This window comes from Archocentrus centrarchus, chromosome 14 (assembly GCF_007364275.1).
Source record: "Archocentrus centrarchus isolate MPI-CPG fArcCen1 chromosome 14, fArcCen1, whole genome shotgun sequence".
Classification (NCBI taxonomy): Eukaryota; Metazoa; Chordata; class Actinopteri; order Cichliformes; family Cichlidae; genus Archocentrus; species Archocentrus centrarchus.
The window spans coordinates 5841756-6111912 of record NC_044359.1 but is presented as its reverse complement, the minus strand read 5'-3'; the positions used below and the strand labels follow the sequence as shown (position 1 = coordinate 6111912).

General features: G+C 41.1%; 1 protein-coding gene and 2 long non-coding RNA genes across 3 annotated transcripts; 1 reads left to right on the top strand and 2 right to left on the bottom strand.

Annotated features, from left to right (window-relative positions):
* Nucleotides 1–26564: 26564 nt before the first annotated feature.
* Nucleotides 26565–219690, top strand: sgcd (sarcoglycan, delta (dystrophin-associated glycoprotein)). Its single transcript, XM_030747071.1, has 7 exons — nucleotides 26565–26756; nucleotides 90412–90513; nucleotides 100243–100330; nucleotides 106194–106313; nucleotides 174753–174825; nucleotides 205288–205411; nucleotides 217956–219690. The coding sequence occupies exons 1-7, from the start codon at nucleotides 26571–26573 to the stop codon at nucleotides 218139–218141; spliced, it is 879 nt and encodes a 292-aa protein (XP_030602931.1). The 5' UTR covers nucleotides 26565–26570; the 3' UTR covers nucleotides 218142–219690.
* Nucleotides 68169–69287, bottom strand: LOC115792511 (uncharacterized). Its single transcript, XR_004021037.1, has 3 exons — nucleotides 69242–69287; nucleotides 69094–69162; nucleotides 68169–68456 (listed from the first exon to the last, which is right to left on the bottom strand). It is a non-coding gene; the product is annotated as an uncharacterized LOC115792511 (long non-coding RNA).
* On the bottom strand, nucleotides 141229–141849 carry LOC115792512 (uncharacterized). Its single transcript, XR_004021038.1, has 2 exons — nucleotides 141744–141849; nucleotides 141229–141278 (listed from the first exon to the last, which is right to left on the bottom strand). It is a non-coding gene; the product is annotated as an uncharacterized LOC115792512 (long non-coding RNA).
* Nucleotides 219691–270157: the final 50467 nt, after the last annotated feature.

The window sequence follows — 270157 nt, the reverse complement described above, 5'->3', positions numbered from 1 at the left end:
TAGGTGTGAATGGTTGCCTGTCTCTACGCCCTGCTATTGTGTGCTGTATTCCTGCTCCTTTTAGCTCCGTTCTGCACTGTAAGGTCAGAGGGTTTGTTATTTGGGCCCATTTGTGCTAAAAAAACCAAAGAACTCACATCACTCTAAAGCACTTTGGATAAAAGTGCTCTTCATACAGAGGACTCTTGAAAAATAAATGAAATGTGCTTTCATGCAGCAGACACAGTGAAAGCTGATATGTTGCAAGTTTTTTCCTCAAACTCATTTAAGTGTTTATGAATGGCGGTATCTCAGGCTGTAATGCAGACCATGCAGGCAGCTTGAAAACCAGACACCACTAGAGTGGGTTTCCTTCTTTAATCTACACTTAACATAAAATTATTTTGATTATTAAAGTAATCAGGTATTTATAATCAGGGCTTGTATGGTCCTGGAAATCTGGAAAAGTCCCAGAATTTGAAAAGAGCTAAAAATGTGTCTTTGTTATCCTGGGGACACCAACTGTACTGCTAAAAATGTGTTAAACAGTGTATGATTTTATTTCTTAATAAAAAAGTACTGTGCAGAGGTCTTGAGCCACCCCCCTAATTTCCTTGTTTTGCTAGGAATATGAGGAGTAGGTGCAGCGATTTATTGAAACATGCAAACATACATGGAAAAACAGCATGTAATGCAAAGGCAGAGTTTGTGTTTCTTTAAGTAGTCTTCAGAAATAGTTCTCCAGGCTTCTTGAAGGGCATTCAAAGCTCTTCTTTGGACGTTGGCTGCATTTTGTTCCATTCTCTGTCACAATGTACTGTGTTTTTCTATCCAGGTATGCTTTTACTGCATTGGCAGTGTGTTTGGGATCATTGTCATGCTGAAAAATGAAGCTGTTGCCAATCAGACACTTTCCAGATGACTCTGCAGGGTGGATCGGATACATTTCTGCATTCATAATTCCAACAACTAACACCGCTGGCTAAAGTGCAGCCCTAAACCATGACAGAGCCTCCACCATGTTTTACAGACTGCTGCAGACACTGACTGTTGTACCTCTCTCCTGACATCCTCCATACATGTTTATAATGATTTTAACCATAAATTTCAAGTTTGGATTCAGTCCATCACACCTGCTGCTACTGATTTTTAGATCAGGTCTTCTGTAATATGGCATTAGCCTGTTCTTACTGTGTCCCTTCTTTCAGAATTGCTTCTTGACAGCCACCCTTCCACTGAGACCATTTCTGGTGAGGCTTCAGTGAACAGTAGATTGATCAGCTGAAGAGCCAGGTCCCATCTTAGGTCTTTTCTGGCATTTTTCCTATTTCTTAAGGACATGACTTTCAGATACTGTTCATCTGATTCTGATTTTAGGCCTGCCTCTTCTTCTTTTGTCCTCAACTCATCCAGTTTCCTCAATTTTCTTTGGAAACACTCCACATCATGCCTAAATATGCCAAGTTTTTAACTAATAGCTTGACAGTCTGCTAGTAACAAAGTCCCCAAAGATGGAATTTAAAATGGGTTCTTTACTGAGTTGTTTGTTATGTGTAGACACAACAAGCACCTAACTCATCCCTTGAGTTAGGTGCTTGTTGTGATTGATCAGTTCATAGGTCAGCGTTAAGGGGCTTACCAAATAAATGGCAAAAAAAATTACAATTAAAAAAAAACAAATTCCTCTGAAAATGGTCAGGTACAAGAACTCAGCCAATGGCCAAAGAAAAACTTTGAAAGACCTTAAGGAAACCTGGAGAATTATTGCACAGGATCATTAAAAAAATAATAAAAAACTGCAATAAAGTCCTTGGAAGCAAAATATAAAGAAATGAGGGGTGGCTCAGACTTTTGCACAGCACATAAGAAAACTTGGAGGACGTTATTGTGTCATGGCTAAATCATCAGTTTTGAACATTATTCTGGTTAATTCTTTAAATACACTCAGATTTCAGGCACTAGTAAGATATTTTCAGTGGTTTCCATGGAGAGTGTGTTTAGTGGACCCTGTACAGGCAGGGCTATTTGCCACTTCATTTGGTGACATTTGAAGATTACAGAAGATAATTTCACTGGTTAATGAGTTCCCTAAGTTATACACCTCATCACCAGAGGTGAACAAATATTAATTTAAAAAGTGATCTCACATTTAGAGCCTGATCATCAAGTCTGAATCAGTGATATTTTCCTGCTCTTAAGTACATTTGCTATATTAATTGTTTCGTACTGCAAACCACTTAAATTTTACTTCAAGGTACAGCCGGCCCTTTTGGCTGTCTAATGACATGACAGTAAGGGGATAAAAGCAACTTGCAGGGTTGCTTAAAAATGCTCCAAAAGGCACCAAACAGTCCAGTTCAGGTAGTGGAAGCCAGCCAGTTGGTTAGAACTTTAAAGTTAAAAAATGTTCTATCTCTACCTCATTATGGTTTTAGTTACCTTCTTGGATATGTTTTGTTACCTTGTTTAGACTTTACTTTTGGATCTCGGTAAACTTTTGTAACCTTCAGTTTGCTCGTGGTTTTAATTTGCTCAGTTTCTCATGATTTCATAAACCACCTACAACATGTGGTTTGGTTTCTTGTGTGCAGGTTAACTCAAATAATCACTTGTTACAACACAGACATGCAGAATTGCATCTCTAAACACACAACGTTTAAGGCTACAACAGAAGACCACACCAGGGGCAACAGGAAACTGAGGCTACAATTCACATCGGAATCAGACAACAGCCACACTTTGGGCCACTTATACTAACTGAGTATCATTTAATATGCAGCTTGCCTGGAATAATCGTTGCTGACCATGTCCATCGCTTTATGACCACAGTGCACCCACTGATCACTTGGTTCTTGGAAATACGTGAAGAATCAGAAAACAGTTCAGTCATAACTGAATAAATGATGAAAGAGTACTGCTTGTATTTTGCCCCGCTCTTACTGAAATACTTGTTGCAGTAATGACCACATGCCATCTTTAGCAAATATGTTCTTTACTGACGGATCGTTGATGCTGAAGCTGATTTTAGAGCTGCAGGAACGTTTTTATTTGGTAAACCCCTGCTGATCTCAAAAGACATGAGGAAGCCGACAGCAAACACCAGTCAAGCATCCAAGGATGTATTTCCAGGAAGCTGCTTTTGGCTGTGAGATTAATATTTATTTACCATGGTTTGGAAAGAGACGTTGTGTGCCATCTGGTTGAGCCTCAGAAAATTCACAAGCCCTCTCTGAGAAATCCCAAAAGGACTCATCGAATAGGCAGAAAGATGCAGCTAACAGATGCACAACTAAGCCGTAGGAGGTGTCTGATATTTTCTGGATCACAGTCATTCCTGTGTAATAAATACCAAGGAACAGAGCCTGAGGCACTAAACCAACTACTTTTTCTGCTGGAGAGGGTCCCCTTCACTATGCCAACAGTAATTTGCAGCACAGAGCAGAACTTTCCTTGTCCACATTATTTTATGTAGAAACCACATAAAATACATGCAAATAACTGGAAGACATACATATGCATTATTAAAAACAAAATATCATGTTCTGTTATGACATGCTACATGTCATCCATGTAGGACAAAAGCGAAAAGCCTGCCTCATGTTCTTTCAGGTATTGCAACTTGGCAACCTTTTATTTTATTTACAACCAAAACTTTATTGAACAGCAGTAGCAGTCAAGCAAAACAGTAATGACATCCGCTTCCCACTTCATGTAGGTATGTTACAATCACTGCATCATAGCCTAGCAACACAGTCCTCGCCTAACCTGTTTGGAGTTTCGGCTAATACGCTGAAGTGGTCTTCCAAAAACCGGGTTTCTGATCAAATGAAAGTGTGTATTTTCCATGATTTTTGAGCTATACTGTAGGGGACTCCACCTGGACAGCCTCGTCTTTGATTTTCTTCATTCTGTCAAGTCTTTTGTATTGAACGGTTTGTTTTTCAATAACCTTGCCGAAGTTAACATTTCAAAACACTGATTGCACATATGGACATCAATTTAGAGTATATGGACATATGATTTATGTTTCAACTTAAAACTCTTAAAGTTTCATAAAGTTTTCTTAATCAGAAAGTAGTTCAATAATGTAAGGAAAATGTCCATTGTCAAAGCGACAGGTCCATGGCGGCCGATGCAATCAACAAATAAAAAAAAAAGTCAGTCAGTTTAGACAAAATTAAACTATTCTGTTTGTTATAAAGCTGTTTTCTCAGCTATTACATTTTCTGTTAACCATACTTCTGCCTGTCTTTGCTGAAAATTTCATTCAAATATTGATTTAAAGTCAGAGAAAAAATGCTAACTTTTCTGTGTGTTAATGCACTTTAAGATCAGTTTTCCACTTATTATATGGTAAAACAGTTGCATGCTAACGGAAGTAGTTAATCGGGTGTAACTTCATTATTATTTATGCTATTAGTGTGGTTTTTGGTATCGAAGTGCAATTTTTTTCCATTGCTCTTTTCTATCTGCATGGGTTTCAGATGTAACTGGAAATAATGAAAATTTTTGTAACATTACTACTTCATGATGTCCAGTTAGAAGAAATTACAGCATATATCTTTTGTTTAAGGTTGCATTGTCGGTATGTACCAAAGGAATAATTTCTGTACCCATTGTTTTTGTGTTAGATATAGCTCACTTACGCATTATTTGACTGTAAAATGAGTCTTTTTGTTCTGCAAATTACCCGCGATTTGCGAGGTTGACCAAGATGGTGTCGGTAGTGTAGGTTTATACATATAGAAGTATTTAGGATGTCATTCAGCTGAAATTCAGTATAAAGCATATTGATGCTGCACATATTCATATTTTATTGTATTGTTTGTCTCGTTTTCAGTTTCACCCTTTTGAATGTCATTAAACCTGCTGACAACGGTCTTCGGTCTCCAGAGTTGTGATATGAAAAAGGTGTTGAATAGCCTTTGCATCAGACATGCACAAGTAACGGCACAATTCATATGTGCAAAAAATGGCAAAAACATTGAAATAACTGGTCACAAGATGGTTAATATCACTTCAGGCAATACCAGTAAACAGAAAATTGTGACAATAAATGAACATCTCAGACATTCACTGACTTTGTTGCATATCGTGACATGAAAACGGACTTTTTATGGCTTGAAGCAATTATTTTATTGGGAAAAAATGAGCAAAATTTATCGCAAGAAATGTGCAATGAGAAATGCTTGTTTCCCAAATTCTTGGTAGTTGGACTCCAATGAGAAGGGACATGCTAGAGCAGTCCCAGATGAAGGTAGGAGATACTAACTGGACCCCCCCGGAGTCCGGAAGCTGGTTGAACAGAGTAAGCAGATGGCTGATGGAGACGCTGGGTGAGCTGTCGTAGGAGAGAGGTTTACTGGAAGGCCCCAAAGGCAGAGTGACAAGTTACAGGTTCAATTTCAACCTCTGAACCCCACGGCTAGCCCACACATTTGGAGAGCATTTTTTTAAATCATCATCAAAAACCTTCATAATAATAATAATAATGATGATAATAATAATAACTGTTTACAAAAGCCAGCAGCTTCAAAAACAGACATCAGAGTTTAAACTTTCTGTCAGTCCTTGAACAAACCATGTTTGATGTGCAGTTGCACCAGGAGAAGCAACCAAATCTAAGCTTTAAACTGTTACATTGCATCAAAATCATTTTTTAGCATCTCATTTAAAAATTAACCATAAATACATTTTTGAACCAACCAGATTGTGTTAAAACCAAATAATTCTGAGGTCCTGCTCTCACCACTCTGCTTCAAACCAACAGTCACATGACAATAATTCAGCGACTATCCAGCAAACTCAGGCTCAGGGTGCACAGTGCACACTTCAGGTGGGATTGAGAGGAAAATATAACGTACACTGAGCAATAAAATAATGCAACATGGCTCAAAAACAGAATATAGTGTAGTCAGTTGTAGCAAATTTCTGTGAAATGCTTTCAGAGGGATGAAGAACAGAGAAAACGTGCTGGTTTGCTGATTATGTGGGCAGTACTGTAGGTCACTAGAAGGAGGAATCATTTTTCTGAAAGTCACTGACATTTCCTTCCTATTATTTTCTTTAATATCTTTGTCGAGTTTTATATTATTGGTTGTTCAGCGGTTTGACATTATGAATTGGATTAGGCTGGGCTTTTGGGACTAAACAATCATGAATCTGGTATTTAGGCATTGTAAGGCTCGTATATTGCTAATAGTCGTTTAGGGTGATTGAAACTGCTTTGGATTTTAGCATTATTTTATAGGCTCTTCAGTATAGGCTGTCATGCCATTAAAACAACTACTAACACAATGTGAGACTAAAGCTAAGTTTTAACACAAAATATGCGTATTTGCTGTACGTAAATATAAATGTGCATTGCTATTCCCCTCAAGCCGTCAGCATTCGCCATTATATGTAAACACAAATAAGCTGTGAGAAGTTCAGCAGAAGTGCTCTGCAACTAAAGTTATTGTTGTTATTATTCAACACCGATACTTCCCCCAAGGCTGCTTCCACGGCCAAGCGTATGAGTGTTATGGTTCATGACACAATTATGATTAAGATGTTAGCCTCTCGCTGCAAGTAGGGGTGAGCAAATAAAAATGAGAGGGAATGAGGGAGGGGGGGAAACTGGGAGAGAGAAAGAGAGCAAGCAGGGGAAAAAAAGACAAGCAATTTAGCATCAATGTCTCACTCCTGGGATCCAGGCGAGGAGCACAGTGCTGACCTGTCACTGTGCTGGACTGATCTAAGAGGACTCCACATCCTTCTCTCACACCAACACAAATGTTCTTCTTTCTCCTTCTCTGGCTCATTTTCTTTCTCACTATAGATAATCAATTCTTTCTCCTACAGAGAAGAATTTATGTAACCCAAGTGAAAACAAAATTTAGTAACTGTAATGTGACGAGTGAATTACTGCACTTTAATGTGACTGAAGAGCTGCAGAACTTCTTACCCCCCCCCCCCCACGCTTTTTTTTTCATAAACAATTTCTGGGACATCTGAAAACACAAGAGAGGTTTGATTTGTTGATTCACATTTCTTCATTGTGAGACACAAAACATGAACAAAAAACTCCAACTTGTATATCAGAAAAGTCTTAATAATAAATCCTACAAAAAAACAAAGTCTCCACATTGAAGGCTTGTGATGCTTTACTGGTGAAGGCTGCACGCAACGGTGATCATGCATCAATATGTGCCATGCAAAGCAGGCATATGTTGCTGTAAAACCCACCATGCAGATGTTATGAGATTAGGGGGATGTTTGGTACTTATTTGACATCACTTTGATGGCTTCTCAGACAGGGATTTGTTCAAGAATGACAGCTCCAAATGGTAAATACTGCACAAAAACAGCACAATAATTCAAAAAGTTTGACTTGTGGCGGGAGCGTCGACCACATCTGGGTGAAAGCTGCAACTTTGATATTATCTAAGTGGCATAACCTCACAGCCCATAGAGCATGAAATCTTAAACCATGTATGACGTGTCTGCAAGGGATTAGGAGTTTCTGTGAGTAACTAATGAATGTGATTCATTTATGGTTAATAATAATAATCCCTGCCGTGCTAAAAAGAAACAAACCAGCCTCAATCACTACCAACAGAGACGTGCTTTTACTTGGACATCCAGGGGTTAAATACAGGGATTTAGGGCCTTGTGTTATTTTTGGCGATGGTAAAAACAGGAAAAGTCAATCCCAGGAGCCTCTTTATGCTGCCAAGGAAATGCTTCTTCATCTTTACCTCCCAGTCTGCTGCCTCTCTGTCTAAAGTCTGCCACCATCTCGGCACTTCCTGTTTCTTCCCCTCATTTACCCTTCACCCACCCACCCCCCCACCCCCAGCCCCTCTCCTCCCTGTTTCTCTTACCCATCACTGCCTGTCTGAGTACACTTTGGAGGGTTTTCAGCTCTGCCTGGTTGAAGTCCAAAACATCTAAATCACCACGGGGTGCCGATCCAGACTCAGAGCTTGGCAGCGTCACTCCCACTTCTTTCAGACTCCCCTTTTCCTCTGCTAATACTTGCGTGTCTCCTGCTGAAAGCCACATTTTCAGGTTTTTTTTTTTTTCTCCTTTAATGTGATGACGTCCTCTCTGCTTCTCTGCACTTTAAATCCAGTCTGTGATTAAACGTCTTAACAGATAATAAATTCATGCCAAAAGAGAACCTGTTAGCTTTGGTGACATTAAAGATTAAGTTACTGTAATTATACTTGTGAAGTTTAGCCTCAGGGCGCACAGGCTTATCAGTGGATAAAGGTAGATCTGTGATGAGAATCTGTTCTGTATGCGTGTCTGAGGGCATGTTTTCAGCTAAAATTAGCAGACCCTGTTGCTGCACTTGTGGCATGCAGACGGTAGCACGTGCATGTGTTAGATATTCTGCTGCATACTTTTGACTCATGTGCATACATTTTGTGGCTCAGCACAGGAGCCTGTATGTGTCTAAAATTTGCAGTTAAAAATTAAAAGGTTAAAATTAAAATCACCCAAATCAAACTGAAAATCTTTTACATCTGTTGACATGTAGTCAATCGGATGCTTCCTAAAAGGGAGATGCTGCCTAGGTTATGTGAACTTTCTTTGGTACCACTTGCAGTATTATACTTGCAATGTAACACGTTACTGTAATCATGTGACATTTTTTGGTAATGACAATGTAATACACTACTGTTGATGTGCAAGGAGGAGGTAAAGATGGTGAAGCAGCGAAATAGGCCTACATCTGTTGAGCAGTGGAGACATTACTGTTATTTTTAATGCATGAAAGAACAAGAGCGCGTTGTTAAAGTGCAAAATGCATTTAGGAAAGAAACAACTGCAGTATACTGCTAATACGATATCGACTCTTTGCAAACATCTGCACAGACAGCATGCTGACACAAAGCCCTGCAGCCAGAGCCTTCAGTAGATAACAAAGACAGCAATGAGCAGTCAGGCTTGTCGCCTCCATTCATACCTGTTCATTTTCAGCTATTTTATAGAGACTTATTGTGTTTCTTTGTGTCAGGGAGTCATGATTTTATCAGGGTTAATGACAAAAATACATTATGTTGCCAAAATTATTCACTTGCCTTCACACACATATGAACTTGAGTGACGTCCCATTCTTAATCCATAGAGTTTAATATGATGTCGGCCCAACCTTTGCAGCTTTAACAGTTTCAGCTCTTCTGGGAAGGCTTTCCACAGGTTTAGGAATGTTTATGGGAATTTTTGACCGTTCTTCCAGAAGCGTATTTGTGAGGTCAGACACTGATGTTGGAGAGAAGGCCTGGCTCACAGTCTCTGCTCTAATTCATCCCAAACGTCTTCTATCAGGTTGAGGTCAGGACTCTGTGCAGGCCAGTCAAGTTCTTCCACACCAAATTCGCTCATCCACGTCTTGATGATGATGATGATGATGATGATGATACTTTATTGATCCCACAATGGGGAAATTACAGTCTTTATGGAGCTGCTTTATGCATTGATGTGCAGTCATGTTGGAACAGGAAGGGGCCATCCCCAAACTGTTCCCACAAAGTTGGGAGCATCAAATTGTCCAAAATATCTTCGTATGCTGAAGCATTACGAGTTCCTTTCACTGGAACTAAGGGGCCGAGCCCAAATCCTGAAAACAACCCCCCCCCCCCCCCCCCCCCCCCACAACCAGACTTTACACTTGGCACATTGCAGTCAGACATGTACCGTTCCCCTGGCAACCATCAAACCCAGACTTGAACATCAGCTTGAGAAGCATGATTCATCACTCCAGAAAACACATTTTCACTGCTCTAGAGTCCAGTGGCAGCACGCTTTACACAACTGCATCTAATGCTTTGCATTGCACTTGGTGTTGTAAGGTTTGGATGCAGCTGCTCGGCCATGGAAACCCATTCCATGAAGCTCTCTACGCACTGTTCTTGAGCTGATCTGAAGGCAACATGAAGTTTGGAGGTCTGTGGCGATTGACTCTGCAGAAAGTTGGTTACTTTGTTATAATACCACTAACTGTTGGCTGTGGAATATTAAATAGTGAGGACATTTCAAAACTGGATTGTTGCACAGGTGGCATCCTATCACAGTGCCACGCTGGAATTCACTGAGCTCCTGAGAGCGACCCATTCTTTCACTAATGTTTGTAGAAGCAGTCTGCATGTCTAGGTGTTTGGTTTATACACCTGTGGCCGTGGAAGAGACTGGAACACCTGAATTCTGTGATTTGGATGAATGAGTGAATACTTTTTGTAATATAGTGTATACAATGTATTGAGGAAAGGCAACTTCTTTTTCTTCTATTCTACCTTTGTTTAAACTAAACGACAACAAAATGTATACAAATTAAATTCAAATGAAACAGAGAGAATTTCTTTTGTGTCCACTTTGATTTCTGTCTACACAATAGAATAGGATGTGAGACCTTCTAGGTGTCCCTCCTTGTTAGGAATAAAGAAATATAATTCTCAGATAATTTACTATGGAAATGGAACTTTAATATTCCACAGGCAGAGAAAGTGCACTTATGAAAGCATAATGAAAAGACTAAAACTATTGCTGTTGGTTTTTGATGGAAGCAAGAATCAGAAACATTCACTTAAACAGGTCTTCATTTGCATGAAAATTCCCTTCAGAAAACCTGGACACATTCTGCTCAGAGAGCTCCAGCAGACATAATCGGGTTTCTTTTGCAAAAGAAATAAAAAATAGAGATATCATATAAGCGCAAATATAACCTCGATACATGAATTCATTTATCATGGCAACAGGGCAGGAACTGCCTGGGCCGATTAAAGTTCTTGCTTGGTACTGTGCTGGTAGTGTGTAGGTGGTGTGCACAGCTTCTATAGTACATGTTTCAGCCAGCAATGTTGACCACTCTTGTTAGCGTTTGTGTTGTTAGTGGTCCTTAGCCTGTGCCATGGAAGAGTGACGAGTATTAAAGACAATGAGAACTGTTGACTTCAGCAGCGTTTCAAACAGTCAGCATTCATTCTAGGCCTAGAGTCACCAGCTTTGGGCTGCGCTCTGCTGGCATTTCAAAGGACTGCACACAAGTGCGTCTCGACAGGTTCTGCGCTGGCTGAATTACCACGATCCTTCCCACTGCTTAGCCAAAGAGCAACCAATAAGATGCCAATGCAGGACCATAAATCAAACATTAGGCTGCAAATAATTTGGAACAACCTTACAGGGACTCCTTTATTTTAAAAAGCACCTTGCTGATACCAGAGAGTACGTTATACACTCACTTTAAAGTAAAAATTATGCTTCTATTACTTCTTGTCTGCTCTCACAAAGTTTTCAACATTCATATTTTTGCTAAAAAAAAAAAAAAGAAAAGAAAAAAGAAATAGTTTTTGAGATACCGTGCATTACAGATACAGTTCTTCTCCTCCCAGGGCAGATGAGCACAGGTTTTGCCAAATTATCCTAATCATGTGCTCAGCAATGCTGTTGACAGGCCTGCTAAAGCCCCTTAAATAACAAAGAGGAGAAGAATAAACCTTCTCTATACTTGTAGCCAATTAAAAAGGAAAAGGAAGTTACTCAGCTGTTTAAGTATTCATTGTGCCCTCCAGTCAGGCCTGGCTCTGGGCCTGGCTTTATGCCTATATGGCAGAATATACCACTAAAATTGGTGGTTTTCTTTTTTCTTGTATATTTATTGTTATCCAATAAAAATCAGCTGTGTCAGATCCTGAGCAGGTCAGACCTTTCATTAAACTGTTTACGGTAATAGCTGCACATGTTTCATCTGTAATTAAATAAGTATGTAGCGCTGTGCTGAGCATGTGGCCTCAGTGTTAATGAGGGGCAACAAAGTGGGACAAAAGGCTGAACTGCTGTAGCACTTAAGAATACAGGTTTAAAAGAAAAAAACCCAACTTTATTTATTAAGTATTTAAATAAATACACAACCATTTAACCTATTGAAAATGAACAGGAACTTTAAAGGTTAATTCCAGCCCTTTTTTCTCACCAACAGAATAATTCTCAGTCTTTGCCTTTCAAAAAGACACGTGACTGATCTGATTACACAAATCAGGAAACGGTGACGCTGTAGTGGGAAAGGCATCCAGAACCTTTACATGCAGAAAGAAAACTGAGCACGTTTAGCCTTGCATATTCAAACTCCCACCTGAACACACACATCCATGTGTCATGTGCTAAAATGGTGTATCTGATATGACTGCGTTGGTGTTATTTTGACAACATCATATTAATGTTGCACCACTTTTTTGTCCTTGTTTATATTCAAGAAATGTTGACTGTCACTGGCCTTTTAACAGCTCTGTTTTCTTCAGTGGTAACAGTTGGATGATGTAATATCATTAAATAACATAAGCAGTGTTGATTTTTAATATTGTTTGAATATAGTTTGTATATTTTGTTTGTGACTGCATGTTTTATGATTTTTTTGGACATTTCCTGAATGGACTGATGCAAACAGGTTTAGATAGGAGGCAGTTTTCATCAGCGTTTCATCAGATTTCTTCTGCTGTTTGCCTCCACTGGCCTGCACTGCATCACTGCTAATCTCTGATGTTGTTGTTGAGTGTTACAAAAGGAGCTGAAAAAATAGTACTAGTACTGAGGTTCTGATGTTCCAACTGAAGAAAATGCTTGAGGAGATTCTGTCTTTACCTACTGGAGGTTAAAGTGGATCTGTTGTTGTTCCAAGTTTGTTTTTTAATTCTTGGACTCTACTAGAGCAGCACTGCATGATTCAGAGTTCAAAATAATTCTTATTAGTCTCATACTCTGTTTGAACAGCACATGGCTTCTATGGTCACAGCTAGATTTCTGTCCTGAGAAGATCACATTCAGGATACCTCCACTCTTTGAAATCAAACAGAGCCAAGAAAAGAGAGAATTCTGAAGCCTGAGCTTCTCTTCCATTGCTTGTATGCTAACCTCATTATTTAGCCATGTTTAATATGAGCATCCATCTTTGTAACACTACATGCATACAACAGAAAATAAGGAAAAGCATAATAGGTTAATTTCCATGACCAACAGTCTGGGAAATGTTTGCTTTGCATTCAGCTGATTACAATTTATTTCCATTGGCTTGTTTACTCACATATTGCAATGGCCAATAAACTCCCTCTCACTGTCAGCCATTCCATGTATTCAAACATTTGGAGGCATGCAAGCCACAATAATAGCCGATCCACTGGCAGCAGCCATCGGGTCCTGGTACCGATCCACATGTTGTCTATAAAAGTCCTAATGTGGACCTGCCTGACTATTTGGCAGCAGGAATGACCAATAACATTTGGTAAAATGTAATTTCTCTCTCTAATCAGAAACAGACTTTGTTTTTCCACCATTGGGTTTTCTTCAGGCTGTCTGAATGAATAGTTGGCTGAACAAGCGGCACCACTGGAAAGCAGCCGTGGAGGGGAAAAGACTCAGAGGCCAATGGTTTTGATTTGCCTCCAATTTGCCACTTATTTTCTTCCTCCCTTGCTCTTCAGCTCCACTTTCTTAACACACACAGACCTCCACTGTGATGAGAGTGGCCATTATTTTGCTTGAACCCAGCCCCATATTCATAGCCTAAGAAGTTATTGGAAACCTATCAGGACTCTTTGTGCATGGATGGAGAGTGTGTAGAAAGCACAGAGGAGGGAGCTGTTATATTTCATCACTGCAGTACATTCATTTGATTTGTGATATACTTTGTGAGGAGAGTAGATCCAACAGTGTAATGCTGTAAATGTAAAGGAATAAGAACCCAGTAAAGCAATGTGCACTTTCCTAAAACTTTGAAAATCATTAGCAATTTGTTATTGTGTTTGGACTTTTGAATAATGTTCCCATCTGTCTGTTGAGCCAGTGTGTTCTGAAATATACACAATAAGGTGCCCTTCAGTAATACTGGATACTGAGAAGTAATGGCCCTGATTTAAAGAGTAAAAAAGTTTGCATTTAGAGGTTGGAGGGGTGATAGTGTAGCTTGTCTGCCAGGAGACCAGCCAGAATCCAGTTTTCCTTCACATTTTATGTTTGCATTGCTTTAGGAAAAAGATCAATGTTTGGGTTCAAATTTGATTCTTTAAAATATTATTGTGCATGTTGAAAAGTAATGCTTACTTAATGCATTTATCTCTGTTGGTTTCAGTACTACAGTAGCAACCCAACCCCCGGGCTATCTGAGTATATGATTTTTGGCTTTTGAAAATTGGTATCCTAAATTATTCCTATCCTAACCAATCAGTGGACAGAAAAATAAAAAATCTTCCTGAACATCAAAAACTATGAATGTATTTTGTCCAAGAAAAAAACACAAGATGAGGTTCACGGTTAGGGTTACATCTCATCGTTAGATCTTAGTAGGGTCCTTTTCATAAGTGTGATGAGATGGGAATGAAAGACTTGTCTCACTGTTGCCATAAGCCCAATTCTTCATGGTATAGATGCACATACACAAAGAAGATAACTCACTATGTATCTGTGATATGCCATCCACTTTGACAGTATTTGATGCCCAGGAAATGTATTCTTTCACTGACTGCAGATGTACTTTACAGCCCCTAAAAACATGCTTCCAATTTTAGGGAAAAATACAGAGACGATAGATGAAATCTATTACTGTATCCCATGAATAGTAGTTTATAATACGGTATAATATTGTACAATATTATAGTACATGCATTAAAAAAAATAAATAAAAATTCACAGATCATTTCCCATTTGAGTCACTCCTCATTAACTAGTAAATTTTATTAATCAGTGATTTAAAATAAAACTACATTATGTAACCAAGAAACATGCAGCAATTGTGTCTTGTAAGTGTATTTCATAATGGAGATTGAACCATGCAGTGATATTACAAATACTGACACTGATGATGTCCTGTTGAATCATCCATTTCCTTCAAGAAAGAAGGGCGATTTGCATGGATTTCATTCATGCCTTCAAACACGATGCCCCAACTTCTACATGCTGTACGTGATCCAGTTTTTTGTGCTTCATGTCCATCCTCTACTGTAATTGTTTATGGGACCAAAAAGTCAATACTGTGTTCAAATGTCTATGTTATAAATCAAAGTCTCTATGCTGATCCCAAGGAATTAATGGAGAAATTAGCTTAACTGGCTTTTGTTTTAATAGAAATATTCAGTAAAGTGACATCATTTCCTTTTAGAGCTATTGTGATTGACAGTGCACGTTAGATGACAGTGATGCTCCTGTACTAGTGTGATATGTAGGGAAAAACAGAAGTAACCCTTTCTCTGGACACTGAGATATCACATAGAGGGATATCACATAGTAGGTGTGCAATGTATAGCACATTATTAAAAAAGATTCATGTATATTTGAGAGTTTAGTAGAGCAAAATAACACAAAGAAACTGGAGATATGGAAGAAAAAAAAATCTCTGGTCATCCTTCACCATATTCTTGACAGGTGAGAAGTAGACTGAGTGTCTGGATGGCCCAGTTCTGTTTTGAGGAACATGTTGCTGGCATATTTTGGATCCACTTGTATCCTTAGATCCTGAGTGCTAAAGGTCACTGATAAGCGTGGTCTCCTCCAGGGTGACAATGGGTCCATCCATAGGACATGAATGTTCTCTGAATGTTCTGATGACAATGATGTGGCTCTTAAGCTATGGCCTTCGCAGTGACAAAATCTCAGTGTGTTGGACAGTACTCCCCAGCATCATCATCAAAACACAGTTCTAAGAGAGTTTCAGAGAATTGGGCCATTTTAAACGTGCACTGCAGCAATAACATTTCCCCGGCATCACCCAAAAGTGGTGCATGTGAGAATGCAAATGTGTAATGCAGTCAGACCCAACATGAGCCAGTCTTTAACCTGCCAGCTCTCTAGTACAAGGTGTGTGATGAAACTAATAGGCTGCTGAATTCACAACTAGCTAGTGAGCATCATTTATCCTCTACTATTCATAAACCACAGCAACTATTTCTGATCTGTGTCCTTAATGTGAGAAAGGATTATGGTGGAAAAAGGCCATAATCAATCGATTATCAGAAGTTCATGTGTGAAAATAGCTTTGGAGAAATAATGGCAAGGAGCATTCAAGTTGTTCTCATGCAGCATAGTAACCATACAGTATAAAAGATGAAAAGATGGATGTAGCTTACAGGTATAAAAAGTGAAGCCAGTGCAGAAGTCCCTAAACCTACATTTGTTTTAATAGCCAATAGATTATTTTATTGTCTCCCAAAGAAAATACTTTTACCATGAAATTGTGGACTCATATTAAAAAAAAAGGGGGGGGGGGGGGGTAATCCACTTTGTAAATTTTGGTCATTCAAAATGTGATTGACAAGCTGTCAGCCAATGAGGGTGCGCTTTCACAGTCAGACCCGCCTCTCTCTCGTCACATCCGGTTTAAAAACACCAATATGTCCGTGATGGAAACATTTATCTCAAGACTTGAGAACTGGACTTCACAAACCAGTGTTTGATGTCATGGCAGCTTTGTCTATCTTTTACACTGTCCTCACCTTTGTAGTGCGTTTTAGCTTTTCCATAAGAGCATTCATCCTTTTTCAGCACATACACTCATAAAAATGAATTATATTAGATTTGTGATTTAGTTTTGATTATCAGCACCAACCATGCAAAAATGCCACAACACTCTGAATATGCATGCCCGTGTACTGTGTGCACCAGACTAGGTATTAGAAAGCATATGTATCAGGAGATCACTAAAGCACTAATGTGAGAACGCTGGCTTCAAAGCTGTTGTTTAAGTTCCCTGCTTGCTGCAGAAGTTGCTCCACCACCCTGATTGAAAATACATGCAGTACAGAATGTGCAGCTCATGCGAGGGTTTTTTGTTTTGTTTTTCTGAAATGTGACACATTGACACATGAATGGGTGGGCACACACACACTTCTCCATCTGACTTGATGCTGGTGTCACTGGGAGTGTTGCTTTCCTGCCAAGCTGCTGAGCTGTTGTCTCCACAACACCTGGAGAAGCTTGGCAACTCCTGAAGAATTCTGTGTGTGTGTGTGTGTGTGTGTGTGTGTGTGTGTATACACGTGTGTGTGTATGCATGTGTGCGTTTTCTTCAAGGACTTTTTTCATTTCAGTTTGTTCCATTTTTCCAAACCAGATTTTGTGAGGGCTGCACAAAACCACATCAAATCATTTTGAATAAACTGCACCTTTATAAGATATTACATTTATCTCTGAATAGAACTGAAAGTTGAGTGACATACTGACACACCAAGCATTTCCAATAAGTTCATGTCATGTTTAGGGAAGTTAGTAAGTAAAGTTTATTTATGTAGCAAATTTCTCAGACAAAAAAGTCACAGCTCATAGTCAGTCAGCTCCATGTGACCCTGGCACAGACATCACGTCACATGTCACTTGTTTGGTGTGGAGCGGGAGCTGGAGCAGCGGTCTGAGCACTGCTGAACTGGAAAAAAACAAAACAAAACAAAGAATTTTTTTTGCCATTTTGCCCATCTGGCAACACCGGATCTCAGCCTGAACTTACCTCTGCGCCCAAGTCTGGAGACGCAGGACCTCGGCCTGAGCCTGCCTGTATTGTATATCAGGAGAAGCAATAATCACGGCCTCAATCTTGTTTGAGTTTAAAACAAGCCAATTATTGGAGAGCCAGTCACTCATCTGGAATAAACAGTCAACTAAGGTGGACTGCCTAGTCACTGGGTGACTAGGCAGTCAACTAAGGTGGACTGCCTAGTCACCCAGTGAGACTTAAAAGACGTGTACTGCTGAATGTCATCAGCATCAAAATGATAATTCCCAGAAAAATATAGAATGACACCAGCTAAAGAAAGCATGTAAAAGCAGAATAACAATGGACCCTGGATTGAACCTTGAAGAACCCCACAGGTTAGACAAGCAGTGTAAGAGGAAAACATGCACACCCTGACAGAGAATGTCCCTTCAGATAAATAGGAGGAAAAGTGCTGAGCCAGAGATACTAGTGTTCACCATGAAAACACAAGTGTTAATGAATTAATGCACTGATGGCACCAATCTGTCAGAGCCTCCAGCAGTCTAGTGCTGAGCCAGAGATACCAGCCAAAACCTTGAGCCTATTAAGCAAAATATTATGGTCAACCATATAAAAGCCAACACTGAGATCAAGCAATATGAGTATAGAACAATTTCCTACATCAGATGCCATTATAGACCTTTAAAAGAGCAGTGACAGTGGAGTTTTTGAAAACCAGATTGAAAAGAGTCAGAAATCTGTAATGTGCAACAATAAGAAGTAGAAATTGTCTTTATTCGCCTCAACTCAATTTGATCTCAGAGATTTATTCACTTCTGTTTCCCAAAATTCTTTCTGAAGACTTTAACACTGCACAAACTTCTTTTTTATTTCTTCAGCTTAACAAATTTTGCTGACATACGCTGTTTCATTTGAAGTTTTCCTTTCATATTAGTTTTAGGGTCAGTTATCTGAGCCTGTCACACCTGAGAAGGAAAAAAAAAATCAGAAAACTAATCTAGAGAAAGGAAATTGAACATTTTTCGGTCCCTCTTTGAAGTGTAAGTGTGTGTGTGTGTGTGCGTGTGTGTGTGTGTGTGTGTCTGTGTTCATCAGGCTTCTTGGTGTAAACAAATAGAGTAGCCCTGTCATTTGAACTGGATTCTGTTGAAACAGCTGATTGGACAGGACAGCAGTTTGTCTGCCATGACTCAAAGCCATATTTGGAAGGGCTTTTTGCAGATGGAAACAGAAAAGGAAGTGTGATGCAGGATGAGGCGCATTATTAATTCCCTCTCACAGGCTGCAGCTCTCTGTGAGGATATTGCCAGAGAGCTGATCAAACAGCCTGGGCCACTTTTGGCTCATACAGCTGTTTGTCACTGTATTTGTGCTTGTGTTGTATGGTTTGAACTGAAGAGTCAGTCACTCATGGTAAACTGTGAGGTCAGCCCCTGATAATTCAGGGTCAACCCGTTATTATTTAAAAAAAAATAAAAATTATCTACTGAATCTGAAAAAATAAGAAAGACACTTCCTTCACTTGGATCCATTTTGAGATGATTCCAGCTTTGAAATATTTGTAGTCCTTTACAGATAATTCATAACAATTTATCCCCTTCAGCACCAGTATCAGTTTGTAATTAGCACATCCATCCATTCATTCATTTTCCTCCACTTATCCGGGGCTGGGTTGCGGGGACAGCAGCCTAAGCAGAGAAGCCCAGACCTCCCTCTCCCCAGCCACCTCCACCAGCTCATCCAGAGGGACCCCAAGGCGTTCCCAGGCCAGCCAGAGATATAATCTCTCCAGTGTGTCCTGGGTCTGCCCTGGGGCCTCCTCCAGGTAGGACATGCCCAGAACACCTCAGTCAAGAGGTGCCCAGGAGGTATCCTAGTCAGATGCCCGAACCACCTCAACTGGCTACTCTCGATGTGGAGGAGCAGCGGCTCTACTCTGAGCCCCTCCCGAATGGCTGCACTCCTCACCCTAATTAGCACATTATAATGTAATATAAAAAAAACACTGGACTTCTTTCTTTTGGTCATCAATGTCCTCACCCAAAACATCATGTTGAGAATTCCCTTAAAGCAGTCCGCCAGTCCAGTAATGTAATAAACTACTGGAAATTCTATCCATCCATTTTCTACCACTTATTCTGATTCACATCAAGGAAACAGCAGTCTGAGCAGTGCAACCAAGACTTCCCGCTCCTCGGCCACCTCTGCCAGCTTTTCCATGGGGATGCAGAAGAGCAGCAGTCCTTTGCTGGAAGTTCATTTCCACTGCTTGTATCTGCAGCCTTGTTTTTTTGATCAGTACTGACTACTTGTGGCTGTAGATGAGCGTAAAAAGGTACAATAGAGTAAACTGGCATTCATCTTCAGGCTAAGCTCTTCCCTTCATGAAACACCACCTGATTGTGGTAGAGGGGGTTTATTGAGTTTTAGCTTGGAGCACCCTCCATCATGCACAGTGATGTACAGCGATGTGATCCCAGCTGTTAAAAGACCTCAGGGTTGGTGTTGTATTTGTGTAACATCTCTTGATAAGATATTTCAGACAGAAATGGGCAGATTTTCTTTGCCATTTTCTGTGGATATTCAAAGTCCAGAATGTAAAGTGTGTTTTTGTTTAAAAAGCCCCCGAAGTCTAAGTCACCTTTGATGATATTGTAATGATCCATGATGGACGTTATTGCTAAATGTGTGTCACAGTTATTGTTCTCTTTAAGTTAGGTTGTTTTGGGGTTGAACCGGAAGGAGATGTTGTGGGGGGTCGCTCTTGGGAGGGAGGGCTCTTTTTTTTTCTTGTGAGAGTTAGAGTTGGCTGTATCCGGTGAGAGCTGTTCTGTGTGTCCGGCCTGAATAAACAGCGTTAGTAACGAAACCTCTGCCTGGTGCTTGGGTGACATAACGAAACGTTACAATATATACTAGGAATGCGCCGATCCAATATTCAGTATCGGTATCAGTCCGATCCTGGCCTAAATTACTGGATTTGATATCGGAAAGAAATAAAAAAATGCAATCCGATCCGATCCGACCCACATTAGCTGTATTACAGTTCTCCGTCGTCGTCTTCTTCTTCTTGTGGGTTTGCGGTTGACCAAACCAGCTTAAAGCTGCATTACCGCCATCTACCAGAATGGAGTGGGGATCAGGAAATAACCCCCTCAGTTCTCCGTCGCTGCGACGGATTCCCTTTGACACTGAGTGGATCATCGCTGACATGTTTTTCCGCCTCCACCGCTCTCTACGTGTTCGTGTGTTGTGCTCGCTGTGCTGAGAATTTCAGCTGTTATTTTTTTCTCTACTTCAGCTCCCGGACATACTGCTAGCGAACTAGTGATTGTCCGGTACCGGAAGGACCCCTTCCCCGTCAAAATATTTTTGATACTTTAATCCCTGATTAGTGACTAAATATAGACCTGCAGTAGAAACGTATTTAGGAGAATGCTTGTGAATATAAAGCATTACAAGATTACGCTCACGCAGCCCCCAGTTTTTCAACATAATCACTGATGACGCAACAGCAGCAGTCAGCTGATTTACCTGCAGTCTGTCTGCACAAGCGCAAAGAGGCGGAGCCGGTGAGCTCAGATGGAGCAGAAGAAAGTTTTCTCCCTGTAACCTCCATTAAACCTTTACTGGGAAACAGCTGGAGGTCCTTCATCAACCACCTGATCAGTAAGTGAAGAAAAGAGAACTTTGTAGCTGCTCCATCCACCCTGTTTGTTTCACACAGGGAAAAACTGCAGTATGGAAGTTAAAATATGCAGATGAACTGTTAATGTGAAAAAAGTATTTCTTATCCAGTAATTGATGGGTAATTGATGGTATAATTGATTGAATACTCGATTACTAAATTAAGCGATAGTTGCAGCCCTACTGAAACATACCAGAAGCCAATGGATCACCTTCTCACATAGGAGCAACAGGATTCAGGTGATAGAGCGATTGTTGTAAGTAAGTAAAGTTTATTTATTTAGTGCTTTTCACAGACAAAAAGTCACAAAGCACTGTACAATAATTAAAACACAATATCAAAAAAACCCAGATAAAACACCATGTTAAAAACATATTAACATTACCATATTAAAAGAAAAAGAATAAAAATAAAGTCTACAGAAACCCTGGTTAAACAGAAAAGTTTTCAACTGTTTTTTTAAGACTGCACAGAGTCAGCTAAATGGAGCTGGAGTGGTAAACAGTTCCAGATCTTTGGCACCACTGCCTGAAAAGCTCTGCCCCTCCCTGGTTCTTAGTCTTGTACGTGGGACAACTAAAAGATTTTGATTTTGTTGTGTGTGACACTGTTGACGTATGTAAAATGTATCCAGGCATTTGAAATCAATTGTTTTTTGTTTTTTAAAAAGATCGGATTTGTATCGTATCGGCAGATAAAATATCGGTATCGGTATAAGACCTAAAAAAGTGGTATCATGCCATCCCTAATACATACTATACTGAAGCCCCGTAATGCTAACTGCCCGTTGCTAACCCTATAATAATATGACATTTTTGGCTTTTGTTCTCTCAAATCTTGGTAATCAAGGGGTAACAAATAATCATTCACACATCACAACCTATTTACATTGATTCCAAGAAAGTCCTTTGTTCATATACAGTAGAGTTGGTTTGAGGGTTAGATCTGCCATGGGCTGTGATCCAGTTTTTTCAGCTTTTTGGACTTTCAAATTTTGTTATCTAATGTCTCTCAGTGACTCTACCTTTTTATAGTTTCTGGTTGGTTTCCTTATTTGTGTCCTCGGCACTTAGCTTAGTTTTCGGAGTTTTGCTCTTGGTTTTAGTTTATTTGAATTTAATTCCTGGTTCCCGTGTGTTCTCATGTCCAGTCTGCATTTCTGTCATGTTTAGCCATTTCCTGTTTTATTTTGTTTCATGTGCATTGTGTTTAGTTTTGCTTCCCCTCGTTAGTCAGATTCTGTTCACCTGTGTCCTTTCTTCCTAATTACCTCAGTTTTCTTCTGTTCCGTGTAGTGTCCTCCTTCATTCCCCTTGGTAGTGTGATTCCATGTTCTGTGTTCCCAGAGTCTCCTAGTCAATTTGATTATTTGCTCCTGTAGTGCCATGTTTTAGCGCCATGTTTTTCCTCCGGAGTTCTGCATTTGGGTATGCATCCTGCCTGCCACACTGCCAAACATAATATTCAGAGGGTTAATCCAAGATATTTTCAATAGTACATTTTCATGTTTACTGTTAAAGTCTACACATCTACATTTAGTGAGTCATCCATACTTTCCAGAGCATTTGATTACCTTTTATTTCAGCTGATCACACCAAAATGTCCATTTGCACAGGTTGTAGTATTTAAATCACCTGCAACTGTCAGGATTTTCACTGAGAACATTCTTGCGCTCAGTGTGGAGCAAACTGCTTTTGTTGACTTTAATGTGTCAGTCGCAGCTTTCTCATCTTCACTTATTCAGAAATTATATGTCTGGGGTCATACTTACTGATAGCTGTTTCCCCGACTGAAATAAGCAGACAAGCCAGTCACAGCTTCACAGGTAAGATTAAGGTAGACGGCTAAGTCAGAGCCAGGAAAAGAGAAAATTTGCCACAAGAATCTTAATCTTCAGCTTAATTCTATATTTAAAACTGGTAAGACTTATTGTGAGCTTTGTGTGGGTGCTTTCTTGTGTCAACTTTGGACAGTTTTATGCCTCTCTTAGCTTTGTTTATTCTCATAGTGCTTATTTCAGGCTTATCTATCAGCCTAGACATTGCTAAGCTGTACCTCTTCAGTTCTCTGCATCTCCCCTCAAACAGAAATGAAAATCGGACCATACACAATGAGATTTCCCCATTTTTGCTGACGGGTGTTTTGGAGTCTCCTCTGTAGCTTTCAGGACTCTCTCACTGGGGCCCTGTCTTGTGCCATTTGTTTCAGTTAGTGGGTAATGCGTGTGGTTGTCAAAAACAATTGGCTTTGGTGGGGTGAGGCACGCACTCTAAAGCACGACTGACAGTAAATTGTATTTTTTTCACAGAGTTATTAGGCCATTATTATGGCGCTAGAAGTGAACAATGCCTCCTCATCATCAAAGGCAGACAATTAGAGTCATCATTAATCGCAACTATCAGCGCATCAATGGGGCAGAGGGATTATAATAGAGTTATAGACCACTTATGGGGTAATCAATCAATGCAATCGCTAACTAAACTCTTTCATTGTGCCAGGACTGAGTGGCCGGTCAGTGGCTCAACAGAGAGCTACTGGATAGGGGTATGTGAGAGGAATGTTTATGGCATGTTATTTGTAGTAATGTTAAGTTGTGGCCAATTTCTTATCTTAAAGTCATTTTCTTCAGAGGCTCTGCAGAGCTGCATCCAAGCAATCATTGTCAGCTCCACCATAAAGCCCCAAGGGGCTGCAATAACGGCTGAATATATAAAGGCCAGATTAAAGTAAATTGATGCTGTTATTGCTGTTCCAGACCAGCACCAGTGGAACATTTAGCAGCCTAACAGCCAGCTAGTTTTCTCAGGAGACGGTGAAGACCCAATAGGAGCTAAAAGACAAATGATTATTGGATTGTGATGAATAGAAATGTTGCTCTTTGTCTGAACAATGCTAAAACATTCACCATTACAGTTTGAAAGATATTGCATCAGCACAACCAAGACAGGGTTTTGATGTCATTAAACAAAAAATCCATAGTAACTATGCCGAATAGGCCACATGCACTAACCCACCATTTCATTAGTTACATCTTGCTGGTACTGGATTGGACTCCCTTTTGCATTAATTCTTTGTGGCATTCAGTAAGATACAGTACTGTCAACTCATTGTCATAGTCAAAAAAAAAAACAGTTTGAGGTGATTTGAGATTTGTGACATGGCATGTTATCCTGCTTGAAGGAGCAATCAAAAGATGGATACACTTTGGTTATAAAGGGATGGACATGGTCAGCAACAATACTCAAGTAGGCCTCCAAAGTGTGTCAAGAAATTCATCCATGCTTTCACGTTGTTTACGGCAAATTCTGACACTACATCAGAATGTTGCAGCAGAAATTTAGACTCATCAGAGCAGGCGACGTTTTTCCAGTCTTCTGGTGTTCAGTTCTGGTGAGCCCGTGTGAACTGTAGCCTCAGTTTCCTGTTCTTAGCTGACAGGAGTGGCACCCAGCGTGGTCTTCTGCTGCTGTAGCCCATCTGCTTCAAGCTTTGGCATGTTCAGAGATCCTCTTTGGCATACTTTGGTAGCAACAAATGGTTGAGTTACTATCACCTTACTATTGGCTTGAAGGACTCTGGCCATTCTCCTCTGACCTCTGGCATGAGCAAGACATTTTTGCTCATTCATTTTGCCATTCACTGGATACTTTCTTTTTCAAACCACTCTCTGTTAACCCTAGAGATTGTTACTTCATGTGGGAAATCCCTGTAGATAAGCAGTTTCTGAAATACTCAGGCCTGCCCATCTGGCACCAACAACCATGCCACATTCAAAGTCACTTAAATCACTTTTCTTCCCCATTCTGCTGTTCAATTTGAACTTTAGTCGACTTGATCACATCTACATACTGAAATGCACTGCGTTGCTATCTATATCTAATTGATTAATTAGATATTTGTGCAGCCAAACGGGTATATCTCATGAAGTGGTTGGTAACAATACAGTGTAACATGTGGCTGTGCATGGGTTGAGCAGAGGACTTTTCAATTTAGCTACGAGTGTGTTCACATGAAAGAGTTGCGTTTGCGGCACGTGACCAATCATAAACATGTCTTCGGGCAGCAGAGCAGCTTTGAGGTTAAACACATAATACAAGTGAAAAAAGCGCAGCTGCTGCAGCCAGAACAATGTGATTTGGTCTGCTGGAACTGTACAATATGTAGACGTACTGTTTTAATTATTGTTTCACAAATGTGTTTGAGTGGTCAGTATGACTGGAAAAGTTATTTATAAGCAAAGTATATTAAATCCATGAGGAAACAGATGCAAAAAAAATGCCAGCTCATGTGAGTTAATAGACATCAGTATCATTGCCCCATGACGTGCATAGATCTGACTATAATTATATCTGTCTAGCTTAGCTTAAGGTACACCTGTGGTGAGAGCAAATAAAGAATAAATATGAAAACAGAATTGCAACTGGTAAGTAGGCTGACTTGTAATTTTTTTAAAGGTTTTAAGTACAAGCCTTTGGTCCCCTGTTTTGGGATTATTTTTGCTTTACTAAGGTTTACAGAAAAAATGAAATGGCTTTAAAAATGATTGCAGCCATCTGGATAGGGTGGGTGGGGGATAAACCATCCACCCATCCATCCCTCCATAGGAGGGGAGATGGGGTACACTCTGGACCAGTGCGCAGTCCATCACAAGGGGAATTAAGTAGCTCCTGAAAAACATCCACATTCGTCATCTAATGGAATGATTGTACTGTATTTCTTAGGCAAAATCTGGCTCTAAAACTGGTGATTGGTCAGGAGGTCACAGTTTTGCACATGTTAATTTCTTATCTAATTTCTTATATGCTCTGTAGCACCTGTCACCGGTGCAGCATAAATTACAATGCAGTACATCTGGCCTGCTAAAACATGTAATCACCTCTGTAGCATTTAAATCTCAGAGTTAAACCTGAAGTTATCCTGCTAAGCCTCTAATACTGCTTTAGAGTGTAGGCCTCTGGGAGAGTCTTGTGTGAAGCCAAATGTCAGAACTACTTTTTGCAAATCTGAAGCACATTTACACACTGACTAGTACATGGTACTAGTACTTATTTGAGGAGTGGGACCTAAAACTAAGTGGGAGAGCTGCAGGAAGAGGGTTGCCTGTTTTTTAATTTCTGATGTGTTATGTAGTTGGTTTTGTGTTGTTTGGTTTTATTTGTCTTTTATAGATCTTTGACCACTGAAGCTTTAATGCAGTTTTAACTATACAGATACCATGTAAGCTTCTCTTCAGATGAAACAGCAGGCCAGAGGGGACAAAACACAGCATTTCATGATACTTGTTTGCCCAATAAAAGCTATCCAAATAAACAGTGTTGTCAGTGCAAACCAGGCTGTCAGCATGCCCAAAAGAAACAGGCAGTCTTGTTAGAAGTAAGCAACACTAAGGTCAACATGTCGCCCTCAGCCATAATCCTTTGTTTCTTATTCTCTGTCTCTTCTCAGATGACCCAAGAACAGTGCACTCATAGGAACAATGTCCAGAGTTCAGAGAAACCACAAGTGTACAAAGTGGGAATATACGGCTGGAGGAAACGCTGCCTTTACTTCTTCGTCCTGCTGCTGATGATCCTGATCCTGATCAACTTGGCACTAACTATCTGGATCCTCAAAGTCATGAACTTCACCATAGTAAGACCCCTTTTGCGTTCTTGTGCTGTTGGCATTTCTTCACATCATCTAAAAGTGCACTTCTTTAGTCCCATTCTGTTGCTTTTTCCTCATTCTCAGTGCGTCCTCAGTACGCAGACTTTAGTTGGCCCGCTCACTAAATACTGAGCTTTTATCTTTGAGGTGTTTTATTTTTCTAGCAGGGTGACATTTAAACCTCTGCTTCAATATGATGCTGTGTTTTTCTTCATTATTTATCCATAACAAACATGCTCAGGGTTTGCTTGCTCACAGGCTTCATGTGTGATAACTTCTTTAATTTTCATATTGTTGATTACGCACATTGTTGGTAAAATAGTTGGCAGATTGGCTTCGGTAGTTGTCTGTATCTGACTACCTCTGCAGGTGGTTTGAGTGATGAAAAACGCCAGGCGTCTTCGATTTGTTTTGAAATCATAGCTTATGATGTGAAACTCACTTTATAGCATGTCTCTGTATAAATCCATTTTCAGCTGCATTCCTTTTCCCTTCGCTCTTCCTTTGCTACTTGTCTCCATCTTGTAAAAAAAAAAAAAAAAAAAAAGGAGGGTGGGGGGGACAATCACAAAACAATTTGTTCTCTCCACACAGAGTGCATTTTGTCTAACTGAACCTGATCTAAAGGATAAAACCTGAACTGTAAAGCTGTCGCCCTCCTCCTCTTCCCTGAGCTCCTCCGTGCTACCACTACATCAAACAAAACAAACGCTCAGGGCTTCGCTTTTCACATATGAATAACTTTACCAGAGAACCACACAGTAGACTACTTTGCATCAAGATTGCTTTATTTTCTGTGCTAAGCAGTCACTGCTGGATTGTTTTCCTACAGCACTTTCCACACTTTCCCATTTGCTAAGCAATATTTTCATATATTTAATGTAGATGAACTTTCATTCTGTTGCTGACATTTTGCGTCATCATTTGCTGCACCTTTTGCAGTAGACCACATCAGGGTGCAAGTCTTTAACAGTGGATTGGAACTGTAACTGTTATCTGAACCTGAGGTCTGAACCGTGTTTATATTCCAGCCTCCTTCCTGGCAAAGACTAGTAACATTACCAGTGGCTCTGGAAGCCATGCTCCTGTGCACAGCAGACCCTATCTGAACTCTTTAATCGATTCAGATCCATTTTGGGCTTCGTAACGCAAATTGTTAACGTCACTGGATCCTGTGTGGTCAACCTTTGTGGTGCTTATCCACTTTGGCAATGCTGGATTTCCCTTATGTGTTAATGAGCAAATAGTCATCTTTGAAATGAGCAAATGAAAACAGATATCTGACTGTTCTAATCAGAGACTCAGCTGAGATCTGCAAAAGTTAGACTGTCTTTGATGCAGTTTTTTGTTTCATTCTTTGCACAGCTTCACATCACACTGGGAGCATTTCAGAAGTGGGGCGTTTAGTCTGCATGGTGTCTTTCATTTTGAAAACTGACCGGATTCTCTTTGCCATTTCTGTATCTAACTCCCTGCCCTCCAGCTCTGCAAAACTTGATGTGGCTTCTATATAAAATAGACCGCACACTATTTTCAGCAGCGCAGAACAGAGGGCAGCTTTTGGGACACCTCTGAAATGTGCTGCAAGCATTTGGTAGAATAGCAAGCTTTATCTTGAGTGGGTGTGATCAGCTCCAGCGGCTGCTTCAGAGCTGTAGTGTGATGCAGTCGTGCCTGGTGTGTTTCTCTGCTTAACTTATGGATGAGTAATGATTCACTACTCAGTAGCCACTCACTTGAAAGAGGAAGTAATTATAATGATGAATTATTGAGGGATTAGTTACTGTCTACTCCGTATTATGTATCTTTCACGATACTCAGTAATATTAACTAATCTTTAACAGGTTCTGTGCTGCTTATTAGTGGTTCCTGACTTAATCAGGCACATACCTGAAGAAAGTGGTCAGTGTATTCATTATCTAATGACAGTCATGAATCATTCATGATTTATCAATACAGATCAGTTTGTTCTCACCATTATCTACAATATTATCATCCACTAAGAATCACTAGAAAGGTACCATTCATTAATTATTAAGTAATTCATCAGTTCTTGAGTCTTTTTTTTAATGCACTAATCAATATTCATGTTTACGGTCTCTTGTCTCAAATCTAACTCGTTTTCCTGGATCCTGGAAATCTTCACTTATAGTTTGAGTACCAAAAGCATCAAAACCACAGACCTTAAAGGATTACCAGCCAGCTTCACTAATACCTATTGCAATGAGCAGTGTTGAGATAACAGTGTTAGGTGCCGTTTACACGAGACCGTTTTCATTTTGAAACGGTGTCGTTTTGATGCGTTTCGGCCTTGCGTTTACACGACAACGGTGTCGTTTTGATGCGTTTCGCCCTTCTGTTTACACAACAACAGAGTGAAAACGATGTGTTTCAGAAACGGGGTCCAGAGTGGAGCGTTTCAGAAACGCACCGGCTTGCGTTTTCGTGTAAACACTTGAAACCGGGGTGATTTGAAAACGCTCGACTCGCACATGCGCACTATGGTTGCGACGGCCAGTTTTTCGCGCACGCGCAAACTGATAAACAGTACTCGCGGATTCACGAGTGCTTCTTATGCTTTTCCTGTGTTTTGACCGTTTTGTAATTCAGCGTTGTGTGCAGCAGCGATCCAACCTCATCATCGGTCCACACAAAACCTCTCACATTGGCCGTTTTGTAAGTAATGAACAATTTGCCGCACTACCTACTGTGTCACTCCACGCATGCGCGTCTTGCGTAAACAAACTTTGCAAAGAGAAAACCAACGCCAACTTGTGGCCTGGCATGGGAACTACATCGTTTTCATCGTTTCACATGTCCTCGTGTAAACGCGGATCGTTTCTGAAACGCCATCGTGTAAACGAAAGGCTGAAACGCATCAAAACGACACCGTTTCCAGTGAAAACAGCTTCGTGTAAACGGCACCTTAGATCATGTTCTCGGTGAGGTGCAAAGTAAAGTGGACCCATTTCAATCTGCATATAAAAGCTTCCGAGATCGGGCGGGTTCAGGATGGTATGGCTGTAAGCCAAGCTTACAGCACCTGGTATTCCCAGGTGGTCTCCCATACAAGTACTAACCAGGCCCGACCCTGCGTAGCTTAGCAGCACGGTGGCGCAGTGGTTAGCACTGCTGCCTCACAGTTAGAATAACATCTGGAAGGTCTGGGTTCAATTCCACCTTGGCCCAGGCCTCTCCCTCTCCCTGTGTGGAGTTTGCATGTTCTCCCCGTGCTTGCGTGGGTTTCCTCCGGGTACTCCGGTTTCCTCCCACATTCCAAAGACGTGCACTTACTAGGGTTAGGTTAATTGGCTACACTAAATTGCCCATAGGCGTGAATGTGAATGTGAAAGGTTGTTTGTCTCTCTGTGTTGGCCCTGTGACAGGCTGGCGTACCCTGCCTCTCGCCCTATGATAGCTGGGATAGGCTCCAGCCCCCCCGCGACCCTGAACAGGATGAGCGGAAGCGAATGGATGGATGGATGGATGGATATCCATTTACTGTCATCTTGATCAACCAAAACAATATAAAGTTCTATGTTTATGGACTTTTATCTGCATTTGACACATTGAGACCACATGTCTTAACGGAACGATGTCCCAGCTAAAGGTGAACAGCACAATTTGCTAATTATGCAGTGGTTGCTGGTTTAATTACAGAAGACAAAACACAATTTTTTTGCACACCCGGGTGAGTTTTTTTTAATCTTTTTTTTAACTTGGTGTCATTTTTAAGAAAGGATTAAAACCATCAAAACTACTATTGCTGTGTATAGCAGCTTCCAATTTAAATTGGAAGCCGTAATACGCGATAGTCTGCTCTTTTCCTTTTATTCATTTGTGGTGAGCATTCTTACTTTCTACTTTATTGCCTCATATTGTGTGTTGTCCATCGACAGGACAAATGCAATAAGACTGTTCACATGTCCAGAAAGATTGCAGGTTGGCAACGAGACAGTATGAAAAAGCTTGGATGTGAGTAGCGGGGAACGAATTCCTCGCTTGTATTTTGTGGCACTTTGATTGTTGCCAGTTTTCCTGTTGTCACAGAAGACACGACTGTTAAATGTGTGGACTGTCTTTTATGGTGATGTGTTTTCTGTTTTGGATTCATTTGTTCCCTCGTAACTAATCATACATTTTTTGTCCCTTTTTATAAAATGTCATAAGTTCTTTTTTTTTTTTTTTTTTAAATGTACATTAAAGTCAGCGGTGGCAAAAGTACAGACATTTTTTACTTAAGTAGAAGCACAGATACTTGTGTTAAAAATTACTCTGGTAAAAGTTGAAGCATTGATTCAACTTCTTTACTCAAGTAAAAGCGAAAAAATTAACGTGGCTCTCTGGAGGACATTTCTGCCACCTATTTTTGTGCATAGCTAACTGAACCTCCTGCTATATTATTATAATGAAAAACAATATTATTACATGAGAATACAAATTTTATTTCAATCTAAATTCTAATGAATGTACTCGGCTTGAACAGTGTTATGTAGAACATGAGCAAAGAAAGGGAATTTTAAAAAATCTCTATTTGCTGTTTCCTACAGTGTAGAGGGCGACTCTGCCTCACCTGAACAGGAAAATGAGTGCTGTCGGGGGTTACAGTGGGATTCAGCAGGTGGGGGGGACCCTAAGATTGGTTGTAGAGGCTCAGTGTGGGGAAAAGAATCACAACGCACAATAATTTCTATTGTGAGTTCCACTAGATTCTCTTTATGTGCAGGCTGTGATCAGCTGCTGCTGCTGTTCTGGGTTTTACTGCTCTGTGTGGATTTGCACAATTGAATTCAACAACAATAACCCAGGACTTCACGAGCCATCTTTGCTGATTTCCCTACAGTGACACTATGCTGTTTATACTGACAGTATGCAGTTGGTATAAAGGTTGAATTCAGTGAAATTCAAACTCATCTCTGCTGCACTTGATGTAACCTTTATTTTATTATTTGTTCATTTTAATGCAACCTTTGACTAACACAAAGTTAGTATGGCTCAGTTTATAGCAGGACATTTCACAATATGAAAAATCATAACTTCACATACAGATCCAATATCTGATTTAAAAAATGTAAGTTTTAAATTTCCAGTTTATCAGATGTCACTGAGCAGTCCTTACCTTTAAATCGAACCTCTCTTCTTCCTCTCCTGTCCTCTTTCTTCCGTCTTTCTAAATCTCTGAAGGGAGAATTTCTCTCTCATTCTTTTCTCTCCCTGGACATATAGCGACAGACACACTGTGTGACAAACTGCACACAAACACTTTGTGTGTTTACTGACGTTTGTTGAGCATTTAGAAAAGTTGCAATTTAAATTACTTTCCATAGCACATTACTCCCTTTATTTTTGCTCCGCTTCTGTAGCACTAGCTAGATGCTGAAGTACCGTGAATACTTACAGACATGTGCACCAAAAACGTTGTTCTGGATCGTTCCGATGTTGTGCCAAAACGTGATCGTCTGTCAAAAAGTGATTTTGATGTTTCTCCATGTTTTTATGTGTAATGTCTTTGCTCACATTGGTAAATAGACTGTAGTCAACAAGATTTATGAAGGGTTTTGGTACCTACATTATAAAAAAATCCTGTACTTTTTGGCCACTCTTCATAGAACTGTGATCTCAAAAAAAGGCATTTTTAATGTCGATGACAGTTTTTACCCTGATAAATAAATAATATATAAAAATCACAGCCAAGAAGTGATTGTAGCTTCTACCTTGTGACAGGAGTGTTGTTTCTCACTCAGAATGACAAAATGAGAAATATGTATGACTTATGGTTCAGAAATGTTAAGCCAAAAAGTCATTTACAACAGTTTACAGCTACAAATAAACTTTATGAAATACTTTCATGACTTTAATGCTTTGCCATGACCCACATTACATAAATCAATTTTGTCCCATATTATTTAATGTTCGCATATCAAATTTAACACAAACACTTATGTGGGCTGCGATTGCTAGCTCTAGCGCTATATTCAACCCTTCATCTTTATGCCCTCAGTGCTGAAGTGAGGCCCTGGGGGGGGTGGACACAAAACACGGTGACAGCAGAGGATTTCAGGTTTCTGGCCTATCTCCAAAACTCTCCAAAAGTCGCTGACATCACTAGTTGCTTTTTGAAAAAAAAGGTTGCTGGGGGGTCTGAAAAGTCACTAAATCTAGCGACAAAGTCACTAAGTTGGTTACACTGGTTGTGTATTTATTTTCCCCCACAACCCAGGAAGACAGAAAAAAAGTGAGTCAGCAAATTTCAATCAACAAATACAAAAAAATCAAATTAAAGTTTCAGTAATTTTTGACTTTCTTTTTTTTTTAAATGTTGCACTCATAAATATACATGAATTAGTGTGTAATTAGATCTTCCACCAGTGTTTCCCAGGCCCCTTGAAAACAAACTCCAGGGCAGAGTCGGTCCAGAGTCACTTTGCTGTCTGAGTACACTCACTACAGCTGAACAGAGTTTTTGAGGTAAAAAGACACACATGCATTTTTTTATTCCTGATTTATTGCAGTTGATATTATTATATGTTTAAATATAGTGGGTACAAAAATATTTTTTGTTGCACAAACAGTACTAGAAACATGCCAGGCAGCCGCAGCTGTTAGGGGGTGCAGTCTAAATTTAATGTTTATGATCTCTTGGCTGACTAACACATGTTTATCCCACAGCAGCAACTGTAGCTAGGATTATGCACTTGAAGTGGGAGGAGTAAGAACACTCAGCTCACTGTAGTCTGCAATATACTAACATCTAGTGGTGATATTTTACACACTGTAACTTTAAGGACTTTGTTGATATAGCAAAGCACTGAAATGCATTTGCAAAGGGCTTCATATAAGTAAATACAAAAGAGCAGCATAAACTACAAAGTAAGATGCTAAGTATAAAAAACACAGCAGGCCACCAGCATGTCATAGGGCCAACACAAAGAGACAGACAACCATTCACAGTCACATCTATAGAATCACCAACTAACCTAACCCTACGTCTTTGGACTGTGGGAGGAAAACGGAGTACCTGGAGAAAACCTGCGCAGACGTGGGGGAGAACATGTAAACTCCACAGAGAAAGGTCTGGGCCAAGGTGGATTCTAACCCAGACCTGCTAGCTGTGAGGCAACAGTGCTAACCACCACTGCCTAATGTTAAACTCATCATCATATATTCCAACTCAACCAAATAAACTCTGCTACTTTCTTCTCAGAGTGAGATGAGCTTTAAAGGAGAGATCATGCAAAATCCACTTTTTTTAGCCCTTAAATACATTTTTTTGCGTACTTTGAGTGTCTAGGCGTGCAGGAAATTTAAATTTATTCTCTCCCGGTGCTGCGTAGATATCTTTATATTCTTTTTGGGTCAGATTTTTCAGTCTGTTCAGTTTTCTCTATTCCCTGTTACGTTTTCTTATCTGTTACGTCACAGTATTTGCCGTGGAACTGCTAAACAAGGACATGGACTTCCAGCTAACCAATTTTGTGAATCCTCCATTTTTTTATTTTTTTTTGTCCCTCACAGGGATTTTGTAGTCCAGTTCGGTTACGCCGAAGTTGCGAGTAGACAAGTCAAAATGTTCGGTTGTTGGGTGTATTAACCCACACGTTTCCTTACCCCCCCCCAGCATCAGAGCCTCTTCGAAGTGCCTGGTTAAATGTTATTTTTCTCAGAAATGTACTCACATCAGAGGGGAAAGTCCTCCTTGTTTCTCTGCCGGTAGCGAATCATATCGCTGCTATCAAACTACAAAAATGGCCGAACAGGGTGGAGTGGAACGCTCTGCGACCTGGAGGGGGGCGGGGCGTGAAATGTCTCATTCACATTTAAAGAGACCGCACCAAAACGAGCTGCTCTAAGACGCAGGTCAAAAGAGGAGCTACAATAACGAGGAATTTGGACCAAAGCATTGCAGTTCTATTTTATATAGATCACAAGTGAATGACTTACATATGAAAAGGAAGGACTTAAAGCATGATATGTCCCCTTTAAGTCCCTCTGACTTTCTGTTTCTCTCACTGCTTCCCTTCAATTTATTTTTCCTTACTGTTGCTGTCTGTCTCTCTGCTTAGTAATCCACTGTCCCTGTGACAATTCAGATGCAACAGAGTGCAAGACACATTTTTAGTATATTGCACATAGAAACACATGCGCACACAACACATGGCCACTGCTGTGAATAAAACATGAAGTCTGCTTCACAGCAGGGCTTTAATATGAGATCTACATAAATCAGAAAGCAGTTTCTCTGAAGCTGAGCCGTATGTTCTGACAGAGAGCTGCACAGGGAATGTTATAATGTTTTTAATGCATCACTCTGCTGAGTATAGAATAAGGGAATAATTTGAAATGTGGTAGATACATTTAAAAAAGGGAAGGATTAAAAGTCACAGCAAACCAAGGAATGACATGTCTACTTCTACCTCTAGCTCAAACTACCAAGTGAGTCTGTGCATGTGATTCTGTCAGTGAAGTGTGAAACTTACAAATTCTCCTTTTAAAACCTCGTACCATTTTACTTTATGATCCCTAAACTACTTGCAAGTCAAGTGTCAGTCAGCATTGACGACTGAACCTCCATCTTTTCCAAAACCGTGTCTTCATTTTGTTCATGTACATTTGTTAGCAGTGTATATATATATATATATGGGGGGGGATTCCTAAAAATGTTTAGTGAATGGGTAAGTTTCACACTTCACTGACAGAATTATGTTTAACTTCATGAACTGCACAGTTCAAGATGTTCACAGCCAAATTCAGTATAGGATATTATTATCAGAGCAGCTTCCGGGCAGCGATTTGGTACAATGAATGTACTTGTACTAATGTACTATAAATAAAAACAACAACAAGAAAAAAATAATATAAAACATTCCATTAAATTTCTTAATCTCAACACTACTAATGCTGGTAGCCTTTCACAAACTTGCTGGTACAACAAGATGACCAGCAAGTGGCTTAGAGGGTTCCCCAAGCCTACATGCTGGTCGACATCATAAAAATATCCGAGCCTGGAGATAAATTTAGAGATCGCTTTCATAGACCTGGAATGTACTGTCTTAGCTACCAACAGCTAAAGTAGCTTAGCTCACATAAAGATGAGTTCTAGCTAACAGAGAAATGCATGGAGAACTGTATGAAACTACTTGACACATAAAACGCAATCTGAAATAATCTAAAAATACTCATTATAATCGGATAGCAAAGTGTGCAGGTTTTAACTTTAACTTACTTCTGAGGGTAGACCACTGTGATGCCCTGCCATAACCTACTCTTCCTTCCTGCCTCTCAGAGTTTGACTGGCTGTTTTCCCAGCCAGAGAAGCATTGCACCACCTAGTGGTCGTTTCTTTTAACCAAGTAATTACATTTGTACAGCTCACAAATGCATATATACACAGTCTTAGAATTTTAAAAAGTAGATGTAGGTGTATGTGTTATAACTAAAGGGTGCTGAAGTATCCCGTCTTCACCAGAAAATCGTCTTTGCCACTTCGGCACAAGTATAGAGTGAAATCTGGCGACTTTGTCGCTAGATTTAGCGGTTTTTCAGACCCCCCCCCCAGGGAGTTTTTTTCCAAAAAGCGACTAGCGACAAATTTGAGTATGAAAAATTAAAACTAACAAAAACTAAACTATAATGTAAAATCCCAAACTATTATTACTATATATATATATATATATATATATATATATATATATATATACACACTCGCCATCAGTTGCCATCTTGAAAGTTTGCCGCCTTGAAACTTTGGTTGGTCAAGACAGCTGTATGACAAAGTCAGTTTGCTATCAGTTTGCAATTGAATGGGATCAAGATGGTAATTGCAAGCAATCTGTTTGTGATGATATAGAAATATAATGAGAATAGAACCACTTGGCCACTAGTTGAGTCCCCTATTCCGGCTCAGATGAGTTTCGCTCATCACTGCAGACTGACTCAGACTGATTGCTAGATATTGACAGTCTGTGTTTATAGATGAACAGTTATTTGCAAACCTCTGAGTGACTGAAGTCAGTCTAAGCCAGGCCATAATTGTTTTGAGACAGATTGCCTCCCACCAGGTGATCTGTGCAGAGTTAACGTGATTCTTTTGTTGAAATTCTTTAACGCACTTCAATCACATCTTCATTGTTGAAACCTCTGTGGTGGTGTACAGAGGCAGAAAAATATTAAACAATTGCATAAATGTCCAAATACTTCTGGACCTGACTGTATGAGTATATTTTCCCTCCATGGAGAGATTCAGTAAGGATGTTCTTTGATATGTTTCACCAACTTCGATTTCATCAGCCTGTTGTGCCAGACAAACAGTACAAATCTTCCAACGGAACAAACATTATTGCAGTGCACCATGACCCAGTTCAGAAATGCAGTTTCTTATGTTCTTTTTGGTGTCCTACATGTTTGCTACTGAAATCACCCAAAAATGCTATGTTTAAAAAATGCATGTAATATATTGTGGGGCGCCAAATTCTTTCAAACTAACTTCAAGCAGAATTCCTTTTGTGGAAAAAGGTGCAGCAGTGCATCAAGTGATGAGATCCTCTTTATACAGCTGCTGGTTGTTAGAGCAGAAACACATGTGATCACACAGATTACTGCATGACATTTCCTCCATCCCAGGCAATGCTCTCCTCTGCTATTATGAAAAAGTGTGTTAAGTTCAACTTGAGAGCTCCATGCTCAACAAATGGCCCCTTTGAAAACATGCATTAGCACAGGCCAGTAGATTATCAATTCATGCAATTGTGACACTGAGTATACACACAGACACACACAATCACAAATACCCTAATGTGATTGAAAGATTTGTGTACTGTGGGGTGTAAAGACGATAGTGTGGAAATGAAAGGAAAGCAACCCTTCCTAGTCGTAAGCCCTTCACATAGAAAGGTAACCGGTTTCTTCTTCGCTTTTTTCCCCCTATTTTACTAATGCTGTAACCCAGTGCATCACACACAGCTTTGACAAAAACAGCAGTAATGCCCACCTTGTCCTGTCATACATACTAGTCAAATATGATGCAATATTTTGGATTTGGATCCAGCAAGAACTGTTGTCCGGTCTCTCTTTCTGCTGTTTGGTCCCCCACCCCACAAACAGATTTGTGCACAAGTTTAAATCAAGTTTAGGTGTCTAAATATTTTAGAGAAACTTCATTTGGGACTATGTCCAAACTCTGATTACGTTTAGAAACAATTTGGTCAATGTGATCATCTATTTTTGTATTGAAGTTTTTTTTTTTTGTTTTTTTTTGGGAGGGGGGGTTCAAACTTTGTTGTATTTTGCACTTAAAATGCCTTCTGGGCTCAAGGCCAAAGGATACCGTGTGCATATCTCTGATATGCCTGCAGCTTTAACAGAACAGCAGTGTTTGGCACTGTGGGAATAAGAATGCACTGCCTTTTGACAATGTACAGTCTATGGTGGTAGTTGAATGATTGAAAAACTTACCTCCTTCCTTACTTTTCCTTAATGGAAAACATTATGAGGTCAAGGGAATATGTAAAGGAGAAAGCACATGGACTTAGGAAAAGAGAACAGCACTGCTCACAGAATCCAGTTGACGGTGAATGTTGTTGACCTGGGCTTGCTGTGTTGACACCATGATGTCTTGAGGATTGACTACAAAAAGCTCATCTTAGATACTTCACCCTGTGTGCTAGTTTTTGCAGGCTGTATAAGAGCTGGCATTCTGAAAAATATAATTTGATTATTAAGGGATGATTCACAATTGTCAACATTTTCCAAAGAGTACAAAGAAAATGTTGATCTTTTTTTCATGACAATTAATTTCACCTGGTTCTTTGGTGTTGTAATGTAATAGGAAGTATTAAAACTATGGGGGACACAGGAAGAAAAAAAATGGGAGAAAAAAAGAGATGTACTTTTGCGAGGTCTCGCAAAACTTTTTAATTTTAGGCCGTGCACTTCCAGGTTAATCTTGACACGGCAGCGTCCATCAGGACGTTGAAAGGATCGGTGAGAGATTGCCAGCAAAAGTCGCCTTTAATTTATAACTCAGCGGTTACTGTTGGCTGTAACTTCATGCCTGTTTCTAGTATTTGCCCAAAAAATTATTGCTGGTATTTATATTGTTGTAAATGACTTGTGGGCCTATAATTTGTCAAGCATTTCTCAAACATCATCTCTTATGAATGATATCAATTCATTTTCAGTCATAAAGAACATTTCTGTCACATGATAGAAGTTGCAGTCATTTTTTTGGCAAAGTGACTTTCTTATTGTAGCGATTCTGTTAATGTTAGATGCCGTTCTGTGCAGATGTTCTGATTTCCCACCGTTTTGTTGGTACTTGAACATGTGTGTGCACGAGAGGGAGAGTCAGAGTCCCATTTTGTTGTTTTTGGCAGCAACCATTTAATAGTTAATAAAAGGGCAACTTTTGCTGGCAATCTCTTGCCCTCTTCTTCAACGTCTTAACATATATATATATATATATATATATATATATATATATATATATATATATATTCTTTATTAATGAGGGTAAGAACAAGTCATTTCTTCATTTTATATATAAGCCCTTCATAAATCCTGAGCACCAGTATATTTTCCGATAAAAGCACAGATAAAACATTTTTAAAAAAAATTGGAAATCCCTTTTTGACACAACACCGGAAACCTGAAAACTCCACGGTCGCATGTTTTGTGTACATACTGCGTCCCTTCGTGCGCTATGGCATCACCCGGACCTCTCTTCGGTCGGCACCGAGGGGGACAAGACCCCCAACCCCTATTCATCTTTTAGCGATTTCCAGCGATTTTTGAGAGCCGACAGCAAGTTTTCTTACACAAAAGTTGGCAACAGTGCCGGCTGACTTTCACCAGATTACGCACAAATATCCGGGCCAGCATATATGAAAACATGCCAGGAACATGTAGAATAAAATCCATCACAGTTTTCTGCGGTTTACTGCGTACGGTTTCCATTTTTGGAACAATGCTTCCAGTTCTTGTTGAATTTATCTCCGGCAGGTTTGGCTGCTTTCCACATCTGCTGCGCTGCACTCACAGCTTGTCTAATATCATCAGTAGAGTCATTTTGTGAATCAGTGATGGACTATTTTAGAGAATTCAATGAGGCCTTTGAACTGATCCGCCAGACCGGAGGCCATATCGCTGCAGACCACGCAATGGTGCAGTGGTGTGGATGCCTCAGCCATCGGCGGTCAGACGGCAGCGCTCATATTACACAGACCGACCGACATTTTCTATTTGAAAAGCATACGCTGGGTGTTACTCCCCCTCCCCGCTGTCGTACGCTTTGTACGTTCTGGAAAATGTCGATATTTGTGAAGCGTCCCTAAAGTTAAAAATAGAATAAAACTCATTGGTCATAATGATCAAATAAAATGATTGTACTAGGAAGTGTTGCTCACCCTGCCCTGCTGCCCACTAATATGTTGCCTTCCCACTGAGGAATTGAACCACTTCTAAGTCCTACCTTTATTAAGGTTTTCATTATCTTTGTAGTCAGAGTAATCAATGATAAGACTAAAGGCTGGCAATATAGCAAAATGAAGATGTAACCAATCCAAACTGAACTATCATACAACCTTCCCTTTGAGTTTTTAATAAAACCAAATGTCTTTATTTAAAGAGCATTTCGATAAACATGTTACAAAGGGCTTTGTGCAAGAACAAAAAAAAACCTGCAGAAGAAGCAGAATGTCTTTCATTCAGACTTCACCTGTAAATTTAACAAACCGTATGGCTTCAGATGGGAAACACAACAGTAATTTACATTTACGTGATTTGCATCACATGTCAGTTGTATTTGTTTTCATGATCAGATGCTGCATTGGTTTGAAATGTGTGTTGGCATGCTCCAGTGTTTTTTCTGCTAAAGGAGGTATTAAAGGAAACACTGACATACCTTTCTTTAGCATTTAGAGAATCTGACCAGTTGTTTTTATGGCATCTACGCAAATACTTCCAGGTCTCTTCCCAAGCAAACCAAGTATTCAAACACAACCTGTGTATGCATTTACTTATATTTTGTTTCTTTATTTCCATCGTGATTCATGACAATTCATGTAAAGCACTTCAGTTAATATATCTTTACCCTAAGATCATTATTTCCTCTGTAAACGAATTATAATAAAGTAATCCCTCGCTACTTAGCGGACTCGCTGTTTTGCGGGTTTTTGCGGTACTCGTTCTTCACATGCGTAGTACGTGTTGTACAGTAATGTATATATTTGGTGTATAAGTGTGTGGGGAGGGTTTATAAAAACTTAAAATAGTGTATAACTACTAAAATAATGTATAAGTATTAAAATAAATATAGCGTCCCTACTCCGCAGATTTTCAGTTATCGCGGGTGGTCCTGGAACGTAACACCCACGATAAATGAGGGATTACTGTACACAGACTTGAATGTGGTATGTGTATACTGAACAGAGGCTAAAGCAGTAGTGGTAAGATGGGGCACCTGCAGCTGGGCTTCAAAGGCCATGTCAGGAACAAGAAGAGCTCAGGGGAGACAAGTCATTAAAAGTTAATAGAATCACCATAAATTTCAAATGAAGAGTTAAAATGGTCCTAATTAAGATTGCACTTAATTAGAAGCAGCCTCGTTCATTTCACCCACTTTTCCTTTTTCATTATGTCGTCAAACACAACAGTGCGAGTGCAGCTGAACTCCCCTGTGGCTTCCTGCTCTCGTACAGCTGCTTCTGTCTGAAAAGGTCTGCGAGACCTAGAAATGAATTGCTGCATCAGTCACACAGAGACTGAATAATGTGGCAGGCGATTTAAGCGCTGATATCCTTTAAAAGTATGGATCTGTGTAGGATCTGCATGAAGTAATGATGCGTTTTGTCTGCGAGATCTGCAGCTTCAATCAGGTTCCAGCTGAGTTTATTTCTGTGTGCTGTTTGTCATGCAGTTGTGTATGAGTGTGTTACGCCTTGCCCCTGTCTCAGAAGATCTACAGCTCATATAGCTGCATTTTGAGCCACCGATTATTTTAAATAGGCTCGTCGCTGCAGCAAAGACAGCCAGGGACTCTCAGATTGAGACAGATTAAACTGGCTGCACCTCATGTACATGGTGGACTAGAACCGGTGTGGTAATGAGTCAAACGGGGGTGGGTCGGTGATGTATTAGCTGCCCTCCCACCCGGGGCTTTCCACCCTGTTCGTTAGCCGGAGAAGGTGGCTGCAGAGAAGAGGGGACCAGTGAAACAGAGAGGCTTCAGTGCTGTTAACATTTCCGTTCATATTGATTATCTGAATCCCACCTAGACAAAAAAAAAAAAAAAAAATACAATTTAAAAAAAAAGCAAAGCCTCCCTAAGGAATCATGTGCTCCCAGGCTGGTCCAGCTGGTGGAAAATTCTGGTTCCACCTTAGCCTCATTTAGTGTCTTGTTTGCTGCACTGAATTCTTAAGTGAAGCCATTTCCCAATATTGTTTCATAATCTTACAAATAAAGTAGAAATCATTGCCTGGGATCATTTAAAAATATGTGTTGATACATTTCCCCAAATTGGGTATAAATCTAGCACTACTGCTATCAGCATACTTATTAACTGGTCAAATAATGATCAGGTAATAAGTTGCTGACCTTAACCAGTGACGTGCTACAAAGGTGTCAGGTTCATTGTTTGTTTATAATTTTTTAAAGTAATTAAATTATAATAAAATTATAATAAAATTATAAATTATAATATTAAATTATAATTATAATTAAAGAAACCCATCTGTCCATCAATTTTCTGCCTCTTACCCCAGGGTCCAGGTCACAGGGGCAGCCGTCTAAGCAGAGATGCCCCAACCTCCCTCTCTCCAGTCACCTACTCCAGCTCTTCCTGGGAGACACTAAGGTGTTCCCAAGCCACCCAAGAGACATAATCTCCCCGTCTATCACTGTTTTGACCTGAGTTTCCTTTCTGGTAAGACATGCCCGAAACGCCTGGCCAAGGAGATGCCCAGGACCCTTACTGGTTACATGCCCAAGCCACCTCAACTGGTTCTTTTGGATGTGGAAGAGTAGCAGCTCCACTCTGAGCCTCTGCCCAGTGACCAAGACCCTCACCTCTTCTCTAAGGGAGAACCCAAACACGCTACGGAGGAAACTTTTTTTCCAATGCTTTTATCCTCAATCACATTCTTTAGGTCACTACCCAAAGATCGTGGCCATAAATGAAATTAGGAATGCAGAGTGACTGGTAAAATTAGAGAAACTTTTATCAAAATGGTCCGTTCTTACAAAGAAACCTGAACTGCAATGTTTTCTTGAAGCACTAATCAGCAACTTCCATGGTTGGACATCAAGCAGAAATGACAAAATCTAAGAGTGATCACTCAAAGCTGGCTCCAAAAAGCCTCAAAGACTCCCATGTTAAAATTCCCAAATTTAGCTTTAAAATAAACACATTAATAGTGTGGTACAAAAAACAGTTTTGACCTCTATGGACAATTTCCTCCTTTTAGTTTTTCATATCTGACCCGTTTGGATTTGTTGAGGCTTAAAGTGGGACATGGTTGTTTTGACTGACGGGTGTGTTCACACAGGCAGCTGGAGCTGATCATTGTTGTTAGGCCTCATCTCCTCGAAGTTCAGTAACTGAACCTGACAGTGCTTTTTTTTTCTTTCTGCCTTTAGGAGCATTTCAATGGAATTATCTGACAAATACTATGGCTTGTTTGCTACCAAGGAAGGCCGTGCTTTGGCTTTGGTGAATGAAATTCATGTGTTTTATTAGACTCTTACTCAACAGTAATTAGCAGATATGTGTCTGTGCATTGCTCCTATTTCAAACAGCTCAGCAAATATCAGCAAGCAGACAAACAGTGTTTATCTGTTTGGTGATACTGGAGTTTGACACACAATTAATCTGCTAGCTAAAAGTACAGCGCATTGCTGTACTGTATTAGTATTAGTATTTGCCTGAAAATGTGAATGTGTGATAACTTCACTTTCAGAGATCAAGAAAGATGTAAGAGAGAGAGGACAGGAGAGGAAATGAAAAGTTAAGACTGCTCAGAAAGTGATTTTTGATCAGCTAGAAAGTTGGTGTGTGATGTCCCGGATTATTCTTTTTTTAAATCAAACAGGATCTGTACATGATGTGCTGCTAAACCTTTCTAGTTATTTCGTACTGTCAAAAACAGCATGATAATAATTTGCATTATTCAAAGGTTCTATAGTACAGTAAGTGCAGGCTGAACTTGGTGTTTAACAGTTAGGTTTGGCCAGTGTAGCCAGTTTAAGCTTTCGATGCTCTTTAGTATCGCTCCACTTTTATACTGGCTAGTGGTTGGAAAGCCAGAACATCTTTCTGTAGACTGTTGTGCTGCTGGACCGCTGCATGTAACCTACATGTGTGAGCTACATACAAAGGGGTCTTTGGTTTGGGCAATACAAAAACAGCCCAACAAGGTGTTGTGCATATTAATATTAAATTGCAGTAGTCTTGTAATGTAAAAGAAGTTATTTTTAAATAAGGACTGCAACTGAGTTTCTGTACTAATAGCTACAAATCTTGCTGTAAATAGTTTTGCTTCTTTAGAAATGAAAGATGATGTAAATGTGGATGGAGGGGGGGGGGGGGGGGGGGGGGGGGGGGTGCAGGATCATTTTTGGAAATGGGAACATAGCTTAGGTGACACCGCTGTACTCAAGCATCATGCACAAGTTTTCAGTCACCCTAATCAATCAAAAATACTCAAAGTATTTGTCAGTGAGACTGAAAACCTTTCTGGTCTAAATTAAAAATAAGTCACAGTCGATCACAGAAAGGCTTGATCATTTCAGAGTCTGAATGTAGATAATGTTATTTCAACCATTTTAGATAATTTCCTGGTCCTTTCGGGCATTCATTCATATTGTGTACACATTGCATATTCAAAGAAGGCAATTGATTTACAAAACGTCATTATGCAGACAGGCAGAAGTTAACTTTGTTACAGCAGAGCACTTTAACAGGACATGCGACCGGGGCCGGTCTGCCTGCTCCCTCCTGCCAGCGCGAGATTAATGAGAGGAGGGAGGGATAAATAACAGAAAACACTCTCCATCCTCTGTACCTGCTATCCCCACTGGAGCCTGTACTTAAAGCAAAGCTAGGTGAACTGTTGTGACTGTGTGATATGGATCACTGCTCCTGGGAGACAGCACTGAAGCTTGCAGGTGGGGTTTACAGCAGCTGCACCACAGTGGGCTGTAGAACCAAAAGCCTGCGCTTTGCAGAGTCCCAGGAGGGGCCTAAGTGAGGCCAACAGGTCCAACCCAGAGGAGGAGCTTGACCTTCCTCTCCAGTTAAACCAGCACTCACCAACTCCCAAAAAACTTCTTGTCAAATGTTGTTTATTCATAATTGGCTGCTTGTTGAATGCAAATTTCATAAGGAAATTTGGCAAGGCCATAACTGTTACTGAATGTGAAGTTGGAGCTGCTGTCATTTTTAGTATAGAAAAAAACCAATATGTCAGCCTGTGTTTTTGACCTTGCTCTGTATTCAATAGTTTGGATTTTATTTCTCCGTGTTTTGAGAATGTTTTACACTAATCAAAGCGATCCAGACATTCTGCCTCCACCCAAAGCGTCGTTATTAAATTATTTATCAAACATCATAGCGTGCCTCCGGGGAATTGTACTGAATAAGACTAAAAGTTAGGACTAAAAGGTTCTTCAGGAAAAAATAAATAAATTAAAAAAAACCTCTCTAAACCTCAAAATATGAATTGTAATTTCCTGACTGCTCCAGTATTATTATTATTAATTTGAAAACCCCATCTCTAGGTCACCCTTTGTCAAAGTGACCTTTCAGCTACACTTGTTATTTTGTGTGCTCTTGGGACATGAAAAAAATTACATGTTTTCAGTGTGAGCCAGTGATAGGAAATACATTATAATTGCCATTTGGAACTTCAAAGGAGCACAAGCAATTAAAGGGGATCTGTATTATGCTTTTCCTTAACAGTATATACTGTTACGACAGTGGCCACTCATATTAAATGGCCAAAGTCTCAAATAATCAGCTGAACCGGAGATATTTTCAGATTTGTCTGTCGAAGACAGTTTCAGGCAAATCTGTATGGTGTCAGTGAGACGTTCTATCCTTAATACAGTCGTCAGCACAGATTTCTGGCTGTGAGCAAAGAAGTTCTGCCTACCTGCTGTTCAAACTTTGTGTTGTTTCGGGGAGCCAGTCAGAAGTAAGGTGGCTCAAAGTGAGGGTTAAAGGAGGTAAAACAGCTTGTTTCAGACAATTAATGGAGGTGCTGCACCAGGGTGCAGTATTAGATAAATAAGGATTATTTTGAACATTAAATCGTCCAGAGCTACCCTAGTAAATAAAAACTATAGAGCTTGTAAAGATCTCTTTTAAAGCTCGGTTCAGTCTTGCCAAAATGGTAACTAATGTTGTTCCATGTTTTCTGTTGTTGTGTACGACTCCAAAGACCTGGATTTTTGTGGAGACAACATGCTCCTTTTAGCATCCCTAACAGTCTGTCAGTCAAAAAAAAAAAAAAAAAAGATCTAATTTTTGTCATAATGGTATCTTTTAAGCAGCCAAAAATCTCCCACAAAATGTGTACACATGTCTCTGCCTGCATGTCATCTCCTGCAGCTCCTGACAGCTTAGGATACCTTTGGAACTCACTTGAGTATCAGCAGAGATTGGATTAATTTCCTAAAGCTGAAAACTTGGATTGGATATGCACCACTAATAGGTCTCTGGCAGGGAAGGAATGCTTTCCTTCCCTCTGAAACTTGATAAATCTTTGTGTGTTCTCACAGTTAGATGTAAAGGAAAAATGAGGAGTCGCTTGGTGGCTGACCAAGATGGGACCAACTAGCACAGGCTTGGAGGCTTTGCAGTTCCTGGAATACTCACAACATTTTATTTACTCACTCGTGCCCATCCACACAAACACAGATCACATTTTGTAATTATTTCACATTTCGCAATGAGACCCACAAATGAACAGGCTAAGTTTGCCATCAGCAGAGATTAACTTAATAACAAAAGGCCTTGGAGGACAAATCCTGAATCTTATAAGATTATATTCTCTATATATAGATGGATGCTGTCACTGTAGAGGCCCAATTTGCTAATGAAGTCCAGCTGTGAAGCCTTAAGCTGAGTGTTTTTTGTCATCTTGGTGTTTTGAAAGTGGGCAAACTACCGAAAGGATACCCTGATTTATCACTTTTTTTGTTTTTACTCTAAGGGGGAAAATAATCCACAAAATAAACATCATGTTATACTCAATATGACTTGAAACTATAAACTGAGGCCATGAACTCACTGGGAAAGTGTTTACTAAGGCCATTAATCAAGAAAATGGGGAGTCATCATGACCTATGGGGAACTCCCTGCTGGTCAGTAGAAAAGATGCAGGTTTAAAAGACTTCAGCACTGGCCTTAGGTCAGTTAGATTCAGAAAAAAGATAGTAATTTGGGTTAAAATACACCTGTTCTCATGATTAATCTTCATGTTGAAAAGTTATGCTGAAGACTAGCCAGATCATTAACGGGTCCTGACCAGGCTTCTTAATTTGAAGAGATGAGAGTGAGTCCAGGCTGCCATTACCTGTTCTTTACAGTATGTGGTGACCCATGCTCTGTTCTAACTGTAGATGCTTTGAGTGGTTGTAATATACAGACCAGAGAAGATGACCACAAAGCTCCCACGAGATGTTTACCTTCTCCTGTAATCTGAGAGGAGAGCCACCCATTTATGACTCAGAGACAAACACAGACAGACAAACACACACCTGGCTCACAGATTCTCACTCACACACACACACACACACACACACACACACACACACACACACACACACACACACACACACACAGCTGAGCTGAGCTAAATTCAGCCTGTCGTATAAAGAACTGTGGTGCTTGTTGTTGTGCTGGTTTATGGGATGGAGTGATTCAGGCCATAGCAGTGCAATTGCAGCTAGAGAGTCTTCAGTAAGCCTTAAAACAGTGTCATTTTCTATTAACCTCCAGGTGAGGCTATTTAAGGTGTCCAGGAAGCAAATAACCACTTTTTATTTATTTTTCTTCAGCCCATATTTGTGCCTGACATTTCTCCTTCATTCAATCTGCCCTTTCGAGTAAATGCTGGTTTGCGGCATTTATCACTAAATTGAATTTCACTTATAAATAATAGACATTTTGTGTCACTGCTAATGAGTGTAGTACCAGAGTGATTTTTGATTGTTGCACAGGTGGATCAGTGTGCATGCTGTGGATGCTGTTCATTGTATTGTGGGAATGCTTAAAGGTGCATGAGTCACGTTGGACAAGATGCACAGCACAGGAGCAAGCTCATTTTAGTGGCATTAAAACATTTAACTGCACACTGCATATGTTTTGTTTTGTTAACTTTTTTTCATGTACAGTACTTCTGTATTTCCTTCTGGTCATCCATCCATCCAGTTTTCTTCTACTTTGGGTCAAGGTTAAATGGGGCAGTAGTCTAAGCATACACCTTGCCCAGTATCTCCTGCTCTTTACTGAGGCAAGCTAGTAGAGAGACATTGTCTCCCCAAAGTTATCCTGGTCTGTCCTGGGGTTTCCTGGTTGGATATAACAGAAACACCTCACTTAAGAGGCATCCAAGTCAGATTTGTGAAACACCTGGGGTTGGGACTGGCTGGTTGTTCGGGGCTGGGTTGGGTGCTTCCCTGGGTGGCTGCTGCTCTGTGCTGGTACCCCCTCTCTCAGACTAGAGGTATGGTATCTGTGTGTGTGTGTGGGTGTGTGTGGATGCGTGTGTGAACAGCTGTGACTGGGTTTGTGGCTTGCTGAGCCTTGGCACCTGTGGGACACGGTTGTGGAGGGGCGGGAGTTACCCCTCCCTACCGCTCCACGCTGCTCCCCACTGATCGTCACTGCCGCACCTGGGGTGTGGGTGCCCGTGTGTCCCGGGGTATGTGGCCGAATGTCTTGGCGTGGTTTCTGACCCAGTCCCTTGGCGGCTGTGGCCTGGGGGTGGCTTGGGCCTCCTTGGCGTTGGGGGGGCTCTGCCGGGTGTCAGGCCGTTCTCGGGCGCTTGGGCCCTTGGGGGGCTGCATGCTCGGCTCGTGCTGGGGGTGCCGGCCTGCGGGGGGGGGGGGGGGGGGGGGGGGGGGGGGGTGCTGCTCATTGCCTCTGGCTCTGGACTCTTGCCCTTTGACCGTGGGGGCTCCGTCTGGGGTCTCCCTCCTTCCTCCTCTGGGGTGCCATCAGGATGTGTGGCCTCAGGTCTTCTGAGCTCCTAGTGGGCTGTGGATGGCCTGGGTCCCCTGGGTCCTTTCATTGAGTACATTCCATGAGAGGCGCATACACACACATTACTGTAAACAGCAAAATTGTGTATATGTATATGCATATGTATAGATATGTGAATCTGTGTATGTATGTATTATGTATATTTTCTATATATATATTTCATATATATGTATATTTTCTTTCCTTTCTCCCTTTACCCCCCCCCCCCACCCCCCCCCCCCCCCCCCCCCCCCACACACACACACACACACACACTTTTTTTTCCCTCTAAGTCCTCTTTTCTATCCTTTCCTTATTGCCTGTCAGCCCTGGCATAAATAACTAAATAAAAAATAAAAATATAAACATTAACAAGAATAGCCTATAGAAAACGTATAGAGCTGTTCTTGTAAAAGCAAATACGTTTGGTACATCAGTGCATTCGGATCATCGTTCTGATTGCGAAAATTGCCAGACATGACAGGCTTTAAAAGAAATAAATAAAAGATTTGTGAAACACCTCAACTGGCTACTTGTAACATAGAGGAGCAACAGTTCTCTTCTGAGGACCTGCTGAGTGACTGAAAACCTCGCCCATCTTTGGCCTCAAAGTTGAAAGTGCAAACCTCTTTTTCCTGCCACTTCACATTCAACTGAACCAACAGGACCACATCATCTGTAAGTCACACACATGTGAGACCAGTGAAAGTGTAACCACCCACTCCTTGGCTAGATTTTTCTCAAATTTTTTTTCCAAAGTGAATGACAGTTGTACTAAAATGCTTGACAACATTCTCAGTTTATGGGTAGTTAAACTGGTTGGCTATTAACTTTTCAATGTTTTATTTCATTTAAATTTATATCACATGTATTTTTCAGATACAGGACGTATATTTGTGGAGCATTTTTCCTAAAAGCAGGTCTTCAGATTTTTTAACTAAAGGACAGGCTACGATATGAGACCATTTTCTCTTTGCAGAGAGCAGTTTAGTCATAATGCAACTGAAGATAAACATTCCTGGGTCTGCTGTGAACTGCTGGTGATAGTGAACAGGAGAAAGAGCAGTAATTTTCCCGCTGATTGCAGCCTGCCTTCCTCTGAAAAGCATTGATAGACTTTTTCATGGGTTTCATGAAAAAAAAGAAGATGGCGTGGCAGAGGAGGAGCAGCTACTGCAGAAGATGATTATGACTGATTATGACTGCAAACATTATTCTTTTTTCACTGTTTGTCCATCTATAATTTAACCATGATTTTGGACTGTGATATTTGTATCATAGGTTACTATACTGGGTTTATACAGTCGCAACTATAGCTGTTTTACCCACGCCTTTTGAGCCTAAATAATAACATTTTGCAATATAAAGCACTTTGATGCGCGGCTATATAAAAATCAGCTTTTTAGCTGTAGAAGCAGGCGTAAACACTTATTTTAGTGATGTAGTTCAACCCACCACCTGCTGTGCTCCCAGCTGAACAGTAGCCAGTTTCTGTGGAATGGGATAGGAAGTGGAATGTCTCTCCAAGGGTGTGCCCGAGTTCAAGGGCTGCATCTTTCATAGGTTGCAGCCTTCCTGGTCTATGCATACGAAGACCGCGAAGGCCAGAAGTGAGCAGCTGTTAAATGACACAGACTAGCATTCATATCTGCGTCACCAGCTACTCCTGCCCTTACCTCACCATAGCCCCCGTCACCAGCGTAGCAACCATGACAGCGCGAAGCGCAGCTGTGGAAAAGAAGCTGTAAGAATGAAGCCCAAACATTTTTGGAACTGCAGCAGTTGTACCATCATCGCTGGTACATCAAAGAATAAATATGAGCAAATGATTAATTTCCAAATGTACTGCCAATGCTCCGCACTTAACTTTAATCTCAGCCAACCCAATTTGCTGAGGAATAAATGAAACACTGGAATAAGCCAAACGTCGGCCATTAGATATCATCTGAGTGAATATCTGTGTGTCGGAGTTTTGAACGCAGTGTGCTGGGAGTCGGGCATTTTCTTCTGGTATAGTGAACCGATTATGTCACAGCCTTCGTCATCTGGCGTGACATAATCGGCCTTAGAAAGATGCAGGCCCTGAACTGGGACACACCCCTAGAGTGCCTCTGGTGCTACGCTATCAGCTAGCTGGCTTGGTTAGCAAGCTGCAACCACGCAGTATGTGTGCATCAGACAGTTGTTTATCTGCTCATTACTGCTTAGTGTACTAATAACATACTAGAACTTCACTCACCAAAACTGGAGCAGAAACTCACTGGATGGGCTGTTGGTACAATTACTCTCACATTACTCCATATGATTTGTCAGATGATTGGATTAAAAATGCTCCAGAAGGCACTGACACCAAAAACAGGGCTACAACGCCTGTAATTAGAAGAGGTAAAGCCCTGCAGACACGAGCACCCATCTGTCACTCAAAGTGGCCCAAGGTGATAATACTGCGTAAAGGCCCTTTCACACCGGACGCGTAAATTCCGTGTGACTGTTTCGTGCGTTAAAAATATTTTTCGGACTCTCCTGTTCTTAATGCAGCCGTTCACACCGACGGCGTCATTTCACAGGACGAATTTGCGGCATTTATTTTTTCGGATCAAGTTCGATTTTTCTGACTTTTCCACGCGAACAAACAGGACTGACCAATCAGAGTGCTGCATTTAGCAGCATGCGAGGTCATAGCTCAAAACACGAACCGATGTACTGAATATACAGTGATGTGGGAACAATAAAATCATAATATTTTACCTCAGACACACAGCTACACGCTGCTCCGGGTCATTCGGCTCTCTGATATTATCCTCTGCCTCCTCACATGTGATCCCAACTCTGCCAACAAGAGCTTAAACTGTCCCACTGACATCCAGAAATTTGAGTGAAAGCGTCCGTGATGCAGCTTCAGCTCCGTGATCAAACCATGAAACTCTCCCTGCTGCTGCTTTCTTATGAGTTGGATGAACCCATAAACTCTGTTTCTTCCTTCTCTTGTTTAGAAACATCAGGACCATTACATCATCACTTGATGTCGACTGCATTTTTTTTTCCACCGTGCGTTATATAGGAAGGATTTAGTCGCAAAAACGCAACGCAACCGGTGTGTATATAGGTTACACGACAGGTTCGCATCCGAAAGATTCGGAATTTCGTGTCGTTTTTACGAAACGCATCCGGTGTGAAAGGGCCTTAATTTTACGCTCTGAAAAATTTAAAAGAATGAGTTATAAAAAAAAGAAAAAGTTTGTAGAAGGGTGAAATAAGCTATACAAGGCTGTACAAGGCTGTGAACAACATATAACTTAAATTTGACGTGGGACACTGAGCCATATATTTTATGATTTGCAAAAAACTGCTTTGCTAGGCTTCTGGGTAGAGCAGGGGTCGGCAACCCGTAATCCGGAAAGAGCCATTTAAACCTGGTTTACACGGAAAAGCCGCAAATACTAGCGGAAGCCGGAAGCCGGTAGCCGCTACCCCGCGAGTGACACATATATTGAGAAACCAAAATAAATAAATAAAATGATTTTATTTTAATATTTCAAGATCACACTAATGTTCCAATTTAAAACTACAACAAAAACCGAACTGAGAAAAATAAAACGCACTTCAACTGGATACTTATAATTTACTTCCGCGAGCCGCACAAAGCCGCACATTAAGCCTGGATGAGCCGCGTGCGGCTCCGGAGCCGCAGGTTGCCGAACCCTGGGGTAGAGGAACCAGTTTAACCAAAGTTGTGAAAATTAAGTTGTTAATCATGGTTTTGGCTTTTGTTTGTGGAACGTTTTTACTCTTCAACCTTCATACTGCCCTCCATTCAGCTTTCACTGCAATGGCCAGTGAAAGACTCTAGAGTCTTGCTTTTAAGCAAGTTAAGAATAACTGATACAAATTATATCAAAAGGGGCAGTAATACATAATAAAAGAGGAATTTTGGCTTTAAGAACAAGTTTAAGTGAAGTAGATTTAAAAAGGAAAAAAAAAAAAACATTACCAACCAGGGTCGAGGCTCACACAGTTTTCTTCATTCATGTCCAGCTTCTATCCCTGTGAATTAGTCCCAAGCTGCATCCAAACAGCCCATTCTTGCCACTAGCCAGCAGAATTGGGTATTGGCGGTATTAAATCCCATCCTGTTGATGAGACCCGAGTTACTGGCTCGCATTGGGGACAATTAAACTCCTGTACCTTCAGCAGCCTTTACTGAAAGGTCATCAGAAAGCGAGATGGAAGAAAGAGCCAGGAAGGAGAAGGGGGAGGAAAAAAGTCGACCCGACACCTTTGCTGGCCTGTTTTCACATTTCACATGCAGTTCATTTTAGCTGAATGAAAGTAATGAGAGTGGGACAATAGGCATACCATGCAGTTTGGTACTGTGAAATGGAGTTACAGAAGAAGAAGCTAATTATATTTGAGGCAGACTCTGCTAAATTCATGAATTCGGCACTCAGGGGATGACTAATAAAGCTAAACTTCAAGATTTTATAGACCCTAATGGGAAAATTAGCCTGCTGCAAGACATCTAACAAAATGCATAATTACAAAACACGAGGAGATAAAAAACACAAAAGAATACGTAAATGAAAAAGAATGGTCTGGCAGCTTGCTGGCTGAGAGATGTTTAAATCTTGTCCTTATTTAATGCTAGTCTTCCTGTTTAAATCCCAGAAACAGCAACAACAACAATCAGAGGAACATAATGAACTCCAAACTAAAATAAAGTACATGAAAATTTGTACACCTTCGTTGCTAATGGTGCTGATGGTTGACTGTACTTTATTTCCAAATAAGGTTTATTTCAAAACTTGGAGAGAGATAAATTCTGAAATATAATCATGCTAATCAAGTAAAACACATGAGCTGAAAATTCAGAAGCAATCTGGGGGAATCTTTCCAAAATAGTTAATCAGGATAGATTACAAAGATTTGTTTCATGGAAAGACATCAAAACACGCACAACAGAACCCATTTCAGTCAAGACTGCTATAGTAAAAAAAAAAACAATAGTTATTTCCACCTGCTTTAATTTATGTTTGGTAGTAGAACTGTGTTCTGGGAGTCCCCCATCTTTCGAAGAATAGCATCAAATGTATACCTTCAGGGGTCTAGTTACTGGGGCCACACCCTCTAAGCTACAGCTGTGATACCACTGACAGGAGGTACTTATTTGATTATCCATCCATCCATCCATCCATCCATTCATTCATCAATCATCTTCTGCTAATCTGAAGCCAGGTTGCAGAGGCAGCAGACTAAGCAGGGTATTCTAGATTTCTTTCCCCACAGCCACACTTTCCAGTTCCTCCTGTGGGATCCTCAGGCACTCCCAGGCCAAATATAATCTCTCTAGCCGGTTCTGGGTCTACCCCAGGGTCTTATCCCAGTTGGGCATGCTCGGAACACCTCCAAAGGGAGGTGCCCATGAGACATCCTAACCAGATACCCAAACTACCTCAATCTGTACTTGTCCATACAGACACAGACTCTACCTGTATTCACAGAAATGGACTTTTACTGTACTCCATTTCTCAGTATAGTGGTATCTCAAGTATCTCAATCCAAATACTAGCTGTTCTTTTGGTTCTTGTGCCTCACACATTTTCTTTCCTTCAGTCTAGCTTAACAGGGTATTATTTTAGGTATTATTAGCACCTTGAAATGACTGTGTGTTGTGATTTGGCACTATATAAATTGAACTGAATTTCAGTTCAATTTATTAGGGTACTGGGAATAGAATAGACAAAGAGCGGTTCAGAAGACCCTTATGAGGGAAAAAACAAGGGAACAGTTTACCCTGCCCGGGATAGGGTTACCGGGGCCCCACCCTGGAGCCAGGCCTGGGGAGGGAGCTCGAGGGAGAGCGTCTGGTGGCCAGGCATTAGCCCGTGGTGCTTGGCCGGGCGCAGCCCGAAGAGGTTACATGGGCCCGCCCTCCTGCAGGCCCACCACCCGCAGGAGGTGTCGTAGGGGTCGGGTGCAATGTGTGTCGGGCGGTGGCCGAGGGCGGAGGCCCTGGCGGACCGATCCCCGGCTATCGAAACTGGCTGTTGGGACATGGAATGTCACCTCTCTGGTTGGGAAGGAGCCTGAGCTAGTGCGTGAGGTTGAGAGATACCAGCTAGACATAGTTGGGCTCACCTCAACGCATGGCCTGGGCTCTGGAACCAGTCTCCTGGAGAAGAGCTGGACTCTGTTCCAGTCTGGAGTTGCCCTCGGTGAGAGGCGGCGAGCTGGGGTGGGTATTCTTGTATCCCCCCGGCTTGCTGCCTGTACGTAGGAGTTTTCACCGGTGGACGAGAGGGTAGTTTCCCTGCGCCTTCGGGCTGGGGAACGGGTCCTGACTGTTGTTTGCGCTTATGCGCCGAATGACAGTTCAGGGTACCCACCCTTTTTGGAGTTGCTGGGTGGGGTGCTGGAGAGTGCTCCATCTGGTGACTCCATAGTCTTGCTGGGAGACTTCAACGCTCACGTGGGCAATGACAGTGAGACCTGGAGGGGCGTGATTGGGAGGAACGGCCTGCCCGATCTGAACCCGAATGGTGTTTTGTTATTGGACTTCTGTGCAAACCACAGTTTGTCCATAACAAACACCGTGTTCGAACACAAGGATGTCCATAAGTGCACATGGCACCAGGACACCCTAGGTCGCAGGTCGATGATCGATTTTGTAATCGTATCATCAGATCTGCGGCCGTATGTTCTGGACACTCGGGTGAAGAGAGGAGCTGAGCTGTCAACTGATCACCACCTGGTGGTGAGTTGGATCAGGTGGCGGGGGAAGATGCTGGACAGACCTGGCACACCTAAACGTATTGTGAGGGTGCGCTGGGAACGCCTGGCAGAAGCCCCAGTCCGGGAGATCTTCAACTCCCACCTCCGGCAGAACTTCGACAGCATTCCGAGGGAGGCTGAGGACATTGAGTCCGAATGGACCATGTTCCGCACCTCCATTGTTGAGGCTGCTGCTCAGAGCTGTGGCTGCAAGGTGGTTGGTGCCTGTCGTGGTGGTAACCCCCGAACCAGATGGTGGTCACCGGAGGTGAAGGGAGCCATCAAGCTGAAGAAAGAGTCCTATCGGGCTTGGTTAGCCTGTGGGACTCCGGAGGCAGCTGACAGGTATCGACAGGCCAAGCGGAATGCAGCTCGGGTAGTGGCCAAAGCAAAAACTCGGGTGTGGGAGGAGTTTGGTGAGGCTATGGAAAAAGACTTTCGGACGGCATCGAAGCGATTCTGGCAAACCGTCAGGCGACTCAGGAGGGGAAAGCAGTGCTTCACTCACACTGTTTATAGTGCGGGGGGGGTGCTGCTGACTTCAACTGAGGCTATAGTCGGACGGTGGAAGGAATACTTCGAGGACCTTCTGAATCCCACTGACACGCCTTCTGTAGTGGAAGCAGAGTCTGGGGATGAGGGGGATGACTTGACCATCACTGGGGGTGAGGTCACTGAGGTAGTTAAACAACTCCTTGGTGGCAGAGCCCCTGGGGTGGACGAGATTCGCCCTGAGTTCCTGAAGGCTCTGGATGTTGTAGGGCTGTCTTGGTTGACACGCCTCTGCAACATCGCGTGGAGATCTGGGGCAGTGCCATTGGATTGGCAGACCGGGGTGGTGGTCCCCATCTTTAAGAAGGGAGACCGGAGGGTGTGCTCCAACTTTCGGGGGATCACACTCCTCAGCCTCCCCGGTAAGGTCTATGCCAGGGTGCTGGAAAGGAGGGTGCGTCCGTTAGTCGAACCTCGGATTCAGGAGGAACAATGCGGTTTTCGTCCTGGTCGTGGAACGCTGGACCAGCTCTTTATCCTCTCAAGGATATTCGAGTGTGCGTGGGAGTTTGCCCAACCAGTCTACATGTGCTTTGTGGACTTGGAGAAGGCATTCGACCGTGTTCCTCGGGGTGTTCTTTGGGAGGTTCTGCGGGAGTATGGGGTGTCTGGCCCATTGTTGCGGGCCATTCAGTCCTTGTACAACCACAGTGAGAGCTTGGTCCGTATAGCCGGTAATAAGTCGGATTTGTTTCCTGTGGGTGTTGGACTCCGTCAGGGCTGCCCTTTGTCACCGATTCTGTTCATAATTTTTATGGACAGAATTTCTAGGCGTAGCCAGGTGGCGGAAGGCTTCTTCCTTGGTGGCCTCAGAATCACATCTCTGCTTTTTGCAGATGATGCGGTTCTGTTGGCTTCATCACGGGGGGGCCTCCAGCTCGCAGTGGAACGGTTCGCAGCCGAGTGTGAAGCGGCTGGCATGAGAATCAGCACCTCTAAGTCTGAGGCCATGGTCCTCAGCCGGAAAAGGGTGGAGTGCCATCTCCGGCTCAGGAACGAGTTCTTGCCTCAAGTGGAGGAGTTTAAGTATCTCGGGGTCTTGTTCACGAGTGATGGGAGAAGGGAACGGGAGATCGACAGGCGGATCGGGGCTGCTTCTGCAGTGATGCGGACGCTGCACCGGTCCGTCGTGGTGAAGAGGGAGCTTAGCGTAAAAGCGAGGCTCCTGATTTACCGGTCGATCTACGTTCCTACCCTCACCTATGGTCACGAGCTTTGGGTAGTGACCGAAAGAATAAGATCGCGAATACAAGCGGCAGAAATGAGTTTCCTTCGAAGGGTGGCTGGCCTCTCCCTTAGAGATAAGGTGAGGAGTGCGGCCATCCGGGAGGGGCTCGGAGTAGAGCCGCTGCTCCTCCACATCGAAAGGAGCCAGTTGAGGTGGCTCGGGCATCTGATTAGGATGCCTCCTGGCCGCCTCCTGGGTGAGGTGTTCCGGGCATGTCCCACCGGGAGGAGGCCCCGTGGTAGACCCAGGACACGCTGGAGAGATTGTGTATCTCGGCTGGCCTGGGAACGCCTTGGGGTCCCTCCGGATGGGCTGGAGGAGGTGGCTGGGGAGAGGGAAGCTTGGGCTTCTCTGCTTAGGCTTCTGCCCCCGTGACCCGGCCCCGGATAAGCGGAAGAAAATGGATGGATGGAATGGATGGATGGATGGATGGATGGAATAGAATGGAGGAAGTAAACTGTTGGTTATCATCAGTGGAAACCAATATGTCTTGATGAGGTAGCCTGGATGATAGGTGATTTAGGACACAAGATTACAACCAATAATCACTGATTAGCACATTAAATGATGGCAAGAATAGTGACTAAAATACATGAAGCTGTGATTTGCAGTTAGTTAAAAAGCTTTTGGCACTCCATACCCAGTATTTGACTCCTGCACAAAACAGGACATATGAAGGTTAAACAGGACGTGTAAAAGTAAGGAGCCTCTTCAGGCACTCACAGTCAATGTGAATTTTTACCGTAAAGTGTAATCAATTAGGTCAAGAAATTAACTGTTGTGGAATAAATCACAGCGGGTCAAATAATCAGCAGCGTGCTGATCGATCACTATATAAATACATTATCTCCTTTTAAATTGGCACGTGGAGAATTGAAGGTAGAAATCGTTCACAAAAATGCTAATTTCTAGTTTGTTATTCATGGCAGTAATTGTAATTAATTTGCTCAAATTATAAATAAAAGATGTATCTGTAATACTTTTGTAGAGTTTAATTCTCTTGCTTTTATCTCAAAAAGTATTACTGTCATGTATAATTGCGTGCTGGGAGACAAGTCTAACATGTCAGCACAAGCTGAATTTGAGCATCGGATTAATTAATCTCTCGACACTGCAGTGCTTATAAATGAATGAATCTTTGTTTTTCTACCCAAGGATTTGTACTTTTTTTTTTTTTTTGGTCATATTTTTTCTTTCTCCCTTTGGGTGTTCAAACATCTGCTCATATATAATAAACAGTTGGAAAACAAAGCAGTCTGTTCAGAGAAGCTGTGATTGGCTTTTTTCTACTGGGCAAACAATTAAATTAAATCAAAGAAATACTCAGTAGATTCTTTGATAACGTTTTCATTTCAAGAATTCCTGCTGACTGTCATCAGAAAGTTTCTTCATGCAACTTTCTTTACTTTCTCCCCTCTTGCTTTGCAAAAGTAAGTAAAGCAATTTGTCCAGACATTGTTTATGACAGAGCAGTCCGTGTTATTTTGTTTGAGTAGGAGTCTGTCTGAGTGGGTTTGGTTTCCCTCGCGGTCGAGTGGAGCAGCTGACTATAGACATTTTTTTTTTAAACAAAAGCTTTTGGAATTGGTTCAAGGAAAGTTCAAGAATATAACAAGGCATCAAACTTTGCTGAACGATTTAAACTCAATTCATACTCAAGTAATGATTCATCCATCATGCTGCCTGCTGCTTTGCGAATAGTATTGAGCCTGATATTGACAGTGGTGCGATGAAAGAAATACATTCGCATCATCTCTCAACTAAGAAGAAGTAACAAGCGAGCTCTGCTTCACAAGTTAACGGGTAGATAAACATAGTCTTTGTTGGGCTTAGATCTTCACTGCATGCAGTGATGTTGGTGTTTGATTACTTACAAAACACGCGCACACAAAAAAGCTCCAAATGCTCTGCTAATGAGGCATCAAGTAGGTATTGTGAACGGTTAAAAGACTGTTATTAGTTTGAGCCTGACAGACTCAAACACCAGCAATCTCTTCCCATAATTACCACTGCTGACATACCCTTGAGCAAGGTCCTTCACATCTAGGTCATGCAATAGTTTTCTTGCTAGGAAACTAATTTGCTTTGGCTTATTTTTGTGACATTGTACCATCTTTATTTGGCTAAAATTAGTTTGACATTTATCGTCAGAAGAAACAACATAATAGGTTTGGATAAATAATATGATATTCAAATGACATTCTTCTGTCCTTAATTTTCAGTTCAGTTGATAAGCTCAGTCCATTATTTAAACGGACTGTAGGTCTACAACAGGCAAACTTCATCCAATCAGAACAATGAACCACAGGCTGCAGAGAGCACCAAAGAGGTCAAACAAACCACAGCCTGGGGAGCTTTTAAAGTTATCAAGCAGTGTAGATAGCTATCTTCTTAGCATGTTCTTGCTGCTTTTCAAAGGAAATTTTGCACAAAAAAGGCACGTGGTTACTTTCCAAAAAAAATTGCAGGTGACTGAATGAACACTATATCACTGTCTACCATGGGCAAACCTTAACTAAAAAGAACAATGTAGCATAAGGTGCAGAGAGTGCTAAAAAGGACAAACAGGCCACAACCTGATAAGCTTTGAAAGCTGGCAAACAGTCACTGTAGAAGTTAGCATGTTGTTAGACATTTCTTGCCATTTTTATAAAGAGAGCATGCGCATAAAGGGCTAAATACCCAGCAGATGATTTGGATGAACGTGTGATGGTCCTGGGCCGGTGGCCCAGTGTTTTTTTTGTTCTTTTGTTTTTGGTCTGTGGTTCATTTCTAGTTGTGTTTGGTGTCAAGTCTCCATCTCTGTGCCCTTGTCCCACTTCCTGTTTTATTTTGGTAAGTCTTGTTTCTTGTGTAGTGTATTTGGTTTTGCTTCCCCATGTCTCGTCAGTGTCATTGTGTTCAGCTGTGTTACCTCCTGTTTCCACTTTCCCTCATTATCCCCTGGTGTATTTAAGTCCTGTGTCTTCTCTGCTTGTTGTTGTGTCGTTGATGTTGCCGTGCCTGTGTGGGTTTGTCTCCCTTGCTTCATTTCTGATTTTCTACTCTTCATCTGACTTCCCAGAAGGATTTTGTATTTCTTTGTTTCGTTTCCTTCTCAATAAACACCTTTTAAGTGACGTCTTTATCCAGAGTCCTGCACTTGGGTCCATCTCCACCTCTCACACTGCCAGATATGACAGAACATCAAAAACCTAAAACCCACCCCTACCTTATTGGATGGTTTTTCAAAGGAGGCTGACTGCGGAAATGTTACTCAAGGCTTCAAAACGGGACTTAAGAAACCAATGTACGACTTCACAGTAGCTGTATCCACTATAACCACAAAGCTGGAAACCTGGTAAAAGGCTAGCGATCATGATTGCCAATCTCAGTAGGTGCTGTAGTGATGGCATGAATCAGATAACTTCCACCCACACACCTCATGAATATTTTGGACTTCTTTCAGGTTGTACATCCTCGGCTTGGGTTCCTGACCTCCCTCTCAGTCACAGCAGTGATCACTAGGCTTAAGTTTACATTTATCATTGTTGCCAACCTACATTCTTTGTGACTAGATTAAAGTAGCTTTCATATACTTTTAGCTTATTTTTGGCCAAAAAAAAATACTTCTATGCATGGATAGCACCACTTTGCGATCCAAGGTCTTTCTCGTCTGCAAGAACTCCAGGAGAGCAGCAGTACTCAGGGAGTCTGTGTGAGAGGAAAAGCATCTATTGTCTTTAATTCCTGTTAATTATCACAGAATCTCAAAATCCCAAAAGGGAAAGTACTAATTTTCACTCTCTACTTGGTTAAGCTTAGGAAAAGAGCACGGTTTGAGCTAAAATAAACCATTTGGATACACTAATCACATTTTTTTTTTTAGGTTACCAGAGTAGTTATATGTACTTATTCACACAGATTAGCGTTTCCTTCCTAATCTGGGTTATTTTCTGTGTTCACAGGAAATTATGTAGCAAATAAAGCACTAAAAAAAGCCCAGATAAACTTAGTGTTTCCAGAGAGAACTCCAGGGACACGACTCCTCACTGTCTTTCTGATTTGTTCTCCTCTCTATTAACTCACCTCGAAAGCTGTCTTAGATTCACACTTCCTGCTGTGCAATATACTTCCCAGGTAATGATCAGGTTTCCAAATGCCTTTTTGAAGGCCTCATAAGCAGCACTTTTTGATGAAGGCTCTTAAAGCTTCCAGTACATATGAACTCTTTGACTCCTGGGGATCTAAAATTTTATTGATTATCTTGTTTCACTGATGATAAGATAGAGGAAAACTGAATGAGAGAGGGCAAAGAGGTGAGAGCTTAAAAAGGTAGGAGACAAAACTGAGAGGGGAAGAGAACAACAAAGGCAAGAGATTATACAACAGGTCTAAGTAAGCGAGTCATAAAGAAGTGCTGAAGAGGGAAGGTCAGAGTTTCTTTGAAGCGGTATGAATCCCAGAGGAGCATAAAAGCTCTGTTTTTTTAATGGGGGCATTGTTTCACTGTTGGATTTCATTTAGTTCTTGTTGTTAGACATTTTTTAAACATCTAAAAGGATGTGTAATCAAATCTGCATTAACAAGAATGAAACTAACCAAAACAGTCTTCTGGTATTTAAGGAGATGTTGCAGAGAAAAGAGCTATCAATACAGCAGCAATGCAATTAATACCTATTATACAACTTGGTGTCCCGCTGTCAAAGGTTCATATTTAAAGTCTATGTAATCTGAAGGTTTGCTTTGAGTGATTGGTCCAACATTGCAGACCTTCACTCATTTCTTTTAAATCATAGTTTTTGCTGTACGGTACCAGTCGAAAGTTTGGACACACTTAGGCATTGGTTAAAGTGTCCAGACTTTTGACTAGTACTGTTAGTCTTACCTCGACAGTTCAATCTCAGTGCTCTCATCAGTCTTGTTTCTGGTAAGTACCTAAGAGTAAGTGTCTGGCTAGGTTTTGCCTTTGTCTTTACCTTACAATATAAAGCCCCTTTGAGATGACTGTTGCACTATATACAGTAAATACAACTGATTTGAATTCCAGAACTTTCAAGTAGCTCCTTAGTAAGCAAGCTCTGATCCAGGTCAGAAAAGGCTGACAATGTTGTGCTTGTGGAAAGTCTGAATGCTGTACTGGCTGTAAATTTGAAAATTCTAGGAACTGTTGTCCAGTTGGCAGAGAGAACCTTTAGAAAGACAGATCTCTCAAACTGTTTGATGCGCTCTTGTCACTGTTGCAGTCATGCAGATAAATGCTGTCTCTCTTTTGACCTGCTGTGAAGATCAATATTGACTGATTGGGCTGCTGTTATGTCCAGTCTAGCAGTGAAAGCTGCTTGATCTTTCTGTTTCACACCTTAGGTGGTCGTGTCAGAAAGAACCTGACTCTCTCAGTCAATGACAAAATGTTCATGTTCAGGGATATTTTAGATGAAATCATCTCTTACAGGCCTCTTCAGAAAAGGACTATCATGCTGTGAACATGTCTGAATCTCTTTATGTCCAATTCCATTCATTGTGGTTCATCTTTATTGTGTCCTTTAATTGAAGAGTCATTTGACCAAGACATGCAGCTGTCTTCAGCCACTTCAGTGTATTTTCTTTTACACCCTGCCCCAGGTATTCTTTTTGATCCCACCACAGAAACCCATCACACCCCAACGCACCATACCTTTATGTCATCTCACTTGATGGATGGATGGATGGATGGATGGATGGATGGAATTGTGTAATTGGATGGATGTGGGTAATTTCATGATTCAGAGAAGGAATTTAGACACATTTGACAGTTTGATACCTGGACAGCCCTGAGGGATTTAGTCTGTAAGGATGATGGGATTGAGTCAATAATTGCTAATATGCAGATGAAGTTATAGTCAGATGATGGTAGCGGTTTTGACAATGGATTTGGGGAAAATTTCAATTTGCTCTGCATGCAGCCAAAGCATGTTCAAAGATGACTTATTAGTGCAACTTGGACTACAAGCAGTTTACCAACAGAAACCAGAAATCATGTTGTGCCAAATATCTTGTTTCCTTCTGACAGATTTAGAATATTCTTGTGGAGATATCTGCCCTGAGATTTAAAAAATAAATAAATAACACACACAGTGAAGTTTACATAACTATAATAAACAATATATTTTTCTTGTGTACCTTTGAACTAGACAGTTAATTGGTGCTCTTTGGGGTATTGCTAATATGGGTATAGTTAAGTCATTTTTGATGTACTTTCATGTAGTAAAAGGGCTCATTTTAAACCAAATCACAATGTTTTCCTACCCAAATAGTGAGAAAAACCAAAGCGCAAAACACAAAGATTTTCTGGCTTCAGGCGACCTCTGCTTGCTAGGAAAAAAATGCGTTCCCAAACTGCTTGGCTTTACTTTACTGAAGGCTGCTGATAGTTGCTAGGTAAAACTTGTCACAAAGAGGTACACTATATTGCCAAAAGTATTCACTCACTCTTCCAAATCATTGAAATCAGGTGTTGCAATCACGTCCATGGCCACAGGTGTATAAAATCAAGCACCTAGGCATGCAGTCTGCTTCTACAAACATTTGTGAAAGATTGGGTCACTCTGAGGAACTCAGTGAATTCCAGTGTGGTACCGTGATAGGATGCCACCTGTGCAACAAGTCCAGTCATGAAATTTACTCATTACTAAATATTCCACAGTCAACTGCTTTTGGCAGATGCTGACTTATCTGCAAACACTCACCAAGTACTCACTGAGCCATAGAAAAACTGTTTAAATATTTCACAAACTGGAAATCGAGAAGTTTTGCTTTCATAGTAAGAGTTACCCTGCAACCAACACATTTCAAAAGCTGCATGTTTTACTTTGAAGGCAAATGTTTTCTGTTCTCACTACTAATCAGTGAGAATTTAACAAGTGTTCATAGACAAGTCAATATCAAGAGGTAGAGCAGAGCATCTACCACTCAGAAGGTTGGTGGTTCCATTCCCTGATCATCTAGTACGAAACTTACTGAATCCCTGAGTTGTTTGCTGATGCATCCATCAATGTGTGAACGTTAGAAATACACATGGAACAACACATGGGAGAATAAGACTTGTAGCAAAAGCATTATATAATTATATATTATTAGTGGCAGTGGCACAGTGGGTAGGCGCTCACCTTGCAGCCGGAGGGTTGCCGGTTTGAGCCCCTGTCCCTGCGCTGCGTTGTGTCCTTGGGCAAGACACTTAAACCACATTGCCTAATGGTAGCGCCGGTCTCTGGCTGCATGACCGCAGATGCTCGTCTCTGGATGAGTGATCTGGAACGATCATTTCGTTGTGTGCCTTGTGTGCACAGTGACTGAGTTGAATCTAACATCTATAAGTGCAGCAACCTGCTAGTGACCAAAGCAATTGCAAGGAGGTTTTTGGTGCGGCACGGTATACCTCTTTGCAACTAAATTCACCTAATGACTGCCAGCAACCACTCACCAACCAATCTGGAAATACACATTTGTCCCTAACAAATGGTGATTGCCGACCAGGCTCTGTGACACGGGCTTAAATGTTTCAGGAACTGCAGTTTCTTGGGTTATGATTTACAACCTTGGTTGTACTCTCAGCAATCCCATACTGGTACATGTCAGTTAAATTCTGTTAAATTATCATTATGTAACACTAGCTTACAACAGCCATGTCATTTGCTTTGACCAGTTGGAGGGTGAGGAAAAACAACACAGAAAAAATAAGCAAAAGTACACCTCATGCCGGTCTCTGAAACACCAGCAGGTTCTGACAAAACAGCAGTATTTGATGAACTTAGAGGAAATTTTCTTAGTAAATGGATGATTGTATTGATGTGTACATTCCTGCATGTGTATCCTGATAACATGTTGAGTACATTTTTGCTGGTGTTACATTCATGGACTTTCCTGTCTTATTGTAACTTATTACAATTATATTCTAACTCATTGTGCATGTATGAAAGAGCAAGGGCATCTTTTGTGCTGTGTGGTGTTGTGTTTATGCATGACTTCACTTCATTCAGTAAAGCCCCATAAGGCAGAGATCAAAAGGCAGGGGTGGCAGATAGAGCTGACAACTTCTAGTCATACTCGCCTGACTTTTTTTCACAAGGCAGATTCTAGGGAGATAACACTAGGGGAATACGCATACAATTTACCACACAACAGTGGGGACAAAACAGAATAGAAAGTAGCTGCCAAGATTATTTTTCATGCATATCCTACACATTTCAGCCATGTGAAAAAAAATCTATTAAAAAAAAGTCATGAAAAATTTGGGGAGGGGGGATGGGCGGGGGGTGGGGGGGGGGGGGGGGTGGGGGGGGACTTGACTGCTCAGTGTTCCAAAAGCTGAATATAAGAAACACTCCCCATCTGTATATTTTTCATTTGAAAATAAATTTATTACTGCCCTGCCACATGGCAGTACAATCCATAGGGACAACAAATATAAATGCATGAATACATAAACAGGTGGATAGATTGGCTATTTCTCTACTTTCTTCTCTATTGGCTTCCTCAAATGTGAATAACAGGTGAAGGCCATCATCTTCTCAAAATCCCTGCAGAAGGCTGAATAAAGACGATAGGCTGGAAAAAGTATTGCCAAATCTCTCTTATCTGCTTTTTTTTTTTCCTTTTTCTTATTAACCTTTATTCATCCAGGGAGCAGAGTAGAGACTAGCGGGCTCCATTCTTCCAGCCACATTTAGTACTGTGCAGCTGTTTATTTGTCCTTATGCCCTTCACTGAATTTAAACTCGGACAATAAACTTAGAACCTTTACTTTGTTAGCCATTCTTCACAGTCACATAAGCAGACACATTAATAGTGGAAGGACACAGCAGTTTTGACTTTGAGAAAGAAGGCAGCTATTTTTGATGATTGAATAAGCCTACCAGCAACCCTGCTTGACTTGCCACCATGTTGCTGAAGACAGTGACACTAAGAAATCCATTCATCTATCCATACAGCCTTCCAAAACCATCAGTTACTGGAAGTGTAATCCATGACTTTTCAAGGGCTTGACATCTTTACTACTAATGACACTGAGTTATATGTATGCTGGGACATTTTTTTTCTTGAAATACAGCAACTTCAACTTTATCTGTCCCAGAGTGAGTAATTATTTAACCAGCAACAAGACACTGACTGTAAGATATGATTAATTATCTGAGGTCAAAACAAAAACCAGATTGAATTGTGTTTGGTTGGAAAAACCAACTTAATCTTAGGATTGCAGGATTTTGCCATTAAAACAAAAAGAAAGGATAACTGTTTAATTTGGGCCATCTTGTTGTACTATAGACAGAAGTCAAAATGTTGTAGCAATTTCAGTGCAAGTTGTCCTAAGCTGACTTGGAAGTCAGTAAGGAATGCAGCTTTCCATCTGTTCTGTGGGTGCAAAGATGTTGAACAGAGATGGATTAAAAGTATCAGAGTATGCTATTAATGGGACTTACAGATTGACTTTGTTTTTCTTTGTCTTCTGTCAAGTGGATACTGTTACAGTGGTTGTTTGTATTAAACATGGCACAAGTTTTAAATAAGGAGGTCAGGGTAATCATAAGTTATCCCTGCAAGCCAAAAGCTCAAACTTCAGATTGCTGTTAACACTCTGATTCAGACATTTATTTATTTTATTTTTTTGTAGTCCTGGCTCTGTATGATGTCACTGAGTACAGTTACTCCTAATATGGTCATCTCCATCCATTGCACAGAAGCCCCACCCCACTAAGATTAAAAATGCATGGTTTAAAATGAGGTGGGGTAGTTTAAGGGCTGGTATTTGTTTTACCCAAACCACCTCAACTGGCTTCTTTTGACACGCAGGAGCACAGGCTCTAATCCAAGATTCCTCTGGATTTCCAAGCTCTTCACACTATCTCTAAGGCTGAGACCAGCTCTGGCAAATCACCACTTTACCATGGTGGAGGGGTTTGCACATCCCTGTGATCCTGAAAGCTGTGTTGTTCAGGGCAATAGCTCCTAGCAGGGTCTCCAATACAAATTGATCCCAGGGGATGGACCAGACAAAGAGCGATTCAGAAAATCCTAATGGAGTGAGAATTTCGAAGCCTGGTAACTTCTCCGGGAAACAGGAGTCCAGGGCTCCCTCCTGAAACCAGGTCTGGAAGGGGAGCCTGAAGATGAGCGTCTGGTGTTCATGGCACTTGGTCTGGATTTGCTGCTTTGTGGGGCCCTCCACTTGCAGGGACAGGCATTGGGTCAGGTGCAGTGTGAGCTGGGCGTGTGGACCTCAGCATCTCAGACTGTGGTTAATTTTACCCACTTTATAAACAGCCAGATATCCAAAAATTAGATGTTCCCTTTTAGTTTCTGAAGATGACATTAGCCACAGTTAGACTGTGGATGTGACAGTTGTGTGCTTGGTATGCAGTGCACTCGAACAACCTCCTACGGAGTCCATAGATATATGTAACCCCTGACTTATTAAGTACCTCAGAACAACTCAATTATCTTAGACCAGATGCTAGGTTCGGCAGGAGTACAATGGAATCAAGGTGAGTGCGAAATGAATTGGCTGGAGGCAGGAAATGAGCAAAAGACAGTTATTATTTTGAGCAAAAATGAAATAACAACACAACGTAATCAGAACAATAATAATAACAAGCCGGCATATCAAAATCAAAACACAGTCTTACTGAGCTCAGTATTTCAGCTTTGTCCTTTTGGTCGTTAGTCAAGTCAAAATATGTTTGTCTTTCAAGTTCAGCTCCTTTTTTCAGTCAGTGGTTTGTATTGTTACCACGTAGATGTTAACACAGAAGAGAAGAAGGGGACTCCTCGACCAATGTTCAGTTCTGCTCTGGGCATAGGCTCGCCATCTCCGTCCGGAGAGAATCCAAGGATGCGATCCAGCAATCCAATCCAACTTCTTAATCAGCAAATCAAACCTAGCCTACACACAATAATGATATTATTGCATACAGCTAAATAAAACCCAATTTCCTATCTTATTCTTACAGCTATAGCTTAGTCTTTTTTCTTCATTTCCCTTATTACCACAGTAATATTTTACATGCATGTTCTTCTTCAAAATCTTTGTAGTCATGAAATTATCTCCAACAACGCAAACAATAAATGAAATTATTTTTTAATCAATTAAATGATTGATTCTTAAATCATTTTTTAAGCTTTTGCAAACATGAAATGCAACTAATTTCTCACTCCTTGAATGAGCATGTAGTATACCTAACTCCAATATTCTCCTTAAGTCATCCTCTGTATCAGTTAAACCCTCTCTGGGCTACTGGGTTCATCATTACAAATGTTCTGCAACTTTTTCCTTATAACTCATAAAAAGATACATTTGCAATTAACAAACATTATATCCAACTGAAGAAATAAGTGCAAATAAAAGAAAAGAAAACTTAAAGTGCGTATTGTAAACTCAAACCATACTTGGTAAAACCATATCTTAACAGAAACAACATTTCCAGGGCTCTTAAGTAGAAAGGAATCTACCCGCGACTTAGCGTTAGCACAATGCTAATTTTAGCATGACGCTAGCTCCAACAACACAGGGTCTCACTCACCAAGATGAGGTATCAATAAGGACACGGCGACGGTCAGCCACACGGCCTCTCTAGCTCGTGTTCCATCAACTTAACATAACAGATATTTCAGATTAGCTTCTGTAAATGCAATTACTTGTTGAGAATACTTTTCTGCATTCAAACTCACCAAGATGACTGATAAAGTTCAGCACAGCGGGTCTACAGCCTGCCACCTTCAGTTCAAAGTGCCGCATATAGCGAGACCGGAAGTAAGGTTAAAACGAGGGAATCACACTTCCTCTTTTCAAAATAAAAGTTTTTCAAAATAAAACAGTACAAGTGTATTGATATAAATAAAAGAAGAGAAAAGGGGACACTTTCTCTACTGGGTTACATATAGCACTTCAGTCTTTACAAAACAGATGCCCTGTAACGTAATCCAACCAACGTTTTGTCAGACTTGCATCTTTGTGCTTTCAAGAGGCTTGGGACAACATACCAGGAAAGAAGAAAATGCCCAAGAGTACTTCACAGAATGGATGCTGTTCTAAATGCCCACATTTACTGCAGGAGTTTTCTAGTGCCCTTTGTATAAGGTTAATTCATTCTTTAGTTATCTTTCATTAGCCAAGCTAAGATGCCAAAATGAAAACTCAAAGTCGTAAGTCCCTTTTTTGTGCCGTGTAAAATGTTTCACGGTCCTATGTTGTCCAAAGTCCATCCAGTAAGTGTGTCCTCATCAGTTGTCTTTTTTTAAGTGTGGAGTGTTGGTACCAGTGCTGATGGTTCACAGTGGGCTGGACTGCTGCTTTAATAGATACTGTTTGCTTGGCTTGTAACCTCCAACAGCAGTTATTCATCCTCCACAAAAAAACATTTTTTGTATATGTAAATACACTCTTTATAGTTTTCAATAAAAGTTTTATTGTACTGCAGAAGATTATGGATTTCTCTTTTAGGGGTTCAGTAACATTAAAATGAAACATTAAAAAGAAAGAATTTTGCCTCTGTGTGTAGAGCTCTCCAAGTTAAACTTTTTCACAAGTTTGTATAAACCTGAAATGAAAATATCACTTAGCTCCTCTTGTTGTTGTTCTTCTGTCTGTCCTAGTCCCTCTCACTGTCTGTCTGAGGACACTGAGACCTTCCCTCCGTTTGATGGCACTCATGCCTTGAAGACAAGGCTATTCAATCTGAGCAACCCTGAAAGTCAATGAAAGTTTGTGCATCGTAATTTTCTACATGGTGCAGACGAGGGCAGGGTTTTTATTGAAGACCCCTTCGATGGCATCTGAAGCTTCGGGCACAGCACAAAGACCTCATTTAAACTGTCTCGTCCAAAGAAAGAAGAGGAGAAAGGAGAGGGGAGGAGACGTAGATCAAAGGGAGAGCTTTGTTGGCGCTGCTGTGGTGCTTTGTACTTCAGCTGAGGGGACTACCAGGGGGTTGTCAGGGAGGTTAGACTCTGTGTTTCTATGTCTGTCTCTAAAAGATTCATCCAAAGTAGATAGTCTCACAGTTTTATTGAGTTGAGTTTCTTAGTTTTCACCAAACTCTCTTAAAGTTGCATGTTTATACAGGAAGTGAAATTTCTACTTTAAGCTTTTGCGAGGATGCTTCTTTGTAATGAATTAACAGGTTTTTGACATTCCTCTCACAGAACTACAATCATTTTTAAAGAAAAGCTAGTCTCTACCATCGTGTGAAACTCTAAGACAGATTTAATTCCACTTTTAAATTGCATGTCTGATTTGATGAATATTTTTTGGTGTGAATTAACTTAATTAGATGCTTATATCATGGCTCACTAACTTTCTGGAGCTTTCAGTCCTTTTTTCCTATTTGTGCATAGCATTCTCTAAATAAAACCTACATTTTGTGACATATATTTTCACATTAGCTGCACTTCCCAGCACTGAGATTCATGACTTGCAGTGATAGACTGTGTATAGTTAGATCAACCTAGCCATCGTGGTGTCACCTGTTGTTTTGTGAAGTCATGCTTTGAAGTCTTGATTTTTACACTTTGGCTGTTGGCCATCTTGGTTTTCTAGAGCCAGAAGTTTCCATATTTAGACAACAGAATGAAGGGCTAATTTTTCAGTTAGAACTATCAGGCTTGGTTAATAATGTGCATCTGCTGACTACATTCATGCATTACACAGTCACAGGTACATGGGGATTCATATATTTACAAGAAATTAGAATACTAAGTTATCAACTAGACAGCTTACTAAGCAGGGTGCATTGCACAGACACATAAATCTGCTAATTACTGCTAAATAGTGAAACTAAAACTTTTAGAATTTTACTCACCGAAACTGGAAACTATTTTGATGGCTGCAGAAGTAGAGACAGAGTAGAGGTTTCTGGCACAACTTCACCTACTTCCAAGGTGCATGGAGAGCTCCAGCCACGCTTTTAGCATAAAGAACAAATTTACTGTTTGATTCACATGTTTTGATTTGTGGCCTTAGTCGGGATGATCCTGTTCATACAATTAACCACAGAGCAAGCCATGATATTTATCAGATAATTGCACTCTGTCAATGAAAGCAACAGCACTTCTAATAATGCTGTCATGGTCCGGGGTCCGTTGGACCCCGTGTGTTGTTGTTTGGCTTCATCTTGTCTGTTCTGTTTTGGGTTTCTTTTGGTGGTGAGGTTAATTGTTATTTCTAGTCCCTGGTGTTCTCTCTGTATTCTGTGTCAGGTCTGCGTCTCTGTTCCATCGTCTTACTTCCTGTTTTATTTTGATAGTCATCCAGTCCCGGTCTCTTGTGTTTAGTTTTGCTTCCCCTGGTCTCGTCAGTATTATCAGCGTCACCTGTGTTACCACCTGTTTCCACCTCCCTCATTAGCCCTCCTGTGTATTTAAGTCCTGTGTTTCCAGTGCCTGTTGTCGCGTTGTCGTCTTGTCTTCGTCTCCTGCTGTGTGTCTTGTTTCGCCTCGTATTTAGCCTGGTATTTTTGCTCGGTGTTTTGCCACTAGCTCTGCCTAGTCCGGCCTTGTGTTGTGCACCTGAAAATAAAGTTGAATTACCTTTTACCTGTGCCTGGCGTATCCTGCATTGGGGTCCTCCTTCCTGCCTGCCACACAGACGTTTCATGACAAATGCATAACCTAATGTCATGTCCTGGGCCAGTGGCCCAGTGTTTTATGTTTTTTTGGTATGGTTTCTGTTTTCTCGGGTTGTGTTTTGTTATCTTTTGTATTTGCCCTCAGTTATTTCTAGTTCCTTGTGTCTCCCTGTATTCTGTGTCAGGTTTGCGTCTCTGTTCCCTCGTCATACTTCCTGTTTTATTTTGATAGTCGTCCAGCCCCTGTCTGTTGTATTCAGTTTTGCTTCCCCTGGTCTCGTCCTGGTTATCAGCTTCACCTGTGTTCCCACCTGTTTCCTCTTCCCTCATCAGTCCCTTTGTGTATTTAAGTCCTGTGTTTTCTCTGCCTGTTGGCGTGTCGTTAATGTTTCTGTGCCTGCGTGTTCCTGTGCTCCCTGTGTCTTCCCTTCGTCTCCCTCTGAAGGATTTTGTGTTCGTCCCCCGAACCTAAAATAAACACCTTTTACAGAATGCCTACCTCTGGAGTCCTGCGTTTTTGCTCTGCCTGTCTCATCGCCGGCCGTGACACTTAAAGTGTTAATAAGGTTTAAATGTGTGAGTTTGTAAAGAAAATCATCAACCATACAGTTGTCATGAACATGTTTATTTTTGCTGTAATGTTGGGGATTGTCTCACTTTTAGAGTCAGCCTCAAAAATGCGGGACCTTCTCATCAATATTTAGCAGCAATGCAGCAGCACGTGATTGCATCTTCTCACTTTGCAGTAAACTGGTGTGGCCGTGGCTGTGACAGTGACCGATCCTTGTTTTTGCCTTTGATGAAACTCTGACACAAAGCTGCTCCGAGAACCATAAAAACAATAACCGTTTCCAATTAGCTGCAGTAATTACTTAATAATCGGCAGATAATTGCACCACTATGATGACTGTCACAATTTATTCATAACTTTGTGTGTGTATGTGCGTGTGTGTTGGATGTTTTTTATCCCTATGGATACTTAAGATCCCTGCCATGTTTGAAGGTGAAAAGAGTAAGAAAGTGTAAGAGGAAACTGTGCTGGTCCTCACTTGGTTGCAGAGTGTTAGTGTTAGGATCTGTCACTGGCAATGAATTCAATGTTTTTGTCATACAATATAATTTTTTTCTATTATGTTGTCATTTTTGTTGGAGAATGAGAAGCCAAAAGTCAGTTGAAAAATAAGATAAGATGCCCTAAAATTCAGCGCCCACTGGAAACGAGTCCAACTTATTTCCTACAATGTGAACCAAGCTCCTGCTGCCGTTGTATAGGGACTTCCACAGCACCCCCCCCCCCCCCCCCCCCCCCCCCCCCCCCCCCCCCCCCCCCCCCCACAGAATATCCCAGGGGAGGTGATTGAATACATGTAGACTGGATGGGCAAAACTCCCACACACATTCAAATATCCTTGAAAGGGTAAAGAGCTGGTCCAGTGTTCTTCAACCCGGATGAAAACTGCCTTGTTACTCTTGAATCCAAGGTTCAACTAATGTATGAACTCTCCTTCCCAGTACCCTGGGGGAGGCCGAGGAGTGTTATCCCTTGATAGTTGAATCAGTTCGCCTTTGGGGAAGATGGGAACCACCACACCAGTCTGCCAATCCGGTGGCACCACCCCAGATCTTGATGCAGCATTGCAGAGGTGTGTCAACCAAGACAGCCCTACAATATCCAGAGCCTTCAGGAACTCAAGGCAAATCTCATTCACCCCAGGGGCCCTACCATCTATGAGTTGTTTAACTACATCAGTGACCTCACCCACAGTGATGGGTGAGTCACCCCCATCCTCCCCAGACTCAGCTTTCTCTACATAAGGCATGTCAGTGGAGGTCCTTAAAGTATTCCTTCCACCGCCCGACTATATCCTCAGTTGAAATCAGCAGCATCCCAAACGCACTATACACATGTGAGTAGACCACTTTCCCTCCTGACGGTTTTGCCAATATTGCTTTGGGGCAATGTGAAAGCCTTTTTCCATGGCCTCACCAAACTCCTCCCACACCCAAGTTTTTGCTTCAGCCACTGCCCGAGCTGCATTCTGCTTGGACAGGATAGGATTCCTTCTTCAGCTTGATGGCTCCCTTCACCTCCGGTGTCCACCATCTAGTTTCGGGATTACCACCACGACAGGCACCAACCACCTTTCACCCATAACTCTATGCAGTAGCCTCAACCTGGAGGTGCAGAACATGGTCCATTCGGACTCATTGTCCTCAGTCTCCCTAGGAATGCTGTCAAAGTTCTGCCAGAGGGGGGAGTTGAAGATCCCGCGAATTGAGACCTCTTTCAGGTGTTTCCAGCCTACTCTCACCATACATTTAGGTGTTCCACATATGTCCAGCATCCCCCCCTGCCGCCTGATCCAATTCACCACCAGGTGGTGATCAGGTGACAACTCACCCGGCATGGCCCCACGGGCTAAGGCCCAGCCACCAGGCACTCTCTCTCAAGCACCCTCCCCAGGTCTGTCTACATGTTGGGGCCACAATAACCCTGTTCTGAACAGGGTGAAGTGTTCCCTTATCTCTAATAAGGGTCACTGGAATTGCTCTTTGTCTGGCCCCTCACCCAGGACCAATTTGCCTTGGGACACCTTACCAGGGGCCAAAAACCTCTGGGATGACTGAGACACATCAACCGCTCCACCACAATAAGATGGCGATTAGCGAATGATTTCCCACAATCATAGGCTAAAAAGGTCAGTAACTTTTGCCCTGCAGAATGTCAGCTTGTGTCAGATTAAACTGCTTCATCTTGTAGCTGTTTTCTGATCACCAACAGTGTGCTGCAAAATATACAGCCTTGCTTGTCTGTGTCTGTAAATCCACTGGCCGCATGGCATCTTGTGGACAAGCTACACTCCTCGCTGTGTCTGTTATCCAGCACAGTGAGCCCGCAGGCTTTTGTGTGCGCACGTCAATCACTGCCAGTGCGAAAACCTTGATGGTACGCTGCCATTGGCCTCAGAGGGCCATGCCATCCATCCCAGATGAAGATGAAGTTAATAGGAAATCTATCGGCCTGTGACACTGACAGCCGCAGGCACAAAGAGCAGAGGCTGAGTCTCTGAAAAGACTAGACATACTTTCCCCCGTTCCTGTTTTTACTCTTTATCTTTTAATGAGAGCAAATACTACATGCTTTTGCACTCTTTGCAAGGAAATTATTTGTTTGTGGGGAAACTGGTGACTTTCACAAAATGTGCAGAAAATGTCCAGTCATAACAGTTAAGTTATGCCTGCTGCCAATAATGCTAAATTTTGTGGCGGTATCATATTCAGTCTTTTCAGTTGTAAATTGCGGCTGAAAGTTTTTGATTTCTAAATACATTAGTATGAAAATGAGCATGTTGAAGTGACACATTTTTTCATATTATATTCCTGTCCACATTAGTTTGAAAAGCTAATATAAAAGTAAAGCTTTTAAAAAATATATCAACACTAAAATCAGCAAAAGTAAGAATCTAAATTTTCTCTAACCACACTACTAGTTCCATGAGGCTGCATTGTGTTGCTTTGTGTCAAGCTCTGAGAGCTCATTCCACTGCAAATTATGAAAACATAAGAAACTGACAAAAGACAAAGTAAGAAAACTGCACTGTATTTTCATTTGGGACTTTAGATGCTTATGATGGCAATGCCAATATTCTTGATGATTCACCAAGTATTATAACGGTAACTTTATTTGTATAGCACTTTTCAAAACAGTTACTTAGTGCTTCACAGTTGGAATAAAAGCCACATTCTCTGAAAGCAATGGCAACTGGAAAACAGTCACCCCCTCAATATGCAACCGAGAAACAGAATGCTAACAAAAAGCCTGCATTCGATTTTGCTGTGGTAAGGGGTTATTACCACATACATAGATAGAAAACACATAAACACAAGTGGCCGGTTTCCCGTTCATGGGTTAAGCATGGTCCTAGACTAAAAGGAAAAAGTCATTGAAGACCACAATAGGAAAAAATATTTAGTCCAGGATTAGACTTAATCCCTGTACGGGAAACTGGGCCTATAAGTCATGGATTGACCTTCCCAGAGCCAAGACCTCAACATTATTGAAGCAGTGTGAGATCATCTTGATAGAGAACAGAACAAAAGGCAGCCAGCATCCAAAGAAGAGCTTTGAATCTCCTTCAAGAAGCCTGGAGAACTATTCCTGAAGAATACTTCTAAAAAAAATCACAAGAGAGCTTGTTTAAGAAAGGTGAGGCTGTGTTGGCGAATAAAGGTGGTCGTAGCAAATATTGATTTTCAAACTTGGTAGAATTGTACAAACTGTGTTTTCCTTGTATACTGTATTTCCATGTATGTTTGAACATTTGAACATGCACCCGTTTCCCATTTTCCTAGCAAAATATAAAAGAATGCGTGTTTGCTCAAGTCTTTTGCGTGACAACATTCTTACGTTCACTTCACAAGTTTGTAATGTATGTAAAAGTGCACAGACAGAGCTGAAAGCAGCACACCTTCATAGAACTGTCACTAAACAAAAACACTGTTTGTAAAAGCTTTAAAGGCAATCACAGAGTGGTTTTTAAAAAGCTCTGTTCCCTCCTTCTAGACTGCACTCTGTGGAGTTTTATCCCTTAGAGAGCTTTTGTGAACTGCTAAGATTTGGAAGGCAGTGGCTTAAATTGAATGTAATACCCAAACAGAGAGAAAAAGATGGCATTTCAAACTCATTCACATTAGTGTGGACATGAACACTCTCGCTGCTTGTCTCCTTTTCCCCACATTTACCTCCCCATGTTTTCATGTGACTCTCCCTCTCCTCCTTTCTCCTCTTGACTCCACTTCCAGTCAGCGTGTTTCACCTCATTTGCGCTCCAGCACATTGCCTCTCCTCGCATTCACGCTCATTTTCTCTTTACCCTTATCTTGCTCTCTGTGTTTATCTATCTATTTTACCCAGTCTTATCTGTCCCTGACTTTATCAGCACTCCCTCCTGCACTCCTTTCTTTCATCTTTCATTCTTGGGTTCACTCTCTACCAAACCTCCGCCCCCATCTGCTTTCCCATCCCATTGATGGATGATGTGGTGATGCGTCGAGGGCCTCAATCAGAGGAGCGGGGGGTTCACTGTGGAGAGCAATCTCAAAGCCAATTCCACTGATAGCCATCACAGTGTGTAGCTACATGACGCTGCAGCTATCACCTGTGGAACGAGAGAAAGAGAGCAGCCTCAACGTGATGCTGTGCCAGGCAGTGCTTTGCTCACACTGTAGGACAGAAGGGAAAACTTTTTGTTGTTGTTGTTATCAAATAGATCAATTGGAAAATGTATTAGTTTGGAGTTTGGCCATGTTGGCTCCTGGCATCCACACAGGGGCAACGGAGGCTGATTGAAAGAGCACTCAGTGATGCAGGAGTGGCGGGGGAATGGATTGCAGGAAACGCATTGCTTCTGTCCAAAGGCGCTTCGTTTTACCCTCCAAGTGGGCTCCCAGCTGGTCAGAGGGTTCTTTCACTTGTATTTGAAGCGTAAATGCAGATTTATGGTGGTTAATAAGAGAATAAATACAGTTCACATGTTGTTTTATGTGGCAAACACATAACGTGGTCTTCAGATAGCGATGCTTGGTCAGGACCAGTCAGCGTTGTTACATACTGGGTACACCACTGGCTTCAATTTTCTACTTCAGTTAAAAAATGTAGTCTTTATTTTATGGCAACATTTAATGCAGGTTTTAGTGACAGTGTTGGTATGCTTGACAAAATAAAATAAAAAAAAATGCAATCATTTTGTATTGTCTGGTGATGCCCGACTCTACCTTTCATCCATTTTGTTAACCGTTTAACCATTTCAGGGCCACAGGGATGCTGTGGCCTGTTTTAGCTGTCATTTGGCAAGGTTCAAGGTACACCATGGACAGCTTGCCATTGCCAACACAGACAGAAAACCATTCACAGTCACACCTATGCATGTCTTTGGGCTCGGGGAGGAAGCCCTACAGGGCCCAAGCAGGCACAAGGAGAACAAGCACGCTCCACACAGAGAGGCTCAAGTCTGAATTTGAACACAGAACCTTGCTGTGAGGTGACAGTGCTAACCACTGTGCCACCCTCTGAACATGTAAAATTTAATGCCTAAATCTGACCACATAATTTATTGCCTTAAACTAACCAAGTAGTTTTATTGCTAAAATTAATCATGATTTTTGATGCAACTTTATGCCTAAACCTAAACTAGTGACAGAAAAACTAGGGTCAAAATTGAAAGTTAAATGAAGTGCAAAAAAAAAAGTGGTCTAAGGACAGACTCCAAATCTTTGTGCCATCTGCCACCCCACCTATCTTGTGGGTTTTTGTTGTTCCTCACATTGGAAATGGATTCTTAAAGTGATCCTTATGGGCCGGAAAAAGAGGCTTGAGGGTATCACTAGCATTAATGTATAGCGAGATGGGGCTTCTGACCAAGTTTCAATATGTGATGAGTAGGGGGCGAGAATGTTTTGTGGTTTCACATTTGAGGAATTTATTATTATTTGCTGATGTGATGGAAATAATTAAGAATCAAATACTACCTGAAGGGTACAGTTCAGACAGGCAATTATTTAAGTTTGCTAACTAAACAAAGATTATGGCACAAAGCACCCTGTACAGACAGGTTTCAGCATATTGTGGTGGACAGTATACGTTCCCTACAACCTGTAGCTCAGATTTGTTGAACTTTTACTATATTTACCCAGACTGTAACAGATTCATGAAAGGCTTTATTTTGTCTCTTGCTGTGTCGCTGCTCAGGGCTAGATTGTCTGAAGTCCCGTTTCAAAGGCTTCTTCTGATGCAGCCAAGAAATGCAGCCTGAATTGCCCTGAAATGGGAGGACTGAACCTGTGTGTCTTTGCTGCCACAGTCAGTTTTGGGCCAGTGGATTCTTTGAAGCCGCTGCTGTGTGTGCAGAAAATACTGTGAACATAGCGTCTTTCAGATTGTTCTGATGGACAAAGTTTTTGTTTGTAGTGTAAGCTTTTCTACGTTATTGGCAAATGGAAAGTCCAGTTTGATTAAGGCTAGAGAAAAACTGTGGTTACGGCAAACAAACATTGATAAGGTAAATGGCATGTATTTGTATAGCGCTTTTCTTATCGACCACTTAAAGCACTTCACACTTCGAGCCAAATTCACCCATTCACACACACACTCATAGAGTGCTTTGTTCTGTGCATACAGCACTTTATCTGTTACACACACATTCATGCACATGAATGGATGCATTGAGGAAGAAAATTCCTCCAAGTGCGTCGATTTATTATTCAGTGTCCTGAAGCCGCGGACCAAACCACAGACCATCCAAGTAGTTGATGACCCACTCTAACCCAGGTACCCTGTTTTTGTTAGGGGTTGGCCTTACACACAACACACTATGAAGAGGAATCGCTGTTATTATTTTTGCCTTTTGGGAGCAAATGCAGGATGATAAACTTACATTAATATTAGACTCAAGTTCCATCCCTTTCTGTTTGTACAGGCTTCAGTCAGTCCATTATTGTGGGTCTTTCAGATACACGTTCACTACCACATGTAGACACAGTCAAGACGACCTGCTGAAACTCAATCCGAGCACCAGAATGGGGAAGAAAGGTGATTTAAGCGTTGGTGCCAGCCAGTCTGGTGAGAGTATTTCAGAAACTGCTGACCTGCTACGATTTTCCCACACAATCATCTCGAGCCTTTACAGAGAATGGTGTGAAAAAGAGAAAATGTCCAGTGAGCAGCAGAAAATGGGCAGAAAAGGTGGTAACTGAAATAACCACTCTTTATAACCAAGGTACGCAGAAGAGCATCTCTGATCCCACAACATGTTGAAACAAATGGGCTGCAGCAGCGGAAGACCACTCCGGGTGCCGGTCCTGTCAGTTAAGAACAGGAAACTGAGGGTACAGTTCACATGGGTTCACTAAAATGGGACAGAAGAGGATTTCAAAAAAAGCATTTCCTGGTCTGAAAGCATAGATCCATCCTACCTTGTTTCAGCAATTCAGGGTGATGGTGGTGGTGTAATGGTGTGGGGGATATTTTTTCTCACAGTTTGGGTCAAATGAGCATTGTTTAAATGCCCCAGCCAGCATTGCTGCTGACCATTACCATCTCTCTGTGACCCCAGTGTATCCATCCTCTGATGGCCTCTTCCAGCAGGTTAGCGCATTTCACAAAGCTGAAGTCATCTCAAACTGGTGACTGTGGAGACCATCCTTAGTCCATTCTTTGGTGGAACGGAAGATTCACATCATGGATGTGCAACTGACAAATGTCTAAGGACAGTGTGATGCTATCAAGTCAATGGCCCAAAATCTCTGAGGAATGTTTGCAGTACCTTGAATCTATGCCGCAAAGAATTAAGTTCTGAAGGCAAAACAGAGTCCACCCCAGTAATAGCACCAAATAAAGTGGCCAGTGAGTGTATATGGAATATATCACAATTAGGTGGCATCCTCAGCCTACAGTCTGTCCATCCATTTTCTCAACTGCTTATCTAATTCAGAAGCTATCCCAGCTGTCATTGGGCAACATGCAGGTTGCCAGTCCATCACAGAGTCACATGACTCCTCATGTTCATACCTATAGCCAACATAGAATCACCAATTTATTTAGCAATTAATTTGTTTTTCCAGTTTAAAGCATCAGTTAAATTCTTCATTTAACTTGTATGTCTGAGGCACAGGCTAATTCGCACCAAAAGTAATCTGCTTGATTAGGTTTAGCCTTTTCAGTTACATTCAGTTTTACTCATATAGCGTCAAATCAGAACAACAGTTGCCTTAAGGCATGTTATATTGTAAGGTAAAGACCCTACAATTTAGTTCTTTGTAAAGATAAAAAATGTATCTCTTGGTTAGGGGTTGGTTAGTTCCAATCTCCAGCTTACGTTAACATTTTATATGCACTTTTCCACAAAATCCCAAGTTTTCTCTTATGTAATCTAGATTTCTCTGTTTGCCACTGATTTCAGTAAATGATGACTGCCTTCTGATTCTGTTAGTAGGTAGAGGAGAGCATTTACTGGCAACATGTATGGGACACTTGTTTCTGTGTATATCACAACTCCTGATGTTTGCTCTTCACACTCTATGAGAGAATAAAATAACAGTTTATGAAAATGGGGAGCATCCACCTACATTAGCGTAGCCTTCAGCAATGCATCCTATTATCTTGGGCCTAGTTTTTTTTTTTTTTTTGTTTGAGTGTTGCACTGAACTGTGCAACACTTGATCCCAGAATAACTTGTCCTGTGTAGGAGTATTCAAACACAGCTTTTACATTTAGCCATGCAGAAGTGTCATTAGCTCTGCAGTATGCAAAGAGTCTGACGTTCCCCCAGAGACGTCTATATTTGCTTTAGCCTCGGGTGGTGGCTTGATGCATATCGATGCAGACGCTCAATAATAGGCCAAGAGCTCCACATTATTGACAGCAGCGACTCCTGGCTCTTTGAAGATGTCTGCTTCAGTAAAGGAGAAGTAGGAGCATGACAGGCAGAGAGAGATGGTATGGCTATAGAAATAGGAATGGATACTGATAAGACGACAGATATGAGCAGAGAGAAGATCCAGTGTTACATCAGTCTTTATATGTGCCATTGCTCCTCACTGCTCCTCTCCCCCTTCCTTGTCTCTGCTGGTACCACACAGCTGGGCCAAATAAATCTGGAGAATGAGAGCGGGAACTGGAGGCACAAATGTTATTTACAAGACAGACATTTTTTTCCTGCACTCATGCACCAACAAAGAGCCAGGTAAACAGCACAACCATATATACACAGACTGCATACAGCACACATTCACAACGATGCAAGTAAACACACAAACAATAATATTCAATATATTTAATAACTGTCAAGCTTATGGGCAGGTGACAGTGGAGGGAATGCTGGACTGAGTGCAGATCAATTTAGTCCTTATTGCAGCAAATGCTGTGGAGAGAGAAAAAGGGACAAAAAGCAGAAGAAAAGAAAAGGATTAAGATAAGGAGAGTCCTGGACAAGAAGGGAGCTGGGTATATTTGTGGTGAATTATATTCAAACCTGCCACGGCCTCAGAAAAGCAAGGGGAATAAGAAAGACTTGTGTTTGAGGCCAAACTAACACCTGAAGGCTGCCAGTAACAATTTAAACAACATAAAGCGATGGTCAAAAGTTTATCTGAAGTGTAAGAGTGCACAGTATTTCTGGTTTTAGTGGTTTAAGTTGCAAAAACACTGATTCAATAATATGGGACTGATTGAGTGAACTTGATTTTTCATTTTCCCCAAAGAGTTTCTATTGTTCCTAAATTTTTTAATGACTTTAAAACAACAATTACATTGCCTATGAGTATGGTCAAACAGTGCGGTAATACAAATATGCATCAAATAACAGAAAAGTGCTGAGTTGGGTGTCGGTATAATTTTATATGAAAAATCTTGTACATTTAATACATATTTAATGTAATAAAATGATATATCACCTATAAACAAAAAGTCAAAATGCTATTCTAAAACTAGTAATTGGGTTTATAATAATAAGCGTATAGAGAAACAACATGCATAGAGCTCCTGTGGAGATGATGGTAACTGATGGTAATGTTGCTGCCCGGCTGTTTGTAGTCTGTTGAGAAGGAAAGAGGGACCGGCGAATACACCCAGGTGTGGCAGGCATGTTTACTGAGTATAAAATTGTTCACAGTGTCGCTCTACTGATTAAATTATAACATACAATTGTGTCAAAAGCTAAAACTATCCTAAATGGGAGGTAGTTTGTTGAATATCTGAAATGAAGTGGGTGTGTCCACCGAGTATCAGGACATACTCTGAAGGCTGTTAGTCCGCATTAAATAGCAGTCAAATAGTCAACAGCATTAGGCCTGCAACTCTGAGGTAAAAATATGGATGCTGTGTACTCTTAGTGACTGAGTAGTGTTATTGACTGTTTTTAGCATTATTGTCAAAGTGATGGCTGTCATCTGAATCATGCCATAATCTGCTCTTTGTCATTTTGCTCTGACAGCAGGTTACTTTAGATTTCATGCCACCTGACCTCATAGTTGAGCTGCAAGACAAGGAGGGACAGAGGTGAGGAGAATGAATGGATGTAATGGAAGAAAATGTATTATTGCTTTTCAGGCAGAAAAATTGAGTGACGGTAAAAAGTAGTAGGCAGGGGCCAAGAAAAAAACACAGAAATGAAGCAAGAGGTATCTAAAAGTGACAAACAGGGTGATCAACATGGGGACTGAACAAGGGGCAGGATTGTGAGGAAATGATTAATGCCAAACTGTGCATGGTAAAGAAGAAGAGAACAATGGGCGATGAGGGTAGACAGTAGGAGAGAAGAGGTGAGGAGGCACACCTGAGTGTTCAGAGGCCTCTGTCCTGGTCAGAGATGTCCTGAATTATTCATGGCTCACTGTGCCAGCGGCAGTGCACTGCTCACTGCAGAGAATAAAAACGGAAAAAAGTGAGGCAAGTCTAACTGCAGATTTTCAGTAAGGTGAAGAATTAGACTCCAACTCCAAATTCCATCTTACGGAAAGAATTATGTCATATCAAATGCGATTGCCATAAGATGCAGGTGGCTGCAAAGATAACCACCAGGCCATCATCAGTGTGGCCTCATATATCCAAAAAATCTATTTGAAATGTAAATAGTTGTTTTTTTTCCTACAAATAATAGTGTTTTTGAAATTCTTGGATGAAAATTATAATAGCTTGGAGCCTCTGACAGGCATGGCTACCCCGAGTCCATAAATGTCAACCCTTAAAGCTGCTTAGTTAAAACAGTGGAAGCAAGGAGACTTTATTCGCAAAGTACTTGGCTTGAGGTGAACTTCACCAACACAGAGGATTTTCTATCTCTTGGTCCCTCTGAAAGAGTCAAGACGAGGCTGTGTTCAAAATTATTTCCTCTCTCATTTATTCTAATCTTGTTTAAGTACAAACTAAACATATATACACTGAGATTCCAGTGTACATATGATTTTGTATAGTGATAGTGTATATAAGATCAGATTTTATATACACTATTTACCGAGATCATGAATCGTTATCATTTGGCATTGCTGTAAGGTGTAGTGTTTCACAACATGGCACAGCTATAGAATGCAAATGTTTGAAGTATGGGATAGTGCATATGTTATTAATACTATATACTGAAAGCCTGTATTTCACACTTGGAAGCAGTAAATGTGATGGTGTATACAACAAAAGGGAACTGATTTCAGACTCAGCCCCAGCTTCTCTCTAAGTGTCCCTTTCTGTGGAGCAGAGACAGTTAAACTCTGATAGCAAACATATTCATATCAAATGGTTTTTCATGCATCTCAAAGGCTGATTTTTACTCTCCTGGTTAGAGTATCTATCTCTAATTCCCTCTGTGGCTTGCAGGGCTGTAACAAGTGACACCATATCTCAACTGTTTGTACATGTCCACATAGTACACTGTGTATACTATATACTTACTTTCATAGTGTGTGAATTTTGACAGCACAGTGGTGTTGTAATTCACCAGCACTAGCTGACACATTTTGTTAACATTTACAGCTAAGTTAGCCTCAGACTACGAGTAATATGAAATTCTTCTATACTGAAGACAAGAATTTAATTTGCATAAACACTAAACTCAGCCATAACACCAATCTATAACATGACGCATGTAACGTCAACTTCTAAAAATGATCTGTTGTTGTTAACGAGCCAGATGGCTAGCATTAGACTAGCCATCACAGAAGCGCCAAGACAGAAGCGCCTTAAAACTGCATTGGTTTTAATGGCCACTAGGGGGCAGTACCTGTGTTTGCAAAATACTTCCAGTTCTACAGAAGATGGGAAAATAGATGGCAACAGTGAAAACGCTCAGCTCGAAGTTTCCCAGCAGGATTTCATAAACCATAGGGTCACATCACAGTAACGACATCCATTTTTATACAGTCCATAGGTGAAATACACAGTATACACAGGTCTGAGAGTAACGCAGTTTCAATCCTCTATATGTCCTGTACATATATGGTATTGACAATAAAGAGACTTTAACTTTGATAACCAAACAGCTGTTTTGTTACTAAGAACAAAATTGGTAAGCAGCAGTTAAAAGCATCTGCTGAACTGCTGAACATCTGGTGAACTGGAAATATATCAGAATAATGTAGTTTATTGTTTAGATATGAGCCAGTCATGTTCAAGCAGTCAAGCCTGTGGTAAAATTATTTTATAAAGTTATGAAAATCCACAGAAATCTGGTAGAAACTGAATGATTACATCCACAGTAATTTACTAGCACTATTATTACTGCCTGTAACATCAACTTTACTTACTTTGTGATGGGCCAGAAAAGTTGGGAACTCTGTTTAGTCAATTATTTCAGAGATTTATGTAATTTCTTCCCATTTTTTTTCCCCCAAATTTTATCCCCTATTTTTATCTCATATTTGAGTTTGGGTTGACAGTTTCTCAACCAATATTCTGAACTGCAACAATAGCACCCATTGTGCTTTAACAAATGAAATGAAGACTTTAGTATCTACAATAATGGAGTGCTATTATTCTCTTATAATTATTGTTCTGCTGTCAGTTATTTATATGTGAGATGAAGGGTCTGTTTTTAACCAAGTCCATGGAAGCTGCATATCTGAATGTCAGCATACAGAGAAAGTGAGTGTTCTGATATTTCAACAGTGGAGAAAGTTTTTGAAATGGAGACGCAGAGATACTGTAATGCACAACATTACTTTTTAACTATATGGATCCTCGGGGATTTGAAGATTCCAATGGACGGAATCCCTACTGGACATTTCAGTAAACATGGATCACATGAATCTGTGGTTACCTCTGATAGGTTGATTTCTAAGAGTACCTGTGCTCAGAAGAATTTCCAAGAAGGAAAAATAAACATATCTCATTTCTTACAGTTGGCTTTCGTCATCAAAGTTTCAGAAATTGAGTTTAAATGACATCTGTGGGCCTTCGCTAACGGGCCTGCTGATTTCCACCAGGGGATAATTCACAGTCGCGACACGTCCAAGACTCACCTCCTCGTTTCCACAACGGTGCCAGAATTTTAATATGTTTTACACAGCGGGGGGACGGATTACATGGAGGAGGCTTACAAACCATCCTCAGTTACTTTGGGATTTCGAGGGGTCCTGATCTCCATTTGCTCGTCAGAACCGGGGATCAAAAGACGGTGGGAAAACAAAAAGAAGAGTCTTTGCAGGAGAAGATCACATGAGCAGATAGCTGGCTTTTTTTTCTCTTTTTTGTTCCACTATCACACTGATGCCTCTTATCTGGAGACAATCCAGTGAGTGATCTCATATAATATATATAATGACTGGGTGGAAAGCGAAGGGTCATCTGTGCCAGTTGTTTGAATCAAAGCAGCTCAATAGCAGATCTTTCACCAAATCTCTACTTACCTTCAATGGTTAATATCCTTTGGTCTGTGTTTTGTGTACAGACGGAGGCAACAGAAGCCTCTGTAACCCTGGTGCAATACCTTTGTATGACTGGCAAGTTCTCTTGTATTTATAACAATCTGAAGGAAAAAGAACACAGAAAGAGGTACCCTCTGTGCAGCTGCTGCAGTTGAAAATATGTTTGGTTGACAAGTTTCTCATTAATTCACTTTTGTAACTAATGTATGTACAGATTTATTTATTTTGTAATGAACTATTTGCCTGCTTCCAGCTGAACTTTACTTAATTTACCAATTGAGTGCTCAGTATCCACGAGCATTGTCATCGACTAAAATTGTCCTTTGGGTCTTCATCTGAAAGATTAAACAGCAAAAACAGTTTTTACTCTGGATCATCAAGTTTTAGTATGAGGTTGGAATTAACTTGTTTTTACATAAAAACTGCATGTGTAGAATCAACAATGAAATCTGATGGGGAAAAAAAATACTTAGTCTGCTGACTTTGGCTTCGTATACACTGCTGAAAAAAAATTAAAGGAACACTTTTTAATCAGAGTATAGCATCAAGTCAGTTAAAGTTCTGAGAAATTGATCTGGTCAATTAAATAGCAGAGGGGGTAATTAATAGGTTTGAGCTGTGTGGTGTTAATGAAATTAACAACAGGTGCACAAGAGGGGCAACAATGAGACAACCCCCAAAACAGGAATGGTTTTACAGGTGGAGGCCACTGACATTTTTCCCTCCTCATCTTTTCTGGCAATTTTTTCACTTGTTTTGCATTTAACTAGGGTCAGTGTCACTACTGGTAGCATGAGACGATACATAAACCCGATAGAGGAATCCATTAAGTGGTTTGTTGTATCTCCCAGCATAGTTCATGACGGTGACCGGAGGGCCCGGCGTCTTCTAGCGAGCCCTGTGCTCACTGCCCAGTACCATGGAGCCTGAGCAAATAATTAAATTTCGCGGGCACAAGTATTCATTCCTCAGAGCACAAAGTCATATCCAAAGTTATAATTGCTAATCCCGATGCACACTTTCTTTCCTGATGTTTAAATTTTTTTTTTTTTAAATCATAAAAAGTATGTGGTGCTGTACAACAGATTAATGGGACAGGAGTGCAGAGACTTTAGAACCTGACTTTGAATCCTCCAGTTTAAAGATTTTTTCGGCATTAAAGTAATCCAGTGGCAGTATTTCCACCGTTACACAGAAAATAACTGCTAATAGTTAATTCCGCAAACTTTATTTTCCGAATTGTAATCAAATATGGCTTAAAAAATCCAGTCCATTTGCTTGGATTTTGTTTCTTCTCGCGCCTTACTGTTGACATAAATATACACCCCCGCTTCTTTGCTGCCACTTAACGTACAGTCTCAGGGTGCTGGATTTGGGGTGAAACCTTCCATTAATGGTAAAGAGCTTACTTGTCTCGTCAGTGGCTTCTATCTCCTCCTCTGGCCAGCTTATTATCCCAGCAGGGTCTCTGATAACTGGCAGGGCGTAGGTGTTCATTGCTCAGATCTTCCCATTCAGCTGACTCCTCAGGACTTTCCTTACTCTCTGCAGGTATTTGACGGTTGCAGCTTTCCTAGCGGTCTTTTCATGGTTTCCAGTTTGCCTGTCGGATTCCAAGGTACTGTAGCGGTCCTCAATGTCTACAATACTGCATCCTGATAGTGTCGTCCTCTTGAGTCTGACTACCTTCCCTTTCCTTGTTACGTACTACGCTTCTCCAGTCTGAGTGACTTTCCAGCATCATTGCTGCAGATCCTAGAGGTGTGGATCAGTGAATCGATGTCTCATTCACTTTTGGCATATAGCTTGATGTCATCCGTATAGAGGAGGTGGCTGATGTTTGCTCCATTCCGTAGTCAGTCCATTAATGATCTGGCTGAGGGAGCCTATGCAGAACAGAGTATCTCCTTGGTAAATACCGCACTTGTGGGGACTTGTGCAGTTGGCTTGAAGTTGGCCTCTAGTGCTGTTCTCCACATCCCCACTGAATACCTGATGAAGGCTCTTCGGTATATGTATATATATATATATATATATATATATATATATATATATATATATATATATACAGTGCCTTGCGAAAGTATTTGGCCCCCTTGAACTTTTCAACCTTTTGCCACATTTCAAGCTTCAAACATAAAGATATAAAATTTTAATTTTTTGTGAAGAATCAACAAGTGGGACACAGTCGTGAGGTGGAATGAAATTTATTGGATGTGTCAAACTTTTTTAACAAATAAAAAACTCAAAAGTGGGGCGTGCAATATTATTTGGCCCCTTTGGTTTCAGTGCAGCAAACTCACTCCAGAAGTTCAGTGAGGATCTCTGAATGATCCAGTGTTGTCCCAAATGACTGATGATGATAAATAGAATCCACCTGTGTGCAATCACATCTCCGTATAAATGCACCTGCTCTGTGATAGTCTCAGGGTTCTGTTCAAGGCGCAGAGAGCATCACGAAGACCAAGGAACACACCAGGCAGGTCCGAGATACTGTTGTGGAGAAGTTCAAAGCCGGATTTGGATACAAAAAGATTTCCCAAGTCTCTTTATCATATTGACTGATTTACCAAATCATGAGATGATCATGAGATGGCAGGTCAGGCCACCATGCATAACTTACATTAGTTCTGTAAGAGCACTGCTGTGCACAGTGTGCCACCCTATTTTGAGCAATTTGTAACTTCCTCACTTTCCTGCACACATCTGCGTTCTCTCGGGTATTTATCTCTGCTATTTTCTGGCCCAACTAAAACTCAACAGTTAATATTTTTGGCACAATACAAATCCTGCAATCCTGCTTTGAAATGGAAATATCCCTGATGTCATTTGCATATTCAGTACTTCTGGGCATTCTGGTCAGTTTGCATTGGCTGCAGTTATACACTGAACACACTTTTGCTGTAAATATCAAAACAAACTGCTTAATTGTATGTATGAATTCTGCACATCATGTTAGCCTATGGTTTAGTTTGTAATACTAATGCTGAAGTCAAGTATCCAGCAATATCATTGCATTAAAAAAGATTAGAAGAGATTAGAGCAGCTGCTCAACCAGAGATGCAGTTTAATTTGTCTAATATGCTCTGTGTACAGTGTTTGGAGTTTATATCTCTGAGTGTGAAACAAAATAACATCTTTCCTTACACCATCAGGTGTGTGTGATATTAACTTCAATTTCCCCCTCACACAGCCATCTTGCCATATAGATAAATAACAGGTGCTTGTTATCACACTGCAGGTGTCAGAAATAAAGTGACAGGTGTTGGACACACACAACAACTCGTGTTCAAGGTTCAGCACCATATTGGCACAGAATACATCAAGATAACAGCCTGGAGAGGCTTAACATGTGCAAACGCTCCTACTCAATGTTTGGAACAGCAGCAAAAATGGGGGGAAAAAAAACCATACATAAATCTTCATCCCTTATTATCTGTATTATCATATTTTCTCTGCTCTAACTGAACCTGTCCTCTTTAAATGCCTGTGAGGCTGTTTTTCTGTTCTTATGTAACTGCATGCAGACTCGGCGGATGCTCAGAAAATGAGTCTGATTTACCTTAGCTGACAGAAATCTATGTTGTCCCATCATTTGAGATCATTTTGGCAATGCAAATTTAGAACGTGAACCCTGGGCTTTAAATATTTTATCACAAATATCAGATTTTTTAGTAAGGTTAAACAAGTTAGTGCAAAGCATTTTTTTTTGTTGATACTGTCAAGTAGTAATTGTTGTAATGATTGTGCTCCAGCTGCATCAAAGATCTGTATTAGTTATAATTTAATTTGACTAGATATAGATACAAAAAAAATATGAGTATATAAAGATTGCAAAGTAATTGAGGGTGTCTTTCTTTTGCACAGGATGGGATGGGAAACCTCAGAATAACAGAGAAGGGCCTGAAACTGGAGGGGGACTCTGAGTTCCTCCAACCCCTCTACGCCAAAGAAATCCAGTCCAAACCAGTAAGTGATTCACATCAATGCACACTTGGCACATTTTACATACTGTACTACATACACACCCATTTACATTTTAGCCTTGTTCAAATATGAAGTAGACTATGCAACATTTCTGCCTTCAATAAGCTGTTAAAATAGAAGCTTTGTCATTCAGACATGGGTGACTTTGATATTAATGTTCCTCACAGCTATATTCACACATCATCATCTAACATGGGAGTCTACACATTAAAGGAATTGATGAATACGATGTATCATTCCAGTATGGTTAAATGCAGTGAGTTGCTCCTATCACATCTCCTGTGTGATTTTTGGCTCATGTTGTTATCAAAACTATCCAAAACACCTCCTCTTTGCAGTCAAACCTGCTTCTTCAAAATGATTACTGCAGTTTTGTGGTTATTGGGGGGGGGGGGGTCAGTAAGTGTTTAGTGTCTGGCTATGCTAGCCGTTCCCATAACACAGTCTTTGTAAGGACAGCCATGTGTGAAATGTGCCTAAATCACTATTTGAGATACTTTGGTTCTCAAATCATCAGCATCATTATATTAGTATTTAGTCTTTATTTTTTTTTAATATTTATCAAATTTAAAACTGTCTTTGCCTACCTCAAGGTGTAAATGACTTTCACTGTGAAACACTGGATGGTGAGAGTGCAGTGGTGTGAAGTGTCTAATGACGGCGAGTGTGACAGTGCAAATTTGAGTTTCATACAGTGGATATAAAGTGAAACAATCCAACTGGGACTCATACTGGCAGCACTGAACCACACGTGCTATCACATCAACTTTAGGTACAACACACCGATTCCAGCAAATGTCTAAACCTAAAAAAAACTATACTTCTAAACTATGTTGAAATAGGTTGTGTTGAAGGAGACACAGCATGTTCTCAGAAGAGTAACTGAGGATCAGACTTCTTTTTCCTTCCATATGTATTTGGGTCAGGTTATAATGCCAGCAGGCAAAGCTTAGTAAATCTACTATTCTCCATTTACTCCTCCTCTGGAATCCTGAAGCATTCTCAACTCGCACAAGATCTGGCTGTCAGCCATTGTCTATCCTCTAAGTTTGATGTGTGCAAAAACTCTACATGAGGAGAATTCCTTTGAACCAAATGAGGAGTGGTTGTAGTTTGACCTTCTCCCTAATGCACCAGTTTAAGTCTCACTGCTGGGGCTTTGTTTTAGGCTTTGAGGAATCGATGAATATATCAAATATCAATGACTGGCAGACTGATATTTGCTTTAATTTTGTGAGAATTCAACTTTGTAAATAATTAATCTGGTGAGGGTTTGGTCATTATTGGTAAGTACACCAACCCTAACCCTATATTATGATATCTTTTGTAAATTATTCTCCCATATGACAGGCAGGGAACAGAAATGATAATTCTAGTTAAGACACATCAAACACTACATACATTTTTCACAACAAACTCAATTTTTTCTTTCTCTGAAACACGTTAGGATTAAGGTTGGGTCGTTGTCAGTGGTGGACAGTAACGAAGTACAAATACCAACTTTCTGCAGAGTCAATCGCAGTCCTCCAAACTTCACATGGCCTTCAGATTAGCTCAAGAACAGTGCACGGAGAGCTTCGTGGAATGGATTTCCATGGCCAAGCAGTTGTGTTCAAGGGCAATTTAAACCGTCCGATGCAGTGGTATAAAGCACGTCGCCACAGGACTCTAGAGCAGTGGAGACTGATGCTTCTCTGTCTCATCTGATGGATGAGTCTGATTTTGGCGGTTGTCAGGAGAACAGTACTTGTCTGACTGCATTGGGCCAATTGTAAAGTTTGGTGGAGGGGGGATTATGGTGTGGGGTTGTTTTTTCAGGAGTTGGGCTCGGCTCCTTAGTCCCAGTAAATGGAACGCTTAATGCTTCAGCATGCCAAGAGATTTTGGACAAGTTCATGCTCCCAACTTTGTGGGAACAGCACACCAGTGCACAAAGCAGGTCCATAAAGACATGGATGAGTGAGTTTGGTGTGGAAGAACTTGACTAAGTCCTGACCTCAACCTGACAGAGCACCTTTGGGATGAATTAGAGCAGAGACTGTGAGCCAGGCCTTCTCCTCCAACATCAGTGTGTTACCTCACATCATAATAAACCCTATGAATTAAGAATGGGATGTAGCTCAAATTCATATGTGTGAAGGCAGACGAGCAGATACTTTTGCCATTCAGTGTATTTCCCCTTCAGAGGACGTTAATTTGTTGTTTGAAGCCTATCCTAACTGCTGTAGGCTGAAAGGTTGGGTATACTGTGGACAGGTTTCTAGGGCAAACACAGAGTGACAGGCAACCTATCAGCAATTTAGAATCACAAGTACGATGGCGGAAAAGTCGCCAGCATCAATAAGAGGGCAACTGGCTGACCGACCAGGTTACACACCAGGTGTGTGTAGCTGCACTGAGTGGGTTTTTTCCCAATATAGCGCACTGTATAATTGCAGTTTATGCATCAGAAACTGCTTCAGACATAGTTTTGAGAGATACACGGTGACATTAAGGTGAGAAATGCTGGAAATATCAGAAAGTCCATCAGGCTCTTTTTGTGCACAGCCGGATTTCCTGGTTTGCGTCTTTGGCTGGCTTTTTCTGTGCTACATCATATAGAGCCACTGCGAAGCCTCCCGTGTGAAATTATGCCCCTCACTGTAAACCTTAACAAAACCCAACTGCATGAGTTATTTTTAAAAAGAATCCCACCCATACAGTTGCTACGATACAGAAAAGAGTAAAATGGTTTTTAGTACCAGGCTATAAACTTACTTTCATGGCTGGAGGAATTGGACATTTTAACATGAGTCTGAGGATTGAACTGGCAATTAGAGGGAGTCCTGTTTTTGGCTCCATTTTTAAGCCCCAGTGAGGTTGTCGCTTGATCACGGTAAGCACAGTGTCACTGTGCTAGTGCAAATGTTTCAAACCAGGTGGACTTGGTGAGGAAACAAACACCAACAGCAAACATTCCAGTGTTATCAGCATGTTTTCTCCCACATTCTGCACTGAGGTACAGTTTCAATGTTGCAGTAGGATTTTTAGTGTTTACCAATTGAAATGCTGTCAGGCTGAGGTCCTGTTATGCTGGGTTTACAAATTAACATCCTGCGGTGTTTGCCGGTGTCCACATAGTAACTACATAAGTACATAGAGGATGCCAGAGAAATGCGAGAGATGGGCAAGATAAAGTAATACGGTCTGTCTCCCTTTGTACCTTTGAGAGAAATCATTGCTATGTGCAGGTAGTGGACAGATGGCTTGACAATGCAATAGAGCAGTATTCTTCATCTCTGCCGTCTAGGACCTTACCCAAGCTGAGAGGGAAGATTAGCAATGAAGATGGGACAGCAGAAGGGAACAGGAGACAGTCAGGAGAACAGATCAACCATGGAGATGGAGATGAGGAAGGAGAAGAAGAAGCAGTGATAGAGACAGAAACAGGAAGGCAGATGGAGGACTGAATTAGAACACCAGTGAGCATGTTTTGACAGGCGGCGTGCAGAAGACGGCCAAGTTCAACACCAACTCAAACAAACACAACATGTTTGCAATGCAGTATCACGGCACTGTAAAATATAAATAATAAAAGGGTTTCCCTACTTCTCCAAGAGGCAGGAATAGATAACAAATCCCCTGTGCATTAATTGGGCCCTGCATTCAGACAGGTTCATTAGGTATCGAGATAGATGGCTGATAACTGCCAAAGCAGTTCATAAAATATGAATGTCTCCTGCTGCCAGACCAATGCTGAAAGTTCAGATGATACCTTTTACTAATGTACTGAGAAGAGGGATAAACATATAAATGGCCTAAGATTAGAAAAGTGAAAGGGCAAGTTCGCACGTAAAAGAGGGAACGTGATACAAAACAGTCGAGCTTAGGGATGGATAAACAGAGGGGACAGAAAGAGGGATGGATATTTTTACATTGATCAAAAGCAGGTGAGAGGAATGGTAATAACCCGGAGGAGGTGTTGGGAAAAGACAATTGGTCAGTCAGCCAGGAAAGGATAAACACAGGTACTAAATACAACATTTTTAATAGCGGTCTGGTTTGTATTTTCCAGTGCTACTTGGCCTCTTGGACTTTTTCTTTAAATTCCTCTTCATGCCTCTTTTTATGCTTTGGTTGTCTAAATGAAGTTACCATTGTTACCAAAGTATAACAGAAAATTGCTGTAAGACTTAAAGTGTGTTTTTCAGATGATCTACCATTTCCGTGCTTTGTGTGGTCAGTGCTTTTTTTTTTTTTTTTTTTTTTGATGTGTTTAAAGTGAAGGGGCAACAAGTTGGCCACTCCACATTTGCATAAAGATGAAGTTCAAGCTATTTCATTCAAATCAGGGGCATCAAGTGCAGCAAACCTCTTCTTGCAACTCATTGTAAAGAACTTTTAATTTAACTATTGTTGATCTAAAATGGACACAGATTTAACTGCTTCAACGCTTACATTTGACCTAAAATGTTCTCAGAAATACTTTTCAATGAACCGCTACTAATTTGAAAGACAATTTCCAGAAGAGCCACCGTGTCATTCCAATTTCCAAGTTAGGCCATGAGAACAATTCCTCCAATAAGGTTGGCAAATGGTTGGCACTAAAAAGCAGGATTCTTTAGATCTAGGCTTCCTTCAGGTGCTCTGGTTTCATCTCACAACCCAAAGATTCATTGATATAATTGTAAATAGGGATGAGAGTCTGGTTTCCTCTTTCTGTGTTAACCCTGTGATAGACTGTCCAGGGTTGTTGTCTCTAAAACCTAAGTTAGTTAAGCGGTTCAGAAATTAGATGCATGAACTAGTCTAATTTGTAATTAAAAAAAAGGAACACTTACAGTGGGAACAAATAACCAGTGTGGTAGTTTAGTTTGAGGACTTGTTGTCTAAATGGTAAAAAAAAAAAAAGCAATATATTTACGATTGCGTGCTTAACAATATTAAAACCTCAAGAACCAATCATTAACAAATGGACAAAATTAGCATAAACCAGACTTTTTAAAAATGAGGTTTCTTTTTAAATTGAGAAATGAGAAGCTACATTCATGAATTAGTTACCCATCCAGAGCTATTCAAACGCTGATCATTGCCTGCATCTGGAAATTACCTTTGAGCTTTTTGAGGTGACACTGTGGATTTATCTTCATTCAACTTGAATTTCCAAATCAGTCAATGTTTTTACTCCAAACAAATTGGTTCTTTGGCCCATCTCACTGAGGTTTAATTCAACCTTTGGAGCAGCTCTGCCACAAGAAATATTCTGTAACCAACTGTAATTTGCACAGCTCTCTTCTGGTCTCTCAGCTAACTCCTCTCTCTCTTCTTTTTTTATTTCATTTTTTGCTTCCAATTCTGCTTTCTGTGAGAGGCACCCTGCTAGGACTAATATGGTCTGTTGCATTAGTTGCAAAGAAAAGAGGGAGGCAGAGTGGATCAAAGGCACCGCACTACAATGAACTAAACATGTGTACTGTACACAAACAGCCCTGAAGGACTCCTGCCGTAGGCTCTCTGAGGTGTCTTAAAGACAGCGGCAGAAAAAAACTGTACATGAAAATCGAATAATAAGCTGGCTGCTACTGAAACAGTTGTGATGATTTTAATGCTCAGGACTTATGCAGTCAAGAAAGACAAAATGTTGATGTTAACCAAGAATATTAGATGCTGGCTAAACGCATAGATTAGTACTTGCATCTACTGCCGACTACCAGAGAAGTATTTAGAAATGTTTGTACAATTATGTCATATTCATAATACAAAATCAGTCCCTATTATATTCCCAAGGAGCACTGGGAAAAAAATTTACCTGTAAAATGTGCAGCTAATTACATCTTGGACACAGTTCTATAATGAACAAATATCTGACCAGTTCAATATTTTGGTCTGGAATCAAATACCTGAACTATTGGATGATTTTCCAAAGAAATTTAGTTGAAGGTGTCTGGCTTCACAAAGAATGTTTATTCATAAATAAGAAGGCAATTATTTGAAAACCTTTGAGAGATTCAAGTCAGTCTTAGTTGGTGCACCATTCTTTGGAGAACGGTTCCCTCCCACCAGGCAACCTATGCAATCACCACTTTGTTGCAGCAGCTAGTTGCAATCCACCTCTAACTGTCATGGTCTGTAGATTATACAGACCTTGTGGAGTGTGATGTTGTGGACCCAACAGAGAAAAGCGAAACACAAATTCCAAAAGGGAAAATAAACTAAATCCAAAGGCACAAAGAACTGGGGAACACATGGGACATGGAAACAGGAAATACTAGGGGTAAGCGCACACACATTATATATAAATAAAACTATAACCAAGAACTAAAGACTCAGGAATAAATATACTAAGGAAAACACGTTAAACAGATAAAAACACAGCAAAAATAAGAATCCAACAGAAAATCTTTAAGCAAAACTTGAGTCCACAAACTCAGAAACACTGGCTCAATGACCCAGGACCATGACACTGACAGCAAACAGTATCTGCACTGGTTTTCCATTTTTCCTAGTAGCAAGAAGGTTGAAGTCTTATTTTTACTCTAGTATGACTGAATCATCAACAAAATTGAAACAGCCATATTAACAGGTAGATAATATGACTCGATTTAAATGTTCCAAAATGTTCCAACAGCACAAACATGGTTGAGAGGTTAGTGACTACTACAGCTCCAAAAGAAAAATCCAAAATTTCATCCACTTTACATTTCTTACAAAGAGGGAAACCATCCATAGAGGCTGTTCCCAGTTTTGTATCAGGTTGTGTAAATGCTTTTTTTAATTCTTTTAAGCTGGGCATGATATACATTAAGTTATTTGAGAGTCTGTGGGGGCTGACTTGCTTTCGGAGCCAGTTTCAACTGGCCATTCTGGTCAGGCTTTTGCAACACATGGCCAAAAAATGGCCAAAAACTGTATTTAATCCACTGTTTAACATTCCTATTGATAAGTTGAAAGACTGTCAACAGGTGAAAACCTGTGATTGTCCTGGGACCAGTGAGTTGTCTCATTTGTCCTTACCTTATCATAGCAAGTATTCATGTCTGCATGACTGATTGAAAAGGAAAGAAAAGGGAAAAAGCATATCATATTTCATCTTGGAAAGAATCCAGGTGCCTATTTTTGAAGTCTCTATTTAAAGGAGAAGCAAGAGAGCCATAAATTTTATTTCATTGGTCACTGCAACTCTGCACTCCAATTGAGTGTACCGAATTGTGGGTCAAATCTGATAAAAGCCCCTTCAAAGGTTTGCATACTTTGACCCAAAATAAGGTTTGAAAATAACATTGTCATCCCATGAGGGCACTAACCAGATTCACATTCCCACATAGGCCTGAGGAACGTTCCAGGATTAGTGATGTTATTTTCCAGAGAATTCATTGGTCAGTAGGTGGTGGTTTTGTCCTGTTGATTTCTTATCTTATCTGCTCCAGAGAAAGCAAGAAAATGCAAAAAATAAACATATCTAGTGGAGAGAGCTGCCTCTCACCACACAGCTGAAATGGCTTTGAACCTGTTTGTTGCATCAGTGTAACATGACCAGGTAATACACGATCTTTAGCAGTTGAGAATTCTTCCACAGATTTCTATTCAGGATTGTTGGAGTGTCATATCTCTTCCTTATATTGTTGGTCATTATAATGATTCCTTATTTATAAAAAAAAAAGTTATAAGTGAAGCTCATTGTAAACACTATTAGTTTGTTATCATGCCTCAGCATGCTGGGGAGTCACTGCTCACCCCTCAGCTCATATCCTTCAGCTGAGCAGCTCTTTTCCAGTACCTCAGCTTGTCTGAAGACATGGTCTCTTCCTTTGTTCCTGTCCATCTTGTGTGTCTGGGTAGGTTTTCACTCCTTTTTACATTGAGCTGTCAGAAAACAAACTCACTGCAGTTTTAAGGATGGTTTAGTGGGATCCCATTTGGATAGCTTTTAATAGCTTTGTGACTCAGAGGCACTCGTAAAAGCTGGGGTCTGTGTGTTTGCGCACTGATGGCGTTTTCTCTTAACCAAAAATGTTTAGCAACTACTAGAAAAGATTGGAAATTTTTGGTCTTACCTTACTACCATGGCACCTTAGGGAAGCTGTGGCTCAGGAGGTAGAGCAGGTCATCTACTAATAGAAAGGTCAGTGGTTTGATCCCTGGATGCCCTAGTCTGCATGTCGAAGTGTCCTGGGGCAGGGTACTGATCCCATATTGTCCCCGATACATCCATCACACTGTGAGTGTGTATGTGAATGTTAGGCAAAGCGCTTAGGCATAAAAAAGAAAAAGAAAAAACTACCCTTGTACTGTACGAATGTGTGTGTAAATGACTCTTGTAGTAAGAAAATGCTTTGAGTGCTCAAACTGAGTACAAAAGCACTATATAAGCACCGTTCGTTTACCTTGGTACACTGCCCACTATTTTTCAAACTGACATTCATAAATGGCTCCACAGTTTATGCGACCGAACTGTCAACTGTTTCCCAACTTCTGATTAGTTTTACATTCAGTGCATACCTCATTGTTACTGTAATAAGTTCTTACTTGTGTATCATATATTGGATGTATTTACTGTGGGAACTTCAATAAGTTTAGCAAGAGCCATAATGTTATCTGTAATATACACACAAGGCATATCCCCTCCTCGGCTACGAACGCAGCATAATGGTCAGGCCGTTATCTCTAATTAAGAAGTTGACTGAGGCATGAAGATTAGTCGGGCACAGAAAGAAGAGAGTGTCCAACGTGATCAGCATTACAGATTAATGCAGGGCACTCTGGGAAATGGAAGTTATCAAACGGAGCAGGAGGCTGAAGTCTGAGTGTGGACAGTTACGGTGGTGTGTGTGTCTGAAGTCACACCTTTGTGTCCATTTGTTTCGGTGTGTGTGTGTGGATGCATTTCTACTTTCATTATAGCTGACTCGAGCTATATAAGCCCAGCCTTTAATTCAACACAAAAAAGACATAAGGCAACAAAATCAAACATAATGCAACTACTGGAACACAAACATGAATGAGTCCATCACCATTCAGTAACAGTACTTTCAGCAAAATGCTAATATCAGTAAGGCGTAACAATGGTAACATGGTTTAGTGGGTAAACTGAACCATCATCATTATCATTAGATATTGAATTTTAATATCATTTAAAATTTGAGCTTTCAACCATTATGAAGAGGTGATCTAGATTCACGTGCAATTATGTGCGCCGAATCTCTTGTTTTGTCTTGCGTTATAAATCATTTGCCCCTAATTTCTTTATTGAAAACCCAAATAATTCACTGTTTAGTTCACCATGAATGAAGGTGCTGGAAAGATGTAAAGTTGTAAAAGGGGTCTGCAGGTGAAGCAGTAGCTGAAGTTAGTTGGGAATCTTTTTTTTTTTTTTTTTTTAAAGGGTCACATATGCAGGGATTTGTTTTTCAGTCCTCAGGCTTGTACTCATACTTGTGTTTATACCTCTGAGGTCTAAATTACTGTCAGTGATAAGTAAGCCTAACCCTAAATTTTGACACAAAGTATAAAAATTTAAGATGTATAGAATGTTTATCCAAAGCTAAAGTCTCAGTAATCAAGGGACCAAAAATATAGATTCTAACTGAAACACATAAAACAGTTTTGTTTTTTTTTTCCATTTACTAAACAGGGTTACTTTGAACTTGGACTTCAGAGGGTTAAATAAGCATTAACAGCTTGATAACAGTTGCACCTCAATTTAAATGAGTTACCTGGTCAATCTCTCTGCAGGGCCGCCCACTGTTCCTGCAGTCATCCAGAAACGTGTCCGTCAATATCGTCAACAACAACAACCAGCTGCTCACACAGCTCGTCACAGGTAAGACGCAGCAGGAGAAACACTGTTATTCATCGATTCCATTTGAATCAGCAAAGATAGACGTCACAGCCAGTGGTTAAACTGGAGTAGACCTGCTTTTAGATTTTTATTCATGAATGATGTTCCCTGAACTGGTGACAGTTTATATCTTCCTTTATTTTACCTTTATTTTGCCAGAAGGCCACTTTGCGATTAAAAATTCATTTGCAAAAGAGACCTGGTAAAAAAAAAAGTGGCCATACAAGCACACACTGTAGGTCACAACATATTTAAAATCAACAAAGAGCATATAAGATTATATTTTTTAAAAAATCCACCAAAAAAACAAACAAACCAGGTGCATGTAACTGGTACCATATTCTTTATGATGCATTTACTTCTGTTGGTAGATGTAAGTGTGTTTTAGATATTCCTATGAATTATCACAAGTCTCAAGCACATTTAAGAAAATAACATGGTTTGGCCCAAATCAGCAGAAACCCAAAGTACATTAAATCTTCCTGTTGCCTAAAAAAATAACAGTGAACATGTGAACATCCTTAAACTCGAGATGGCACTTTCTTGTGTCTCTAGCATTACAGGTGCCAAGTTTAAATTAGAAGAAATGAATAGTTGTCAATACAGGTGAAGAACATACAGTAATTCTGATAAGATCAGGGAAGGAAGTCCATCCATTTTCTTAGGTGCTTATCCAATTCAGGGTCACAGGGTGACTGGAGCCTATCCCAGTTGTCATACAGCAAGAGGTGTGCTACACCCGGCTTCACTTTCACTAACATGGGCAATCAGGCTAAGCAGTTGCATGATAGTAATTACCAACTAGATAAGTCAGCGCAGAGTTTCCCAATCTAGTTATCAACATGTTCACATGAAAGAGATAGTGGTGTTGGCATCTGTCCAATCACAAACATGGACAGGATACTGTCAGCAGAGCTGATATTTTTGTAAAACTATGGTTTGCTCTTCCTTTGTAAAATATGCAAACTAGACACATAATACATTCTGTACAGGAAAGCAGTTGATGCAGCCAAAGCTCACCGAAGTTTGAGGACACTAATCAGAGAATTGATTGGTGAGCAGGTAGTTATTTTATACTTCGAACTTCTTTTCCCAAACACAGCCTACTTCAAAGGTTAGGTCTTCAGTTACCACAGAGATAGACCGTCAGAACGAGAGAACCACCTTCATAACACTGAAAACCTGGTTACCTTGTTAAGACCCTGTGACTCCAGTTACAGGCCCAGAGAACAGTCGGCAATCTGGCATCCACCGGTCACTAGAGAAAAATGTGTCTTCCCCAATTGGTTGCGAGGGGTTGCATTAGGTGAAAGTGGTCACAAAGAGGTATATGGTGTTGTACTGAAAATCTCTTGGTGATTGCTTTGGTCACTAGCAGACTGCCACAGTCCTCTTGTAGGTTGCATTGAAAATGCCAACTTGTATGAAAACACTTGCCAACTACTCACTAAATGTGTAAAGAGTGCAGTGAAAACTGTAAATGGAGACCATTCAGCTTCAAAGTAAGGTTAAACTTTTGAAATGTGTTGGTGGTAGCAGTAAATGTGTTAAATGGTCTCCATTTCCACTTTGTGTCACCCTTTTTCCAAGTTTAACTACCAGTCAGTGAGTAGTTGGTGACTGTTTACAGGCTAGCTGGCATCTTACATGCAAGCTGTGGACAACTACGGCAATCTGGTAACAGTCAAAGCAATCACAAAGAGGGTTCTGGAGTATCGCCTTCTGTGTGACCAACTTCCAGCAACCACTTGCCAACCAGTCAGGGAATACACAATTTTACCTACCAACTGGAGGTTACCAGGGGGTCACCAACTTTAGGCCCATGTGACTGAGACCTAATCCTGCTTAATACTACGGGCTTTAGTGTTTGTTCCAATAGTGAACGATTAGTTTATTTAAAATAGCAAATATTCACAAGGGATGTTTCAAAATATTCTTTTTGTTTGTTTTTGTCACTTGAAATGAACATTATTAAGGCCAGCTAGTTGGATTACTTCTCCATCCATCTTTTCTCTGTCTTGCCTTATCCTGACTCCTGAGTAGTTCAGCCAGAGTGAGTTCAGAAAGACTGATGAAAAATTTTTTGGGGTCTGTTATGCTAAAATAATTCCATATTGTAAATATTCAAGAATGCAAAGAGGACATTTGTTTGGCATGTGTTATTTTACAGAATTCAAAATATTTTGCATGTCCAAAATTTCATTCTGAGAAGCTTTTCTAATCCAGACTCCAATGTTTTAACAAACTTTTCCCACTATCATAAATCACTGCCTTATTTATAATTAAACATTTACACATTATTTCATCATCTCTGATCCTTTTAAATATGGCAGTTACTCCGCCATAACTCTGTGATTGTACCTTCTTTACATCTCTTCAGTTACCACCTGTCACGCTGATAGATTTGACAGTTTTTGGTGAAGTGAAATCATTCCACGTAAACATTCTCAGGAAGTGTCTCTGACATGAAAAAGTGAACTGACATTTGCCTTCTGAGTCTGAAGAGGAGGAAGATTAAGTCTGCTCGGAAACTTCTCGTTGATGACTAAGCGGCGTTCGTGTACGGGGAGGAACTTCACATCCCAGATGGAGAGTGACAGAATCAATTGTGCGTGTGTCCATCAGTCACCCTCTGCGTTGGGTGTTTCCTACCACTGCCTGAGACAAAGCAATTTGGGTTGGGGTGGATTGTCTACATTTTCTTGTTTGTTGTGACACCAGTCAGTTTTGACAGCTCACATGTGAGTATCTTTCCAGTACACTTTCAGTGAAATGTGTCTGGTTTTCACAAGCATGTTGTAGAGCAGAGGTCTCCAACCCCCGGGCCCTGGACCGGTACTGGTCCGTAGGTCATTTGGTACCGGGCCGCACTTAAAGAATAAATAACTTAAACTATTTCCATTTTACTTAATATCTGATTCTGAACAATGTTTTATTTTGAAAAATGGGCGGATTCTCTCTGTTACATTCATCTATGACTCCCTCTTGACGTGTCAAGATGCTTGTCTCGGTCACGTGATACGTCACCGCTAAAATTAAACCCACAAGCTTCACTGGTTCCCGTACCTGTCTAACAAAATGGGTTGGTTGACCTACATAATGCTTGTTTAAATATTTAAGTGTTCAACATGAGTAGAAAAGCACCATATAAGAACTAGTTCATTTACCATTCATATTTAGCAACACCGGGGACAGCAGTAAGGTGGACCCAGCCATCAAGCTGACTCTCCAGTGCTCGACACAAAGGCTCTGCAGCCACTCTCCTGTGAAATCAAAGCTTGTGTGTGCTGGCTGATACTTAGTGAGGCCGAACCCAGCCAACCCACAAGCAGAGGTGGGAAGTAACAAAGTACTTTGTTACTGCACTTAAGTAGAGCTTTCAGGTATCTGTACTTTACTTGAGTATTTATTTTTCTGACTACTTTTTACTTTTACTCCCTACATTTTTACACAAGTATCTGTACTTTCTACTTCTTACATTTTCAAAACAAGCTCGTTACTTTAGGTTTAACGCATCTAAGAAATATTTGCATTTCCAGTCAGTTCAGGAGCTGGCTCCTGATTGTGAGCGGTTTTTAATTGGAAGCCGCAAAAAAGAGGGCGGGAGGGAGGACACAGACACCCCACACGGTAGAGAAAGAGGCTCCTGCAAAGCTCGCTCGGAGACCAGAAAGAGCTAGAGGAAGTTGTGCTTTACATAGAGGCTACACGCCCGAACGGTGAGGAAAATAAATGACAGAAAACGGAAAGGACAAAAAAAGTGTCTGCAGTTTGTCACACAGTGTGTCTGCTAGCTAAAAGAACAGCTGCTGTATTTTAAGGGAGAGCAAAGAATGAGCGATAACTTCACTCAGATGGAGAAAGATTTAGAAACGTCCTCCAAGGAGCTACTTTTATTTTCTTTCTTTGAATAGATTTCAGAGCCTGTACTTTTTTTACTTTTACTTGAGTACAGAAGTTGAACCAGTACTTCAACTTATACCAGAGTAGATTTTAACACAAGTACTTGTACTTCTACTTAAGTACAGAATGTCAGTACTTTGGCCACCTCTGCCCACAAGCTAGCAAAAATGAGCTGCAGAGAAACAAGCTCAGGGCTCACACTGATTCAGCGTTATGGTGAGTTGTATTTTTCATGCGCTTTATACAGTAAAACTCGCCTCAGTCAAAGTCACACAAATTGGATTTTTGCTCTAATCAGATGACATCTGCAGGTCCCAATTTTTCCTAACGTTAATTCCAATAAAATCATCACCTACATCAGTCGGATGTTCACTCCCAATTAAATGTGATCACAAAAGTCAGATGAGTTTAGCACTAAAACGCTCCTCAGCTCCCGTCCATGCATCAGTTCGTTCATGCACAACTACACCCTAACAACGCCCGGAGATGGCTTTAGTGTCTATATTAGTTCATTTCACCGGAGACAATCATGGCAAGCTCAGGAGGCGAGTATAAGCCACAAACTCACACTTACGAACAAAAATATGAGATTGTAAAATTTGCGGAAGCAAATCCAGAGATGAAGCAAAAGCAATTGCAGCAAAATTCAGTATTAGACCCCAAGCTGTCAGATATTTTGAAAAAACTTTTTTAATTTTATCTGACTTACACTTCTACTACATTTCTACTGTACTCGTGTATCTTATTTTGAAGACATTTTTAAACGTTACCATGCGACCAGAGAGCGTTGTGGGCAGAGAGGGTGTTATTCATGTTGTAGCGGGATATTACAAGGATGCTACTGATAGAGTTGCATACAAATACACAGTGGATTCATATTTATTAATATACTTAGAAAATATCACACTTTTGATTAGGGTCCTATCAGTAATTTTAACGTATTTATCCACCACACATTAAAGGCTGGTCTATGGAAATATTGTCTAACACTAAAAAAGGTTCAAAAAAGGTTGGGGACCACTGTTGTAGAGGGGCTCTCTTCCGCCAGCTGTCACAGATGGTTGGAATTTCTAAACATTTTATCACAAATATTCTCAAGATGTTTCCTAATTTAATTTATTCCATGTAATATTTTGAACTGGTTTAGGCTGACTGATATTTTTTGATTGGACTGGAATTGTTTTAATCTGAAGCTAAAGCGATAGAAAGCTTTCATTGTTTTTTATTTCAACTTTATAAACTATGAATAGCAAATTCCCACTGACTGGAAAAAGGCAATAGGATACAACCACTTAAAATTATCAGCTGATCCTTGACAGGACCTTGGTGGATCTGTAGCCTTGGCCAAAATTAGGTCCCCGGCTTATGACATGGGCAATGCGACCACAAGTGGGAATCAGCCTACTATTAGCATTTAACCCAATCTTCCATGTAAACAGCTCTCCCATTTTTTCTTCCTGTTTTCCCTTCTTTTCACTGCATTTGAAATTGCTTCTAATTCTGTTGAAATTGTTTTAATTTGTCTTTATGGTTTAACATTTTGTAACCATTTATAAAGTGCTAAATAAATGAAAATAAAATAAAGCAGATATAATTATCAGCAATTCTATGAATGGGACTCAGCATCACTGACCAAACAGTAATACTACAGGCCACTATGGTACAATATTACATCACACCTGTGGCCTCTTTAGCAAAGGGCAAGTTCGGCTCTACTTTGACTGTGGTTACATTTGATCAAAACATGCAGTTAATTGGTTTGTTTGACATTTTCTCACAAATTAAAACAAAATCAATTTAGTGTTTGACAAGTTTGGTCGGAAGTCCTGCGGGACTCCACCATGGTGATGTTTAAGTTTTCATACATGTATTCTGAGGTAATTCAGTAAGAAATCAGCGCCAGTCTTTGATGTCTCCTCTCTCTTCTCTGCATTTGGTTCAGGATCCAGTGGATTTAAAGCACGAGGCAAGATGTTTGAAGTGAAATCCACCTCTGGGAAGCTTCTGTTCTCCGCCGATGAGCAGGAGGTGGTGGTGGGCGCAGAGCGGCTCCGAGTGATGGGTGAGTGACCGGCTTCAAAAGCCTCTGAATGCTTGTTTAGGATCTAAAGTGGGAAATGGCTGATAGATTACAGATGTTGAAGGTGCTCCAGCAGAAGGTGTTTTGTTTTACAGGTTTGGCTCGTGTTGTAATATTGGTATCAAGGACCTTAAGCTGATGGACTCACGTTTGGGAGAGCAAAAAGCTTTAATTTGTGATTCTAAAGACTTTGTCTAAGGTCTTTTGGGGGGGGGGGTTCTTACTAGTAACCATTTTGCTGCCACTCTAAGATGCACACATGCTTCTGTATCTGAGCTGATGTAATGTGTCAAACTGACGTACAATAAATGCAAAGCAAAGTAATGTAATGCTTATATTAGCATCATAAGCAGTCGATTGGGAGGAGAGTAGGGCTCAGATCTCTGCTGGTTGTACTTGTGTATGTGAGGAGTAAGATGACAACTAGCAAAAAAAGATGAGGACTTCTAGGTAAGGAGAGTGATTGGCGAGCTCATATTTGCCAAGAGGACTCAGCGGGCAGGGGTGGGGGGTGGTGGGTGACATGTTAGTCCTTTAGACAAATGAGTTTTGTGCTTATGACAGGAGATAAGAAGTGACAGAGTTGTTCTGACTGCCACGGCCAGTCGGCCTCCGAGTGATGCCGCTGCGACAAATGATTTCCTCTGAGAGCAGGGGGATGTAACTGAGGATAGTGAAGACAAAATTAGCTCTCAGACAATCATTAATACAAGCATAAACAAAGCATCTGCATACAATTAACGCTTCAGCAGAGAGGATCATCCTGGAGTCTGCCTGCGGGAAGTGGTAGATTTAAGCTTAATGTTGGCATCCCTTTCTCATAAGGTCATGTCACAAGACTGGAGCTTTGACTTAAACAGATACTCTGTTTGACATGGAAGCCCTGCCAGAGGGTTATTAATGAGCTGCTGGTGAAATTGTGTTTTTGGAGCGGTAAACATGGGATTTTTATTTATTGTGACAATGAATGTAACCTGTGAGGTCATGTTTTTCCCCTGGAGCTATAAATGGTTTTCCAAATCATATATTTAACAGCATTCACTGTCTTCCCAAAATCTGGTGACCTCTATTTTTTTTTTCTTCAGAAAAAAAAAAAAACAAACTTTTTGCTTATTTTTAAAGCATAAGGTTAAAGTTAGGCTCTGGGGATAAGGTTGGGGTCATCTAGACCACATAACTTTACATTTTATTTTGTGGAAGAGGACAGAGTTGTAGAGACCTACGTCCAGTTACAGGACCATCCCAAGTGAATATTTACTTGGGCAGACAATTCTTGTCTTTTCAAGAATGTGGTGTTTGGAGGCATACAGTGGTACTGAATGGAAAGGAATGAATCATACCATAAAAATTTAACTTTAACTGCAGTTTTTCGCTATGTGTAACAAACAGCAGTGGATGGAGCAGCTACAAAATTTTCTTTTCTTCACTTACTGATCAGGTGGTTGATGAAGGACCTCCAGCTGTTTCCCTGTAAAGGTTTTAATGGTGGTTACAGGAAAAAGTTCTGCTGTTTTGGACGCTAGGAAAACATTTCCTTTCGCTCCACCTGAGCTCACCGTCTTGATAACGGCTTTGCCCCTCTGCGTTTGCCGCGCTTGCGCAGACTGACTGCATGTAAAACAGTTGCCTGCTGCTGTTGTGTTATCACTGTTTTTGTTGAAAAACTGGGGGCTGCGTGCGCTTAATGTTGTAATGCTTTTAATTCACAAGCATCCTCTTAAATATGTTTCTACTGCAGGTCTATTTTTAGTCACTAATCAGGGATTAAAGCATAAAAAATATTTTGACAGAGCCCCTCGTACCAAACGATCGCTAATGCTAATGGCGGCACCTGCTAGCAAACTGTGGTTATAGCGATCCGTTCTGGGAGCTAACAGCCGAAGTAAAGGAAAAAAAATAACATTTGAAATTCTCAGCACAGTGAGCACAACACACACACACACACACATACACACGGCAGAGAGCAGTGGAGGTGTGGAAAAACATGTCAGCAATGATCCACTCAGTGTTAAAGAACTTTAAGACTGTTAGAGAACTTTAACGCTGCTAATGCGGGTGTAACACTCCGCTTACATGGTGACACCAGAGCGCTGCCGCATTTAAAAGAAGCGTCGAAGCAACAAATTTGTGTCGAGGTTTTTTTCCCCTTAATAAATGAAATCCTCATTTAAAAACTGCATTTTGTATTTATTCTGATTATCTTTGTCAAATATTGAAATTTTGTTGATAATCTGAAACATTTAGGTTTGACACACATGCAAAAAAAAAGAAATCAAGCAACGGGCAAATACTTTTTCACAAGACTTCACAATGAAAAAACAACCACCAGCAGAACATAAGGACAGCGTTAATCGTGGCTTGTTCCTTACATGTTTTTTATTCGGTACATGGGCTTCAGTAGGAGGGAGCTCAAATAGCTTGCAATCAGAATAATTAAGATCTAAAAATTCTTGATATGAAGATGCACATGGCTGAGTTGTTATGTCTTTGACGCAGTTTACCCTTTTTAGCTTCTTCATATTTATAATTTCTTCCTTCCCTCCCTATTACTTAAAAAGTTTCTTTTCTCTCTGCTGTTTTCTCTGTAACATCAGTCACCATTATTTTTGCATCTGCCATCATTCACCATCACTCATCCATCTGCTCCATCCATTCAGCAACATTAAAAGATAAACAGATATTTGAAGTCTCTCCTTTTTGACTGGGCCACCCATTTCCAGTTAAACACTCCAAAGGGTTCACTCTTTCTGACACACACCTTTCACAGCCCTCTGTGTGAGCAATTACTCTTCATGCTCATCTACATTCATTTACATCCTTTCTGGGCTCACTGAGTCAGACTTTATTACTGTCACCGGTCTCAGCAAAGTGCTCCTCTCAACAGAGAGAGGCACAGATGGAGGCTAGTGACGGACGGCACAGAGAAGAGGAAGGACAGGTAGTGCTAGGAGTTGTTTAATAGAAAGGTATATTGCAATATTTATTTCAAAGTCACAAGTCTCACATTTGGTGGCATAACCAGACTGTATATAAAAGACCTAGCGACCTTGACATCACCCATTTCTTCATTTCACTCCCCAGAAATGAAGCACAAACTTCTTGGGTGGTCTGTACCACACAGCAGACCATATCGTTTGCCAGATAATTTCATTAATATTCTTCTAAGAGGCAACAAATCGAAAAGATCAGTGCTGCTGTCAGTGTGCATTTGCTGAAGAGGTTGGTGCCTGAGTTTGAATTTCAGCTGCATTGACTGCTTGTTCTAACGCTTCTTTTACTTAACACAATTCAAAGAGCCCATCACACATCCAGGTTATGCCCTCTGGAGACAGACACTGCAGAAAAAAGGGGAAAATCTGAATAAAATTTAAGTTTTCTCAGCACCTCAGTCCACCGTAATGACAGCACTAAAAAGCAGTTGGGAGTCGTGGCAGGGAGATGGAGCAGAAACACAGAGGGAGAGAGAGCGCACCCACGATTCGCCAATTACTCCGTTTATCTTCAGAGCTGTTTGATGAGGCCGCTCAGGGTGACAAATCTAATCAAACACCTCAGCACTGGCTGCCTCAGCAGTTGGTCCTGACTTCTGTTAATTTATGTAGAGCCGAGGTCTGTTTCATGGCTCTTGTTATATTTCTACTGTTTCTTAATCTGTCTTTGAGCTTCAGTGGATTGTCTAATCTCTAATGACTGCTGCAAGTCTCTGCCAGAAGATTTTCAATGTAGTTAGGATACCTGAATTTCAGTTCTTATGATGTACTTTATTTTATTTATATATATATATATATATATTTAACAAGGTAGGCAAATCTTCAAGTTTATTTTGTTACTAACACAAAACACTTGTACGAGAATGGAGCCCCAGACAAGAACAAGCTGAAGGAAAATTTAGTTTTTCTATTTCACTTTTCACGCTCTGAGAAATGATTTGCTTCATGCTCTAAAAATATTCTGGATAGACCAGACATAGATATTGTATTTGCTCTCACTGTTTCTGTGTTTATTTGGCTGTTACAGGGTTTTAAAGATGGCATTTGAACTGTGAATATTGACTGTTGTCTTTCAAAGGCAGTAGTGGAAATAACATGTTTGTAGCACTTCAAAAACCCCTTTAAGAGGAGGTCAGGAAAGAGTTTTTGACACTGGAGGTGTTTTGGGTTTTTTTTTTGAGGGGGGGGGGTCATCTTAACTAAACTGTCATATCGTTTGTAAAACAGGTGAACACATTAGAGTTTCTTAAACCCTTTTAGGGATCATTCACAATTATCAACATTTTTCAATAGTAGTAATGGTCAGGTTTCCAGTGTTGTTCCAAAAAGTGATTTCCATTTTTTTTTTTTTAATGTAGTGTGGCAGCATGTACATTTTGCATACATGCATTTCACATTCAAATTCAAATCAGTTTATTGAACCTTATAAATTCCAATATATAGGTATATCTGTTTATTACAGGGTGAACCCTGCCTCTTTCCCTGTGAGAGCTGGGATACCAAGATTTCCAGAATTTTTCAACACCAGGATGTCTAATTAATACTTCCTATTACATTAAAATACCAAAGAGCCAGGTGAAATTAAATGTCATGAAAAAAAGATCAAATTTTCTTTGTACACTTTTGGGGGAGGGTCTGAAAAAGTACTCTTTGTACACTTTGGAAAATGTTGATAATTGTGGATGACCCCTTACTACATCAGCTTTCCAGAAAAGGAATGGCAGTATGTCTATATACCATCTACAAGCAATCTTAATCTAGTTTGCTAATCTTAATCCAGCCTGCAGGTCACTTTAGGATCTCAATAAATTCTGCCCTACCAAGTTGTAGCTGTGGTCTGCACAACATGGTCTGCATGACATCTTCACAGCACCTATGAGCTAACAAGCTAACACAGAATGCAACAGAAAGGAAGGTAAACAGAATAGTAAAATAATAACAATAAGTAAAAAGATAGAAAACTGAATAATCTATTTATTTACAGAGTGTAATCAGAAGCCCGTGTATCTATTTCCCACGAGGCAGTTTGTTTCCAAACAATATAATTTGGGTTAAGATTTTGATGTTTGAACCGTCACACCAGGAAACAGATGAGGTCAAAGAGGTCAAACAGAGAGACATCAACAGTGAGTGATTTTGACCCAAATTTCAAAATGACAGTGCTATAAAGGCACATTTCATATTTATGTGCAGCCAGTTTGATGGCAGAGGTCATATTATACTTTCTGTTGAGCTGTCACATTCACGCCTGTGAAACAATTTGAATGAGACCGTTACTGTTAAGATAAGATACACTTTATTAAAGCCAAATTGGTCAATTCCTTTTGCTAATGCAGGTAAAATTAAGTCAAACACAGCAAACATAAAGCAAAAGAGCTTAAAGAAGTAGAATTATATTTCTAAATAAAATTAGACCCAATATGACAAAAAAAATACCTTTAAAGCATGTTAATAACTTAGATATATGTCTGACGCCAGTGTGGCTTTTTGGCTGGTACAAACAATTTGAGAAAAGTGTATAACATGGTTACAGTATTATTACAGTACAGCATTATTAATGTTTGCATGTGACTGCACTCTTCTAAAAGATGTGTAACAGCTGTAGATGAGCTGCTGTCTGTTCTCTTGTCCCTTTGACGTATGAAGGCTCTGTGGAGGCTTATAAAGCTGCCACATGTCATTACCAGGCCCATCGTTCCTTCCCCTCCAATAAAATACATAATTATCCCCTGCGTGTAACTTTAATTGGTCCAACTGAGGTCATTGGAAATCCATGATGCTGCCATCAGTGCCTTCTACTATTTATAGTCTAGTCAGACACAGTGACAGGTTCCCAGCTGACAGACAGCAAATGAGAACACAAACAGAGGGACTATAATGATGGGGCGGGTCACACGTGAGCTAAAATCCTTTATGTGGATTTTTTCTGCTCATTTTGGCAGCTGATAGATTTGGTTTTCTTGGTGGGGGGGTACCTTTGTTTTACCATGTTTTATAAACAATATTGGTCAATGGTTGTGTTTTGTCTTCCTCATTGAATTTTTTTCCTACATTGGCGTGAATATTAATAGGTACTGTAGCATCCATATATTTTTTCCTCTACAGCGTGGTCTAATTATCAAATTGCTGCTTAGATGAATCGTTTTATAACACTGTGATTCTGACAGAATTTAAAATCAGCTCAAAAATATTTTTGGCTTAATATTTGAGATTTGCTTTTGTATTACATGTAAACTGTCCATTTGGACTACACAGTTTTAACTTTTAACTTGAAAGTTGAAAAACCTAAAGTTAATACATATTTGTCAAACATAAAAACTTAAATATTTAATAAAAAAGGTCTTCTTTGAATAAAAATTCATTATTGTTAGTAGTACCTATGTAGTATTTACTACTTATTTTTGCTTTATGATAGTAACTTTTTACTTTACAGTATTATATAAATATCAAAATAAAACTTCAGAGGTAAACTGCTACCGTGTTGTTTCAGTGTGAGCCAAATAAAAAACCCTGAAGGGCAGCAGACTGGTGCTGGAGCAAAGGTTTGTCAGTCACTGGGTCAGCTGATATTCCCACAACATATTTCCCCATGAGTCGCTCAGACCTGCCTCGAATCAAACTCCAGCTCCAAAATAACCACTGCTCGCTCATGCGAAGTGAGTGTGCCTGCTATTTTTTCCCTCAGAGCTGAGAGGGGAAACTGCAGAGTGGCCGACTGCACTGATAAATGCAGTATGAGGCTTACAGCAAAGAGTGGACAAGGCCAAAGGTATTTAAACTTTTACAGGCAGAGAGCTCAGAGGGAGGAACACAGCGGTCACCTTGGTGTTTGGGATCAGTCACGTTAACACCTCTGCTTTGGAGTAATCCAGCAGGAAGAAGCTTAGTTTGGATTTATACAACACAGAATAGAAAAAACCCCAAAACCAAACGTGACTGGACTGATGTGTGCATATCCTGATTTGTGCAAGGATGTCTAAAATAAAAATAAGGTGTCTAAATTTGAAATTCCAACTTGTGTGCCTCTCTGTTTTGACCTTCAATTCACATTAATACAACATGACAGTCCTGTCCTCTTGACTGGATGCGTTACACTTGCACCGCTGTATGAATGATCGCACAAAGTTTACAGTGATATGTCAACTTTTCTCGACTAATTCAGTTTCTTTTGATATCAAAATCACTGTTGTTGCCATTGATTGCCACAGTCATGTTTTTCTGCTTTTATACAACTCAGTATGACTAAATTGGTAAGCCAGGTATTAGTCTTGGGTGCTTTAAAGTATCGTCCTAATCGTGATGTTACAAACTCAGCTAGCTAATTACAGCTCATCTTCCTGCCAACCCACTTGAGATGACTGACGTGTCCCTGAAAAGGCGAGGATGTCCCAGAACAGAGCTGTACTACCAAATTACAAAACACTGCAAAAGGAAATGAGTCTTATTTTGCCTGAAGTTTTCCCACCCAGACTGAAATCTGGGTATTCAGCAATTAATCCCAATTTTGATATGGAGTGAATACGAAATGTTTTGGGGTATAAAAATTTAAAAAACTTTGCTTGGTGTAAATTTGGCCAATTTTCTGTTCAAGATCAACGGCTCATGCACCTCTGGTCCATTTTCAGTGTGGCTGCTATTTTTAGTCCCATTAGTCTCTTTCTGTTTGTGTCTCAGCTATTATGCTGCATGTCTTAGTGTTTATTCTTCCACTTTAAAGGATGGGGAGGCAAATCTGGTGAGTGGGCCGGGTGGCCTGTGAAGATTGTGTTGGTGTGGCTAAAAAATGAGATGCTGTGTGCTGGCACACACTGGCATGCACCACAGTTCAGAGAGTTTTGATGCTACTCCACTTTGACAGTCTAACCCGGAGGGACGAATTCATGGTGCACAACCCCCTTGAATGTCAAAAAAAAAAAAAAAGGCATTGTCCTGGTTTCACTCTCTCCTGACCCACTGCCTAAGGCTTGGAAACTGTGGAGTCTTTAAGTGTTCAGAATGCAACTTCCAGTTATCTTGAAAATAGCAGCTGTCTAGACCTTCCCAAGAATAAACTTGAAGGGGATATTTGCCAGATTAAATTGGGTCCAATCTTGATTTTCTTACAATCCCTATCCTGTAATTTTTTGATCATTTATTTTGACTGGATTCTAACTGTAACTCGCTCTGAATACACCAAGGTCACACTACAGCATTTGCACTGAACACTGGCATTGGACAGAAGTTGTGATGTACAGAATCAGTCAATAATAGTTTAACAATGGGCTGTGCCTATGAGCTGCGATCCAAGCGTCTTTCAAATTATGCTTGCACGGGCAACAGAGCAGGACACCGGGAAGAAGTTTGTTCTCAGTTCTTTGTCTTTATGTTAAAACTACCAAGCCAAGTTTAATCAAGCTAGGTCCAGAGAAGGAGCGTGGTCAAAGGGGGGGGGGGGGGGACAACACCCCACCCCCAATTTGGTGTTGATCTAGATCACTTTCAAAAGAGAGAGAGGGCAGTGGCCTCATGTGCTGTCCTTCAGTGCCCTTCTATTTTAAACTGTAATTAGAGCGAAGACCCCTTGAGATGTGTCCCATCATTTTCTAACTTTCACTATTTTGGCCAGTTACAGTAGAACTTTTATCCTACTGCTGGACACAAAATCTGATCTTAAATTTAGCTTTTCAAGCACACAAAAACTGAAAGGTTTTGTTGCATTATGTCACTTTTGAGCTCTTGAGGCTTAATTTCTCACATTAGCTGCAGGTGCGGTTCAGGATGCAGTGACATCAGTGTTGGGTGCAGAAGAGCTGACTTTCTTGTCAGTGTTTTGTTCATTTGCCTGAACACAATGCCTGCACCCATCAAAACACACAAACAAAAAAAAAAAGGTTAATGACTCGTATGTTAGCAGAAGGGCAAATGTAAATGTTTGGGGAAGTGTTTAATACGAGCTTTGTGAGCATTGCAAATCCTCCCAAACGTATTTGCCCGTGAAATAAGTTGTCTGAGACACCCCAGCAGTGATTTTTTTTTTTAAAATTTAAAGACTTGCTGTCTGGCAGGCTAAACAGTGAGCATAATGACAAACCTTTAGGTAAAAGACTAATTGGACTAAAATGGGAATTGAAGCTGTTTTGTCAGAGTTGAAGGTAAAAGTGTTTCTGAACCAAACAAACAGAAAATAACCCATCTGTGGACACTTAAGCTCTTGTAATCCTTCTGTGTTTGGGAGGCAGATAAATTCACACTTTGTTATTTTGTGAATATTAAGAATATTTTGGGGCTTTTCTTTCTTTCATCGCCACAGACCAACACACAAACACCTCACACTGCCTTCAGTGGAATGAGAACTTGCCAAAATGATCCAAACAAAATCACAACACTACCCAATGTTTTCTTTTTTCCTTTCTGTTGGAATTATAATTAAACTCATTTCATTACCCTCAGTTATGTCCCATTGACTCTGAAGTCTGGGCCAACTCCAGTGTATTCAGGCCCAGATGATAGTGCAGGCCAGACTGCAGGGGAACGAAGAGAGCAGAGGAAGAAAAGAAAGGTGAGTGGAGAGAAAGGTAATTGGAAGAGTCTTCCCCTGTATGAGGTGTGTTATCAGCACTCGGTCTGCTTTGATGCAGTCACTGAGTAATTACCACTCCACATTATGGTGCTCAGTCTCTTTCATATTTTGCAGAGGCAAATCAAGGATGGTGGTGTGATCACAGAAAAGCCTCATGAAAGCAAAATAATTTTCTTTTTTTTGTTTTTCGTGTCCGTTCAAATATGAAACCTTTTGCTGCAGAGACTTCATCTTCTCTACTAGTTGGAGATGACAGTGAGACAAGTCTTTGCTAAAAAAAAAATCACCATCAGTCACAGGTGCATGTTCAGATTAGGTAGCTGAAAGAAATGTGTGCAGAATTTGGTTGGAGAGAAGACCATTTGAAGACCAGCTTAAAAACACACTATGTGGAAAGTTGAGTAAATAATCCATCAGACATTTAATCATGTCAAAGTTAGAAAACAGAGGAAATGTTCATTTATTGTAGATTTCCTTAATTCGTCCAGCTTAAAGCCATAAAGTAATTATAGACTCTGTAGAAAAGATGGATATAGTCACCATGCTATCACTCAGGCTGAGCCTCCAGCTGAACATTTTGGCTCTGGTCCAACCAAGGATCATAGCATGTTCATACAACAGCTTTATGGCAATTACAGGGTAGGCTCTATAGCATACATGGATTTAGCTTGGTTATTTTTTATAAAGGGGACCATAGTTTATAAAATGAATATCATGTTTTGTTAGGTAACACTTGAAACTTGAAGTTTAGACCGTGAAGTCATCTGGAAAGTGTTTTCTGAGGTCACAGATGAAGGGAGACAAATGATTGTTTTTCCCCATAGACATCTATACCATAGATTCTCAGTGTGGGCCCCCTAGTGGGCCTTTAAGATACGGCAGGTGTTTCAGCAGAAGTCCATCCATCCATCCATTTTCTTCCGCATATCCAATTCAGGGTTGTGGGGGGGCTAGAGCCTATCCCAGCTGCCATAGGGGGAGAGGCAGGGAATACCATGGACAGTGGACAGGTCGCCAGTCGGTCGCAATGCTAGCACAAAGAGACAGACAACCATTCACACTCACAGTCACACCTATGGGCAATTTATAATCACCAGTTAACCTAACCCCACCAGAGTACCCACGCAGACATGGGGAGAACATGCAAACTCCACACACAAAGATCCCATGGTGGATTCAAACCCAGGACCTTGTTTCTGTGAGACAACAGTGCTACTGTACCCCCTCACCAGAAGTCATTTACAATAAATTAAGACTGCTTTAATTCTTGCTTGGGTTTTCTTTCCTTTTTTTTAATTTATTTGGTTTTAAACTCTCATTAAATGTTTACAATTAAATAATAATCAAAACTAATTAAAGAAATCCATGGTATTAAAATATTATGCATTAATCTTAATTTCCTGGCTTTTCTAATATTTCATCAGTAGAAGGAAACAGCTGAAATGGAGCAGTGGGTGTTAGAGGCTAGAAGTAAAACTGTTAATGGAGAATAAACCTCAATAAGCGAGTCTTCAGAATATCAAAAATGAATCAATTAAATAAACAAAGAAGGAAATCCTTCATCTAAAGCTCATGTAATGAGATAAAAAATTTCGGTGCCTGCAGAAGTTTTTTTTTTTTTCTCCCCCCAGATTTTGAAGTGGTCTTCAGCAGTCATAAAGTTAGGAACAGCCGATCTATAATTTATTTATTTTTGTCAAAATAACCTAAGAAAGAATGCAGATTTAAGACACTTCCACACTGGCTTCATTTTTCCGACCCGGCAGCTACGTCCTTTAAGTTTAGAGCTTTGAAAAGAACTTTCAGAAGATTCAGTGTCAGGACTCAGGACTTCTCATGGATCAGTGCAAGTTCACAGGTTTATGAGACGACGAATGAAAAGTGTGAAAGAGAATATTTTAATATTTGAATTTCTGTTTACAGTTTTAAATTTAAGACGAAAACAAAAATGTCTCTGGGGCGCATTAAATGATGCTAACGTAACGTGAAGTGTGGGGGCTGAAACGGCATCTGCACACTCCGGTCACTTCGGGAACTCGTCCAAAAAAGGATGTGTTAAAAGTGGGACCAGAGAAAGCATTTGAATTGGCAGATGGATGAAAACAATACCAAACTCATAACACTTTTACAGTCTAACTATATAATACTGTGAGAGTAAAATAGAACAAGATTAAATATTAATTCAAGGACTCCAGAGAGAAAGAGAGAAGTAAATTTTTCAGTGGTGTGATTCTATAAACTGCTTTTCAAAGCACGGACAGTTTCTACTTGATTTTGTGGAGAGTAAAATCTCTCTCTTTTATTATTTTGGCTGAACTGACCGTTTCAGGGCAAAGTCAAATGATCTGAATTCTCTGTTTAACTGCAAAACACAGAGTTTCGCTGTGCAAAGCATGTTAGGTCAGTGAATTAAAAATCCTTCATAACAGCACTCTGAACCTCCAGACTCCTCACCTTTCCCCCACAGGCTGAATTATATCTTCCTTAATGTCTCAAAGAAAACACTTTAAAAGCTTCTTAAAATCTAATGCCTTTTTTTTTCATGATTTGTCTGACAGTTGATGTCATTTTATATTATTTATATCATCTGGATAAAGGTAATAGAAATAATAAATAAGCCCTTTCCAGTCAGTTTTTCTCTTTCCAGATGATTTTGCAACTGAAAATAGCATCCATACCGAAGCCTCTGAGTCTGTCTGCAGAGCAGAACCATATAGTACACTGCACTCCACTTTGTCTAACTACACTACTGCCACGTTATGCTAAAGCGTCTATCCTTTGTGAGTTCTCCATCTCACTAAAACTAAAGCACATACTGTACATATACGAAGAAGACTGGTGCATTCTTCATATTGTGTTGGACTTTGTCCACTGAATTTTAACTGATAAATAACAAAGAAATGCATTTAAGTAGGGCCAAAGCACATCTCAGCACCAACTACTCATCTCAAGGTGGTGTATACTGTTAGTACACTGTGGTACTATGAGGTCTTTGAAATGTGATGTGGCCTGATCATCTGTGTGTGAGAGGAAGGATTACAAAATTCAGTTCTGGTTTTAACAAGGAGCCAACAAAGAGACACTAACATGGGGAACCTTTTGAATCATTTTCAAGCTTCAAGGGCAACCAGAAAACAAAGAATTACTAACCTGATATGAGTCTGACATTGTGTCGACTCACATTTAAGTGGAAGGGCATTCAATTAGAGCCCAATGTAGCCAAGTGAATCTAACGTCCAATGTCACAAGTAAACACGGATGCGTGGCCATGCCAAGATACTGGTTTTGTTGGGGTCTTAAGAGTGGAACGGAACAAAGTAAGTAAAGATCATCATGTTCTTCCATTTGTCGTTCTGTAGCCTGGAGGGTTCTAAAAACAAGCAAATGCTGGGTGTCTAAAATGTTCCAGTGATTGATAATTGTTAGTTTTGTGCGCTGGATCACTGGGTTTTCAACCAAGGAGTCACTGTTAGACCGTCACAGAACAGTTGGTCATCTTGATCGAGTTGCCCCCAATCAAACATTCAAAATAATTACAGCAGTTCAGCACAGAAGTAAAAACTGCATGGACTAGATTTTCAGTGTCATTCCAGTCAAAGACAGGATGTTGCTAATTTTGACAGCATTGTACAGATGATGCAGTCCTAGAGTTCAAGGACCTGTGTTAAAATGACTTTGGTTCCTCACAGTAGTTTGGAGGTCACGGTATTACCATCCAGACTAAAGCCCCATCCACATGCTGTATAAAGCAATATACTCTTACCAGTGTCATTAATGGACATTCAGGCTCTCGTTGTGTATTGCAGCTCCATGTACCACGAGGTCATATGTTGTTCAGTGGTATAGCTTGCCTCAAAGTTGAGGTAATATTAAGGACCATCCCTAACAATTATTGCACTTGTCATTGATTAGATTTTTAGATTAGATTCAATTTATTATCATTGCACATGCAAGGAAATGCAGATTGCATCTAACCAGAAGTGCTTGAGCAGTGATATAGAAAGAGCATATGATAACAGGACCAGTATAAATACAGAAGTACATTTGCAAGATTCTGGCTGCACACTCTGTATAAGAAGTCATTTACTTACATTCATGGTCTATGACCACCACATTGCCAGCAGTGTCTTCCTGTGAGTTAGCACTTAGGTATCCAGTTAGTTTAATTCAGAGGCTTACAATAACTTCTGTTTTATTTGAATTGAGGAGTAGCAAATTACAGAACATGCAGGCTTTTGTCTTCTTCGCTAAACCTCCTTGCTTGAAAAGCAGGTTTGTTTCAGATATCCACTATTTCCTCTTATTTCACCATGTTCATCGTTTAAGCCCCATCTTGAACTAAGGGCAGATTAATTCACCCCAGGTTCAAATTGAAGAATAATTTTGCATTGACCTCTTTAAAGTGTTCACCTGTTTCGACGATCATTGATGGAGTCAGGAAGCTGTATTTGGGGGTCACAGCCTGAAGAGTTCTGAAAGAGAGAAACCACTGTTAACATCATCCTTAAGGTAGGCAGACAGGAAGAAGGAATTTAATTGGAAAGTTTTAAAAGAACAGCACTGCACAAAGATGAACCTCTCTCTTTCTTGTCTTCTACAGTTGATGTCTGGAATTATTTTACCTGCACCTTTGACCTCAGCTTTCTCTCCTTTAGGATCTGATTTATTCTCAGTCATTATTGAAACAACACTGACCTTCCAGCTTCCAGCAGACTCTTGATCACAGGGTCATGACCGGAAAGGGCTCAGGGATCAGCTGCCCTCTGCACACTTGCTCTGAGATGTCTGACCCGCTCTGCCTCGTCTGTTTTGTAATGAGGGAAGTCTGTTTGTGTTTTGATGTCTTCTTGCCAACCGCTCAGAGGGAGCTGGCATTATTCCATGTCTGTCTTCACCCTGTGGACCCTCAGTAGCCCGAAGCTAACCTTGCATTGGCCCTTTTTGCTCCAGGGTCGCCTTGTGTGTTATGAAGCCTCTGTTGAAATATTTGCCCTAGGGAAAGTGCCATTTCTCAGAACTGCATTTCTATTTCAATGCATTTCTATTTCATGTCATGGACCATAATTCAAAGAAGACGGGGGCAACAAAAAAAGAGAGAAAGACATGCTGTGAAGATCACAGAAGAATTTTTAACCAGGACATCAAACCAATTGAGCCCCTCTAGGGAAAAAGGGCTCTTTTTGCCCTGAATTGTGCCTCCCAGGAGCAATCTTCTCTTGCTGTATGTGGTTCCTAACTGGGCTTTTTTTGAGGATACTTGAATTTTGTTATCTATACAAAAAAAGACACTTCCTTTCAAAACCTTTCAAAACTGTAAGAATCTTCCTTTTGTGTAGTGGCAGGTGTGTCTATCAGTGTATGACTATTGTAGTTAAGATGTGGGGAAGTGTACTTTTTAACTTGACTTAGCTTACTGTATCTGTAATGTGAGTTTGGATGACATTTGTGTAGTGTTCTGGTGGAATGAGCCAGACACATGGAGTACTGAGTTGTTAATGGAGTCATAACTTTGTGAAACTGTTCACGTATAGTAGAAGTATAACTTTTGCGGAAAATGCTTTTTAACTTAATGTAGCAAACTGTTATCAGCGTTCATTGATGATTCTATACTTGCTGTCTTTATGTCCCAGCTTAAAGTTAGGAATTCCTCCCCAGCGGTTTATTTAGGAGTGCCATAGCTGGAAGCAAATTGGCAGTCTGACTTCCAGAAAAGATTTTGTCTGAGCACATGTAGTCATAGAGAATCACTGCATAATGCTACAGTTACACTAGCGGAAAGAATGGCTGCAGACCGATGGCATATCCAAAATTACCGCGACCATGTCAGGGACCAGATCTGCAGCCACTTGCAGTCAGTTGCTGTATTCAAAGTGACTTTGGTGCATTCAGAGGGTGATAAAATGGTAATAAAATGGAATTGATCTGCTATCAGTCTGCTATCAAGACTGTTTACAATATTATGGAGATTAACTGATAAACTGGCAAATTTCACACACCTGTTGCCGTCTACATACACAGAAATTCACATTAACTTCTTATACTGCAGCCAGAATCTTGTGAATTTGAAGTAGAAATTCCTCCACAAATAATGACATAGTTGCTGCAAGACAGCAGTTTAATGGCAAAATGACATAGGCGGGGCGCCTGGGTGGCTTAGTGCTGAAGCCGGCGACCACATGCATATGCCGCGTTGCGGTGCAGGTTCACGTCCCGGCCTGTCGCCAATTTGCCCACGTGTCTTCCCCTGTATCTTTCCCCCATTTCCTGTCTCTCTCCACTGCTAATAAAAGCAGCTGTGGCCAAAAACGCAAAAAAAAAAAAAAAATATGACAGGTGATCAGCAACCCTGCTTTTATATAGGGATATAACCAGAACACAAGCATCTGGCAGCCAGCTTAGTCAAGTCCCTTAAAACACAGTGTTCTCAGTTCTTAGTGTTTTAGTTTAGTTTGTTAGTCTTTGTGATCTCTTGATTTATTGATGTTAGATTGTTGTGTTTAGTATATTTAGTTTTGTTCCTTGGCTCCAGTGGCTTTAGAGTTTAGTTCTCCCTCAGGCACACAGAGTTCTCCCTCTGTGTGCCTGAAATGACCATATTGGCGTTATCCATTCTTTTTGACATTGAGACCAAGAGTGGGGAAAAAAAAAAAAAAACTGTGTGAAACTGAGTGTTTAGAGCAGTCTGAACCTCAAGCTTTTGTGTCTAAAGAATTACTTACTGTTTCCGTGCAACACAGAATTAAAGGTACTGGCCTGCGGTAAACCTGCACTTGAGGAAATGTCTGTCTTCACAAAAACTACTTGGATGATCTTCATCTTTATGTTCCATCAAACCTCTCTGTCTCAGTCATATATCCACCCCAACAGCTTCAGGCTCAGACTTTTATTTCTAGCTCTCCTTTCCTCAGAGTGGACACCATTAAGCCATAATAAGACCATAAAAAACACTGCGGAGTTACTGCATGGGGCGACGTCACAGCGGAGAATTTATTCAAGCCGAGACAGAGGCAGGCTACATTTTATGGTTTTATCTGAGCTGAAAGGGAAATGTGCTCGTTTGTGAGCGGCCACTGCATTCCTGTCAGCTGACCATGTTAGGGAGATGATGAAAGATCCATTAAAACTCCAGTGACTGCAGCTTCTAGAAGGCTGTATTAGGTTTCAAGCTGCCCAATAAAAAGCAATCATAATCGATATATGCCAGGTGGTGCTAACTTCATTTCATCTGAATGTTAAAAGTGTAAAAGCAGCATTTATTGTTGGAGCAGGTGAGTGTATTTTTAACTTTGGTGGCAGAAGTCCAAAAGTAATTTCCATTGGGAGGTCTGTTCGCATGGTTTCAGATCTTTCAGATCTTTTAGAAAAACTCAACCAACTTTTCTTTTCAAAACTTTCAAAAATGTTGGCTGACCAGCATTTTCCTTCTAACATCAACCATTAACAGAGGCTTATGAAGAAATAAAGCTATCTGCCCTGTCAAACTAACTCATAACCTCTCAGGAATAAAAGGAACATTTTGAGGAGCATCATCTTTAAAAGGTCTTTATTTTATTTAAAAAGGTTCTTTGGTCCTGTTTAAACCATGTATGCCCAAATTTTTGAGGTCACACGAAAAGTCTTGTTTCCATCTTAAATGAATGTATAAATGGCTTCTTCAAAAATTGTCCAAAGAAAGAACTACAGTGGCTTGCAAAAGTATTCATACCCCTTGAACTTTTCCATATTATGTCACATTACAACCACAAATATAAATATATTTTTTCACTAGAATTTAATGTGAAGGGCCAACACAAAGTCACGGAGCAGCTGTATTAGTACTGAGATTACACACAGGTGGACTCTTTTTAGTCATTAGCAGTCATCAGGAAACTTCTGAATGCAGTTGGTTGCACTCAGAGAAAAGGGGGCTCAATACTTTTGCACACTGCACTTTTCAGTTTTTTATTTGTAAAAAAATGTTTTGAATCATGTACAATTTTCTTTCCACTTCACAATTGTATACCACTTTGTGTTGGTCCTTCACATTAAATTCCAGTGAAATATATTTATGTTTGTGGTTGTAATGTGACAAAATATGGAAAAGTTCAAGGGGTATGAATACTTTTGCATACCACTGTATATCACAATTAGGCCTGACCCACAATTTGACACAATATTACAGACCTGCAACAGAAAATCCTCTACAGCCTCACTAGAAAAACGACAGTGTTCATCAGTTGTTTAAGTGAGTTAAGACAGCCTCTTACAGAAGTCCATTTTCTCACAGAAATGCTGAACTTTTTTCAATATTACAGGATGGGAGTGCCTTCAAAAACCTAAATGTCAGATGAGGTAGGATAGGACATCAACTGTCTGTCAAATCCCCAGTACAAAGTCCATGTGATGTCTGTGCCCATGTGACAGTAAACCAGGTAATGTGAGAGTGGTCACCATGCTTGAGCTATGGCAGAGCGCTGTTCATGTACATAGACTTTTATGCAACTGGTTTTCTTTTTAAAACCAGAGGAGTTGCCTCCTGTTAGTCATTTAAAAGAATGACCTTTGTAGGAACCTTTGCACTCACTTTGCTTTCCATCCATCTTTTACATACAGTCCATGGTTTGCATGCTCCTTTAGATGATGTAAGGAAGTGGTTTGGGCATCTGACTAGGATGTCTGCTTGGCATCTCCTAGGTTAGATGTTTTGGGCATCTCCTTCCTGGAGAAGCTTCAGTGTCAACTTGGAAAAGCTGGAGAAGGTCTGGGCCTGCTGCCCACTCAACCCAGACCCACATAAGCAGCAGACAGTGGATCCATGGACTGATGGTTTATACTGTATGTCTCAAAGGCAAATTTACTAAGTAACAATAAAATCATGAATAGTACATAAGTAATCTCTTCCATTCAATTAACTAATATTTAAGAATTAAATTCCCAAAAGTAATTGTTATTTAGTAAAATATTGTAATTTTATTTTCCAGGCCTTGAGCAGTAGTTGCAACAAAGACCTTAGAATATCTGAATGATTTGGACTCCATCGGCTCTGATTTCCTTTCACCTTAGTGGACCTGTGAAGTGAGGTATCTTAGTTCACCATGCACCTGAATGAAAAATTATGGCTTTGTGTGTGTTGTAGGCAGTGTGGGCTTGTGTACCTCACACCTGGCTGGCTGAGGAGTTCGAGGACATCTCCCACAGCCTTGTTTCATGGCTGACATAAATCCAAGTGCCAGCAACCACAAAGCCAGATTAGATTGTAAGCACGGTGGAGGGAAAGGGGGTCTCTCCTCGCCTCTGCTCTGGGCATCTGCAGCTGGTGCCATCCCTGACAAACAAGGCGAAGGTCCTGGCAAAGCCATTTGCAATGATCGTGGCTGGCTTTGTTTGCTTTCAAAAGGCAAATATGTCAGCGACAGGCAGTGTGCATCCTATAGGCAGTAGAGGAGTGTAATGTGCTCTCTGTCTTTATCCCCCTCAACACGTAATGGGCCATCTGTGTGTGAGAGAGAGACCAACTGTAGTTAGTGCTAATGTACTCATAACATCTAGCATGCAAGCATAACCAACAGCCATAATGCCACTTTTTCGTCACTGATGGCTGAATTTCCTCTAAGGTGACTTTCACAGTCCTCTAAGAGCTGTTTTTGTGTTGAAGAGGGAGGGGGGGGGAAGTCTATGCAAGAAAAAACTGCCGAATCAAGTCTTTTAAGAGTTTCAAGATTGCAATTTTGCCGTGTTTTTGCACAGAAGAGCTTTATATCATAACCTTTCCCTTTGTTCTGTCTCTGCTTCTGCAGACAGCTGACAAAACAGCTCTTCAGTCACCAGATCTGAACTTCAGCGATGAAACAGAATGTGCAGTCTGTTTAAGAAGCAATGCAAGCTGAAACAAAATCAGCACTCATTTCACCTTCTGTTCACAAGGGACAGCCAATCAGGAAAAAAAAAAAATCTGCTTTAAAGGCAGGGTCGCCTTACACGAATAGGAGCTAAAAAGGTTTCTTTCAAACAGAGGGTGAACTGAGGGGCTGCAGCAACCCCCAGTATGACATAGGTAAGGATTATTTTGAGGTATGATACTTGCAAAGATAGTCTAGTGCAGGGATCCTCAAATCCAGGCCTAAATAAAGACTTGGAGCGCTCAGAGGAGAGGATAGCGAGGATCCCTGTACAAAAGAACAGCATCACTCCATCGGTCAATTTCCATCTCCTGTCTTCTGATAGGGTAACATTAACCCCTTAGCCAAACACTGTCACAATTCAAGGGTGCAGGCCATGTGGCAAGGAAAGGTGGTGAGGACCCAAAAGCAGAACGCAGGAGAGGGTGTAAATGATGAACCAAACTGAGCCTTTATTATGGCAAAAGAACAAAAGGAATGGAGAAAAATAACTAAAGCCACAAAACAAACAAAGGAAACCTAAACTGAAAAAATAAGATTCCTGGAGGTCTGAAGATCTGGACATGGAGGCACGGCCTCAGGACAACAAGACTCTGACATCTGAACCAGGGCAAAACTCAGACAATAAATACACAGAGGAAACGAGGGGAAAATCAGAAATACCTATAATTATCAAAAAACCAAAACAATACAAAACCACAACAACTGAGAAACTAGACTAAGAAAAACTAACAACCAGAAGATACAACAAAACAGAACATCACTAAAAGAACTCAAAATGCCGGGCCACTGGCCCAGGATCATGACAAGCACTGAACTAATATTTTCATATTTCTTATGTTCAAACTGTTGGTAATGTTCTTGTCTGTAAGATTAAATCATATCGCGTGACTGCTCATCAGCCCGAGTCCTGAGGCTGACAAACACACATCGCCGTCCTTCCCCTTCCACGTGTTTCCCGGGTTTGACTTGAACAGCTGCGGAGGTGCTGATTAATGCACAAACAAGAAAGCAAACAAGTACACAGCAAACACCAGTCGTCCCACCTACACATCGTGTTCTAATTGTCAGGATGGATTCTCTTTTTTTTTGTTGCTGTTGTGTAAATACCCTGCTACTTGTCATTTGCCCGAGTGCTGCCCTCATTTGTGTTTGTGTCTGCCATATGGCTTTCTCATTATCATTACAACAGGCACTGATTGAAAGGGAGGGATACGCAGTGAGGATTTTAATATAAATAAATGAGCGGACAAGTTTTAAGACATATTCTTCCATTCTGTCTGTTGTCTGTGCTTTAAAAATGACCACATAAATGGGCTGTATAATTGTTTGTATATATTCATGTATTTATTTATTACCAGAGAAAGTAAAATTGTGATTTTTAAAAAGGGAGAATTAAGGACTGTGAGCAGTCTGTTTCAGACCATTGATTCAACAGGCCAAGAAGTGCTCACAGAGGTTTGTAGAGTATACAGTACACAGTCCTGTGAAAAACCAAGTACGGCCCATGATTCAATAACCACCTTTAACAGCTTGTCTCTGTCTCTCACTCTTGTGGAAGAATTTCAGCCCACTCTTCTTTCCAGCGTGGCTTCATTTTTTTAATGCATGGCTCCCTTAAGATCCTTCCACAGCATTTCAATCAGGTTGCGGCTTGGACTTCGATTGGGCCACTGAAACACTGCCTGTAACATGCCCAGATCATCACTCCTGCACCAGCGTGCAAGTGTTTATGCTGATATGCTGTGATTGGTTTTCTCCAAACATGACCCTGTGCATTATGGCCAGACATCTCCACTTTGGTCTCGTCTGTCTGAAGGACATTGTTCCAGAAGTCTTGTGGTTTCTTCAGAGCCAATTTTACAAACCTGTCATCAACTTTAACATTTAAGTGAAGTCTGTAGAGTTTGAAATATAGCTCTCAGGTTTTTTGCAGCTTCTCTAAGTATTGCACAGTCTGACCTTGGGTTGAATTGGATGAGACATCTACTCCTGGAAAGTCTTTTATAGAGGTGTTCACACTCGCTGATTACCAGTTAATCAAATGCATTTGATCAGCAGCTGCTTACCCTCTTAATTTGTATAGAAGCAGTAAAGGTTTTCATAGGCCTGTGAAAGCTTTCTTTTTCACGACTGTATTTATGTAAGATGGTTATAGGTACTCACTGGGTTGATTTTTAGCTTTTCCATTTTGTTTTCCTTGAAGCCAGAAGTGACTTTATTTGGGTGACAGGATAACGCAGGGCAACAATCAACTAACAGTGCTAGCAAGATAGCTTGGTTAATGAGGTGCATCTGTTCAACAGGCCAGGTTGGAGATGTGCTGCTGCTGATCAACTATCTTGGGGTCTTGTTCACAAGTGGAGTGAGAGATGGAAAGATCACATCACGCTGTAGCGGTCTGTTGTGGTAAAGAGAAAATAATATTCTGACTATTCTGTGAAGCCCTGCGTTGGACTGTCAGCCTCTCCTGGGTGTACCCCACCCTTTATGTAACTTTCAAATAGTCTAGTCGAGACTGATTATCTGGTTGACGTGGTCGAGAATTGTGGGGAGTAACAGAATAAGACATCAAATTTAGATGGATGTGCCAAAACTAACAGTTTTAAATGCTTACATCAACTACCAGAGATAAGAAGTCTGATAACTTAAGCATGTTTCAGGTATTTCAGGAGATTTATTGACTAGAAAATGATACAGGGATTTTGATGGGAAAAAATTCATTATGCCTGCATAATCTTTTTAGGTAGGAGATGTCTGAAAAGAATATTACAATACAATATATAACTATAAAAAGTGATGTACACAATTGTGTATGGGGGCACTGAAGGGGATATAGAATATTAAAATAATACTAATATAAGTCATATGGGTCTTAAATCCATATATCATACATATAATTATCCAAAGCAACATTTTTAAAAACACAGTGTATTCATTTAGAGATAAGACATTTTCTCTTTTTCTTTTCTTTCATGTTATGGAAGGATTTTAATCGTCTTTTAGCACTGCAGGCTCCTCGCCCCCGCCCCCGTTAAATGTGTCCAGTGGCTCGTTTTGCTCTGTTCTGCCCAGACTCTCCTCCAGCTCTCTTTGACCTGGTATAATGAGATGGAGGAGAGCTAAATATATTTCATGATAATGTGCAATCTCACTGTCCTGTTGTGAGACTAAAGCCTGAGGTCCCCCCAAGGCCCAGTCCAGGCCCTAGACCCTCATCAGCGCTCCATCAAATCCAACATTCACCTTCATCTGCCTAGTCTCTGCCTTCTCTTTGGGTTTAACCATGGGAACTATAATGAAGAAATTAGACAGAAGATGAGGCAAAGCAAAAGAGGAACAGCTGGGCAGAGGTGGAGGTAAAGAAGAAGAGAGTAAAGGTTGATAGATAACTGTGAAGGGCAAAGAAGAGAAATAAAAGGGCAGAAGAATAATTTGAGTCAATAAACTTCAGGAAGAACAGGGGATGGAAAGTGCATTTAAAAAGTAAGGTGATGGCTGAACCTCCAGATGAGTATGAAGCAGACAAGACCAGAAGCTATTTATTTTCAGTGAGTCCTGTGGCCTCCTCAGATACAAATTTATGTAATTTGGTTGGTTAAGGGAAAAAGATGCACTTCAGGCAGACGGATGGCACCAATTTCCCTGAACTGGACCACCTTGAGCGTCTTCAGCAGCAGTTTGCAGGAGGTTCGTTATTTCAGAAGACAATTTCGACATATTGCTCTTAAATCTGGCTTGTAGCTAATAGCAGCCATTGAATTTAATGAAGGGCTGCAAACAAGGGGAAAAATGTGCTTCACGGGTAACTAAATTGCTACAATTGCTCTTAGTCTCCCACTGCGTCACAAAGTTTCAGCTGAGGAAAGATATCATTAATAAAAAGAAAATAGGTTCCGTTTTTAAATAACTGAAGTTCAGTAGGGTCTGGTAAAATAACACATATGCACAAAACTAAAATATGTACATACATACATACTGCATATAAGCATGCTTCCGTACAGTAAATAAATACTTAGCTGCTACCTAAAAATCAGTTATATTTACATGCTAATTTGAAAGTGATCACAAACTGTGAGGCTTTAGAAACATTTAAAGTGAAATGAAAAGTGCTCATTTCCACCTCTACTGGCTTTTCATGACTCACAGTTCAAAAATAGCCTTATTTATCTTTTACTTTGGTGCAGCCCTTCAGTTCATCCTCTGTCTCCATTCAAGGTCACACGCACTAAAGTCTTGGCTGAAACTTGAATTTATTTTAGTGATGAAAAACCTTATTTTGCTGTCACTGTTTTAGGGATATTATGTTACCTCCAGCGGTTGGTTCTGACTCCTCACAGTTTCACCTATAGCATAATCCAGCTTCACACTGGGCTCCGGTAACAAGAATCCTGGGAGGTGAATGAAGAAGCATGGTACTTTGGGGTATTGTTGGTTAAAAACTAAAGCAGAGCCACCGTTATCCTATTTTTATTTTCTAGAAAAGTCAAGCAAACTTTTCTTCACAACCAAAAAAGCATTTTCAGGTGACATCCTTATCACCTTCAAAAAAAAAACACTGCTCCAGAGCTCTGGGCAAGTTTTCTGAGTCTGCTCCATATTTTTATTTCTGGTGTCTACTGGTGCTTTGCATGATTCAGTTCATAATAATCCTTATTTATCTTCTTCCCGGTCTTGATGTAGCCCCTCAATTCATCCACTACTGACACCAGCTGTTTTAGTTCACCTAAGCCAACTTTCTTTCAGCTGGCTGCACCTCGACAAACAGAGGGTGAAATGACCGTATAAAGGAGACCCTCTCTGTCACCTGAGAGCCAAGACTAGGAAAAACAGTGTGAAACCAAGCATTTGATGTAGAAAGATTACTTACCTCATTTTTAAAAACCTTTGGCCATCTTTAGTATGAACATCTACAACTGGAACAGGATATATAACAAGAAAATATTGAAAGGCAGAAAACGCCCCATTTAAGAACATAAGGAGTTCTGATATGTAAACTTCAGATGATATAACTGATTTAATTACACTGAACATGTTACATTTCACTCAGTTCATATACATCCTTCGAAGCAGAGCTCAGATGACACTCAGGTGAATCAACTGATAACAGACTTGTTGAAGAAACCTAACCTGCAGGCATTGTTCACCTGTTAAAATAAGCGTGTTTGGTTGTGGTCTCAGAGGATGCACAGCTGCCAACAAACTACTTCTCAGTGAAACAAGAACAGACTTTTAGATGGGCTAAGGGCAGCATTTCACAGTCAACAGCATATCAGAGTTGTAGCAACATAGTGGAGGGAGTTTATTTTGTTCCTCTGGAGCTGGACACGTGCAAGACGTGCTCCACCCTCTCGCCTGCATATTTGTGAACAAGCGTTCACTCTGCAACACCTGCTTGCAGACCAAAGAAGAGCAGGGAGTGCTGACTCTCCTCCACGGTCATCTGACCTCAAACCAGCTGAAATTTTGGGGGGAATAAACATTCCTGATATGACCAGAACATTACCACATCATGCTGGGGTGACATGGCTGGGAGCCTTTGCAGCTGCTGCTGTCACTGAAAAAAAAAGTGACAAAAACCAAAACACATTTTTGCACTATCCAAAGATTTCCTTTGTGATCAGTTTATTTTTTGGGATTATGAACATATTTATTACAGAACTGCACTGTTATCGAAAGTGATTTACCATTTACACGACATTTCTGTTAATTATGGATTTGAATGCAGCCTGACATTTGCAGTTTGCTCGCAGTCTTTCATCTCACTAGACAATTAACTTTGGATGGTGTTTGAATTGCTTTGACACACTGTAAATGTGCAGACACAATCTTAATTAAAATGGCCTGTTTTGTTCCCGGGAGAGAAATACAGCTTTCAGAAAGTGTCACACATCCTGATCTATAACACAAAGGCTGAATAAATAATACAACTCTTTGAAAACACAACCCTGTCTTGTTTTGGAACTTCTCTGGTCGTGTTCAGACATACTGTATTTTCTTTTGTCTGCAGTCACGACATGTCATGATGTTACCTTGAACTGAAGTGACAGCTGAGGTCTGATTATACTCTGTGGTTCTGCGCAATGTTTGCTCATTCATGGCCAACTCAAAATGCATTTTAGACCTCCTTCTCTTGGTCTCCAGGTGACATCTTGAAGACTTTCACATTACTATGCATGTCTTTATCTTGTTGATGGCCAAGACAACTTTGTGAGTTGTGTTCAGCATTATTAATATGCTAGTTTTTGTTTTGAATTGAATTTAAAACCCTTCTCACACTGAAAGGTCTTAAATAATCATACCCTATAATATTTAAAGACTTCATAGTACCACATAATCACAACAATCCCAATAGAGCACTTCTCTCTCTAACCTCGGGTTTACTTGTGGTTCCTAGAGTTTCTAAAAGTAGAACTAGCTGTGGAACCAGCTCTCAGTTGGGATTCAGGAAACAGACACTCTCTGGTGTTAAGTCTTCAAATTTTACGTTATGATAGAGCTTATAGTTAGGATCAGGAGACCCTGAACCATCCCTTAGTTTTCCTGCTATAGACTCAGGCTGCTGGGGGACCCATGATGCATTTCTCATCCATCATCTTTTCAAACCCTGTGTGTTTTTGCCCGTTTTCACTCATTCGGACACAGGAAGATAGCTGCTCCTCACTGAGCTTCTGCTGGAGGGGGTTTCTTCCTGTTACAATGGAGTTCTTCCTCTTGACTGTTGCCAAGCACTGCTCAGAGATCGTTCCTCTCTAATACTGTAGAGTCTTTTACCTTAAAATATAAAGCTCCTTGAGATGCACTGTTGTTGAACTAGAAGGAAAACTGAATTTATTTTAGGTACCTTGTGATCGACAGCTCTCAGCCACAGGAGTGGTGTCGCGGTGGCTACGTCAGTCTTTTATATGCCGTCACACTCTGTCACACAGAATTTGTTTTTTGTTTCTTTTTTCTTTTTCTACGTTACTTCCGAAGACGATGCCAGATCGTGACTGTTGTCATTCATTAAAGTCAAAAAGTTCATCAACCACTCGTGTAAATCCACGAAAGAAATGCCAGTAAATGTGCCAACATATGAAGTGGTTGCTGCCTTTTTTAAAATAATACAGTAATACTAAAATCATACAATACTTGGTGCAATTACTGAGACAGTTTGTAGTGCTCAGATTGCCTTTGGGGAGATATATGTGTACATGCTGCTCGTGTGTGTTGGCAGAAAGGGTTGACAGCTCTTGTGAAGAGGCTTTTAAGGTGGCGGGTAGTAGTGGTCTTAATGGCCCGGTACGGTCTCCCAGAGGAAGGTTTTTGGAACAGATGGTTGGTTGGGTTATAGACCTAATAGAAAAATACATCAGAGCCTCCCCAGCGGTTTAGACTGCTGCTGTCACCTCTTCCAGCAGCTCAGCAGCCACATCACCTGACTGACAGGCTGCAGAGCAACTCCAATTTTCTGTTCATAGCCTCTGTGGGCTGCAGCAACCATGAAACTGTAGTGATTGGAGGAGTTTAATGTATTACTGTGTGTGTGTGTGGGGGGGGGTGTTCAATATTAGTTTTAATTAACTGTAAAATGTATCATGATATGAATACATGTACACATTTAAATCATACGTCTTCTGTAGCATGTCACAGTACGTGAAAAATTAGATGTGAATAATTTTAATATGTTCACTGCTGTTCTTTTACTACTGCTGTTCTTCTCCTCCTTTATTCAGCTGTTCCCTTTAGGGGTCACCAGAGTGGATCATCTGCCTCCATCTCATTCTATCCCTAGCATCCTCCTCCTGTCACACAAACCATCCGCACGGCCTTCTTCACTACATCCATGAACCTTCTCTATGGTCCTCCTTTTTACTCCAACTTGGCAGCTCCGTCTTCAGGATCTTTTGTCCAATATATCCACTATCCCTGCTCTGCACATGTCTAAACCATCTCTGTCTTGACTCTCTTTGTCTCCAAACCTCTCGACCTGAGCTGTCGTAACCTCCTTACAACCACAAAAAAAAATCAGTGGTTATCCAGTGATTGCACTGGATTTTTTTTTCGCATTCATCAACTGATTACAAGTAGCCGCAGCGACCATTTTCAATCACAAAGTGATTGCACAGGTCACCTGGTTGGCGGCAACCTGTCTACAAACAGTTGTGGTCCGACTCAAAGCAAGTGCACTCACTGAGTCAATAATTTATCAACATAGACAGGCTGCCAACATGTTGCAAGCAATCTTAGCTCATCTGCTTTAAGAAAATGATTAACTTTGTGTTTCTTCATGGTCAACTTTACCAGGATCATCTTCTGCGTCAGGCTCAGTAGTTTTCTGATCCCGTGACTCTTCAGTTTTTCCAGCAATGACTTAATCTACAGTAGCCTAAGAAGGGACAGTTCCTCCATCAGTTTTATGGGATCACCTGCTCCCTTCCCCACCTTCCTTTCTGATTTCACAGGTGTTTTATAAACTTCCACAGCTATTTGTGCACCAGTCTGGCCTGTGCAGCCGCAGTACACTGCAGGGTTTCACTCTCGGTATCAGCATGTCGCTGTGGTATTCATCTCGGCAGCAGCTCATTGTACATACAATAAGATTTGTGCGAAAGCTCTGCAGCACCGAGGGTTCCCCACTGGCACTGTAATATCTCTGTATCTCTCCAAGTCTTCATAATACCCTATTTTACCCACAATTCCCGGCCACCCACCAGTGGGTTTGGTGTGGATGAACAAAATGACTTCTCAATAGCAAGTGCCCAGAAATTCAAGTGTGTATATTACAGGGTTTGTAACGACTCTTAATATTTCTTTTCCATTTTCTTGTTGTTTTATTTACTCTCCTCACTTAGGGCATTTTCTTCATCCACAGCATTTTTCTTCCAGCCCCCATTTTCCTGTCTTCCTCCTCCTCACTCAGTTCTCCCTTTTTCACCACTGCTGCCATTCCTTATCAGTAACAGTCGCCAGCCAACGTGAAATATTATCACACGAATCTTCATGAGTCCTCTGAACACCACTGATTTATCCTGCTGCATGCTTCATAAATTTCTGATTGATTTTTATGAAAAAAAGAACCAAAAACAGAAAGCAGGAGGAAAAATGAGAGAGTAGATAGACGGGAAGGGTGGGAAGAAGGAAAGCAGGCAACGAGTAGAGCAGGGTGTTACGAATAACATAAACTTGTTGTTTTGTTGTAGTTGTTTTTTTTATTGCCCTCTGGCTATACACAGCCTAATGACAGCCGGTTAAACTGTAAATAAAATGAAATTACAATATTTAAGATCATAATACAAATAAACACAAATTTAGAACCTTTCACTATAAACCGTTTGAATAACTCACATTTAAGGTTGTGCTAGATTAATCACTTATAACTCTGAGATTCAAATTCAGCATTTAAACACTTTACAATCTCTAACATTACATTTTCCAGGTTGATAAACTGTCAAGACGCTTAGCTTTATACTCTAAACAAATGCAACAACACATCAGATTACACATTATGAGGATCTTACAGATCTAAACACAAAATTAAACCGAATTTGTGCATCTCACGGATATTCTGATTGAATACAGCGACATATCTCCTTTGAAAACCCATGCGGGAAAACGTATTTCACTTTTATGCAAAACAACGATAGTTTACATCTTCAAAACAACACAACGTCCGTTTACACAATTAAACAAATGTTTGACAATAATCAGATCAACTTACCACGTTGGGGCAATGTTATTTGGATAGTTAAGTGACAGGTTTAATCTTTGTCTGCTTTGTTTTTTCTGTTTGGCTCTCTGTAGCTGAAAAGGCTATCGTGTCTCTTTCTTCCTTGCACGTCAGACCGCCCAAAAAATGTAAACAATGATTGGAGCCCTCTAGTGGAAGGGAGTGATACCAACATCCCGGCCCCGATGACCTCAACAGATGGTCATCCAAGTAAAATTGGTGAACGACTATGTAATAATACAGTAATACATGCACTTTAGAGCAATAACTGTTAATCTTGAACACACGGCTAACAACTATTGTAACAGTCTCATGGAAAACACAAGCTGAAAGTCTGTAGAGCTTACTTGTCCATATTCCCTTCCAGCAAACATAGTTTGTGGATGGGGCGAGTATAAATACCTGTTTGTGTCTTTACTTGTACTGAACGTACCAGTCCATCAGCTCCAACATTGACATCAATGACCAATCCAAGGGGCCACTGACTGCGAGGTGTTGATTCATGCAGAACTAGTACAAGATCACCTACTTGATAATTTCTGGAATGGTGGGTCCACTTCTGCCTCTGCTGTAGACTAGGCAAATACTCCTTTGTCCATCGAGTCCAGAAAATGTCCGCCAAGTACTGGACCTGGCGCCAGCGTCGACGGTACAGATCCTGCTTCACAAAGTGACCAGGGGGTAGAGAACACTCAGGTCTTAACAGAAGCAAATCGTTAGGAGTCAGAGGCTGACCATCTCTTGGGTCCTCTGACAGCTTTGTTAGTGGTCGTCCATTGACAATTTTTTCAATGATGCAGAAGAGTGTCATTAATCCTTCATCATCCAGAGTCTGTTGTCCTGTAAGGCCCATGAGGATTGAACGCACTGTTCGGATCTGCCTCTCCCATACACCTCCCATGTGTGAGGCTGCTGGGGGGTTGAACTTCCATTGTGTTTCTCTTTGGAGCAGATGTTCTTCAATCTTTTGATGATTCCATTCATCCAGCGCTTTCTGTAGTTCACTGCGGGCACCAACAAAATTTGATCCGTTGTCCGAGCGCATCAATTGAGGTGTTCCCCGACGAGCCATGAAACGCTGAAGAGCATTTATAAAGGAATCTGTGTCCAAACTGTGCGCTACCTTCAAATGAATGGCTCTGGTTGTTAGGCAAGTGAACAGGCAACCATACCTCTTCACCTCACTGCGTCCCCTTCTGATGTTAATGGGACCAAAGTAATCGACTCCAACACTGGTGAAAGGTGGTTGACTTGGAGTCACACGATCAGCTGGTAGGTCGGCCATGTACTGCGTACTGATTGGAGCTCTGTGCCTTTTGCATGGTATGCACCGTGCTAGGACTCGTTTCACTGTGATGCGTCCTCTGACAATCCAGAAGGATTGCCTAATCTCAGAGAGGACCCTCTCAGCACCTGAATGACCTGTGAGTTTGTGGAAGTGCCATATGATGAGTTCACTGACATGATGCTTCTGTGGCAAGATCACTGGGTGTTTTGCTGCTTCAGGTATTGGAGCATTGGTGAGTCTGCCTCCAACTCGAAGTAGTCCATCACTGAGGCGTACTGGTGCTAACTTCCTCAAGTTATCAACCCTCAGTGGCTTGGTGATCTCAGCTTCTGAAGGTAAGCCACCTAGTTCCGGCTGGAGAGGCCAAAACTCTTCTCTCTGCCAAAGGAAAGCAGGACCTTTGTGCCAGCGCTCCTTGCTTGCGAGTTCTTCAGCTGATAATCCTCTAGAAACATCATCTGCAGGGTTGTGCTCTGTGCAGACGTACTTCCATTGCGAGGCTGCTGAAACTTCACGGATCTGTGAGATTCTATTTGCGACAAAGGTTTGATACCTTTTATCTTCATTTCTGATGTAATGCAGCACAATGGTGCTATCAGTCCAGAAGACGGAGTCCAGTAGGGGTAGCTCAAAGCTTTGGTGGATTTTCAGGTCAAGCTGCACTGCTACCACCGCCGCCGCCAGTTCTAGTCTTGGGATAGTGGTTGTTTTGACTGGAGCCAGCCTGTTCCTGGACATGATGATGTTACAGTATATGTTATTATGGCAAACGAGCCTGAGATAGGAGACGGCACCGTATCCCAACTCAGACGCATCGCTGAAGTGATGGAGCTGCATGGTGACTGAAGGTACAGTATAGACTGTTGGTCTAAGGCATCGAGGAATTTGTAGCTTGCAAAGTCTTGGCAGGTCATCCAACCACCGGCCCCATTGCTCAGCAATCTCACTTGGAATGGTTTCGTCCCAGCCTAGCTTCATGCGACACAGTGACTGGAATAGTGCCTTTCCTCGTAAAATGAATGGGCCAGCTAAACCCAGGGGGTCATAGACCGAGCTTATTGTGCTTAACATGCCTCTTTTGGTGCTGGGTTTGCCCTTAACATTCACACTGAATGTGAGGCAATCATTTTTTATGTCCCATAACACACCCAGAGCTCTCTCCATTGGTGGATCTTGATCCAGGTCCAATGACGGTGAGCGCTTTGCATGTTCCTGCTCTGGGATGGACTTCAGGACCTCTGCAGAATTGCTTGTCCATTTGGTCAAGTGAAAGCCTCCTTGCTTGAGTAGGTTGGTCAGCTGCGCTGCTAGATGGATGGCTTGTTGAGGTGAGTCAGAAGATTTCAGACAATCATCCACGTAGAAGTTTCTTTCAACAGTGGAGATGGTGTCTGCATCATACAGATGTGCATGGTCAGATGCACATTTTCTTAAGGCAAAACTTGCTGCACTTGGAGACCACACTCCGCCAAAGAGGTGAGATGTCATACGGTAGGTAACTACCTCATTCCTTTGATCATGGTCTTTCCACCACAGGAATCGCAGAATGTCTCTGTGGTCTGGTATTACATAAATCTGGTTAAACATGCCTTCGATATCTGCCATCATAGCAATAGGACCTTGTCTGAATCGAATTAACACAGTTATTAACTTGTTTGTTAAGTTTGGTCCTTGATGAACAACATCATTGAGCGATACTCCATCGTACTTAGCTGCACAGTCAAAGACGACCCGTACCTTTTCTGGCTTGCGAGGATGAATCACTGGATGATGCGGGAGGTACCATACCTTGCCATCATTGCGGTCAGGAAACGAAGCAGGGACTGCTTCCGCATAGCCATTGTTGATGGTTGACTTCATTGCCTCTACATACTTCATTTGCAAGTCTGCATTTTTTGTCAGTCTACGTTCCAGGAGTTGCAGTCTGTGTGCTGCTAAGTTGACATTGTTTGGTAGCGCCACAGCTTCGTTCTTAAAAGGTATGTCTAAGATGTAGTGTGAGCCATCTTTAGAGACTGAATTCTCCCACTGCTTAATCACCTTCTGGTCGTTGATTGATAGGCTGTCCTTTTGGGTGGGGTCATCAAGCTTCCAAAACCTCTCCACCTGCATTTGCAGACTGTGATCTGACTTGAGGAAATAGGCCTTGACATTCTTTCCGCCTTCCTTGTAATCAATTGGTCCATTTATGGCCCAACCAAGCACTGTCCTTGTAGCATATGGATCATTATCTCCACCTACACGATATTCTTCAGCTCTGAGAAGGCGTGGGGCATCCTGTCCAATGACGAGGTGCACATCATCAGAGTTAACACTGGGAATAGGAATGCCTGCTAAGTGATCCCATCTGGCAACCTCATCAGGTGTGGCAAGGCAGCTGAGACCTATGTTTAACTTTCTTAGGGTTCTCACACCATTGAGTGTATACATGTTGCCATCATGTAGAGAGTCTATCTCAAGATTCACACATCGAGTAAATATGCCTTCTTGGCTGCCTCCTACTGTGTCAAGATCCAGCCTTGCAGGTTTGCCTTTGACCTTGAGTTTCTTTGTAAGTTCTTCTGACACTAAACTTGTGTTGGCTCCAGGATCAAGCAATGCATATGTGAAAGAACTGATGTTGCTAGCTTTGCCTCTAACAACAAGCAAACTTTACCATTTCCAGCACCAGCAAATCCACAAGTGACGTTAGGTGATTGGGTAGATTGTGTTTGTTGAGTTGTTTTATTGTCACCCGTGGCATTCTGACTTGCTGCTGTATTTTGCTTGTTAGTGTGGTTTGGGTGTAGCCATTTGTTATGTTTCTGTCCACAGCCAGGTACGTTGCATACCCAATTGCGTGTGCATACCTCAGCACTATGACCCATCATGAAACAGTTTTGGCACAGGTGCTTCTCCTGAACAAACATGAGGCGTTCTGGCACAGTCAGTGATCGGAAAGCTGGGCACTGGTTCAGGAAGTGGAGCTTTGAACACTTTAGACATTTTGAATTAACTGGCCGTTTGGTGGGTGTAAACTTGTTCTCTTGAACTGCAGCTGCCTTAACATTTGCAGAGTTGTTTGGCCGAGGTTTCTTTGAGCTTTTGGTGGATAACATAACATTGCTTGGTTTCTCCTGCTTCTTGTAACTCACTATGCCACCAAAGACTGGGTCAGATCTCTTCTCAGCCTCTGTCTCAACAAAGTTGACAACGTCCTCAAGTTTAGGTAGACGTCCCCCCTTAGTGATATCGTAGTTTACATTTAACCATTTGGACCTGAGATCTGGTGGTAGTTTACTGATGATTTCAACCAATGTGCGGCGACCACTGAGCTCTTCCTCACATTTCATAGCAGAAAGTGTATCTTTGCAGCCTCTCAGTTGGTCCGCAAAATCTCTGAGTTGCACATTGTCTCTTATCTCTTTAAAGTTCAAAACCTTCTCAACCCAAGCCTGGGAGATGGTATGAGGATTTCCAAATCTTGTTTTTAGTCGCTCGAGTGCTTCCTTGAAGCCTGCACTGGGATCGGGATTGTATAAGCAGTGACTAACAGCATCTTGAGCTTTTCCTTCAGTGTACTGGTGTAGACGAGTTAACTTCTCTTCTGCAGCAACAGACTCTTTGTCCACCATTGTGGTGAAAAGCCTCATGAACTTCCAGTACTGAAGGGGGTCACCATTGAACTTTATCATGTTAGTTGGTGGGAGCCTCAGGGAGTCCACTTGGGCTTGATACTGCTGCCTTGATAATTCAAGCAGGTGTGAGATTGAATCTTCTGATATTGGTGACAGTGATGGTCGTGTTGTTGATGGGCTCTTGCCAGCCTTAGGTGTAGAATATAGATCTGTTGTTACAGCTTGTATCTTTTGTTGATTGTGTAATATCTGTGCATCTAGCTCGGCCTTGTGATGCATTCGCTGGAGTTCCAGTTCAAACTCCTCTTTGTTGCGCCGAAGCAATAGCTCAAAGTTTTCTTGTTCTTTCTTTCATAAGGCACGTAGGTTTTCTAGCTCAGCTGACATGGGGTTGTCATCATCCGTGTCATCTGGAGGAGTTTGATTTATGATGTCCAATTCACCAGCAATTAGCTGATCATCAACTTCACCAGGAGTGTTAACTTCTTGCAGCCAGGCTAAAGCATCGTGGCGCACCTCATGAACACTCATCAAGATGACCTTCTCATAGGCTTCCGACTCTTCTTTGTCAATATCATCAGTGAGCCTATCATGATAAAGTCTGTGTGTTTCCTGGAGTCGAGTGACAGCTAGGTCAAGGCTCTCCAGTACTGCCTTCAACTCTTCAGGCTCATTTTCTCTTATCTTTATATTTGCAGCTGTAATCATTTTAGTTATGGCTGCTTTGGCTTGTCCTCGCCTTCTCCTCAGTGTCGCGAGGTCTGCTTCTCCCTCAGACTCTTCTTTGTTGGACATGTTGCCGTCGTGTTTAACTTTATGTTACGAATAACATAAACTTGTTGTTTTGTTGTAGTTGTTTTTTTTATTGCCCTCTGGCTATACACAGCCTAATGACAGCCGGTTAAACTGTAAATAAAATGAAATTACAATATTTAAGATCATAATACAAATAAACACAAATTTAGAACCTTTCACTATAAACCGTTTGAATAACTCACATTTAAGGTTGTGCTAGATTAATCACTTATAACTCTGAGATTCAAATTCAGCATTTAAACACTTTACAATCTCTAACATTACATTTTCCAGGTTGATAAACTGTCAAGACGCTTAGCTTTATACTCTAAACAAATGCAACAACACATCAGATTACACATTATGAGGATCTTACAGATCTAAACACAGAATTAAACCGAATTTGTGCATCTCACGGATATTCTGATTGAATACAGCGACATATCTCCTTTGAAAACCCATGCGGGAAAACGTATTTCACTTTTATGCAAAACAACGATAGTTTACATCTTCAAAACAACACAACGTCCGTTTACACAATTAAACAAATGTTTGACAATAATCAGATCAACTTACCACGTTGGGGCAATGTTATTTGGATAGTTAAGTGACAGGTTTAATCTTTGTCTGCTTTGTTTTTTCTGTTTGGCTCTCTGTAGCTGAAAAGGCTATCGTGTCTCTTTCTTCCTTGCACGTCAGACCGCCCAAAAAATGTAAACAATGATTGGAGCCCTCTAGTGGAAGGGAGTGATACCAACACAGGGGTCATCAACTACATTTGTCCAAGGGCCGGAATTTTTCTTGGCAGACACTGTGAAGGCCAGACGCTTTCATAAAGTAAAATCAAAGTAATATATTATCATTTGATATATCAATTTTCCTTTCAGATTTATACTATTTTTAATGGTGTGATGTGCAAGTCTTGCACTTATGTGTTCGTCTCTGTTATGTTGGCGGTTGTTATGGAAACAATTGTGTGTAATTGTTTTCATTATAGATATAACGAGCACGGAAACAGTAAAACGTTAAATGAGAGCAACGAGTTTGTCTCTGCACAATCTGCTTTTGAGAAGGTGTTTTTGTTGTTGATTTTTAAATGAATATAGAAGCATGAAGAGTTCAGATGCAAATCCCTCTAAATCTGCCTGGAAACTTTTCTTTTAAAAGAGCGTTTTATTTTTTCCAAATCTGGATTTTATGGTGAAGATCAGTAATTTCATTTCACAGGCAAAGGTGAGATGCGTTTTTTCCAAAAATGTAAGTATAGTAAATTACCTACTTTTTAATACATAATGTTTTGATTTGAGGCAAAACCAGTAAAATCTTCAGTCCGTCCTCTGCCCAGTGTGAATGAAGGCAAAAGGCGCAAATATCAGACTGTGATAAAAAGATTTCTACATAGATTCACATAGTACAACCGCAATGGCACAAAATGGCAGCAAATTTACTTTAACAATGACAGGACAGTAGATACTAGGCCGCGCGGTTCGTGACAACCGAGGGACGGACACATACAGGGGCTGTGACCGCATTCGGGTACACGCCAATCCGTCGAGCCACTTGCGGGCTGGATGTGGCCCACGGGCTGCCAGTTGACACTCACTGGAGTAGAGGAAGAATAGAACAGTGTTTCCTAAACATAGGCTTAATTTTGGGGCGCCTGGGTGGCTTAGTGGTGAAACCGGCAACCACATGCCGCGCGGGTTTGCGTCCTGGCCCATCGCCAATTTGTCCGCGTGTCTTCCCCCGTATCTTTCCCCCATTTCCTGTCTCTCTCCACTGTCAATAAAAGCCGCTGTGGCCAAAAATGCAAAAAATAAATAAACACAGGCTTAATTTTGCCAACTCACCCAAGTATATTACTACACAGGTATATATTTTTTTATTTGAGTCCCCTTGTTCTACTTTATCTGGTCCATCCTGTCTCATATTTCCTTACTGGAAGATTGACCAGGCCACTGTTGTGGTGGCTCTCGATGTCTTTAAGCTGCTTCTCCTGTGTTGGAGAACTGGACTCTAACTCCAGTATCATGAGCACCAGTTGGTCACAGTAGTCCTTGTTCTGCTCTGGAGATCTGCAGTAAGCTGGAGGGGCAATCAAACAAGAATCAGCAGCAGGAGGGTAACTGGCTCCAGTCCCTCTAAAACAAATTCACAATAGCAGACCGAGGACTCCCTTTGCCAACTGCATCTCATGACTGTGGACTTCACTTGAGCGTCACTGGAGACACAGCTGATAATTTCTGCTAGTATTTAAGAAAGTGTTTTTACATACAAGTGCAGGTGCACCAATGCTACTACCAGAAAGAGAATCTAATTCTTTGGAAAACGCTGCAGAAGAATAAGTCAAAGGCAGAAAAAACAGGGGAAGAAAAATGAAGGACGCAAGGATGGAAGAGTAGAAGAATAGGGGACATAAGAGGGAGCTAGCGAAGAAGTAAAGCGTGAAAGCCCATCTGTTGTAAGGGAACAGATGGGCTGTGAACAAGGAGGTTTGGGACCAAGCAGCTCGTTTACTAGTGAACAATCTCCTTATTCAGTACAATCTCATCTTTCTGTACCAGCAGGCTGGCCAGGTTCATCCATCAGCTGCCTGTTCTTAGTATCTCTCTTCCCTTGGTCGAACGGACTCCAACTCCACAATCTTGGACTGCAGATGGTGACAGCAGTCCTTACTCTGATCTGGAAAATTACATTTTAACCACTTCTCTTACTAGCAGCAGGTAGAAAAACTGTTTAACATCTTGCACAATGAACAGTGCAAAATAAGAACTATCATCATCAGCTGTATTCCAAGACAGAGCAGATGGAGTCCATCCAAGGGATTCCCCTGAAAGGAAGCTGTTCTTTATTGTCATTAGGTATAAATGTTATTGCTATATTATCTCTATTTCTGTGGGAAACAGTGTGGAAGAACATGTCAAATAGGAACAACAGGAATAAAAGAAATAAACAAGGAGTGAATGAAAGTGCAAAGAGGGGATATGTGGGCCCAAGTAGCCTTAAGAGATAGAAAAACAGAGGCGATGAATGGTAATATGTGGAGTGTGTATACAGGGAAAGGATGGAAATGTGGGAGGTGAAGAATGAGAGAGCCAAGAGGGAAGAAAACAATGATAGGACAAATTAAAAAAAAAAAAAAAGGATTAGAGAGGAAGGAGAGGCATTTTGTAATGAAAATGACCAAAAAAGGATGTGACAGAGTTGGTCGAGAAATATAAGTGGGGATTTTCTGAGGGATTGTGAGTAGCAGAAGTAGAAAAGTAGGGAGAGAAAGTAAGAAGAAAGAAGAAAAGAAGAGGAAGAGAGGAGTACATGAAGAGAAAGGTGAGGGATGAGGGAGTCGTGACAGACAGAGGAGAGAAACAAGAAAAGATGGAAAAGGAAAGTTAGATGAACGTAAGACAGGAGAATGAACAAGAGATAAAGGAGGGGACAAAAGAGAAACAGAAAGTTTTACTATCAGTGAGGTCACATTTTTGAAAACCTCCTGATGAAATAATTTCAAAGGAGGAGGTGTGATATTTTGCCTGGAGGAAGTGGAAATAAAGCCCCAGGATGGGTTTTATCGATCCCTCATGCAGTCTGTTTGTACATGTTTACGAAGCAAATAGAGAGAGAGGAAGCTGGTGTGTGTGTGTGTGTGTGTGTGTGTGTGTGTGTGTGTGTGTGTGTGTGTGTGTGTGTGTGTGGTGGTGTGGGGGGGGGCAGAGTGGTAAAGAGTGAGCGAGGAGGCGGCGAGTGTGTATGCAGGTGGGCCACATCGATCCGAGTCTGCAGGCCTCGCATCGACTGAGCAGCAGATGAGGACAGATTACGGCGCAGTTAAGAAGCACATGAAAGGAAACACTGGTAATGGGTCAGACAGGTTCCCTCCTCCCTTGGTAACCATTAACACATTTGAAAATAACTCTATGAATGCAGTCACCTGTCTGAGATGTAACCTCCGAAGCTGTCAAATCGAACACACGTGTCGAAAGTCAAGATGGGAAAGATCAGAATTGCTTGTCATTTACGGTGGTGTCTTATGCATGTACATGAAGCTCCATGTTCACCTCCATATGGCAGATAACAAAGCTTTGTCTACATTAATACTCCAGTTCACAGGATGTTGATGCCCCTGTGGACAATTTGACCATAGACTATGTACAAGAGGGCTATAACCCCCGTGGCTTCACCCATTGAATCATGGGCTCACATTTTGATGCTTCCACCTTAGCTAAATCTTACCATCACCATCTTGGTATTTTGGAGCTAGAAGTGACCATATTCAGACAAGAGGGTGTTAGCAAGACTGACCATACACAGGTCAGTCCTACAGTTCTCTCTACCTCTTCACAACACAACCGATGGTCTCAAAGAAATTAAGAGGGCAAGAAATTAACTCTTAACGAGGCACAGCTGTTAAATGAAAGCCACTCCAGGTGACTGCCTCTTGAAGCTGACTGAGAAAATGCCTACTTTGAAGAATCTAAAATATAAAACATATTCTGGTTTGTTTAACACTTTTTTGTTTATTAAATAATTCCATATTTCTTCATAGTTTGGATGAATTTAGTTTTTTTATTTATTATTTAGTTTTTAAATAATGAAAAACCACTGAATTAGAAGGTGTGTCCAAACTTTTGACTGGTACTGTATCTTCAAAGGCTGACTTCCCAGAATGAGTTTCCCTCACACTTTAAGCCAGAGATTCCCACTTCAGCACTTACAGTACACCCACCAAACTTTCAAGTGCAATTCCTATTTATATTCGGAAAGTTCTCACAGAGTTTGGTCATATATCAGTTATAGCCTGATTTAAAGATTGTTTTTACTCCTAAAACCATGGCAATGGCTGCATTTTTTTTAATTTATGGAGCTATTTATTAAAAAAAAAAAAAAAAAAGAGCAATCCCAAATCCCCTCCTTTGAGTCTTATATATCTAGAAAATGAAAAAAGAAATTTGAGCTTGACTTCTAGAAATTAATGCAATATAGCACATATCACAGTTGGCAAGATCTTATTTGTACTTTAAACACAAAAAGTAGCTACATAGACTAGGAATATACTCACAAATACACACACAGCACAATACAAACAAAAAACAAAAAACAAAATAAACAGATTTATGGAGTGATTTGAAAATAGAAATATCATAAAGCCCCTCTCTGTAACTCTTTTGCCCTAATATGTCAACAACATGAATTCAATTTAATTCAATTGTATTTATACAGTGCCAAATCAAAACAAACAGTCACCTCAAGGTGCTTTGTATTATGGGTAAAGACCCTACAATAATTACACAGAAAACCCAACAGTCAAAACAACCCCCTATGAGCAGCACTTGGTGACAGTAGGAAGGAAAAACTCCCTTTTAACAGGAAGGAACCTCCAGCAGAACCAGGCTCAGGGAGGGGCAGTCATCTGCTGTGACCGGTTGGGGCTGAGGAGAGAGAGACAGGACAAAAGTTACTGAAGAGGGGCCTGAAAGCTGAAGGCTCTGCCTCCCATTCTACTCTTAAGTATCCTAGGGACCACAAGTAAGCCAGCAGTCTGAGAGCGAAGTGCTCTATTAGGGTGATATGGGACTATAAGGTCTTTGAGATAAGAAGGGGCCTGATTATTCAAGTCCTTGTATGTGAGAAGAAGAATTTTAAATTCTATTCTAGATTTAACAGGGAGCCAATGAAGAGAAGCCAATATGGCAGAAATCTGCTCTCTCTTTCTAGTCCCTGTCAGTTCTCTAGCTGCAGCATTTTGGATCAGCTGAAGGCTTTTCAGGGAGCTTTTAGGACAGCCTGATAATAATGAATTACAATAATCCAGCCTAGAAGTAATAAATGCATGAATGAGCTTTTCAGCATCACTCTGAGGAAAGGATGTTTCTAGTTTTAGAAATATTGTGCAAATGCAAGAAAGCAATCCTACATATTTGTTTAATATGTGCATTGAAGGACATATCCTGGTCAAAAATGACTCCAAGATTTCTCACAGTGTTACTGGAGGCCAAAGTAATGCCATCCAGAGTAAGTATCTGGTTAGACACCATGTTTCTAAGATTTGTGGGGCTGAGTACAATAACTTCAGTTTTATCTGAATTTAGAAGCAGGAAATTAGAGATCATCCAGGCCTTTACATGTATGTCTTTAAGCCTTTAATACTGAACCTGTCACCAGCGACAGAACGTACTTCAAAAGTGCTGCTGTTTGCTGACTTCCAGCAACAATTACTGTAATAATCCTATATTGGCTATGAAGTGCAATTTCTAAGCTTTCTGAAATTGTTTGAATTCTTCCGATAGGACAAACAATCACGTAATTATGGTAATTTAAAGTTCCTCTGCCTCAGCAGTGATACGCTCTGTGTTGACCAGCTGTTCATTGCAAGTAAGGGCAGTTAACGGGTGCTTCAGCGGCAATGGCCGCTGTTATAGGGCTAAGACATTCCTGCAGTTTAACTAATTGATTGGTTAAACTGTGTCATCTGGCTTCATGGATAGGTGAAGCTTGTATCGTCTACATAACAATGCAACAATGATGCAATGTTTTCTAATAATACTACCTAAGGGAAGCATGTATAGTGTAAATAAAATTGGTCCTAGCACAGAACCCTGTGGAACTCCATAATTAACCCTATCGTGTGATGAAGACTCCCCATTTACATGAACAAATTGGAGTCTATTAGATAAATATGATTCAAACCATTGTAGCGCGATAGCTTTAATACATATGGAGTCAGGCACTTCTGATTTGAGGCTTTCCTTTTCAGAGGAGCCACAGTATCCAAAGTTGTACACAGAAAGGATGTAAAACTATTGATGAGATAATCGACCTCACTGGGAGCAGAGTTTAGGTAGCTGCTCTGCACTGTGTTGGCACTGAAGAGCATAATGAAGGAATTATATCCTTAAACTTAGTTACAGCAAAAATGTCTACTGTAATAAAACATATTCCACACTGCTGTGTAATCCATTAAAGTAAATGTAAATGTTACTAAGAAATGATCAGACAGGAGGGGGCTTTCAGGGAATACTGTTAAGTCTTCAGTTTCTATGCCATATGTCAAGACAAGATCCAGAGTATGATTAAAGTGGTGGGTGGGCTCCTTTACATTTTGAGAGAATCTAATAATAGATTAAATGCAGAGTTGAGGCTGTCATTTTCAGCATCTACATGGGTGTTAAAATAACCCACTGTAATTATTTTATCTGAACTGAGCACTAAATCAGATAAAAAGTCTGAGAAATCAGACAGAAACTGAGTAAGGGCCCGGTGGATGATAGATAATAACAAATAAAACAGGTTTTTGAATTTTCCAATTAGGGTGGACAAGACTAAGAGTCAGGCTTTCAAAAGAATGAAAACTTTGTCTGGGTCTTTGATTAATTAATAAGTTGGAATTGAAGATTGCAGCTACTCCTCCTCCTCGACCTGTGCTTCGAGCATTCTGATAGTCTGACTCATCCTGCTGTAACAAGGTTTCTGTAAGGCAGAATAAATCAATATGTTGATCAATTATTAAATAATTTACTAACAGGGACTTGGAAGAGAGAGACCTAATGTTTAATAATGCACATTTAACTGTTTTACTCTTTGGTGCAGTTGAGGATGCTATATTATTTTTTCTTTTTGAATTCTTATGCTTAAATAGTTTTTAATTGATTTTAGCTTTGTTTTTTGGTGGTCTGGGAGCAGGCACCATCTCTATGGGGGTGGAGTTTTGGGGGGATGGCAGGAGGAGAGAAGCTGCAGAGACGCGTGTAAGACTGCAACTGCAACCCTGGGTAGTAAGGTTTTAGGAGGGTTAATAAATTCGGCCAGATTTCTAGAAATGAGTAGCTAAGTAGCTACCATGGTAGCTTAGCTGCTGCTGAGTGGGAGATTGAAGTCCCTCAACTGCCTGAGGAGGTCGAGACGCTGTCTGGCCTTCTTCACAGTGCTGTTAATGTGATGAGTCCAGGACAGGTCCTGTGAGATGGTCACTCGTAGGTACTTCAAAGTGTCCACTATTTCCACCTCAGCATCACTAATGAAAAGTGGATGGTAGTCCTTCTGCTGCTTCCTGCCAAAGTCCACAATCAGTTCTTTTGTTCTGCTGGCATTGAGCAGAAGGTGGTTCTCCCAGCACCAGTTCTCTAGGTGGGAGACCTCCCTCCTGTAGGCTGTCTCTTCATTGTGGGAGATCAGTCCCACAAAAGCCGTGCCGTCAGCAAGCTTTATGATGACATTGAACTCTGATGTGGCTTTGCAGTCGTGGGTGTACAGTGAGTACAGCAGAGAGCTGAGCACACAGCCCTGGGGAGATCTGGTGTTGAGGGTGAGGGGGGATGAAGTGAGGTGACCCACTTGTACCACCTGTGGTCTGCTGGTCCGAAAACTGTAAGCCCACCCGCACAGGGATGGGCCCAGGCCCAGGTCCAGCAGTTTAGAGACCAGTCTGGAGGGGACTATGGTGTTGAATGCTGAGCTGTAATCTACAAACAGCACTCTCACATAGTTCCCCTTACCAGTGTCTATGTGGGAAAGGGTCTTATGGAGGAGGAAGGTTATGGCATTGTCTGTGGATCTGTCCGGCTGGTATGCAAACTGTAGTGGGTCGAGGGTGGTGGGCAGTGAGGAGGTGATGAACGTCTTATTGAGTCTCTCAAAACATTTCATCACCACAGAGGTGAGCGCCATGGGCTTGAAGTCATTCGGGTTGCTGGGGTGTGGTTTCTTTGGGACAGGGACTATGATGGACTTTTTGAAGCAGGGGGGGAATCACACACAGTTTCAGTGAGAGGTTGAATATCAGTGTAAACACAGGTGCCAGCTGGTCAGCGCAGTTCTTAAGGACACGTCCGCTAATACCGTCTCATCCAGCCGCTTTCCTGGTGTTTACACGTCTAAACATCCTCCTCACGTCACGCGCCATCACAGTGAGTGTCTCTGCCCCTCTGACTGGGAGTGCAGCGGGCTGTCAGCTTCCCGACAAAAAGCAGGCAAAGAAGTTGTTAAGTTCATCAGCTAGAGAAGTATCGGCACTTGCCGGAGGTGTGTGTGGTGCTTTGTAGTCCATGATGGTGCATGGTCCCTGCCACAGTCCCCTGGAGTCAGAATGTTGTAGTTGCTGTCCCAGTCTGCAGCCGCAGCGATGTTTAGCCTCTTTCACCGCTCTGCGGGTGTTGTATGACGCAGCCTTGTAGTTCCCAGAGGCGAGGCCGGAGTTGTAGGCAGTGTCTCCATGAGACAGATGATGTTGCAGTCCCGTATGTCTCTCTGGCCCTGAGTTCATCCAGTTTGTTATCCAGTGGCTGGACATTAGCCAGCGGGATGCTCGGCAGTGGCGTTTGGTGTGCTTTACACCTCAGCCACTCTTACGCCGGCTCTTTTCCCTCAGGACCTTGTGCGTGACCTGGAGGCCCCGCGCCCTCCTTTGTCTGAGTGGGCCCATTGGTGCAGGATGTCCTAAGGCCAAGCCGGGTTGGGAGAAAAAGGTCTCAGAATACAGCCAGAGTGCCATATTCCAATGTTCTAAAGAGTCTATCATACATGATATGACACAGAGCAGGCAAAATTATAAAATCAAAAATTAAGGGAAAAAATAATATATACAGAGAAAGTGTCAGAGCAGGTACGACGGCTGCTGATCTCATCAGTGCCATCTTATAGGGCTGCAACAAAAGATTATTTTGGTAGTTGACTAATCTGTCAATTATTTTATCGATTAGTCACTGATTATTTTAATCTTACCTCACCTGTTCAAGCCTGCCCACCTGTTAACATCACCTTGTTCTCTTCTCAGTACCCATAAAAATACGAGTTTGAAACTAATCCAATGTATTTTTAACATTAATGTGACCATCACAATAAATATCAAATAAACAGTGCATATTAAAGTGAATGCAATTTTTATTTTTAAATGAAACTAAATAATAAATAAAAATGACCTCTATCCAAAAGTTCAAATAAGACTTCAAATTAAATCAAAAAGATTTTTCTGTCCAAAACAGCTGAAAAGTTTACAGACGATTCAGTTCATACAGAGGTTTACTATTCAGAATGAACGATGATATTATTAATAGCAGGGGAAAAAAAATAGTAGCCAATGTAGCTGCTCCTGTTGTCCTTCACACTGGTGGCGCTTAGCAAACATCATCCATGAGAGCTTGTTTCTGACAGGTAAACTAACAGAAACATTCCTGTACAAACATTAACAGGTATCAACGACGCACTAACGTACCCATCCAGAGCTGACGTCACAGCTCCAGGGTGCCAGCGTTTTAAACGCTCTGCACTGCAGCGATGCTGCCGTGCAAGGAAAGCTCTGCTCTGCACGGTCTGCAGTCAGCTTTATTTTAGTTTCTGTCAAATGCTCCCACACCTTTGACAGTCTGTCTCCGTTTTCTTTAATTTTCTCCACACTCATGTTGTTCATGTTATGTTCTTCTTTGCAGGTATTGTTGGTATTGGCAGACAATGAAGGCAACACTGCCATCATATTTTTCCTGTAGTGTATTGCAGTTACAAAATCACATAAGTGGAATAAAATGGATGGATGGTTTTAAAATATGATGCGTCAATGTTAAAATTCCACATCGACTAATTTTTGTAGTCAACGTCATTGTTACAGCCCTACCATCTTGAGATTACTGCAGTTCCCTGCAGTTTACATGGAAGATGCCAATTTGTCTACATTCACTGACTGACTCTTCAAAGTAAAAGTTGTGTGACTTGCATGCTTTGTAGTTTCACAGCTGCTTAGTGAGTAGTTGGTCATGCTTCCGTGCAAACTACTGGCAGCAGCAGCAATCTGCTAGCAACCAAAGCAATCGCAAAGAGGTGTTGAGTGTGGCACCGTATACCTCTTTGCAACCATTTTCACCTACCCAGTTGGTTACCAGGGGGACACTGGCCCAACTCCTTGTACCCTTGTGTAAAGCTGTATCCCTTCCACTGAAGCAGTGTTTAAAATACACTCAGAAACATTTAATCATCTTATATGGGGTAGTTTTGAGACGCCATTGCTCATGTTATACATATGGTCATGCCTCATGTTTGCAGCAGAACTCTGCTTCTTTAGTAGCACTGTGACAGAAACCTCGCCGTACTAAATGTTCACTAAGGACATTCAAATCTCTGCAAGCTGATTTTCAGTGGAAAGCAGCGGAAGCCTGGGAGGAAGGAAATCAATCCATTCCAATCTGTTTTAGAAAATGGTCCTCAGTGATATAAAGTATATACCAGTTATAGTTAATGGCCTGTAACATTAAAATATAATACTTCATTATAACATGGGGTGGAAATTATGCTCTAGAGACCTGAACACACCTTTCATTGCATTATTTCAATGTCAAATTAGACTACTTTTTTCTGATTGAAGCTCAGGTTTTTAACATATCAAATCAGTTCTATGCAAGTTATTTAAATTTTATATTAACATACCTACACTCTTGTTCTATATATGCATTAAACTCTGCCCATATGTCTGCTTTTAATTATGAAGTTGTTTGCACATGCATGAGCCTTACATCCACAATGAGCCAAAAATAGAGGTTGACACATGCCACGGGTTTATTTGGTTTTCACTTCAGAGCCAGAAAATGAAATCCATAACTCTTCTCAAATCAGACATTGTAGCGTTGCAAAGAGTTAGTCCACTTTTGCATTTACTTTAAACCGCAGAACTTTGATTGGACGTTTTATACCCACAGAGCTGTAGGATGCATGATTTGACTGCAATCAAAGCCATTTAGTGTCGCTCAAATAGAATCTGTATTATGCACAGAAAATATGCACACAAAAAACTTAAGTAATGAAAAAACTGGTAGTGCCAGTGCTACCCCCCCTCAGCCTCCTGGCAGTAGAATCTTTAGGTGGCACAAATCCCCTGAAAGCACAAGTTCTAGAACACATCATTACTGGCTCTCAGTAGTGCATATGAGCCTTAGTGACTTTGTTCACCATATCAATTAAAAAAGAAATGGCAAAGTAAGAACCAGGAATAAGAATGGCTAAAATCATAATAAATATAAACCACTGAGAATACTGTCACTTCCTGTGATTATATCTGGACATTCCTTTATAACATGACCACGGGGGTTTCTGACTAATTTTCTACTCAACTCGATAAAATGTTAGCTTTTATGTGTTATATGCCATGGAAATAACATTGAAAGCTGAGTTACTAGAGTGACTAATCAGATGAGCTATTACATATCCATCTAGCAAGTTCTTAGACCCGTTTTATCCATCCCAAAAGGCCTCGATGTTTGTAAGGGAAACACCTTTTTGATGTTATAAAATGAACAGATAAATTATTAGCACGTTAGCTGTGTGATATTTTACCTTATATTTTATAAACTCATCCTGGGGGGATGTATTTATAGTGCAAAACCCTGTGAATGTGAAAGCATTTTGATTTTACCTGACGTGCTGTCTTCCGGTTTGGAAACTGGACTTTTTTCACTGAAATCTGCAGAAAATTGCTGGTGTGAAGGACAGAAACTCAGCTCTCATCAATACCAAAGACCCTCCACACAAAATTCAGGTCTCTTTGACGCATGAGTTGATGTTTGCTGATTTCTTGGTGAAATCGCTGCGTGCACAGTTTAAACAATCAGAACAGAACTTGTAGGGAGGACTCTAAAAATCACCAGCATGCTGGAAACTGCCTGAATACATCTATCTATCTCGGAATACACAAAAAACTGAAGTTCTGATCTGTGCCCCCGACAACTTTGCACCCACCATAACCCAAAATCTTGGACCTCTCTCATCTTTTGTTTGCCACACGGCAAGAAATCTGGGTATTAATTTTGATCAGGCATTCACCTTGGAGAAGCATGTTAGTTGTCTTGTACAAACTTGTTTTTATCATCTGCGCAGCATTGCTTGTCTTAAATATATTGTATCTCAAAGCGAAATGGAAATGGTTATACATGCATTTATTTCATCTCGCCTTGACTACTGTAATTCACTATTCCTCTGTCTGAACAAGTCATCTCTGGATCGCCTTCAAATGGTCCAAAATGCTGCTGTGAGGCTTCTCACCGGGTCTCCTAAAAAGGTCCCGTGTAACACCGATTTTGGCTTCCTCACACTGGCTCCCAATAAGGTTCAGGATTCATTTTAAGGTTCTGGTGATCACTTTCAGAGCACTTCACGGTCAGATGCCCTCATATATCAACGAGCTACTACAAGCTTACCAACCGTCCCCATCCCTGAGATCTGCTAATCAGTACTTGTTGGCTGTGCCTAAATCAAGGTTAAGGACAAAGGGTGACTGTGCTTTTTAGGTTGTGTCCCCTAAGTTGTGGAATTCACTCCCACTGGATTTAAGATGCATAGACTCTGTTGATATTTTTTAAAAGAAATTGAAGACCCACTTGTGCAGGCTGGCTTTTATTTAATTTCACTATTCCATTTTAAATGTGTCATTTTATTATATTGTAAAGCACTTTGTGAGCTTTGTTCTTGTAAAGCGCTCTAGAAATAAACTTTACTTACTTACTATTGGTTAAATTTAAATCAGAAGAGGTTTTTGATTTTTTTTTTTTTTAATGGGGCTGTACATAGTACAAGGTGTTCATTAATATGTTATAAAAACCCCGGTTCTACTTGTGTATCTGTTGCAGTGCCGCTGGACAGATTAAAGGGACATTTAAATTGGTGGAAGCTTGCTAGTGATGAAACAGACTTGCCAGATTCATCAAGTACATCTCAAAAGCTCTATGAATGTACAGTATATGGTCTTTACAAGATGCACAAAGGGCAGTTGACTGAACTGAAATTAACTTAAAACACAAAGACACACACAGACACACTGCCACACTAATCAGCCTGGCCCAGCACTCTTCAGCTAGACGTCCCCGGCAGGCCTATTTTCAGAGGAATATCAAACGTCCTGCACACTATCATTCTTTCCAATTAGAGACTCAGGACTTCATTACCACCACCCCTCAGGCTGTGGGCTTCAAACACTTACAGACAGACAGGCAGACACGAAGGTTCGGGCCCTTAACTCTCTTTTACAATCTCTGCTAATGTTTGAATGACGGTAGTCACCGTGCGCATAGTGATGTCCATCTGTCTGTCCGCCTGTCTCTCCTTAGTTTCACTGTCCCCCACTGCTCTATCCACACAGCATGCCATCATGTTCTTTCTAGTTCACTCTGCATGAGTTTGTCTTTGCTCATGCTCTGTGAGTTGGAATTACTTTTATTACCACCACTAAGATCCTAAAGGCAGGGTTAAACCACACATGTCTGCGTCCCTCTGCACCCCCTGCTGGCCTTGCAATGGCAGTGCAAAATACTTTAGTTGGTAATTTTCAATACCTTCTTGTATGTACTTTTGTAAATATTAACACCTTTTAATAAGTGAAATAAAATCCCAGTTTTTATCAACTCTGGTGCCTCAGTTTTTTATTGCTGGCTATGACTTGGATTGTATCCACATAAGAGTCCAAAACCTTTTTTTCTATAAGTGAGTGAAGATTGAGGTGTTCACTGTGTTAAGGCAGCTACTCTTTACTGAGTGCTTGAACTGAGTAGTTGTTAAATCATGTTCGCTGTTTATCCCGAGAGGGGCTAACCTTTGGAGTCAGGTATGGGGCTGTATCTTTGGTCTTTTGCTTGCTTATCAATTTAGATGTCTTAAGCCTGGTCTACCACTGAAGACTAGACAGGTAAAATTAGGTGTTTTATTTTTTTCTTTTAAGTTGAATTGGGTGTGATAAGAATTGGTGATTCTAAATTGCCCCAAGGTGTGAATGTGAGTGTTAATGGTTGTCTGTTTGTGTTAGCCCTGCGATGGACTGCCGACCTGTTCAGGGTGTACCCAGCCTCTCACCCTGACACCAGGGATAGGCTCTAACCCCCCTGCGACCCTGAAAAGTATAAGCAGAAGAAGATGGATGGATGGATGGATGAGTGTGATAGGTGACACTAAGTTTCTGTAAGGAATTTTGAGGGCAGTGTGTTTTTGAAACTCATGCTGTGTAGTTGAATTTTCAGTAACTGGGGGATTTGAGGAGCCGCTGTTTTGCCATGTGAGCTTTGAGTCCTTTAAGGACCATTCATGAAAAACTATCATCTGTATTCATCAGTATTACAAAGTGCTGCATTCAAAAAGATAAGCTGAATTTGTTAAGTTTATGCTCACCATGATTGTACATGCACTTGCATCAAGAAGATAAATTTCCTGCTCCAAAAGTGATTGAAAGTCACAAGAAAAAAACATATGGTCAATACAGTCCAGTATCCACTGTGCCAAAATTATGAGAATGCAGATTTTGTGCTGGAGGGCAGAAATACCAGGCAGTATATTTGCTTCAGTAAGCAGCATCTGCATATTGGAAATGAAATGTGTACCTCTGTGCAGCTCTTTGATTTGAAGTTAATTTGAAAAGGTGTTCAGAGAAATCTAAACCAGGACACGTTTGTGCAGCATGAAGAACCTTATTGAGCTCAATTTCCTCTCCTCTTCTGATAAGAAATTTTCAGGTGATCTAGGCATGAAGTCACTCTGAACATCTTTGTCCGTGGTCCAGGCCTTGCCTTTTGGGCCATGGAGTAAAAGCATGGAATATAGCTTTTATTAAACAATCAGTTTAGGCAGTTTATGTTAATGCCACATTGTAGGAGTCGGTGGAAGGAGACACGAGCCGGTATGTAGTCTCAGCTTTATTAGGAAAACCCACAACAGACTACAACTCCAAATATAACTCCTCAAAAGGAGGAGTCAAGCCCTTTTATCCTAGGCCTCTCTCTCCCGCCTTTTCCCTCTCTATTCCGGTCTCTCTCTTCGCAATAAGAGCTTGGGGCATTCTGGTGTGAAATGTGCATATATGTGGCCACCACACAGGCCCCCCCTGAACACACAGAATGGCAAACAATACAATAATAAAAACAGCAACCATTTTAACTCAACATAGCAAAAATAAAATACCACATCAAGAGTATCTCCTAGGGGGTTTAACAAGGCGGCCACTACGGCTGTGCTTGGCGACCACAGGTGGTGAAAACGAGGGAGGGGCATAGCCCCGACTACGGCGAGACTGCCCCCTCGCAGGGGAAAAAACAGCAGCTGGGGGCAGGTCCTCCGAGTGAGGCATAGAAACGGGAGGACGACCGCGGCGCGGAGGTTGGGCCAACTCAATAGGACCATCCGGAAACATGTGAGCAGGCTTAAGGCGATCCACCGAAACCCGCTCCTGATGACCTCCCAGCTCAACCAAAAAATCCTTAGGTCCCACCTCTAGCACACGGAATGGACCATCATAAGGAGGTCGAAGTGGAGAACGGTGCGCGTCATGGCGGATAAAAATGTACTTGGCAGACATCAGGTCCTTTGGCACATATGACTGTGGAAGGCAGTGATGCGCCGCTACTGGGGCCAAAAACCTATCATTCCCCGGGAAAACCGGCCCGCTCCTTTTGTCGGCCCCCGAAGCAGATGCACCAGGAAGGAATTCCCCTGGAACCCTCAAAGGCTGGCCCAGGACCAGCTCGGCTGAAGAAGACTGCAGGTCCTCCTTAGGTGTCGCACGCAGGCCCAGCAGGACCCAAGGAAGGCGGTCAACCCAGCTGCTGTCCACCAGCGCAGCCCGTAAGGCAGCCTTCATGGTACGGTGGAACCTCTCGCAAAGGCCATTGGACTGCGGGTGGTACGCGGTAGTGCGATGGAGTCTGACGCCAAGGTTCTCCGCCACAGCAGTCCACAGCTCAGACGTGAACTGAGGACCCCTGTCAGATGTCAAGTCAAGCGGTACGCCAAACCGAGATACCCAGGAGGAGACGAACGCACGAGCAACATCTGCTGAGGTGGTTGACGCCAAAGGAACTGCTTCAGGCCACCGAGTCGTCCTGTCCACCATTGTCAGGAGATGGGTGAAACCCCGGGAAGGGGGAAATGGACCTACCAGGTCTACATGGACATGTTCGAACCTTCTCTGTGGTATGGGAAAGTGCTCCAGAGGGGATTTGGTGTGTCGTTGCACTTTGGCGCGCTGACAAGCAACACATGAGGAAGCCCACGCCCTGACCTCTTTCCGGAGGCCGGGCCACACAAACTTGGCCCCTACCAACTTAACTGAGGCTTTAACTCCCGGGTGCGAAAGAGAATGAACTGCCTCAAAAACCCGCCGACGCCAGCAAGCAGGAACCAAGGGGCGAGGCCTGCCCAATGAGACGTCGCAAAGTAGGGTTACGCCACTATCCTGAAATGAGACATCTTCCAAACGCAAACTGGACTCGGCCGCCTTAAAAGCCTGAATCTCCGTATCCGTAAGTTGGTCGGCAGCCATGGCAGAGTAGTCCACTCCCAAATGCACAGAACTAACCTGCGCCCTGGACAGACAGTCAGCCACCCGATTACACTTGCCGGCGACGTGCTGAATGTCAGTGGTAAACTCTGAAATAGCAGAAAGCTGCCGTTGCTGCCGTGCAGTCCATGGTTCTGAAACCTTTGCCATGGCAAATGTGAGAGGTTTGTGGTCTACAAAAGCGGTAAAGTCACGGCCCTCAAGCAGGAACCGGAAATGACGCGTCGCGAGAAAAAGGGCAAGGAGCTCCCTGTCAAACGTACTGTACTTTCTCTCCGCATCCCGAAGCTTCCTGCTAAAAAAGGCGAGGGGCTGCCAAGCACCACCCACCCATTGTTCGCACACGGCCCCGACTGCAAAATCGGAGGCATCGGTAGTAAGGGCAACAGGCGCCTCGGGAGACGGGTGGGCCAGCAGGGCAGCGTTGGCAAGAGCAGCTTTGGCACTGTCAAATGCCTGCACCCGCTCAGGTGTCCACTCTATCTCTTGGTTGCCTTTCTTGCCCTTAAGTGCATTGTACAGAGGGTGCATGAGGTGAGCAGCCCGGGGGATGAAACGGTTATAAAAGTTCACCATCCCCAAAAACTCCTGCAGGGGCTTCACTGAGGAAGGGCGCGGAAAAGCAGAAACCGCCTCCACCTTAGCGGGCAGGGGAAACGCCCCTTGGGGCGAAACGAGGTGTCCCAAAAACTCTATGGCCGGCAGACCGAACTGGCATTTAGCTGGATTCACAATCAAACCGTGCTCACTGAGACGCTCAAACAACTGGCGGAGGTGCACTGAATGCTCCGCGGCGGAAGGGCTGGCAACCAGTATGTCATCCAGATAGACGAACAAAAATGGCATACCACGCAAAACGGAGTCCATGAGGCGCTGAAACGTCTGTGCCGCGCCCTTCAGACCGAAGGGCATTCGCAAAAACTCGAAAAGGCCAAAAGGAGTGATAACCGCGGTCTTGGGCACATCACGCGGATGGACAGGAACCTGATGGTATCCCCTCACCAAATCCACCTTTGAAAAAATAGTTGCCCCCGCAAGATGAACCGAAAAATCTTGAATGTGGGGAACCGGGTACCTGTCATTAGTCGTCGCATTATTAAGGCGCCTAAAATCCCCACAAGGGCGCCACCCACCGTCAGCTTTAGGGACCATGTGCAACGGGGACGCCCACGGGCTGTTTGAGCGGCGCACAATACCAAGGCGCTCCATGTTTGCAAACTCCTCCCTGGCTATCGCTAACTTCGCGGCATCGAGACGGCGTGCACGCGCAAAAACCGGCGGACCCACAGTGGTAATGTAATGCTCCACACCATGTTTAGCTACGGCTGCAGAGAAGGTGGGAACCGTGAGGGTGGGAAACTCGGCAAGCAAACGCTGGTACTCATCACCTGTGGCAAGCATGTTAGCGAGGGGCAGGGGGCGAGGACTACCAAGTGTACAGGGGTAGGTATCAAAAGACACAGCATCTATCAAGCACCTATTAGCTACATCGACCAACAACCTGAAAGCACACAAGAAATCAGCGCCGAGTATAGGTACTGACACAGACGCTATCACAAAGTCCCAGTTAAACTGACGTCCCTTGAAACACACAGTCACCAACCTCATTCCATATGTGCGAATGGGGGTACCGTTCGCCGCGTCCAGCAGGGGTCCGTGACATTGTCCCAAGGCGTCCGCAGCTGAAGCCGGCATGATGCTACGCTGAGCACCCGAGTCCACAAGCAGACGGCGTCCCGAAGCAGTGTCCTCAATGAAGAGCAGCTTGTCCGAGCTGCCAGCGCACACAGCTGCTAGTGAGCACCGGCCCTCTCGTTTCCCTGGTGCTGGAAGGTACACGGCGGAATGCAGCGCTTCGCCTTCACTCCGAACCGGCGATGATAGAAGCAGAGCACGCTCTCCTTCCTCCGGCGCTCTGCGACGGCGGCCACAGCACCAGCTTCACTAGCCTCCGTCCCTTGTAGAGCCGCACTCGGTAAAAGTGCATGCACACCGGAATGCCTGGATGCCAGCAAAATCTTGTCCGCCTCTTCAGCTAGCCCGCGGTAATCCTTGGCCCGTATCAGAGCGGAGCTGGCTAGCGCGGTGCGCACGGGAGGGGGGAGCTGGCGCAGGAACAGATGCGTAAAGAGAAACGAAGCGTCGCCCGGGCCGAGCAGAGCCAGCATGTGCTCCATCAGCTCGGAGGGTTTACCATCTCCCAAGCCATTCAGGGACAACAGGCGATCAGCCCGCTCTTCGTCTGAAAGCTGATAAATCCGCAGCAGGTTCTCCTTCAGCGCTCCATACTTGTTAGCAGGCGTCGGGTCCCGGAGCAGTCCCATCAGCCGGCGGGTAGAAGCAGAGTCCAGTGCCGCGACGACATGGTAATACTTGGTGTCGTCTGAGGTGATCCCGCGGAGGTGAAACTGGGCCTCCACATGCTGGAACCAAGGCTCTGGATCGTGCTGCCAGAACTCCGGGAGCTTGACCGTGGCCGCAAAAATAGCGGGAGAAACAGCGGCGGCTGGTGAGGAAACGGCGGCGGCTGGTGAGGAAACAGCGGCCGCTGAGCTGTCGTCAGCAGACATGTTCTTTAGTCGGGGTCACCAATGTAGGAGTCGGTGGAAGGAGACACGAGCCGGTATGTAGTCTCAGCTTTATTAGGAAAACCCACAACAGACTACAACTCCAAATATAACTCCTCAAAAGGAGGAGTCAAGCCCTTTTATCCTAGGCCTCTCTCTCCCGCCTTTTCCCTCTCTATTCCGGTCTCTCTCTTCGCAATAAGAGCTTGGGGCATTCTGGTGTGAAATGTGCATATATGTGGCCACCACAACATAATGTATAAGTGTCACAGTGACTTTAAACCTCATCCTTCAAAAGGAAAGGTTTTCCCCAAATCAAAATGACATTTGTTTCTCTGACATGTGGAGTTATTTGGTCCATTAGCCCAGTTCTAGAGATACCCGCTGTAGAAAATACAGTATCTGCCTCCTCTTGAATGTAATGGAGTTAAATGACACTTGCCTTGTGGTGCTGAATTTAAAAAACAAAACAAAAAAAAAACATTGGCAAACTCATCAGAAATACACGCGCCAACCAAAAGAAATGCAGCTTGTTAGCGTTACAGCTCAGACGAGGTCGACACCATTGACGTTTCCATCCTGTCACACTGTGATGAGCTTAAGCCTCCTCTTGTGGCTTCTATGGGTGGAGTTTTTTTTCCTGCACAGTGATACTGTTGGTGGGGGAGTTCAACAGGAGGAAGTTGTGTGGACTTTTTTAAGTAACCATTTCATGATTCCTGGAAAGAGACTTTGCTGCTGAGTTTTGCATTTTCTCTGCACCACAAGAATAAAAGCAGCGTAACTGAGGCTCAGCAGCTGGTTCAGCAAAGACTTGAAATGAAAGTGATTTTAATCTGCTTGACTGATATTTAATTCATAATTTTAATATTTTCTCTATTTGGTCCCTTAAATCGACATTTAATGACTTTAATGAACTAAATTTGTTTTCTCTAACTTTGGTGACTGCTCACATGTTTGAGCTAAATTCAGTTTCACTCACGGCCACAATAGGAAATGAGACTCACACGAAAGGGCGCACATCCATAGTTTTCTGACATGCTTTAATTTCATTATGTCTCATAATATGTCTCAAAATTATGTCTCAAATTATGTTTATTGTTGATTATGTCTCATTATGTCATCATTATGTCTCAAAATATGTCTCATAAAACCTTCTCACATACAGTTTAGTCCACATAAAGCCTCAAAAAGTCAACACAGTTCTTCAGCCATCATACTGTTTAGTAAAGATAAATAATCTGCACAGAAGCCATCCTACATTGAGTCTCTCATAGCCTGTTATACAGATCTGAACATGACAGCTCAATGGCTGTGTGGCAAATTTAAAAGTAGCCAAGACCTCCAGCGTGAAACTGGCTGAAGAAAAAAGTTGCACATAAACTTTTGCCTTTTTTTCATAAAATGAATAAACAAATAAGTAATTTAGGCATTTTCTTTGCTGTGATAAAACTTTGCTTTACAGCTTCGTCAGTTTGAAATGTGAAAAACTATGTTGTAGTAGCATGTCTCTTTACAGATGGTTGACTTTCTGAAAGCTCTGCTCACTGCTGTATCTCACCATTTTGATTCCTTTTTGGATTTTTTGACACAAATTATGTTATTAGAAAGCAGAGATTCTCGTGGCAGCTGGATAAATGGGTCTTTTACACTCTGCAAGAAAAGGTTTTTTTCTGCCATTCTTTGTTCAGTAGCTGTAGCTCAAAAGTGCAGTGCTTGTGTCCCCCCTGGTTGAATTTGTTTTTGTTTTTTTCCACACAAAGAAAACCTAAATTTGAATCCTGACATCTAAATTTGGCAAACAGTCAGATTTGGTCCATCAGGCCTTGAGTTTAGTACAAATGCTACTGTGATAAATTGTCTTAATCTGCATGCAGATTAAGACAATTTGAGATTTTGGAGTGTAGCTAGAAATTATATGAAAGCTATCTGACAACATGCAGCTTCTGTCATAAAAGTTGTCAGATCAGGTAGATGAGGATGGAGTGTGAGAGGGGACTTGCACATGAACTATGTAGTTCTGTCCACACACTATGAAGCTAATGGTGTGGCACCGAAAAGTGGAGCTGCATCTGTGCAGCCTCAGCACAAGAGACAGAGAGACAGACAGAGCTTCAGTCACACAGGCTTATAACGTGTTTCCATTAGTATCGACACAGCGCGACTCGACTCAGCACAAACTTTTGTTTCCATTGCAGTTCAGGACCACCTCAATGTGGGTGACGTCGATAGAGCAGCGCAGGCAGTCGTCTCTTGATGTAATCTGTATGCAACTCAAAACACAACACAACAATGGATGAGATAGAGGCAAGCTAACATAGCTAAGGCCAGTTTACTACCGTCATCATGCATAAGTCCCCCATACAATGTTTTAATGGATGAAGGTTATCACTGTTAAGTATTAACCCTATACCGCCGAACATGTAATCGACTCAGTGTACTTCAAAAGTGCCGCCATTCGCGCACTTCCAGCAACAACTACCATAATAACCCTATATTGGGTGTGAAGTGCAGTTGCTCAGCTTTCAGAAACCATTAGAATTTTTCCCGATAGGACAAACGGTCGTGTGATTACGGTAATTCAAAGTTCCTTTGATCAGCCGCCTCAGCGCTCTGTTAACCAGCTGTTCACGGCTAGTAGGGGCAGGTAATGGGTGCTTCAGCGGGCGATCGCCCGGCAGTATAGGGTTAAAATCTCTATGCTGTGTGCACGTTTCAGATGGCTCTCTTGTTGCAAAACTACCACTGCAAACTGTCGGTCTAGGCATTCAACCGAGCCCCCCTGCGCTCTCATGACTCTGCTAGTGACGACACTTCCTGGACAATCAGTGGCTTGGAACCCTAGTTGAGTGGGTACTAAAAAGTACCTGGTATCTGGTACCAGATACTAATGGAAATGCCTACACACCGTGCTGAGTCGAGTCGAGCCACGCTGAGTAGGTACTAATGGAAGCACACCATTAGAGACCAGTTAGTGACCATCTGGCAACCATCAATCCCAAGAGAAAAATGTGTATTGCCCAACTGGTTGTATGTGGATGCTGCTCACTGAATTTTCTGCAAACACTTGCTTCACTCTTGTGCTTTGCCGCTGCAGCTAACACATTTTAAAAAGGTGCAACATTTACTTTGAAGGCAAACGTCTCAGTTTCCAGTTTGCATCGAACTTTTCATAGTTTTTCTGTAGTGACTGGTGCTTACAGGTCTCTAGACCTGTGTGTGACCAAGGCCTGAATATGGACATAGGTGAGTGGATATTGGCTGAACCAGTAAAACAGAATAAAATCAGATGAGCTGTTTGTTAACTTAATATTTATTTAGCTGTTTTCATTTGTGTGAAAATGGTTAATGAGAACAACATGCTACTAAAAACATTAGCTAACTGAAGCCCAGTGGCATGCAGTATGCTGGCCTACCCACTGCACTCAGTACATTAAGTACAATAGGGCTTGCAGACTGAGCACTGTAAACTGCCACATCGTCACTACAAGAATGATAGAGAGGTCAGCTGCTTGCAGTGGAGCCAATTTGTCCACAAGAAAGAGAAAGGTAATACTCAGAGTTTGAGGCTTACCGGGGAATCCTGCACATCTGTGATCAGGTTAGTGACACAGAGACAGCATCAGATGGTAGCCTGTGGCGAACAGAGCTAATGAAGCCCAGACCTGCCTGTTTCCCACAGTGAGTTATCTACTATTAAATCTCTGATTCTCTCATCTTTAAGCCAAGTTTCATCTTTCATCTACAGCATGTCTCAACAAATTTGCCTCTCCTGATTTATCCAGAAAACGCATGCTCTCTATCTCGCAAACCACAAGCAGTGCTTTGAACAGTACACTGTTGCTTTTGTATTATTCTACACAGGATGGCAGCTTGTCACTTGGTGCGGGCCGTGATGGATGATGGCGCTTGACACTGTGGATGGCTGCTGTTGCCTGTGCCACACCAGCTTCGTTATACTGTCTCATACTTCTGTTGCGATCGCTGTCGAGCTCGCCTGTCACTCTGGTGTCTCTGCGCTCTAGCAGCATATTCAGGCAGGAAAAAACAGTCTGGAGCAGAAGTTGGGGAATGATATGACCCAGGGTAAATGATTTATATTCACCTGCAGTGTGGCAGAAATTGTCGGTGGCTTGTCACGTCTCTCCTTACAGTCTGTAATCCGCTGGCTGCATACTGTATGTGACGAGCTGAAGTTGATGTGAGCAATAGGGATCCGTCTGTCACCTGGCTGCCATAGTTAGTTTTCTGTCTGACTTGCGCTCATATTTTTTCCTTCTGCTTTTTATTCCATTTGTTCATCTCCCCTTTTTTCCTGTTTTCCCCCCTTTTTCTTTCTTTTATATCCAGTGCTTGCTTTGATCTCACTCCCCCTTCTTTACTCCCACTAATCCGCTGGCTGCATACACTATTTGACAGCCTAAAACTTACTGTCGACGTGGAGAATTGCCCTCTTTAATAAAAGCTGCTGATTTCCTTCTACCATTCAGAGGAGAAAGGGCAAAGCATCTCAGCAGGCAGCACTGGCTATTTATTAGAAAAGGCTGCAGGCTACACCTCCAGTCTGACTGAAATACTAAAATGGAAGAATATTCCATACTCTCCAGCAGAGAAAATGAGGGCAAACAAATGATGGAAATAAGGAGAAACATAATGGGGGGGCAGAGACAGAGAAATTAAATGGGTGAGAATTCAACTTCAAGATATTGCAGGGTTCTGGCCTGCCGGTCTCTCTGTCTTCAGGATGTTGCATTCTCACATCCGAGAGTTTGCATCTTTGTTTTGATAACTGCATGGCTCAGGTGCAGCTCCATGAGAGTTTGACTTGCTGCTCATTGTCACCTCCTTCGGATACTGGCATGTCAGTTTGGTACATTTCATCTATCAGTGAACTACTCAAAGTAATGTAACCAGTGCAGAGAAAAGGAGAGCAGATCAGAGCTCCTAATTCAGAGTTTTGCCAGCAAATACAAAAGTAAAACAGACATGCGACCAGCCTTCAAACCTACAGAATTTCAGATGTTCAAAACAGCTCACTCCTTGCCAGAGCCCTGCAGGGTTTTACCTGTAGTGCGTGGACAGTACACTGACCCCAGGAGTATAGTGTACAGATGTGCAGTCATGTGTGTTCTTGGCCTGAATGAGTAAACAGTTCTGTCATTTGGGAGGTAAAGGACAAGAAGTTAATGTCAAAGCAGTCGTCAGAGTTCATTGGCTAAGATTAGCTACCATACACTCATTCACGAGTCATTATTTCAGGATCAATGCAGTTGACGTTCTAGGGCAAAAAATGCAGTGGTAATATTTGATGGGTTAGCACATTTTCTTATGCCATAAATCAAAATGTTTTTCCACTGTGGGTTTAAATGACGCACCACTGACAACCTTGGTGAGAGTGGTAAACAAATCAACACACAGCCTGTATGTAAATCCTGCTCTAATGTCAATCAATGTTTTTGGATTTTCAAGGTCAAACAGATTTTTTTGCCTCCATAGTTTAAAAAATTATTCCCTTTAAGTGTTTTATGGTTGCTTGTATATATTACATTAGCATTGCTACATACTTGAACCCGAGTTAGTAGAATGCTTATTCCACGGCTTTGCTTTTAGTAGGTTGTATTAAATGATGTGTTGCAGTTTGTTATTTTGATAACTGGGCTTTTTAAACCTCATCATCGTGGTCTTATTCACATTTTTCGTGCCTTTGAAGCAATTACTACCCTAATTTTTCTGTCAACACATCCAGATAACAAACACCTTCTCCCAGGTTTTAGACTCATTCTGGGAAATGTAGGCAATCATCAGTTGCAGCAGAGGTGTTTCGAGACAGATTGAGGGAAATTGGGTGCACCAAGAAAGTAAATTACAACACTTCATCACAAAATCACTACGGAGTGCACTGAACATCACAAATTGGTTTTATCCAGCGGCATCAGAGTAGACTTTTCTCTGACAGGATGAGAGTGGGTTTCATGCAGTTGGACGTCCAGTCAGCGGTCATAATTTCATGGTTTAAAACCAGATCAGCAGCAGAGAATTGCTGAGCTTTCACCAGCAGTATCTTAGGTTTGTGTGTGTGCGCATGTGTGCATGTGGGACTTTCTTTGATAGGTTACAGATCCCATGTGGTTGTTATCATGCCTGTCAGTTGCCATTTGCATGTGCAAATTAGATGAGATTGAATTCAAAGCTGGATGTCTAACTGTTGGTTAATTACAACCAGCAGGGCTTTGTCTATTTCTTGCACTTATCATGTAGATGCAGTTATTATGCATGTAAGTTAGTGACTCACAAAGAGCTGTGTGACCAGCCAGCATGTGTAAGGCAGTAAGTGACATTAAATTTCATGGGAGATCAAACTCTATATCATGTCCATGACCATAAAGCAAAGGCAGTCTAAATTCAAACTGATTTTTTTTTTTATTGTGCAGCAGTGGTATGTTTTTTACTCCCGCAGGAGATCCAGCAGGCTTGTGGCACATTTGGGACTCATCTGTCATTCTTTTTCTGTTCATGTTCATTGACTTTAAGGTGCACCGCAACTAACTAACAAGTTAGTTACTGATACAAACTTTTGGAATTTGTATCAGTACCTGCAGAGTCTATCAGTGGCATCTGCAGAGATGCTGATGCTGGAATTAACTTACTGGTCAATACATGGCCACAAAGGATGTCTGTGCATAGCCTTAGAGATAGTGTGAGTCATTAAGGAGGAGTAGTCCCTCATAATCACTCCATCAAGACAAGATGGAGTGATTGTGGCTCAGCTTGCTCACATTGATGTCCCCTGGGAAGGAGGAGAGGAAAGCCTGGGCACCTCCTCTGAAGTATCTTACCCATTACTTATTTGGCTTCTGTCATTGAGAAACGTTTTGAAGATGAGACTCAGACAATGAAAAGCATCCTCCTACAGCGTAGCTCCAAATCAAGGTTGGAAATAGGACAGTAGTACACCCTGGAGTCAAGACACGTGACTGATGGACATCTGGAAGGTGCATGTCAACTGAGGCACCCAGAACAATGAATTGCTGATGGAGACACAAAAGAATAAAAATCACCTCAGAAAGACTGATGATCAATGTCAAACTTATTATGTGACATGTGAAGCATGAAAATTGTGGGTCCTCGAATGGCCACAAAAGTGAGTGAATGCCCAACTAGACTCTCATGTTAAAATAAACAAGCTTACAGACTGAATCTTTTCCTTTCCAATAACTTCAGTCAACTGTGTGCTGCAACCACTCAATATGCAGAAAAAGAACGTGATCCCTCATTGGCTGTCCAACAACAGAATAGTTGTTAATTGAAACCCTTGGCCAGATAGCAACATTTCTGCTTGACATCCAGTTTGAGTCTCTGCAGTGAAGTGTTTTGAAGTATGGAAGCAGTTACTCTGAAACTAAAACTGGACTGGCTCTTTAAAAATATATATCACAAGTACATGCAGAAATTTCAGTATAAGAAAATATGTACATCTTATTTTGCATAATTCACATAAACGCATAAAGAGACAGACTTTGGAATAGAGTTATTGTTGCACATGTATAGTCCACAACCGCCACCAATCACTGAAATTATTCCTGGGGGAAGCATCTTCTGGGCCTTGTGTGTCTCTGTATTTCATCATCTCTGAGACACTTCGAGACACAGATGATGGTATCTGCCCCTGGTCTGACTGCTCATAAACACCTCCACACACACACACTGACGCACATATACATGGCCACACATGGACACACAGCCGTCCTCACGGACGCATTAATCTTTAATGGCTTCATTTATTTTCCCATTCGACCCCTCCCACACCGGTCCGTGAACATGTCGGCACTGTGACGTATCGCTGCTGTCTGCTCAGAATTCATGCGGAGCTTGTGACCAGAAAATCAGATAAATCAAGTCTTACTCATGGAGGTGCACACGAACGGAGTCGTCACACTCTTCTGCCTGAAAAAAAAATGTTCCCGTACAGAATACCAATAAAGTCAGCAGGGCAAAAGTATAACATCTGGTGTCACAGTGTGTGGTATATACTGGGAGTGTCTTCAAGAGCATCGACACTGATAATAAAATTGATATTTAGCATTAAGATGATTTAAAATGCAGATTAAACCCCCCAAACTTTAAGATCAGTTTATAAAGTGGAGTCACACCATATTGATTAAAAGTAGTCAATAAAATATTAAACTGGATTCTTGTCACGGTCCTCGGCCGGTGGCCCAGTGTTCTGAGTGCTTTTTGGTGATGTTCTGTTTTTGTTGCCCGTTTCTGGTTGTTTGGTTTTCTTGCTGTTTAGTTTCTCAGGTTGTTGTTGTTTGTTTTTGTCCTTGGTTTTAGCTGTTTGTATTGTGTTGTTCTGGTCTTCCCTGTGTTCCTGTGTGTTTTGTCTCTGTGTCTTGGCCCTTCTGCCTTTAGTTCCCTTCCCTTGGTTTCCTTGTGTGGTGTTGCGATTCCCTCTCCGTGTCAGGTTTTCGTGTATCAAGTCTGCGTGTGCGTCATGGTTGGTCACTCCCTGTTTTATTTTGACAGTCTCGTCTTCCTTGTACTTTGTGTTTAGTTTTGCTTCCTCCGTGTTTTTAGTTTCATTTGTTTCACCTGCTGTTCCCTGTTGTTTCCGCCCTAATTACCTGATGTGTATTCAAGCCCTCAGTTTTCACCTGTTCATCGTTGTGTCATCGTCTGTGTCTGATTCCTAATGTTGGCTTCTGCTGTGTGTTGTGGATTTTTCTAGTTCTCGTGTTTCCTTGTGTAACTGGCTCCCATCCAGTTTTGGTTTTTCTTGAGTTTATTAAATAAAGTAAGTTAAACATTATTCGAGCCTTGAAGGTCTTGCATTGGGGTCCTCTGCCTTACCTTTTGGCTTCCCATTCTGTAGCAAATGGGAAGCCAGTTTAATTCTGCTAGGACTGGAGTGATGCATTTCCTCCACTGACTGTCTGTGGGGAGCCTTGCTGCCATGGTCTGTACTAAGATGTAGATTGGAAAACTGCTGCATCACTTAGGCATGCATACAAAAATCTAATCAGGAGGAAATGAGGGTGTGGCTCACAAGAATGAACTAGACTTTTTGCTAAAAAGCTGCACTTTTGTGTTTTTCCAGACTAAATGAGGCACATGACTGACAGTGATCAGCATCACAGTGGTAGGACACGTGTGGAGAGAATGGTGTAAATAATTTTAGTAAATGGATTCACTGCCGTTTTGTATCTTTGGATTCATTTTGAATCACTTGCTGTGCTTCTTTAGTCCAAATATTCTGAAGATGACAGATTTGGGGGGATTTTTTTTTGGGGGGGGGGGGGGGGGGGGGGGGGGGGGGGGGGGGGGGGGGGGGGGGCTAAAACTCAAATGCTAACGGCAAAAAAAATTGAAAAAAATGGAAATGAGTCTGCTTTACTTCTAAGAAATGGTGTCGCAAAACTACTTTTTTCAGTGCAGTATCCAGGAGAGTCTTTGTGGAGGAACATAAAAGTTATCTCCCTTTCAAAAATGATTCAAGTACAAATAAAAAGCAGAGCCTGACATCTGGACAATTTGATAAAAGAAACTTTATTTATATATATATATATATATATATATATATATATATATATATATATATATATATATATATATATATATATATATGTGTGTGTGTGAAGTTTGAACTTTTTATGAGTTATTGGCTGATAAAGGTGGTGGAATTACAATAAAGTGGCTCTGGTTTTATCCTTTAAACTAGTGTGTTAAGGCAGAGTGACAGCCAGCAGCAAAGCAAAGAGCTTTTTGTTCCTTTTATTCCAAATGAGCGCTGGGATTTCTAATGTGAGGCTTCTGTTTTATCTTCACTCACTTCACCGCTGTAAAGAGGGAGTGACATGCAGCGAGGCTTCCACTTCACTTTGCATCTACGTGCTTTGTCTCTGTACAGGAGGTGTTTAAAAGTCACCAGAGCTTTCATGAGCTGCTGGAAATAGTTACTTGTCTTTATGTAACCTTCAATTTCACATGAAAAACAAAACAGAGAAATTATAGTTCAGATTGAAAAGAATATAGCACTCATCCCACTCATTTCCAGTATGGACTGAAATGCTGTGAAATATCTGACACACAAAGTCAAACATTCGGTGCTGTAGATCTTGTGTTGTGACAACCTCGACCCATTTGGGTGAAAACAAAAGGAGAATGGAAGTGGCTCCACCTGTAACAGTGATTAAGAGGAGAGTCATCAATCCCGTAAGGGTGAGCTAGAGCACCAATTTGCATGAACAGATTTATTTCCCTGACTGGTTGACAGGTTGATTTGTTTTATGAAAAAGCTTCCCCGAAACAACCAAGAGTGTAAATATCCAGACATCACGGAAACTCCATTAAATGCCTTTTAAATGAAAAAATGCTCAAACATGAGAAACAAACAAACCCCCTAGACTATTTTTATACAGGTGACTGCTACATAAAATACTTTCAGTAGCTTAAGTAGCTTAAAAACTAGTGCTACACTTTGTTTACCTAAGTTAGCAAGATATAGCCTTCACATTTTCTAAAAGAGTTTCTTTCAGAATATAAAATTATATCAAATGCTGTAGTTTACCAAAAGTAGGCATTAAAGAGAACCATTATCTATTTTTATGTCATATAAACTCACCAGCCACTTTGTTAGGTTCACCTGTTCAACTGCTCTTTAACACAAATATCTAATCATCCAATCACATGGCAGCAACTCAGTACATTTAGGTATGTAGACATGATCAAAATGACCTGCTGAAGTTCAAACCAAGCATCAGAATGGGGAAGAAAGGAGATTTAAGTGACTTTGAACTTGACATGGTTGTTTGTTCCTTTTATTCCAAATGAGAGCTGGCTGGTCTGGCATGTTCAAAAATCTAAAAATCTAATGGGATTTTCCCACACAGCCATCTCTACGGTTTACAGAAAATATCCAGTGAGCAGCAGTTCTCTGGGTGAAAATGCCTTGTTCATGTCAAAGGTCAGAGGAGAATGGCCAGATTGCTTTAAGCTGATGGGAAGGCATCATTACCTCAAGTAACCACTTGTTACAACAAAGGTATGCCAAGAAGAGCATCTCTGAACACACAGCATGTCCAGCCTTGAAGCAGACAGGCTACAGCAGCAGCAGAACACACTGGGTGCCACTCCTGAGAGCTGAGAACAGGAAACTGAGGCTACAGTTTGCACAAGCTCACTAAAACTGGGCAATAGAAGATTTAAAAAAAATGTTGCCATAATTTATACTGCAGCATTCAGATGGTAGGGTCAGAATGTGTAAACAAAATGAAAGCATGGATCCATCCTGCCTCGTAGTTTCAGTTCAGGGTGATGGTGGTGTAAAAGTGCAGGGGGTTATTTCTTTGGCACACTTTGGGCCCCTTAGTACCAACTGAGCATTGTTTTAACACCACAGCCTACCTGAGTGTTGTTCCTGGCCATGTCCATCCCTTTATGACCGCAATATACCCATCTTCTGATGGCGGCTTCCAGCAGGATGGCGTGCCATGTCACAAAGCTCAAATCATCTCAAACTGGTTCCTTGAGCATGACAATGAGTTCACTGCACTCCACAGTCACCAGATCTCAATCCAATTGAGCACCTTTGGGATGTGGCAGAACAGGAGATTTGCATCATGGATGTGCAGCCAACAGATCTACAGCAACTCTGTGATGCTAACATGGACCAAAATCCATGAGAAATGTTTCCAGCACCTTCCTGAATCTATGCCAGAAGAATTAAGGCAACAGCATAAGTTACCACGGCAGTGTATCCTGGTACGAAGTGAACCTCCTTCGTAGTACAGAAAACCCAGGTTAACCCTGAAGTTACCTGGATAAACCAAAAATCCTGCTTCGTAGTACAAGCCTCTGAAAGTAAACCCAGTGTGGAAGTGCTGTGAACCTGCATTATTTCTAATGGCCAGCAGGGGCAACCCTTTGGTTTCAAAAAGAGATTTAGTTCTGTGAGAAAATGATCCTACTTCGCTTGATCACTTACTTCAGTAAACTTTTCTGATAACTGTATGACCTCAGTAATTAGTTTTGTGTGTTATTGAACATCATGAACATGATCCTCCTGAGAGTCAGAAGGGAGGAGAAAGCAGAATGAGGCGCCACCATATCTGTCATCGACTGTTAACTTTTGGTGTCTTGTAGGTTTGACAGTCTCATAATAGAAATGTCAAAGATTTGACATGTTGAGAGAGACGGTGGCTTCACCTGTACAAACACACTCCATCATCTTGAGCTGAGGTTAAATGTCTACAAATATTGTATCACATAATTGGACTTTTTGTTTTCATCTGTCTTGGCGCTTTAAACAGAAACGTGTGTCTCACAACAAGAAGTGTTTGGGTTTCCAGAAGCATTTCAAAATGTTGTGAAATGTATTTAGTCATAGCCAATGATCTGCGCCTGATGTTTGGTTGATTTGATGTCCCTGAATGCTTCCGTTTTACATGAGTTGCCACTGTATTTGTGTTACAATCAATCAGGGCCTCGGGGTGCAGACCAGCTGAGCATTACTTTGTATTTTAACACTTATACTTTGTCACTATCAGGCACTGGATTATAAGTCATAGATCAGGAGATTTAGGAACTTCAAAATCTAACTTTGAGTTGAAAAACTGAAATATGGTTTATCTAACGAGTCTTTTGCCGAGCTGATAGCCTTGTTAAGCTGCAGTTTTTATTACACACTGTAAAAAAATGTTTTCAGATTACCAACCACTACTTTACAGTTTGCTTGCTTACTTACTTATAATACAGATGGGCCAAAAAAGTTAATACTGAGTGTGAATCCAAACGTCATCATTTTTTCTTGAGAGTCTAACACAAGAAACAGACTGTCTGGGGTCAAGAATATGACCTGGTTTCATTCCCTTCTTACAAAGGCTTGGTCAGTGTTATGTAAATAATGTTGAGACCAGCGTTCCTCAGTACGAGAATAATGCCCAGGAGGAATATTTTTTATGTTCTTGGTACCAAGGAGAACCTGGGCAATCACACATCTTTACAGGTTATGTTATCACCACAATTCTGAAGCTGTGCAAAGTATTTTATGCTTAAGACAAAGTCTGTTAAATACCTTATCTGGGCACAAACTTTCACACAGTGCAACAAACGGTCTAGCTTTGTCTGATTAAAATCTGGGTGCAGTAAGACCACAGCAAGATGTTTAATAATTTCTCTTCTTCTCTCAGTTCAGTTTTATTTATGTAATTTCAGACCACAAGAGTCGTCTCAGTGCTTTATAATGCTTTATTGTAAGAAACAGTGAGTCTAAAGACAGAGAGAAGTATATACGAGTTCTGAGAAAAGTGAAGCTATGGGTTATTAAACTTTCAACTTTGGAGGGGACTTCATTGGTGGATAACTATCTCTTGTTTCTATCCTTTTTTCCAATAATGTACAGAAATGTTCATTCAGAAATACACACACTGTACCTTCATGGAACATTGTGCTGCTGCTTCATTCTCTTAGTGAAAGTCATTTCACAGCTTAGAGGAGGTGAAAAACTAAAGATATCAAAAGAACAGAGCATATTTTTACATTATACACACACACACACACACACACACACGTGTAATGTGTGTGTGTGCATCCATTATATCACTGATATGAGGCAAGCTGAGGGCCGCTGTGCCTGCTGACTGGAGCCGTTATAGATCAGCAGAGTCTTAGAGATTATGTCCATTGATCGGACAAGAGGGGTTTGTGGTTTGATTCTGTGTTTTGTGATTTCAGGGGCCGAAGGAGCCGTGTTCAGCAAATCAGTGGAGACGCCGCATGTCAGGGCTGAGCCGTTCAAAGAGCTGCGGTGAGTCTTTCCACAGCACACAACAAGTACTCGGTCTCATGCAATACATGAACAGATGTACCATGAGTTCAAAATAAAATTCACAAATACTGCAGCAGTGCAGTTTCATGCAATGTAATAGAGTGCTCACACTAAACAAGATCACTCACTTCTGTTGCTATACCAGACCGATGGGTGACAAATTAATGAAAAAGCCTGAATATTTGATCCCTACAGTGAGGGCATCTGGAGGCTTTGTTTTGCTGTGGGGGGGCATTTTCCTGCATGGTTTGGACCCAGTTTTTCCCTTTTGAGAGGAAGGTCACTGCACTTCTGTTTGATGAAACATTTCTCTCCTGTTAGGAGTGGTTTCTTCCAGGATGACACTGCTAAGTGAGAGGCTCACAGAAAGTAACACCTACAGAGCACTTTTTTCATTATATATTTTTTACCCTACCCTGTTTGTTCAAAAATTACCCTAAAAGAGCAACTACTGTATTACAATGTGGTGCCAACAGGTCCTGACCAAGCACAGGACTGATGACAGGTTATAATCACAGACGTCAGTGAAGTGCGGAGGATGCTGACCGAGTCAAATGTCCGATCGATAAGTCTCAAGAAAAATGCTATAAAGACATACATGACAAATCGCGCTGCTTTGAAACCAGATGTGAGAAGTGAGGGTTGAATCTCACTGAGAAACAAAGGAACATTACAAATGCATTCGTATGGCAGGACCACCCTAAGGCATACGCTGCTTTGATGTCCTTTCTGACTTTAAAAATAGCCATAATTTACAAAATGACCAGACTGTTGTATTCAGCGAGACTTCAAAGTAGTAACTGAGACCACAAACACATCAGGTGTTTACTGATGTTAAAGTTAAAGGGAGCTGAGAGCCATTTTCACACAGACTTCTATACAATTAGACATTTTTTGCAGGCAGAAAAGTCACCTCCTGGGGGCCATTAGGGGAAAAAAAAATGCAGGATTAAGGCACTTGTGAATTAGCTTCACTTTTTCACGCCCAGGGTTTTACTGCAGAACTTAATTTGGGGGAAGAAAAGAGCTTCTGAATTTTCTGGGGGGAATATTCAATTTTTTAATGATAAGAGTTTAATTCTAGTACCAGTTTGTTGTCATTTTTCCAAAGAATCATCCTGTTTTATTCTGCTTTTGACACCTCGCTGGTAAATCTGCAAATAGTCTGATATTCCTGGTACATCAGAAACTACAGAGCAGTGTTTGTTTTACCACAGTGAACACATTCAGAATAAACCAGTTAAATACCTGGGACTGTTCACTGTTTGGTTTTAGAACTGAAGAAGCCTCTTCAACAAAAAACAAAAGAGTCGCCTTTTTTCAAGCTCCAGTGACTACCATGACCTGGATGACTGAGAACCTACACAGACCTATTGCCTTGCCCTTGCACTTTGGGAAGAACACCCTTCATTATGTAAAGCACAGAACCAGCTCCTGAGTGAAAGGATAATCAGGTCCATTTCACTATACATGCACTCCAAAACAAGATCAACCAGACCGTGCAGGAACTCACAGCACTTTTACCTTCCTCCATCTTAGAAGAGGTTTCTGAGTTTCTGAGTCACAGCTGGCACAATACACGAAAGGCAAAGAAAGAACTCTGGAAACTCCGAGCGCTACAAACAAGAACTTACTATTCAGAGTCAATGCCCAGACCATCTGGACACAAACAGGAAGACACCACAGCCAAAGACAGGCAAGATAAGAGATCCTATCACGTATGGGTCCTCACTAAACCAGAAGAGGATGTGCTAGCCAAAGGGCTCAGTTTTGCTATATCTCCACAGCAGCTGCCCATAGTGGATCTCATCACAGGTTTCAGCTCCCCTCTCCAGTGCAAGAATTCCTCCGTTCACCCTCACAATTCAAGAAAAGGTGGCCATCACCTCCCGGAGTAAAGCCCCATGCATCGCCGTACTAGCAGCCAACAAGGGGAGGAGCGCCGCTGTTCTAAACTCAACTGATTATCACACCAAGATTATTACACTGCTTAGTGACAAAATATCCAAGATGGCGGCGCACGCAGACGCAGCGACTCACGGTTCTTCCTTTTGGTGCTGTTTTTTTGTACTTTTTGTATTTTTTTTTTGTCACTTCTTGTAAGTTCATCTCTCCAATCTCATTGCACATTCTATTCTATTCTACAATAATACTTATGAGGTCTTAAGGCAAGACCCCACAAGCAACTACAAGAAGAAAGTCATCTGTTGACTACAACAACTTGAAAGGGAAAAAGCCATTGGCCGCCCTACATACTACCACCTTTACCCTGAAGAAGCTACACCACGTATAGATGGACTTCCACTGATGCACAAAGGAGTCCCACTCAGACCTGTTAACAGTATAAATTTAGTCACTTACAACATTTTCAAGCATCTCACCACCATCTTATCTCTGCTTGTGGGTAACACACCCCATCACATCAAAAACTCCACGGCCTTCACCAACAAGATCCGTAATCTTACACTGAATCCAGATGAAACCATAGCATCGTTTGATGTGGTTTCACTTTTCACTTGCATACCTACAATGAAGGCAGTGGCAGCAAAACAGCTCCTTACAAAACAGAGCCAGCTTTAACCCGATCAGATTTGCACACTGTTAGACCGCTGCCTTTCTACCGTATATTTCAAATACAACAACGCTTTCTACAGACAAATGAATGGATGTGCCATGGGCTCCCCAGTGTCACCTAACCCTTTACAGCCTTCAATGACCACGTCATCTCAGTGAACAAAAACATTAGGTTCACCAGGAAGGGTGCCAAGGATAATAGATTACTGTTACTGGACTATGCTGTGCTCATTGGGGAAGCTGGAAGCCTCAACAAAGAAGTTTACCAGAAGCCTACACACACACACACACACACAGATCAGTACTGAAACATAAACTTGGGGTGATCAGGATCCTGCAACACTGGGCCGAAAATGTTCCCTCTAAGGCAGAAGTGGAGAAAAAAGGGAACACTCATGTAAAGAAAGCTCTTAAAATGTGGTTATCCCAACGGGGCCTTCATCAAATCAGCAAAGATGCACACATAGCAGGTTTGCCAGAGAAACTCAGGAAAATTTTCCTCAAGCGTGAATCCCAGTGTACTTCAGACGCAGTCACAATCTAAGGCAAACACTGGTTCATTCCAAGGACAAAACTCCCAAACAAGCTAAGCTGTGCAGTGCAACCTAAAGGACAAAGGTCACTTTTTTGAGGATGCTGCTGTTCACATTTTGGACCAGTAAGGCGAATGGTTTGAAGGAGGAGTAAAGAGAAGTCGTCTGTGTCCACTGTGAATGACCATCACTGAACAGAGGTGGCGGCTCACCAGCTGCCAGCCATATACAATTCAGTCTTGAGATCTTTTCCCAGGTGCCTCAACCCCCACTCACCTTCAGGTGACCTCAGTAGGTCACTTGATAGAGTGGGGCAAGGTCAGTTAGTTATGTTAGTTATGACCCTCGTCTTTTATCTCACCTTGACTCATGTGACGATGCACATGAAAAATTGTGTATCAACGACCACCTCCATCCCCACTAGGGTTTAAATATCTGCAACTTCTCAGCATTTGGTTTTAGAACTGAAGAAGGCTCTTGGATGAGAGATGAAACATCAAAAACTCAAAGAAGTCCAGTTGCCTTTTTTCAGTTTCCAAAGACTAGTTAGAGCCAAATGATAATGCATACCTGTCAAGTTTTGTATTTAAAAATACAGGAAATTTTCCGCCGCTGAAAATAGTAGTCGTCATATGACATAATCACCTAATTTGCATAATAGGTCATTTGCATGTAGTTGCAATGGAGGTTGTAGGAGAGAGGAAAAACATCTTTGGAAAGACAAAAAATGTGTAGAAAAAAAACACCATAAATATGTTGAGAACTACAAATGAACTTTATGAAATAACTTAATAACTTTAATGCTTTGCCTAGACCCACATTACGTAAGTCATACATTTTGTCCCGTATTGTTTAGTGTTAGAATATCAAATTTAATGAAAACACTGTAGGGTGAGACAGCTAGCTACATTCAACCCTCCTCCTTTATCTGGGCCGCTGTTGCCAACTTGTGTAAGAAAACTCGCTGTCGGCTGTCTCAAAGGTTGATAAAAGCCAAAGCGAGGTCCGGGGATGGGAGCGGAGGGAGCGAGTAGGCAGGCTTGGTGTTTAAGTGAGGTTCAGGGGTTGGAGGGTGGAGTCGAAGTGAGGTCTGGACGATACCAAAGTGTACGAAGGGACACAGTAAGATCGCTTTATGTACACAAAACACGGCGACAGCAGAGGTTTTCGTTGGCTAGTCTCTTTTTGGAGAAAAAAAAAAGCCGCTACGGGGGTCTGAACAGCCACTAAAGTGGCAACACTGAGCCCAACCGAGGTCCAGTTGTTTTTCCGGGTTTGTTCTCCGGCTGTCAGCACTAACCTCACGAGAACTGCCACCCAGGCTACTCAGGTGGCAGTTCTCGCGAGGCTAGTTACAATTAAGTTTAGAGCGGTATAGGAATATTTAAAAAAAAAAAAAAAAAATGAAAATGCAGGAAATTTATGGGAAAATAATAATATGGGAGGACGGTGGGACAGAGTAGTAAAATACAGGAGTTTCCGGGCCAAAACGGGAGACTTGACAGGTATGGATAATGGGCAAAAGACTTCGAGTTAGAACAGCTCCCTATCAGTCAAATTCTGCTCAGACTGACTGTGTGGCTGCGTTGTCCTTTGTTCCTCTCCACATAGTGTGTGTTTATATGTGTATAAGGCATGGATGTCTCCTTGGTGTAAACGTCTTGTTTATCATCTTTCTCCCGCCTCTGCTGTCAGATGTAATGACAGTCAATCAGAGTAGAAAGTGAGCAAGACGGAGGCTTGGTGTGACAATGGAGCGGATGAAGAAGGGATATCTGTGAAGGATCAGAAAAAAGAAGAGAAAGAACACAAAGTCCACAGAGTCAGGCAGTAGGAAAGAAAAAGGCTGTTAGCACACTAAGAAAATTCATATTGGTCCGAAGGGATTGCCATTATCTGTTGAGCACTTATTAACCATGTTTTTTTTTCCCACTTATTTTACCTGATTAGACCTCTCCTCAGGACTGACAGGGTGTGTACAAACTGATTGATGTCTCTCTCATTCTCCTATTGCAACCAATACATTTGCTCCACTTCCCGTCACAGATCCACCCACACATACCCTACAGTACATGAATGCTAATAAACCAGAACAACTGGGAAACGCTGTGAGTGTGTGGGTGGTTGTGTTTGATGGGTATTTTTTTGATGGAGAAGTGAGTCTTGTTTGCCTTTACTAAAATACAGACTTTTAATTTTGATATTGTCCTCCCAAGAAGATTGTTCATATTCATATTAAAGTTCTATAAACCAGTGCCTATTTAGACTGATACTGGGACCTCCTGGGTGATGCTATAGCTTATTTTGGAGGTGCTGTCCAGGCAAAGTTTTTTTACATGTAGGATAGTTATTTTATTTCTAGACATTGTAGGTATAATGTAAACAACAATGGACCTAAAATAGAGCCTTGTGGCATTGCATTAGTAATGTACAAGCTGAGTAGAGGTTTCTGGCACAACTTGATCTACTGTGCATGGAGAAAAGGACAAGAACATCAAAACTCATTTAAAAACCTTTAAATGAGGGTACTGAAATTAGGTATTAGCACTTTACATGGTAAGGTCAGATTTAGTAAAGAGAAACCTGTGAGTCAGTTACTCTATTTGCCGCATGAAATTATCAGTTTGTAATTGAATTTGGTCAAGCTGACTATATGTTTGTGATAATCTGGCAGTTATTGTGATAAATTGCACATCTGTAGTAAATCTGTTGCTGTCTACTTAGAAATTCACATAAACTACTTCAGAGTCCATGCAGAACCGCATCGATTTGAAACAGAAGTTCCTCCACAAATAGTTGCAGAAGGACAACACTAACTGCAAAGTGACAGTCTTGCCTTTTTCTCCATCAAAACTAGTTGCCTAGAGGTTTATGGTGTTGTATGCTCAATGCAATTACTGGGCAACCACCAGTTTTCCGTAGTCACAGGGAAGCTGCCATCCTGTTTTTATTCTTGTGTGACTGAGCCATAACAATTGTTTCAAAAAGACGTTGGTGCTATATAAGATAAGATAAGATAAGATAAAACTTTAATGATCCCACGACGGGGAAATTTGTGCATTACAGCAGCTCAATACAGAGAAAAAATGAAAAGGATGAGTAAGAACAAATAACTAAACTAAAAACTAAAATTCAATAGAATAAAATAAAATAGCAAAAAAAAACTATACACATATACATAAGCACTATATACATAAATATATGTTTTGCAAAATGTGTTCAGTGTGATATTTCTTGTTGCTGCAATCTGGTCAATTACTTAATTCTTTTCTACATGTTCACTGCCTTTGTTGCTATTGTTCATCGGTACTTTGCCACATCAATGCCAAAAGTGAAAAACAACTTGGCAGCACCTGCTCATTTTGTTTGGCTCCATCTACCCAATGCATTTTAGCACATGTCCACAGTCAAGGTGCCCTTGTTAGCAAGCTTTTACTAAAATTTTTCCCCAATGCTTGAAGCAGGTTGTTGTTTTTACACTGCAGCAAAGGGCACAGGAAAGACCAGAACTTTTTTTAAAGAAACTTGGATTACACCTATATTTTTCTCTATACACTGGTTTTAGAGTGTATAGACATATAGAGTTAAATAATGTAAATACAGATTTTGTGATTTAAAGGCATATACAACTGTTTTGACCATGCAAAACAACCTAAACAAAGCAACTAATGACACCCCATAGTTTAACCCACTCAACTGAGAATTAAGGTCATTGATAAAGTATTCTGCTTTACCACATACACTTTATAGACACAAGTATTGGTTGAGCCAGTCTTTATGACATCCCACTCTAAATTGATACCTGTTGTGCAGGTGCAACAGCTTCCACTCTTCTGGGAAGTGTTTGCCCCTTCATCCAGAACAGCATTTCTAAGGTCAGACACTGATGTTGGAAACTCACAGTCTTCATTTTAGTTCATCCCAAAGGTGTCTGATGGGGCTGAGGTCCGGGCTCTGTGTGGGCCAATCAAATTATTCCATATTAAACTCATCCAACCATGCCTTTATTGACCTTGCTTGAAAATGTCTAAAAGCATTAAGATTTTCCTTCACTGGATCTATGAGGCCAGGCCAAAGCTCAGAAAAAAACACTGATTAATAGTTGTGGCAAAATTCTTTTGTCCATGTAGTGTAGAAAAGTATGTCAACCCAACTTGCACAGTTAGGCTGTGTGGCAGGAAGGGGTGGACCCAAATGCGGGACGTGAGACAGAACTAAAACTATAACCAAACAGGATACAAATGCAGACTTGACACCACACAAGGAATAACATACTGGGGAAACAGACACAGGAGACACCACAACAGAAGTGAGGGACAATAAGGGAAAACTAAACTCTAAAGCTATGGGAAAGGGAACCTAAACACAACACACAAGGAAACAATGGGAAGGGAACTAAACACAGAAGGGCCAAGACACTGGGACAAAACACACACAGGAACACAAACACAGGGAAGACCAGAACAAAAGGAAACCAGAATAACATACAAATAACTATTAATAGAACATCCAAACAACAACAAACTGAGGATCTAAACTGTAAGGAAATCTAAGAAAACACAACCATAAAATACAACAAAAACAGAACTTTACCTAAAGAACTCAAAACACTGGGCCACCGACCCAGGACCATGACACTTTTAACATAAACTTTGCCTCATCAGAAAAAAAAAAACAGCCTTGCTGCCTCTGGTTCAGATCCAGTGCTTTTTTTGAAGTAGATCAGGTCTTTCCTCAGAAAAGATGTTTGGTTTCCAATTATCTCCTTAGCCAACTTGAGGGAAGATGATGCACTCAGGCGTTATTGGTCCAGTCCAGCTAAATATATAAAATATATAAAAGATGCAGCTTTCATAATGCAGTCAATAGATAGTTTTATTTTCTCTTTTATTTGGGCTGTGACTCCATGGCTTTTTAATTGTTTGTTCCACACAAGAATGTGATGTGTTTTCTCCCTTTCTTAACCTCACAACTTCCACTTAGTCACCAGTGAACTGTTTAGGAGGAGGTTACAGCTGCATTTTAGCCACATGCTAAACAAACACAATTTCAGAAACTAGAAAATGTTACTTTCAAATGAACTCACTTAAATACAGTTCAGATTTAAAGTTCTATTGTTAACATATCATAAGGATAAACAATATATTGCCAAAAGTATTAACTCACCCATCCAGATCAGTGAATTCAGGTATTCCAATCAGCTCCATGGTGACAGGTGTATAAAATCAAGCACCTAGGCATGCAGAAAGACTCCTCCTACAAACATTTGTGAAAGAATGGGTTGCTCTCAGGACCTCAATAAATTCCAGCATGGTATCGTGATAGGATGCCATCTGTGCAAAAAGTCCATTTGTGAAATTTCCTCACTGCTAAATACTCCAAAATCATCTCTTAGAGTTATTATAACAAAGTAGAAACAATTGAGAATGACTGCAACTCAGCCATGAAGTGGAAGGACATGTAAAATCACAGTGGATGCGGAGGTGATGGTGCTCAGAGGTTACCAAGTTTATGAATCAATTGCTACAGACCTCCAAACTTCATGTGGCCTTCACATTATCTCAAGAACAGTGCATATAGAGCTTCATGGAATGGGTTTCTATGGCCAAGCAACTGCATCCAAGCCTCACATCACCAAGCACAATGCAAAGTGTTGGATGCAGTGGTGTAATGCACACCACCACTGGAGCAGTGGTGCTCTCTAACTCCAGAGTGCACGTGGTGCTCTCTGGAGTGATGAATCACGCTTCCCAGCCTAACCTGGGCCTTCTCGTCCAACATCAGTGCCTGACCTCGCAAATACGCTTCTGGAAGAATGGTCAAAAATTTGATAAACACATTCCTAATTCTCTCAAGTTCCTAATTCTCTCAAGTGAGGATGACTCAGAGTACAGACAGTGGACTCAGGACTTTGTGGACTGGTGCCAGCGGAACCACCTCCTGATCACCTCCTGATCACCTCCTGATCAACGCCGCTAAAACCAAGGAGCTGGTGGTGGATTTCCGCAGGCGCAGACCCACCACACGGACACCGGTGAACATCCAGGGAGTGGACATTGAGATAGTGGACTCTTATAAGTACCTGGGTGTTCACCTAAACAATAAACTGGACTGGACTCATAACACTGATGCGCTCTACAGGAAGGGTCAGAGCAGACTCTACCTGCTGAGAAGGCTGAGGTCTTTTGGAGTGCAGGGGACACTCCTGAAGACCTTCTATGACTCTGTGGTGGCATCAGCCATCTTCTATGCAGCAGTATGTTGGAGCAGCAGCTTGTCTACAGCTGAGAGGAAGAGGATAGACAAGCTCATCAGGAAAGCCAGCTCTGTCCTAGGATGTCCTCTCGACTCAGTGCAGGTGGTGGGAGACAGAAGGACTCTGACCAAAATAACATCACTGATGGACAAGGTCTCCCATCCCATGCATGAAACTGTTGCTGAGCTGGAGAGCTCCTTCAGTGACAGACTGCTGCATCCTAAATGCACAAAGGAGCTATGTCTCTGTAGATTCTCAGTTATCCAGGTCATAGTAGTCTCTGGAGCTTGAAAAAGGCGACTGGACTTCTTTTTGTTTCTTGAAGACGTTTCACCTCACCCCGAAAGGCTTCTTCAGTTCTCAACCAAATGGTGGAGAGACCCAGGTATTTAAACCCCTGTGGGCGTAGTCCCCTGGAGGTGGTTATGACCCTCTATTGATCATGTGCTTGAACACATGTGCCCAGGTGTGAAGGGGGCGTGGGTCATATTTAATCAGTGGTTTCAGTTGAAACCAACTTAGGACTCCGCTCCATTGTTTCCTGTGGCCTATTGAGGTCACTGGAACAAAGGTGTGAATGGGGGTTGAGACGTCTGGGAAGGGAGCTCAGGACAGCACTGTAAGCGGGGGAAAGTTGGTGACGTTGGCGACGTTGGGGCGACGTTGGCGACTAAGTTGGTTTCAACTGAAACCACTGATTAAATATGACCCACGCCCCCTTCACACCTGGGCACATGTGTTCAAGCACATGATCAATAGAGGGTCATAACCACCTCCAGGGGACTACGCCCACAGGGGTTTAAATACCTGGGTCTCTCCACCATTTGGTTGAGAACTGAAGAAGCCTTTCGGATGAGAGGTGAAACGTCTTCAAGAAACAAAAAGAAGTCCAGTCGCCTTTTTCAAGCTCCAGAGTGCACAAAGGAGCGTTACCGCAGATCCTTCCTCCCAGCAGCTGTAAGACTTTATAATAATCACTGCTCCCAACAAAAACCACAATAACCTACACAATGTAGGATAATATATAATATACTGTAAATAGTCCGGCCTGTTAAGGTTCAACACACAGGCACATCATGTACATTGTATATAGTGTTATTATTAGTAGTATTAAGGTTAATCTTGTTTGTTGATTTTATATATATATATATTCTTTTCTTAATAGTGTGAATTATTATATTTTTATTTATATTTATAATAACTGCGGCTGCTGTTACACCCAAATTTCCCCTCTGTGGGACAATAAAGGCTGTTTCTTCTTCTTCTTCTTCTTCATATGTGTGTGAAGACAGATGATCGAATACTTTTGGCAATAACACTATCCTTAACCCACATAGTTGTTAAGATGTTAGCCTCATTGTCTGTCATAGCCTCTCATAATTTCCACCATCCAACAACTACATCTATGGACTACATACGTGAAAAATACATTTTTCACACTCCATGCAGTCCCCATGATTCAATAGCTTGTAGAACCACCGTTAGTAGCAATAACTTGAAGTAATCGTTTTCTGTGAATTTGTCAGGTGTGTGGGCATTCATTTATGCACTTTTTTAAGGTCATGCTAAAACATTTCACTCAGGTTGAGGTCTCGATTTTGACTGGGCCATTATAACACTTTGATTCTTTTCTGTTGTAGACTTGCTGCTGTGCTTGGGATTGTCCTGTTGAGTGACCCCTTTCAAACAAACTAAAGCTTGTTTGAAAGCTAAACCTTAGCTTGCTTGAAAGAGGTCACTTTTTGGTATGTAGAGGAGTTGATGGTCAACTGAATGACTGCAAAGTGCCCAGTTTCCTGTGGCTGCAGAACAAGCCCAAATCGCCACCCCTACACCACAGTGTTTGACAGTTGGTATGAGATGTTCATGCTTACAGGCTCCTATTGGTGATGATGCACAATACCACATGTGACGAAAAACAAACATCTCCACTTTGGTCTTGTCTGACCAAAGAACATTGTTCCAGAAGTCTTGTGGTTTCTTTTGCTCTGGTGCCATGTTCTTTTTGGAGAGAATAAGCTTTCTTGGTAGCCCTTCCAAACAAGCTGTAGTTGTTCGGCCTTTTTCTGGTTTTACCATCATGAACTTTACCATTTAATATGCTAACTGAAGGACATAGAATCTGTAGCTCTTGGGGTTTTTGCACTTTCTCTGAGCATTGCATGGTCTGACTTTGGGGTGAATTGTTACTGGGACTTCTACTCCTGGGAAAAGTCTGACATAATGTTCATATATACCTGAATACTCCAGACCTGTAAACTGCAAAAATCTCTGCTTTTATATAGGTGCTAACATTTGCTGATGATCAGTTAATCAAGTACATTTGATTAACAGCACCAAGCTGCTACATACCTTCTTAATTTCTATAGAAACAGTAAGGTTTCCTGTCACATATATTTTTTAAGGTACATCAACATGCCTTGAGGCAAGTCCAGTACACCATTTGGGAACCACTGGATTAACCTGTCATGGCTCCAACAGTTGCAAAGGTCTGGCCTTAAAACAGCAGCACCACAGCTACAACCAAGTCCGGCAGACTTTCCAGCATTAAGTAGACTGCCGTGTTTTTTTAGAAAATGTTCACACTGTTGCAGTGAATGTTATATGCATGATCTTTCTATCTATATAGCACAATGGCATTCTTTGATCTGAATTGAATGAGAAGGAAAGAGGTAGAAAGACTGTGAAGTGAAAATGAGAAAATCTAGAAAAAAGGGGGGAAAGAGGCGACAGAAATACAGAGCATGAAGATTAAAGAAAAAGGGGGTGAGAACAAAAGCGATGCAAGCGACAGTGAAAGAGTTTGAAAGTATAGGGGGGGGGGGGGGGGGGGGGGGGCATTAAGAAAAAACATTATATGGAAAAAAAAAATGAATCACTTTTGTCCAAAAGTCTGAGATGAATAGAGTGGCAAAAAAGTATGTAAGGGAAAAACGAGACAAAAGGAGATCTTGGAGATTTAAAAAAATGGAAAAAACACTTTATGTGATAGAAGAGAAGCTAGAGAGACGAGTATGATAGGATTTAGGGGTCATATAGAAAAGGATTTTGATGGCAAATGACTAATAGCAGCATTTCAGTGGCATGCGCATTAAGATGAACTGCAAGCCATCAATCACTGCTGCCTTACTTTCAAAGTCATTACTTCAAATAATAAAAATAAGTGGTACTATAACATCAGTGATGCAAAATATCATTTCTGAGTGGAGCTCCAAAGCTCCATGTCATGTCATTGTCCATACAACATGACTGAGTCTATAGTAATATGTAGTTTTTTTTCCTCTTCCCCCTTGTTGATGCATCTTTGGTGACAACTAGCCAATTGAGAATGAAATATGGCCCAAACTATCCAATTATGGCAGAAAAAGGGGAGTGAGCTCGTTGGCGCATGGCTAAAATCTAATCTTACCCTAATCTCTCGCAGCTCCTTGGCAGGTAGCAATTGAGGAATCAAATCCTATTTCAGGATATCATATTAACCCCTAACACACATTCAAGCATCCAGACACACATCCCAGCCAGAGCCGCCGCTTCTTCATCAAAACCATAACCGTTACATCCATCAGCGTGGTAATGCCTTGTCAACAAGATGTGTCCTTGCATCTGAAGAATGCCTTTGTGATTCAAACACAATGCTGAATTTGAAAGTGCAGCTTCATTTGTATCCTAACCAATTTATAACACAGATAAAGGGAATATATGTATGAAGCAATAAAAAGGAAAGTGAATGTGGGAGGGGAAGAGAAAAAATAGAAACATCTGCGAGAACTGCAAGGTCGATTTTTTTTTTTTTTTTTCCCTTTTTTTTCCCCCTTTGCGTGAAATAAGATGTGAACAGGTTCACTTCTTCCAGGAGCCAAGACAGTGAAAGCTTTCATATCATGAGAACTTTTGGTAGACTAACATTAGCCTCATGGAAACTCAATCTGGTGAGGTTTGTTCCATGGTTCTTCCTATATGGACATCTTGTAGCACTCTGTAATCTTTGCCATGCACAGTAATCTAATGGGGCTGAGACTGAGACTGTGATGATGGAAAGAAACACACCTGGAGGTGAAGTTTTATATATTACAGCATAATTCAGCAAAATGTTCAGTCCTTCAGAGATGGCCAGGAACTGTTTGACCCAGCTTTCCTTCCAGTAATTCCAGGACTTTAAATTAAGGAAAAAATTATAATAATAAATACTTAGAAAATAATAAATCCAATAATGAAGTTATAAAAGGAAAAAAAAAAAAAAGAAAGAAAACACACAAACCCTGTCTCCTCAGGCAGGTCATTCAAGAGTTTAGGGGTCCTGATGGCAAAAGCGCAGCCACCTATAAATTTAAGTCTTGACTCTGGAGCATAGATGGTATAAAAGATGGACAAAGCTTCCGGGTCTGAAAAGTGAAGCTAATGCAAAAGTGCCTTAAAGCTGGATTCTTTTTAATGGACACCCGGAGTGATGGCTCTAGCTGCAAAAAGTTTCCCAGTGTTATAGAAGTCTATGAGAAACCAGGCTTTGCTTCGACCTCTGTAAACAACTCTCCTGATGAGTTTATGGGCTCATGCACTCATCTGGGGTCATACTGGATAAAACAAATGGGTAAATGTTGGTCATTCTAAAAGTCAGAAGGGAGGATTATCCAGGGTACGCTCATTAGTTAACAGCTTGTGAGTTGTTAGAATAGAATAGAAAACAATAGAATAGAATAGAATAGAAGTTCTTCGTCACTGCACTTTTCCATGCAACGAAATTCTGTTTGACAGCTCTCCCTTTTTTCACATCAGCATATAAATGAGAACAAGATATAAATTTCACAAGCATTTAAATAGAAACAACAGGAACAAGAAAATGGCAACAAATATAAATAAATATAAATAGCAACAAAAATAAGATGCAGTTCTGTTAGTCAGTGAGCGTGTGATTTCAGTCACATCCACCACTCACTCATTTCATCCGGATCCAAACACAATAATAAGACTTAACAAACCAGTGAGTGATGCCACAATGTTCATATTTTATACTATGTATGTTCCGGAACAGCCAGAAGGACCCACTGTGATACGGGGTCGACATAAATGGACCAAAACAAATAAAATTTGATTTTTTTTTTTTTAATGTTTCAAGTTACTCACCTGTTTTTTGTTTTTTCACCAGTCTGATTTCAGCTCAGTGTGAGAGTCTTTGCTGCCATTTAAAATGGTGCTAGTTTCTCGATCCCTGCCCCCCCCCAAAAGTGCACCTCCTCTTGTAACCATACATATCAAATGTAGAGTGATACTGGAGAGACCCATCAAGTTAAATAAAACTGAGTTGACAACATGTTATGCAACTGTAAGTCCAGTAAAACCTTTCCAACAAGCACTAGACAGAATATCACAGCAGTGGAGCGAGAGAAGCCAACAGGAGGAGGTTTTCAGTCCTGTCAGCTCACTCAAGCACAGTTTGCAGTTAGTTCAAAACATACTGTAAAAGAAAAACTGATGGTAGTGCACTGCTGCTAATCCATGGCATATCCATAGCCCCCCAAAACTGCATTCTACTCAGTGAAGTTCCTGAATGTGATCCATACTGTGACTCTGAGGAATCTTTGTGTCCTGATGGTCATGTCACAGTTATGTTATCCGACAGACGAGAACAGGCCAAAATCCACAGCTATGTCACAAATTTAGACTATTTTTTTATGCTGTGGATACATTTTGCCACAAGACTACATTGCTTGAGGCTCAGTATGAATCATCTGTTCATTTGTATTTAATAACTTAGCTGTATTTTTAAGCTTCATCTGGATATCCACTCTGACGCTTTTATTGACCTCTAGAGCACTTCAGCATGAGGGCATAGTGCTGCTGAAACTATCTTAAATTATTAGAGGAGAAGCCGTGCCACTGTAAACCAACCTGACCACTGTGATCTTTGAAGAAATCACAGATTCAATGAATGTTGCCTTAAGCTCTCTCTTTTTTTACATATCCTATCTGCCCTCCTCTCCATCTCCAATCTCTTCTCCCTTCTCTCTCCTTGCTCTCATTTGCTGTCTTCTCTCTCCATCTTCACCCTGCCACTGCTTCTCCTACCCCTCGTCCTCCTCATTTTCTTACCTCAATTACCTTGATCTTCTTTCACCTGTCCCTCTCACACCAGGTTCTGATCATCTTCTTTTCATCCCTCACCTCATTCATTCTGTCATCTCGCCGCCTTTTTGATCCAATATATATATCTAAATATAAACACCATGACACCACTCAAAGTTGCCTCTCTCTGCATGCACACTTAGCACATCTGACCATTATCAGAACCAAAGTGGGAAAAAATTAAGAGACCAAATCCATGCCCTTATTTTCTGTTCTCCTCCCCTTCTCGGTCTGTCCTCTCTAATATCACACCCACTCCTTTCTTTTTCCTCGCTGTCCTCCACACCTTTTGCTCACACTGATCTCAGTAATTGAGAGGATGGTCCACTCTCCAGCAGTGTGTTTGAGTGGCCAATCATAAAGCCCTGCGAAGCAATCAGCAGCACTCTTACTGCCCCAGATTGCCATTTAACCTATGATTTGCTATGTGGCACAAAGGCAGCCTATTCCAACTCAACATAGCTAACACTATATTTATAACACCAAACAATTGTGACCGTTACAAACAGTGGCAGCTAATCAGGCGAAGGCGTTGTCACCAAGGGCAAAGGAGTCACATATAGCCAAAAGGGAGAGTATGGAAGTTGCCCTCAGGCTTCAATCTGTAAGTTTACCAGCTCTGTCATTAAAAAAATATCATTCATTATCTGAAGGTGAACAATATGAGGAGGAAGTGTGAAGAGTTATTAACCTTTGATTGTAGTTGTAGATATCAAGCACTGCCAAGAAAAGAGAGAGGATATGAGGCTGTCCAAAAGTGGAATTGGAGACATGAAAGAGAACAAGATGAAACTGTATTGATCACTGTGGGGAAATGAGGCTGTGGCAGCCATAAAAGTAATAGGTGACAGCAAGGAAATAAAAGTAAGAATCAAAGGACAAATAATAGACCAAGGAATATAACATTATAGAGTGGAAGTACATAAATATCCGACAGCTTGACGGTGTGTAAGTAATGGGTGGGATTACTTCATAGAAGCATCCTTCACTTTTAAATCTGTTGTGTACATATAGCTTCTCTTTAAGTCTGGATTTTTTATTTTTTTTAAGTAAGAAATGCTGTTTATATTAGAACAAGCGTGAAGGAGATGGAGAACAGAACATGAGACAAAGTTTCTATTTGCAGGGGTGGTGAAGAGGAAATGAATACGGATACAAGCCAGAGAGAGAAATATTTCATTGCCTGACTCCCTGAGGAGCAACCTGGGAGAATGAGCAGAGATGAGAGAGGAGGGAGGCCTTTAGAAGGAGTAATAGAGGAGTTTTTTTTTTTTTAACTTCCCTTCCACAGATACAGAATATCTGTGAGGTTCTTTGAATGATGAAGAAACTTCTTTCTCAAAGGTTTTTTTTGGGTTTTTTTTTTTGGTTTTTTTTGGTGGTCAACAAACTTTGACTTAGAACCACAAAATTTTAGTGATGTTATCCATTATTTTGACATTTTCTCTGAAAACCCACCAGGTCATCTAGAGTTGTGTTTAGGTTTAGAGTTCAGGTTTAGTTTGGTTCACCCTGTTATATAAAATTTTGACCCATTTAGAAAATCAAAATGAGAAAACCTTTAATCTGTTTGGCATGTGGCAAAATGAAAACTCAGCTGTAACACTCAAAGGTTGCCAGTAACTTACTGCATATTGCGAGGTTATGATTTCCAAGCCAATTGGACAGAAAATACTACCCTGACTGTTGTGGTCTCGGGGTGATGTGTGGCTTTTGAGTTTTGGATTATTTAGTCTTGGTTTCTGTGTGGCGGCTCTGCTGTTCTGGTGGACTGTTTTCGGTTTTTGTTGGGTTTCATTCCTGTTTTGTAGTCCATGGCTCTTGTTTGGTGTTTCTGGATGCCTGCTAAGCTGGCTTTAATGTTCTAGTTAGTTTTGAGTTCTCGGATTTTCTTGTTTTCAGTTTTTTATTTCTTATGTTTTTCATTCCTTCAGTATTTCCCTGTTCCTTCCTTTGTCTTGTCTTTCTGTTTGTACCTCTGTCCTGGTTTGTCTTTGATGTCTTCTGTTCTATGTTTAGTATTTGCCTTTTGACTGTTTCCTATTTTACTTTCAAGATTAGTTTTCTGTCGTATCCTGTGCTGATTTATCTTGATTGTTCTCACCTGTGTCCTGTTTGCCATTTTTCAATCAGCCTTCAGTGAATAAATAGTCCTGTCCTCCTCGTTCTTGTGTTGTCTGTGTATGTTCATGTTCACTCTCATAACACATAATTATATTTGGATTTATTTCTGGCTCCCCGTGTTTATCGCTTGTGTTTTTTTAGACTTTGTGTTTTTGTACTTTTTTATCAGCACATTTTCTTGAAGTTCTCTACATCCTGTGTTCTGTATTTTGGGTCCTCAACTACAACTCCATACTCCACACATTACTCATGACACAATATTAAACCTGCTTTAGAACCACCAAATTGAGATCAAGTTGTTCTTCCCTGTTGCGGGAAGAACTTTTTTCATTGGGAAGAACAGTCCTACCCCACTACTGTGAAATTGTATTACTCACTGCTTTGGCCACTCTTCACAGCAGAATTGGTAAAGTTCATCTGTATTTGCTCGTTTCCTTGCACGGACTCAACTTTTAACCATAGTTGACAAATTTTCAACAGGGTTGAGGTTTTGAGGCTTTGAGAAGGTTATTCCAGAAGCTTAAACGTCTGGAGTCTAGGGTATAATTGGCCATTTTTGACTCCTTTTGAGTTCACCTTTATATTGCAGCTTAAAAACGGTTTACCTTGCTTTGTTTGTCATAATTTTTTTCAACACAACCTCACGTGACTGTACGTTCTGTACGTTGAACTTAAAATTACACACAAAAAAACCCCATAAAATTTGAGTAGAAAAAAGTTTTATTTTTGTTTTTACTGGAAAAACCACACACACGTTTAATGAACAATTTTTCTAAATCTAAATTTTAAAAAACGTGTACCAATTTAGGAAACAACAAAGTTATATACAACTATTTACATTAAAAAGGAAAGCAATGCCACGGGTGTTTTTTCTGCAGATATTTACAGCACAATCAGGTGACACTCCAGAAAATAGTTACTGTCCAGGCACAACACAGGCCTGACACTTCCAGGTGTGTCTCTGTCCCTGTGGTGGGTTTTTTGGCTAGCTTCTACCTTGTCCATAACTACACACCACGGTAAACAGACTACACTACACACTAACTATACACTCTTAACACGTTAAATGTCACAAATCTCTCAAATTTCAAAAATTGCTATCAATATTGCAATCTCACTTTCACTGCTCTCACTCCCACAACCAAATACCGCATGTTGCCATATGATTTTCTGATTGTTTGATATGGTGCATTTTTCCCCAGTAGGAAAGGGAGTGTCATGTTTTCTGTGTGTGTGTTTTTGTTTGTTTGTTTAGTGCCTTATTTGCTTGGATTTTCAGTTTACTTGCGTGTGGTTACTACGCAATGACTAGTTATGATATGTTGAGTTCCACATATTTTCTTTTCATTGTTCTTTGGGGGGGGGGGTTTCCCCTTTCCTCTTTTTTTTTTACTTTTGTAATATTGGAATAATTTCAATAAAGAAAACGGCTATATAAAAAATAAATAAGACGTTTCAAGTTAAAAGACATTGTAGAACTTTCAGCAACACTTATTAAAAGATTTTAGTTAATGTATGTATATATTTGAATGGGCAGCATGATGGTGTGGTGGTTCGCACTGCTGCATCACAGTAAGAAGGTTCTAGGTTCTTGGCCAGGGTATTTCTGTGAGTAGTTTGCATGTTCTCTCTAGCCTCTTTCCCACAACAGGGTTCCGGAGCCGGAGCCGTGAATTGAACCATTAGGCGGGTTTTACACCACCGAAACACTCGGTGCTCGGCCGAAAAACGGGTTCAATTCCGGCCCCGCAAACTAGCTGGTCTGAAACCAGGAACCCGTGCCGAAAGCGGCAGAGGGGCGTGACTCTGCCGTCTGAACATCCAGTTTTCTACCATATTACATGTGTATTACATGAGAAAAGCGAAGCGATTTTCACGGCTGTGAATTAGGTTGGGATCTAAGGCTTAACTTGCTGCTTGGTATCAGTTCATATCACAGATAAAAGGACACAAAGTGCGTACTTGTCGTCTTGCTGTAATCGCTGTCTGTGTTTCCCTCTGTGCTGCACACAGATGCTGCAGTAGTTTGGTTTGGACCCTAAAACGTTTTTGCAGCACAAGAAAGGAGAGCGTGTTCTCCCACGTTTGTGCGCTTCGGCTTCCGTGTCCAGACGAGGACCCGCCCACACTCATACGTAAAGGAGCAGTTCACAGAAACGCGGTGGGAACGCGGGCCCGTTCTTAAGCGTTTCGCCGGTTCATTGGGATCGGCACAGGAACTTGCTCCAGCTCCGGAACCCTGTTGGTGGGAAAGAGGCTTCTGTGTCTGCATGGGTTTTCTCCAGGTACTCCTCCCACAGTCCAAAGACATGCAGTTACTGGGGTCAGGTTAATTGGTGATTCTAAATTGCCTATAGGTGTGAATGTGAGTGTGAATGGTTGTCTGTCTCTCTGTGTTAGCCCTGCGACCTGTGCAGGATGTACCCTGCCTCTGGCCCCATGACAGATTGATGAGTGATTAGTCAGAAATGTTCAGGAGCGGAGAAGATACTTGAAGTACTGATTGTTGCCACCTTTCAGAGCACTTCTTTATAAATGGTCTTATTATAAAGCCTGAGCACACTGTCAAGTCAATCAATCACAGTGACAAGTTATTAAAGACTATGTATTGAATTAATCACCATATTCAGTTCAATGCACAGTAATTAATATGCACCAGGTATTAACCCTTGTAGAAAGAGATCAAGGGATAAATCAAAGGAGACTGAAGTAAATTTGTCATGCTTTATTTGTAGTACTAAAGGGGCGCAGTTTTATAAAATCTACAAATGGTTATAACTCTTAACTCCTCCACTTGAGGCAAGAACTCGTTCCTGAGCCGGAGATGGCACTCCACCCTTTTCCGGCTGAGGACCATGGCCTCAGACTTAGAGGTGCTGATTCTCATGCCAGCCGCTTCACACTCGGCTGCGAACCGTTCCACTGCGAGCTGGAGGCCCCCCCCTGATGAAGCCAACAGAACCGCATCATCTGCGAAAAGCAGAGATGAGACTCTGAGGCCACCAAGGAAGAAGCCTTCCGCCACCTGGCTACGCCTAGAAATTCTGTCCATAAAAATTATGAACAGAATCGGTGACAAAGGGCAGCCCTGACGGAGTCCAACACCCACAGGAAACAAATCCGACTTATTACCGGCTATACGGACCAAGCTCTCACTGTGGTTGTACAAGGACTGAATGGCCCGCAACAATGGGCCAGACACCCCATACTCCCGCAGAACCTCCCAAAGAACACCCCGAGGAACACGGTCGAATGCCTTCTCCAAGTCCACAAAGCACATGTAGACTGGTTGGGCAAACTCCCACGCACACTCGAATATCCTTGAGAGGATAAAGAGCTGGTCCAGCGTTCCACGACCAGGACGAAAACCGCATTGTTCCTCCTGAATCCGAGGTTCGACTAACGGACGCACCCTCCTTTCCAGCACCCTGGCATAGACCTTACCGGGGAGGCTGAGTAGTGTGATCCCCCGAAAGTTGGAGCACACCCTCCGGTCTCCCTTCTTGAAGATGGGGACCACCACCCCGGTCTGCCAGTCCAATGGCACTGCCCCAGATCTCCACGCGATGTTGCAGAGGCGTGTCAACCAAGACAGCCCTACAACATCCAGAGCCTTCAGGAACTCAGGGCGAATCTCGTCCACCCCAGGGGCTCTGCCACCAAGGAGTTGTTTAACTACCTCAGTGACCTCACCCCCAGTGATGGTCAAGTCATCCCCCTCATCCCCAGACTCTGCTTCCACTACAGAAGGCGTGTCAGTGGGATTCAGAAGGTCCTCGAAGTATTCCTTCCACCGTCCGACTATAGCCTCAGTTGAAGTCAGCAGCACCCCCCCCGCACTATAAACAGTGTGAGTGAAGCACTGCTTTCCCCTCCTGAGTCGCCTGACGGTTTGCCAGAATCGCTTCGATGCCGTCCGAAAGTCTTTTTCCATAGCCTCACCGAACTCCTCCCACACCCGAGTTTTTGCTTTGGCCACTACCCGAGCTGCATTCTGCTTGGCCTGTTGATACCTGTCAGCTGCCTCTGGAGTCCCACATGCTAACCAAGCCCAATAGGACTCTTTCTTCAGCTTGATGGCTCCCTTCACATCCGGTGACCACCATCTGGTTCGGGGGTTACCACCACGACAGGCACCAACCACCTTGCAGCCACAGCTCTGAGCAGCAGCCTCAACAATGGAGGTGCGGAACATGATCCATTCGGACTCAATGTCCTCAGCCTCCCTCGGAATGCTGTCGAAGTTCTGCCGGAGGTGGGAGTTGAAGATCTCCCGGACTGGGGCTTCTGCCAGGCGTTCCCAGCGCACCCTCACAATACGTTTAGGTGTGCCAGGTCTGTCCAGCATCTTCCCCCGCCACCTGATCCAACTCACCACCAGGTGGTGATCAGTTGACAGCTCAGCTCCTCTCTTCACCCGAGTGTCCAGAACATACGGCCGCAGATCTGATGATACGATTACAAAATCGATCATCGACCTGCGACCTAGGGTGTCCTGGTGCCATGTGCACTTATGGACATCCTTGTGTTCGAACATGGTGTTTGTTATGGACAAACTGTGGTTTGCACAGAAGTCCAATAACAAAACACCATTCGGGTTCAGATCGGGCAGGCCGTTCCTCCCAATCACGCCCCTCCAGGTCTCACTGTCATTGCCCACGTGAGCGTTGAAGTCTCCCAGCAAGACTATGGAGTCAACAGATGGAGCACTCTCCAGCACCCCACCCAGCAACTCCAAAAAGGGTGGGTACCCTGAACTGTCATTCGGCGCATAAGCGCAAACAACAGTCAGGACCCGTTCCCCAGCCCGAAGGCGCAGGGAAACTACCCTCTCGTCCACCGGTGAAAACTCCGACGTACAGGCAGCAAGCCGGGGGGATACAAGAATACCCACCCCAGCTCGCCGCCTCTCACCGATGGCAACTCCAGACTGGAACAGAGTCCAGCCCTTCTCCAGGAGACTGGTTCCAGAGCCCAGGCCATGCGTTGAGGTGAGCCCAACTATATCTAGCTGGTATCTCTCAACCTCACGCACTAGCTCAGGCTCCTTCCCCACCAGAGAGGTGACATTCCATGTCCCAATAGCCAGTTTCGATAGCCGGGGATCGGTCCGCCAGGGCCTCCGCCCTCGGCCACCGCCCGACACACACTGCACCCGACCCCTACGACACCTCCTGCGGGTGGTGGGCCTGCAGGAGGGCGGGCCCATGTAACCTCTTCGGGCTGCGCCCGGCCAAGCACCATGGGCTAATGCCTGGCCACGCTCTCCCTCGAGCTCCCTCCCCAGGCCTGGCTCCAGGGTGGGGCCCCGGTAACCCTATCCCGGGCAGGGTAAACTGTTCCCTTGTTTTTTCACTCATAAGGGTATTCTGAACCGCTCTTTGTCTGGACCCTCACCCAGGACCAGTTTGCCATGGGAGACCCTACCAGGGGGACAAGCCCCCAGACAACATAGCTCCTGGGATCACCGGGACACACAAACCCCTCCACCACGATAAGGTGGCGATTCACGGAGGAGTCTTGTTCACGAGTGATGGGAGAAGGGAACGGGAGATCGACAGGCGGATCGGGGCTGCTTCTGCAGTGATGCGGACACTGCACTGGTCCGTCGTGGTGAAGAGGGAGCTTAGCGTAAAAGCGAAGCTCTCGATTTACCGGTCGATCTACGTTCCTACCCTCACCTATGGTCACGAGCTTTGGGTAGTGACCGAAAGAATAAGATCGCGAATACAAGCGGCAGAAATGAGTTTCCTTCGAAGGGTGGCTGGCCTCTCCCTTAGAGATAAGGTGAGGAGTGCGGCCATCCGGGAGGGGCTCAGAGTAGAGCCGCTGCTCCTCCACATCGAAAGGAGCCAGTTGAGGTGGCTCGGGCATCTGATTAGGATGCCTCCTGGCCGCCTCCTGGGTGAGGTGTTCCGGGCATGTCCCACCGGGAAGAGGCCCCGTGGTAGACCCAGGACACGCTGGAGAGATTATGTATCTCGGCTGGCCTGGGAACGCCTTGGGGTCCTTCCGGATGAGCTGGAGGAGGTGGCTGGGGAGAGGGAAGCCTGGGCTTCTCTGCTTAGGCTTCTGCCCCCGCGACCCGGCCCCGGATAAGCGGAAGAAAATGGATGGATGGATGGATGGTTATAACTCACTGATGTTTCTATATTAAATTCATTTAATTCATTAGTCATACTCTTGGTTTAAAAACTGAATGTCAACCAAACTCTTGGAACAGAGGTTTATAGTTTTAGTTCAGTCTGGAGTCATTACAAGTAACTGCTAAGAATCCTAAATCAAAATATTCTCACAGGCTGCTTTGTTAGGTACACCACATCCCACCACATCCCACCGGTACTCTATTGGATTGAGATCTGGTGACTGTGGAGGCCATTTGATTGCAGTGACCAGTTTTAGATAGTTGAGCTTTGTGACAAGGTGCGATCTCCTGCTGGAAGCAGCCATCAGAACACGGGTACACTGTGGTCATAAAGGGATGCAATGGTCACCAATAGTACTGAGGTAGGCTGTGGCATTTAAACAGGTTCAGTTGGTACTAAGAGGCCCAATTTGTGCCAAGAAAATATTCCCCACACATTACATGACCAGCGGCCTGAACTGTTGATACAAGGCAGGATGGATCCATGCTTTCATTTTGTTTACGCCAAATTCTGACTCTATCACCCAAATGCCGTAGCAAAAATTGAGACTCACCAGACCAGGCAACATTTTTTCTAATCCTCTACTGTCCACTGTTGGGGAGCTCATGCAAACTGAAGCCTCAGTTTCCTGTTCTTAGCTGACAGGAGTGGAACACAGTGTGATCTTCTGCTGCCGTAGCTCATCTGTTTCAAGGCTGGAAATGCTGTGTGTTCAGAGACACTCCTCTTGGCATGCCTTTGTTGTAATGAGTGGTTACTTGAGTTACTGTTGCCTTCATGCCAGCTCAAAGCATTCTTGCCATTCTCCTCTGGCATCAAAAAAGAATTTGCACCCAGAGAACTGCCGTTCACTGGATATTTTCTCTTTTTCAAACCACTCACTGTAAACCGTGGATATGGTTGTGTGGGAAAATCCCAGTAGATCAGCAGTTTTGGGAATACGTACACAACCATGCCGTGTTCTAAGTCACTGAAATCACCTTTATTCCACATTCTGATCCTTGGTTTGAATTTCAGCAGCTCATATTGACCATGTCTACATGCCTAAATGTATTTAGTTGCTGCAATGTGATTGACTGGTTAGATATTTGTTTTAATGAGCAGCTGAACAGGTGTACATAATGAAATGGCCAGTGAGGGTATATGGGAGAAATGTGTAATGGAGAAAATGATGGTTGTCCTTTCCCTGTCCCCAAAGAGACATTTAACAACCATTCACCTCAAACCTTTTCAGCTGTGTTGTGGCAGGCATTTCTCTGTACTTGTTATTGCAGTAGAGATATGAGTCAGTGGTCTTTTTTTGCCTTTTCTTGGCTTACTGTATCCAAGTAGACTAGACCAATAAAACTGCCAAATAAAGTATAAGTAAAAAAAAAAAAAGCCCTTTACATTATTCCCTTTAAACAAGTGTATGTGGCATCACCACAGGCAGGATTGTTTGTTTGTTTGTTTGAATCCAAGAATGAATAATTTTACTGTCATTTGTTACACTCGCTGATGCAACTTGCATGACTTCCGGTTGCTGTTTTTCCTTTTATGGCATATAAGTAATTTCAGAGCTCTGCTATGTGGAATTTCAGAAATTTATATTGTGTGAAAAAGCTTTCTTCTGATTTCTAGCTTTTCCCGTTCTGTGTGACAGGAAACAAAAAGTGTAAAAAGTAATTGACCAGAATTCAAGAAATGTTTTATGGATAATTATCACTACATTGCTATAAATGCACATACTTTTTAATTTTGGAAATTATTTTGTGTTTTTGCTCCCATGTATTTGTTTGCTCCCATGAATGCTTAGTAGAGCTTAGCTGAGCTCCAGATTTGGGTGATAATTCATCACTCCACATGATGCTTCAGCACCTTTCACATAAGCATTCCTGTAATTATTTGTTAATTTAAAACTTAAAGAGGAGTGTTCAAGGAGGTACAAAGGCTTCAAGTGTAAGACTGCATATTTAAAGAGTGCAGAAGTTCACTATAATCTTACTGTAGCTTCAAAATACTGTTAAATTTAGATGGTAATTTACAGTAGACTAAAAATATGTATAGAGCCAGTAATTAATCACACTTTTCAAGAAATAAAGAAGCTCTGATTTATAAGGGTCTGTGTCATACTTGTGACAACCACAAAAAACCTGTTTGACCTTCTTGATTATAAATGGGAATCCCTGCTGTAATAACAGAATCAAGGTTTATCTGGGTTCTAAATGCATGGAACCAAGATTTGGAAACAGAATCTCTTTGGATTAACACACTGACTGCACAGAGGCTAATGCTACAGTCGTACCAGGGAAAACACTGGACTGCAAGCACAACCAAAATTATTGTGATCTTGTGCAATTAACTTGCGATTTTGTTGTCTTTTGAAATGGTTGCTTTCGTTCTGTGAACACTCTCAGTCAGTTGCTGTCTTCAAAACGACCTTGGTGCAATATGGGGATAAAATTTCAATAAGATGGAGTCAGTCTGCTGTCAGTCTCATTATTTTCCAATTGAATGAGGTCAAGCTGGCAATTACATGCAAACTGTTTATGATAAATCAAAAGAAATCGCAAATCTGTTATTGTCTGCCCTGAAATTCACATGATCTCAGAGTCCAGCCAGAAATTCATAGATTTGAAAGAGAAATTCCTCCACAAACAAGTGATGTAGTCACTGCAGGATGGTGATTTAACTGCAACGTGACATTGGCACAGCCTTGCTTTTATATAGGAACAATACAATGCAGCGGTTAGCACTGCTGCCTCACAGTTAGAATACCATCTGGAAGGCCTGGGTTCGATTCCACCTTGGCCCAGGCCTCTCCCTCTCTCTGTGTGGAGTTTGCATGTTCTCCCCGTGCTTGCGTGGGTTTCCTCTGGGTACTCCGGTTTCCTCCCACATTCCAAAGACATGCACTTACTGGGGTTAGGTTAATTGGCTACTCTAAATTGCCCATAGGTGTGAATGAGAGCATGAATGTGAGTGTGAAAGGTTTTGTCTCGCTGTGTTGGCCCTGCAACAGGCTGGCGACCTGTTCAGGATGTACCCTGCCTCTCGCCCTATGACAGCTGGGATAGGCTCCAGCCCCTGAACAGGATGAGCAGAAGCGAATGGATGGATGGAATACAATGCAATACAATTGCACAATACAATGAAATTTTGTTCGAGCCATACTCCAGGTGCCAAAATAATAAAATGTCTGAGAGTGATTGCAGGCAGTGATTGTTTGGAGGCAGGTTGCCTCCTACCAAGCAACCTGTGCAATCAAGTGATGAGTTTCTTGCTGTAACTACTTACAATAGGTCAATGACCACAAAAAATGATTCAGTGCAATAAGCTCGGCAACACCAAAAGGCCTGAAGGACCAAAGAAGGCAATTAAAGTGGACGGTAAATGTACTGGTACTTATATAGTGACTTTCTACTCAATTTTAAGCACTCAGAGCCCTTTTATCTAACATTCTCACACACACTCACACTCCAATGGATGCTTCTGGGGCATCTCAGGGGTTAGTATTATATAGCTATACCTCGATACATGGACTGTAGTAGGCAGGGATTAATCCACCGACCTTCCAATTGGTAGACAACCCGCTGTACCAGCTGAGCCTCAGCCACCCCAGATGATCACAGAATTATTTCCATAATTTAAAAAAACACCATCATAACATCTAACTAAGTCAAGAATGCTGTTGGGGAGGTAGGCATATCATTATTAAAGTCTTCATGAATAAAAACACAGAAGGCTTAAAACAAGGTGCAAATCACTGGTTACACTCAAGAACAATAAGGACAGATTAGACTTTGCCAAAAAAAAAAAAAATCTAAAAAGCCTGTACAGTTCTGGGAAAAAAACCTTAGATGAAACTAAGTTGAACCAAGAAGGATGGGAAGTGAAAAGTATGGAGGAGGAGAGAAATGGCTCACAATCCTCAGCATATCACATCATCTGTCAAACATGGTGGGGTTATGTTATGCCACGGACATGTATGGCTGCTAGTGGAACTGCTGATAGAAATAGCAAGATGAATTCTGAAGTGTGCAGGGCAACACTGTCTGCACAGATTCAGACAAATGACGTAAAACCGATCAGACAGCCCTTCACAATGTAAATGGATCATGTCCCATCCAGACATTGGATTGCAAAAGATCCAGTGCCTGGAGTTTCTCAAGGCAAAGAAATTGGATATTCTTCAACGGCCAAGTCAGTCACCTGTCTCAATCCAACAGAGCCTGTTTTTCCATTATTAAATACAAAACTGAATGCATAAAGACCCACAAACAAGCAGCAACTACAGGTGAATGTGGTACGGGCCTGGCAGAGCATCTAAAGGGAGAAAATCCAGTATTTGTGTTGTCCATGGGTTCTAGACTTTAGTCATTCACTAACTGCAAAGGATTTTCGTCCAGCACAAAAATAATCCTAAATATGATATTTCATTCAGTTACTAACCAGATGATTGCTTTTATTAGCTGTCCCTCATTGAGAACAAAAGCTTGCATCCTCTAGCTGTGATATCAGTGAAAACATTCCCTGTGGAAAAAAATCACATAACCAGTGTGGTGACAGGAAGTCTACAGAGAGCTCCCGTGCTGGTCTGAATCTAGTGAGGCGTTCTGACACCTCTGCAGCTTCCTGTAAAGATCAGCTCATGGCTCTGAGTGGTTTTGTCAAGTTGTAAAGAGGATTGGGCTGATTTTTTTTTTTTTTTTTATATCCTCATACAGAAATTTTAAGGAACCAGAGCACGCAGATGGGCTGTAGTGTTCGAGTGTCTGATCCACTCACTTTGTACTCCATTCATGGCACTGGTTTTAAAGTGTCTGTGTGTGTGTGTGTGCGCACTCAGGTTTCATTTTTGTGTGGTTAACAGTGAGTGTTAAATGTTAGGAATAGTCTTCCATTTTTCACATGGCTCTTTTTGTTTTAAGCTCAGGTCACTGTGGAGGAAAGGACAGTCAGAATTCCTTAGGCTTCTTTGGTATAAATAAAAGATGGGCATACAGTGCTGTCTAAAAGTCTTGAGTCACATTTTGCTAGAAAATGGAAAATGGCTGCAGTAATTTATTGAAACGTGTGCAAACATACATGGAAATACAATGTATAAGGCAAAAAGAGTTCATAAAATTCTAAGAAGCTTGAAAGTCACTAGTTGGTATGATCACCTTTATTCTTCAACACATCCTGACATCTTAGGCAGCTTTCTTGTAATTTTTTTAGTCTTCAGGAATAGTTCTCCAGGCTTCTTGAAGGACATTCAAAGCTCTTTGTATGTTGGCTGCCTTTTGTTCCATTCTCTGGCAAGATGATCCCACACCGCTTCAACAATGTTGAGGTCCAGGCGCTGGAGATGCCAGTCCATGAATGATAGTGTTTCATTGTGTGTTTTTCTATCCAGGTATGTTTTCGCTGCATTGGCAATGTGTTGGGGAACAATCAGATGCTTTCCAGAATGTATTGCATGGTGGATACAAATCTGACAGTATTTTCTGAGTTTATGTGGTTATAGTTTCCATCAATTTTGACAAGATCTCCAACACCACTGGCTGAAATGCAGCTCCAAATCATGGCAGAGCATTCAGTGTGTTTTACAGATGCTCTGTGAAATGGGCAAATATTTATTTAATATCACTGAAGGAATCAGACATGTGAGCAGTGATTTAGGCCTGGAACCAATTAGACCTTTGTGAATAAACTGCCACTCATGAATACAATTGGAAAATACAGTCATCTGTTTTTTTCTTTTAGCTTAACTGCCTGTTGACGCACCCAAAATGGCTCACTGGCTTCCACATAATACTAGATGGTGCTCAAACTTTGGAACAACCTATCAAGTTGGCTGAGTCTGCTGAGAACATATTTTTATAGGTTAACTTATCATTTCTTCTTTAATTTGGGCCATAGTTTTAAGCTATTTGTGTGTGTGTGTGTGTGTGTGTGTGTGTGTGTGTGTGTGTGTGTGTGTGTGTGTGTGTGTGTGTGTGTGTGTGTGTGTGTGCGTGTGTGTGCGTGTGTGTGTGTGTGTGTGTGTGTGTGTGTGTGTGTGTGTGTGTAAGTGCATTTGTTGGAATGAATATCTGACCATGTGGTTGATTATGTGTCTGTTTATGTGTTTGAATGTTTGTAATATGTACACTCATGTGTGGCTTTTATTCAGACTGTGAAGCACTTTGTAACTCTGTGTTTTGAAAAGTGCTAAACAAATAAATTTATTATTATTAATGAGCAGATTCCCTCACAGAAATCTTAATTTAACTTAAATCAAAATTTTAAAAATGCTTCCACTTAAAGTCATATTGAAGAAAACGGGCTATAGATGTTTTCACTGATAGAAAACAAAATAAACAGCTTATATCTATTGAATTTACCCTCTTTTCTAAACATCTAATAATTTAAGCTCCATCCAGCTGGGGCTTGGATTCAATATGGACATTCAAGGCTTTGGTTGTATATCTGGCATGTATTCACCACCGCTTCATATATAAATCAGCACTATTCTTTAATACTATTGGTATTCACTATAATCCCTTACCTCAAAGTTCAGATAAGTTTAACTTAATAACACCACTTCTTGTAACCAAGATTATCTTGCCAAAATAAGTTGCTGAATTTCATTGTTTTTCCACTCTCTCTGGTCAGCACATTACTGCTAGTTGTATCCTGCTTGTATGCCCTTTAAAAGAGCTGTTCTGCCTCTGTATGTTTCAAGGCTGGAGTCTCCTACCCGCTCTCTGCTGATGGAGGCCCCTAAAGGAATCCAGATCCTGGCTGAGGCTGGAGACATCCAGGCCATTTGCAGGAATGAGTTACGACTGGAGTCCAAAGACGGAGAGGTACTGTATGTCAACCAAAGTAGAATTTTGTAGCGTTATGTTGGGTTTAAGACCACTTGGATCTAATTTTCTTTGTTTTGGCATCTCACCACACTGGTGTCTTAAGGTACCGTGTTTTCCGGACTATAAGCCGCACTTTTTTTCATAGTTTGGCCCGGGGTGCGACTTATACTCCGGAGCGACTTACATGTGAAATTATTAACACATTAACCAAAATACTCAGACACTTGACATCTCCGTGAACCGGAGCATTAAGGCAGTCTTGCGTAACCTGTGGGAGCAGTGAATGGTGGATGGAGAGCACAGCTTCACGGCAACTGGGAGAATGCGCCACCCAACTTTCCTGGAAATCATTGGATGGATCAACAAACCATGGGCTTCAGCGACAACCGAAACATCCTGTCGGATTCAGAAAGGCCGGAATATGTGCGGAGTTGTTTAGAAGTGACACCGAGAGTGAAGAAGACAATGGATTGTTTTGGTGAACTTGTTAGTATGTTCTTTATGCTATAATTATCTGAATAACTGTTAATGTTACGTTAACATACCAGACACGTATTCAGTTCATTGTGCATCATGTAGCTGAATGTGTTACATTAGCATAACGTAGGCGTAACCGTGTTCGGCCTGTTCTTTAATCCATTATTATTTTAAATAGCCTTTCAAGATGAAATGTCTGCTCTGGGTCTCGGATTCTATCAAATAACCCCCCCCCCCAAAAAAAGTGCGACTTATAGTCCAGTGCGACTTATATATGTTTTTTTCTTCTTTATTATGCATTTTTTGGCTGGTGCGACTTATACTCCAGAGCAACTTATAGTCCAAAAATACGGTAGTAACAAATCTGACAGGACAAGAAACTCAAAGAGTCAGGTGAGAGTCCCTGTTTACACCAGATCTTAAAAACCTTTTTGTCCAAGCACTTCCACTTCCAATTTTATCCTCTTTTTTCTGCACAATTATTATCTGCAGTTTTTGGTCACTGCTTGGTTGCAGTCTAACTGATCTGACTTTTGCTATTGTAAGTACCAGTGATGTCAGTAACGCGCTACTTAGTAACGCGTTACTCTAATCTGACTACTTTTTCTCGGTAACGAGTAATCTAACGCGTTACTATTTGCAGTCCAGTAATCAGATGAAAGTTACTTATCCAACTCACTGTGCGTTACTTTTTTGCATTTTCCTCAGTACAAAGATATATTTTTGCTTTCTTCTTGGGTAGTGACGTCTGGCAGATGCGACAGTTAAATCCCGTTTTCAGCATGAGGACAATAACAGCACAGCGACAAAACGTAAACAATGGAGGGAGGAGAGAGATGCGCGTTTTCCAGCTGAAATACAGACACTATAGTGAGTCTGTGTCAGCTAAAGATGACAACATCAAGGTTAGCTGTGCACTTTGTGCTGGCGACAAAGTGCTATCTAGCTTCAAAAACACTACGTCAGACATGAAGTAACATCTGGAGTCACGGCGCAGTCAAACTTACAGAGCGAGTCGCAACAGAGGCGAAGCAGAGCTGCGGCTAATGCAGGAGCCCCCAGCACCCAAGTGGGGGAGAGCTGAAGAAGTTGAAAAGCCCTCTACTATAGTATGTAGTAGAGGCTGGTATTGTGCCAAAAAGTGATCGTCTGCCAAACAGCAATTTTCGGTATTTGCCAAAAAAAAAAAATAAATAAAAATCATTGCCAGTATTTAAACGGCTGTAAATGACTTGTTGACGTATAATCTGTGAAGTATATATCAAACTTATCTCTCATGAATGATATCAGGTGATTCATGACCACTCAAACTGAGTGGTAGATGCTCCACTCAGTTTTTGGCAAAGTGATTTCTATATATTCGGTTTTTTTTTTTTCCAAGTTAAAAACTGTCTGACATTAAAAATATCTTTTTAAACAGAAATCTGGCTCAGAGGCTGCAGAAATCACAACAAATATAACATCACAGTTATATAAAGATATTTGAAGTGGCCAAGCCACTCATAAATCATGTTGACTGCACTCAGTTTAGCAATATAAGCAAAGACATTACACATAAAAGCACACAGAAACATCTGAATCACTTATGACAGACGATCACTTTGGCACAAGACCGGCAGCTGTTGAAAGTAACTAATAAAGTAACTAGTAATCTAACTTAGTTACTTCTAAAATTAAGTAATCAGTAAAGTAACTAAGTTACTTTTTAAAGGAGTAATCAGTAATCAGTAGTCGGACTACTTTTTCAAGGTAACTATACCATCACTGGTAAGTACAATGTAATGTACAACATAATATTATTTTTTTCCAAAAAAACCATTTAATCAATAAGGATCTCAGTGTTTTTTAAAAGCCATCAGTTTATTTTTTTTAGTTTTCTTCTCATCCTTGTGGGAAAAAACACAAATCTACAACTGCTGACTACATCTAAATTTATTTGTACGGACCTCCAAATTTAAGATTCCCAGGAATTAGATTGGGTTTCTATTTTTACTAGTGCACAAAGTCCAAAAGATTGTAAAAGAGAACACCCACTGCATCCACAGCCTGTTTACCATGCTGCCATGTGGCAAGAGAAACAGAAGTATACGCTCATGTACCAGCAGACCTAAGAATAGTTTTTCTTGAGGCTGTGGCATTACAGAACTCATCCTCAGATTTACTATGAAAAGGAGCCTTTTAATGTTTTCATTCTTTTGTTTAGTTGCTTTGGGAACTAGAAGAACAATCAATTATCACTATACATTGCTGTGAGAATTTAACTGTTGCAACTTATCGCTTAAATTATGAAAAATGTAATTTTATCAGTGTTATCTCGTTTTGAGTATTGTTCACTCATTTCTAATACAAAGACTTTAACAAACTGCAGCTAAACTATGACAGACCAACAGACTAGTCTGAAGCTACCCTTACCAGCCACCAATAAAATGGCCCCAAGAGAAGTAAAACCTGCCAATGGATTGCTTCTGTTTATAAATAAAGAAATATCAGGTTGACTCCAATCGTTCTTCAGTAATTCATAATTTGAAAGGCTTGTTTTTTTTTGTTTTTTTTAATAATGCACTAATTTTCAGAGCATGCTTTGTACAAGTGCAATTAGGCAGCATCCACAACGTAAAAATGCAAAAAAAACCCAAATAAATAAAAAATAAATATTCCTTATTTGTTGTATACTGAGCAGACCCTCTGTCTGAAACAAGACATTTTATCTCTTCCCTCTTTACAGACAGCCCCCTTTAAGCAGAAAGGACAAATTTGTTATTCTCATTTTCAGCTCATTATTACATTATTGGACGCTGTTAGTGTCCCGTTACTCTAAATGCGGTTCTGCACAAAAACTTTTCGCTCTGTGCACAGAAAAGTTAAGAAATTAACTTTTCTTGTCCTTCAGCCATACTGGCTGATGGGGCTCCATCTCAATTCAACATTTTCTCCTGTCCAAACTTATTTTTAGCAAACAACAATCCAAACAATAGTTGGATTCCTCAGCCAACACGGGCCAGCATTCTCATAATGGCTGGTGGCAATTTCCCACATGCTGGCCATCCACCAGGGTCTGCTGGAGCCTCACAAAACCACAAAGAGAACAGCTGATTTTTGTACTTTCTCTCATCCTCCTTTTACTTATTCTTTCCCCAAAGAGTCTTTTGTATGCTACTAACTTCCTTTTCCATCTATCATTCCAGTTTTCATACTTCCCTCCTCCTTTTTCTGTCCTCTTTCTGTCGTAAACTTTGCTTATTTACCAATTCCCCCCCAATTTGTTTATCCACTCATGCTACTTCTTTCCTTCTTTCATCTTTTCCTTCCTGCTCCTAAATTCCCCCAACCATCCCCTGATTCGTTACACACATCAGTCTCCACATTCATCACGGCCGGCTGCACTGATAAAAGGATTTCCCTCCTTAGGTTGCACCAGTCGTGTCATGTCAAATCAGCTAAATCAGCGGAGGAGGATTAGGAGGAAGAAAGTGTTTAAAAGTTTACCACAAAAACAGTTTCATACATTAAGACAGGCTGCTGATATGAGATGGACACTGGGAGGGAGGGAGGGAGGGAGGGAGGCAGTCTCAGGAAGGTGCCCTTGAATCCAGTTTAGTCCAATTAAAAGTAACCACAGTAGCCATGCCTGTGCCGCATCTTCTCACAGATTTCATGGATGTGTGGTCAGAAATGAGGCTGTTGGACGAACGGTGGGCAGTGCATATAATTAGAATCGCGTTCTCACACTCCATTAGGGTTGCAAATGTCCATTTGTCAAACCTCTGTCTAACACACATTCACGCTCTCTCTCTCCTCAGGCGCCGCCACTGCAATTACAGAAAGGTTTTGGCTATTAGACACCCACAGACCACACAGGCAGATAATGAAATGGAGTCGCACACACTCGTCTCTAAGCATTTTTGAAAGCAGAGAAAGAACAACCCATAATAATTCCTGAGCACACATGCGCATTGTCTTAAGGCATACTTATTACAGCAGTCTAGACAGACTGCACTTCACACATGGAGCTATTCGCATGTTTAATTACAGTGACTGTGCATTAAGTGTGAACTGAACACCGGTGCTGTCACAGCTCAACCTTAATTGACTTTGTGTTAGCCTCACTGTTAGTTATCCACCAAGGTGAGATGGAGATTACAATGGAGAGGCAGAGTGCAGCGTACATCACAGCCTGCAACAGTTAGCGGGAAAGCCCAGGAAACAACGAGCTGGACAAAATTTCTCGGTGAACACAGGAAGATGCCTGGCAGTTACACAAGAAACTCATCACACACAAGCACAAGGAGCTTTGTATGTGTTGTGAAGTCAGCAGAGATGCATTTAAACATTTTCTTCCATCACTAAACCCCAGAAGTTACTTTATGGAGAGCTCTTATCTCATTGGTTACACACTGACAGAATACCAAGAAACAAACTAAAAACTAAACCTGTGGAAATTATAGTGCAAAATAACCATATTATTGCAATGTGTACTCTACTATAATCATATCAGTGATTCAGTATGCAACTCCACATGTCTGACTACTATTTCTGATGTGAACCAAAGAGCATCAACCACTTGCACACATCTCGTGAAAATCATGAAAATTTGACCAAAGGTAGGGCTTGGCCCAACTTAAAAGTGATTACCTTGTGGAACCAGGACTTTTTTTGAAGGACTCCTTAGCATTGCAAGATACATTATATGGACAAAAGTACTTGGCCAAATCTTGTAATCTGTGAATTCGGGTGTTTTCAGTCCCATTGACACAGGTGTATGAAATTAGTCATCTAGCCATGTCTTTACAAATATTTGTGAAAGAATGGGTCATTATAAAGGGCTCGCTGAATTTGAGCGTGGTACCGTAAAGGATGCGTCCGTTGCAAAAAGTCAGTTTGTGAAATTTCTTCCCTGTAAGTGGCACCATTGCAAAGGGGAAGCATTTGGGAACTACAGCAACTCAACTATGAAGTGACAGAGTGTTACAAGTGCCGAGGCACACGGCGCATAGACGTCGCCAATGTTCTGCTGACTCTGCAGAGAGCGCAGTTACGCGTCATGGCATGGGTTTTTGAGCAGCTGTACTGGAGCAGTGGAATCGTGGTTCTTTATCTGGCAGTCAGATGGACAAGACTGAGTTTGGTGAATGCCAGGAGAATGTTAGCCGCTGACTGCACTGTGCTAACTCTAAACTTTGGAAGAGGGATAAGGAGGAGGATAGGGTTGTTTTTCTGGGGTTGACCTGTGCCCCTTAGTTCCAGTGAAGGGAAATCTTAATGTTTTAGTTTGCCGTTGCATTTTTAGGCCTTGGTAAATGGGGACTGTTTGGGGAGGGCCTTTTTCTGTTCCAGCATGACTGTGCCCCAGTGCACAAAGCAAGGCCCATAAAAGCATGGTTGGATGAGTTTGGTGTGGAAGAATTTCATTGGCCCACACAGCCGTGATCTCAACCCTGTCAAACACCTTTGGGATGAACTACAGTAAAAATTGCAAGCCAGGCCTTCTCATCCAACATCCAGTACCTGACCTCCCAAAAGCTCGTCTGGATGAACTGGCAAACATTCACACAGGCACACTTGAAAATCTTGTAGAAATCCTTCCCAGAAGAGTGGAAGCTGTTACAGCTGCAGTAGGGGCACTGGCCTTTGGGTTTAATCAATCAATCAATTTATTTGTATAGCACATTAAAACAACAGCCGTTGACCAAAGTGCTTCACAGGGCATAAAAACAAATAAAACAAGAAATAAAATATTATAAAAACAAAAGAACATAAAGCAAAAATAAAAACACAATAAAACCCATAAAGAATGCAATAAACAATGAAGGACTGTAATAGTAGTGCCAATAATAATGCCAAGAAGGTCTATCTAGCAGTCTGAAATGCACAAGCAAATAAATAAGTTTTAAGAAGTTTTTAAAAAGTAGTAGGGGAATGAACTTCCCTTATGTGGAGAGGGAGGTCATTCCAGAGTTTAGGAGCCACCACGGCAAAGGCTCTATCCCCTCTACTCTTCAAATTAGCTTTGTATCTGGTCAATAGCTTTTGATTGGAGGACCTCAGTTCTCTTATCGGGATGTAGGGCCTCAACAATTCAGTTAAATAAACAGGTGCTAATCCGTTTAGACTCTTAAAAACCAGAAATAGTATTTTAAACTGGATTCGAAAAGAAATAGGAAGACAGTGTAGAGAGGCTAAAATGGGCAAAATGTGATCACGCCATTTGGTGCTTGTCAACAGCCATGCTGCTGCATTTTGAACTAGTTGTAGGCGATTGGAAAGACGCTGTTCACATCCCACATAAAGCGAGTTGCAATAGTCCAAATGACTGGTGATGAAAGCATGAATTGCTCTCTCCAGGTCTGGTGGTGGGAGATATTCCTTTATTTTACTTAAAAGTCTTAAATGGAAGAAACATGTCTTGACTACCGAGCTGATCTGTTTATCAAATTTCAGAGCAGTATCAAAAATGACGCCAAGGTTTCTAGAAGATGGGCGTACAAAGGAGGATAAGAGGCCTAAGGCACTGTCATAACCATCCAATATGTGAGGGTTCCCAAATAGGAGAATCTCTGTTTTATTTTTGTTTAATTTAAGAAAGTTAGACTGCAGCCATAAATGAACATCCCTTAAACAATCCACTAAGGTATTCAAAGATGAATGATTGTTAGGTTGAAGGGGGAGATAAATCTGTAAATCATCCGCAAAGCAATGAAAAGAAATGTTGTGTTTTTCAATAATAGAACCTAGAAGGGAGCATATATAAGGAAAAAAGAATAGGGCCTAGTAAAGAGCCCTGGGGAACACCACGTTTAAACGGAGATACAGCAGATGAATACTGGCCTGACTGAACAGAGAAACTCCTGTTAGATAAATAGGATTGAAACCATTTCAGGGCAGTTCCTCTAATGCCCATGCAAGATTCTAGGCGTGAGATAAGGATACTGTGGTCAACGGTATCAAAGGCTGCTGACAGATCAAGCAGCACCAGTATGGCAGATTTTCCGGTGTCAAGAAATAAAAGTAAGTCATTAAAAACTCTTACCAGAGCTGTTTCAGTACTGTGTCGCAATTTGAAACCAGACTGGAATTTCTCAGAGATGCCGTTTGAAGGATTGTAGCTGTATAAGTACCACCTTCTCTAGAACTTTTGATAGAAAGGAAGTTTAGAAATTGGCCTGAAATTAGAGGCTTGGTTTTGGTCCAAATACTCTTTTAAGAAGAGGATAAAAGACTGCACATTTGAGGGCAGTTGGAACATAACCCAATTTCAAAGAGGAATTAATAAAACTAACAATACAAGGTCCAAGAGTAGTAAAAACATCCTTAAAAAGACGAGGTGGAATAATATCTAGTGAGCACCCAGAGGGTTGCGTATGGGCAACTATATCAGACAGACTAGACAGAGAGATAGATTCAAAGTTCTCCAAGACAGATATGTACACAGGTTGACATATAGGAGAGGGGGATAAATTAAAAATGAATTTTCAAAGACAATTTTTCTCTGAGTAAAATAAAAAGCTCCTCACAGAGTGTAACCGAGGGTAAAATTACAAGCATTACAAGGATTAATAAGAGAATTAAGAATAGTAAACAAAAACTGTGGTTTATGGCTGTTATTCAATACAAGATTTGATAAGAACTTAGATTTGGCGGCTTTATCAGCACTCTGATAATTCAGAAGGGTGGTTTTAAAGATTTCTAATGAAATTTGCAACTTGTCCTTCTTCCATTTGCGCTCTGCACGTATACAAGAGCGTCTAAGAGACCTTGTGGTGTCATTAAACCATGGCTGTTTTACAGGTGCGGACTGTTTAATCGTAACGGGAGCCACCAGATCTAATAAATCAGTACAAACAGAATTAAAAAGAGATATAATTTTTATCTGGACACAGGTTAGAAAATAATCATAATTATTAAAAACCGAGTCATTAAAAGCAGCCGAAAATGGGATGTCATAAAAGCTCCAGTAAGGTAATGGTAGGTGGCCCAATGCTTTTGCCTGTATAGTGTATGGCTCACTTGGATATTCCCATCATATTTTCACAAATATGTACATCAGACCAAAATAATAAAAACTGTGAGGCATCGTCTTGATGTTCTTCAGCTGTATTATACGGGACTGATAACCACCATTAAACGGATGTTAGATTAGCCTCCTAACAGCAGTAGGTATCACCCCATGCAATGGTGGTCATTCCACCCTACTGAATGGAAGTAATATGTGGTATCTTAAAGGCTAAAACAGCCACAAAAGTCTGCATCAGGGGAAGGGGTAACTGATAATATAGCTCAAGCAGAGAACGTTTGCATTCCTACAGGAGGCTTTTTCTGAGCTGCTTTTTCCCTCCTAGCTGCAGGAACAACAGAAAACTTTCTCCTGAGACATGAAATAAAACTAAACAAATAAACTTGACCTTACCTCATCTTAACCGGCCTAACCTATATGTACTTTTTGTCTATCACAAGCACACATACACACACATTTACACACTGGTTCTGGAGAGTCTCACACCGTTTGCCCCTCATGGTGAAAAATTTGTTCAACAGCAGCTGTCTGAGGAAGTCAGCTGAGACTTTAAAAGTGTTCCAGGTCATTTGATGGCGATGCCTCCCCGAGGTGCACGGTAATGGCTCCTTTACCGTTTTATGGCGGGAGAGCTCCTCCTGTCCGCGGCCAGTGCAACACCAGCTCATACGAGCCCCAGGAGAACGGGAGGATGGAGGGAGGAGAGGGATTCGTGCGGTGGTGGTTTTGACTGTGCAGACTGAGAGAGATGGTTGTTCCAATCAGTGAGGGGAGAGTAAAATGAGTTATGGGTTAATGTGTTTATGGAGCAACTTGCAGAACAACTTTTCTTAGGTTTTGCTCTCCTTTTATTGCTCAGGAGACAAGAGGAATAACTTTGAATGAGCAAACAGTAAACTTGCAGAGGGCTTTTTTCTTTTTTTACCCTGTTTGGGTCTCTCTGCCAACAAAATACTTGAAAATATCCCAAATAAATTTCTATCATCTGGGTTTTGGGGGCTCCTCAAACAAACTAACTGCTGCAGAGAGCAATTTAGTTCATATATAATTTACAGACAGGCCCTGAGTGCCGAGGAGCAATGTGATTATAGACAACCAGTTAAGCTACTTCCAGTTTTAGTTTTTACCAAACGTTTGAGACTAATTGGGGGAAAAAAAATTGTAAGACATTAAGCCTTCCCATCTGATTGGTCCAGTGCACAATGGTCTCTCCTTTCTTAATAAGTGTACAGTTCCAATGTTATCAAATCTGGTAGATGGAGCTAATAGCCAAGGAGAGAGACATTTTTTAAAGTCGTCATGGACATTGACTGTTTTTTCATTAATTTCAATCCAGTCCCTGTACCTGACCATATATATCATATATATATATATATATATATATATATATATATATATATATATATATATATTATTTATTTATTTATTTTATTTATTTAATTTTTTTAATTAATTTTTTTTTTTTTTGCTGTTGTTTTTGGGCCACTTAACACAATCTGACAGGCATAAAATAGTATTTTGCGACAACAAGGTGATCACCAAAGAGCTATTAGCCAAAACCTCAGCACAGTGTATAGTGTGTCCTTAAAAAATTGAGGAGGAAACTGGAAAATAAACTATCTACAGCCAATGAACACTCTCGTGAAACTCTTTAAGAAATACAAAAAAGAAAAAAAAAAAGATCCAGCCAGACTGACACAGGACCTGAGAGATTCGCCTGGCCCTTCAACTGATCCATCTCCTTTTCACTGAAGCCTCATCAGAAATAGTTTCAGTGGATGGGTGGCTGTCAAGAAGCCGTTCTTAAGGAATGAAAACATGAAAAAAAAGGCTGAAGTATGCCACATTACACGAGGAATTGGACTGAAAATGTGTGGCAACAGGTCTGATGGAGTGATTAATCCATATTTTTGGATCAAGTCAAGCCAAGTTATTTATATAGCACATTTAACACAACTGTTGACCAAAGTGCTGTACATAAATTTAGAATCAAGAACCAAATTATTGTTGTTACATGTGAGACATATAACAAGCGTTTCAGAACACCCATCCAAAGACAGAGACAAGCAAGTATGTATGGAGGAGGTCAGGAGAGAGGTACAACCATGAGTGTCTACAGCCATCTGTAACACACAGTGTCATGTTTTGGAGCTGGATTTCAGCCAGTGTGTTGGGGATCTTGTCAAAATTGATGGAAATATGAAGTCAGAAATGATAATAGAGCACTATCAGTCATTGAAGCAGTGTGGGGTCATCCTAACAGAGAACAGAGCAAAAGGCAGCTAACCTCCAAAGAAGAGCTTCGATGCCTTTCTGGAAACCTGGAGAACTATTCCTGAAGACTGCTTAAATTAAAGAAATACATGAAAGCTGCCTATGAGAGTTCAGGCTGTGTTGAAGAATAAAGGTGGTCACACCAAATACTGCCTGTCAAGCTTGTTAGAATTGTACAAATTTGGTTTTTGCCTTATATACTGTATTTTCAGGTATGTTTACACGTTTCAATAAATTGCTGCACCTATTTCCCATTTTTCTAGCAAAATATAAAGAAATGCAGGGTGGTTCAAGACCTTCGCATAGTACTGTACTTGTCATGTGCAGCATGTTAATCACAAAATCATAAATAGTACATTTAGCCACCAAACAGTCATCTTTTCTCCTTAACTCAGCTAGTCCTCGGCCAATCTGAATCATGCGTCTCTTGTCCTCTTGTCATTCTTAACTGCCCTCAAAGTAAATCTTTTCACTCGTTCTCCTTGGCTTTTATTTTCCTTCTCAGGACTTCTGATCACAGGATTGGGCTCACATAAATAGTGTCTGAAGTGCCTGACACCTTAGCTCTCCACTTCGTGGTTGCATAGAATGTTAAGTGACCTAGATATTGAAGTCACATTCAACAGCAGCCTCCATCCAGTTTTTCTGACTTGAGATTTTTCCATCTACATTTTCCAGTGTTTTCCAGGTCTTTCAGTGGACATGAGTGAAATGCATTGTAAAGGTCATTCGTTGGGTTTGAAGTTGACAGCATCATTGCACAGTAGTCATATCTATGATAAAAGTCACCTAGAACGCATCTGCCTGGCATCATCGCAGAGAAATTCTCTACAGTGAGGCAGTGTTGTCCTACGGGGGTAGGTAAAAGCATGTCTCTTACCAAATGTCATCAGTTTTAATCCCTGAGCAGGAGAAGAAACGATAAGATGAAGGGTTACAAGTAAGTTTTGTCAAAGCTGAGAGAAGCCAGATTTTACTGTAGAGTTTAAGAGTTTTAGAAAAGGGGCCTGTTTCAACCCCAAAGCCCAGTCTTTTCTTAAACTTCTTAAAATATGAATACCTAGTTTATCAGACTAGATTCTCTAGTGCTGATTAGCAAGGACAGCATTTAGTTGGCTAGTCATGCACATCCCTACATTGGCTTTTGTATATTAACATTCATGAAATACAGTTGCAGCACATCTTTCACAAACACAAAAAACACATTTTAGCTTGCTCAGATGGGTCTTTGCACCGATTTGCCCCAGCTGTCCATCAGTTCATCCAATTTCTCAACCACTTATCCAATTCAGGGTAGTCAGGAGGCTGAAGCCTATCCCAGTTGTGACATCTGTTGTGGGGCTTACATACAGAGACAGACAACCACTGACATTCACACCTATGAACAATTTAGAATCGTCAGTTTATCCTGACATCCATGTCTCTGCATGTTCTCCATGTGCTTGCATGGGCTCTGCCCACAGTCCAAACTCCACACAAGAAATGCCCCAGCCCACCGACAGATTCAAAACCAGGACCTTCTTGCTGTAAGGGGACCGCACTGCACTGCACCCTGCCGTCTTGTTGTAACCTATAATTTTACATTTCAGCTTCACTGAGCTCACCATATGGACGCAAGCAAACACATTTTCACAGAAATCTTTACCAGATTCTTCAGCTGTCTGCTTTTCACGCTTCGTTCCTTTCAACTTTCTTGGTGTTCCACCGCAGCCTATACCCATTTCACTGCTCTCCCTTATTTCTCCAGTCTCACCTGCTTGTTTTCCTCCTCCACTGCAGATCTCTCTGGATGCTCGCAGGATTCGCCTGATGCAGTTGCCAGAAGGGAAGGCCTCTACCAGCTCCTCGTCCTCTGGGACCAGGCAGACTGTCTACGAGGTTTGCGTTTGCCCCAACGGGAGGCTCTTCCTGTCCCAGGCTGGCACCGGGTCCACCTGCCAGATTAGCAACAATGTCTGCCTCTAGGACTCATGCATACAAATATAAATAATTGCATCCTGAAAGAGACACGGGCTAAACAGACAGATGTACACGTATTGCCTGCCTTTAGGAGTGATTACAGCTAATTACATACAGAAATACAAAGACTGCCAGAGCTGATGGACAAACAATCATAGATACTGTACTTACACAGACACACTGATGTAAACACTTTACAATTACAGACTGATGTTTAGACCCAACGGATAAGTTCCTGACATGTGCCAGTTCTTCAGTGCAAACTATTTTTTTCCCCTTAATTTTCCAAGTTAAAGTTCATCATCACAAGAACCTAAAAGTCTCCACTGAGTCGAAGCTCTTTATACATACAGGACGCACTCCGACATGAGGCTTTAAGATAGAATTACATGAACAAAATGAAACTGAAAAATCTCAAATTGCAACTTTTTAATACAGCTGAGGTCTCCGTCATATTGGGAGTTAATGATACTGACACTAATAAAAGGCCAGTATTTATAAAATATCAGTGTGATCAGTCATACACAGACATCTGTAATCAAGCCACGCATCACATCACACATATTTTAACGTGAACATGGTATACACACACACACACACTTGCTCACAGAAGCCTCCTGGTAGAAACTAAGAGGAAAATCTCCAGAGAGCTACTGAAAGAGACACTGATGTGTTCCCTTTCTCTGTCAAGAGCATTTCAGTACCAGAATCACTAGGGTGATCACCCTCCGTTCTTCTCCTCCCTCTCCATCTTCTCTTTCCTTCCCTGAAGTAGCTTAGCTTGCTTCAGCTAAGGTATTAAACTTACTTTACCCCAGTGGTTCTCAACTGCAGGCTGGGCGCTAATTTAGATATGATTTTTGAAGGGAAAATAAACAAGATGGACTGGCAAGACTTTCATTTCACAAAAATTCAACTTGGATCCTGATTTTATTTTTGATGTTAGATAAAATATATACAAAAAATTGTGTGGGCTGAATATTTTTCAGCCTTTGAAAATGGGGAATGCAGAAAAAATGTTTGAGAATTACTGATGGCGACTGTTCCTCGGTCTTTATGTCCCTGTTTTGGGACATAAAATGAACGCAAAGACTTTTGAAACTTTTGAAGTTAAATTTACGCAAACAGCAATTACAGTGTGCCTATGTGACAGTTCGTTTCTGAGTTTGTTTGATTTTGCGAGAATATGTTGATGCTAAAGTGCAACAGAAAGATCATTTGCAAGTAAAGGCTATGGTTTTCAGACTGTGATGCCATGTTCACATCATATTACATTTACTCAACCCCGATGCATCAGCTGGGCTTCCTGCTTCTACCAGTTTCTTTACAACAAATATTTGATCTCAAAGAAACAAATAAGCTCTCCATCTTCTGCCAACAGAGCTCTGCTTGTACCTTCATTTCTAAAGACAAAGTTTTTTCTTTCTTTCTTCTTCTTTGTTTTCCTTTCAGGATTTTTCCCACAGCTATACTCAGCTATACTACAGTTACTTGAGAAATGGTTCCTTCACATCCCACTGATTTTGACATGGATATAGGGAAGAGAGAATTGTTGTTGGGATTATTTGGGGGGGGTAAGGTAATGCCATGGGGGGGGGGGGGGGGGGGGGTGATTTTTTTTCACTCAAAATTTTTACTTTGATCTTTTAAACCTTTTCTCATAAAAAAAAAAAAAAAAGTTGTGACCCAAATTGTTTTTTTTTTTTCTTTCAGTGGCCCTAATCCTCTTCAATATGGATAACTTTACCTTGGCTTCCATTGGTCTGCAAAATAAGCTAAAATATTCCCAGCCAATCACTTGCAGTCCAGCAACTGTCAACTGCCGATACACTTAAGAGCACATACAACTAATGTTGCTTTAAACTGAATCAAACTGGCAAGTAGACTTGGCACTACATCTACTAGTCATACATGATGAGAGTCTCTCCCAGTGTCCGTGTAAAATCAGAGTCGATCTAGGAGATCCATTCCACGTCCTTTTAGTCCTGTTGTAGGAAGATTTTCTGCATTTCAGTTGAGGGGGCAGCGAGATGCTGCGACATGGTCCTTAAGGCATGAATGGAGCTAAACAACTAAAATAGTTGTTTGCACCTGATTCTAGACAAAAGAAAGTCCAAATTTTATTTGTGGTTTTCAGAATACAGTATTGATAAGGTCTGAATTTAAATAGCCTCGTCTGCTTTAATTTTCTTACAGGGAAGCAATTATAAAAGATTCAACATAAGCATGCTGATGACTTGGTTAAAGATTTAGGACCGAACATGCTCCCCTGACATTGGAAGCATAATTAAACCACAACAGAAACTTTCATGTGTTTCAGCTGGGTGTGCTGGCTGAAAGTGGCTATCAGGAGGCCATCAAAAGCAAGTTGGAAATTATCAGAAGGAAAATGTTCACCCCGGGAAAGTTCAACTTTCAAACCAAAGGGCCCCCATTTAACTCTGGACAATCTCTTGAGTGCACCCGATTAACGAGGAAGTCCAGAGAGTAGGAGTTCTAGATTATATTACAAGTTTTCTGGTCCAGATCTCCAGCCTGGAATCAGCTTGTGGTGTTGTTGAACAGTTGGACTTTACAAATGACTTATTTACTGATTTGGATTCTCAAGAAGGCTTTAAAAGAGCAAAGCAAAATGACAAAAAAAAAAAAAAGAAAAGAATGCAGTAAAAGTACCAAGCAGCAGTGGAGTTATTCAATATATTCTTCCAATCGGCCAACGTTGATCTTTACTCTCCTATTCCTTGTGATATGACATGAACAAGGCAGCAGAGCCTGAAGCGCTGATCTGTTTGAACCTCTTAAACATTTAAAGCAAACTGTGTTGACTTTGAATCCGTGGATATTTTATTTATTCTCATGTATTGATTGTATGCTAACTGTTGTTGTTGCCTGCATAATTCTGACCCCTGAAAAGACAGCATCAGCCTCGCGCCTATCGTCCTAACAGTGAAGAAAACGATGAATGAAACAGCAACACCTTTGATAGTTTTAAACCTCACCCAGAAATCACAACCGTCCACGTAAGCTGCTCGAACCTCTGCGGTGTTCACCCTACTTGTTTCTTGCACTGGGACATTTTTTCTAAAAGGACAAAAACACACAAAAAAAAAATACAAAACAAAAACTAAAGCGAGCACTCTGTTGAATGGGGAACTGTGCCTGTGCCTTACGTCAATGCACTTGTGGCAAGAAAAGCACATCACCCGACTTTCTTTGGCATCAGTGAGTATATGATCTCTGATTTCAGTTGTGTTTCATCTGATTCACAATCTTTCTTTCCCTGTGTGCGAATGCAAAGACCTTTGTTCCACATCTGACTGTAGTTCCCTCCGCTGTCAACACCTGACTCTGCAAAAGAAGTGCCAGTAGTTTTGTTTTTTCCACCGTCACCCTCTTAAAATAATGGCCTAAGTCAATTTTTTTTTTTACAGGTTTTTCAGGAAAGAAAACAAAAACTGAACCAAACACTTAAAATGTGATGATTTAGGCAAAATAACTTTTGTTAAAAAAAGCTGACGCATTATTTAAGAGAATATGATGTATCACTTCAGCTCTCTTGCTTGCTTTGCTTTTATGATCAAAATCTAAAAAAAAAGCTGTATTGGTGATGCCATAAAATTCACAAAATTGTCAACCAATAGGAAACAGTTCAGAAGGCCAAGCTAGTGTTTTGTTAGGTTTAGTCATAAAACGACTTTGTTCTGTAAGAAACATAAAGTTCTGCAACAAATCTGATTTAAATTTCACACCTCCAGGCTGCTAATAGCTCCAAAGGAAGTCCAAGTCTGACCACTTGCAGTTGTCTGTCTGTGATGAGCATTGTTTCAAAACAGTGACCTCTGAATCTTGATTATTGGGAGAAAGATGAGCTTGCAAGGAGCCAAATCCAACAAATATTCTATTGATGTGGCCACAAATGTGACGTGTTTTCAATGTGCTTCCACCAGATGCTCTCCCTTAGGTATCTGAGGGTGTTACAATAGAACTATATAATGATGGTCTAATCTGGGATTAATTTACAGAACAATGCTTGTGACATGTTGCAGCACCTCCGGGCGTAGACACCAGTTACGCTCCGGCAGAAAACTGCTGGTTGGGTCGTTGCATCTGCAGTGATGCATGGAGTTCTCCTCTGCGCTAGTTTAAGAGCCAAAATTTCAGATGCTCGTGTGCAGGTGGTCAGAACGGGGCATCCAGGGGGCGACCTTGGAGGGGGGTGATCGACCAAAATTTTAATTTATGGTTTTTCATTTTTCTGGGTGGAGTTGACATTAGCCTGTGGGCCAGTGGGACCACAGACAGTAGAAAAGGTGAACGTGGCCATCATGGTGTCTCCCAGTGGTTAGTGAAGACTGAAGCTTTGTTTTGAATGTTTTTTCACTGACACCATCTTGGTGTTTTTTGAAACTAGATGTGAGGTCAGGGTTAGGCCAGTTTTCTCACAGCACTGGAATTCTTTTTGTAATCACACTCATCACCCCTGGTGGCCTTTTAATGCCCACCAGGAGCATTTCTGGGGTGGCTTCATGTTTCAGATCCAGAGGGTATGTCCATCTTTAAAACTGTCTGTGTATCTTGACACCATGACTACAATCTAGCGTTTTAAGATCATAAACACAAACCTTGGTAACCGGCAAAAACACTCTATGATACTGCTGTGCACAGATACTGTTGAAAACTAATCTACAATTTAAAGTAAAAATGGTAGAAATTAAAAAAGTCTTGCAGAATTGTGCAGCATCAATATTCTTGTCTGGCACCAGGCATTAAATTTGCAGCAGCAAATATGGAAAGTTGCCTAATTAACATATCTGCAAGGTTGTAGTAATATATCAGCAAAAGCATTCACTGACGAGGCATTTAGTTTCCCCTCAGTTTCTGTTTCCGTTTAGGTCGGGGAGGCAGCCCGTGGTATGAAAACATCACTCACCTGTGATGTGTAAATGTGGCAGAAATTGAGGCATTTTACATCTTAAAGCACATTTTGACTGTTTAAGATGCAATAACTGTAAGTGTAAACTTGTGAAGATCTTTCATCTAAGCACCAAAAAAGAACTCGGCATTTCCTATTAAACGCAGTCACAGTAGTGCACAGCATTTATTTTATTTATGTCTGAGTTGTTGTGTGTGTCACATCCTTTTTCAGAGTCGAGTGTGCCAACCTTCCTGCTGTCTCCAGCTTCTCTGTCGCTGTATATTAAAGGACTTTCATAAATATTTCACCACTAAAATTGAACCTATCTGATGTATTTGTTTTTTGACTACATGTACACAGGAGGAATACTTCTCTTTTTTTTATACGGTTGTATATGTAAATAATGTAACCTTGTCGGTGCAGCATTAGATGATACTGACAAAAGAGAAAAACTGCTCTTTTACAAAAAGGAAAAACTCTTTTATATTGTACATCAGTATGTTTTTTATACTACAAGGGCAAAAAAAACAATAATAATGTTAAAGATGTCCACTGAGTTAGCATGTACAGCAATGTATACAATGTTTGCCTGTGGAGAACAAGCTGGTTTTGTTTTTCTGCCTTCTCCTTCCTACACCCGTCTCTCCTGCTGAGCTCAGATGTTCCTCTCAAACACAGACCTGCCTTTCATTTTGTTTTGTTGTCGTCGTTGTTGTTGTTGTTCTTTTGGGCCCGAGGTCTTTGCATTCTCTCAAAGTGTGCTGTGTGTAAATCTGTGCAACTATGAGTGAGCTTTTTTTTGTTCTTCTGCTCCACAGAACGTGCTGAATGATGCTCAGAGAAGTACAAAGAAACAAAAAGCAGAGAAGGAAATGTCACACAGGGCTGGGAAGAAATGTTTGGATCAGATGGACCAAAAAAGTAAAGCAGATGATCTTATCAACCACAGTAAAATGACTCAAGAAAGCAAATAATTATTCAATAGACATTGCTCATCTTCTCCGGCGGATTGTGTTGCTGATCAGTCAATATGACTGACCAGATGGTATGCCTCTGGAAGCAGATCTTCCAGCCCTGTGTTTATGCTGAGCGCTCTGTACTTCTTTCTCTGGCTGCGCACTGGCGTTAACATCCATCCTGAGTATTTACATTTTTCTTCATTCTTGAATCTGAAACTGCCGTTCATGGAGTAGTTTTCAAAGATGCCAAAATAAAAAGGCGTTGTTTAAATGAATTGCAGTAGTCATTGGATCCTCCCTGACAAGAAAAGCAACTCTACAAACTGAATGGGAAATCTTTTTTCTTCTTCGACAAAGACATGAAGGTCCAGCCTCTCTCCCTCAGTAGCTACCTTTATTTGTATTTGAACCTAATACAAATTTTAATAATACTCTTGGTGACATTGAGCACAAGGCTTTTGTCAGTGTGCTAGCCCTGTGTTGAGATGATGAGAAATATGCCCAGTCTTTATGACTAGTATCATGGAATTGCATACACAGTAAATGGGGCACCAGTCACACAAGGCTAGAGGCTGGTTGGCAACTGTTTGGCAACCACTGGTTGGTAAGGAAAAACGTGTATTCCCAACCAGTAGGCAAGTGGTTGCTGGAAGTCACTGTGAAATCAGTTGCTAAAGGATCAGTCAGTGACCCACTGGTAACCAACAGCTGCTAGGGAAAATTCTATATTCCCCAAACTGGTTGCTGGAGTTTGCTAGCAGTCACTAAGTGAAATTAGTTGCAAAGAGGTATACAGTGCTGCACCAAAACCTCTTTGTGATATTTTGGGTTGCTAGAAGATTCTTTGTCATCAGTAATTTGCATAAATGCCGCTGACTTGTCTGCTGAGCTGTAGTGAACTTGAAAAAGGCACAACTTTTACTTTGAAGGTGGACAATCTCCCTTTCCAGTTTGTGTTGCACATTTTACAGTTTTACTACTTCTTAGCAAGTAGTTGTCCGAGTCCAAGTCTTCCATGCACACTTCTGGCGACCATGGCAATCTCAAGGAGGTTTTTGGTGGAGGAACTTATTTGCAGCCAATTTCGCATAACGACATCCAGCAAACCACTCACCAGCTGGCTGGGAAACACTCATTTTTCACCAACTGTTCTCTAGACTGGTGTGACTGAGGTCTCAATTTTTCATGTTATGACAATGCATTGTTTAAAAGAATCTTAAAACTTGCACCAACTTAAGATTTAGGAAAACAAAATGTGTAAATAAACTTCAGTTTTACAGTCAGTTCAGTTCCGTTCAATTCAGTTTTATTCAGTCACAACACCAGTCGCCTCAAAGTGCTTTATTGAAAAGACCCTGCAGTAATACAGAGAAAAGGAAGGAAAAACTCCCTTTCAACAGGAAGAAACCTCTGGCAGAAACAGGCTCAGGGAGGGGCAACTATCTGTTGTGACCACTTGGGGCTGAGGGGAGAGAAACAGAACAAAAGACACACTGTGGAAGAGACCCAGAGATTAATAATAACTAATGATTAAATGCAGAGTGGGGTATAAACACAGAGTGAAAAGAGGTGAATGAAAAAGAATTACTCAGTGCATCATAGGAACCCCCCAGCAGCCTAGGCCTATTGCAGCATAACTAAGGGATAGTTCAGAGTCACCTGATCCAGCCCTAACTATAAGCTTTATCATGAAAGAAAGTTTTAAACCTAATCTTAAAAATAGAGAGGGTGTCTGTCTCCTGAATCCAGCTGGGAGCTGGTTCCACAGAAGAGGGCCCGAAAGCTGAAGGCTCTGCCTCCCATTCTACTCTTAAATGTCCTCTGAACCACAAATAAGTCAACAGTCTTTTTGTTGGAGGGATCCAGTGTGAAGCTAACATTTCAGTTAGCCTACAGAAAAATTGAATCCCTGCAGCATTCATGCTGATGATTAATTAGATTATCGTCCTTCTCTAAAGAGAGTTTAAGTTATGTAAATACGTGTTTCCAACAACACAATGTCATACAGCAGTGAGGTCAATAACAGAAGTGTCAATATGGGGATTTTTAAGGTTTCCTAGCTTCGGGCAGTTGGAGAAAAATAGGACTTTCATGTGAATCTGACAGTTATTGAATAAAAAACATTTCAAAGGGAAACAGGAAGTCCTCTTTTCCCCTCCGGCTGAGCATCACTGCCCTGAATTACTTTTCATCTGCAGTGCACACATTGTAAGAAAGGTGAATGAGAGGACAGGGGAGGTTCCATGCACATCTCAACATAATCTAGTTTATTTATATGATACCAGGCTGACAATGAGCTCATACCATTCTGTAAATCTGCAATAATCTCTACTTTCACTCATTGTGTCACTCAGTGTATATTTCCTAAAGCCAGTTTCAAATCTGACTCAAAATGTGGAGAAAATATGCAAATGCTATATAAACGGAAAATTCCACCTCATTTGCACAGCACACGAATAATGTTGAAATGTATTATATTTCTGGGTCATTTTGGTATTTTTTATAATTTCATCATGTGTGTGGTGTGCAAACAACTTTTAAATGGCACTTTCATTTTGGACATAAAATCTCTGTTAGCCGAGGCGAGATCAAAAAGTGAGAAATATACATCCTTTCAGTTTTATGCGGCTCCTTACCTATCGTGCTGTCAGCTGATCATATCACAGAGGATCCATACTGAAACTGGGACGTTCAACAGTGATGCTGGATTTAATCTTCGCAGAGAAGACAGCGGACCCCCCACTGCAGTTTTGATTGTCGTTTCCTGTTTCAACTAGTTTTCACATTCACTGATGCTGTCGTCGTCGTCATCATCGCGGCATTATCGTTCTGATGGCATGAGTAATCACATGTGTGAAATTTGTTTTCCAGAAGTTTGATGGCTTTCTTTGTATCTCAGTTTAAACCAGTCGACACACAAATAAAAAATCAGTGAAGTAAAAGAGGACAGGCACTCTCGCTTGAACAAAAAGCGCTCCCTGGGGCTTTTTGCCAGGCATTAATGAGGCTTTTTATTCCAGACAAAGTAGTCCCAAACTGTCTGTTTGTATTTTTAAGAGTAAGAATTTTAGGGGGTTACTCAATCCAAGTCTTTCTGCCTTCGAGAGTAAAGTGGAGAACTTATTTTCAGTTTTTAAAGTCAAAGCCACTATCGTCACAAGATGCCAAGAGCAGCAGCAACTGTTCTTCTGGAAACCTGTCACTAAAGTCAGTCGTTGATCCCCCTAAAAACAGGACAAATGAGGACCTCTTAGCTGCTGGAGAAAGCAGTCGGCCACATTCACTCAGCATACTTAAATTTCTCCAGCATCTTTAATTTGATCGCCTTCACCCGACCTTGCACTTGAGGCCCTGGCAGAGTTGAATGGGGTCACGCGTCCCGTCTTGTTTGCTGTGTTATCAGCTGAGAGAACCGGTGCCACCCCAGATTAAGCTGCCTTCTGCAGCCCCGGCCTCGCCTGCTCTGGCTTATGCTGCTGATGCTGGGGCTGCAGAGTGTTTGATCTGTGCTTCTAAACAGCTGTAGGCCTGAAAAATGAGCTCAGCTCATTAGACAATTTTCACTGAGTAGCAGCAAACCTCAGGCAACAGATATGTCACAAGAAAATTCTCATCTTAGTGCGTCATTAAAGCATTTGTCCTGCATTAGATTTGCAGAAATTTTAAAACATCTGCATCTGATAGCGAATTTCCACAAAGCTGATCGCTTTGAGGACGTTTCAAGGTCAAGTGTTTTCTTTTTCATGCAGAAAGATTTCTCATGATAATATCCCAATTTATTTGTCAAAAGGCCTTTTAATAAAAGAGCTGCTTCTTCATACAAAGAGTATCTCAGAGAGCACTTTTTGGGTTATTGGAATAAGAAGTCCATAAAGCTGGGAGTGAGTTAGTGACTACTTCTGTCTCTCTCATGCCTTGGTTGAGAATAGTGCAACAGATTGTCAGCTAGAGGGCTGCATGGAGAGGAATGAAGTCTGTGAAATGTCAGACAGGTTTATTTAAACTATGGTTACAGCAAATACATTTTTGGAAATGAGCTGGTGGGTCAGTGAGGCAAGTTTGGCGTGGAGGTGCCCACTGAGGGCTTATTTCCCTGTGATTAAATAGCAAAAGCACGTGTGTTGTTTGAAGCTAGTTTAAACATTCGACTCTCTCGGTATACTGTAGCTCAGCAGCTTGAGCAGAAGAGCCATTCAATTCAATTCAGTTCATTCAATTTTATTTATATAGCGCCAAATCACAACAAACAGTCGCCTCAAGGCGCAAATGCTAAAATGCTCAAAAATAACAAGATATTTTAATACTTAATGTCTGATGGCTCTGTGGATCAGCTGTTATCAGGTGATGGTTTTGCTTGCCTCCATCCTTGGTGGCATCCAGATTTGGGACACCTCTGGCAATGATTGGTACCGACGGCATTTGTCCAGCCCAGTGAGCCTCACAGGGCTCCAGCATCATTTTAAAAATGCACATCAATGCTTTTGAAGACATCAATGTATAAAAATTGAGAAAATGTCAAAAGGATGTATCATTCAGTGTCATAAACAAGAGAAAAACCAGTACTACTGTTCTAGTGTACAAACCCAGAGGTCCATTTGACCTCAAATGACTCTCTTCTGTTTTTTTTTAATGTATTATCTACTTTCATAGTCAATTTTTAAAGACCTTGTTCTTGATTTTGCTTCAGACTTTTATAACCCTGCCTCAAAAACAAAAAAAAATTAACAAATATGGCCTTAATGTAACAAATCAATGTGGGTTGTTTTTAGCTAAGGTCTAGGGCTTTCTTCAATCTGGTGTGACCCTAAAGTGGCCCATGTTGCCCAAACACAACCAAAAGACAGAGTTCCATTTGGCAAAGATGTGGCAAGAGTCAACAAAGGCTCATTTGGGTGGTCCGTGATATAGTTCAACAGTCTTCTCCCTTTAGGGTCGGCACAGCAGATCATCTGCCTCCATCTCACCCTATCCCACCATCCTCCTCTGTCACACAGCGCTCTGCATGTCCTCCTTCACTACATCCATGAACCTTCTCTACTGTCTTCCTCTTTCCTGCTGCCTGGCAGCTCCATATTCAGTGTCTTTTGTTCAATCTGTCCCTCTTCGGCACTTGTCCATACCATCTCAACCTTGCCTCTCTAACTTTGTCTCCAAACTGCTTAAACTGAGTTGTTTCTCTGATATACTCATTTCTAATCCTGTGCATCCCGGTCACTCCCAGTGAAAATCTTCACCTTTTTCAAACCATATATTGCATAGCTTGTAATTAGAAGGAAAAAAAAGCTCCTCCTCTATTGCCTGTATTTCATTGCTACAGTGGTCTGTCAGTTGGGTTTGTGATCCGAGGCGTTGTGTGATACTGGTATGCTCTCGCTCTGTGGGCTCCAAGGTGCCAACATTTTCTTTCTTCAGGCTTTGGGTTGAGCTGTGATCAAAAACCGCTCCATTTTTCTCTTCCACAATGCTCATATGAATCACATGAATAACCCAACGTACAGTGGTATCACAGGGCTGTATTCACACAAGAGAACAATAGTCACATTCATGCATGACTAAGTAACAACTAAATAATGCGGAGAGGGTGAACGTCTGTTAAAGGGCATTGTTCCAGCTAATGTTTCATTCAGTCCCTTTATGGGCTGTGAAGGGCATCTTTGTCCTGAATTTCTTATGCTAGTGCATGCAAACATTCCTTTTAAAAAGGTCAAAATCTACAGTTTGCTCTACTGAACTTGAGAAGACCGTTTCTATTGCTGATTCGAATTCTTTCTTTTCTTTTTTTTTTTTTTAAAAGGCTCTTTTAGCATCTTGTTTTGGTTGCATTTAAGTTGTGACACCTAAATCAAATTGCATTTGTTAATACTACACCTGCTGGAGTTAATTTATTCTCTAAACTTTGTTTGAAGTGATGAGAAACCTTTAATGAATTGTTGCTCTTAACAGCAGGAGGTGTGCAGTTCAAGCTGTGGACTAATTAGCTGCAGGTGTTCAGTGTCTAAAAGAAAAGCATTCCCTCCACCGTTACAGAGGAAAGAGCTGCAATTTGTAAATACTTGTGGGTTCCTGGCAGCAAAACAGTTGGATTAAGATTAAAGTATTTTAATGGCCTTTTTATGCCTGCCAGGCTATGGCTACTTCATGGCGATAGAATCACTAGGGTAACTGCGTAGCGGTATTTCGTATTTGGCTCCATAAACAATGCAAACGCTGGGACGTAAGCCTGATTTATGGTTTTGCATTGGTGTCCATTTTCACAGAAAGAAACAAAAAAAACAAAGCTAAAGGACCAACAGCAGCATAAGCAAATATAAAAGGCTTAGCCTCTGTCATTAGCTTTATAGTCTTACGCCTCAGTCATGCAGGCCTAGAGACCAGTCAGTGACCCCCTGGCAACCACTGATCACTGGTGAAAACTAAGTATTGCTTGCAAAGAAGTATATGGTGCTGCGCCAAAACCCTCCTTGTAATTTTGCAGGTTGTCACTGGTGCCAGAGTTTCCTGCAAACACTCACCAACTACTCATTAAGCATTAGTGAAACTGTGAAATATGCAAAGCAAAACAGAAACCTTCAAAGGAAAAGTTGTACCTTTTGAAATGTGTTGGTTGCAGCAGGAAGGCACAACTTTTACTCTGAAGGCAACCATCCTCTTTCTCCAAGTTGTGTTGCACTTTTTCAAAGCCACAGACAAGCCAGCGTCTTCTGTGCAAACTATGGGTGACCATACTAATCTGCTAGCAACCAAAGCAGTCACAAGGAGGTTTTTGGTGCAGCACTGTCTTTGCGACCAGTTGCACCCAGCAACAGCAAGCAGTTGGGAAATACACATTGTCCTAGCAATCAGTGTTTGCCACAAGTGTTGCCAACCGGTCTCTATGCCTGTGTGACTAAGGCCTGAGGTACTTGACCTGAACTTAAGATTCTTGAAGATGTTTTGATTTGCTCAAGACTTCCATGACCTGGATAACTCAGAACTTGTGTAGCCAGCAAGCAATCAAGCAGTATTTATTTATCACAGACTGGATTCACAAAGTGCTTTACTGCGAACAATCAACGACAATCCCAAATTCTAAAAACGAACAAGTCAACTGATGACAGCACATAGAATTAAGAACACAAAATTTATATTTGCAGAACTAGGCAGAAGAAAAACAAACTGCACTGTAATTAAAACAGAGTGACACAGCACTGTGGCGGATCCAAAAGAAGATCTTACTCATGAGATCATCGGGGTTGTGATCTTAACTAGCAGCTCAAGACACGATACTATAACCTAAGCTGTAATACAAATGAGCTGAGGGATAATGCTGCTGGTGCTCTATATTTGCACTGAAACCACAACAACGTTAGCACGTCCAAACAGCTGGACAAGACCGTTTATCAAAGTACAATAAGAAGGAGGAAACGGTGCATTTGCTGGGGACTATTTTCACATTTGATGCTGTAGCATTTGGGGCAGCAGGATGATTTATGTGGGAGTGAGTCGAAATAGACTACACCGTGTGGGCTCATGGAAATGAAGGAACATGTCCCCCAGTTTAAATAGGATTTTTGGCCGACCATGGAGCTCCATGGCACACAGGAATAAGATATATCAGGCTCCGCACATATATACACACACAGACTACAGTAGTTCTTGGTTGGATCCATTTGTCACAGGATTTCTTTCATAAGAGAGCTAAGCTGAGACCGGGGCCCGGTATCACAAAGCCGGGCTCTCCTGGGGTCGCCTGTTACATTCAGCCTTACAGCCGAGAGAATACTGAAAAATGAAACTGAAATATGGTGAAGGGTAGATGTAAGAAAAGCATTTAACTAAACAATTGTTAGTGTAGAAAAAAAATACATTATTTCCAAATATTTAATGTTAGACTCATCAGTGTGCTTATTTTAACAAAATTCATCCATATATACATAATACTAATGTAGTTTTTTCAGGAAGTTGCTGAATTTGCTGTTTCACTAATTTTTCAGAGCAGCCTCTCAGTTTTTTTTCCTTAAACACTAAAATCATGATGCTACATATTTCCCGTATGAATCGTCTAACACAAGATGATATACTGTACATTTACTTGAAATGTTTGCCAGCATAAAGCCAATTCCCCCTTGTGAATTTAGCCATGATCATTCCTTTTCTTATTCTTCTTTAGAAGAAGAAGAAGATTGGATTAAGACAGTAAACTTTTTAATTACAGGCTGATTATTCATTGAGCCCTGCTGCTCTGCTGGGCTGTAAAAAAAGGTGGGGGGGAGGAGAAGATGGCTATAAAGGGAGAGAAAACGAGTGGGTGAGGGTGAGAATGTGAGACCGCCGGGAACCGTGAGACTGATGATATCCACCGAGGCCTCCCGCCATGTTGGGATGTAAACAAAGAGACAAAGGGGTCTTTAATATCATCTTGACATTAACATGAGTCTCATATCAACACTGAATACAGATATGATTTAGAAGCCATACTTTTATGTGTGGAACTAAAATGCATCCCCAGTAAACAAAATGAAATCTGATTTCTCATTATTTCATAAAAAGTGGCCTATCACGAATCACTTCGTCACTAAAACGGGATTTTCCATGGAAACTGACAATAAACACATTAAATCAATGCTTCACGAACAAATAATCCCATGCATGTGATCACTTGTTGAATTTAATTAATTTAATTAAATGAACCCATGAGAGACTGGCCTGCTGACCAAATAGAAAAACATGAGCGGTACAACACAATGCAATGTTCTTCCCAACACAGACACTGGAGACACTGCTCTTCTGTGTGTTGTAGACAGCATCTGGTTAGCATTAGGAAATTTAAATGGGACAAAAAAAAATTTTGAAGTAAGAAAACATTCAGAAAATTAGGCAGAAGTGATGCTAGCGTTAGCTGGGCTTGCAGCAGCAGGTTGAGGTCCACAGCCCTGTGAAGAATGTGCTTAGGTTTTGCTCCAGTAGTGGTTGTATACCAATTTAATATCAGCTGGCAAACAACTATTCATTTTCTAGCTCAAAGTACTGCAGAATCATGATGCATATGCTGTCTGTCGCACTTCCCACTTTGCTTGTTTCTAACTTCCCATTACAGAGAGACAGGGGCATACCAGCTAATCCAGATGTTCATGTCTTCATTCATCCATCCATTTTCTACCAATTATCTGGGTCCAGGCAGCAGTCAAAACAAAGATGCCTAGGTCTCCATTTCCCCAGACCACTGAGAGCCATAGTATCTCGGGTCTGTCCCGGGGTTACTTCCAGTAGGACATGACACACCTCACCAAGAAGGCATCCAGGTGGCATCCCAGTCAAAATGCCCAAACCACCTCAAATGGGGCCTTTTAATGTGAATGAGATCAGTCTATTGTAGGGCCTCCCTCAATGTGACATGCCCAAACTGTCATATAGATCATGTCAGCATCAATTTTGTTTCTCCATTTCACAGCCACAAGCTGCAGTCAGGAGTTTTTAAATCTGACTCTGTTAGAAAGTTATTTTAATACGGAGGGAATCAAGACTAGAAGATGACCCTGGCATCAAAATATAGGTAAAAAGGGGGCCTTTCATATCATATAGCTTTGAGCAACCACCTATCCCACATGGTGATTGCAATTTATTGCAACTATGTCACTCACTGAATTGTAAAGTTTCATTTTTGATGCCTTGATCCTTTTCACCGACACCCCCTTTAACTGATAAGACTGAAACCAAGGGACACTCTACGCTCAAACAGTACAATTTATCAATCACAAATACCTCCTTTATTATCCATCTGGAAACTAATGAGGTCCATAATTCACAAAATGCATATCATATTTTATTCAGTAAGACTTCAAACTAGTGATTGAGCCCAAAAACCCATCAGAAAAGCATTTACGGAGGTCATAGACCAAGTAAGCTGAGGTCTGTTTTCTCATAGACAGTCAAAGACAAAGTTAAGCTTGTAGATCATATTCATCATCACTGCATTTAGGCTTGCCAACATAAGCTGTATCAGTTCTGAGAGTTGGTGGAGGAGCAGAACTTGCTATCATTTAATGTGCTTTTAAAAACACCCGTTCCCTGAGCTATTAGCCTGTCAAGCCAGAAAACATCAGGAAAGTGAAGCATTCATCAGTTTTGTACAAGGTCGAAACAAAACTTTCAAACTAGCTCAGTTTAAAAAGATGTCTTTACTTTGATGCACCTGATTTAGCTCAAAGAGAAAATTTAGAAAAACACTACGAATTTGCTGATTTCTGTCAAATCTAAGATCACGAGATATTTGCTGCTGCCAGTAAAGTCTTTTAGAAAGTCCTGTTTACTTGCTCTGAGGGCTTGTAGTACACTGTTTACCTGTTGTTTATCATTTCAAAATTAAGAACTCAGCCTGTTAAGAGCACAAATGCTCCTAATGGAGCTGAACAGCAGGAGACATAAAACCAGTTTAATGAAGCCATTCAGACCAAAAAAGATTTTTTTTTTCTGTTTCCTTTTGAGAGATTTCACTTTAACAATCCTTTATTTTTTCCTCTCATTTGAATGGCAGCTCTATTCTGTTATGAAGAAAAGCTGGCAGACTTATTAACATGCTGTCTCCATCTTATTGAAATAAAACATTCAATGCAGAAAAAAAAGTTTCTTTTTATGTTAAAGCTCTGTTCTTCCTGGCTTCGTGTTACAGTATGTGTTGAACTGCTTTCTTCGTTACATTTAAATCAAACCAGACAGCTTTGGCATATCATACTGTAGAGAAATATGACGAATAAATTCAGGTTATTGAATGTGTTCAACATATACTGACTACTGACTGACTGGTTTGCAAGCATTAATGTGAACATTAAATTTATTGACTCTGCCAGAAGGGTTATGTTTTACTTTCAGCTGTGCCGAGTGCAGCTCAGGCAGTAGCTCAAGCAAAAACTAGAGTGTGGGAGAAGTTCGGTGAACAAGACTTTCAGTCAGCATTGAAGAGAAATGGTGTTCTAGTTCATTCAGTGGCAATGAGGTGCTGCTGACTTCAACTAAGGATATAGTTGAGCAGTAGGAGGAATACTGTGAGGATCTCTTCAGTCCCATCAACATGACTTGCCCTCCACTGGGGTAGTTAAAGGCTCTGCAACATCATGTGGAAATCTGGGGCAGTGCCTCTAAATTGGCAGACTGGTGTGGTGGTTCTCATCTCTGAGGTGGGGGACTGGAGGGTGTGCTTCAGTTATAGGGGGGTATCGCACTACTCAGCCTCCCTTGGAAGGTCATGGGTCCGAGGTACAGGAGGGAGCGTTTCAGGAGGAACAACGTGTTTTTCATCTTGGTTGTGGAACACTGGACCAGCTTTTTATCCATTCAAAGACATTTGAGAGTGCATGCGAGTTTAACTAAACACTTTGCATGGGATTTGTGGACTTGGAGAAGACATTCAACTGTGTCCCTTGGGGGAATCCTGTAGGAGGTGCTTCAGGAGTGTGCTGTGAGTCATTTGTTCCCATTTGACAGCCACACAGAGCTTGGTCTACATTTCTGGCAATAAATCAAGCCCATTTTCTTCATCACCATTTCTGTTCATAATTTTTTATGGACAGATTTTTCTAGGCACAGATAAGTAGCAGAAGGCTTCCACTCTCTGCTTTTTATGGATGATGGTTCTGTTGGCTTCCTCAGGTGGTGGCCTCCAGTTTGCGCTGGAGTACATCGCAGCTGAATGTGAAGCAGCAGGAATGAGATTTAGAACCCCCAAGTCTGAGCCCATGGTCCTCAGCTGGAAAAGAGTGGAGAGCTCACTCTGGGTCAGGGTTGAGTTGTTTCCCCAAGTGGAAGAGGGTAAGTGTCTTGAGGAGTGTTTACAAGTGAGGGGAGTGTGAGACTGATATATGGAATAGGGCTGCAGTGATGTACACTGTACCGATCCGTTGTGCTGAAGATAAAGCTGAGCGTAAAAGCTAAGCTGTCAGTTTACTGGTCGATCTATGTCCCTACCCTCAACTACGGTCACGAGCTCTGTGTAGTGACTGAAAGAATGAGATCACAGATCACGAAGTGGTGGAAATTAGTTTTCTGCTTATCAAAGAAGAAAAGTACAAAAAGCTGCGATGCTAAGTTAAACTGCTTAGCTTCTTAAGTACATGTATTCCACTGACCAGGTCTGTCTTCATCTTAAGTACAAATACCTGTGTGGATGTGCAGGGCCTTGAGGTTAATGTCTCCATAATGGCCTTAGTCTTGATCCCATTTCGCTTTTTTTGTTTTGTTTTGTTTTCAGTTGAAAAAAAATGGAGTACTATTGTTTTTCAAAAATACTGTAGTTTTTCAGTGTTACTGCTCGATTCCTGACTCTGTGTGTGTGTGTGTGTGTGTGTGTGTGTGTGTGTGTGTGTGTGTGTGTGTGTGTCTGTACTGTCTAACTGTGTGCATGTCTTTGTGTGTGTTTTCAGTGCCTCAAACTGACAGCTGAACTATCCACCCAGCATTAATGAGTTCACATACACACATTAGATGGAGGGGGAAAATAACAAAAGAAAACACCCTTCACGCCATAATTTGTTTCCCTGTGTCGCCTCCTGACACCGTGAAGATTGAGGCAGAATATTAGCGAGAGATTATGTCGAATTTAGAAAAGTTGTTTTGCCCATGCCGGGCGTTAGGACTGACAGACGAGGACGAGATGTTCAAGTGTTTATCAGCTGCCATCGTGACGCTCCCAAGGGCCTGTGAGGCAGCCGGCCATGTTTGTGTTTGAGAGAAGAATCTTCTGGATTAAAATAGAAAGAGAATTGGGAGGGAGGAAAAGAGACAATCTGCTACTAAAATCAGAAAGACAGAGCATGGATGGATGGATGATGGAGAGGATATTAAACTGATTATTAATGAATGAGTGAATGAGAAGAGGGACAGAGGAAAGAAAGGTGAGAGAGAAATGGATTAAGTGAAGCTGACAAACTCAGTGAGTTATATAGGACGGGATAAACTGCCTCTTTGCCCTCCCTCTCTCTCTCTTCTATACCAAATAGGTGAGAGGTGGTGTTGAGAGAGCCACGTTCAGGAAAATTAACAACAGGAAACCAGCAGACTCATGACCAGTTTAGTGATACTTGAAGGAGCTCTATTATGCTCATCTAACTGTGTATATTTATTCTTGGACAGTTCAAATACTTTTCATTTATTTCACACTGAGCCTTGGTGCAGCCCCAGAGTCCATCCTCTGTCTGAAACAAGCTGTTGTAGCCCCTCCCCTTTGACTGTGCATTGTGAAGATAAAATTTAGAGCAGGTGTGTGGAGCTTCTGTGCCTGAGATAACCATATTAGGAATATCTGTTGTCTATGACATCATGCAGATGCATGACTAGAAAAAAACTGTCTGAAAGGTAGTTCACAGTAGTTCAAGAACTTAACCAGAAACCTTTGGCAGTCTGTTCAACATTTCAGAACAATTGTTCTAAACTGTGAAGTAATTTGAACAAATCTAATATCTAAGGTCTGACACCACCTATCTGATGTACACGTACTAATTAACATCCAGTAGGTCTACTGAGGAGTTAACTTCCATAACATAACTGTTGTAGGGTTTTGTGTTGAGTTTCAGTTCTGGTTTTTAAGGAGTTTTGGTGCCTGTTTGGATTAGTTTACTGGATTACTGTTTGATTGCTGTTTACATTAATGTTTACATTCTTAAATTCCTGTTTGTTAAGGTTTAGTTCTGACCTTGAGATTATTTCTTTTTGTCTTTTAAGTAAATTTATGGTAGAGTAACTAGGTAGGCCTGTTTACTGCATGAAAGATGGAGATTCTTTGGCAAAGACTGGGTGCTGGAGCTGCTTTTTTCAAACTGTGGCTGATGGGATTGACAAGAGGCAGGTGATCCTGGCTGAAAACTCCAGTCTCCACCTCTAAGGGATGGAGAATACCTGTCCACCTCATCGTGGACTTGGAAAGGGTAACAAACAAACCAGTGACATCTTATGACAAATCTTGCACAAGTTCAAATCTCGCCAACCTTGACCTGAAGGTAAAGGTCAGAGCTCACCTGCTCAGCAGTGCTCTTCTTCTGTATGGCAATGATCCCAAACACACTGCTAAAAGTATAAGTATACACGGATAGAAAAACACACAGTGAAACACTTTCAGCCATGGATTGGCCTCCCCAGAGCCCAGACCTCAACATTATTGAAGCAGTGTGTCATCTTGACAGAGAATGGAACAAAAGTCAGCCAACATCCTTCAAGAAGCCTGAAAACTACTTAAAGAAATTACAAGAAAGCTGTCATGATCTGTAGGTATTGGTCCCAGGGTTTTGAAATTTGGGGGATGTTTAGGTTTTCTCTAGTTTTGCATTTTTTGATTATGGTTCTGTATTCTGGTTTGGTATTTAGCCCTCTGTCTTTTCTTAGTGTTAGGGCCCAAGGTTTTCTTGGAGAGTCCTATGTTTCTGGTTTTATACTTTCTTGTAGCAGCATTTCATTTTGCTTCTTTATATTTATATTTTCAGGTTTTAGTTCTCATCTGCTTCTGTTCTTGGATTCAGTCTGGTTTCTGTTATTCCTGGAATCCCTGCTTATTCCTGCCTTCCTTGTGTTTCCAGTTCTGACTTTGTCCTTGTCTGTGTTTATCGTTTGTGCTTTGTGTCACGTTATTCTTGCCTCTCTATTCAGCTTTGGCTTTCTTCCTGTTATATTTTGGTTCTCTGTATTTAGTGTGTAGTTTAACTTATGTAGGTTATTCCCAGCAGTGTTCACACCTGTTCCTTATCATCTCTTTATCACCGGTGTGTGTGTGTGTATTGTTTCAGTCTTCCTTCGTGCTTTGTCATGTCCTCCCTCATGGCTTTGTCCCTCCTCATTCTGTGTGTGTTTTGTTGTTTTGTTTTTTCTTTTCTTTTTTTGGGGGGGGGTAGATTTGGATTATTATTATTATTTTCTAAGAGCTCTGCAATAATGCTTCTGTTTTGAGTTTACATTTTGTCTTCACAGCTGACCTTGACAAAAGCTGCCAAAGAGAGTTCAGGCTATGTTAAAGAATAAAGGTGGTCATGCCAAATACTGACTTCATCATCTCATATATTTTATTTCATGTATGTTTATACTTTCAATTAGTCGCTGTGCATATGTCCCATTTTCCTCACAAAATGCAATGAAATGAGGAGTGACTCGATACTTCTGGAGAGTACTCTGCATAGTCCTGTCTTTGTCTGCTGTGCTTCCTACGTTTTTTTTTACATGGCCTATACTTTCTTTTGGATTTTTTTCCAGTCTGGGTTTTGTTGTTTTTTTGTTTTGTTTTGTTTTTTGTTGTTGTTTTTGGAGAAGTTTACTTTTTCTTCCTTTATGTTTGCTTTGCCACCGCTGACTTCTGATACCAACATCTTGAGTCACTCAGCACATGGGCCTGCGTTCTTTACATTGACTTCACTTTGACCTTCAGTATAATTAAATCTAGTAATTTTTAATCAATTAAACCACCGAGTATGTCCTGAATCTGTCCTTCTCTCTCAACACAAACCAGTTGAAAACTCACCACAGCTCCATCACCATTTTCCAATATACAGATGACACAACTTGATTAACAACTAAAACATAATTTTGCAGGATTTGTCAAAAGGTTGTGGACAAATTTGCCTGAAAATGTAATAGAGGTGGGGCTTCGCCCCCTGGGTCTGCATCCAGGAATTTTTGGAACAATTCTTTATCATTTTCAAAGATGGCATTTCACAGCATTTTTCACCAGAACATCAGTGCTGTAGTACCTCATCCAGCTCATAATCCATCATAATTCACAGGTTATTGTAATGTGTGAAGTACAAAAAGAAAATGATACATACAATTTGATCCTTGCATGCAATTTCCATTAAATTCTGACCAAAGCTGTAGGAAGACCAGTGTCTCACCATTGCATGAACTTATCCAGTCTTCTGGTCAGATGAGCTAAAAACTGAGAGACGTTGTTCTGATGTTCTCAAGAAATATTACAAACTTTTGTGGAGATGCCTTTCATTCTGCATCCAGGAACTAAATTCAATACAAGTGTTCGATCAGTCGTGGCAGATGTCTGCAGTCTTGGACAGCTCAGGTTTGACACAGCAATGACTCTGAACACTTCTCTCTAAGAAGATCTAAAAGGATTTAAGAGGTGAACTTAAATCTCCCATCTCAATCTATACATATCAACCATTCATTTTTCCTTGTGGCATCTATAAACATTATCTGCTGTGCTAATTTTTGTTTCTAATATACTGTCTATGTCTGACATTATTGACATTGTTGAACTAAGCTTATCCAACGTGTTTTTACCAAATTCAAGTCTCAGTGACCTAGGTTGTGTTTTTATTGAAATGATTCTGATTCTTATTCTGTAAGTCTCCTTATCCTTATCGCCGGCCAGAGTTAGATAACACAAGTCAGTGACACTGATGCATTTAAAGCTGTTCTAAAAATGATCAAGTGCAACTCTTCTCTAATTTGATGCAACAGAAATGAAGCACAGCAGATGCTGTATCCATTTTAATCTCAGTGGTACCAGACAGACTCTTCGGGCTTTGCATTTTTTATAACAGATGCAGACTGGTCCCACTGCAGAAACCTCCAGAAAAGAACGGGTTAAGCAGTTCATCTATAAATGTTCACAATGTTTTGGCTCATTGGTGTGTAGAGGAATTTGCCTTGATTCCATGGCTACAGCCTGAAGAAATGAGCATCACAGAGCCTCATTTTACCTGAGAAAAAGCAACAACAAGTGCAAAGCAAAAGGTTTGTGTGGGCCTCTCCAAAAAAGACTTGTACACAGACGCAGCATTAAAAATAAAGTTTTTAGATCTGGCTATCACTGAACAAAAACTGGAGGGTTGTGAGTAATAAATGCACTCACTTCCCCTGAAAACAGCCGAGCCATCAGTCACACACAACACTTAACCAACATTCATTTCCACAATGATTTAAACACATATGCAGGCTGAGGGGGTCACCAACAGACCAAACATTTCAATAACTAAAAACTGGCCACATTTATAAAAAAAAAAAAAAAAAAAAAGTTTAAAAATTGTGAAAAACTAAGAAATGTTTCCTCCGCTGAAACTCTGGAGAAAAGTCCCAATGAGCATTGTGCATATCAAATGTAACAGACAGTTCACAGCTATGTTTTTTTTTCAGTGCATTCAGTTTGAAACTACCCAACAGTGTGAATGGTGTAGAGGTCCTGGAGAGTTATGGAAATGGTAATAAAACAATTCACAAATTAATAATTAGACAATAAAATGATGCACTGGCAAATTAATTTAGAAACTACTTTAATGTCTAATTAAGTAATTACTTGATATTTTAATGGATAATAAGAAGAACCACTTCAAATCAATAAATAGCTCAAATAGAATAGAGATAGCATTAAACACTCAATAAAACCTAATTAAAAAAAACAAAAGAAAACTGAATTCTGAAGTGAATACACAAAATCAAATATTTAAAAAATCATCTGCACACACAGCAGGACTCCATTTTTAAACTTTTATTTATTTTTCTTTTTGTTTTTCATTCTGTTTCAGAGTGCTGAAAAACTAGTTCATACATTTGTTGCTTCTAGGCTGGACTATTTAATTAATATCACATTGTTCTAAATGATGAACCTTTCAGTGAGAGTACTGACAGAGACTAAATAGAAAGAGAGACCATATTTTCTCTAATATTAGCTTCCCTTCAGTGGCTCTCTGTTAAAATGCAGAGTGGAATTTAAAATCATTTTCCTAACTTACAAAGTCCAGAATGATCAGGCCCTAAAAAATCGTAGGTCTCAGTCACACAGGCCAAGAGACTGGTCAGCAACTACTTGGAAACCACTGGTCATGACAGAGAAATGTGTATTCCCCAGCCGGTTGGCAAATGGTTACTGGTGGTCGTTGGGTGAAATCAGTTGCAAAGGGGATGCTGAACGAACAACTTCCTTGTGATTGCTGTAGTCGATAATCACAAGGTAGCCTTGGTAACTTGTAGTTTGGAAGTTTGTAAGGTGCCAACTTGTCTGCAAATACTCGCTAATTAACCATTAAGCAGCAGTGAAATCTGAAAAAGTCACTCCCATATGTTTTTTGCCTCTTTTTATTTCTTTTCTTTCCCTTCACCCCTAAATCGTCATGACAGATGCCTTTCCCACCCTGAGCCTGGTTCTGTTTGAGGTCTTTAAAAACGGGGTTCTTCCTCCCCACAGTTGCCAAGTGCTGCTCGTAGGGGACTGACTTGTCATTGGGATTCCCTCTCTAGTATTGTAGGGTCTTTATTTTACAAAGTGCGTTGTGGCAGCTGTTGTGAACTGGCAATATAGAAATAAAATTGAACTGAATTGACTTTAATTTTATAAGACATGTTTGTGCATGGATACATGGGGTGTTAGTGATGCTGCAGCCAAAAACTCAGAGCTGCCCAGAGAGCAGTTAGAAGATGTATAATCAAGACAGAGGTTGGCCTAACAGCTCAATTAGCAGCTGTAATTAAAACACTTGCTAAGAGACAGATAGCATGGCTCTCATACACATACACACATTCACACAGTGGAAAATCAAACCACTGCACTCAGGAGCTCACACTGAACAGTGGGAATGATATACAGACATTATTACTGCAGGCACTTGCACGCACTGAGGAAATGAAGCTGTTTCAGCCATCCAGTAATGACAGAAACCAGAGAAAAGCTACTCATGTATGTAATTATTAATCATCACCACCAACAAACCTGGCTACTTCAGCTTATATACTGCTGCAGCTACAGTGAGAATACCTCTTGTCTCCAGAGCAGTTTTATATCCCAGCTCTGTGTAATTGTGTGAAGAGGAAGGGAGTGGAGTAACATTTCCTTTTAACCTTAAGCCGAATAAAGGATTACCATGTGTATTGTTCTGGTTGGAGTGGTGCGTTTGAGTACTGGCATGGCCTAACCTTTGTTCTAAACAAAAAGAGAAATGGCTCCACTTTCTTTGATATTCCACACTGAACCTCTGAAAATGCTCCTCAGTTGGCTGTGGGTGGTAAGTCACCGGAACCTGGGATGTGATTTCATTACAGCACAATAATCCTTTACAGCTCGTCCCGTCCCACACGTCTGTCGTCGGCTTGTAACAACAATAAATCGAATCAACGAGAGTGTTCAGTGCTGAGGGAAAACGAGCACCAACAGACGTGTTCAGAAGAACACTTATATTTCTCCTGACACGATTTTCTTTTTATCCTCATGTTGCTTTATGGCTTCTTTTCCACCACATTTATTTTCTGCTTCCATGTCCAACTCTCCAGAGTTTTTAGCATCTTGATTTGTTGCTGCTTCTGTTTATTACTTATTGTTTCTTTTGCATTTTCTTGCAACCACACATAAGCTGATTACTAACATGGGTATGGAAATTTTGTGAGACACATTTATTATTCATCTCATCAGATTTTGGTCTGCACCAACTAATCAATATGGACAGCAAAGAGCCAGGCTGTCCTTGAGCCCTTCACAGAGGCAAAACAGAAGATACCAAAAGAAGAAGGTCAGGCTGTAGCGCTCAAAAAGGCTCCATGCAGCCTGATCCTTTCAGGCCTCTCCAAAGTAGTGAGATCCCACCAAATATCCAAGAGTCCACATGCATATTTAACTTCCTTCTGGTTTATTATCACACCATTTCAGAGGAGGAAAATACTTATCATACATTTATTTTAAAAATATGCTTTATTTTCATATTTAGATATAAATTTGACATTTAATTCCCATATTTCAGCACCCTTATAATCTTTTCAGCTGCATTGAAGTCAAACTCACAAATCATTGGGCACTTAGCACAAACAAGGCAAACAGTATTTGCCCAGTGAATTCTAAAAAGAGGGATTATTTAAAACGTAAAAAAAGTGAAAGCAGACTCTCTCTCCTTACATCTCAAATAACATTCTGTCCCATAAAGGACCTTCCAGTGGCTGTTTGCACCTGTCATGTAAATTACATGTTGTGGTTGCAGTTGGCTATTGTCTGGAAGCTAGCTCAACTACAAGCCAGTCAAATCTACTGAGGTTTCTCATGCACACATTGCTCTTTATAATGAATGTGATACAACTACATTCAATATAATTCCCAGTCACGAGGGAAGAATGTGTACTCCCTGACTGGTTCCTAGAGGTTGCTGGGAGTGGACAGGTGAACTCAGTCCCAAAGGGGCTTCTGCACAGAAAAAATACTTGTGATTACTTTGGTCACTAGTGGATTGCCACAGTTGCCTGTAGTTTACATGGAAGACACAGACTTGTCTACAAGTGCTAAGTACGAGTTCAGCAGTAGTAAAACTGGAAAATGTGCGACACAAACAAGTAAAAATTGTGCCTAAGAGCTGCAGCCAATACATTTCAAAAGGTGAAACTTTTAGTTTGAAAGTAAAGGGTTTGTGTGGCACTTGGTTGCCAGGGAGCAGTGATTGGTCTACAGGCCTGTGTGATTGGGCCTTTAGCAATCAATTTTCCCAGTTGACTGCCATCAATCTTCAGCAACCACTCGCTAACTGGTTAGGGAATACTCACTTTTCCCTCACTAATCATGATGTGGGCCTGAGTTTCTGAGTTCATTAAAAGCTTTTTATTAATGATATGTTGTCCTCACTGGACAGCCACACAACAAACCTGATTCTGTAGAATATAATATGTACAGAATGTGCACAAGTAATCCCAGATCCATATAAAAGTAGTGTAACAAATTACTTTCTAATGGGAGTAAATAAGTAAAGTAATCCTTTTTTAAAAGTAAAGAATATTGTGTACTACTCATGACTGAGTTGGTGGAATTATAAACATCAGATTTTTGAGCATTTTTTTTTATATCTTAGCTTAAATATGCATGTAACCCACATAAGTTGATTCATTATCAGGTCTAAAAAATATTCTTTGTTTCATGGTGTAGACCAACACATTACTGATGAAACACTGTGTACAGAGAGATGAGATGATTGTAACAACAAACATTATCTGAGTGGTAGATTTTGAGATTAGATGATATACCTGATCCCAGGAGGTACCGAAGATCAAGGATTTGTCGAGTTCTTTTGATTTCTATTCTCCGGTGAGTGTCGTGTATGACTCATGTATCAGAGTGCTGTGATTAGTTAAACAAAGCTAGCAATGCTACAATGACTTGCGTCTCCATACCATGAGTTTTGATGTAATGATATTTGTTTGGATCATATTGTGGAACGATTACTTAAAACAAATTGGAGAAAATGTGAAACTGTGTGTAAGACAGAACTTAATGACAAGAAATTATTATAAATGGGCAATAACACTACCACGTGACATGCTAGTGCTACATGTGATATAGTGATATAGCACTGTGTAAGCTGCTGCACGGATTATTGCAGTTGTGAATGAGTTTTACCAGATCTGGTGTTATTTTCTGTTTGAAAAGCGTGACACTGACATTAATGTTGGTTGGTTTTTTTGTTTACCTTATTCAAGTCGGACTGGTTAAACGTGGAGCTACGACCGAGCTGCGGACGTACTGGATACCCTAAAACTTCCCCACAGTGGACCCATTCATATTCAGGCCCTCATCACAAACAGATAAGCTTGAAACATTGAGCACAAACCATACTAACCAGGTAGTTGTGAAAATATTTTTTATTTTTTTTGGAGCTCTGATTTTTTTTTTCTTATTTTGTGGACACTTTATAATCCATTTTTGGTTGGATCGACTGAAACCAACCGTAAAGAGGGATTTGAAGTAAAATACATAGTGAATATACCAAAGAGTAAGGATTGAACTACTAAGACTGAACTGAACAAAAGGATTACAGACAAAGAAAGAAATGATTAATACTTGTACTTTATTATATTGTTTGAATTAATGCCGGGCCTTGTTTACTTATGTTACTACAAGTGGTTTTTTCTGACTTCATCTCACCTTTACTCCTCCTTTAGTATGTAGTTTAGTGAGTGCGTGTATTACTCCTTTATACACTTTACATGCATATCAGTGAAATGTACTCATACAGTCTCTATTGCACCTTGCTAATCACCAAGCAATCTAACAGTAGCTGATACACCTTCTTGTACAAATATGGTTCCTTCTGTCTCTCAAAGATGGGAACAGCAATAAATAGTAGTCCGCAGACAGTTAGTTTACATAAAATGCTGACATTGATTTTTTGTTTTTTATATATGTAGTCCATGCTAGCCATATAATATCTGCCAAAACAAGTTGGTAAGGGAGCACTGACATTTAAAAGATGGTTACAGACTTTGTTGTACCCTTAAGCTGGTGGTTAAACCATCTGGTCACATTTAGTGAATCATAAGAATTTAACTGCCAGAGCTCTGCACATTAAGCAGTGTGTGGCTAAATGCAACACAGTTGGTAAAATTGTATTGTGAAAGCACAGCTTCATAAATCTGTCAAAAGAATATGTGTATTTATAATCCTGACTTTGTAATGTGTGCACACCAACAACGGCTTAAAGACAGATGTAGCTTCTAGGTCTGAAAAGTGAAACCAATGCGGAAGAGCCATAAACCTCCACTGTATTTAATGCCTGCATTGTATTTAATGACAACCAGGGGGCACTCCTTGTGGTTGCAAAAAGACTTCAGGTTGTATGGAAGTCTATGAGAAAAACAGCCCTGAGGTCTCTCGGTCTGTGTCCTATAACTTTATGGGCCCAGTTGCTAGTTTCAGGTTATAATGAATAGAATATTAAGTCCATGACTGCTTGTTATTACTGGCATATTAATGTAACACCAAACTCTTGTCTTGTGTAGCTCTGTGGGAAATTTTGGTTTTATTTACAAAAGGTTTCAGAGAACAGTCAGAAAGTGGAGCTGACAGGATTAACAAACAGAGGCACAATGGGAGGAAGAAACAAAGCACAGGTGAAGAGAGCAGAGACATGGTGAAACGTGCTCTCATGAGCTGTAGCTGAGTCACATCATGCCGCTGGATTAATAATCAGCTCTGGATGGCCTAATTGAGAAATCTCATTGTCTTAAACGAGCGAGGAGCAGCCAGTGGCCAAGGACACTGCAGGAAGAGCAATTTCCTATTTCCTGCAGCAGTGTTTTCATCAGTTATTAAGCTGTATTGATATTTTCCTTCAGTATGCTTTATGGGAGTTTGAAACATTTCAGGAGGAATAAAGTGTGAGGAAGCAGCAGTTTAAGCCTGTGACTTTGCAACTAGAAAGGTGGAAGCTTGTTTCTCTCAACCTGTTTTTATGCACTGGAATGCGCACTATGCAGCATTTTTAATAGAGAAGCTTTGTTGATTGGCATTGTGTACCTGGATCGTAAGAAATTAAATAAGGTGAATGAAAAGAAACTGTGCATTATGAGAACCCCCCCCAGCAGCCTAGGCCTATAGCAGCATAACTAAGGGTCACCTGATCCAGCCCTAACTATAAGCTTGATCAAAAAGGAAAGTTTTAAGCCTAATCTTAAAAATAGAGAGGGTGTCTGTCTCCCGAATCCAAAGTGGGAGCTGGTTCCACAGAAGAGGCGCCTGAAAGCTGAAGGCTCTGCCTCCCATTCTACTCTTAAGTATCCTAGGAACCACAAGTAAGCCAGCAGTCTGAGAGCGAAGTGCTCTGTTGGGGTGAAATGGGACTATAAGGTCTTTGAGATAAGATGGGGCCTGATTATTCAAGACCTTGTATGTGAGGAGAAGGATTTTAAATTCTATTCTAGATTTAACAGGGAGCCAATGAAGAGAAGCCAATATGGGAGAAATCTGCTCTCTCTTTCTAGTCCCTGTCAGTACTCTAGCTGCAGCATTTTGGATCAGCTGAAGGCTTTTCAGGGAGCTTTTAGGACAGCCTGATAATAATGAATTACAATAGTCCACCCTAGAAGTAATAAATGCATGAATTAGCTTTTCAGCATCACTCTGAGAAAGAATGTTTCTAATTTTAGAAATATTGCGCAAATGAAAAAAAGCGGACCTACATATTTGTTTAATATATACATGAAGGACATATCCTGGTCAAAAATGGGTCCAAGATTTCTCTCAGTGTTACTGGAGGCCAAAGTAATGCCATCCAGAGTAAGTATCTGTTTAGACCAGGGTTATAATTGTTTTGGATTTTACATTATAGTTAGTTTTAGTTAGTTTTTACTTTTTTTCTCTAATTCAGTTAGTTTTAATTAGTTTTCAGAGTGGTTTTGCTCCTTTTTATTAGTTTTTATTTTTGGTTTTATGCTTAGTTTTAGTTAGTTTTAGTTAGTTTCAGTATTAGCTTTAGTATTTTCATACTTAATCAGGTACCCTTTAAAGAAATAAATTCAGCAACCAACTGTTCACAGACAGCAGCACTACATGCTAAATGTGTGTAATATTAGGGACACACATGAACATCAACAGGGAGAAACAAAGAACAATATGAACTCCAAAACTCGATAAATTCTACAATAAACTCCCAATAAAGTTCAGCCTCAGTGCAGCAGATTAACAACAGCTACATGTGGTGTTTGACAAAAACAAACTCCTTGAAGGAGTCAAAGCTCAAATCCAGCTGCATCCTGATGTTCTCACCACCTGATGCTGCTTCTGTTTTGGAGCTACTTGGTTAGATGCTCGCTGATTAGACTTGCAGGGTCTTTGCAGCCTCTGTAGCCTACGGAAGTGTCCGACCTCATGTCAGCATTTATGCTTGCGTAGCTGGATTGCGTGTGTTAATTACCTTGTGGTTGTGTGCTGGGTTTTTTTTGGTCCTCGCTCTTTGTGCTCAGTTTTTAGGGTGCAAACATATTTGTCCCTGTTTTTTTCACTTTCTTCGTTCCTTCATGTCCATTCCCATAGTTTCAGGAGCTCCCTCCAGGAATTTGCTGACATTTGTGAGTCCTTATATTGATGCTTTGATTATTAGTCCTGATTGTTATTATCTGACTGATAAAGTAGCCGGAAACGCACAAGGACTAAACACAACGTTGTGGCTGCGTTGACCCGACGAGTAGTCACGTTTCTCTGGAGGTGCAGGCCAGGTTGCCTTGTAGGATGAGAGCGGTTTCCGTAGCTGCCTTGTGTGCGCTTCTCAGGTCTACTTTGATGTTGGTGTTTTTTTTCCTGACTAAGAAGTGTTCCGTACATCATCCACAACATCATCCACAACAAGACACTCGCTGCTATCTGTGCTATCATAGTAAAAAAAAAAAAAAAACACTCCACATGGGACTCTCTGAGGAGCAGCGCCGTGTGCGCACGCACATGCGCACCCATTTGCCCGACGGCGTTCCGAGCTTAAACTCGGAGAGAGGAAAAAAATGATTTCATATCAATCCACAAGACTTTTGAAAAAATAACAATATCTATAATTTCAGTTAGTTTTAGTTAGTTTTGTAAACTCACAATTCAGTTTTAGTTAGTTGTCGTTTCTTCCTTTTAATTTTAGTTTTTAATTATTTCAGTTAACGACAATGTTTTTTCAATTTCAGTTTTCGTTATTTCGTTCGTTTTCGTTAACTATAATAACCCTGGTTTAGACACCATGTTTCTAAGATTTGTGGGGCTAAGTACAAGAATTTCAGTTTTATCTGAATTTAGAAGCAGGAAATTAGAGGTCATCCAGGCCTTAATGTCTTTAAGACATTCCTGCAGTTTAACTAATTGATGTGTGTCATCTGGCTTCATTGATAGGTAAAGCTGAGTATCATCTGCATAGCAATGAAAATGTATGCAATGCTTTCTAATAATACTGCCTAAGGGAAGCATGTATAATGTAAATAAAATTGGTCCTAGCACAGAACCCTGTGGAACTCCATAATTAACCTTAGTGTCTGAAGAAGACTCCCCATTTACATGAACAAATTGGAGTCTATTAGATACATATGATTCAAACCACTGCAGCGCAGTACCTTTAATACTTATAGTATGCTCTAATCTCTGTAATAAAATGTTATGGTCAACAGTATCAAAAGCTGCACTGAGGTCCAACAGGACAAGCACAGAGATGAGTCCACTGTCAGAGGCTCTAAGAAGATCATTTGTAACCTTCACTAATGCTGTTTCTGTACTGTGATGAATTCTGAAACCTGACTGAAACTCTTCAAATAAACCGTTCCTCTGCAGATGATCAGTTAGCTGTTTTACAACTACTCTTTCAAAAATCTTTGAGAGAAAAGGAAGGTTGGAGATTGGCCTATAATTAGCTAAGACAGCTGGGTCAAGTGATGGCTTTTTAAGTAGAGGTTTAATTACAGCCACCTTGAAGGTCTGTGGTACATAGCCAACTAATAAAGACTGATTGATCATTTTTAAGATTGAAGCATCAATAATTGGAAAGACTTCTTTGAACAGTCTAGTAGGAATGGGATCTAATAAACATGTTGCTGGTTTGGAGGAAGTAACTATTGAAGTTAACTCTGAAAGACCAACTGGAGCAAAAGAGTCTAAACAAATACCAGCAGTGCTGAAAGCAGCTGTACATGAAGAATAATCTTTGAGATGGTTATGAATAATTTTTTCTCTAATGTCTAAAATTTTATTTGTAAAGAAATCCATGAAGTCACTGCTAGTTAAAGTGAAAGGAATACTCGGCTCTACAGAGCTCTGACTCTTTGTCAGCCTGGCTACAGTGCTGAAAACAAACCTGGGGTTGTTCTTATTTTCTTCAATTAATGATGAATAGTAAGATGTCCTAGCTTTACGGAGGGCTTTTTTATAGAGCAACAAACTCTTTTTCCAGGCTAAATGAGCATCTTCTAATTTAGTGAGACACCATTCCCTCTCCAGCTTTCGGGTTATCTGATTTGAAGCTTTCCTTTTCAGAGGAGCCACAGTATCCAAAGTTATACGCAGTGAGGATGTAAAACTATTGATGAGATAATCGACCTCACTGGGAGAAGAGTTTAGGTAGCTGCTCTGCACTGTGTTGGCACTGAAGAGCATAATAATGAAGGAATTAGATCCTTAAACTTAGTTACAGCACTTTCAGAAAGACTTCTACTGTAATAAAACTTATTCCCCACTGCTGTGTAATCCATTAAAGTAAATGTAAATGTTACTAAGAAATGATCAGACAGGAGGGGGCTTTCAGGGAATACTGTTAAGTCTTCAGTTTCTATGCCATATGTCAGGACAAGATCCAGAGTATGATTAAAGTGGTGGGTGGGCTCCTTTACATTTTGAGAGAAGCCAATTGAATCTAACAATAGATTAAATGCAGAGTTGAGGCTGTCATTCTCAGCATCTACATGGATGTTAAAATCACCCACTATAATGATTTTATCTGAACTGAGCACTAAATCAGATAAAAAGTCTGAGAAATCAGACAGAAACTCTGAGTAAGGACCAGGTGGACGATAGATAATGACAAATAAAACAGGTTTTTGATTTTCCCAATTAGGATGGACAAGACTAAGAGTCAGGCTTTCAAAAGAATGAAAACTTTGTCTGGGTCTTTGATTAATTAATAAGCTGGAATTGAAGATTGCAGCTAATCCTCCTCCTCGACCTGTGCTTCGAGCATTCTGACAGTTACTGTGACTCGGGGGTGTTGATTCATTTAAACTAACATATTCATCCTGCTGTAACCAGGTTTCTGTAAGGCAGAATAAATCAATATGTTGATCAATTATTAAATCATTTACTAATAGGGACTTGGAAGAGAGAGACCTAATGTTTAATAATCCACATTTAATTGTTTTATCCTTTGGTGCAGTTGATGAAGCTGTATTATTTATTGTTTTTGAATTTTTATGCTTAAATTGTTTTTTGCTGATTTTAGCTTTGTTTTTTGGTGGTCTGGGAGCAGGCACCGACTCTATGGGGATGGGGTTTTGGGGGGATGGCAGGAGGAGAGAAGCTGCAGAGAGGCGTGTAAGACTGCAACTCTGCTTCCTGGTCTCAACCCTGGGTAGTCAGTTTTTAGGAGGGTTAATAAATTTGGCCAGATTTCTAGAAATGAGAGCTGCTCCATCCAAAGTGGGATGGATGCCGTCTCTCCTAACAAGACCAGGTTTTCCCCAGAAACTTTGCCAATTATCTATGATTATCTATGATCTATATCTATAATTATAAAAAAAAAATCCTAGACACAAATTTGTTGCTTCAGTGTTTTGTTTAAACTCTGCAGCACTCACGTGTCTCCATGTAAGCGGAGCGTTTCACCCACATTAGCAGCATTAAAGTTCTTGCTCGCTGCAATGGATTTCCCTCATTTGGAAAAATGACCCTTTAACACAGAGTGGATCATTGCCGACACATTTTTCCACTACCTCCACTGCTCTCTGCACCCGCGCGTGTGTGTATGCATGCAGTGCTCACTGTGCTGAGAATTTCAGCTGTTAGCTACTGAAACGGATCGCTATCACGGTCACCCGTTCAGTACTGAGGGGCACCATCAAAATATTTTTTATGCTTTAATCCCTGATTAGCAACTAAAAATAGACCTGCAATAGAAACATATTTAAGAGTCATTACTATCTGTAGCCCTGCGAAATCAAGTGTGAATAGGACCGTTGTGAGATCGCGTGTGCACATTGTGAACAAAACTGGCCACGCCTGGTGGTAGATTGCAAATTGCTGTGAAATAATACTGAAGTGCAGCAATTTAGCAAGAGAAAAAAATTGGAGTCTGGTATCGGTGATGGGGCGGAGTGCGAGGGGTGCGCGTCTGCTTGCTAATTGCAGTGATAGAAGACTTCCGATAGCAAACCAGTGAAATTCTTAGTCCGGTGCCAGACGACCTCAGCATAGCACAGCACCGAGCGATCAACCACTGGCTAGAACCCTGATATCCACTAACCATGTGACATTAACTTGTTGGCCATTTTGGATGTATGACAATCTGACAATGTAGGGTCAGGTGAATAAGGCTTCCATGACTTTCAGGAAAGGTCAAATGGTTTCTGAAAGATGAGAAATTTTGCTTGACAGCTAGCATGTGGTTATTACGGTAGTTAATTTCCCGCTGTTGCAGGAAACCTTGAAATCCGCTCCTTTGTTCTACACACACATACACACACACACACACACACACACACACACACACACACACACACACACACACACACACAACCTGGAGACATGGAAAAATGTCAACAGGTATTTCAAAAGTGTCATCAATAATATGCTTGGTGTTAAAGGGTTAATTCCATTTGGTCAATTTTGGTCATTCTTAAGTTTTAGAAAGGAGGATTTTCTGGGATATGCTCATTGGCTAAAAACTTAACAGGGAATCTGATTATTGGAGGATTCATCTTGGCTTGGTTGTGGGGTTCTTGCCTTCTAACATACAAGAAGAGGTAGCTATCTAAAACAGGAAGTGAATAAAATCAATGAATCTCCAGCTGCTGGCAAATTAGCTTACCATTTTGAAGTTAGTTTATCAGCTCACATTATAAACTGACTACCACTGGATTCATGTAGCACATCTAAGTTATAGCTAACAGGTTAATTGCAGCTTTCTTGGATTTTGCTAGAAGATTGTTAATGAGTAGTAATTTAAATTGGCCGTGGACTTACATATGTATTAATTAAAAAGCATTCAGCAATAAATGATGCAACAGTACAAACCAAAGGTGTATATGTCTTACAGGGTGATTCAACTACAGTAGCTGTAATTTATCTACGCAACATGTATCTGTCATTGGTGGCTTCAGACTGTCCAAGTCAAATTGATTGTTGTCATCCTGATACTTACCCTATTATATACATTAAGTATAGTCCAGGAGCTAAACAACAGTCTATGTCTCATACCTTTTTTTGTTTGGTTGGGCACAAATGTGGGTGTCACAAACGCCACTGTTTACTTTAATTTGTCAGTCAACTAAAACAAAATGTTTGATTGGATTTCAGTCCCATAGATTCAGGCACTACACCTTGGGCCACCATGCACCGATGTGTGACAGTGTATTTGCGTTTAGCCATTTGAAGAGTTTCTGTGCTTACATATGTTGGAGTCTGATAATCAAATGTTTTTTTTTTTTCCAGCTCACAGTTATTTGAGCTGTCTCCATCCGTCTCTGGTGCCCGGAGAAGAATGTAAATGTGATCGCAGTTTGTTTAATTCAGCCTGAACTGGAGTGGAAAATGTTGCTTTGCAGGATTTTGGCTTTGTTTAGAACCTTTAGAACCACTCAGCACAAACAGAACAAGGGCATGTACACAAAGGTTACTTCACAAGCAGTTTGTTTGTTGAACTTTTCAATAACATGAGCCTTAATGTGCTCGTCTCTCCATTCCAAGTCCCGATGATCACATGTAAACATCCATCCTCATTAAAACAACATGCTCTTTGTTGATTTCCTGTTGCTAAGTTGAATCTTAACAGCTCTGCATTTCATTTGGAAGAGAAGTGACACCCAAATTTGTAGAGCCAGCTGAGCTGGAACAACATATTGCCCACTTTCCATAACAAACTCAAGCAGTAAACACTCAGGAACTTGAATACACTCCAAACATGAAATTCTCATCAGATGCTGTGAATCATTTACTTGAAGGAAAGGTTTCTCTCTTTGCATAAAAATCAGTCTAAAACTATCTAAATTCAGCTCACAGGTGAGAAAAGAGTCAGATTTTTTGGCTTGAGTAAGGCCCGTACTTCTGCTTGTGGCCTCTGTGAATTTGTACTGTAGGTTCAGGCAGATACATTTCAGTTTGCTCCCACAATGTACAACACACAGTACAGGCATGTGAAAAAGAGTTTATAGATGACACTATACAGGCATGTGAAAAACTCAGTGCCCTTTTACTGTTTCCATAGGAATTTAGAGAGTAAGTGGCAGCCAGGTGGCAGTTAATCAAATGTGCTTGATTATCACCTCTGGAGCATTCAGGTGTGTGGTAACCCAATACCAAGGAGGAAAGACTTCGGCAATCATCTTAAAGAAGCAATCGTTGCTGCCTATTGATCTGAGAAGGCCATGTCTAAACAATATGAAGTCCATCATTCTACAATGAGAATGATTATTCACAAGTGGAAAACATTCAAGAGAGTTACTAATCTTTGCAGGAGTGGACATCCCAGCAAAATAACCAAGTTCAAACTGTGCAGAGCTCAGAGAAACTGCACACAAAAAAGAGCTACAGCTATCTCAGACTCTACAGGCCTCAGTTAGTATGTCAAATGATAACATTGAAGACAGTTAGAAAAAAATTGAGCAAGTGTGGTTTGCCTTGAACATATCAAAAAAAACATGGCAGCAGGTTTGCAAAATTGCATCTCAACAAATCACGAGACTTCTTAAACCACATGTCAAACTCCAGGCCCATGAGCCAAATTCAGCCCATGAGATAATTTCATATGGCTAATGGCCCTCCGGTAAATAGTGCTCCCTCCACTTACACTACAAATCCCACTATGCACTGCAACAGCTGCCGCACAGGTCAAGACCCAGTGTTTCCAACTTAGCGACTCTGTCGCTAGATTTAGCAACTTTTCAGACCCCCTAGCAAGGTTTTTTTCCAAAAAGTGACTGGCAACAAATTTAGCAACTTTTTCCGGTGACGTCAGCGACTTTTGGAGATAGACCAGAAACCTGAAATCCTCCACTGTCGCTGTGTTTGGTGTACATCCAGCCTTCATTCGCTTTGGCACAGTCTGGACTAGGGATGCGCCGATCCGATATTCAGTATCAGTATCGGTCTGATCCTGGCCTAAATTACTGGATCGGATATCGGAAAGAAATAAAAAATGCAATCCGATCCGATCCGACCCACATTAGCCGCATTACAGTTCTCCGTCGTCTTCTTCTTCTTGTGGGTTTGCGGTTGACCAAACCAGCTTAAAGCTGCATTACTGCCACCTACCGGAATGGAGTGGGGATCAGGAAATAACCCCCCCAGTTGTCTGTGTAGATTCTCAGTCATCCAGGTCATAGTAGTCTCTGGAGCTTGAAAAAAGGCATGGACTTCTTTTTGTTTCTTGAAGACGTTTCACCTCACCCCGAAAGGCTTCTTCAGTTCTCAGTCAAATGGTGGAGAGACCCAGGTATTTAAACCCCTGTGGGCGTAGTCCCTTGGAGGTGGTTATGACCCTCTATTGTTCATGTGCGTGAACACATGTGCCAAGGTGTGAAGGGAGACGTGGGTCATTTCAATCAGTGGTTTCAGTTGAAACCAATGTAGGACTTCACTCCATTGATTCATGTGGCCTATTGAGATCACTGGAACAAAGGTGTGAATGGGGGTTCAGACATCTGGGAAGGGAGCTCAGGACAGCACTGTAAGTGGGGGAAAGTTGGTGACGTAATCCACCTCCTCTGTTCAATGATGGATCATTGACCATGGAGCTGGAGTGGTAAACAGTTCCAGAGCTTTGGTGCCACTGCCTGAAAAGCTCTGCCCCTCCCTGGTTCTTAATCTATATCAGTATCGGTATCAGACCTAAAAAAGTGGTATCGTGCCATCCCTAGTCTGGACCTCCTTCAGCACAGGGCCCCCCATCCCCCCAGACCTCACTTCAACCTTTAGCAATCTTTAAGACAGCATGTTTTCTTACACAAAAACTGGCAACAGTGGCCCAGATAAAGGAGGAGGGTTGAATTTAGAGCTCACACCCCACATAACAGTGTTTTTGTTAAATTTGATATTCTAACATTAAACAATACGGGACAAAATTGATTTATGTAATGTGGGTCATGGCAAAGTATTACAGTCATGAAGTTATTTCATAAAGTTAATTTGTAGATCTAAACATATTTATGGTGGTTTTTCTTCACTTTTTGTCTTCCAGAGATGTTATTCCTCTCTCCTACAGGCAAATGACCAATTATGCTAATTAGGTGATGACGTCATATAGCAACTTCTAGCGACTTTTAAGACAGCCAATATATACTTTCCTTATTGAGGAGTTGGCAAAAGTTGCTGTATTATGGCCATACAAATTCATATTGCTGATTAAGATATTTTCAGTTTTAGACTGTTCAGGAAAGGTTAATCCTGTTTAGCCCATGACTTAGACTGTTTTCAGTTTTGGCCCATTCTGTGATTGATTTGACTCCCTGTCTTAAACAGTGTCTTTTGGATAGATGAGACCAAAGGGGTCTGTTTGATCATTTATAAGTTTATTGTTTATATTTTTTGTTTTTGTGCATTTCTTTAGTATTCATTATCTCTATTTAGTTCTACTTTCTATTGAAGTCAGGATCTCACTGATTTATGGTTTATTAGATTTCTTGTTTCAGGCGTTTGTTCCCTTTGTGCTTCCTCCTGTCTAAATTCCCTGTCTCTGTGTTAGGGCTTTCCCTATTTAGATGTTTCCTGTGTTATTTTATTGGTCTTGTGTCTTTGGTGCTTTGTCTCACCCCTGATTATTCCCTCGTTATCTGGTGTATATATTGTTATTCTCCCTTTGTCTTTTGTTGTGTCATCCGTGTTGCTTTGTATTTCACTTGATCTGCTTTCCCAGAGTTTCCTAAACGTATTCTGGATGTTTGGATTCCTTGACTTGGTTCCCTGTTATCTGTTTGATTTTGGACTTTGTGCTGTGTTTGCATCATGAAATGCTGTGTGGAGGACAAGGTTTTATGGACCCAAATGCAGGCCTCTTGAGACAGAAATAAACTTCAAACAAGCTTTAAGTCTTCTTGGTCCAGGAAATCACAAACGCCTCATAACAAGCACAGACATGAGGAATGTGGCTTGTTTTTGCACACTGCAGTCATTGAGTTGACCACCCACCATTTTCTGGAACTTTGAGAGAGCTGTGCTTAAACAAATGCTTGCAAACTGCAATGAACTGAAGAACGTTGTAAAGAAGACTGGACCCAGATTCCTCCAACAATGTGAGACACTGATAAAGTCACACAGAAAACAAAGTTTAAGTTATTGCTGCTAAAGGTGGCTCGACAATGGGGTGCATTTAGTTTTCCACAGGACTCCATGCAGTCCTGTTAAAAATCTCTCTTTCACATGACTGTACTTGCACTGCAGTGGTTTAAACACAAAGCTAAAAGCAAGATTCCTCATTGACTTGCCTGCAGCTATTCACCAAGGGGTAAGACAGGAAATCCAGTATATTATCACAAATGTATTTCTACAGAAATATCTCAGAGATACATGAAACCAAAAGAAGTCACTGAATATTTGTTCTGGGGCCGACAAACAGCCAGAATGGAAGCAGAATCAATAAATGTACATCCTGCTCCCCCAACAGCAGCAGCATAGGGAGCGTGCTGCTCAGTAAGTGGCCGTCATCAGTTGGTACAGACATTGAAATCTCTATTTAAAATGTATTGAAGCTGAAATGTCGTGAAGATGCTTGGACATGGAATCAGTGCTAGTTGATGGTGTTAAGAGTTATAAATTAGAAAACCCAAGCAATCACATAATATGATTACACTGGTGCAATGACAGAATTTATGCATTAAATATCATTTCTGCCTCTTTTCATTTGAAATCCAGCATTTATTTAAGGCTTTAGAAGACTTCTGGGGGACAGAGGAGTTATTCATTGTGATACCCATAAGGACACTGCTTGAAATGTTCTCAATATTCTTGGAGTTTGACCCCGATCTAGATATGCTTTTTTGGTTGTTGTTGATCTTATGTTTCATTCTCATATTAAACCTTAAATCTCTCAGCTTAAATCTCCCCGGAGCTGTTTACAGTTGGGTGCGCGTGCTCTGCAGCTCAGGAACTGAGTGAACTAAAGGCTTCAAATTCAGCAGCTATTTATTCAGCCTACTAATGTTTAAACAGAAGCCTTTAGGGCTCACAATGGACCACACGGTGTAGTTTTAGTTATTATTCAGTGATTCATTGGTGTGTGTGTGTGTGTGTGTGTGTGTGTGTGTGTGTGTGTGTGTGTGTGTGTGTGTGTGTGTGTGTGTGTGTTCAATTCATCACCTGTTAGGATGCTCCTTGCCCTGACCACCCATTGTTTGGTACAAGCGGCTGATGAAAAATGCAGCTCTCCCTTGACTGAACTTTTTGTGCATGCCTGCCTCTGGTTTGTTTTCGTCTCTGGCAGGTTGCAATTAGCAAGCACTTTGTCAAACAAGTGGCCGTCAGCACTGCGGGTGTCCAAAGGGAAAGCGTGTGGGCCATAGAATATCCATGCTCAGATTGTGTCCACGTGTGCCAGCTGTGTAATCATGCAAAGCCTTAAAAACCTCTAAATCTATCAGTAATGACTCTGTGGGGCCTGTATGCACACACACTCGTTTCCAAAACAATGCTACAAAAACTCAAGGGGCAATAATCATCCATACTGATTTATAGATCAGCGGAGACAGATTAGAGCTGAGGTAGGTTAATATGTTTTGGTGTAAATCTGTCTTTGAGCAGTAGTAGTCTGAGAAGGGAACTAAACTCCTGCGCCTCCTTTGTGCTCAGTTTCCAGACCTTTAGAAAACTTAGTTTGTGGGAAACTGTGACCAATCACGGGTCTTTTTGGACTGTTCAGGTGAGCAGTATAAAATCATAAAATAGAAGATCATCTGTGAGCCATGCTGTTGTCTTCAACAGCACCAGTAGTTGCATTTGATCTCTGCAATGCTTGTACCTTCCAGTTTTCAGGGTCAGTCGCTCCTCAGACCGACTGACATCAAACTGGCCCTCATTTACTAATATTTGTGTGGAAATGTTCTTACCCTGCCAAAAAACAAACAAACAAACCAAAAAAAACAGCTGTATATACAAAATTACCATGGATTTATGAAACATGTGTCCTGGCCTACTTTGTTCTTCCCACGGTGCATCTGTTAGTAAATCAGAATCATTCTGAAACAGCAGGCTTGTGCAATCTAAATGTAATCTGCATACTAAGATGCAACTTTCCAAAGTGTTTCCATTGGAGTGACAATGGTGTAAAATAAATAAATCGAAGATAACGGGTGGAGCACAAAGAGCAATAATCTGTCAGCCCAAGATGAGAAACAGTGAAAAATAAATTGAGGTTCTCCAGCATTTAAATTAAGATGAGATGAAGAATTAAATTAATAGCTTAAAATATTTCCATTTAGTATTTTGTTTTCTTCACGCATGTTTTCTTTTTTTAATTTCCTTGTAATTCTGTGCAATTTGGGGTTTACGGTGTTTTTGAAAACTGTAAATGACCAAAAGTCAATAACATCATTTTGCTCAGTTTTGCTCTGTTAGCAGTAGTATTCATTTTAAAGACTTGTGTTTAAAGACTTGTTAATACCTTCAAAAATTTTTCAGAAATTTTTCAAACATTTTTCAAATATTTTTCAAATATTTTTCAAAAATTTTCCAAAAATTTTTCTAATATTTAACTATTGTGAAATCACTGATTCGTGCGTAAAATGTTCAAATCCACAATTCACAGATTTTTTGTGTAGTCGCTGTTAGTAAATAAGGGACATTGTTCTGACACCACCATAGACAGTATAAAAGTTGGGAAAACGTCCCTCTTCCTTGAGCCCCGTAAACTCTTTCCTGATGGGTTTATGGGGTCAACCACTCATTCTGTAAGTTAATTTCGAAAACTTTGCTCATTCTGAGAGGGTTTATCTGCCATGTAGGCTAACTTGTTAGCCTGTTTTTTCATAGAGCCACACCCACTCATCACATATGGTTTCAAAACACCAAGATGGTGACAGTGATGAACACTCATCTCGAGGCTTCATAACGGGACTTCAAAAACCAATGGGTGACATCACAGTGGCTACGTCTGTCTTTATCCTGTCGCCACAGGATTTCACCTTCACAGGCAGCCATATAAATACATGGTACATTGATTAAAGGCATCATTTTTTTAAGTGACCCATGCTGCAGCATCAAAGCTAACAAAAAGTTCTCGTTAGCTGTCAGTTCTGAAAGTATATTTTCTAACAAATCTAATGATCCCTTACAGCGAGACACAATGGAATAAAAAAAAAATCAACACATCACTTAATGCTTGTTAATAGATGCTTCTTACCACTGCTGCTAAGCCTTTAAATGGCTTTGACAGCCTGTCCCAGAGAGCGGTTGACATCATTACTTTTGCACGTTTTTTCAGTTTTCCATCAACAAAATAAAAACTGTTTTATGTAATCAGTTTTCAGAAGATACTTTCTTTTAACCTGACACATAGATGGTGTAGGTTTCCTGTTGAGCATGAACATAAACAGTTATTTAAAGTGAGTGTTTGCAATACCTGTTCCAGTGATATAGAATATGTTTCTCAGGTAGCAAATTCAGCTTTAGATCCAGACCTTTACATGAACAAGACCTGCATTAATGCTAAACTGCATTTTCATGCTACAATATCCACAAAACAAATGGTCAAAATGATTGACAGAAATCAGGGAATTTTTTTTTTATCACTTCAGTACTCCCGTTAAAATAAACTTTCCATGTATAAAAGGTTTCATTCATGATTAAATGAGCACTGTGGGGTGGGTGGGGGTGGGGGTGTTGAAGCCTCTGTTCAACCAAAGGCACTTTTATGGGAACTCAGAGATTTAAAAAAAAAAAAAAAAACTCAGCAACTTGACACTGTAGGAAGTAGACTGTGATTCCTATTCTACCAGAAGTAACTGCCCGGAGGGGAAATAGCCTTCAATGCCTTGACTAAATGGATTTCAGAAAACCTGAAGAAAAATAAAACTTGAAAGAACGAGACCTTCTCATCCCAGGGTGTGAAATACTGCTGTCAGAAATATTGTATGCCAGGAGAAGGTGGTACTCTTTCTGTTGTTGTTGTTGTCATCATTTTATTTTTTAAAGAACATTTATGTCCACATTATGAGTTTGGACTGGCAGTGGAGTAAGTTACAAGTTTGCTAGTTTATGTTGCTAGTTAAGTGTGATTTTGAACAAGCTCACAGTTTTGGTTAAATTGTACCCCTTCAACACAAACATCTACCCATCCATTCCCTTCCACTTATCCGGTTCGGGGTCGTGGATTGGGGGGGAGTGAACCCTGTACAGGTCGCCAGCCTGTCACACACTCATATTGCCCAATGGGCAATTTAGTATCACCAATTAACCTAACCCCACTAACTGTGGGGTTAGGTTAACTCCTTCTCCCTTCCAGATTGGCAGCACTCATCAAATCGGCTAGAATCTCGCAAATGAACCTAAAGTTTCCTTTGCAAGTCAAGAGTGTTATGGCTGTAATATCAATAACAAGATTGTTGATCATGGACAGTAGGACGTGTTTGCACTTTGTTTTGCTTTTTCCTCACTTTTTTGATTTCACTCACTTTTTACAGTTCTGGAAAAACTCACGGTTTGGGTTATAAGAAAACTAACACTGTGCTGAAAGATTATGTTTACCCATTATGTTTAAATGACTGAACATGTGGTGAGTTGGGAGTGAACATTCATCTCACGACCACCGTAAACCCAGCGTGTCATCATACTGACACCAAAAGACATCTTGGACATATCTGAGAGCCACCAGCAGCTTTGACAGAACATCAGTATTTGGAGCTCTAGGAATGAGAATGGGCTGGTTCTGGAGGCTAAGTAAGGAATCATACCTTTGTTTCCGGTGTGTATTTCCTTATCCTAGTTGGTAGAATAGGACTATAAGTGGCCTGCACAAATTCTAACCCCCCCTCCTCCCTTATACATTGTCAACCGTGACAAACCCAGGGCATTAAATACTACTATTTGGAGGATGGACATAAGCCCAAGATTTGCCTTCTTTGGAATCTGTGCTTTGAAACACCAGCCCCATAGAGCTTCGGAATCACTGCCATGTTGTTGTTCATGCAAAACCAAAACAAAGTTTACATCAGCGGGTGATAAAGAGGAAAACACACCAATGAAAATTGCAAAAAACATCTAAATGACCCGTGAGAAGACCAACCGCAGATCAGCAGCAGTGTGCTGTTAGGTGTTGATCCATATGAACACAAAGAGTTACTTTATTTTTAGGAGCTACTGATGCTCCTGTTCCCCAACATTCTCTCAAAAACCATTTGTGGTGAGCACAAATTGAGAATTATAAATGGCTTCGAGTTCACGTTCATGTGTGTGGATCTGTCAGCCACTGAGCCATGGCTCTGCAATACATGCACACAAACATCTCTGGCTTATATATAGTTTATTTTACTTAATATTTAATACTGTACTGTAACTTTTTTTTTTTTTTTGTCTTTTTCAATTTGGCATTTCAGTTTATATTTTTAGATCTCATATCACTGCATACACACTTATGAAGCATAAAGTTTTATTTGGTATTTAACATTGCACTGTAATAATATTCTCATATGTTCTACCTGGTAGCTGCACTAAACTGTACTGTGAATCTTAAAAATAAGTCATTCAGATGTGACAAGTAGCTTTACGTACTTTACTATAGCGCAATATTTCATTACAATGCTTCATGTTCTAGTGCAGCAGCAGGAGCCGGTACTCTCTTTGCTCTCTGTCGATGCCGGTCAGTGATAGCCACAACAACTTCTGTGTAACAATGGTATGCACTCAAGATCACACTGTCACATTTCATAAACTGCTTTGTCTAAAACAAAAGCGTGAAGATGTTGTTAGCAGCTATGAGGCCGCCCTGCAGCCTGTAACCCTGTAACAGCTGGAAGTTCTTTAGTTTTTAAAAACAATAGAAAATCATAAAGATTTTCTTTGATTCTAGCTGTGCTGCCAGGTGGCTACTGCCTACGACTTGATGTAAACAGTTAAATGTGTTATAATTAACACTCACTGTATGAAAATTTCATGATGACACAAATATATTTTCCAAAATTATGTCGAAGGTGTTTTTTTCCTTCTTCCGACTGCTTCCCAAGCCACGTGTTGTTGTCTTTGTGGCCTCAGCTCTTTGTTGCTGCTTCCAACTTGGAAAGCAGGAAAATCTCACTCCATTACGGTTGTGTCATTTTATACCACAGCAGCTCCCCATTCTGGTGAGTGTCTAATGTTCACGATTTAACTCTCAAACCCAAAAGCAGCATCTACCTCCACTATCAGCTCAGACTTGCAGTTATGAACAACAGTCCCATAATGCAAGCATCACATTAACTTTGTTTGTTTAAACGTGACACCAAGGAAAGTAAAAAAAACATGGCCCAAAGAGCACCTTTATTTCTATAATTATTTCTTGCTCTTAATTGATAGAAGAGGGTTATGGATAGCTTGCATAATCCCAATCCCAGCACAAGGTTTCCTTTGCTGTCTTTTGGTATCAGTGTCTCTAATGCAACTGCAAGTGTTTCTCCTGGAGACAAGACAAGAGGGATGGCAGTGACGCTTTTTTTCACTTGCCAGTTTTAAGCATAGAAAGTACTTAGTTAGGTTGAGGAAAATATTATAGTTTGGGTTGAAATACCCCTGTGCACAATGTTAACCCTGCAACTGCATTCAAATGAGTTGGAAGTGAGACTGCACTCAGATTAGAAGGTTAATGTTTTCTTTCACAGGGTGGAGATAGTGTTTGTAGCACATATGTTATTACTGGCGAGTAGAGCTGGCTCACATTGAGTGTCCAAAGCATCTCCCTGTGTGCACTTAGCCAACAACACTTATCTGCTTTAATGTATGGACAATGCATATAAGCCATGACAGCCATGTATTAACAGAAATGACCGAAGACAGCAGTGGATGTCAAATACAGGAAGGCCTATTAAACATGCATTAAAACTGCTGATGGCCTGCGAGTAGGCAATTCATTTCAGCAAGATAGAACAATATCTTTGCCAGGAGAGACGAGAAGGTCATCAGCAAACAGAGCAACAACAGCGGTGCTCATTACTATTCATTGAAACTGGCATGTAAATTGCAAGAAGAAGCGGTGCATGTGAGGCCCCTACTGCCACAAAGCTGCCAGGAGTTAATGAAGAACCTGAGCATTGAGGTGCTGATAAAATAGACAATGCTGGAGTGATGTTTATTAGTTGCGGTGCTCCTATGGTGCCACAGGAGCTAACCTTAACCTGGCATCAAGTGTGTGTGTGTGTGTGTGTGTGTGTGTGTGTGTGTGTGTGTGTGTGTGTGTGTGTGTGTGTGTGTGTGTGTGTGTGTGTGTGTGTGTTGCATCAAATGGCATCAATTACAGCTTATGGTCTGGTGCCAAGCTTGGATATACACTGAAAAACTCTGAGCAGATGCAGAAAGTCTTTGCAGTAATGTATCCAACACAGAGTTATTTTCCTTAAGGCAGATCTCTTTTTGTATTTTCTATTACATACATTGCTGTGAAAAAGTATTCATATTTGTCACATTTCACATCATCAAACAGATTATAATATTAGACAAAGATATCCTGAGTAAATACAAAATACAGTTTTTAAATGATGATTTCATTTATTAAGGGGAACAAAGGCTATCCAAACTTACTTGGCCCAGTGTGAAAAAGTAACTGTCCCCCTTGTTAAATCATGAATTAACTATGATTAACCACATTTTTTGGAAAGCTGAGTTCAATTGCATTAGTCATGCTCAGGCCTGATTACTTCCAAACCTGCCGAATCAATAAATTACTAAAACAGTGACAAAGTGAAGCAAGCTAAAAGATCTCAAAAAGCAACACGTCATGCCACGATCTGAAGAAACAGCTGAGACATAAAGTCACTGACAGCTATCAGTCTGGAAATGTTACAAAGCCATTTTTAAGGCTTTGGGACTCCAGTGAACCACAGTGAGAGCTGTTATCCAAAAACTGGAGAAAACTTACAGTAGAACAGTAGTGACCATTGCCAGCCTATAAAAATTACTCCAAGAGCGCATCAACAACTCATCCAGGAGGTCACAGCAGAACCCAGAACAGCATCTAAAAAACTGCAGGCCTCACTTGCCTCAGTTAAGGTCAGAGTTCATGATTCAAAAATGGCAGCCACGGGAGAGCTCCAAGGAGAAAACCACTGCTGACCACAAAGAACTCAAAGGCTCGTCTCACATGAGCCCCAAGACTTTTGGGAAAATATTTTGTGGACTGACAAGACAAATGTTTAACTCTTTGGAAGGCTTGAGAGGAGAGTTGAAGAAGTTGTGAAAATGAGGACAAACATAACTGTGACATCAAACACAAAGAGTGAGAATGATAGAAGTGGCTATCTGCATTCCCTGCGACCATGCAAGATGGAGAAACATGTTACAGCAGGCAGACAAGGTGATCTTCTCATGCTAGATCACTCTGTGGAAGTCCTGGTATGTCCCCTTGTACTCGTGCCTCTGGGATGTGTGCTGGATCTCCTCCAGTGTTGAAAAACGGTGATCCTTCAACTTCATTTTTCAGAGATTGTGTTGGTGTAGCTTCATTTTCAACAGTACCAAGTGGGCATTAGGACCCAGATGAGGCTGCTTGCTTTGAATGTTCTACTTAAAGACACTTCAGGACACAGTGGAACTCCACATTGACATGTTACATCTGGATGTTTTTAAATAGACCTGTAGGTATTAATCCTGCATGTTGTAGGCACAACATGCAGGATTAATATAAAGACACTAATTAAATAGATGTTGGTGCAGTGATATCAGTTGCCTCTGCCAACTGGTATCACTGAACTGTGTGGCTGCTGAATCTGTGGTTTGTTTTAAACGACAGCTGAAAACTCATTTCTGTGGTTTAGCGTTTCCATTATTTTTTTGGCTCTTGTTCTTCTAATGCGTGTGTGTGTGAGTGTGTATGCAGGAGTGAATGTACAACCATGTTTTGACTATGTGTTTCCATGTTTGAATATGTGCACTTATCTTTTATGTGTTTTTATTGAAAATGTGAAGCACTTTTTATGTTATGTTTTAAAAAGTGCAATACGAATAAATGAATAAATAAGCTTATTATTATTATTATATTAGTTGCTAGGTGAAATTGGTGATAAAACAGGTATATGGGGCTTCACTGTAAACTGTAAATCGCAGACTGTAAAAAGCACAACACAAATCAGAAAAAGAGACTGCCTGCCTTCAAGGTAAAAGTTGCACTTTTTGAAACGTGTTGTTTTTTTTGTTTGTTTGTTTGTTTGTTTTTGAAGGGAAATATTCTCCCTTTCCAGTTAGCTAACAAGTGTTTGGACACAAGTTTGTGTCTTCCATAAAATCTGCTTGTAACCAAAGGAATCACAAGGAGGTTTTTGGTGCAGCATCCTTTTAACAACCAAGTTCATCCAGCAACTGCCAGCAACCACTTGCCAACTGATTGGCGAATACACGTTTTCTCTAGCAACCAGAGGTTTCCAGGGGACTGCCATCTGGTCTCTAGGCCTGTGTGACTGAGGCCTAAGCCACTAATGTGTGCATCTCTTAGACCCCTGAGACAAAACATCCTCAAAATGAAAATAGACTTTCATTGTCAGTTCTAGTTGCCATGCTGGGATCTGAAAAAATATCCTGCTACTACTGCTCTGTCCACCTGCAATCAGCTTCATAATTACCCATTACTAAAATTAATCAGAACTCCACAGCATTTCTTCTGTAAAAGGTCCCAGTGGACATCAAGTTCTGAGTATCTAAAGTTGGATTGTATGAAACTTCCCTTTGGAACAATATGTTCCCACAACAAAGGAACAAGCTGCACAGAGCGGATGGTGAACCATTTGTCTCACAATATTCATCCTCTAGCTTCAATCTGAGGAGACAACCTGCAGTGCGTCAGCATTTTAATGATCATTCCAACCTACTCTGAAATATCTTGACAGAAATCGAGGCTCAGTGAGGCGATCGTAATGATGCATGTTTGTATATGCAGCACAGAGTGCCCTGCCAGGACTGCTTCATAATTCAGAGACTGACCCAGAATTTTATTCTTTATTCTGAGGAGGGGAAAAAAAAAACCTCAAAAACTGCATTTATAGCATCAAGGGACACAATCTTTTATGTTCCCAAATAAAGACAACACATAGAAAAAAAAGTATTTTTGTGTCAAAGCAGCAGCAAAATATCTTAGTTTTAAATCTGGAATGTTTGCCTTAAACAAGCTTGATGGTAAAGTCGGCCAATTCTTGCAGGCTGGCTTCAATCCAGTACCTGAAAATGTGTCTCACTGTTATTTCACAGGGGATGGGGGTGGGGTGCGGTGGGGGTGTTGTTGTGTGTCTTCTCACAGAGGACCACTGCTGTTCTCTCCAACAGGAAACTCAGCCGTAATGGTCAGAATGTGAAGAGGTTCGTGTCCCCAGGGAAGCCTGCTGACAGAGAGGCCTTCTCTTTCACACTCTGAAAAGTACCAGCTCTGGGTTTTGTCTACTCCTGAATAATTTAAGACTCTCTCATCCCTGTTGTGTGTGTTTGTGTGGTGTGTGTGAGCTGTATTAACACTGCCATCGTCTGTCTGACCTTGTGACTCAGAAAACATTTAGATACTCAGCATGCCTTAAGGCAACAGGGACACAGGTACATGTGGCAATGATGAGCTGAGGACTGTGTGCCAATGAAATGGTGTCCATTTGTATTTCTTTTTTCTGTTACTAATTCCTGGTTGAATTTATGAAAAAGATGCCAGACAGTAATCATCTAGGATAAGAGTGACTTGATTAGACCATATGTTTTTCTACATATTTTTGTTTTTATGAGCTAAAAATAGTTTAGTTCTAAGCAGAAAAAAACTTTAGGTCTGTTACTTCCTGTCTGCGCTGTCACTTGGTGTTGGCTCTCACTGCGGTATTGTATCACTTCCTGTTCCTGTTTCGGAGCACAGTGTTTTGCTGTCTGTTAGCTGTTATATCTGTATAACTCGATTTATCTGGATAATAACATATTTTAGTGTAATCTTCACCTACTTTAAATAGCATACTCTTTACTGAATCACCTGTATTCACATTACTCGCTTTATTTGTTTTTAGAAATTCGCTAGCTTAGCTCAGCTAGTAGCTTAGCCCTTAGCCGACTCACTACCAGCATGGCTTCTTCTCCTGTCTCTCCTGCCCTTTCCTGCTCTGGGTGTCACATGTTTAGTTACTCCTCGGCCTCCTTTAGCAGTAACGGTACTTGTAATAAATGTAGTCTGTTTGTAGCTCTGGAGGCCAGGCTTTCTGAACTGGAGACTCGGCTCCGCACCCTGGAAAATCCTACATCTAGCCAGGCCCCTGTAGCGGGTGCGGACCATGGTAGCTTAGCCGCCGTTAGCTCCCCCCCAGCAGATCCCGAGCAGCAGGGAAAACAGGCCAGCTGGGTGACGGTGAGGAGGAAGCGTAGTCCTAAGCAGAAGCCCCGGGTACACCACCAACCTGTTCACGTCTCTAACCGTTTTTCTCCACTCGGCGACACACCCGCCGAGGAACAAACTCTGGTTATTGGTGACTCTGTTTTGAGAAACGTGAAGCTAGAGACACCGGCGACCATAGTCAAATGTCTTCCAGGGGCCAGAGCAGGCGACATTCATGGAAATTTGAAACTGCTGGCTAAGGCTAATCGTAGATTTGGTAAGATCGTTATTCACGTCGGCAGTAATGACACCCGGTTACGCCAATCGGAGGTCACTAAAATTAATATTGACTCGGTGTGTAACTTTGCAAAAATGATGTCGGACTCTGTAGTTTTCTCTGGGCCCCTCCCCAATCAGAGCAGGAGCGACATGTTTAGCCGCATGTTCTCCTTGAATCGCTGGCTGTCTGAGTGGTGTCCAAAAAACGACGTGGGCTTCATAGATAACTGGCAAAGTTTCTGGGGAAAACCTGGTCTTGTTAGGAGAGACGGCATCCATCCCACTTTGGATGGAGCAGCTCTCATTTCTAGAAATCTGGCCAAATTTATTAACCCTCCTAAAAACTGACTACCCAGGGTTGAGACCAGGAAGCAGAGTTGCAGTCTTACACGCCTCTCTGCAGCTTCTCTCCTCCTGCCATCCCCCCAAAACCCCATCCCCATAGAGTCGGTGCCTGCTCCCAGACCACCAAAAACCAAAGCTAAAATCAGCAAAAAGCTATTTAAGCATAAAAATTCAAAAACAATAAATAATACAGCTTCATCAACTGCACCAAAGAATAAAACAATTAAATGTGGATTGTTAAACATTAGGTCTGTCTCTTCCAAGTCCCTATTAGTAAATGATTTAATAATTGATCAATGTATTGATTTATTCTGCCTTACAGAAACCTGGTTACAGCAGGATGAATATGTTAGTTTAAATGAATCAACACCCCCGAGTCACAGTAACTGTCAGAATGCTCGAAGCACAGGTCGAGGAGGAGGATTAGCTGCAATCTTCAATTCCAGCTTATTAATTAATCAAAAACCCAGACAAAGTTTTCATTCTTTTGAAAGCCTGACTCTTAGTCTTGTCCATCCTAATTGGGAAAATCAAAAACCTGTTTTATTTGTTATTATCTATCGTCCACCTGGTCCCTACTCAGAGTTTCTGTCTGATTTCTCAGACTTTTTATCTGATTTAGTGCTCAGTTCAGATAAAATAATTATAGTGGGTGAT

Bases quoted from the DNA above. Each gene is read 5' to 3' on its own strand.
- sgcd (XM_030747071.1), top strand. From the start codon at position 26,571: ATGACCCAAGAACAGTGCACTCATAGGAACAATGTCCAGAGTTCAGAG. The intron at 26,757-90,411 runs GTAAGACCCCTT...TCTTTTGCACAG, and splicing joins AAGTCATGAACTTCACCATA to GATGGGATGGGAAACCTCAG. The intron at 90,514-100,242 runs GTAAGTGATTCA...ATCTCTCTGCAG, and splicing joins AAGAAATCCAGTCCAAACCA to GGCCGCCCACTGTTCCTGCA.